This window comes from Canis lupus, chromosome 4, assembly GCF_003254725.2.
Source record: "Canis lupus dingo isolate Sandy chromosome 4, ASM325472v2, whole genome shotgun sequence".
NCBI classification, from domain to species: Eukaryota; Metazoa; Chordata; class Mammalia; order Carnivora; family Canidae; genus Canis; species Canis lupus.
In genome coordinates this window covers 80,824,789-81,113,146 of record NC_064246.1, presented here as the reverse complement: position 1 = coordinate 81,113,146, position 288,358 = coordinate 80,824,789, and the positions used below count along the sequence as shown (strand labels likewise).

The window sequence follows — 288,358 nt, the reverse complement described above, 5'->3', positions numbered from 1 at the left end:
TTTGTACCAGCTCAATCTGATGGAAGCCTTACCTTTGTTAGGTCCTGCTAGAAAACAGGATTTCCACTATCTCCAGCTCCCAGCTAAAGATCCTGTTTCTCCTTAGGAGGAGTAAGATATTGTAATTCTCATCTCCTTTACTCTGTTGCAGAGATGCTATTTTCATGTGAGAATAGCTGAGAGGTCTGGACATTCTACCTCCACTGAAGGCAGAAGTTCTACCCCAGATGGAACAGGCTAAGAATAATCAGACTCTTATCATTATTGCCCCAACTGTCTAGTGAGGCTACAATGGCTTATAAATTTTGCTCTCAAGAGAGTGTGGGTGTAAGAACAGAAACTGATGAAGCTTTTTGCAAGAAAAACTTTGTTTACAACAGAGAGTAGGGAAGTTCAAGTTTAGGGCATTCTCTAAAACAATGGGGATTTTGGTCATAGGTTATTAAAAAAAGGGCCAGTTGTTCCAGGATATCAGTTAGAAGACAGCTTTACAAAGAGTCAGAGAAAGAGACCTTCAAAGACAGCACTATTAAAAACACTGTTATCCCAAGGTGACTGCATACCTAAGGCTAAACCTTGAAAGGAGTAACAATAGCAGCTTTAGATAGAGAGGGAAATGAATTTCAATAAAATATTCCACTCTAGTCACAGATAAACAAATAAACAAGCACACATTACCCAGAACTCTCAAAAGTTGAAAGAGGGATTTACTGAAAATAAATTATCTAAAATGTCCAATTTTCCACAAAAATTATGAGATATGCAAACCCATCTGCAATAAAAAGCAGACAGTAGAAAATATCTCTGAAGGACCCAGGGTAGTTAAGAGACAAAAACTTCAAATCAGGGTCACTTGGGTGGCTCAGTAGTTGAGCATCTGCCTTTGGCTCAGGTGTGATCCTGGGGTCCTGGGATTGAGTCCAGCATCAGGCTGTAGGAATTTGCGTCTCCCTCTGCCTGTGTCTCTGCCTCTCTCTGTGTGTCTCTCATGAATAAATAAGTAAAATATTTGAAAAAAAAACAAAAAGCTTCAAAGCAGTTCTTATAAATAGGTTCAAAAAATAAAAGGAAGCAATGTTTAAAGAGCAAAAGGGAAGTGCAATGATAATGTCTCATTAAGTAGAATATATCAATAAAGAGATAACATTTAAAAAAATAAATTGTAATTTTGGAGTTGAAAAGTACAATAACTGAAATAAAAAAAATTCACTGAGAGGCTACTATAGATCTGAACTGGCAAAGAATCAGCAAACTTGAAAATAGATCAAAAAAGATTATGGCATCTGAATAACAGAAAAAGAATGAAGAAAAATAAGCAAATATTCTTTAACGTACCAATATTTGCACAAGTGAAATATCATAAGATGAAGAGACATAAAAAGGAGTAGAAAATATATTCAAAAAGTAATGGCTAAAACTTCCCAAATTTGATTCAATAAAACAACTCAAACAGTAATCCATTTATCTAGAAAGTCAGTCAATCTAAGTAGCACAAAGCAAAGAGATATATATGCAGACAAATTAGAGTAAAAGGGTTGGAAGACAAAAACAATATCTTTTGAAGCATCAAGAGAAAAATGATTCAACTAATATAAAAAAAATATTTATAGCTGACCAGTCCTCAAGCAATAGAGGCCAGAAGACAATAGGATGACATGGTAAAAATATTGAAAGAAAAAAAAATGAACCTGTCAACCATGAATTTTATAGCAAGTTAAATTACCTTTCAAAAGTTATGGTGAAATAACAACTTTCCGGTTTTTTAGCAAGTTAAATTACCTTTCAAAAGTTATGGTGAAATAACAACTTTCTCAGGAAAACAGCTGAGAATCTCTGTTGCTAGCAAAGCCACCTTTGAAGAAATTCTAAAGGCAATTCTATAGACTGAGAGCAAGTAATCCCAGACAGTAATCCAAATTCACATGAGAAAATGGAGTACTAATAACATTAGTTAAGCAATTTTAAGCAAAGTACAATAGCATTTTTCTTCTTATATTAATTGATCTTAAGGGACATGAATAAAATAGGGTATAAATAATTTCATTGGTGGACCAATAGCACAAAAAAAATAATATATTTGATAATAGTCACACACAGGAGATGGCTGGTAGCAAAACTGTAGGGAAGCAAGGAAATGAAAACAGATGATGTTCTGAATCTGTGACAACGAATAAAGACAACCAGAAATGGTAAGTAGAAAGGTTAATATAATAAACTCTATAAACATACACCTGAACTCTTTCCTTTTCTCAGTTCTTAAAAGGCATGAAGTTATATAAAATAATAATTATATAAATGCATTGCTGAGATAGTAACATAGATAAAATATTTGCAGTGATAATAACACAAAAATAGAAAATGCAGCTATATAGTGATTATATGTACAGTAATTATCTGTAATTCCCACTAGAATTAGCTTAAGGAATGAATAGATTCTGATAAGATGAATATGGTATGCAGTAGTGTAATTATTAAATAATAACTCAAAAGTATAATGAAAAATAAAGGAATTTAAATGTTATAAAAATATTTACTTAATACCAAAGAAAGCAGAAGGTAAATAAGAAGAAAAAAACATTCAACAGACAGAAAACAAAAGGTAAGATGTGTTGCAAAATGTAACTTTATCAATAATAACATTACAATGTGAATTAGCGGGCAGCCCTGCTAGTGGTGTAGCACCGCCTTTGGCCCAGGGTGTGATCCTGAGGACCTGGGACGAGTCCCTCATCAGGCTCCCTGTGTGGAGCCTGCTTCTCCCTCTGCCTGTGTCTCTGCCTTTCTCTCTGTGTGTCTCTCATGAATAAATAAATAAAATCTTAAAAAAAAATGTGAATTAGGGATGCCTGAGTGGCACAGTTGGATAAACTTCTTGATCTTGATTTCAGCTCAGGTCATGATCTCAGGGTCATGAAATTGATCCCTGTGTGCTGGGCATGGAGACTGCTTAAGATTCTCTCTTCCTCTCTGTCCATCCCTGGCCCCACTCTGTGCTCTCTCTCATTCTCAAAAAATTAAAAATGATAAACATAACTTAAAAATAATAAAATAAAGTCTGATGGTTTAAACAATCTAATCAAAAGGCAGAGATTATCAGACTTGTTTAAAAAAATACAGCTATATGCAATCTATAAGAATCACACTTTTGATTTAAAGACACAAATAGTTTGAAAGGTAAAAGATGAAAAATATATCATGCAAATAATAACTATAAGAAAACTGGAGTGGCTATGCTAACATCACACAAAACATTTAATAATCATAAGATGGTCAATCCATCAAAAAGATAAAACACTTAGAAAGATAGTTTCACCTAAGAAATGAGCCCAAAATTACATGATTTAAACCTGATAGAATTGAAGAGAGACATACAAAATTTAATAATACTTGAAGATTTCAATATCTTACTTTCCATAATTGGAAGAACAAGCAGTCAGAAAATCAACAAGGAAATAGAAGACATGAGCACCACTATAAGCCAACTAGAACTAACAAACATCTATAGAACACAAAGGTATTTAAATATATATTTTTCACCATAAATGAGATATTTTATGACATTATTTTTGCAAGTATTCTTCTGCTGCATAGAAAAATTGAAGACTCCTTGATATAAACTCAGTTCTCAATGAGGCAATTTCTTTCATACTTTGCTTTTATTTGATCTCTACAATGGATCAAGTCCACTAATACACTAACCCTTTCTTCTACCATTTGTAATACTCTTTAAAATCCATATACTAAATTTTTAATTTAAAATATTTTACTTTTAATATCCATCAACTTCATTTGGTTTATTTGCATAGTTTTGTGTCCTTGCTGAGATTCCCTATGTGTTCTTTATTAGTAAACATACTTCCTTTAAACACATTTATACGACTTAAAGATCTCAAAATCTACAGATTTTCCCTGATTTACAATAGCTCAGTTTATGAGTTTTTGGATTCATGATTATATACACGTGATATGCACTTAGTAGACACTGTACTTTGGATTTTGCATTCTGATCGTTTCCCAGACCTGTTGTCATCTACCACTGTTGTTATGAACTGAATGTTTGTGACCTCCCCAAATTCATATGTTCAAATCTTAACTTCGATACAGGAGTGTTAGCAGGAGGGATCCTTGGGAAATTATTAGATAAGGATGGAGTCCTCATGAATGGGATTAGTGCCCTTATAAAAGAAAACCCAGAGATTTTCACCCCTTCCATGCTGTGAGGACGCAGCCTCATGACAGCTGTTTGCAACCCAAGAAGTGGGCCTTCACCAAGAACCCAAAAATGCTGTTACCCTGCTCTTTTACTTCCAGCTCCCAGAACCGTGAAAAAGAAAATTCTGTTGTTTAAATTCCGTTGTTTCTAAGCCATTCATTTAGTCTGTTTTAGCAGCCTAAAGTAAGAAAAGGACTCTTACACATCCATATGAATTGTAGTCAGTATTTCGAGTAGAATTTACACTAATACTCTTTCCTTTCTATAATTCTCTTCCACTACTTAGATGCCTCTCTATCTTGAAGTCTGTCTTGTTTTTCAAACCAGTCTCACTATGTCTTCTAATTTAATTTCAGTTTTCCTCTATCATGCTAAGTTGTCACATGATAAGTTGCATACCCACATAATAATGTAATAAAACCAGTAGTATTCTTTTCTTTTAAATGTCTTACCCATCCACTTTCCAACTTTCTCTTAAATTTTGTCACTTTCTAGGCTTTCAAGTATTTTTAAACTATATTTTGTTCTGTGTGCATGTTTGTATGTGTGTGACTACTAAGAAAGTGTTTGATAAGCTACTTCACCATTACCAGAAGCAGAACTCTTGAACTCTGAAATAAAATTCAATGAAAAGTGTTCAATTTTCCCCAAGTATTTGTTCCTCAAACATTACTCTCTATTAAGAGTCTCAGCATTGATTCAGACTCCGAATATTAGTTGTTTCAAATACCTACAAATTGAAACACTAATTACATATAAAATCATTTGCCTTGGCATATTTTGTGTCATCAATATCATGGGGTGTCCAACACTGTCATTTGTAAAATTAATTTTTTCAAAACTTAGTTATGCCTTCTCTGTTCCATCCATCTCTCCTTCCCTCCCATCTCTCTCTCTCTCTCTCTATCTGAATGTATTTGTCATTGCTTTGACAACTGATTGTGACATAATTTTTAAAAAGGCAGATTTGAAGGAAGCATGCAATTTTTACTATTTTCTGTTATTTGAACAAAAGTTTGTTTCTGGTTGGAAATTGTTTTATGCTTTTATTATATCAAAACAAGAGGTCAATATACTTTGAAAATTACTTTGGAAATTTGATGGATTCCTGCTGATTTTGATGATTTTGACATATTTTATAACATATAGTGCCATTATAACTGCAACAAATATATCAGAGGAAAAATAAAAGTAACTTTGAAGTGCTCATTTTTTATTTTTAATTTCAAATTTCTATTTTGGCTTGTTTTACTAAGAAGATACACTTATGAAATTATTTGTAAATATCCATATTATCCATTCCTAATTCAAGAACTATTCATTATTTATATTTATGACATTCTGAGGGCAATATTTATGTTACCCCTTTTATCAAAAGATTAATTTTAAATGAGACATTTATTAATAATTTGTATAGTCTCTATGAATAGAAGGCATACCACAAGACAGTAATAGAATTGGGGAAAAAAACTGTAGATTTAACACATATAAAAATACCACACACCATAATGGAGCTTGTTGTAATAAAAATTAAAAATTAAAAATAATGGAAAAGTGACCTGACATATTACACTCTGTTCACTCAAGGTTGACTAAGATCAATTGACCAATATTGTCCTTTTAAGAAATGTACATACTTTCGAAGTATATTTTAAGAACACAATGATACATCCAAAAGAATCAATGTAAGTTTATTCCAAATATGTGTCTTATACATGTGCAAAGTAAATCATTACTTTTCCTCTGATATCACCAAGCAGCCACTCAATAGATCATATTCCTAAGGTGAGAACTCCCGTGGATTAAACATTGATACAGATAAACAGCTAAGAAAAATATTCTAAAATTTTATTGTTCCATAAATATTATTATCTATCAGTCTATAATCCTTTTCTGGTTCATAGAGCTTTCACAACTGGCTAATGGAGTACAAATGTGACATTGATGTTTCAGTAATAACATTTCCTGATCTATATTTTCTTTATATAATATTGGTATGTTTTAGTATAAACATTAGTCATTGGAATTATTGTCACTAGAATTATTCTGAAATGCATATAGATGGAAGATGATATCATTGAGGTATATTTTTAAATTTTGTTTTATGAATCAGGCAAAGCATTACACTTACAGAAGTTTGGTGTTATCTCATATGTTCTATAATAGAAACGACAGATATCCAAGGAGCACTGTAATCATTAAATACTGAGGCACAGAAGGTGGTTAGTTCTTTGTATCTATTATTAGAGTAAAATGTACAGAAGGATACATCAGACAATGTCTATAAAAGAACATCATTGACTTAGTACTTAAATTTTTCATTAAAAATTTACCATAGAAAGCAATCTTTATGAGTACTTAAATAACCACAGAATGGAAGACATTCTTGTCATTCACGGAAGAACATTTAAATTTGAAATGAATTTGAGAATTTCTGGACATAATCAGTGTTTCTTAAATTAAAAATTAACAGAAAAAGAAGCAATGAAGAAGAAAAACAAGCAAAAAATTGGTAATACGGTATCTAGAAGCGATGTACTGAATACGAGTTATCATTAACCGTGAGTTGTTAACATTAATGCAAAAACAATGAAAGATTATACTAACAACATAGAAATAGCTGTGTAGGAAATATCATAGAATTTTAGTCAGTAACTGTTGTAGATATAATAAATATCTCTATTCTGTTCTGGTTTCTAAAACCTGGGATAAATCATTTGGGAAGGTACAAAGCAGAGTAATTAAAAGGATCAAGTGATTAAAGTGCAAAATATTTATTAAGATTAAGGGATTTCAGATTATTCAACCAGAAGATGAATAGTCTCTAGATAATGATAGAATACCTTATATCCTTTACAGAGGAGCTGATCCTCTATGCAAACTTGAGCTTGCATATCTGTTTATAATTAGTATTGATGCCATGACTGATTTTGCTCTAAAAAGAGTGGCGGTGGCAGCAGCAACAATAGAGAACCACAACAATGATGAAAACTTGTTGCTCAAAACCCACACCGTCTGCTGGTTGAGACTTTGTACTTGGTACCTACAGTTGCCCATTGCCTTCTGTCCTCACTGAATTTGCTGGAATGCGAGCTTGTCCTGCGAAGTCAAGGGGAAACCACTATCAACTTTGCCATACTCTGGTCACTGAGCACCTCTCCTGTTATTGCCCTCAGTCTCTAAGGACTCTGCTCTTTGCAGGCAGCTCTTTCATACCTTAGGCATCTAAATGTCCAGGGGTTGGCACAACCATCTTAAGTCTCTTCACCAGAGCTGTGGAAATCTGATCATCCAGGGTGGACTCTGAGATAAAAAGTGTTTTATCATTCTAATAAGCACATTTCTTCTCTAATACAGGGCTCTCAGTCTAATGGAAAATTTTGTGGAACCAGGCTTCATCATCTGAGCAACACAATATAGAAAATTATTTGAGTGACTGTTTTTAACATGTGTCATGATGATGCCATGACAGATGCATAGGAAGTTTTCATTATACATAATGGACACCTTGAGGACATTAGGCTTGATGCTCTTTGGATCCCCGGTGGTGAAATTCTAGGTCTCTAGGCCATCTGCATCCTCTTTCAGGTAATCCTTAAAAGGGATTTTTCAGGTAATCATTTGGATTTTGACCCTGAGGGTTTAGGGTAGAAGTGGAGAAGATGGCTCTGAAATGAACTCTGTCCTCTCCTTATGCTTTGCTTTTCTTCCTAAATAAGTGAGAAAAGACGAACATACTTTCCTTTGTTCTCTTCCTCCCACCGCTCCCCCCCACCCTGAGACTTTCCCTCTTATTTTCTCTTTTGTCTGCCCAGAGGGGTAGGTTTGAGGTGGAGACCAAGCTCCGTAGTTCCTAAATAGTGGAGTTGTCTGCTTCTGTACATTTTTTGAAGAAACTCTATGGTTCTGAGTTTCCCACAAATGGCTTTTGATAAAGGAGTTTTAGGGCGACTACAAATTACTGAATATAAGAATATATTGGTTTATTTTTTTAAGAATATATTGGTTTAATATTGACTTGAGAATTTGAAAACATTAACCTCGTAAAGCAACAATTTAAGTATAATCCTGAAGCATTCTATAGCTTATCTAAACTTGCAAAGCTCTGTATGAGAGTCTATGTAAATGAGTTGGTGAGACCCCAACAAAATACTATGCTGATTTTTAAAATAGATGATATTTTGAAAATATTTCAAAGAAACAGAAGCTTCTGTGCATTCTATCGTTTACAACCTGTTTGACCTTGACAAGGTGCCAATTCTCTATGAGTTTTGTTTTTCTCTTCAGTAAAATAGGAATAATGACCTACTTGTCCCACAGTATGTCATTAAAATCATAAGGCACCGTTTCTGAAGAAGAGATATTATAAGCTATAAATCACCTTAAAAATAACATCATTTTCTTTAGACTTGTATCTAAGGTAGAAAGTGTCCTCTTAAGCATGCTTGAACATTCAGTATCATTTTATTTGGAGAAACCACTGGTAATTAGTAAAGATGTTAAGATTTGGAATTCATTGTCACAGCTTGTACTTTCTAAGCTCTCACCCATATGAACTGCACTCATTTCCTCTGCACAGCTTGACCTTTTCTAATTAATGCACAGGACTGCCTAACTGCAACTTGCATTGACATGAAACACTTGCATTGAACAAAATATACCCTTAAAATCTTAGTTTGTTGGATAGTACCTAAAATTTTTCTTAGTTCATTATTTCATACCTTTCAGAAGTGAATATTATGTAGTCTATTTCTTAATAGTCTTAAATTCATACTAGATAAATTTATTCTTTAAAAATAATTCTTTAAAAATGGTAGATGCATTTATTGTTTTCTAACAAATGAGAGTGATGTGTTTAAAATAACAGTCACATTATTAAAAAAATTTTGAGGTGACATAATAAAAAGGGATAATCTAAAACAATCTCAAGTAATATATCTCATCTATTTTTTCATAATTTATTTTTAGTAATACATTCTTAGTGTGGAATTCATCTTTTTTCTTAGTACTCCACAGTCCAGTAAAAGATTAGATTTAATTTTTAAAGAAAATTGATTGAAGGTTTGAAAGAAGCTACAACAGAACATAAACCACGATTACTACACAAGCTTAGGGATCTTTAGGATCACTTAACGAGCTACTTTTCTGAATCTCCATGTGGTATAAGGCAGCCTATGTGTTTCTACCAAGGCCTTTCTGGCATCTTTCCTAGAATTCAGAACAAAAATACTCAGGAACTCCAAGTTATCAAAAAGCAGGCACAACTCAGAAATTTTGTAAGTACCTGGTACTTTTTTCTACATTCTTATCGCCAACCAAAATTATAATAGATGACCCAAGAAAATGCACCAACTTTGACCTATGACTTCTATTATTCCCTGGAACATCCACCTATGCACTTACAGTTTAAGAAACAATTCAATAAATGAATCTCTCTTAAGGGGAAAAAAAAATACCAGGCTGTAATACTAAGTTGCCGAGAGCTGACACTTATGGTGCCCTTTCCTTAGGAAAACATCCACAGCCAGGAGAGAGATATCCTGAGAGTAGGCAGGGAGGTAATTGCCTGCTATTTCAGATGAGATCAGCAAATTTCAAAATAGAAATATTAGCACCGTACAGCTTATAAGAAGGGGAGGCTGAACTTCCCACCCAATGTCCAATCCTCTTTTGAAATGGAAGAAAATGATAACAGATCTTTAGATAGAGGGAGAAGGGAAAAAACAACTTACTCTTTGCATTTCAATTTTCAAAGCTTGAATGTTTTGAGCAAATGTTCATACTATACTTCTAAGGGAAAAACAGTATACAGAAAAATATGATTAAAAAATATATATTTACACAGTCACACACACCCCCAACACACACACATGTAACAATCTACATGTCCTGGTGTCACAAATCTATGTATACAAAATCGGTTCCATTAAATCTTTACTTAAAAGGACTTGTGTCCCCAGCATCATGCTTCCTATTCCTTGGAACCACTACCCCTGAGAACCCTTCCTTAGTGCTTGCGTTTGGATGTCCACTTGAGAAGGTCCACATGAGCTTACTGTACAGCTTGGCCATGACAGTAGCTCTGTGGCCTCAGCCAGATACTTTTCTCTAGCTCAGACCTTCTGTGGCTGAGGACTGCCTCTCAGCGCTCAGGGATCCTGCTAATGGTGTCCCTTGCGAAATCCCAGGTCTACAGCAAGGGTATCGGGTTGGAACTCTCTCAAAGCTGCCACTCTTCAGGGTGAGACAGTGGTGCCGAATTGCATGTTGAGCTGGTAAATTGGATCTTTCCACAGCTCCCACAAATTGTCGCTTGGATTGCTAAGTGACACTACACATTCCATTGCCAAATTCCAAATTCCATTCCAAATTTGTGAAAACAGAATTTTCAGCTTTTCTTATTCAGTCTTTTTTTGTAATGTCCTAAGAAAAACAAAAACAAAAACTGTCCTCCAAGATAGAAAAGAAAAAGTTTATTTTTTAGTTGAACAACAAACACTCTTTAGGCACAAAGCTGTACAGATTGATATTTTCTCTAAACATGTGTCTACCTTTTTTTTTTTTTTGTCTCCTGACACCCACCCCCAAAAAAGAATTTTTGAAATAGAAGTAAAATGTCATTATCAGTCTTAGAACATAATCTGACAAATATCAATATTACTAAACCATAATATACTAATATCTGTATTCAAATTAAATGTGGCTTCTATTCCTACTCTGAAACCGTGAATATGTATTTACTTTGAATTTATGTAGCAAATGGCCATTTCTGTTGTTTTCTTTTTCCTAAAGTAATATGATGACTTTCTCAAATCATAGGTTAGAAAGAAGGTGAGAAGAAAGTCGGGATAAAATGCAACAGATTCTAAATTAAAAGTTACCCCTGAAATTATGGAAATAAGTACAATTTATATTTATGTTTAAATGTTCTACAAAAAATACCCACATATTAAGATGATAAAAGAATTCTATTAAAATGTGATTTCATATTTATATTCTTAAGGACTGTGAAAACGTGTAGGGGAGAAGAGTGCGATTGTTTTATACTGATTCTGTCTCATATTGCTATTTAGCATTTGAAGCCGGGGTGAAGGACGTACACTCTCAAACTGGAGTTTGAATTTCAGCTCTAATTCTTACTGCACAAACCCTGGCATTGCATGCTTTGGGCCTCTGATAGCTCATCTGAAAATAGTTATAATAAAATAGTTCAAATTTTTTTTGTGTGTAGTTGGCTGATTTAATATATGCAACATTTTAATTACTTGAGGTGGAAATTGCAAAGGTGATGGATGGAGTTTTACCCCCTGGGGGCTTAGGCCCGTGTATGAACTTACGGTGAACCCAGTCCCCTACTGACTACCATTTGAAGATAATCTTTGTACATTCAAATTTTTCCATAGTTCTGAACATCTGGAATATCTCTGGGTTGAAATGGGGGTATTTTTGCTCTATCTTTCAAGAAAAGTGAAACTAAATGTGTAGTGTGTTCAGACAATTTTTGAAGCGCCTATAGAATTCAGTTTTCATGGTAATGCATTTCCTTTTGATGTGGTTGTCACAGGTGATGCTCTTTCTGGGACTCGGTGTTACCGCCCAGCACTCACTCGGCCCCTTTCCACATGACCATGTTTACGTGGTGACACACACACCACTGTGGTCATGACATTGCACCCTCCGGAGATGTATGCTCCATTCTTTGCGCAGCAATGAGTACAGGATTCTCTGTGTTGACTTGCAAACTTTTTTTTTTTTAACATTTGCTTTTCCTCTGCATGTTTTTCTTCTTTTCATTAGGCTGCATTACCTGATATTCTTCAAATCCTTAACCTGCTCAGGCACCGGCCTCTCTTGGGTACCATTCCTTCAGTGGTCTGCAGTTGGCTAAGTTCTGGATGGGAAACCGAAAGCCCCAAGGAGCCTCTGCTTGTCCAGCGGAGCCACTGGAGCTGTTCCTGGTATTTCTCCCATCGGATTTGTTCTTCTTAAATTAATTAAATGAGGTTGGAGTTACAAATAGGGCCCTCACCGCTCAGCCACTCAGCTGGGAAACTACTTTGCAATAAAAAATCAAGACAGGTAAAATAAGAGTGGTCTTTTATGTTTGTTTAATAGTTTCTCAGGAGACATGATTAAGGAAGGCGGTGATGATGCTAAGGAGTAAGAGATTTGGCAAAAAAAAAAAAAAAAAAAAAAGGCAGTAAAAAAAAAAAAAAATGCTACTTCTTCCAACCTCGTCAACTGCATCTGTAGCAGCCAAATACCCTATGTCACCTATGGTTTAAGATCGATTCACTGTGGCCTATATGAATCTCTGCAAAAATGCAGAAGCGTCTCAGAGAGAATTAAATACACATACGTGCAAACTGTGTGAGGAGCTGCAGTACTGAGGACTGAAAACATGGTTCTGCTCTAACAACTGTAAAGGTGGGGAGGCGGGAAATCAATATTTTCATTGGTGCTTCTGTTTCCAACCGTATCAGCAGAGCCATGTCCTTCAGTTTTGGAGTTACACCAGCCCTTTCATTTGAGAATAAAAACAATCTAATGTTTTTCATTTTGTAACATTATATCAATGGAGCCATGGTGAGCATCATTCCTCTGCTGATGGGCATCCCCACATAATTCCATGTGATTACTCTTGATTTTGACAATGGTTTCGTGTCTTCAGTCTTTCAAATCTGTGAATAAAGGCATCTTTGGAACACCTTGTTGCTTGCCAGTCACTTTGTAATATGTATTCTAAGTTACTTCAAGGTACCTCTGCATATACAGCTTATAATATTATAGGTTTCTCTCTTCCCTCTGTCTCCATTCCTACGAGATCACTTCTCTTCTGCTCATCACAGATACTCTGTGCATGTAGGTCTTAGTGTGTAGTTTGGGTTATTCTAACCTTTTTTTGTGTATATAGAAGGAAGTGGAAATGATAGTAGTGGGTAGTTTCATGATGGACAAACTAATCCTGTGGTGTTTTGGGTTCAGTTCTTATTGTAGCTAATGTTGATGATAATCAAGGTTTGGAATTTCAACAAGTCAGGGAAAATAACATGCAATAAATAGCAATTAGAAAATAGAGCACAATACAGGGATTCTATAACACACACACACACACACACACACACGTGCGCGCAAATGGAGCAGAAGTCCCAGAAATTGTATGACACACACACAAGAAAATAATCAGAGAAAAGGTGAGATAGTGAGGAAGATAAATGTGCCGCTAGGTGGCAGAATGATTTATGTTTTGCCCCAACCCCCCTTTCCCCTTTGCTTTGAGGAAACAGGCCAGTTATAAGGGCAAACCTCATACAGTCTCAGAAGTCATAAAATTATATTTAATTAAGAAAAACTGTGGATATCCATCAACGGGGCAATATTTAAATACATTACAACGAAAGGAGAATTATGCAGCCATAGTTAATAATTTGGTCCATACATGTTAGAATATATGCAGAATTTTGCAGCCATAGATAGTATTTTTTTAATTTTTTTAAATTAAATTTCTTTCTTTATTTATGATAGTCACAGAGAGAGACACACAGAGAGAGAGAGAAAGAGGCAGAGACACAGGCAGAGGGAGAAGCAGGCTCCCTGCACCGGGAGCCTGATGTGGGTTTCGATCCCGGGTCTCCAGGATCGCGCCCTGGGCCAAAGGCAGGTGCCAAACCGATGCGCCACCCAGAGATCCCCCATAGATAGAATTTTTTATCTGTATTTGTCAACATAAGTAAATGCCTAGGATTCCCCCCCAGTGGCAAAAGAAACAAGTTTAAAGGGTAATACTTTATGCAGATAATTATATTTTTGTAATAAAATGTCTTAAATGTGTCTGTATATAGTGAAAGAAAGAGAGAGAAAAAAAAAAAAAAAAGGAAGGTGTGGGACACTAAATTTCAGGGCCTGAAATGTATCTTCTTGGTGGGAAGGAAAGAGAAAGATGGCAAATTACCATATTTGGAGTGCATTCCTTATTAATAATATTTACTCTTGTATAATTTAATAAAGATATGTGAAAATATAAAAAATATCTCCCCAATTTTGTTACTTGCTTTTAGTTTTATTCATGGTCATTGTACTATAGAAACCTTCGATTTCTTAGCAGTAAATCTGTCAGGCTTCACTCCCCTTGGACTTTATGTTTCAATATGACTTCAAATTATTTCAGTATTAGGATTGTACACCAGGGTTTGTTTTTCATAAATTAAGGGACATGCCTAATATCTAACTCTGCATTCAAGTGACATTATTATAAACATTTTTTCATAATCCTCAAACTCACTTCCAAACTTGAACCACATATTTCTTACTTATATTTTCCAGGTATCACCCTGGAGATTAAAATTTCAACATATAAAAAAAAAAAAATTCAACATATATATTTTGAATGGACACAAATTCAGTTCTTAACATTGTCATATATTTAAAAGTTTCAAGAATTATTTGAATAACCACTGAATTTTTTAAATGCATAACCTTATGATGCAATTCTTTTAAGAATATCAGAAATCAGAAATAATTTTATATTTAATTTATACATTCTTGGGCACCTGGGTGGGTCAGTGGTTGAGCATCTGCCTTCGGCCCAGGGCGTGATCCCAGGGTCCTGGAACAGAGTCCTGCATGAGGCTCCCTGCAGGGATCCTGCTTCTCCCTCTGCCTGTGTCTCTGCCTGCCTCTCTCTGTGTTTCTCATGAATAAATAAATAAAATCTGTAAAAAAAATTATACATTTTCTAATACGTTATTCATGTTAAATTTTATGTGGGAGTATGGGGTATATGTATGTGTATGTGTGTGCACTTATATTAAAGAAGTTAAGAACCAGGGTGGAAAATTTAAATGATTTTTATGGCTAAGGATATCTCTTACCACTTATGATTTCTCACTTGGAGGATTATTAATGAATATGAAAGGGTTACCAAATTGAATCTATAATGATCTTTTATAATCTTCAGTTTTAATTCTCTTTGTGGAGTTGTAATTTATATTTTATTATGCATTAAAATTAGTAATAGTACATTTTAGACATTTGTTACACTTGGGTTAATATAATTATGTCCTCTCTATAACAAATGCTACCCACTGCATTCTTTTAGCTCCCATCACGTATAAAAAATTGTGGTGTTTTGAAATATATATGTGTGTGTGTGTGTGTGTGTGTGTGTGTGTGTGTAATCTTTTTATATAAGCTAAAGTTTAGGTTACAAAACCATGCACAGTATTCTTTCCTTGTGTTGAGTGTATAATCAACTTTGCTAGTTCCCACTCAGATGAATTAGTTCTTCATAAGCTTTGATGGGAATATCACTTAGTAGATTAATGTAACTTCAGTCCATTACATATAATGGTGGTCAAATTAATTCACTAAAACTTTGACCACATTCTGGATAGTAAACCAAGGAAAAATTAATCAGCTTGGTACTGTGCATCATATTACGCTGAGAAGTGAATCATATGAGTGTAAATTATGCAAATTATGCTTGTCGTTTCAAAATAGTAGCAAGTATACTATACAGTATAACCATTGTAAATTCTATAATTATTAAAGTGTTCCATTATTCACCAACTCTGTTATAAAAATATCAAATGGTCATAATAAATTGTGCAATCATGTACTCCGTAATTGGAGGAAGTATACCTTGATACATTATTTAATGAAAGCTATTTAACTGCAACTATAAGAAATAAAGGTATTGCCAATCTGGTCAAATAATCCAGTAAAATAGGCTAGCAACACGTATATAACTATTTTGATATGTTTTAGTCTATTAAAATATCAGTAGAGAAGAAAATATGGAATTAGTCAAAACAAAAGCATAGAATATTTTAAACTGTGTTCAGAACATATCTTTATTTATGTCTCTGATTCAAAACCAAAATTTTGATGATTTCCAGTGTTTCTGACTAGTTAACTTTACTTCAGACATATATAATTGTTCTGCCTGGAGCAAGCGGAAAGGAGAACAGAATAGAGTCAAAGGCCCTGTATTTTCAGATGAAATTTGTCTCCTGTTTTCAAACTTTTGGCAAGTTACATAACCAAATGTAATATTTTTCTTAAAGTGTAAACAGAAATGGATAAACTTAAAGTATGGATAAATTATGGAATTGTGGAATTGTGATAAACATGATTTCCCTAAAACTGTTGACAGACATCTATCAGAGAGTAGAGTGTTTTAACACTATTAACATAAAAAAAAAATACCAATCAAATTTTGCTTTCCACATTGCCTATTGCTTTTTCATGTTTCTTTCTTTTATTTTTTTTAATTTTTTTTATTGCTTTTTCAATATCAAAACACAGTTTGAACACGTGCTGTATTTTTCTAACATTTGTGTTTCAGTACCGTCTTCTGTCATCCATCCACCCATCCATTCATTTACTTATTCATCCAATTGTCCTAGAACTGTATCCTGAAATGTTTATGCCATTCTTTTTGAGCATTCATGTAAATGCTATTCTACTCACGTTGCCTGAAGATGTATTGTGATTGACTTGCTGAGAATGCAGAGATAAAAACCTAAATGCTGATAATTTGACTACCTAAATAGACTAAAAAATCAAAAATAAAATGTCGTATGAATAAAAAGATGACATATACTCTTTTTAAGGGAAAATAATGGAATGTCTTCAGCTATCCCTGCAGTCCTACTGGAAACAAGCTGAAGATAGATTGATGGACTGGGAGATTTGACGAGGAAGACATGGGTTATGGCATTAGATGAAGTCAGGATATTCAAACAATAGCATTTCACACATCTCAGGCCACATCTGCATACTCCCAGCCAGTACTGTGTAAACATCTGTTTGCCTCGCTGACTTACTTGAGCTATTCCATTTGGTGTAGGAAGACCTCCCAAGAGTTGGTACCACATCAATGAAGGGTTGTTTAAGAAAAATACACCTACATCCTGAGACTCGGCTAGGACAATCCAAACAACCTAGCCCATATATCTGCCTCCTCTTACTTGTTTTCAATCATTCAGGAAATGTAAGATTTTGATACAAGAGTGTTTTTTTTTTTGTTTTGTTTTGTTTTGTTTTTAAGATTGATTTATTTATTTGCAGGGAAGGGGCAGAGGGAGACAGAGAATCTCAAGCTGACTCCCCACTGAAGGTGGAACCCAACGCAGGGCTTCATCTCACAACCCCAAGATCACAGTCTGAGCCCAAATCGAGAGTGGGACCCTTCACTGCCTGAGCCATCCAACCACCCCCTCAGTACAGGAGTGTTTTTAATGGAGGAAGTCTCTGCTTGAAACACATTCTTGTTGCTCTTTTTTTTTTTAATAATAAATTTATTTTTTATTGGTGTTCAATTTGCCAACATACAGAATAACACCCAGTGCTCATCCCGTCAAGTGCCCCCCTCAGTGCCCGTCACCCATTCAGTCCCACCCCCCGCCCTCCTCCCCTTCCACCACCCCTAGTTCGTTTCCCAGAGTTAGGAGTCTTCATGTTCTGTCTCCCTTTCTGATATTTCCTACCCATTTCTTCTCCCTTCCCTTCTATTCCCTTTCACTATTATTTATATTCCCCAAATGAATGAGAACATATAATGTTTGTCCTTCGATTGACTTACTTCACTCAGCATAATCCCCTCCAGTTCCATCCACGTTGAAGCAAATGGTAGGTATTTGTCATTTCTAATGGCTGAGGAATATTCCACTGTATACATAGACCACATCTTCTTTATCCTTTCATCTTTCGATGGACACCGAGGCTCCTTCCACACTGTGGCTATTGTGGACATTGCTGCTATAGACATCGGGGTGCAGGTGTCCCGGCGTTTCATTGCATCTGTATCTTTGGGGTAAATCTCCAACAGTGCAATTGCTGGGTCGTAGGGCAGGTCTATTTTTAACTCTTTGAGGAACCTCCACACAGTTTTCCAGAGTGGCTGCGCCATTTCACATTCCCACCAACAGTTGCTCTTTAAATAAATATATTTTGATCAACTTTATGTCCAAACTCTGCACATAACAAGGCACATAGTGAAAAATAAGGAAGACAAGAATCTTGAACTCATGAGTAATGATAATGATACTGCCTGGTTCGTCAAGTCAAAAATTAAACTTTAAAAATATGTGATTTCTCACAATTACAGGTTGTGAGAAATGTTATGAAGGATAGATAGATGATAGATAGATAGGTAGATAGATAGATAGATAGATAGATAGATAGATAGATAGATAGATATAGATAGCAGATGAAAAGAAACTGATCTGGGTGCAGAATATTTCTCTAATTTGTGGAGTGATCACAGAGTTGAGAAGTTGTGACATTAAGATTCTCCCATGGAACCTAGCTCAACAATGAGGCTACAAAATCTAGGTTTCCCCAAAAGCACCAAATTGCAATGGGATAGCAATCCTTATAAACAAACTAAAAATAAATAAATATAAAAATTGGATGGAACATTAAAACAGAAGAATATTTAGTAGCACATAACAGTTGGTGGAGAGAAAAAGGTTTTGAAGTTTGTGTAGGTCAAGACTTTTGGATGAAAATGAGTAGCTAGGTGGTTTAAGACTGATGCCTCTATCAGGCAAGATTTTTCAGAGAACCAATATGGTATATCTACATCCAGATCTAGGTATCTGTCTATCATCATCATCATCATCATCATCATCATCATCTACCCCTCTAGGTGGATAGGTAGATCTATACATACAGACATACAATTTATATTTATGTTACATACAGACATACAATTTATATTTATGTGTGTGTATATTTATATGTATCTTTGGTAAGAGATTTATTTTAAGGAATTGGTTCATGTGATTTTTGGGGCTGGAAAGTACAAAACTCATAAGTTAGACCAGCAATCTCTAAACTCAGATAGGGGTTAATTTGTAGTCTTGAGTCCAAAATCTGATAAGCTGGCATACTAAAACCTTGGCAGGAATTGACACTTGTTTTGAGTCAGGATCTCCTTAGGAAACCTCAGTTTTTGTTCTTAAGCCTTTATCTGATTGGACGAGGCCCACTGGCATTATTGAAGATAATCTCCTTAAAGTCAACTGCTGGTAGATGTTAACCCTATCTACAAAATAGCTTCACAGTGAACACCTAGTGTTTATGTAAATTATTGGGTTATGGCCTAGCCAAAATGATACGTAAAACTAAATTTAAATAGTGGGAAAAGGAAGATGTGGTGAGTGGTGCTTAATCATACTAAAATCAAAGAAATAGATCCTGTATTTTTTACATGTTTTTATCCCAAGTTCTTAGATCTAGTTTTGTATTTTTGTTCATATTCTGAACAGTTATTTCCTCTTGTTTTGTTCATATTCTGAACAGTAAAACATCTTTTACTCAGTGATAATGTTCTATTTTCATTAGTTCTTAGAGAATTTTCTAATTTTATCTTAGTATCGCTTAGTATCTGACTTTATTTGTCCCCTTCACCATAAATTTATCAAGCTTTTCACAATACTAAGTGACAGAAATTCTATATACAGTATTTTTGGATGTTACAGCTAAATGTTTCAGTCATCTAATTTGAGCCACTCTCAATATTGATTTAACAAGATTAAAATTTATATTATAGGCATTCTATGCTATATCAGAACATATGTAGCTATATAAAGCAAAGCTAGCATTAAAAAATATTTCCACTTAATTTAAATTAGAAGCTTTAAGAAAAAAATAAACTCACTAAATAAAGTTAAAAACAGCTTGTATCATGAATAATAAATAAAAACTGCACATTTAATAAACACAAATTATATAATATTAATTACTAGCTTCAGACTAGATATTCATGTTTAATGAAAGAGTTTAGGCTAATACAATTTTCTTCAAAGGAAACTGTGAAAATGCTTACATAAGTATTTCACCCAAAATTAGTACAAATGTAAAATTGTGATTTCTTAAAAACCAGTTTATTTTCCTTTGTATTAATGAATTTGCATACTGCATCATAAAGCTTCCTTATTCGTGATTACTTATTTATTTTTATTTCTTATAAATGTGGAATTTGTTTCATTTATTTATTTTTAAATATTTTCAAGCTTTTATTTAAATTCCAGTTAGTTAACATATAGTATAACAACAGTTTCAGGTGTGGAGTCTAGGAATTCATCACTTTCATACAACACACAGTGATTATCACAATAAGGCCCCTCCGTAATCTCTATCACCCATTTAATCCATTCCCCTATCCACCTCCCCTCCAATAATCCAGTTTATTCTCTACAGTTAGGAGTCTGCTTTCTGGTTTTATTTATTAGTTACATACCTTTAGGTTACATGAGGAAATTCAGTGTCACTTTAACGTTGCTTAATAATATGTATATCTAAGCACAGCCCATCATCTTATCTGTGTGCTTCATATACAACTTTATAAGATAATAGTTCAAATGGAGTTAAATGCCCAAAAAGTGATGCAAAAAGAATAACAGACTTTTTGTGTGTGTGGTATTGACTTTGTCTTAAAAACAAACCTGAGAGGTCCTCATGATATGCTGTCAAGCAGGCATCTTTGTTAGCACTATTTTTCAGCCAAAGAAACAGACATTAAAATTATTCAAGAATTTTCTATAGTTAAAAATGGTGATGTTTCACTGAAATTGAAATCAGGTAAACATGCCCTTAACCACAACCTCACTCCCATCTAAGTTTCCATAGTACCTTAATCAAATAAACAAAAAGGTAAATAATTAATTTTAGTAATTATATAACTTGAGGAAACTATTAACTAATCAAGCTCCAATAATTTCCTTTCTGCCAGAAATAATATATTAGATTATGGTTTAAATGAACAACTGGGTTTGCAGAAAATTAGTTTCTTTGCAAGCAGACTGTCAAGGTGACCTTCATGATCCCCCTTCCTGACATGCATGCCTTATGTGATCTCTTCCTCTTGAATATGGCTAGAATGTGTGACTTGCTTCTAATCAACAGAAAATGATAAAAGTGACAGAGAGTATGTGATTATGTATATGTTATTAAGTGGTTGCTTTACATAAAATTGGAGCATTCATCTCAATGGAGTATTTTTCTCTCTTCCTTGCTAAGTATGACCAAATAAGTAGCTATTTTGGGGAACTCCACTTGGCAAGTAACTGTGAGAGGCTCTAGCCACTGAGGGATGACTTTGGCTGACAGAGAGCAGGATGATGAAGTCCTTAGTCCTACAGTTGCAAAGAACTGAATTCTGACAATAATCTGAAGGACCTTGAAAGTGGATCCATTCCCAGTCAAGCCTCAGAGGAGACATCAACCCCATCCTGCATTTGAATGAAGCCTTGTGAGATTCTAAGCAAAGAACCAAGGAAAAACAATCCTTGACTCCTGTTTTACAATAAAACTGTTAGATAAAAATTTGTATTGTTTTAAGCTGCTGATTTTGTGGTAATAAATATTGATTGCAGAAATAGATAACTAATAGATCCTCAGTTTCATTTTAGGTTTTTCATTAAGAGTGACATCTAGCTGACACCCATCCATGAAATGTTCCTCATTGTCATTTTAAAATGTTTATAAGGTACAGGCAGGCATGCTCATATACAGAAATGTACCACAATCTGAAACAAAAACAAAAGCATCCTATATGTTTCTAAACAGAACCTTGCTTAAATATAAATCACAATGACAACTGTAAACTTCAATGACTTAAAATAATTTTTACTCATAAGTCTGGGCTGTTTAGATACTCTCTAGAAATAGAATGGACCAGCTCCTTTAACCCCCAAATTATTTCAGAAGTCAAGACAGATGATACCACACATAGAAAAAAGAGGGCATAAGAAAGTTATTACTTATAAAATGAAGTCTTCTGGTAGGAGCAGGGCAAGGGAGCCTCTCATGTCGGTCTAAAAAAACAGCTTAAGAAGGAATAGAAAGGAGGCTGGCTTAGGGTTTTTTTTTTTTTTAATTTATTTTTTTATTGGTGTTCAATTTACTAACATACAGAATAACACCCAGTGCCCGTCACCCATTCACTCCCACCCCCCGCCCTCCTCCCCTTCTACCACCCCTAGTTCATTTCCCAGAGTTAGCAGTCTTTACGTTCTGTCTCCCTTTCTGATATTTCCCACACATTTCTTCTCCCTTCCCTTATTTTCCCTTTCACTATTATTTATATTCCCCAAATGAATGAGAACATATAATGTTTGTCCTTCTCCGACTGACTTACTTCACTCAGCATAATACCCTCCAGTTCCATCCACGTTGAAGCAAATGGTGGGTATTTGTCATTTCTAATAGCTGAGTAATATTCCATTGTATACATAAACCACATCTTCTTTATCCATTCATCTTTCGTTGGACGATGGCTTAGGGTTTTGATGGTGGTTAGGGAATGGGGTCAGGGTGTTGTTCTTGAGCACAGCCATGATTTCAAATCCTTCCAGCACCACAGCAGGGAGGGTACACAGATATTCTGTTTGTTTGTTTGTTTGTTTGTTTGTTTGTTTGTTTGTTTCTACATATTATTGTTTTAATTGGAGTTCAATTTGCCAACATATAGCATAACACCCAGTGCTCATCCCATCAAGTGCCCCCCTCAGTGCCTGTCACCAGATATTCTTAGCAGCTTTCCCAGATCTGGGCAAAAGGGAAAGAGGGATAGTTGTAGTTTAAAAGTTGTTAGTAGTTGGGGTGTCTGGGTGACACAGTTGGCTCTAAGTGTCTTGGTTTTGGCTCAGGTTATAATCTCAGGGTCTGAGATCGAGCCCCACATTGGGCTCCATGCTCTGAGAGGAGTCTGCTTAAAACTCTCCTTCCAAAAGAAAAACAAAACAAAACAAAACAAAAACCCTCTCTTTTCCTTTCCCCCAACACTCCCCTTTGCTCTCTCTTTTCTCTCTCTGAAATAAATAAGTCTTTTTTTAAAAAGTTATCAGCAGTTAAATATCCAAAAAAAAAAAAAAAAAAAAAAAAAGAAAGAAAAGAGTTATACTCCTTAATACATTGAGAGGCTTTTTTTTTTTTTTGATTCATCTCTGCTCTTTCATGTGTCTGTAGTTACCTCTAGGCAGCTCGGCTGATTGCTGATCTACAATGAATATGTCTAGAAAATTGGGCTTTCCTCTAGTATTTTCCCATTGGAATGGAAGGGGCTAGAAAGGGAGAGCTGAAACATTCAGATTTTGGGGGGCCATGGCTTAGAACTGGAAACCTGCCACTTTATGTTATATCACCTAAAATAAATCATAAGGCCAACTTTGATTCAAGGGGTGGAAGAAACTCCTTTTCTTGACAGAAAGCATTGCAAAATCAAATTGCAAGGGACATGATTACAGAGAGTGGGATAATTGAAACCATTTTTGTAAACAATCTACTATAGAGTTGATTAGAGGAAGAAAAAAATAAATTACTCATGTTTTATTTTATAACATGCAAATTGCAGCACATGGCATTGAACTGAAACAAGGAAAAAAGTCATCATTTACACCTCACATTCAATCCTCTAATCCATAGGGTCAAGATCATAGTTACCAAAAATTTGAGTAGCCATCTTTTTCCAATACAAGTTGATATGCTGATTTTCAATCACTTATATGTTTCCTTCCTTCAAAAAATACTGAATAACAGTAACCAACAAATAGTGACCAAGATTATTATAAATTAACCTATTCAGAAATAACAATTTTCATGGAAAAAAATGCAAAACAGAAGTGGAGGACAGTGACATTTATAGAACTCTTAATTAAACTAAGAGGTAGCAGCACAAAGAGGAAGTTTCCTATGAGCGGTTCATCGATGGATTGTATTTTCACAAATATTTTTTATCAATTTAGAGAATTAGAAAGTGAGACCATAGGTGTAGTAGTGCATGTTTGGACTGCAGAGATAAATGTTAAAAAGTGCAAACTTAATTGGCTGCATTTAAACCGGACCAGAAAAATCTAATTTAATAAAGAATTTCACTGTAATAGGAAGTTAAATCTAAGCCAAATTCAGGCCTACATGCAGTCCTTTGGGAAGTAGAATGCTATAACTGATCTCACCTTATGTGAAAATTAATCACATGACACATATGTTACCGAGGAATTTCTGAAAGGATATTTGAGCATAAAGGAATGGATTATTCTAGAAGAAAAGAAACTACCATAATTTGAGCTAAAGAGAACCCTGAACATCATTATGAAGCTATTCTATTTAACAGCATAACTTAATGGTAAATCACTAGCAGCAGTCTATTGAAAATTGAAAATAAGGTAATGCCCACTAAAATTATTTAATGATGTCTGGCAGTAAGTTGAAAAAACAAAAATAGAATGGATATTGGTCAGTTGTTTTAAATAATAGAGGATATGTCCGTCTACTTGGAAATAATACAAGTAGCCAATGTATCATTAGAACATACACAATATTGTAAAAGCTTGGTGCACTACTCTGTTACAACCTACAATTATAGAAATCAATAGCTACCACATAGATCACCACAAATAAATAGAAATTATATGTGTTTAAAACAAGGTAGAGGGGGATCCCTGGGTGGCTCAGCGGTTTAGCACCTGCCTTCAGCCCAGGGCGTGATCCTGAAGTCCCAGGATTGAATCCCAGGTTAGGCTCCCTGCATGGAGCCTGCTTCTCCCTCTGCCTGTGTCTCTGCCTCTCTCTCTCTCTCTCTCTCTCTCTCTCTCTCTCCCTCTCTCTCCCTCTCTCATGAATAAATAAATAAAATATTTTAAAAATAAAATTATAAAAAAAACAGGGTAGAAACTGAAATCGAATGAATACTCCATACACTAAAATAACCCAAATAATAGCCCTTTCCCTGAAGTTAATCCCATTATGAATGTGCAATATTGATTAAAAAAAAACACAATATTATTGAATACTTGCCTGAATGGATACTAAAAATGATTCTGAATAAAATTTTCATTCAAATCTACTCTATTACAATAAATCGAATCTATTTTAAATTACACAGTTATTCCAAACTTTCAGTACAAACACAGTGAAAACAAACATATTTTTAAGAAATGCAGACCAGTTTTTCTACCATTTATTTAAAGAGGTTCTTTCTTTATAAAAAACTAAAACAGTGCTGTGCTGAAACAAAAACTATGAATCAATGAAAATGTTAGAAAATCTAGTTTTAGAGCATTTTTTAAATACAAATGTATACATACTCAAGCCTCCGTATATAACAGACCTAGACACAAACAGAGCTATAACAGTACTTTAAAACGGATGTTATTCTTGTATGTTATATAAATAACATTTATATGTTTTTTATATAATGTAATGTATGTCATTGTGATGTTAAGAAAACTCATGAAACAGTGTGATTCATTGTTTGTGTATGCTAAATCTTCAGATAACTTTAATATTCTTCTTTATACTTTTGTTTAACTTTTCTGTGATGAATGGAACACACAATTTTATTTCAGAAAAAAATGAAATATTTAAAGGATTTGAAAAGTGAATTGTAAATATAGAGGAACATAATTATGCTTGAAATATTCCAAGTGTAGTTTTATTGATTATCTGAAAAAATATAAAACTAAGAGACCCAATGATTTTGCACCTAATTAGAAAATATGCTTGCAGATTTCCTTAGTATCAGGGTGTTCAACATCTTACCTTTCTCCTCACTTATGTTCAGTTCATATGCATACATGGAAGGAAAAAAAAGAGAGGTCTGCAAAGTGAACAATTTCCTGGAAAATAAAATAAATGTTTTGGGGTTGGAATTCATTCCATAAAGCAGCACTTCTCGAAGTCTGGTGCAGAATCCTTTCAGAGAGACCTGAGGTCAAAAGTATTTCCATAATAATACTAAAACATTACTTTTTGTTTTCAACCTTATTCTCTCATAACTGTAGCGTAGAATTCTCAAAGACAAGACTAGTGATGAGGTAATTGTTTTTATGACTTATGGAAAGTGTGGGGGGTGTTTTGTATTGTATATATTAAGATTTTATTTATTTATTCATGAGAGAGAGTGAGAGAGAGAGAGAGAGACAGAGACATAGGCAGAGGGAGGAGAAGCAGGCTCCATGCAGGGAGCCCAACGTGGGACTCGATCCCAGGCCTCAAGGATCATGCCCTGGGCTGAAGGCTGTGCTAAACTGCTGAGCCACTCAGGCTGCCCTGTATTGTATATTTTTATGTTTCTTAAAATATTCTGAGGTAGTGCATGGATGGATGGTGGATGGATGGATGGATAGATGGATAGATAGACATAATTTCCAGAAATTAACTACATTTGCTTTCAGAGTTCCTACTGTGCTCTTATTTTTTAAGTTATAACTACTATAGTCTCTGTAATCTCATTATTGTTGAGTATGTATAACTATATGTGTATATGTATATATAGTTTTGCAATATTTTTTGAAATTTGGGGGAAATTTTACGTGTCTCAATTTGTTGCTGTTTTTAGAATTTTAGTTAGAATATATTTTCTTATGGTTAAGAATAAATATGTGGCATAAAAAGGGAGATTAAATGACTTGTCTTTTCTGACCTTAGTCAGGAACATGATAGGGGTGTTCATTCTCACCACTGTTGCTCAACATAGTACTAGAAGTCCAAGCCTCAGTAGTCAGACAACAAAAAGAAGTAAAAGGCAAAGAAGAAGTCAAATTCTCACTCTTTGCAGATAACATGATATTCTATGTATAAAATCCAAAAGACTCCACCCAAATACTGCTAGATCTCATACAGGAATTCAGCAAAGTGGCAGGATATAAAATCAATACACAGAAATCAGTTACATTTCCATACACTAACAATGAGACAGAAGAAAGAGAAATTAAAGAATTGATCCCATTTACAATTGCACCAAGAATCATAAGATATTTAGAAATAAACCTAATCATAAGATACTTAGGAAAAAAATAAAAAGATATGTACTCAGAACGCCATAGAACACTTATGAAAGAAATTGAAGAAGACACAAAGAAATGGAAAAATTTTCCATGCTCATGGATTGGATGAACAAATATTGTTAAAATGTCTATGCTACCCAGAGGAATCTACACATTCAGTGCAATCCAAATCAAAATACTATCACCATTTTTCACAGAGCTGGAACAAATAATACTAAAATTTGTACAGAACCAGATAAGACCCTGAATAGTCAAGGGAATGTTGAAAAAGAAAACCAAAGCTGGTGACATCCCAATTCTGGACTTCAAGCTCTATTACAAAGTTATAATCATCAAGAAGTATGATATTGGCACAAAAACAGACACAGATCAATGGAAGAGAATAGGTAACCTAGAAATGGACTGTCAACTCTATAGTCAATTAATCTTTGACAAAGCTGGGAAGAATATACAACTGAAAAAAACAGTCTCTTCAACAAATGGTGCAGGGAATTGGACAGCCACATGTAGGAATGAAATTGGACCATTTTCTTACATCATACACAAAAATAAAATGGGTGAAAGATCTAAATGTGAGACAGGAATCCATCAAAACCCTAGAGGAGAACACAGGCAGCAACCTCTTTGACCCTGACTGCAGCAACTTCTTGCTACACACATCTCCAAAGGTAAGGGAAACATAGGCAAGCATGAACTATTGGGACTACAAGATTAAAAAGCTTTTACACAGCAAAGGAAGTAGTCGATAAAACCAAAAGACGACCAGCAGAATGGGAAAAGATATTTGCAAATGGTTTATCATATAAAAGGACAGGATCCAAAAATCTAAAAAGAACTTATGTGGGCAGCCGGGGTGGCTCAGCAGTTTAGCACCGCCTTCAGCCCAGGGCCTGATCCTGGAGACCCAGGATTGAGTCCCACGTCAGGCTCCCTGCATGGAGCCTGCTTCTCCCTCTGCCTGTGTCTCTACCTCTCTCCCTTTCTCTCTCTCTCTCTCTCTTTCTCTCTCTCTCTCTCTCTCTCTCTCTCTCTGTGTCCCTCATGAATAAATAAATAAAATCTTTAAAAAAAATAAAAGAACTTATGTAACTCAACACTCAACCCCCTCAAAAAATAATCCAATCAAGAAATGAGCAGAAGACATGAACAGACATTTCTCCAAAGAAGATATAAAAATGACCAATAGACACTTAAAAAAATGCTCCACATCACTTGGCATCAAGGAAACAAAGGCAAAACCACAAGGAGATATACCACCTTACACTTGTCAGAATGGCTAAAATTGACAAATCAGTAATCAACAAATGTTGGCAAGGATGTAGATAAAAGAGAACCTTCTTACACTGATGGTAGGAATGCAAAATGGTGCAGCCAATCTGGAAAATAGCGTGGAAGTTTCTCAAAAAGTTAAAAATAGAGATACTCTATGACCTGGCAGATACACTATTAGATATTTACCCCAAAGATACAGATGTAGTGATCTGAAGGGGCACCTGCACCTCAATGTCCATAGCAACAATGTCCACAATTGCCAAACTATGGAAACAGCCCACATGTCCATTGACAGATGAATGGAAAAGAAGACGTGGTATATATAAACCATGGAATATTAGTCATCAAAAATAAATGAAATTTTGCCATTTGTAACAACATGGATTGAAGTAGAGGGTATTATACTGAGCAAAATAAGTCAATCAGAGAAAGACACTCATATGTCTCATATGCCTATGAGTGAAAGATTTCAGTCATATGTTAAGTTTAGGAAACAAAACAAATGAGCAAATAGAAAAAGAGAGAGAGAGAGAGAGACAGGAAACAGACTCTTAAATATAGAGACCAAACTGATGGTTACCAGAGGGAAGGTAGCTGGGGGATGGGTGAAATAGGTGATCGGGATTAAAGAGTACACTTACCATGATGAAATAATAATAATAGTCACCGTCGTGAACTAGGGAACATTACAAGTGCTCCAATATATATATATATATATATATAATATATATATATATATAGTATATATATATATATATGTAAATACTATTCACATTTAATATTTTAAAAGAAATAGAAAATAGTGTAATTGTCAATGGGTTTTGCAGCCACTCTGGAGACAGTATGGAGGTTCCTCAAAAAGTTAAAAATAGAACTACTTTAGGATCCATAATTAGGGGATCCCTGGGTAGCTCAGTGGTTTAGTGTCTGCCTTTGGCCCAGGGCGTGATCCTGGAGTCCCGGGATCGAGTCCCATGTCGGGCTCCCTGCATGGAGCCTGCTTCTCCCTCTTCCTGTGTCTCTGCCTCTTTCTCTCTCTCTCTGTCTATCATGAATAAATAAATATATCTTTAAAAAAAAAGGATCCAGTAATTACAATACTAGGTACTTATAAACAATACTGATTCAAAGGGATACATACACCCCAATGTTTATACCAGCATTATCAACAATAGCCAAATTATGGAAGAGCCCAAACGTCCATCGTGGATGGATAAAGAAGTAATATATATATATATATATATATATATATATATATATATATATATATAATGGAATATTATTCAGCCCTAAAAAGAAGGATTCTTACCATTTTCAATGATGTATATGGAGCTAGAGTAATATGCTACATGAAAGAAGTCAGTCAGAGAAAGATAAATAACCTATGATTTCACTCATGTGGAATTTAAGAAACAAAACACATGAACATACAGCAAACAAGACAGAGGCAAATATAAAAGAGACTCATTATAGAGAACAAACTGAGGGTTGCTGGAGGGAAGGTAGGTAGAGGCTGGGCTAAATGGGTGATGGGTATTAAGGAGAGCACATCTGATGAGCACTGGGTGTTGTATGTAAATATGAATCACTAAATCCTACACCTGAAACATAATAAAATAAAATAAAAATAATAAAATTAAATAAAATAAATAAAATAAACAATAAAATAAAAATAAAAAAATAAAATAAAATAAAATAATAAAATAAATAAAATAAAATAAAATAAATAAAATAAAATAAAATAAAATAAAATAAATAAAATAAATAAAATAATAAAATAAACATAATTACCTCCAGTCACTAGGAGCAATTAAGTTATTTGGAATTTAATGAATACATAGAATAGCTATGTATCTGTCTTACTAAATTTTTGGTTGTTCTCTAAAGCAGGTATAATTGCCCTTTTTAACTATAGTTGCTGCATTTTATATGTTTTTGTTTGTTATTATTGTTTGCATATTTGTTTTTATGTTTTTATTTGTAAGACCAGATGAAAAATTTATATTAATAGTTTAGAACACACACTCGTTACCTCTTGGCTCATATTTTCAAAAGTATTTTGGTAAAATATAGGTACATATCAAACATAGGAAATGAGAACTACTAATAGAAAAATGTTCAAAACAATCAGTTCTTTATTTTGTCTTTACTAACTTTTCAAATATAAGTTTGAAACAAAATATGTATTATTATAGTTATAAAATAAGTAATATAATAAATGCTCTGAGCTTATAAAAATTAGAAAATTGCCAATATCATGGAAGTTATTATTTAATTAGTCCTATTAATGCTAGATTTGTTTTGTCAACATTTTGGTTAAAACTTCTAAATTTAGGGACACTTGGGTGGTTCAGCGGTTGAGCATCTGCGTTTGGCTCAGGGCGTGATCCTGGGATCCTGGGATCGAGTCCCGCATCGAGCCCCCACAGGGAGGCTGCTTCTGCCTCTGCCTATGTCTCTGCCTCTCCCTCTGTGTCTCTTATGAATAAATAAATAAAACCTTTAAAAAAAAGTTTAAATTTATCTTCACAAGTTAGATAATTCTATTTTTTTCATTGCATTTTTCTTTTCTGGTTAAAAAAATATATATATTTTTAAGAATGATTGGTTTGACATATGAGTTTATATATAAAATGGGAATCATTTTTCCTTAAAAGTTTGATAAAATTTGTGAAGTATTTGCCTGGTTCTAGTATTTTTTTTTTTTTCTTTGTAGGAATTTTCCTATGTATTTCTTCAATTCCTTTGTAATTGCTCTATACATTACTTATTTCTAAGTTCAGGGTTTTTCAAAGATTGATTGATTGATTTTAGATAGAGTGCATGAGCTATGGGAAGGGTAGAGGGCAAGTGGGCTCTCCTGGGGGCTCCATCTCCTAACTGGGAGATCATGACCTGAGCTGCAACCAAGAGTCTGATGTTTAACTGACTGAGCCACCCAAGTGACCCCCTAAGTTACTTTTGTTAAGGTCTTTGGGGACTATTAGTCTCTCTACTACGCAAGGGCTGGAAGAAGGCCCATAAGTAATAAGTAGAATGAAAACAAAAATTATAAGCATGTTATTGAGGTATGATTAACTTTAAAATGTACATATTTAACATAACTTGATGGGTTTGGAGATAAGTATACACCCATGAAACCATCATCACAATCTATACCATAAACATATCTACCACCCCCAAAAGTTTCTTCCTGTCCTTGTCACTATTATTACTATATTATTTTTGTTTCTACCCAAAGTCTTTGTATTAACACACAATTTTACCATATTGTGACCTATACTTATGATACAATAAAGCAAACTTATGAGATAATTACAGTGAATGATGTTACATGATTACAGTACATCACAAGTTTGGCTTTTGAAAAATAGTTATATTACAGAGACAATACAGTTCTCTATTTAAATTGTGGGCATTTGGAAAACTGATGATAGTGATAGCAATGTCTGTTCAATCTTCATTAAAGTCATAGTGTTTCTGAAATGGGCCAAAAGTGTGCTATTGGCTGTGCTTTGAAAACTCTGTGTTCTTCTTCTGAGTACATCTTATTTTTGTGAACTTGGTAAAGGTATTATTTTAATATGTAAAATCAGGAAATAAAATAAAATAATTACTATGTATCTCACTCATATACCATCTAATAGAATATCTGACCCAGATTATGCATATATTGAATGAATGAATGACTAAATCTCATGAGAACTACCTCTCACTAAACATATGGTATACTTATTGATTACATGAAGTTTGTTAACATTTTTCAAGGGCATTATAATACTGTAAACGAAATGATTTTATTATCCTATCATTTAAATATGACCTTTGGCTAATAAAGGCTTCTCCGTTTTCTCTGGTTTTAAGGATTGGAGTCAAATTCCAGTAAACCAATGCCTAAATGAGGCTAGAATTTGTCTCTGTGCTGTTAAATAAAGTTTTAATTGAAATTTGCATAGTGTATTTTCAGGTACATGGGCTCATTAATAAATACAAATGCTTTGGGCAAGTACCTAACTCTACCCCAGAATTGTCGGTAGCCCAAATTCTGGATTTTAGAGATTAAAAAATATTGATTTGGACAGTTTAGATTTTTTTTTTTTTATAGAGACACAGAGAGAGAGAGAGAGAGAGAGAGGCAGAGACACAGGCAGAGGGAGAAGCAGGCTCCATGCAACAAGCCTGATGTGGGACTTGATCCCGGGTCTCCAGAATCACACCCCGGGCTGCAGGCGGCGCTAAACCGCTGAGCCACTGGGGCTGCCCTTTGTTTTTTTTGTTTTTTTTTAGATTTTTTTTTTTTTTTTTTTTTGGACAGTTTAAATTACCTTAGAAAGTTTCAAGATGCATGAAATGAAAGCCAAGATATTATATGAAAAAAGACTGGAATTGTCAGTATGAATCCACAACTGCCCTTTCAAAAAAAAAAAAAAATACCATGTCTCAGAATTGATCAGCATGCAGAGCTGATTTAATGGGAGTGATTAATAATCGTTGGGGTGCACCTGCTAGTCTCAGTCATTCAAGGGTCCAATACTTGATTTCGGTTCAGGTCATAATCTTTGGGTCATGAGATTGAGCTCCGTGTCTGGTTCTGTGCTCAGCAGGGAGTCTGTTTGAGATTCTCTTTGAGAATATTTCTGTTTGAGTCTCTTTCTGTCTCTAAAATAAATGAATTACTCAAACAAAACAAACAGGGTCACCTAAGTGGCTCGGTTGGTTAAGTGTGTACCTTTGGCTCAGGTCATGATCTTGGGGTCCTGGGATGGGCCCCACATTGGGCTCCCTGTTTGGCAGGAAGTCTGCTTCTCCCTTTCCCTCTCCCCTCCTCCTACCTTGTGCTCTGTCTCTCAAATAAATAGATAAAATATATTTTATTTTAGATAAAATAAATTTTACAAAAAAGAATGGTTATTTCTATCTAAATTACATGAAAGCCAATAGAAACCAATAACATCACCCATTAAGCATGCAGTGGTTGCCAAACTGACCTATGCTCACCTGTAAACAATATAACATTTTGCAAATAGATTTCTATAATTGGCCAAAGGGGCTTTGTGGCACTCTCATGGTAGGTTGTGAATCTACCAACTTTCAGCCATGGTTTTCGTGCTAAGCAAGTAGGAGTTTTCAATAAATGTGTGTTGTACAAATATATGAAGAGCGCAGGGAGGGAGAAAATGTAGAACAACAAGTAGCATCTAAGGCTGTTCCACAGTCCTGGGAAAGGAAAGTCCTGTTGGGTTTAAGACCTATAGAACTCAGAACTGAACACATTGGTATCAGTGCTATGTATCCGTTATCAAGGCTACTAAAGTTTATTTCTGTAAAGTTTGTTTAGTTCAGGGTGAGAACAATTACATGCAGATAAAACCAGGAGTAATTTTGAGCCCTCTGAAATTGGAATGAGGATGTAATCGCGTTCTTCAAAAATGTTCTAGGTAGTATTGTTTTTTTGACCTATACAATTCAACGTGAGAATCATTCTCACAGGGGTTTAGCTACTTCAAATTGACCAATGGTATAAAAATAAATATAGACCTTATGCATATGTTTACTGCACTTGTAAATGGTAAGTTTGAACCAGATACCTAAGCATGAAATTTAGAGGCGGGTCTTTGCATAAAGTAACGCATCAGTCAAGCAACAAAAAGCTATTTGGGGGACGTCTGGGTGGCTCAGTAGCAGAGCCTCCAGCTCAGGTCGTGATCCCAAGGTCCTGGGATCGAGTCCCACATCGGGCTGCCTGCAAGAAGCCTGCTTTTCCCTCTGCCTATGTCTCTGCCTCTCTTTCTGTGTCTTTCCTGAATAAATAAATACATAAGATACATAAAATCTTTAAAAAAATCTATTTGGTGGTTCAGTGTTGATCATTATGCCCACCATATTAATGAAAAGATATTGAGTCAATGTTTGTTTTCCACTTAAATTACCTGAATTTCAAATCAGGGTTATTTAAGATCATCAATAAAGAATTTATGCCATATTGTACATGTTGCTTGGAAAATTACAATTATGAAACAAGTTTTTTAGATTCTAACTAATATTTTAAAAAATATTTTCGGGCAGCCCGGGTGGCTCAGCGGTTTAGCGCCGCCTTCAGCCCAGGGTGTGATCCTGGAGACCCGGGATCGAGTCCCACGTCAGGCTTGCTGCATGGAGCCTGCTTCTCCCTCTGCCTGTGTCTCTGTGTCTCTGCCTCTCTCTCTGCCTCTCATGAATAAATAAATAAAATCTTTAAAAAAAATATTTTCAAAGGCAGATATTTATATTTAGTAATCAATTTAATGCTAGCTAAATTCAGAAATAATGCTTACAAATTGTCACATGTACAGCAAATGTGTAGCATGGTTTTGATCTTATTATTTTAAAATAAATACCATAACTGAATGAAAATAAATATTAAGTCAATATACAGCAAGCTTAGATTTTCCTAAATATATTCTTAACCATGTTAGAAACTATGTAGGTTAAAAATAATTGCTTTTACATCCACATAAACTAGAACTATGGAATATAGTTTATCATTTTTAAACTACTTGTTTTCCAGTTTGTTCTTGTTGAGTATTAATGTTTTTATATGTATGCAGCAAGTTTCAGATAACATTATTTAACCTTAAAATAAATTCTAAATTCAAAAAAAATTCTAAATTCATGTTTTGTATTCTGTAAAAAGCATTATAAAATTATTAGGTATAATTGACAATTGATAATAGACTGAAATATTAAGGCACTAATTAACATAAGTCACAATTTGAATTTTAAAATAACATTTTTAATTAATATTTTATGTTCATTTCTAGATGTACAAAATTCTAGCCACACAAGAAACACAAATTCAGCCTCATACACACAGAGATATATAAACACATACACAAACATACATACTCATTTATTTCTAGATGACTTAACAAAGATGTGTTTTGTTATTGCTGTTTTGCAGATAAATGAATGAAATTTAGCTTTGTTAAACAAGGAAAAATATATTTTTTATTTTTTTTTTTTAATTTTTTTAAATATATTTTTTAAACAAAGCAAGGCATATAATTCAAATTCTGCTGGCAAGAAGATCTGAGTCTTTTCACCTGCTTCTTCTTAAAATCCTATCTGTGTGGTTAAATCTAAGAGGCAATATTTGATTTTGTTTCTGTTTTGACTCAAACACTATTGGATCTTATTTCAATCTCAGAGACTACAGCGTATTAGAATTTATTGCTCACATAAAAAGTACAGGAAATTACTTGAATAAAGATGAGGATAGTGGTATTATAGCAATAGATAGCATGTGTTTCTAATTCAAAATTTGATCATCTTTTCCAAGTATTGTTGGGGCTCTGTAATTAGCTGAATTTCACAAGAAAAAAATAAGATACTTAGTTTATTTTCTAAATCAAGCAGTTAACTTTCCTGAACTTCTAAAAAAAGTTGATCAAAGTTTTTTCTTACTTTTCTTAAAACACCTCTTTCTTTCTTTTTTTTTTTTTTTTTTCCTTCTCCTGTCCTACCCTTCCCTTCCCTCTTCCACTTTCCTGTCTCACTTTCTCCTCAGTTAGATATCAGCAAGAGACTTTTGATGTGTTTCTACATTTAAAATGTTTGGGAGCGATTCTAAGCCGTTACTGAGTGTTAATTTATACGATTGAATAGCTTCCAAATAGCCCAGCAGACATGACTGAATTTATTTCAGCATTGGGAGAAATTATATTTTTTGTCCTAAGACTCTAAAGAGAAATATAATGGTGAATAATTAAGTGCAGAACATGGTCTATAGTTAGTAAATCAATTTATGGACTGCTTCTTGTTCCCTAAATTGAATATGTTATGTAAATATACAGCGTTTCTCTTAAAGGCTTAAAACCAGAGGTTAAAAAATAATACTCATGATTTAAAGTAAAACGTAGGAGGCATGTCAGCACTGTTCAAATCACTCAAATATATTTTAGTACTGTTTATTTCAAATTCATGACAGACAGAATATTATTAAAAATATCTTCAAATCCTGCCCTACTTTCTGGGACCAACTAGCTTTAAAAAAATCAATGTTGGGCTATCTCTTCAGGGGGAAATATGTATAATCTCCTCATTTTGAATAATTCTCTCTTTTCCCCTGGGTTTGTAGGAGGGCTGGAATCAGTATATTGATTCACAAAGTTTTTCCTAATAAGCCAACTGTTTCCAGTATTGTTAGTGTGAAAAGTACACTTGGTTTATGTGCCTAATACTTGTGTCCTTCCTTTTGCAGATACCCAGCACCCCTCTAACCCCATCTCTGTTTGTCCACATTCTTCACTGCATCCTCCCCAGGGGTGAGGATCAATTTTCATTAGGTTAAAATAATCCGTGGTCATTCCTTTCCTGTGCTAGAGAATCATTCAGGGATGAGCATGTGATGCCGTTCTGACCAAAGGATACAAAGTGGACTCTTTGGGGACATCTCTAGGAACATTTCCCATCTGGTACAAAGTCAAACCAAACTGCTGAGGAAGATGGGATAGAGGATGAAAAACTCTTGTGTAGGGGATGACTGTTTTATGCCTCTGAATTAGTCTCTCTGATAAACAGAGTCATAACTTCAGGTTTTGAAGTGAGCTGATGAATGTCTAACTGTTTAAACCACTTGGTGTTGGGGTATTAACACTACCATGCATCAGTATCTTAGTTGATAGCATTCATTAGTCAGAAACCGTTGTGTATCCTGGGGTCCATGTAGGACCATTTTGCTTAACCATAATAAATATAAACTACCCTATCCTCTTTTGAACTTAAATTTTATATTAAGTTGAAACTTAAAGCAATGATATTTTTAATTTTTTTTAACTGTATTTACACCAGGGGCACCTGGTTGGTTCAGTTGGCTAAGCATCTGACTCTTGTTTTCGGCTCAGATCATGATCTCAGGGTCATGAGATTGAGCCCTGGATTGGGCTCCTCACTCAGCAGGGAGTCTGCTTGGGATTCTCTCTCCTTCCCTTTCCCTTTGCTCCCCAACCCCTGCACTCTGTCTCTCTTTAAGTAAATAAATAAATCTTAAAACAAAAACTGTACTCCAGAGCCCAATGTCTTCCAATGAAAACAATTACTCTGGGAATTTTATTTATGAAGCTTATGGGTTGTGGGTGATAATCCTTGATTATGGAGTAAAGTTCAGTTGTCAAGTTTGCTTTGTTTTGTCATTATTTGCTTAAAGCAATAGAGTAAAAAATGTCATTTAATAATTAAAATGAGTCATAAAACAACTCTTTTTATTAGATTAAAATGATCTGAAACATCAGTGATTCTACAAGGAGTGCAAATGATGTACATCACATGAATTGGGAGTAACATGTAGCTGAGTAACCTTTCTTTATCATAAAGTTTCTTCAGTTGTACTTCTCCGATTAGGGACCATCAAGTTGCTCCTGGGGTTTAGATCAATAAAAGTCTTTGGGTGGCTGTCACAAAGGTAAAGAGGTAAAAAAGTATTTCTCCCTTGAATTGTTTTGTGGAACTATTTCTACATTCCACTTGACTTTAGCTAAAGAAAAGTGGCTTATAAAAATTGCTTTTTAATATTACAGAGTGAAATGCCACTAAAAGGGCTACATTTCCAAAGACAGCCTCTGAAGATGACCTATGTCCTATGTGCAAAAGTAATCACCCTCTCTTCAATGAAGAATTTTATTAATTCCCAAAGTTTTATAATCTTTATTTTCATATTACCCACTGTATTCATGGCTCTATTCTTAAAAATCAGGGTGGTGTTCTGAAACTGATAGCTGACATTTACTTGAATGAAAAGAGGCATCATTTAGTGTGAACTTTCATTTTGATCTTTCCATATCCTCATTCCGTTCCACACACTTTTTTTTTTCCTCCTTTTTCATAGACTTGCACAGTATTCCCTGAACAAGCTCATTTTTAAGTGACTCATCTAAGAAATAAAATTTATTTATACCCTGGGCATCCAGAATATAAACACTGTAATATTTACTTTTTTTTTTCCCTAACAGCAGGGTGATTATAACTAAAGATCTAGCATGCATTTAGACCCTGTGACATTCTGCACTTATGAGATGTAGCTTAATATGAATGAAATTTGTGAAGCCTGAAGGTTAAATTGACATTTAGGTGCCAGATACAGTCTATGAGTGTTATATTCACATGATAAAAAGATGAAGTAAATAATGGTTTTAAAAGAGGATGTTCAAGCTCTATAGTTTCTTCCACTGTACTTTAATATGTATAATAGCCTTCAGTTTTTCCATTTTGACATAAAGTCAATAAGTATGTAACTACTATTAATATAATAATTTTCCATAGCAGAAATCTATAATTCAACAACTGACTCATCTATTTGGAGGAATAACTGGTAGACTTTGAAGCCCTGGACAGAATATTGGTGACTTTAATTAGGCACCTAATTCAAGGAATTTAATGAGGCTGGCAAAGTATTTTGGACTTAGTAAGTTTAAAATGTAGATATCTGACTTTTAATAAGTCTCTACTTTTGACACACAAAATTGCAAATCATTGATATATAATTTCTTATTCTTGTGGCAAAAGATTGGTATATCAAAAAAGAATTTAAAGACTGGTAGCTCAGGAAAAATTTTAGGTGATATCTTACATTGTTACTGAATTTCTGCTTCTTTTTGTTGTGATAGCGGTTTTCAGTTTATTTTCACACATCTATTTTTTATATGTACTATTCACTGAATGAAGACACTTAATAGATTTAAAATGAGGTAAAATGTTATTTATATTTGTAATAGTTAAGCACAGAGGAAAAATACTATAGATATACACAATATTATCACATCATAATGATAAAGGAAATAAAGTATCCTAACCTACACTTCAACGTAAGTCTAATTATCATTATAATCATTATTATAATGCCCACTATTCATTGTGTAAAGTAACCTTTCACAACTTAAATTTGTAAAATAACTAGAATTTGTTGTTTTGCTCAATGCCAAGTGCTGAATTACTTTCAGTATGAATCACAGTAGAGTTCTGGAGGCTATTCCTCTATTTTGGGTGTCCGATTTGAAGCTCCTTGTAAATGAGTCAATCCATTCATTTTAACATATAATCTGACAATTCCTTAAATTCCAAAAGTTTGTTGGAAATCATGAAATATTTGTTTCCCTAATTCTTTTAAATAAGGAATTTCCCTCACCCCCTAAATCATGTCTTATGAATTATGCTTCTTATATTTCCAACACTTTCACATTCTGCCCATTTCTCACATCCTTCCTTTGCCCATCTCTATCCTTATGAGGGGAGACACATTGTCCTTATTATTCACTATTGTTCCTATTACTCATTTTTTTAAAAGATTTTATGTATTTATTCATGAGAGACACAGAGAGAGGCAGAGATATAGGCAGAGGGAGAAGCAGGCTGTCTGTGGGGAGCCCGATACGGAACTTGATCCCAGGATCCCGGGATCACACCCTGAGTCAAAGGCAGATGCTAAACCACTGAGCCACCCTGGTGCCCCCGATACTCATTTTAAAAAGCCTCATGTGCCATAGATTTTCAATACCTGTATGTTGAATAGATTACATATTAGGGAATTAGGGATTGTGTTAATGGTATTCCATGTTAGCCATAGCCTTTTGGAAAGATGTATATTCATTTTCTCCAGTATTTGTGACCTAAAATATTTGTCCTATAGTTTATGGTTATTCAAATTCCATAGATTTTATGGTTTACTTAAAACCTGATTTAATTATGTTCATTTTGATTATATGATTATAATTTGCAAACATTCAAATTTTTTTGAATAAATGTTTCCAGATGTTGATCCTTATAGGATGTCTTACAGCATTTTTATACTCATCCCTGTCCCTTTAAATATGTTTTGTATACATTAGAATCTTTAACTGATATATTTTAGGAATATTAAAAGAGCAATATACTGTGAAATAGTTAAAAAATGGTTTGTAGTTACTCCATGGGTCCAAATCATATTTATTTTTATTTTATTTTTTAAATCCAGCTTTGTTTTCTTTTTCATTATTTCAATTTTTTTTTCATTTAAATTCTAGTTAGTTAAAAAAATGGTAAAGGTGGTTTCAGGTATAGAATTTAGTGATTTCCCAAAATACATTTAAATGAAAACTAAAACATTAGAAAATATGACATCCTTAGCCTCTCCTCTATGGTTTTCCTGGAAAAACAGAATACGTAACTGAGGTATTTTTAAATGAGGAGAATGATACCTTCAACATATGTTTATTCAGTGGAGTGAGTAGTTCAAGTCAATTCTTATATGAATATATAACTCCATTCTCATTTTTCTACTGTTTTGAAATGAAGACTTCCACATTATATTGGAAAGATTATCATAATCCTCCAAATTTCTCCTGACTTAATGAATGAATTTTGTTTAACCACCGTTAAAATGTTAACTAAATCTCTTGTCAAGTAGAAATCTCAGAGCCCTGATAAAGTGAGCTTACAAAGAAACAATAAGCATTATAGACATATGTTGAGCCAACTCCTCCACTAACACCAAACCAAAAGTCTATGTTTTCTATATTAATTATGGCCCATGTTGTTTTTTTAAGAATAAAGCATTTATTAAACTGAATCCTGATTAAGGCACGTATTCACCATGTAATATTTTAATTAATGATTTTTATAAAATTGAAGAATTCTATTTCTTACAGTTTGTAATAATGACTTTAATAGCCATAAGTAAAGATTTCAAACAGAACCCTGTTTTTTAAAAAGTTCAATTGATGTTGCAGTTACAGAAAACTATCTGAAGTAATATATCAAGAAACATGATAAATAGCAATACATTATATTGAGGAAGTTGTCTTATGGTCTGTCACAGAGGTCATTCTTTGCCTCCATCTGATTTAATATCCTGTTTAGCATTTTAATTAAGAATTTCAGAAGAGCAAGTAAATGGAATATTAATAAGGTTCTCATATGATACAAAATAGAGAGGTGTTACAAACTGTATCAAAAACAGAGAAATAATACAAACAGACATGATGAGGTTCCTAGCAGTGATAGTATAGAACAAAATGAAATACATCTGTAGAAAAGATGAGTTAATGTGCAATTTATAGTTGAGTATGTAAATTTTTCAAAATAGAAGTAGGTTTAGACAAAGAATGTGAACAAAGGGGGAAAAAACTGTGCATGAGAAATGCTTGGATATTTTTTTTTTAATTTTTATTTATGATAGTCATAGAGAGAGAGAGAATGAGACAGAGACACAGGCAGAGGGAGAAGCAGGCTCCATGCACCGGGAGCCCGACGTGGGATTCGATCCCGGGTCTCCAGGATCGCGCCCTGGGCCAAAGGCAGGCGCCAAACCGCTGCGCCACCCAGGGATCCCCAGCTTGGATAAATTTTAATACTGTACCTTATACAAAGACATTACCTAGATTCAACTATAGAAATTAAGGTCTAAAGTAGTGAATGCAACACTAAAGTCCAACCCAATATTTTTCAAGAGTATTAGTTAAGATCCACATATATTTGTCAAATAATTAAAATATATAAACAAGATAAAAACATTAAATAATGTTTAACTCCTCTACCTTGAAAATATATCTTTATGGTCACTTTAAAGGTCAAGTGTGAGTTTTTAATTCTCACTTTTAAGAATTGTCTTGGAACATATATGGAATGAGGAGAGCCAGCAGCCTGAGTCCCAGAGCCTCTATCTTTCTATTGTACAACAAGGGGCTTTGAGCTCACCTTTGTGTATCTCCCCAACCACATATTCTAGCTCTTTAAAATTAGCAGCTGTAGAACTTCTTCGCAGGCTTAGGGATGAACCAACCAGTAACATAATCCTCCCTCTGGATAACATGGCATAGGACAAAGTCAATGCCAGCCCTGCATCAGCTCAGCGTGATAGTAAGTTCAATGTCCTGGAAACCAGGCCATAGTCTACAGAAATGGCATAAGATCAGGTGTATAATAACTCTTGGTCCTATAAATGCCTTAACCAATGGTAAGAGATACAACTGGAAAAATGCCAGAATATTATTCTATATTAGGGCCAAGCAAATGATCTCTTTCCAGCATTTGAAAATTGTACCACGTAATACAATAAAATATATAAAAGACATTATTATTGAATCATTAAACTACTCAGTTGATTAAAAGCAAGATATTAAAAATTATAGAGTAACAGATTCTGTAGGACCTTATATCTATAATGCAATGGCAGGAACACATATCTTTAATGGGTTACAATTGGGAAAGCTGAAAATCTGTGGTTCTAATTTAATAGCTCATGGTTACAGTGTCTTAGGGAGGCTGCCTGAAAGCAGAGCCTAACACGGGATTTATGCGCACATGGTTTGTTGAAAGAATTCTCTATTAATCTTAGGGAAAAAGTAATGAAATAAGCAGACTAGGGCAGGAGTTTGAACTAATCAGGAGTGAGTTATAGCTAGAAATTCTGCAAGATGTCTGATTTTCCATGAGATGTTCCAGAGCATGTATGATCCACAAATTGGTTTCAGCTTGAGGTAAAAAGATAGTCTTAAGGTTCCCGGTCAGCCAATGATTCACTGTAGGTTGCCCCCTGTCATGAGCATTACCTATATTTGGACAACAGTAAACCTCTGAAAGAAGACGAAGTTATGAACCATTAAAAGTTAACTCTCAAGGCAGCCGGGATACACTGTCCTAATAAAAGATATCCAAATGGGACACCATTAGTCTCCACCTTGGTCTTCTCATTGTACTACTCAGATCCACTTTATTCCCATGTTTAATTCATTGCATCTAGGCCAATGAATGGATCACAATTTCTAGGTAAGTTTGCAGTAGGAGGTGAGGCAACACACACTGCTACAGTTGGGCTAAGTGATAATCATCTACTTCGTTTGTTACCCAATCAAGGCTCTTCTTACCCTTAAAAAGTACCTCTACTGGGCTATGTGGTTGTCTGGTTGGGACTCTGATCCCTAAGGGTTCTGAGACCTAGTTACTGAATATTTATCAAGTTGTATCTCTTTACCGACTCATTTACAGTTAAAACTACATAGAGAAACACCAAGAAATACCCAGAGGATCTCCTAATTGCCAAGTACACTTTGATTCACTCTGACTATGGAAGAGCAGCTCTCATGATGATCAAAGTTAATTGCCTTTGTTAGTATGGTGACTTCCTTTGGTACCTAATGATCAACTGCCAAAAAGAGCCCAAAGTCACCAAGCAGAAGTTATAACTTGAAGTTCAGTAATAGTTGTAGTGCATCTTCTTGTGGAAGTGAACTACAGTAGACTAGAAAGTTTAGAGGGGATAGGAAACACAGATTCTTTATTTGGTCACTGGGATTGACGGTGAGTGAGACCATTGTCATTTTGATTCCTTCATTCCCAGACTCATGTACTCCATCTACTGGAAACAAAGAACTATGTTATGGCCATTGGTTTAAGGATTAATTATTCTAAAAAAAGGATTAATTATTCTACGTTCTGAATTAGAAAGTCTTGTAATCTCAGCATTCACCTGAAAATTGATGCTTTAGGAATTTACTCAAACTTTTAATGTACTTTATCGGACAACAATTTCAGGACAGTGAAGTCTGTGGCCGAATGACCATCCTGCTGTAGCTCTTTTACCAAAAAGGGTCCTTAGTTTCAGAATATGTTAGGTATAGGAAACCCCATGTGGGTAGATCAGACACCATTTTAAGTATTTAAATAGTGGGGCTGACTGAGCCATAGCATAGGAGGAAAGCAAAGCCATTTCTAGAATATATGACAGCTCCATTCAAGATGAATCATCCAAATGATTCTAAAGAGTTTATTAGAATCTAGAATCTTTCTGGATTCTAAGGAGTTTATTAACCAAGCTGCCAGCAAAAGACTAACTTCCTCTGACTTGAGAGACTATGCTGCATTGTGGACTCAGCAGTATTTTCTGTTAGTGGCAGACCAAATACTCAGAAGCAGCAAGAGCTGGATCACACTAGTGTAAGAGATCCGAAGTTGCCAGAACACACATAACCTTCACCTACAGAACCATGAATATTCCTTTGATAATCTATGGCATAAGCACTGTGATGCCCAATGACAAAGGCTGGCTGACGTTTAATCTCACTTAATTGAGTGAGGTGTAGTTTAGTGGCTCTTCTGATGGCCACTAACTTGCAAGGCAAATATTCACACACTATGCCATGTCTTACAGATCCACCCATGTGCCTCTTATATGTCCTTCCCCCATGTCAATTCTCTTTCTACACAAAGTGGATAATTCAGTAAAATGTCCAAACTCTGACAACTGAGAGTACAGCCTTCACCACCGTCTTCAGGAACAAGCTTGCTTAGGATTATAGAGCATAGGGAGTCTGGGACACGCACCTACATACCAAGTTAATCCATCCTTGTAGTAACCTTGGCCTTTTCCTTTCTCCATTGCCTAGGTATAGAAAATACCAAGAAGGCCATAGACCTCACTTGACAAAAAAAACATCAATAGAATAATGGAAGATGACATGGAAGTTGTTCATCTATTTGCAGCTTACATGTGCTCTCTGAACCCCCCAAGTTCTATCTCAGACTGATCACTTCTCTACAATGAACGCCTTCTGGGCTCACCTGAACTTAGGCTTAGTTGTCAATCCTGGCTATGTGGTAAATTGATATAATTTCTAGGAGGGACCAGTAGCTGCAAGGGGTGCTCTTCAAATGGTGTATAATTATATGCACATGTTGGAGGTGTCAGGTTCCTGTCCTGACTCTCAGGATCAGCGTGCAAGTCTCCCATTAGGCCTTGTTATTGATTTTACCAGCTTCATTTCTTAACACAGATGCCTTCTAACACCATGGGATTAATTTATTCGCATGGCTCAAGTGGCAAGGCTGCTTGCAGTGTTGTGTTGACTTGCAGCAGAGACCTTAATGCTCAGCGCCACATTCAAAATAAACAACTTTCCATGCAATCTGATAAATGGATCATTAGTTTCAGAGCTTTCTTCCAAGCATTAAAGATACTGCCTGTAAACCTCAAAAAAAGTCCGCCATGTGTTCTGTTTTCTTCGGAGTAGTAGGAAGTACAAATTGTCTTGTGTTTAACTTTGCAAAGGGTATCCTAGTGTGCCACAAAAATATTGAAACCCCTAAAGTAATCACATCTGTGTCTGATCCCTTAGTATTTGCATGAATCATATTACGCCAGACATACAACACTTGGTTTTCTGCAGAACATCACATTGCTCCACTATATTAATAATATAATGCAATTAAACTTGATTAGAGGAAGTGGAAAGTACTTCAGATACTTTGGTAAGACACACACACGCATACACACACACATCAGTGTAATCTCCTGGACAGCACGGCCCTCCATTAATTGTAAATTAGTAGCAGTTAGTAATTTTTTTTTTGTTAGTAATTTTTCTGGAGAAGGGCGCAGCTGTGAGATTTCTTCAACTATCAGTCACAACAAGCAGCTGGAAGATGAGTGTACTGGACTAAGAAAGGGGGACTACAAAGAGTGCCAATGATGTAGACACCTCACAGGTAAATAATTAAGACTCCCGAGCTGGACTCTCATTATTCTTTCTCAAACCATTGCTCTATAGTATTATGCATGTGATGTGTGTGTGTGTGTGTGTGTGTGTGTGTGTGTGCTTGTATGTATGTTTGTCTGCTGGGCATATATTAATGATTTTGTCCATTTCATGTACCACTAAAATTAAATAAGAGTTAGATTTAGGGGAAAAATGGCAGGGTTTTATTTTTTGTAGGTTCACTTTTTCTCTCTCAATAAAAGATGCCTGGGGGATGCTTGACAAGACTGGTGTGGTATCTTTCTGGAACCACGCTTCCTGGGCATATCAGGCTATGAAATGATGTGGGCCTATTGAGCCTGAACTTCCTTTTAGATAGAGGCTTTGTGTAAGTCTTTGCCACACCTCTCCAGATGATGTCAGAAACCGTTTCCATGTCATTCTAGCTGAAAAATTCTGGGCAATATATATTTTTAGATCTGTACATTGCCAACTGATGTAGAAAGAAGTCAACAACATAAGGAAATTGATTGAATTAGACAGGCAATTAGCAATCGTTTAAAAGCTCATGAGTATATATGATTGCAGAACTCAAAGGCATACATTATTATATAACTTAAAAGTTTTTTTTTATAGAAACTGACATTTTGCAGTTTTGCCATGATTTTAAATAATTTTCTTAAAATCAGACACCTACTGTTGCTTTAGATTTAACAACTAATAGACATTACCTATTGTTTCACATCGAAAAGGTAAGAATTTATTTTATAATCTCCAACTTTAGCCACCCTACTTAAGCACTCCCTACTGTTTTATTATTCACTCTTCTCAGTTCTTCTGATGATATTGTTTTAACTTTGTTAGGATATCGTTGATATGGAGATGCTTGGGTAGCTCAGTGGTTGAGCCTCTGCCTTCCGCTGAGGGCTTCTATGGGGAGCCTGCTCCTCCCTCTGCCTGTGTCTCTGCCTCTCTTTCTCTGTGTCTCTCATGAATAAATAATTTTTTTATAAAGAAGGATATCGTTGATACATTACACTATAGACAAACATTTGGTGAGGTTTGACATATGTTTGAAATCATATACCAGTGAAATCATTGTCAAAATCAAAATAACAAATATACCCATCAGTTCCTAAAATTTCCTCCTATCCCCTTTAGTCCCTCCTTCCAACCCTGCTCATATAACCCCACATCCTCAAGCGACCCCTGATTTGTTTTCTGTCATCATAGATTGTTTCCATTCTCTTCATTTTAAATAAATGGAATCATATTATGTGCTTCTATTCTTTGCCTGTCTTCTTTTAGCACAATTTTGAAATCCATCCATGACTTTTCATCAGTAGTTCAGTTGTTTTCATGGCTTAATAGTATCCCATTGTAGAGATACACAATAATATGTCATTTCTGTTTCCATTAACCTGCTGATGAACACCTGGGTTTTTAGATTTGGGATATTACACTTTTTATTCATTGTTATGAATAAACATGCCTTTGTATGGATATATACTTTTATACATTTTGGACATTTTTTGTCTGAATTATCCCTAAGTATAATATATTTTAATATTATTTTAACTGGTATTATATTTTATTGTTATTCCTGATTATCAGTACATAGAAATATATTTATTTTTGTTTTGTGTATTGGTATGCTAATTTGCACAATGCAATTTTGCTAAATTTAGTTATTATTTCTAGTAGATTGCTGTAGATTCCACGGTAATTTCTACAGATGATCATGTCACTTGCAAATAAGAAGTTATACTTCTTGTCCAAAATGGATGTTTTTCTTTTTTCTTGTTTCTTTCTTTTGCCTTAAAGGACTAGCAACAACCTTCAGTATAATGTTTAAGAATTGGTGAGAAGAGACATTCTTTCCTTGTTTCTGAATGGAGAAAACATTTAGTCTTTCACCATTAGGTACAATATCATCATTAGGTTTTTAAATCCTGACTCTTGTATTTCTATTTGCTGAAAGTTTTTACTAGTAATGATGGTGAATTTTGTTAAATGATTTCTATACCTAGGCTATTAAGATGAGCCTATGCATGAAATAGATCTATTTTGAGGAATTAGCTGATAAAGTTGTGAGGACTGGAATGTACATTTTCCATATGGCAAGTTGGCAGCCTGGAGACTCTCTGACAAGTATTGATGCTGAAATCTTGAGGTAGAATTTCTTATTCCTCAAGTAAACTAGTTTTGCTGTTAAGGTCTTTCAACTGATTAGATGAAGACTACTTGGATTATCAAAGAAAATGCCTTTTGTTTAAAGTCAAAGATTATAGATGCTAACCTGCTAACTGTATCTACAGATACTTGCCGAGCCACACCTCTAATGGTGTGTGCGGAATGACTGGTTGCTACATTCTAGCAAATTGATACATAAACTGTCAAACACATTGACCAAGGAGATTTGAAAATGGGACTCCTTCTTTTATGGTTGATCCCTAGTTTGCAAATGATTATCCCGTAAAATAAAATCCAAAATCCTTAGCTTGGTTATTGAGACACAGTTGTGTTTTCTCTCTATACTCATGCTTTATCTTGTGCCTTTGTCCTTGCATTCCACTTACCACAATGGCTCCATTCTATTATATAATTATTACAACTGCCTCAGCTCAGTGAATTAGAGATCAATTTGTCCCTCCTTCTAGTTGCTATAACACATACTATCTTAAACCTTAGAAAAATATATATATATATCAAACACAGATGTAATCTATCAAATATCCTTATGCATATTTATACACAGTTATGATTCCTCTGCAGGACAAGGGTGTGGTTTATACATGCTGTATCCTCCACTTTCCATACCCAGTAAAGTTGCATACACTAGATATTGTCAAAATAATTATACTATTAAAATGATGTAACTTGACAGAATGTCTTATGGCTAAAATTTTATTCTGATAAAGAAATTAAAATCACAATTAACTACCTTTTGGGATGCCTGGTTGGCTCAGTGGTTGAGCATCTGTCTGCTTCCAGCCCAGGGAGTGATCCTGGAGCCCCGGGATCGAGTCCTATGTCAGGCTCCCTGCATGGAGCCTGCTTCTCCCTCTGCCTGTGTCTTTGTTTCTGTCTCTCTGTGTCTCTCATGAATAAATAAAATCTTTAAAAAAAGAACTAATTTTTATTGTTTTGTTGTTTTTTAAAATTTTTAATTTAAATTTAAGTTAGTTAACATACAGTGCAAAATTAGTTTCAGGAGTTGAATTCAGTGACTTACAACACTCAGTCAGTGCTCATCACAACAAGTGCTCTCCTTAATACCCATCATACATCTAACCCATCCCTCACCCACCTCCCTCCATCAAGTCTGTTTGCACATGAACTACTTTTTTTTTTTTAGTTTTAAAAAGCAAGTAATAATTTATATTGTCTCATTTTCACTAAAATAAATCTGTATAAAAGCATAGAAAAAGTTGAGTGGTACAATTATAAAAGGGATTAATAGTTATTTTGATGCATTAAAATTTGGAGTGAATTAAATTGCTTTTCTGTTTTTCTTTTTTTCTATTTTCACATGACATGAGGAATGTTAATATATGTAGTAGGTACCCCTCAAAAGAGAGCAGTAAATGTCCAAGACAGAGAGCAGGGTCCGAGAGATGTCTACTTCAACACGGGCCAACCTTGGATGTACTGGTAACAAGGTGGTGGACTACGTTCCTTTACGGTCCTGCTATGACAGTGACATGGCATGAGGAGGTAAGAGACCCTCTACTCCCAGGATTCCTTGAATACACTTGGAAGCATCTTCTTCCTGGGGGGTCTGCCATCTTCTTAGTTTGGACTCAGAGCCACCAGATATCCAGCAGCAGCAGGAGCCCCAAGCAGATGATAGCTGAGATGTAGGTGTTTAGGGACCTTTTCAGAGACACCAAAGTGAGGATAACCTCATATGTTGGGAGGTGTGAGTGAGATTTGCTCAGAGAGCTCAGCTGCCCCCGACAGTGTGAGGAAGCCACCCAGCAGGATGTGCGTAGAGGGAGCCCAGCCTGAGCACCCTGGCCTGGCTGCACCCACAATGAAACCATTTTTAAACACAATGCCCTCAAATAGAAGAGAGGGCTATTAGTATGATCTCCATGAAGGGGATCACACAGAGGTATTTTGCACAGGGACGCCTGGGGGGGCTCAGTGGTCTGCCTTCGGCTCAGATGGTGATCCTGGGGTCCTGGGATCGGGTCCTGCATGGGGCTCCCTGCAGGGAGCCTACTTCTCCCTCTGCCTGTGTCTCTGCCTCTCTCTGTGTGTCTCTCATGAATAAATAAATAAAATATTTATATAAAAAAGAGAAATATTTTGTATGGCTCTGTCAGATTCCAATCAATACGACCCAGTGAAATGGACAAAATGTATTTGAATAGTGCAAGAAAAGCTCTAAATATTTTTTAGGTGTATTAACCACATAATAGTGGGCTTATTTCTGTGGTCTCTATTCTGATGTGTGTGTCTATTTCTGTGCCAGTACTATACTGTTTTGATTTACTATAGCTTTGGAGTATATCTTGAAATCTGAGGTCGTGATACCTTTAGCTTTGTTCTTCTTTCTTAATATTAAATATCAAATATTAATTGATAATATGTACTTACACATATGATGACTTCTATATACAATTAATTAAAGTATGCTTATAATTTCCCGTGACACCCAAGCTGTTATCATTAAAATTATGTTCAGGGTTGCTGGTAGGTGTATACCTTTTAAAATTAGAACAAGTGTTTCTTTTCAGGACTTTTACGTGATTGGTTACAAAATGAAGAAATGTAAAATGCTACTTTCAAATATAAGGATATATTTTTAGATTCAGTTTAACATAAGAAAGAGTTTCTCTATACTAATAAACCTTAAAATAAAAAATGTAAAAGTTTATGCCCATGAATACATTTTTACCAAGCTCTTCAAATATAAGTGACTAATTAACATTTTGCATAAAGTTTTACAGAAGAAAATACTTTTTCAGCTGATACATAAAGAGAACCAATTACACTAACCGCAGACATGTATATCATTAAAACTATTGTAATAATATTTGACTTTTTCACGGCATTTCTCTAAGGTCTTGTTTTAACTTAAGTGATCATGCTTTCAAATGCCCGATCTTTCCAGTTTCATTACAATTTGTAAAACTCACTTATAGTAGAAATTTATTATCTTTATAAAATATCAAATAATGAAAAATAATGCAGAATTGATTTTGCTTTCACTTTCAAAAATTAAATTATGAATGAATCACATAAGTTGAAAACCATATATGACCATATAATTTCACCCTTCAAAACAAGTAAAAAATATTTAAACACAAAATATTTCAAAATTCCAAACTCACATAGCATTAAATTAAAAAGAAAATAGATCTTTCATTTTAGTTAATTTTTACTTTTGCTGTAGTTCTTGTTTGGTCTTTATTCAGTTACTTATTTTTAAAGAAATATATATACTTAACAAAAATTTAAGTGTACAAGCCTTATCACTGAGTGTAGGTACAATACTGCAGAGTAGATCTCTAGAGTTTATTTATTTTTCTTAATTAAATATCTGTACATACTGAGTAGTGACTTCCCAGTTTCTCTTCTTTCCCCTTTTTCCAGCCTCTGGAAACCACCATATCAGGCTTTGATCTTATGAATTTGACTATTTCAGATACTTCATGTAAGTGGAATTATCCTGCACTAGTCTGTGTCTGGCCTATTTCACTTAGCATTAAGCTCTCAAAGAAGTTGGTCTTTTTTCTTTTTGAAGAATCTTACCTTAAATTATACATCTGTATATATTTTTCCTATTGGAAGTTAACTGTGGGGTGGCTACTGTTTTAAGCAATAAAATAAAATAAATAAATAAAATAAAATAATAAGAGTGTGACTGTGTTTGAAGGAAATACTCCTGTACTTTGATTAAAATTATTTGGAACACAATGAAATAGATATAATGAGAAACAAAATTTTTTTCTGCAATAACAATTGGTATCTGTTTTATTTTGTTTGCATTTTTAGAAAAAAGCACAAGAAGGTCACAAAATTTGAAGAAGTCAATGATTGTCAGAACCCTTGCATTTAGGAGTCTTTATATCTTGCCTCTCTCTCATTCAAGCTTTTTAATTTTTGTAAATTACTTACTTTTTCAGTGTCTGTGTTTTCTCTCTTATAAAATAGAACTAATTATACATTTATTTATTTTTTTTAAATTTTTATTTATTTATGATAGCCACAGAGAGAGAGAGAGAGGCGCAGAGACACAGGCAGAGGGAGAAGCAGGCTCCATGCACCGGGAGCCCGATGTGGGATTCGATCCCGGGTCTGCAGGATCGCGCCCTGGGCCAAAGGCAGGCGCCAAACCGCTGCGCCACCCAGGGATCCCTAATTATACATTTATTAATAGCAATCAGGATTGTTTTAAAAATTGCATGAAACTATGCATATATTTGGAACTCTCACATGAATGTATATTTATTAAGAACTTTTTATTTAATTGGCTTTTTGGCTTCTATTAATTGTTAGGAATTGACTTAGGAAAGGGGAATTAAGACAGGTAATGTGGAGTCAATGGCCTCTCCAATAAAACAGTAAAATAAAGTAAAAGAATAAATGGGTGGGAAAGAGCTGGGGCTTAGATGCTAGAAAGACACACAGATTCAAAAAAGAAAGAAAAGAGTTATAAGAAATTTTTGCAGGCAATGATTCTTATCCTGTAAATCTTTATTTCTCTCTATTACTTTGAAAAGAATTCTCCTATATGCCCTGGTGCCCCCATTTCTGTTCAAACTCATTTTCCCTTACAGCCACTGCTTTCCCTGATTCCTCCTGCCACCTCTCTGTGAAAGAAGTATTGATTGAGTGATAAAGCAAATCCAGTTACATGGCTGTAGTGATCTCATTTCACAAAAGAGTCTGGAGAAAGAAATGTATCCTTAGAGTAAACTTCGGATCACTTAAGAATTCTGAAATCCTGAAATGCCAACCAAAAGAACATTTCCAGGGGAAAGGAATAGCTAAAAAGAGCATGAGTCAGAATAATGTCGGAAGCCAGAGAAAGCAAAATATTCAGCCCTGGAAGAGAGACGGGATGGAGACAAAGAGTAACTGGTGTTTAAATTTCCTCTGGATGTCTCCAACGCTGGGCACAAGGCATGCAATAGGATTCGAGGTATTTATAAAAGTGAAACCATGACATCATTTGTTTACCCTTTTCCTCTTCTGTCCTTCTTGTCTTTGTCTTCTCAGTCCAAGCCTTTCAGATAATTCAGTTCTAAAATCTTCCCAGCAATATTTACAATGCCTTAAACATGCAGATTTTTTTATTTATTTTTTATTAAAATTCGAGTTAGTTTACATATAATGCAATATTGGTTTCAGGAGTAGAATTCAGTAATTCACCACTTATGTACAAAACCCAGTGCTCATCACAAGTGTCCTCCTTAGTACCCATCACCCATAGAGCACATCCCCCACCGACCTCCCTATGTCAACCCTGTTCTCTAACGTTGAGTCTCCTATGATCTCTCTCTTTCTCTCTCTCTTTTTTTCCCCTTCCCATATGTTCATCTGTTTTGTTTCTTGAATTCCACATATGAGTGACATCATGTGATATTTGTCTTTCCTACTGACTTATTTTGCTTAGCATAACACACTCTAGCTCCATCCGCATCACTAGAAATAGCAAGATTTCATTCTTTTTGAGGCTGAATAATCCATTATACATGTATACCGTATATATATATATCTATATCATATATATAGATATATATATCTATATCTATCTATTATCTATCTATCTATCTATCTATCTATCTATCTATCTATCCCACTTGTTCTTTATCCATTCATCAGTCAGCAAACATTTGGGTTCTTTCCATCATTTGACTATTGTTAATAATGCTGCTACAAACATCAGGGTGCCTGTATCCCTTTGAATCTATATTTTGTATCTGTTGGATAAATACCTAGTAGTGCAATTGCTGGATCATAGGGCGTTTTATTTTTATCTTTTTGAGGAACCTCCATACTATTCTCCAGAGTGGATGCAGTTTGCATTCCCACCAAAAACACAAGACAGATCCCCTTTCTCTGCATCCTCACCAACACCTGTTGTTTCTTGTGTTAGTAATTTTAGCTACTCTGACAGGTATGAGGTGGTATCTCATCATGGTTTTGATTTATATTTCTGTGATGATGAGTGATGTTGACCATCCTTTCACGTATCTGTTAACCATCTGGATGTCTTCCTTGGAAATTGCCTAGTTATGTCTTCTCCCTATTTCTTAACTGGATTATTTGTGTTTTGGGTGTTGAGTTTGATAAGTGCTTTATAGATTTTGGGTACTAATCCTTTATCATTTACAAATATTTACTCCCATTCTGTAGGCTGCCTTTTAGTTTTGTAGATTGTTTCCTTTGCTGTGCAGAAGATTCTTTTTTTTCATTTTGATAAAGTCCCAATAGTTCCTTTTTGCTTTGTTTCCCCTGCCTCAGGCAATGTCTCTAGTTAGAAGTTACTATGGCCAAGGTCAAAGAGGTTTCCGTCTGTGTTCTCCTCTAGGATTTTGATGATTTCCTGTCTCAGGATTAGGTCTTTTATCCATTTTTTTTAATAATAAATTTATTTTTTATTGGTGTTCAATTTGCCAACATACAGAATAACATCCATTGCTCATCCCATCAAGTGCACCCCTCAGTGCCCATCACCCATCCACCCCCTGCCCTCCTCCCTTTCCACCACCCCTAGTTCGTTTCCCAGAGTTAGGAGTCTCTCATGTTCTATCTTCCTTTCTGACATTTCCTACCCATTTCTTCTCCCTTCCCTTCTTTTATCCATTTTGAATTTATTTTTTTATGTATGGTGTAAGAAAGTGGTCCAGTTTCATCCTTCTGCATGCTTCCATCTAGTTTTTCCAACACTATTTGTTGAATAGATTGTCATTTTTCCATTAGATATTCTTTCCTACTTTTTTGAAGGTTAGTTGATCATATAGTTCTGTGTCTATTTCTGGATTTTCTACTCTGTTCCATCAATCTACCTGTTTTTGTGCCAGTACCATACTACCTTAATGACTATTACTTGGTAATATGACTTGAAATCTGGAATCATGATGTCTGCAGTTTTGTTTTTATTTTTCAGGATTGGTTTGGCTATTTTGGATCTTTCAGGATTCCATACAAAGCTTATAATTGTTTGTTCCAGTTTTGTGAAAAAAAGCTGCTGGTATTTTGAAAGGGATTGTATTAAATGTGTAGATTGCTTTGGGGAGTATAGATTTTTAAAATGTTTGTTCTTCCAATCCATGAATGTGAGAAAAGCTTCCATTTCTTTATGTCCTCTTCAATTTCTTTCATAAGTGTTTTATAGTTTTCAGAGTACAGATCTTTTACCTCTTGATTAGGCTTATTCCTAGATATCTAATTGTTTTTGGTGGAATTGCAAATGGTATCAATTCCTTGATTTCTTTTTCTGCAGCTTCATTATTGGTGTATTGAAATGCAGCAGATTTCTCTACATTGATTTTATATCTTGTGACTGCTGAAATCATGTATCAATGATAGCAGGTTTTTGGTGGAGTCTTGTGGGTTTTCTACATCGAGTAGCATGTTGTCTGCAAATAGTGTAAGTTTGACTTGTTTATTATTTGGATGCCTTTTATTTCTTTTTATTGTCCGATTGCTGAGGCTAAGAATTCCAATACTATGTAAAATCGAAATGGGTAGAATGGACATCCTTGTCTTGTTCCTGACATTGGGGGAAAGGTTCTTAGTTTATCTCCATTGAAGATGGTATTAGCTGTGGGTCTTCTGTATATGGCCTTTATGACATTGAGTATGTTCTATCAGTCCCTACTTTGTTGAAGGTTTTTATTAAGAAAGAATGCTATACTTTGACAATTGCTTTTTCTCCATCTATTTAGAGATTTATATGGTTCTTATAATTTCTTTTATTAATGTGGTGTATCACATTGATTGATTTGCAAATATAGATACACTTTGCAGCCAAGGTATAAATCCCACTTGATCGTGGTGAATAATTCTTTTAATATACTGCTGGATTCAATTTACTACTATCTTGTTGAGAGTTTTTATATCCATGTTAGTCAAGGATATTGGCCAGTGATTCTCTTTTTTAGTGGGATCTTTGGTTTTGGAATCAACAGTGTTCTTGTAGAATGAATTTGGAAGTTTTCCTTCCATTTTTATTTTTTGGAATAGTTTGAGAAAAATAGATAGATATTACTTCTCCTTTAAAATTATGTTAGGAAAAAAAATTTTTAAAAAATAAAAAATAAAAAATAAAATTATGTTAGGGGGCAGGCCGGGTGGCTCAGTGGTTTAGCGCCACCTTCAGCCTAAGGTGTGATCCAGGAGACCTGGGATTGAGTCCCACGTTGGGCTCCCTGCATGGAGCCTGCTTCTCTGTTTGTGTCTCTGCCTCTCTCTCTCTCTCTCTCTCTGAATCTCTCATGAATAAATAAATAAAATCTTAAAAAAAAAAAAATTCTGGTAGATTCCCCCGGGAAGCAATCTGGCTGTGGACTTCTGTTTTTTTGGGAGACTTTTGATCACTCTTCAATTTCCTTGCTGATTATGGATCTGTTCAAATGTTCTATTTTTTTGTTGTTGTTCTTTTTTTTATTTTTTTGTTCAAATGTTCTATTTCTTCCTGTGCCAGTTTTGGTAGTCTATGTGTTTGTAGGAATTTGTCTATTTCTTCCAGCTTGTTCAGTTTGTTGGCATATAATTTTTGATAATATTCTCTTATAATTGTTTGTATTACTACGCTGTGGGTTGTGATCTCTCCTCTTTTATTTGCGATTTAATTTATGTGGGTCCTTTCTTTTTTTCTTTTTTGATAAGTCTGGCTAGGGGTTTATCAATTCGTTTTTTTTAAGATTTTATTTATTTCTTTGAAAGAAAGAGAGAGCACAAGTAGGGGGAATGTCACGCAGAGGGAGAGGGAGAAACAGGCTTCCCACTGAGCAAAGATCCTGACTTGGGGCTTGATCTCAGGACTCTGGGATCATGATCCGAGCCAAAGGCAGATGCCCAACCAACTGACCCACTCAGGCGACCCTCCATTTTATTCATTCTTTCAAAGAAACAGCTCTTAGTTTTGTTGATCTGTTCTACTGCTTTTTTTTTTTTTCTATATCATTGATTTCTGCTGTAATCTTTATTATTCTCCTTCTGTCAGCTTTAAGCTTTATTTGCTCTTCCTCTTCTAGCTCCTTTAGGTTTGGGGTTAGTTGTATATTTAAGACTTTTCTTGCTTCTTGCAAGAAAGAATTAAGTCTGTATTGCAATATACTTCCCTCTTAGGACTGCCATTGCTGCATCCCAAAGGTTTTGAATGGTCATTTTCATTTTCATTCGCTTCCATGTACTTTTTAATTTTGTCTTTAATTTCCTGATTAACACATTCACTCTTTAGTAGAATGTTCTTTAACCTCCATGTATCTTGGCCTTTCCAAATTTTTCTTATGGTTAACTTCAAGTTTCATAGCGTTGTGATATGAAAATCAGAATAGTATGATCTAAATCTTTGTGTACTTTTTTAGGGCTAATTTCTGATCCAGTATGTGATCTCTTCTGGAAAATGTCCCATGTGCACTTGAAAAGAATATGTATTTTGCTGCTTTAGAATGAATGATCTGAACATATCTATTAAGTCCATCTGGTCCAATGTGTCATTTAAAACCATTATTTCCTTGTTGATTTTCTGCTTAAGTGACCAGCAGGGTCACATGCCTGAGCTAGAAGTGCTCAGTCAAAGGCCAGGTGGGCACAGAGCACAGAGGGAGCCCAGGAAGTTGGGAGCGATTGACTACTTTTCCTAGGGTCCTCTGAGGAATAGGGCCCAAATCAGTGAGGAAAGCCTACAGGGAACTAAAGCCACAAAGAGCAATCTAGAGCTTACTTAGCCTAGCCCCCTGGCAAGGGCAGTGAAATTCTGCCCCAAGCAAAGAAAATGTTTTGAGACAATGCTTGAGAATTAATGCTAGAGACCCTCCCCAGAATATCAATCAGCAAGAACATCCAGCTAAGAACAAGTTTACCAAACACACAGAGCTGCAAAACTCTGGTGCTAGGGGAAAATAGTAGATAGAATTCATGGTTATTTTCTCATGATTCCTTAGTTTTTACATTTTATTTTTTTTCTCGTTCCTTTTCAACCAATTTCTTATTTTATCAACTCTTTTTTTAAGTCTTTTTAAATTTTCATTTTTACAGTTACATTATATCCTTTCATTGTATTTAATTTTATTTTTTGAATATATATAAATTTCTCTCTCTTTACAATTTTGGGATGTGATTTCTTCTAACAAACAGACCAAAAATACACACAGAATCTAGTGTAATGCTCTGTTCTCTTCATCTGTCTAGTTATATTCTCTCTCTCTATTTTTTTAGTCTTTTAAAATTTTCATCTTTACAGTTACATTCTGGCCTTTCAATCTATTTAATTTTATTTTTGAATATATATATATATATTTTTTTCTTCTTCTTCTTCTTCTTCTTCTTCTTCTTCTTCTTCTTCTTCTTCTTTACAACTTTGGAAAATAGTTTCTTCTAACAAACAGACCAAAATATACCCAGGATATAGTGTATTAATCCATCCTGTTTACCTGTCTGTTTATATTATTTCCTTTTTTTTTTGTCTTTTGATTTTCATTTTTACAGTTACATTCTACTATTTCATTGTATTTTTTTAAGATTTATTTATTTATTCAGAAGAGACAGACAGACAGACAGACACACACACACACACACACACACACACACACGGGCAGAGGGAGAAGCAGGTACCATGCAGGGAGCCCGACGTGGGACTCGATCCTGGGTGTCCAGGATCATCCCCTGGGCTGAAGGTGGTGCTAAACCGCTGAGCCACCCGGGCTGCCCTCTTTCATTGTATTTAATTTGATTTTTGTACATATGTAAGATTTTCTTTCCTTACAATTTTTGGATCTAGTCTTACAGTAAACAGGCCAAAATACACACAGGATCCAGTGTTTTTGCTCTGTTCTGTTCATCTGTCTGATTACATTCACTGTCTCTTCTTAAAAAAAAAATTTTTTTTCTTTTTTTGTTTTTTTTTTTTTGTTTTTTGTTTTGTTTTGGGCCTCTTTAGTTTAAATTTATCTGGGGTCATTGTTGCCATTTTTCTATTTTGTTCACTGCTTCATCTATTCTCTGGACAGAATGACAAGACAGAAAAACTCACCTCAAAAAAGAGAACAAGAGGTAGTACTGACTGCCAGGGAACTAATCAGTATGGATATAAGTAAGATGTTGGAACTAGAATTCAGAGTAACAATTACAAAGATACTAGCTAGGTTTGAAAAAAAGCATAGAAAGCATAGAATCTCTTAGAGAATCCCTTTCTGAAGAAATAAATTAACTAAAATCTAATCCAGTCAAAATAAAAAGCTATTAATGAGATACAATAAAAAACAGAGCCTCTAACTGTGAGGGTAAATGAGGCAGAAGAGACAGTTAGTGATATAGAAGACAAAATGATGGAGAATAAAGAAGCTGCGAAAAAGAGAGATAAACAACTACTGGATCACAAGGGGAAAATTCAAGAGATAAGTGATAGGATAAAGTGAATCAACATTAGAATAACTGGGATCCCAAGAGAAGAGGAAAGAAAGAGAGTGGAGCAGAAGGCATACTGGAACAAGTTATAGCTGAGAACTTCCCTGCTCTGAGGAAGGAAACAGGCATTCAAGTCCAAGAGGCACAGAGAACCACCCTGAAAATCAATAAAGAAAAAAAAGGTCAACACCTCAACATATAATAATGAAGGTTGCAAATTCTCAGAGACAAAGAGAAAATCCTGAAAGCAGCTTGGGACAAGAGGTCCATAACCGACAAGGGTAGAAACATTAGACTGGCAGCAGACCTACTGACAGAGACCTGGGCTTGATATATTCAGGGTGCTAAATGAGAAAAGTATGCAGCCATTAATAGTTTAACCAGCAAGGCTATTGTTCAAAATAGATGGAGAGATAAAAAGCTTCCAGGACAAACAGAAACTAAAAGAATTTGTGATCAAATTCTAAACCAGTCCCGTGAGAAATATTAAAGGGGATACTTTGAGTGAAGAGAGAGCCCAAAAGTAACATAGACCAGAAAGGGAACAGAAATAATGTACAGAAGCAGTGACTTTACAAGTAATACAACGGTACTAAATTCATATCTTTCAGTAGGTACTCTGAGTGTAAATGGGCTAAAATGCCCCAATCAAAGACACAGAGTATCAGACGGAAAAAAAGAAAAGAAAACAAAACAAAACAAAAAAACAAAAAATCAAAAAACAAAAACAAGACCCATCAATATCCCATCTGCAAGAGACTCATTTAGACCCAAAGACACCTCCAGATTAAAATTGAGGGGGTGGAAAAACATTTATCATGCTAATGGACATTAAAAGAAAGCTGGGGTGCCAATCCTTATATCAGACAAATTAGATTTTAAGCCAAGAACTGTAATAAGAAGTGAGAAGGAAACTATATCATACTTAAAGTGTTTATCCAACAAGAAGATCTAACAGTTATAAATACTTACGCTAACATGGGAGCAGCCAGTTTTATAAGCCAGTTAACAAAATTAAAGACACACATTGATAATAATACAATAGTAGGAGACTTTAGAAGCCCACTCACAACAATGAGCAGTTCATCTAAGCTTGCTGTGTATTTTGTGATTGTGACTAATATGCCTTGGTGACAGCCAGTTTTTTCATATTTAAGGGGTTTCTCTGTATTTCCTGGATTTTGATGTCTGTGTCCTTCCCCAGATTAGGGAAGTTTTCAGTTATAATTTGCTCAAATAACCTGCCCATTTTTTTTTTTCCTCTTCATCTTCTGGGATGACATAAAAGTTATTATTTTTAATAAGTTGCTAAGTTCCCTAAGTTTACCTTTGTGATCCATTGCCTTTGTTTCCCTCTTCTTTTTAGCTTCATGATTTTCCATAATCGTATATTCTTTATCCCTGATTCATTTCTCTGCTTCATCCACCCTCATTTTTATGGCATCCATATGTGTTTGCATCTCAGTATTGCTCTTTCTGTATCCAAAAAAATAAGACAAAAACAAAAACCTCCAAAAACAAACAAAAGCCTTAAGGAAGTTACATCCTGTTTCTCCTAGAGCTGAAGTATTGCAGCTCTCCATGATCAGTAGACTTGGTATGTGCCGAAGGAGTTTGTCCTGGTCTTCTGAGGGAGGGGTCTGCTGCTCTGATTGTTAGGTGGACTTGGCCTAGTGGAGTTGGGCCTACAGGGCACAGGAAAGGCAAAGCTTTGTGTAGGTGGCTCTGGTCTCCGCTTGGTAGCTCTGTTTTTCTCTCACTGAGGTAGGTCACTGGTGGTGGGTGAGGTGTGAGAAAGGCCTTGCTTACTGTCTTGTCTCCAGAAGCCAGAACTCTTGTGTCACTCTCTTCAGGAAGCCTTCACAGATGAGCAAACAATAGTCCCTTCTGTGCCCCAGCTTCCATCAGATCCCCACCTTCACCCTATCTTTGTCCAAGTTGTCCCCCTGCCATATGGGGCAGCACTCCTGTGTTTTATCTCATGCTGGGTTTCAAAGCCCAACACTTCAGAGACTCCTGCAGTGTGGGCCCACACTGATCCTCTAGGAGACAATCTCACTGCACTGTAACCAGTGTTGTCCCAGAAAATAGTCCCTCCACGATGCAGGAGTTTGGGGTTTATGGTAAATCTCAACAGACAACTGGCACCAGGGTTTACTGACCTCAGCTGGCATCTCTGTTCCTTGCTGGTGGTGGTGGGGGGCAGCTCAATGGAGCCCACAGGGTCTTTTGCCCACACAGTGCCTGTACTGCCTCTACCAAATGCATTCTAAGCAGGGGAACCATTCCTTCCCATACAACCCAGCGGATCCTTAGACCATGGCTGTTTGCTCCCTGAGCTGTGCCCTCCTTCCCCACCAGAACACCATTCAGTTCACCAGGCATGACCCTGGAGATGGCTCTGACCTCTGAAACTTCAGACTCTGCATCCCACTATTTATAACACCAGTCAGTGGTTTTAGGGAACATTTTTCTTGTGCAGTCCCCTGTGTGTGTTTTCACTCCTTCCCTTTCCCCCACTCTTTCTCTCTCATTCTCTCACTCCTCTCTCTGTAATGAGGGCTCCCTCCCCTCTGCAGCTCCTGAAGCTCTTTTCTCCTCTGCACCAGCTCTCTGCAGTTTCTACCTTACACGGGTCATTTTTTTTTTTTTTTTCCTGCTTGTAGACATGCAGTTTTGTTCTCTAGGCTCTCTGATCAATTTCTTGTGTGTTCAGAATGATTTGATATTTATCTAGCTGTGGTAGGGTGAGGAGGCAAGTTTAGAGTTGCCTTACTCATCTGCCATATTAACCATTTCTCCAAACATGCAGATTTAATTAAAAAGTAATTGTAGCATTCAGACTGCCTTGGGTAGAGGTGATATAGGGGGAAAGTGAGGCATGATTCGATAGGAGTCTAAAAACAAAAACAAAAACAAAAACAAAAACAAAAAAAACCCTGTATGATTGGGAACTACCAGAAGGAAAAGGAACACTGACAACAAACAGTCAAGTAATCCAATTTTCGTAATCCAATTTCAGGACTAAGAGTTAGGTCAAATGTTGCAGAAGAGCCTTAATGTTGAGAGAAAGGAAGTAACATATCATACACTGCACAAGTCAGATTATGAGAGTAAGGGTAAGAATTGTATTGATTGACTGAGTGAAAGAAGTAAGACGACAATGACCAATAGTTGGTTAGGCTAAAAGAGCAGGAAAAACATCAAAAGCACAAAACCAATGATCCAGTGACCCAAGTCATATGCTTAAACTTGTGCTTATTTGTATACTATGCTCAGGTAAGAGCCATACCTCCTCTCCACCAAGTGATGAAATCAGAGCTTAAGAAGAAATAATGGTATTGTCTTCGTCTTTATCTTCAACATCTGACATGAATCAAATTCCACCCCCCTTCATAATGGCATTCATTTTCTTTTTCTAATATACTTCCTCACTTCCTTAACTCTTTGCTAGGACCAGTCAAATGTTCAACATCACTAGTCATTAGGGAAATGCAAATTAAAACCACATTTGCAATATCACTTCATACCTGTGAGGATGGCCATCATCAAACAGATGTGAGATAACCAGTGCTGGTGAGAATGTGGTGGAAAGGGAACCCTTGTGCCCTGTTAGTTGGATTGTAATTTGGGAACCGCCACTATGTAAAAGAGTATGGAGGATCCTCCACAAACTAAAAATAGAACTACCATATAGTCCAGGAATTCTCCTTCTGGAAATAAATCCAAAGAAAAGAAAAACACTAACTTGAAAATATATCTGTACTCTCATGTTCACTGCAGCATTAGTTACAATGGCCAAGACATGCAAACAACCTAAGTGTCCACCAGGTGATGAATGCATAAAAGAGTTGTGAGATATATACATCAAAAGGATTACTCAGCCATAAAAAACATGAGGAATTCCTACCATTTGCAACAACTTGAGAGGACCTTGAAAGCAATATCCTAAGTGAAAAAGTCAGACAGAGAAAGACAAATACTGTATGATTTGCATTGTATGTGAAATCTTAAAAGAGAAAAAGTAAAACCTCATAGAAAAAGAGATCAGACTTGCGGTAACCAAAGGCAGAGGGTGGAGAGAGAGGAAATCGGAGGAATGTGGTCAAAAGGTACAAACTTTGAGTTATAAGTGTTATAAGTGTTATAAGTGTACAACACGATGATTATAGCTAACGCTGCTGTATGTTATATAGGAAAGTTATTAAATGAGGAAATCCTGAGTTCTTATCACTAGGAGGAATTTTTTTATTTTTTTATTTTTATTTTTTTGGTTTCCCTTTTTATTTCATCAAAGACTGGTGGATAAACCTAAACACAGCACAATTACTTCAGATCATTCTTCATATTGTATACACACAGACCGATGAACGTAATCTGAAAAGAAACCTGCAGTCGGCAAAGCAATGCCTACAGCTTTTCCTTCCCTTGCTCAAAAAAATTTGAAAACACACCAACTTAGAATCTCATCAGCACACACTCTCCTGTGACAAATGATTCAGACATAAATAATGGGTGCAAAGAAACTATATGCTAACATATGTAGAACCTTGGTTAATGAAAACCCCAAAGCAGCCATAAGGATGCAGCTGCCTTCAGTGACTGGTAAGTAGCTAGTAGCTAAGTAGTAGTAACCCCATGGGGCGCCATCGACAGAGGTTGTGCTGCAGAGAAAAGCTATGTACACACACAATGAGAAAATAAACTGCAAGAACAATGCATGCATGTTTAATACTGGAAAAATCACGGCCCTCCAAAATGTCTTCACGTTTGTTATAAAAGCCCTCTGCACTCAACTAAAATTAAAATGATCTTCAAAGGATAATACTTGTAAAGTTTGCTTAAGTCTTTTCAGCCACAGAAGCTGCAATGGAAATAAATGCTCAGAGTGATTTTCAAAACAAACAAAAAAAATCTATTCTTCTAATGACATGCATGATTAAAAGGCCTATGCAAGATACAGTGCTCTACATTCCCAGTGACTAGGAAAAAAAAGGTCAATTTTTAGTTTGCAGATGGTCAAAGGATTTTGTATTCCAGCAGGAGTTCAAATCTTCTGGATCTTTTCGCCAACAACTACTGGATTTTCTTTTTTCTGATTTTTCTCAGCAGCATCAGCTTTGTAATTGTGAGAACAATTGTGTACATCGGAGTAACGGTGTACAGCACAGTAAACACTTCCACACCAGCATTCAAACCCAGTAAGTTCCACTTTCTTCCTGCACATGAAACAGCGATTCTTGTTTTGTTTTGTTTGGTTTGGTTTTTTTGTTTTTTTTTTCAAGAGACTTGCTTTGCTCTTCAGATGGCTGCTGTGCCGTATCTGATACTGAAGCATGCAGGTCTTCTGTTTCAGGTGTTGCTTTGTCCACAGATGTACTGTCCACTTGGGAAGATGCTACAGATTCTGATGAAAGTGACTGATTTGATACAGGGCCTACCTCCACAATTTTCTGTTTGCTTCCCCTCAGATTAACTTCACTTGAAGCTGTGCCCCACGGCAACCTCTTTTCCTTTTTCTTCCTTTTTTTAGTATCTATATAAGAAGATGGGTGTTATTTGAACCTATTATGATGATTATTTCACAGCATATATAAATCGAACCATCATGTCCTATGCCTTAAACTTAGACAGTGATGTCTTTCAATGATTTCTCAATAGACTGGAAAAAATACCTGGGAATAAATCTGATGGGAGACATGCATAATCTCTACAAAAACAATTTTGACATCTGAAATATTAAAAAGAAAAAAAAGAAGATTAAAAGGTTTACAAAGTCTATGAATCAGAACTCAGGATTGTAATGATAAGACTGTTCCCCAAGTTAATCTAGAGTTTCAAAAAATCCCAAATAGATCTCAGAAGGGTATTTGGTTTTGGTTTTGTTTTTTTGGCAAATAGACTGCAGAATCTACATGGGAATGTAAAGGGATATTACATTATCCATGGCAATACAGAAATCCAACAAATTTAGAGGATTTTCTCTACTAACTGCCATGGCATGCTTTAAATTACAAGTAAGATTGTAAAGTACTGGTGCAAGGAGAAACAATAGATCTATGCAACAGAAATCAAAGTCCAGTAATAGATCAATGGATTTGTGGACATTTGGTTTAAAGCACATGTGGGCATTGTAGAGCAGATTATCTGGAAAGGATAATCCTTTCAAAGTATGATGTTCTATCAATTGGATACTTATATAAAAGAAATATATAAAAATTAGCTGCCCCATAAAGAGAAACAAAATTATTTTTGAGTGAATTATAGATCTGGATGTGAAAGGTAAACCAAAATCTTCAAGAATATAAATTAGAAGATTAATTTCATAATCCTGAGGTAGGAAAAGATGACTTAAGTGGGACAAAAGTCACCAAATATAAAGAAAAAGATAATAAATCATACCACACAAATTAAAGGATTTACTAAGTCATACTACATCAAATTTAAAATTTTCTTTCTGCTCATGAATAAATATCATTAAGAGAGAAAAACTGTATATTTCACTTGTATTGTTACAGAGAATTAAATTACTGTTATAGTCATATAAAGGAATAGAGAAATCAAAATGGGAAAGTGAGTTTACATAATCACATGGATCTCAAAAATATATTAAGGTAAAAAAATCAGATGCTATAGAATGCATACTGAATATTTCCACATATATATTAAAAAATAAACAGGCAAACCATCTAGGTGATAGTCCCTTTGGGGATGGGAAGAAGAAGTAGATACTGGGAAAGACTAAAAGGAGTCTTCAATGTTGTTGGCATTGATCTATTACTTAAGCTAAGTGATGGTTACATGTTAAGAGTTCATTACAATTTATTGAATTCTACACATTATGGCTCTTAATATTTTTTTATGTTATACTTCAATAAAAAATAAATTAATAAGATACCAAGACACTACTATAATCCTGATACTATTTTGTGTCCTTTACATATAGTAACTCATCTACTTCTCACCAATATATGGGGCAGACATTATTATGCCTGTGTTAAAGAGAAAATTATAATTAAAGAGTATTAAATAAGATGGGATAGTTAAATAGCTTAATGAGGAAACGGCTGATCCAGGATGTGAATCTTGATATCTAGCTCCAAAATCCATAATATTAATGAGAATATTTCAAATCCAAGCTTTGCATAGGTGAACTTTTTTCAATCTCCTACTGCAACAGTGTTCCATCTCCCATGACTCCCAAATCTGAAATAACTCATTACTGGAGAAAGGTTTTAGGGTCATCATTCCCTCAATCTATTCCACCCACATCTATACATCACATTGTGTTTACACATGTTTATTGCTTTTTTATAAAAGTATTTCAAATATGTTATTTTAACATGTAAGTTTAAATGATTTATAGTCACTAATCATAGTTTATTTGAACAATTATTATTTTTATTTAAAAATCAAGATAAGAAAAATAAATAAATAAGTAAATAAATAAATAAATAAATAAATAAATAAATAAAGATAAGGAATACACCTTGAGAATATTGAATTTCAAAATTCAGTGCATTATATGGTAACAACAACAAAAAGGATGAGTCTCTTTCCTAGTAACTCAATTTACTAGACAAACTACATAGATAAACCTAGTTGCTATGCTACACTACATTGTTTTGTGGATTAATGATTCCTGGAATTTCAGGCGTTAATAATATGGATCACACTATTTTTCCATTATATTTAAATCTATTTTAGCTTATACATATTTGTGCGTGTAGCATATGTGTGTAATTTCAGAAAAAAAGGCATCTTTTTATGGCCTCATTTATAGTTTGAGATTAAACAATTTTAAAGATAACTTCCTGTGATTTCAAGCTTTCTAGAGTCAAGGCATCCTGTGAATGCAATTTCAACAAGTTAACACAAGGTGGAGTTTATATTAAATTAATAATATTTGACTTGCAGGCCAAATTTTTCAAGTACTTTGAATTTTCAGAAAATCCCAAGACAACCATTCCTCAAATATTTAATCATTTTTGATTTATTAAAACTTAACTTTTAAAACTCAGCAATAATTAACATCATTATAATTAGCTTATTTGAGAGAAAAATAAAAGTATAAAAAATAACTATATGACTAATTCCCAGCAGAACCTGTTCACAGCATTTCAAATTATCTCTGTGATCTTGCCAAGATATTTCACATCTCTGGGACTCTCTTGGAATAGAATTAAATTAGTGTTTTAAAAAGACATTTAATAGAAAAATTCTCTTGAAGGAAAAAAATACACAAATAAATATAGATGGTTTGGTTAAGTTGGGTGTAGGGTCTACTTGATGTTCAACCTAATATAATGTTTCAAATCTTGCTGTTGAAACTAAATTTTTCCACAATGCTCTAAAAAGTACGGATTTCCTCCTTTCCCTGAAGTCCTCTGATTAAAGATTGTTTTTGTAAATCACTATTGCCCAAACCTCATAACTTTAGTATCATCTTGGGCCTCTTAAAAACAACAAAACAAAACCAACAAAAAACCCACCACCACCACCACCAAAAAACCTAATGCCTGGGTTCTATCTTAGACCATGTAAAACTGAATCTGTGGAAATAGACCCCAAACATTATTATCTTAAAAATACTGTCCTATAATTTAGAGGCAGAAAGTCTTGAGACCCACTATACGCATAGTAGTAATTAATTCTTCTAGAAGTCTGACCTTTTGCAAACCTCAGTAAATGACTTCTGTAATGATTATATTGGCAAGTTTACATCTGATATAGAAAGGACGTCATATCTCTTATGCCCCAATCTGGAACTCCAAACTGTTTAGCTAAGATTGTGAACATCCCGTCCAATAAGCCATGTTGATAGCCGCACCAATCACAGGAAAAGAGGCTGAAAATGCAAGGCTTCTCTTATCTTCTTTTATAAGAGATAAAAATGACAATTCTTCCTTTCTACTCCAGTTTCATGTATATGCTACATATCCAGTTTAGTTTGGGTTTTGTTTGTTTGTTTGTTTTTAAGATTTTATTTATTTATTTGAGAAAGAGAGAGAACGAGGAAGCTGGAGAGACAGAGGTAGAAGCAGACTCCCCATTGAGCAGGGAACCTCACGTGGGGCTCCATCCCAGGACCCTGGGATTATGACCTGAGCTGAAGGCAGATGCTTAACGGAGTCGCCCAGGCACCCCCCAATTTAGTTTACTATATTGTCCCCCTCCCTATTCTTTTCTGGAAAGATTTTAAAAATCCAATTTAAATTCAGTAAAAGCAATTCAAGCACTATTTTTTCTATTTAGGCTATCAGATAATTTTTTCAAGACAAAATTATAAGAACATATATATTGTATATAACAATAAATGTTTGCTTTAATTGCAAAATATTATGCAAATTTATTTATATTGGATCATATTTTTCTCTTCCCATCCATTTTTGAGTGAAAATTGCTTTCTGAAAGTAAATTTGTCCTTAAATGTATTGAAATCATTGAATAACTATGAAAGAATAATAAAATCAGATGTCAAAATGTTAAGTGATATTATTCACACTCACATGGGAAAATATTAATATAATATATTAACCTTAATTATAATATTTCTAACTATGAGCCATGGTTCATGGTTTGCATTTTAAACTTGCATTTTAAAATATTCACTTTTTTAAGGTCTTCAAACACATAGACCATTTCCCTTAAAATAAAATTGTGTATCCTTCTCCGACTGGCTTACTTCACTCAACATAATACCCTCCAGTTCCATCCACGTTGAAGCAAATGGTGGGTATTTGTCATTTCTAATAGCTGAGTAATATTCCATTGTATACATAAACCACATCTTCTTTATCCATTCATCTCTCGGGCACTGGGGGTTATTCTGTATGTTAGTAAATTGAACACCAATAAAAAATAAATTAAAAAAAATTGTGTATAAATTCATTATACCAGTTCTATTATTTCAGATGTGTGTAAAATAATCACAAAGAAGACTGAATGACTTTTGGAAATTATACTTATTAGAAAGTATAAAGCAGTAAAACCAGATTTTATGTTGCTTGATGCAAAGACTAACTTGTGGAATCTGTCCTTTTTAAATTAGTATAAGCTTCTCCTTCCCAAACTACTTTAGTTTGTATTTTTACAAACAGGAACACTATCCTACATAACCACATTATAACCACAGTATCAGAATATTAACATTGATATATCACTACTACCTAATATTTGAACCCTACTTAAGTTTCAGCACTTGCTCTTATAATGTTCTTTATAGCAGAATGATCCAGCTCAGAATGAAGCTTCCATGTAGTTGACCTCTTTTTATGCTCTTTCAGTGTTGAACAGTTTCTCCTTTTGCTTTGATTTACAAGATCTTGACACTGATGATTTCAAGTCACTTTGTAGAACATCCCTCAGTTTTTTTTTTTTCCTCATGCTTAAATTCAAGGTATGCTTCTTTTGTGGGACTATAGCAAAGTGAATCTGTGTTTTCATTGTATCTCCTCATGTAATGTGTGCACTTGACTTATCCTGATGATAATCCCATTGACCACTGATTGATTAAATAGGGTCTGCCAAGCTGCTCAACTAGAAAGATCCTCTCCACCAATTTTTCTCAAGTGTTTTGCGCTCCATTATTCTTATTTCCTTTCTTTCCTTTTTTTTTTTTTTTTTTTTTTTTTGGCAGGATCATCTCTTAATTTCTTATTCCAGCCCTGGAGTCAGCTCTATCTCAAAATGCCCTGATTCTTTTCAATGAAGAATGAGACTGGACAACCACAATCTGGGCACTGGATGTCCTCACTGTTTCCCTCAGGTGCTCATCCTCTGTCTTGATAGATGATAAATAGATATATAGATGATAGATAGAGATAAATAATAATGTATTTGTGTATGTATGTGTATATACATAACATATATATAATATATATGAAACCTACATTTTTAAGTATCTACATATATACACACATTAGATACTTTTACATACTTATTTCTATATATTGGAAATCATTATTTCATTATCAATACATCTAATTTCAATCCAATATCAATGTTCATACATTCTATGTTGTAACTCATTCTCTGACACTGAAAGATCCCTCCTTCCCATGACACCTTGAGCCAAATGGCTTTTTCTGATCCTTAGTTACATAACAAATAAAGAAAAATAACCAAAGAACAAATAAATGCCCCAAATCTTGCACTATTGCGATGTTTCAAGTTTATTCTAGTATTCTTTCTCAGAAGACTGAAACAATTCATATTACATGACAGAGGGAGAGCAAATGATTTCTGTAGTGATGATAGATCTAAGAGTTTTACCTTAACTCAGATATGTTTGCTGGAGTTCTGGAGATATTCCTACCACCTAGTTGTCAGTCCTCAGCATATTATGACACTCAGCCTGTCATCTTTTAACTGTGAAGCTCATTCATTCGCTTGTGCATTCAACAAATGCTTACTGACCTTGTACTCAACACTGGAAATGTGAAGGGGAGTAAAATCAGTCACAATCTCTTTCTTCTTGCACCTTATCTTTCAGTGGTGAAAAAGAAAAAAAAAAAGGAGTGAAAAACAAACAAATGGTAATATTTCATGCAGTGCATCATGGAGGAAGCAGCTTGTTGAGAAAACAAATATCAGGGAAGATCACATTTGGACTTAATTGTAAAGGGACAACCTCTCTAATACAATTTAAGCTGCTAAATAAGACTGAAGCAAGAGATTCCAATGTGAGGAAAGTATATGTGGGATAGAAGATGGCAGGAGGAAAAAATCCTGCATCAGGAAAGGACTGGAAGAAACCAGTTTGCATTCAACATAACCAGAAACTGGGATGAAATGACAGTAGGTTGGAGATAGAGTAGAAGTGGAAGAGGCTGTATCTTGCCTACTTTGGTATATCTGAAAATACTGAGTATTTCCACAGCAAGGAGCGGCCATTATTAGATTTATATCTATAAACAAAACTTTGCAATTCTGTGCAGAACCAATGATAGAGTACTGTAGTATAGTCCAAGACTAATCAAATGATGGCCTGCATGCCAAATCTGATGCACGACTTGCTTTGTTTTGTTCAAGGATTTAATAGACCTTATTTTTAGAGCATTTTTAGATTCACAGGAAACTTGAAAGGAAGGTACAGAGATTTCCCATATACCCCAAACCCCTACACATGTAGATCTTCCTATTATTAGTATTGCCCACCAAAGTGATACATTTGTTACAAGTGATGAACTTACATTGACATGTCATTACCACCTAAAGTCCATACTTGACCTTATTATGCTCAACTCTTGGTGTTGTACATTCTATGGGGTATGTGCATAAATGAAATATATCCATCACTATAGTGTTATGCCGAGTACTTTCACTGTGCTCTGCCCTCCCTTCCCCAACCCCTGCTAACCACGGATCATTTTTCTGTCTTCATAATTTTGTCCTTTACAGAATATTTGATATTTGGAATAATATGGTCACACAGCCTTGCCAGATTGCCTTCTTTTACTTTGTAATATACACTTAAGTTTCCTCCATGTCTTTTCACGGCTTTATAGCTCATTAATTTTTAGTCCTGAATATCGTTCCATTGTCAGAAAGTGTCATGCCTATTTTTCTATTCATCTACTGAAGGATATCTTGTTCCCTTCTATGTTTTTGCAATTATGAATAAAGCTGCTATAAACGTGTGTGCCAGTTTTTGTGCAAACATAAATTTCACTGCCTATTTTTGTGAATAAACTTTTATTGGGGATGCAACCATCCTGGTTTTTGTAACACTTTCTCACTATAATGGAAAAATTCAGTAATTGCCACACAGACCCTATGATTCATAAAGCCTAAGATATTTATTATGTGGGTGTTAATAGAAAATGTTTGTTGACCACTGATTTTGGAGATAAAATAATAGTAAATGTGACCAAAATTTTGGTATTATACATAGTAATACCTGGATAGTTTTGAGATCTAAGTAAGCAAGCAGGATGAAAAGAGAAAAGGAAGAAGGTCTCTAATTTTCCAGTTTTAGATACAGATGGATTGTGGTCTTTTTAACTGTGATGTAAAAACTGTGAATAGTATTAGGTGTTTTTTTAAAAATTTTTATTTATTTATTTATGATAGTTACACAGAGAGGGAGAGAGAGAGAGAGAGAGAGAGAGAGAGAGAGAGGCAGAGACACAGGCAGAGGGAGAAGCAGGCTCCATGCACCGGGAGCCCGACGTGGGATTCGATCCCGGGTCTCCAGGATCGCGCCCTGGGCCAAAGGCAGGCGCTAAACCGCTGCGCCACCCAGGGATCCCTAGTATTAGGTTTTGTTAATTATTTTTTCCTTCTGCTACAACAAAGTACCATAAACTTATTTGCTTACAAACACATTAATTAATTCTCTTACAATGCTATAGGTCAGAGGATTTACGTGAGCCTCACTGGGCTAAAATCAAGCTGTTGATTAAGCTGTATTTTTTTTTTTTTTCTGGAGACCCTATAGGAGAATCTGTTTCCTTGCCCCAGAAGACCATTTTCACCCATTTTTCTTCCTTGTAATTGATAGAAATGAGCATTTCTAGGTGTATATCATGGGTTGGAAAAATTACTACATGCTTTATATATGTTGTCTAATTTCTAAAAAACATTTTTTTTATTTATTCATGAGAGACACACAGAGAGAGGCAGAGACACAGGCAGAGGGAGAAGCAGGCTCCATGCAAGGAGCTCAATGCGGGACTCGATCCCAGGACCCTGGGATCACAGCCTAAGCCAAAGGTAGATGCTCAACCATTGAGCCACCCAGATGTCCCTAAAGATTTTATTTATTTATTCATGAGAGACACACACAGAGAGAGAAGCAGAGACACAGGCAAAGGGAGAAGCAGGCTCTCTGCTGGGAGCCTGTTGTGGGATTTGATCCCAGGACTTTGGGATCATGATCTGAGCTAAAGACAGATGCTGAACTGCTGAGCCACAAAGGCATCCCATGTTGTCTCATTCATTTGTCAAAACAACTCAATGAAACAGATGTTACTTTTACCATTTAAAATTAAAAACTGAGGCTTCAGATAACTCAAAGTTCTTCCTATAATCGTTTTCGATGAGCTAAACTTCAAACCTGTGAATTACGGAAATGTAATAGTTATGCATTTCTTCTTTTCACTATGACCTGCATATCACTATGACTATTGCTACACCTAAAGCAACAGTGTTGTAAATTTCTAATCATTCTTTTAATTTGACCTCAGGCAGGAAAGGTTCTTAGTTCTTAAGGACTCATAGGATTATGTTGTAACCACCTGCATGAGCCAAGATGCTGTCCCCATCTTAAAATCCTTAATCTTCATCATCTCTGCAAAGTTCCTTTTTCCATATAACATGTTCACAGGTTTCAAGGACTAGTATGTGGCCATTTGGGGAGGATATTATAGTGCCTGCTACTTGCAGATTTAGAGAGAACTTCACAGGTTCAGTCTGAGATGCCCCTGAGACTTCTAAGCAGATGTAACTATTAGGTAGGTTTATTTTTTTAATAACAGCTTTACTGAGATATAGTTAATATACTGCAGAATTCACCCATTTAAATTGTACAAGTCAATAATTGTGCAAACATTACCACAACATAGTTTTAGGATATTTTCATCACACCCCAAACAAATCCATTCTACCCTTTTCTTCCCCTAGTCCTGGATCACCACTGATCTAATCTCCAACTCTATAGAATTGCTTATTTGTGAATCCATTACACAAATGGATCACACAATGTGATTTTGGGTGATTGGATTCTTTCACCTTATGTAATGTTTTCAAAGTACTTCCATATCGTGGATGTATCAATACTTCATATTTATTGCTAAATGATACAACATTGTATGGATATACCACATTGGGTGGACATTTGGGTTGTTTCCATTATTTTGATATTAGGAATCATACAATTGTGTACATTTATTTTTGTGTCTACATTCATTTTTATTTCTCTTGAGTATATAGTTAGGGATAGAATTACTGAGACAGACAGTACTTCTATCATTATTTTGAAGGGATTCCTGAACTGTTTTCCAAAGTGTCTGCACCATTGTGCAATCCAGCAAGGTATAGGAGTTCAAATTTTCCACATTCTCATAGGCATTGTTTTTGTCTATCTTTAATTTTGGTCATCGTAGTGGGTGTAAATTGATATATCATTGTGATTTTGATTTGCATTATCCCTGATTACTAAATATATTTGGCATCTTTTCTCTTGTTTCTTGGTCATTTATATATATTCTTTAAAAACATACTATCCAAATCCTTTGCTGTATTTCAAAATTGACCTGTCTTTTTTTATTGTTTAGCTATAAATAAATTGGCCGTAAATATAAGGGCTTATTTCTGGATTTCAATCCTGTTCCATTGAACTATATATTTACATTTTTGAGATAAATTCACGGGCTTCTTTACTCTAGATTTGAAGTAGGCTTGAAAATTAGGACATGTGAGTCTAACGTTGTTTGTTCTTTATTTTTAAAATAGTGTTGCTATTATTGGTCTCTGAATTTCTCTAGAACTTTAAAATCATCTTGTCAATTGCTGCAAAAAATGTCAACTTCACTTTTATTGGGATTGTTTTGAATTTGTGGATCATTTTAAGGAGTATAACCATCTTATATCATGTTTTCTTATTGATGAACATGGGGTGTCTTCATTTACTTAGATCTTTTAAAATTTTTGCTAACAATGCTTTGGAGTTTTCAAAGTATAGGTTTTGCTTTTTTTTTTTTTTTTTTTTTAGCTAAATATATCCCTGAGTATTTTTAAAGATATAATTATAAAGAAATTATTTTGTTTATTTCATTTTCGGAATATTCCTTTTTAGTGTATGGGCATAAAACTTGTTTTGGTATATTGACATCATATTCTAGCATCTTGTTGAACTTGTTTATTAGTTCTAATAGATTTTTAGAGTACTTCTTAGGATTTTCTGCATGCAAGATCATGCAATTTACAAATAGAATTTTGCTTCTTTCCGAACTGGATACAATTCATTCATCCATTCATTCATTTATTCATTGTCTCACTGCCCTGGATATAACTTCTAGTAAAATGCTAAATAGAAGTGGTGGTAGAAGAATCCTTGTTTTATCCCTGATTTTAAGAGGAAATTCAGTCTTCATCATCAAGTATGCCATTTGCTGTATGTATTCTTTAGATGTCTTTTATAAGATTGAAGAAGTTCCCTTCCACTCCTAGTTTGTTGAGTGTCTTTGTCAAAAAGATAGTTGATACTGTTAGTCTATATAAATCTGCTTCAAAAAGTAAATTTATCACCATTAACTTGAAATCTAAATCATTATGTATCATCACAATAGTTCACATAACGTAGCAAGATATACAAGAGGAGATGGACAACAAAAATAATATAAAAAAGCTTGATCCTCACTGTTATAGTGGGTCTTGAAGACTATGTCAAAAATAAAAACTACCTTCTTACATTACTGATCTCATATTTCCTCTCTTTTCCCTCAGCAGATTGACTGAATTGAATCCTTCAATATATATGTGTGCACACACACATACACACATACACATAGATATACATGCATATACATCTTTTGCTTTATGATCTGAACCTTTGGGGAATCTATATTGGATTGTCATAATGTTCCACTGAGCAGTGCTGTTGGACACAGAAGTCTTAATAGGCATCCCAATGAATCTTTGAAGGACATAGCATCCATAATCTTGAAAAGTTACAGGCCATTTCCCAGGCATAGAGACATTTAGGAAGTTTCTGTGCTTAACTACCTAAGATGAATTATTAATGCTGGTACACCAAAACCATTTTTTTCTGGTGACCCTCAGATTGATTTTTGTTAGGATTAAGTGGACCATGATCTTTTTTTTTTTTTTTTTTTCTTCCTGAGCCAGACAACCAGAGTCAGAGAGGGTATTTTTTTTCCCTAGGCTAAATAGTAGGGTTTATGTTAAGTCCTATTGAAGACAATTATTTCCTACTTTGTCCTAGACCTTGAACTGGTAAGACCTACTGCAGATGGTGCATGGTTACTTGGTTGCAATCTGACCGCTCATGTGATAGACTATATATGCAGGATAGTCTGGGAACAGAGATCTAGGAAAGATATTGCATCCCAACTCTGATATTAGAAGAGGAAGTAGGGCTTATAATACAATATAAATGTAAGTTTAGTTTGATATATTTGGAAATATAATTGTTTTGATTATCCTTAATACAAGGCTTCCCTCAATCTGGCAGCACTGCAACCACTAGTTTCCTGTAAGAATCTGGATACAGTTAAGAAACTATTCTCAGTGAATAACTGCCAGCTCAGTGGCTCCTAGTGCTGCTGAAAATATATTCCTAGCACTTTGTTAAAACAAACTCATGTGTCACGAGTTATCTATTTCTCCAAGCCTCCAAGCCAGCCAACAGAAAGAAAGACTTTAGACGCCAACTGCACTACTAACAGGGTCAACTTAGTCTAATCCTCCCTAACCTGAGTCATCGCCTATTCAAATTAAGTACTCTTAACACCCAAACTCTTAAAGCAGATAATTATATAATTGTGAAGCAGAATGCCACATTCCCTTTGCCTCATAGCTTTGAGATAGAAAGAATACAACTTCCAACTGAGCTCTCTCTTTTCAGTCTGGAGATTATTATAGGGAAAATGTTCAGTTGCTCTAACCATCCTCTGCATGGAAGAAACGTTTTCTATTCTTATTGGAAAAAGCCTAACATTAACTCTGTAAAGTTTCACTGAGGCATGAACAGAAGCAGAGCAGAAGCAGAACAAGGATGCCTTGTTTCTTATTTCATTTAACACGCCCACTTGCAAGTGCCTTCTCTTCCTACTACCTTCTGTGCTTCGGAAATTGAGGAATAATCTAACTAGACAGTACATACCTCACAAAGTCAAACTATATGTCTCATTCTTCTCATTCTGCCTCATCTTTTGTGCTTTTTAACAGAGAAATTGATTTCAAAATCTACTCCATATTGTCTCAGGTTTTTTTTGTTCAAGGGATATGTGGTAATTTCATGTAGAGGCTAACAATGTTTACGCAAACTTTGAGGATCATTTACAAAAGACCTGCTTTTTCAGAATTTTTCTGTGATGATTGCCATGACACTAATACACTATATGTTGTCTATTTTTTCTTCTAATACGTTCACATGGAAGGAAATACGAATATAGTGTTAAGTCAATAAAACATAACAGTATAGAATGGGATAATCTTCCATTTACTTGTTGATCCTATGATAAGATATTTATCTGAAAATTTGTATCCTGGGAGGAAAAAAAGCAGAGTAGTGAATAAGTGAACAAGTGAAATTGCCAATTATCAAAACAATCCTATATGCCAGGTCATTGGGAATAACCAAGTTAGGAAGGTAACAAAAGCTGATTCAGGGTTCATCTGGTTTCTTTCAATGCCATATGACTTACATCTATGCCAATCCCTTTACTCAATAAAGAGAAGTCATGCTTTGAGTTTCATATTATTTCAATGACCAAAACAGACAAACAAAACCTGTAGAAATTCATCTCCCTATCCTGTAGGATTAGGTAGCAATAGTAACAGGTTGGTTACTCTCTCATCTTTAAGTAAAGATCTGATGAAATGTCTTTCAACAGATATTTGCTCAACAAACACTCTTACCTTTTAAATAGAAAAAAGTTGTCAATATTTATAATATTCTACACTTCATGGCAACTAACATTTTTGAGATGCCTTTTTTATGCGTTCCTCTGAAGAATAGGAAACAGACAAAATGACAGACTATAATGATAAGTTAATATATCACTAACAAGAACATGTTTATATCCAAATAAATATAATACATTTAATAATATCTAGTGAACCATCATTCTAAATACTTTATCATTCTACATATTTTCTATTTTTATAGTTCCACTTTTTATGCATCATAAATGTTTTTGGTGGTAAATATGTTTTTGGTGGTAAATGCTTTTGTCATTATTGTTGTTTTTAGTAACTTTATTGAGATGTAATTTACATAGCATAATAATTCACTCAGGTAACAATCCAGTGAATTTTAGTTTAAAAAACAAAGTTGGGTAGCCATTGCCCGAATTATTTTTTTTAAATCTATATTTAATTATTTTAGAGAGACAGCAAGAGAGCATGAGCAGGGAGACAGGGAGAGTCAGGGAGAGAATCTCAAGCAGACGCCCACTGAGTGCAGAGCCCAATGGGCAGCTCTGTCCCACAACCCTGAGACCATGACCTCAGCAGAAACCAAGAGTCTGATACTTAACTGACTGAGCCTCCCAGGCACCCCCAGAATTCAATTTATAATAGCAATACCATAGCAAATAGAAACCTGTGCCTGTTTCCAGCCATACTTATTACTACCCACAATTCCAGTTAACATGAGTCTACATTCTCTCTCTGTTACTTCTTTTAATTTCATAAAAAATGCATCATAGTATATTTTAAGATATTTATTCTCTTACATTATAATTAATATTTTATTATGTCAGTAATTAAAATTCATTGTTAATTGTTTTATAATATTCTAAGGTATGAATATACCATTATTCATTTTTCACTCTCCCATAGGTAAGCTTTCTACTTATTTAAAATATCTATCATTGAGAACAATACAACTATCAACACATTGTATTTCAATACTCCTAGTCGAAAGGCACATGTGTTCATTTCCTACTAAAAATAAATATTTTTTTTCATATGCTTATTAACATAAGTGATTATTATTCTGTGAAACACCTGCTTAACTCTTTTTAGCAATTTTTGTTGGAATTTATGTTTTCTGGTTCATTTTTCCCCACATTTTCACAGTAATTAATGTCCACTGTGTGTAGGCATCACTTTTTATATTTATTTTATTTAACCAAATGTCATGAGCATTTTCCTTTCCTTTACATGTCGTTAAAGAACATGACTTGTAATTATCATTTCTTATGTTGTATATCTCCTTGTCATTTCTTATGTTGTATACCTCCTTGCTCTTTCCAGGTTGATTGAGATATCTAAAAATAAGAAAGGTAAATGACATATATTCTTTCCTACGTTCAATGGTTTCAATTAGGTGTCAGTTTTGTCAGAGATGAGAAGTCACTTTATATCATCAGAAATACATACATTCACAAATACAAAGGTCATGGTTGCTGGTTATGGCCTTTAGAGAATTTTGTGTTGTTGGTTTTCCAGGAAAATTCATTTATTCCCAAGTTTTGTAAGAAGTCACAGTTTGAATGAATACTAATTTAAGCGACTCTTCTTTAATTCTAATGTAAATTCAGTTTTGATATGACATACATAGTTATCTTTGCTAATACTTGGTATGGAGAAAGATAACCATGTTAATGGCTATCCATGGAGAGATATTTAGACATAGATACTCTATGTTTAGACACACCATCTTGCCAGGTAACATCCTAGTTCTTACAAAGTATTAATGATACAAAAAAGACAGAGAAAAGGAAAGAAGGAGAGGAGGGACAGAAAGACAGTGAAAACAAATAATCATTAATTTAAAAATACTAATAGGAAAAATCAAGAAAAAAATCACCTAATCCTGCCACATATAGTCACGATTTTTAATATTTCTGTTGTTATGTTCAGTTAAAACTAGCAAATGTATAACAACTGTTAAGCCTCTTTACAATTTCTCATGGAGTAGCGTAAAAGGAAAACAAACAAACCCTCTGTTTCTTACTTTACTCACAGAATATTTCTATATTCCAAATGTGTGGATTTCCCATATGGAGCAATGTTCCAATACTCAGTGGACACCAACTGCTGTCTTACAAATTTAACTCAATCATGACACTTTCTAGCTGATCCCATAGGATAAGGGCTCAGTCCAACAAACCTTGCCTTCAGACACCAACTGCAAGTCCAGATTGCCATCTACACTTCTGAACAACCCGTTATAAATTAAGATTTCCACGACTCTCTTTCTCAGGCTCAACAATTCACTAGAATCATTCATAAAACTCACAGGAATATTTACTCACATTTAGCAATGTATTATAAAAAGATATAACTCAAGAATAGCCAGATGGAAAAGACTCATAAGGCAAGGTATGGGAGAAACACGGAGCTTTCATGTCCTCTCTAGGCACACCACCCTCCCCAAACCTCCACATGTTTCCCAACCTGGAAACATATCAAATCTCATTTTTCAAGGGTTTTTATAGAGCTCAATCTCTACCCCCACCCCTTTTTCCTTCCCAGAGGTCTGTGGGTAGAGCTGAAAGCTTCAATTCTAATCATTTAATCTTTCTGATGACCAGCTCTATTCTAAGGTTATCCAGAGATACCACCTTAACTCATTATCCTTTTGATAAGCTTTTCTTAGACTAGTAATTAAGTAAATATTCTTTTCACATATTAATTGGATATTTTTACCATCTTATGTGGATTTTGTCCTTATAATTTTGACTCATTTTAAATTAGATTTTTTTTTTACTTTTCTTTTTTTTTTTTTTTTTTTTTACTTTTTTAAAAGATTTTATTTATCTCTTTGAGAGAGAGAGAGAGAGGAGAGAGAGAAAGAGCACAAGCAGGGAGAGCAGCAGAAGTGGGAGAAGCAGACTCCCCACTGAGCGGGGATCCTGACTTGGTGCTCGATTCCTGGAACCTTGGGCCAATGACCTGAGCTGATGGCAGAAGTTTAACCAACTAAGCCACTCAGACGTCCCACGGTTTTTCACTTTTTCTATCATATATTTGAAGGCTTTTGTTGTTGTTGTTGTAGGTACTTCTAGTGTTCTCTATTAGGTGTCTCCTTTATTTTTTAGCTTTAATCCTTGGGTAGCATTTTTGTAGCATTATAAAACTACTATAATTTTGTTTAAATCTTTTTTTTTTAATTTTTATTTATTTATGATAGTCACAGAGAGAGAAAGAGAGAGGCAGAGACATAGGCAGAGGGAGAAGCAGGCTCCATGCACCGGGAGCCTGATGTGGGATTCGATCCGGGGTCTCCAGGATCGCGCCCTGGGCCAAAGGCAGGCGCCAAACCACTGCGCCACCCAGGGATCCCCTATAATTTTGTATAATGAGAACAGAAAGATCGACAAGTAGACCCATTATTAATATTTGAGCAATCGGTTACTTAAAAAATATTAACTGAATTCATCATAGTTGTAATATACCTGGAATATCCTTATTATACTCAACTGGAATATCCTTATTACACTCAATTTTAAACTTTTCTCTTGTGTATGTCCATCGAGGACTTTTCATTCCAAAGTTTATATCTGTTGTCAGTGGCCTTTTCAGGCAGAGATCAAAGGAAGAATATTCGATATAGATTCCAAACACAGAGAAAAGATCTGAAGCAGGGAATCAAAGAGGAGTTTCCCCTGAGATTTCATTTTCTCATTTCTTCTCACTGTGGTGAAGAATCAAAATGTTAAATTCTAAATTCTAAGAAAAAGATGAACCAAAAATCACCCTGGAATAAATTCAACGCTCAGTTAGATTCTAATCTACCATCAGATATAACATTCAGTTTTCTATCACTTAGATTGCAATAACATTGTTTTCCTCTTTTATATTACTTTTGCTTACAAAAGCATCTGTGTGTGTGCATGGGCTTCAGGAATTATGTGAAATATTGGACAGTGCAATATTTTACATATTTTTTCATTTAATCCTTACAATAATTCTGAGGTGTGACTAATTCTTTTTTGTATTTTACAACTGAAAATAACACATCATAAAAGGCTAATTGACCCTTGAAGGATTACACAAGGAGTAGAATAAGGAATTTGAGACTGAAAGTTCATTTTTGTATTTTTGATTAAAGTTATTAATACATCTAGATTTATCCTTCTTCTAATATTGAGATGATTTCTGTCTATAAATCAGTTATAGAGATGATGTTTTCTTCCAGAGATATAATGCAGCTTATTTGCTATCTATGCTTTTACAGTTATTCTGGTGTAAAGATGGCCAGGGTTAAGGAACAGGGAAACACTAAATTTTAGTATAAAAACAGGATTTTAATCTTTTTAACATTTAGCAATGTAAAAACAATGTTATATTTATATGTTTTATCTGGCCAATTCTCAGTTCTTTATGAAATAGTTTCTACTTATTATCATTTCAGTTTATCTCAATTTTTTTCTCTTACTTTATGTTTTGATTTTCTGTTTATGGTAAACATCTCTTTGATTATGCAAAGGGTTAGCATATTCCTGGTTGATTTCAGGCAACAGTCTTTTAAACCTGATTTTTAATCTAGTTATTTAATGCTACCAATATATTAACAGAGAGTATACTATGTCTTTGCGTGTTCTTCTATAACACTGCCATAAAAACCCAGAGAATTTTAGATTACTTAACCAAGATGCATTACACAAGATATATAATATTTCATTTTACCAACTTCAATTAATGCCCAACTATATATTGAATAACTATAAAATGCTTTGATAGGAATTGTGAAAATAAAAAATAAAGTGGAATACTTGGTGCCCATTTTAATGATCCTAGGGGCACTATATGAAGCACTTAGAGGCATAAATCTAATCATTAATCCTTCAACATTTTTTTTTCCCATTCCCATTGCTAGGAATGAGGGCTGCTCACTACCATCGCCCTCTTGGCAGCAGGCTCCTAAATGAGACTGTGGACAGTGGTATCCATGTTAATTTTTTTTTTTCAAAACGTTATGTTTCTTTTAGATTTGAATTTTTGTATATACTCTTTCTTTTCATATAGAAGTGTTTCTGTATTGTCAGTTTGGGCTGTCAACAAAATACCACAAACTGGATGGCTTAAACAACAGAAATTTATTTTCTCACAATTCTAGAGGCTGGAAGTCTAAGGTGTTGGCAGTACTGGTTTATGCTGAGGCCTCTCTCTTTAGGCTTACAGAGGGCCGCCTTTTAACTATGTTCTTACATAGCCTTTTCTCTGTACAAGCACAGAGAGAGAGAGAGAGAAAGAGAGAGATCTGACATTATCCCCTCCTCTTACAAGGACACAAGTCCTATTATTTCAAGATCTCATTTTTTATGAGCTTATTTTAACTTTAAGTACTTACAACAAGTCTTATTTCCAAATACAATCACATTGGTGGTTAGGTCTTCAACATATGAATTTGGGAGGATGACATAATTCACTCTATATTTACATGTAGGCTCTCAAAATGAGTATGCAAAAATATTTTTTTTCTATAGCCCAACTTATTTATATAGCCCAATGATTCAATTATATATGTATATATTATATGTTATATTTCTATGTCTACAACTTACAGAAGTCATAAAATTATTTGTAATGATTGAGATGATATTCAATAGACTTAGCATTCTAAGTAATATAAAATTATTATTCTCCATCTCTTTTTTTTAAGATTTTTATTTATTTATTCATGAGAGACACAGGGAGAGAGAGGCAGAGACACAGGCAGAGGGAGAAGCAGGCTCCATGCAGGGAGCCCAATATGGGACTCAATCCCAGGACTCCAGGGATCCTGGAGCTGAAGACAGATGTTCAACCGCTGAGCAACCCAGCAGTTCTTCATCTCTTTATTGAAAAGGAGTAGTAAGTGAATTAAAATTTAGTGAAAAAAAATATGTTTAACACATTGAATGATTCATGCTAGTGAATAGGTGATGCTACTAAAAATAATGAAAATAACAAATTAGTCATAAACATTTATGTAGACACAATTTTAATAAACTTAATTTCAGGTGAGCTATGCAGTATATAATCTTAATTTCTTTTATTGTACTCATTATAGACTGGGAAGCAAATAAGTAGCACACATGATGTCTTATTAGCAATTACATAAGCAATTGATGAGATATTATTCATTAATAACCTAATGTTGATTATCTCCTTGGTGTACTGGTTGTTTAATTCATTAAGGAAATTAAGATAAAATTCTTGATAACTTTATTTTTATATTATTATTATTAAAATGTAATTACTCTTATGGAATAGACTTTTTTTAAAAATTGTGTAATGATTTCTAGCCCCTGAAGGGAAAGCTTTTACTTTTTATTTTTTTTTAAGTATATCTTTGTTGACTGCAGCCCATTGATTTGTCTCCACGAAATTAAAAAAAAAATTCAAAATGTTATATTTCTCCATGTTGAATTTGAAGCCTAAAATGATATTAAATATGTGGTGCTTTTGCCCTTTTACCTATAGCTCTACATTTCAAACTGCATGGCAATGTAATAAACAATTAGATTATAATAAAGTCTTACATGACAATCACTTCTACACTTATCAGTCTAAACCTGCTAGTTTTTTTCAGAAACATTTGTCATATTTCTTGAAAATAGTATATATCTTGTCTTAGAACTGAAATAGGTGACTAAATATTGCTTTATTTAAGCACAAAAGACAAAAAGTCTTATTTCTTATATTGTTTCTTGTGTCTGGCATCCTGAAAATCATGTTTGTGGGGGGAAAAAAGGAAGAATCAACACATCTTGACTTAATCGTGATGGAAAATCAGTAGGAAGATAAAATCAACAAATAAATGACAATGTGGAAAAATAATTAAGATTTATACTTAATAGTTAAAAAAATTGAAGGGTGGGCATGGATTATTTTGAACTGGTTATCTGTGTTTGTAGACAAATAAAGGCATTGTTACAGAGAAAAAGAAACATAATCAATGAAGTAATGTTTATCTGGGGTAGAAACATTTTTTAATGAAGCAAAAAACTACGTTGATATGTATCACATGATGGCAAAGCCAGACTGTATAAATTATTGAAAGGAATATAATGAGTAGGACTATATACCGCAATAAATTGCATTTAATATCTTTAAAATACTACAAAAGTGGCAAATAAAGCTCACAGGAAAATCTCCTGAAAGAAGTGAGTACATGCTCTAATCACTCTCTCGCTCCTGATTATAACCTAATGTAGATGCTTGTAGTGGTTGATAATTAAATTTCATAATTTCAATTTCTGTTTAATAAGAGGAATCATGGGGGAGGTCAATGGAATTGGGTAATCATTGTTGTTTAATATTCATAATTTACTCAGGTAATTCTGAACTATCCAGTACTGACCATTCATTTTGCTTCTCTGATGTGTCCCTCAGACCTGTATTAGAGAGATGACAAGGAAATTTGAAACTTTAAAAAAAAAATCCCTAGATGAATAAACTCAGACCCTTAAAATTGTTCTGAAATTTCACTGCTTAAAATCATTCTATTAGTCATTTGACAAATATTGATGCAAAAATTCTCTTAATATTTCTCTTACTATGTGTGTTTTAATATAGGCATTAACCAGTGTTGAGGGAGACGAGGTCTTGCTTCTAACTAGATTGTATTCTAGTGGTGGGAAACAAAATACACCAGTAAAACATGCATTAATTATAAATTTTCAGAGAGTGATAAAAAATTAAAAATAATAAAACTGGAGTAGCTGTTTTTTGGAGCCAGGAATTTAAGTCAGATTGAGTGACTAGAGAAAGTCTTGATGTGGAGGTGGTGTTTGAGTTAAGATCTCAATACAAAGAAGGATTCATTTGTGTGTTGAACTAGACAACCAGACACAAGACATTCCAGACAGATGAAACATCAAGCACAAGGTCAAGGTCACAAGCCAGGTACAAGTTTGTAGCAACTTAGAATTCCAGCATAACTTAAACATATTAAAGGAGGGATAACTGGCAATAGACATAGAAAAAAAAAAAAGAAATACACTCTACCCTGAAAGTAGTGAATTAAAGTATTTAAGAGCTACATGGGCTAAGAGACCTCCATTGGTTATCATAAGCCAAAGACACACAGTAAAGCATATTACCCCCTAATCATGGCAGACCACTGCAACTTCTATCCAAACTGCTCCAGCAAGTTGTTCCATGTGCTGTTTATATTCTACATCCTGACGAGAAATTTTGATTTTGTAATTTTAATGAAAATAGGGCATATGTCCAAAAGTCATAAAGTTTATACCCTGTAATTTCGACACTTCTGTAATATTTAATAGGGACAGGACACCCTTTACTTCTCTAAGAGGTCACCTGGGGTTGAGGGGGGCACACAAATTTCAACCGAGCCTGCACACTGATAACACAGATTGTTTTTGAGTCTGCATTCTGGCACAACAGCAGAAAGGAATTGAATTATTAGCTAAAGTGGCTTCTCCAGAATTATTTTAAAAAATCTGAAGCCACCAGTAATCTCTATTCTAAGGCAAGGCGATGGATTATATTTTACTGGTTTCCTCTTGTACAAATCGAGATGTCCCAGATGAGTTACTAAAAAGTCTTTTTAATCTGTAATACCTCACAAATGATGAAAATTATGTAATTATGTCATCATAAATGCTAAGATCCTCTGCACCAAGATGGCCGTGAAATAGATGTTCTCAGAGGGGAACATGGAGCTGATAAAATAATTAGCTGAGAGCTAATGTTCACATTGTGGGAGATGAGTGATTCAAGACCCCACTTTCTGATTCATGATCCTTTCAGTTGCTAATTTTGTCAATATAGCATACTGCTTCACTCAGAACCCACTCTAGTATTTTCTGTAGTGCTCTGGTGTGCCATTGAGGCTAGCAAGAAAGGATAGGAAGACGCTTCCAATATTTTCTCAGAGACAAGAGACACAAAAGATACGCGCCTTCAAGCAGACACCCAAGATATGAAGGTAGAATTGGGTGACATAACATTTCCCTTGGGAAGAGAAGGAGCAGAAACAATTTTTCTGGGGACACTATCGTGGGCTTTCTAGCGCATAGTTCCTGTCATCACAGAGGATGCAAGATGGATAGTGAAATAGTAAAATCACTTTTCCTGGCTAGTAGATTTAAAGATTTTTCCTTCTCCATTCCGTAAAATTCTAAAACCTAATAGTCTGTAATGAATTCTTGCGAGATTAAGCCAGCTAGAATAGATTACATGTCAGCAACAGAAGAAAACCATGCCTGACAAACCAGATTATATGGCTTAAGTAAATAAAAGAAATTATTGACACATGAAAATATCAAGACAAGGTTAAGCTGTCTTCAGAAATGTCTGGCACCAGAAGCTCAGTGTTTCAATTTCCTCCTCTACTTCCCGTTCAAGCCCTAGCCCCATGGTGTTGGAAATTAAGCTTAAAATATCCATGCACCTTGCAATCACAATGGAAAGGGAAAAAAAAAAAAAAGAAAAGAAAAGAAAAAAAGAAAAAAGAAAAGAAAAAAAGAAAAGAAAAGAAAAAAGAAAAGAAAAGAAAAGAAAAGAAAAGAAAAGAAAAGAAAAGAAAGATTACTTTCACTCCAATCCTATCAAATGTCATGGGAAGGAGTCTCACTGGATTAACTGCAGTCCCAGACCCATCACCCCCAAACCAAGCACTGTAGCTAGTTTGTGAAATAAACTGATTGAACAATCCTAGGCCATGTGTCCACTACTGCCTCAAGAGTGAGCGGGGCTTCTGCTCCATTTGGGCCAACCCTAAATGGAGTGGAGAGGAGTGATTCGCCACAGAAAGTAGTTTTTCCAAAAGAGGAGAATGAATGCTGGCACAAGAAAACACAAACATACACACTGTCTCTCTGTTTCTGTCTCTCTCACGCACATACTCACACCTATTCCATTAAGGATTTTAATTTCAGAAGTGAGGAAATTCAAATATTGTTGATGAAAGCTAATGAACTTAAATGTCAGGGTTGTTATAAGACTTAAAGCACCAAGACTAAAAGTAAATTAATCTTATAAGCTTTCGTTATAAGATAAATAAGTTCCCAGGATCTAAGGTATGGCATGGTGACTATAATTGATGATACCATATTGTATATTTGAAAGTTGCTATGAGAGTAGAGCATTAATGTGCTTACCATAAAAATAATAAACTGGTGATTACGTAAGGTGAGATATTTTAACTAACCTTATTGCGGTCAACATTGCACAATATGTATGTGTATCAAATCATCAAATTTTATACCTTGAATTTACAGTTATATGTCAATATATCTCAATAACGTAGGAAAAAAAATAATGCCGAAAGTTTTTATTGAAATGGAATGGTAAATCTCAGATTCATGGTTTCACTAGGAATAAATTAAAATGCTACACTTCTAAGAAATCTTAATACCTGGAAATGCCCTCTATGGTGTGCTGATTATAATTGTGGGTTTATGGAATCAAGTATCTCTAGGTTTAAATCCTAAATCAGCCACTTATTAATATATGTCTTTCAGTAGTATAATGTAAGTATGATTTGATTTCCTTAGTTTTAAAATATCAAGAACAGTAGTACTAGCTTTGAGTTATTATGAAAAATAAGTAAGGTACAATGGCCAAATATGCATATATTATCTTCTGTCAATTTGTTAATTATATACAATTGGGGTAGGAAAATAAATATATCAGTTGTGGAAACAAAGGTATAATCCCAGAAATGCAGAACTGCTGTTTGTTTCATATGAGGTGCCTTATACCTTACTAAAATTTTAAATAATTATTAATTGGAGCAATATGACTCTGATTAATATGTTAACATTTGCAATACCATTTAGTTAATCTCAGCAAGCACAGTTGATGGGAACAGAAAGTTTCCATATTTCGTCTTCAGCATTTCTGTGGCCACAAGAGTATTAGTACAAATCAGATAAAATGAATGAACATTATTAGTATGTTATTAGTATAAGGAAAGCAATCCCTGTGGCATGAGGATCTTAGAATACATTATACTGTGTCTGTCCCACCAATTATTATTTTGCAGGGAAATTAAAGCTAAATTAACCATGTGTGACAAATTTGATGGCAGAAAGATGTAATACAACACATAGCCTAGAAGTGCCTAAAATAATATCAGAAAAGTTAACATCACTGCTATTGTCTTGGTAATTAGTCATCACAGTTTTGTTCTGATTGTGTGATGAACTATAGGGCTCTAAATTCTTCATAGTCATTCTTTGGTAATGGCTATGATGGTGGTAGTTGTGATGTTAAACCGATAGGACAAAAACAGCAACGACAAAAATCCACTGGCTCGTGGATGATAACCTAATGAGCGAAAATATCAATACTCATGTGCCTATAATAAAAGAATTTTAGTTAAAATTCTATAAATCTTGCCATTTCCAATGGCATAGATTGAGCTAGAGAGTATTATGCTAAGCAAATACGTCAGAGAAAGACAAATACTGTAAGATTTCACTTATATGTGGAATTTAAGAAACAGATGAACGTGGAGGGGCACAAAAAAGAGAGAGAGGCAAGCGAGAAAACAGACCCGTAAATATAGAGAACTGAAGGTTGCTGGAGGGAAAGTGCGTGGGGATGGGTTAAGTGGGTGATGGGTATTAAGAAGGTCACTTGTGATGAGCACAGGGTGTTGTCTGTAAGTGATGAGTCACTAAATTCTACACCTGAAACTAATATTATACTGTGTGTTAACTAACTGGAATTTAAATAAAAACCTGAAAAAAGAAAAAAAAAATCTATAGTTAAATGAGATACCATTGCAAATTTGAAAGGAATTAAATCACAAGACTGGAGTTGAATACAGAACAGTAATCTAAAGAAGCTCTGAAAGTGTCTTTCCCTTTCATTGTTTTTATGCTTTGACTCCTTTAGCTACTCTGTGTTATCACTCCACAGTTTAAGCTCCTATTCTATTTAAACAAACAAGAAATGAAACAACAAATGGAGAGCAAAGGAGAATCAGGGTTGGAGGTAAGACAGGGATGCAAACACAAAGGAGCAGAGAGAATATTTTGAGGGGATGTGATTTGTGATATGCTTTGATACAAAACAAAATAATGATAACCAAGTAGTAAACTTGGTACAGAATGCAGAAGCCAGTAGTGAAATCAGGCAGAGACTTAATCTAGATTCTGGAATTTCCTGGAAGTAGCTAAGTATATCCTTAGTCTCATTCCCAAGCATTTAACATTTTGGGGGGGGATTATTCCTAATATGCCTCAGCTTTTCTTTTATGACTTGTGCTTAATTATTATATTTCATGCTATTTTATACATGATGTCATATACTAAGAACAAAGACTAAACAATGAATTCTGAATTCTGCCTGATTCTTGTTTAGTTGGCTTACGAAGAGGTGGGAGGGGAGTCTGAGAACTGTGGTTCAAGCAGTGCCTCAAGAACACAGTCTCATTATCAGCCTGTGTTGGGCCGAATAATGTCCCACGAAGATATCCATGCCTACTTCCTGAACCTGTGAGTATGTTAATCTTATATGGCAAAGAGGAAATGAAGTTGCAGATGGAATTAATTTGCTGATCAGCTGACCTGTGAATCGGATTATTATCCTTGATTATTCTTGTGGGCCCACCGTAATCAAAGTGGTACTTAAAAATGAAAGACAGAGGTAGAAGTCAGTGTCAGAATATATAATGTAAGAAAAATTCCACTGTCCATTGCTGGCTTTGAGGTTGGAGGTTGGAATGGGACTATGAGCCAAGGAATGAGGGCACCTTCTAGAAGCTAAAAAACAAACAAACAAAAACAACAACAACGAAAAAACAAACAAACAAACAAAAAAACAAGGAAATAAATTTTCCCTACAGTCTTTAGGAAAGAACACAGTTGCACTGACATCTTGATTTTAGCTCAGTTAGATGTCAGACTTCTGATCCATAGAACTGTTTGATAATACATTTTTGGTGTTTTAAAAATCCTCTAAATTTGTGCTAATTTGCTGCAGTAGCAGTAGAAAAGTAACAGTCCGTGGAGTACACTGCTGCCACAGAAGCCATCTGAGAAAGTGTTATTTTAGCAGACAACTGAAAACTAGGTTAAAATAAGCAATTCTAAAGATTCAGGGGAAGTATTGAGTAAGCATTCTACAGGAATTAGATATGAAATGTGCAGAGAACTGAATAGGAGAGAAAACACTACAGTATTACAGGCTCTGAAAAACTGAAAAGACGTTCGGTATGGCTATATCCGAAACACTCTATGCTGTGTATTTGGGGGATTGGTTTGGAGGAAGCAGCATTTCAGAATAAACAATTATGAATTTGAATAATAATTTATCCATATAATAATGGGTATTTGAAAGCCATGATAACAAATTTTGAAATTCTTGCTAAAGGCAGCAAGGAGTCACTAAAGGTCTCTATACGTGTGTGGGAGAGTGATCCGGTTTGCATTCCAGAAACATTCCTGAGGTTGCTCATGAAGGATACACTGCAGTGGACCAGAATAAATTTAGAGGGCTTTGCACTAATCTAGGGGAAAGATGTCGTCATGGCCTTAAACTAGCACTGTGACACATGGGATCCAGACAAGTACTTAAAATCCTGGGTAGTTCCCTTTTCTTTAATCATCTTGACTAAGAGTAGGATGGTGGCCATACCTGAATTTGTATCAGCAGCTTCAAGAAAGATTCATTCTGGTTTAGAAATGGAAGAGCTCTCTGGACATTGTCAGGATTTTTTTTTTTTTTTTAATGTGCGAAAACATGGATATTTACTCCAATATACAATTTTATAAGCATGTTTTTACTTGATATTTTATAGAATAAGTAAAAGAGCACTGTAATGGAACATAATGGAAAGTTTTGCCTCTATTTCCATTCCTATTATTAAATAACTGTGAACACCAGAAAAATTCAAATCCACTCTAGGTCCCATAATCCTTATGGATGAAAACCAATGCCAACTTATAAAACTAGCAGATTTTGGGAAACCTGGGTGGCTCAGTGGTTGAGCGCCTGCCTTCGGCCCAGGGTGTGATCCTGGGGTCCTGGGATCAAGTCTCGCATCAGGCTTCCTGCACGGAGCTTGCTTCTCCCTCTGCCTGTGTCTCTGCCGGGTTCTCTCTCTCTGTCTCTCATTAATAAATAAATAAAATCTTTAAAAAAAGAAACAGCAAATTTTTATGGTTCCATCTAATATTGTCTTCCCTTAAAAAATCATGTATGCTACTTTGCAACATGACTGAGAACCAACCACCAGGACCCTATGTATTTACTTTTGAGGACAGTGGAAGACAAAGCAAATATGCTTTCATATTTATTTAAAATCATTCATTTAGGCATATATAAAAATCTATAAAATTATATTTTACAATCTACAAATAACTCATAATACCAACTGTCTACAGCTGCATTTTTTGATGCCTTAGGCACATCTCTAAGGATAGAATATTGTTTAATAAACATGTATGATACTCATAATTATCGGAACAAAAAATTAAAATTAATTTTCCCCAACTATTTTTCTTTATAAGTCTAACAATGTGGGGCCTCATGTTCATTATTTCTTACAATCAAACCACTCTAGAATGCCTTAGGTAATTGACCTATAATGATGATAATTTTTTCTTTGCCTGAGAAAATTACTTTTAATTTTAAACTTCTTCTTATTCTTAAGGGAATGATTCACCTTGTCAATTCATTTGTTTTTGATTTCCCATTTTAATTAGTCTCAGTTTAATTACAATTGATTGAGTTAAAATATCAAATAAGAAACTACCTGCGTAAATAAGAAAATCTCATTTTCTCAATAAGTATTAACTTACACTTTAGAGAAAAATATCCAAACTGCTTTGTCTGTACTTGTGTACATGAATTTCTGAGTTTATTTTCCAGAAATTAAAAAATAATAACTTGTTTATAATAATGATAAAAATAATTTGTGGGACATAAATCATTTTATTCCCTTTTTACTAAAACAGAAATATATAGAGAAAAACAAACAAACAAATAAGAAATTCTGACATATGATCAAGGCTGAGAAAATATCAAAATTCTATACATTTATTCTCCGTCATTTATCCTTCCTTCCTATTGTTTAATCTAATCAAAAACATTGATATAGTTAAGCACCTTTTTAACAGAAATATAATTGCAATTAGAAATTATCAGAAAATTAGGTTCAATTTGTTTTTCTTTTCCCTGCTGATTACTAGAAGAGCTGTCATTTCTCCTCATTCTCCGTTCATCTATTTTCCCTCTTATACAAATGAGACTTAAGGAATTAGTGCCAAAAGAGTATTTTTAGGAGAAAGTCTTATTAAATGCTACCATGTGGGAAACTAAATCCAGGGCAGTTCTTCTAGGACAGCAACTTCTCTATTTCTCTTTCCTGCCTCAATACCAATTTATCCATCTTATGTTCATTCCCAATTGTGAATAGAATATTTTCAATTTTATTATTACAGTTTTTATAAGATTCCCAAATGATGATAAGAAGATTATCATTTAATACCTGGTTAAAACAAGACTATATAAAATTTCAATTACAATTTCAGTTAAGGTTAGTAGCGGAAGACAATGAACATTCTTCATATTCTATGTTTTTTCTTTTTCTTTTTCATAAAACATGATTAGTTTCAAATAACAAAATTTCAAGAAAAAAAATTAAAATGTTAAAAATAACTCCTGAAATGAAATGGGTCATTTGTAAGTTAGACAACACAATAAAGTGGGATTTTCATTGAAAATGTATGTTTTTATATATTATGCATTTTTATTATATAAGTATAAAATATGGTAGCTCATTATTAAATGAGCTTTTTCATTTTCATGTATCTAAATGAATCTCAAATTTCATAATATTTTCTCTTAAGTATGTATTTTTTTAAGGATTTTATTTATTCATTCTGAAAGACACAGAGAGAGAGAGAGGCAGGGACACAGGCAGAGGGAGAAGCAGGCTCCATGCAGGAAGCCCAACGTGGGACTAGATCCTGGGTCTCCAGGATCAGGCCCTGGGCTGAAGGCGGCCCTAAACCGCTGAGCCACTCGGGCTGCCCTTAAGTGTGTATACTTAAAAGAACTATAGCCCAGTAGCTTTTAAGAATTCTCCAACTGAATGGTCTTCAAAGGTTTTATTTCTTTTTTATCATAAAATATACAAATTTGGAGAAGTTTCATTTTTGGAGCCATTAATTCCAAAATTGTATATTGAGACATGTGTTTTAGCATAAGAGATACAGTAATCAAAGTAGATAAAATCCTACTCTCCTAGTCCTATTTTTAAAATTAAATAGAGTTAAACCCTGTGAAATATCCAGCAGTAGGAGATGGTTTAAAAGGTAAAAATAATAAATAAATAAAATAAATAAATAAATAAATAAATAAATAAATAAATAAAAACAAAATTAGAAAAAACTTTATTATAAGACAGAAAACAGAATTGTCATTGCCAGGATTGGGAGGAGAGGGAAATGGGGAGTTGTTATTTAAAGGGCACAGGGCTTTAGTTTTGATAAATGAAAATAGTTCTAGTCATTGGTTGCACAACAGTGCGAATGTACTTAATGCTACTCCAACATACACTTAAAAAATGCTTAAGATGCTAAATTTTATGATATGTGTATCAGGATGGAGGTATGCGCTAATGTTATGGTAGTAAATCATTTTGCAATATATGAATGTCACAAATTAACATGTATAACAAAGTTCACATTGTGATGTCGTTATAGCTCAAATCTTGAAATTAATAAAATATAATATGCCAACAAAGGACCAGTACACAGTAATTACATGATAATATGAAATATAACAAGACAAAGGAATAATTCAAGGTGGCATCAAAGTACAACTGCCTCAAAGCTAACAGAGAAAGAAAAAAATTAAAAACAAATGCAAAAATATGAGTTAGAATACAAATTCTAGCAGGTCAAATGAATTTAAATAAATTAAAACAGTGAAATCCAGACTAGACAAGCAAAATCTTTGTCATCTTAAATGTATTTAGGGGAAGAAGGTGATTGAAAAACAAAATAAATAAACAACAATAATGACAGGGAAAAATACTTACTAATAACCCTATGAGAGAATCAGAATAATGTACTTTTACTTCATGATTAATAAATAGCAATCCACCAGAAGCTAAAAGAAACACAAAAAACAAACAACCAAACAATAAATAAAACATATTTTATTTTCTTCTCTTTTTATTAAGAGAATGTCAAGAGAATAATGTATTATCTCCATTAGCATTATTTTTCCAAGTGGAAAAAGGAAAAATACATTTTCAAATAGGCTACATGAAGAAAGCTAAAATTAGGATAGTTAGGAATCAAAAAATGAAAAAGAAAAACTGTTAAATAAATATAAAAACTGATCATTGAATAAGTAAATTTCTCCCTCATCCACAAAAAAATCTCGTTAATAAAAAATACAATTAAATGAAAAAACAATTATAGTTAATTAGAAAAGGAAACAAAGGAAAATAACAGACACCTAGGAAAATGAAATCAATATGTGTAAAACATTTTTTCCAATATTTTCATAATGTGAATGATATAAATATCTTTAAAAAATATAGAATATCAAATGCACTAAAAGGCAATTAGAAAGCTAAGTATATTGATTTAAGACACGGGATCCTAGAGAGTTAGTTTTATTTTCACTTTTTCCACCTACCACCCACACAAGATGAGAAAGTTTTGTATTATTATTTCCAAAGGCTGAGACCATGGTATACAATTTTATAAAAATAGCAAAACCCAAGAAAGTTCTAATAAATGTCACACAGTAATATTAATTAAGAAACAAATAGTTGAGTAGGTAAACGCATTTCATTATTAGAAATTCTGGTGATTTAATGCATCATAGCATTAGTTTAAAGAAAAATGTATATAATTACCTTATTAGCTTATTTTACAAATAGCTATATTTTTGTATGTGTGTGTATGTGTGTGTGTTTTGTTTTGTTTTGTTTTTGTAGACTCCACATCCACTACGGAGGCTAATGTGCAGCCCAATGTAGGGCCTGAACTCACAACCCTAAGATCAAGACGTGAGGTAAAGGATGCCTAGGTGGCTTAGAGGTTGAGCATCTGCCTTCAGCTCAGGGTGTGATCCTGGTGTCCTGGAGTCAAATCCCACATTGGGCTCCCTGCATGGAGCCTGCTTCTCTCTTTGCCTGTGTCTTTGCCTCTCTCTCCGTGTCTCTCATGAATAAGTGGATACAATTTAAAAAGAGAAAAAAAAGGAAAGAAGAAGAAAGAAAGAAAGAAAAAGAAAGAAAGAAAGAAAGAAAGAAAGAAAGAAAGAAAGAAAGGCAGACAGAAAGAAAGAAAGAAAGAAAGAAAGAAAGAAAGAAAGAAAGAAAGAAAGATGAGCTGAGATCAAGAGTTGGATGCTCAACTGACTGAGACACTCAGGTATGCCCAAATAGCTATGAAAATATTTTTATAAAGTTTTTTAACATTAGCAAGAACTAAAAAAAATAATAATCACATACTTCTGTAAATCAGGCATAAATGGATAAATTGCTTCTTAATTGCAATTGCCATGAAAAAAGCATGCTTTTAGAACCCTATATCACATTTCTAAGATGGGTTTGGTATCAGCTGAAGCTATGTTAGACAATGCCCTATAAGGTCAGAGTCATTTGACACTATTCCACCTCAAACTTTCACCACAGTCCCTTGCTTTTTTGTCTGGTGATCTTTTCTAAAGTCTCATGAGCTCACCTGACAAACATGGAAACACAGCTTGAAACACAGATTTCAGGGCAATCTTCAGCCAATGGAGGATGGGAACCAGTAGGTGAAGGTCAAGCTGGTTGTCTTCAGGATAGGTAATTGTCAAGAGACATCTTTATATTTCCAAGTTGTTCAACCATGTAATCATATTAGATTTCCATTGTAACTTTTTGCATCCTTTCTGTTTTCTTACTCCTATCTGGGATCACGTCCCAAATTCGAACAAACATATGATGCAGGAGTTGTATCTGCACCTGAGTCTTTGTCTCATATTTTACTTTCAGAGAACCCAAACTACAACTGGTATAGGAATGATCTTAAGAAAGAGATCTTCATGATGGCATTCTGGAATTGAATCTGTTATTGGGCAGATGGCAATAGGTTCCCATAATTATTGGTGGTTTTATCTCCTATTATGCTATACCTTTGAAATAACTATGACTTTAACTTTTAGTCATTTAGACTGAGGCATATGTGGAAGAGAAAGATTTGGGCTGTCTAGAACCTCTAGCAGTCTAACAGTATTAGAGCAACTGTAATTATAAAAATTGTATAATTGTCTGACTTTTGTCAACTGCCTTTAAGGTCTTGAAGAAAACAATTTGCAGATTTAGGTCAGCTAGCTATTAACTCAAGGCATGTGGTAAAATCCAGAATACTTCGTGGCAGTATTTACAGAGTCCCTCATCTCTTACAGTTAGAAGGCAAATTACTAAAAAGCAGGCATGCACTTTAATGTTAAGTTTAGTGGAGTCGCAAAAGGAAATGTAAGCCAACCCGCAATGTAATCCTAATGGTAATATAGGGTACCTCTTAAGAAGGCATGTGATCCTTATATATGGAATGAGGAAGTTTGGAAGTTATTACTAATAAGCCTTCAATACTCAGGTTCTGAAAAAATATAAAAATATTCAAATTTTATGTCATGTGTTGAAGCACTACTACTAAAAAGTACAGCTATTGCAATAACCCAGGAAATACAATTGAGAACTTTGACAACTCATTTCTGTACAGTATCTGTCTTTACAATGTACTGCTTCCAAAGTAGATAATATTCAATAAAAGAAATGATAAACATTAAAAAAGGAAGAAAAGGGATCCCTGGGTGGCGCAGCGGTTTGGCGCCTGCCTTTGGCCCAGGGCGCGATCCTGGAGACCCGGGATCGAGTCCCACATCGGGCTCCCGGTGCATGGAGCCTGCTTCTCCCTCTGCCTTTGTTTCTGGCTCTCTCTATCTCTCAGTCTTTCATGAATAAATAAATAAATAAATAAAATCTTTAAAAAAAAAAAGGAAGAAAAGGAGAAAAAGAAAGAAAGAAAGAAAAAAAAGAAAGAGAGAAAGAGAGGAGAGCTAATACCTATTCTCAAACTATTCAAAAAAATAGAAAAGAGAGACTTCCAAATTCATTCTATGAGGACAGCGTTACCCTGATAACAAAACCAGATAAAGACACCACTAAATAAAGAGAACTACATGACAATGTTCCTAATGAACACAGATGCTAAAATTATGAACAAAATACTAGCAAACTATATCTAACATTACTTTAAAAAAATCATTCGCACACAAGCAAAAATCATTCACTATGATGAACTGGAGTGTATTCCTGGGTGGTTAGGGTGGTCCAATATTCACAAATGAATCGATATGATATATCATATCAATAAGAGAAAGGATAAGAACCATATGATAATTTCAATAGATGCAAAAAAAGCATTTCACAAAGTACAACACCTATTAATTATAAAACCTCTCAACAAAGTAGGTTTAGAGGGAACATACCTCAATGTAATAAAGGCCAAATATGAGAAACCCATAGCTCACATCATCTTTATGGAGAAAAATGGAAAACTGTTCTCCTAAGGTCAGGAATAAGACAAGGGAGTCAATTTTCACCACTTTCATTAAACATAGCACTGGACTAATATTATTGAGCCATAAAAAGGAATGAAATCTTACCATTTGCAATGACATGGGTGGAGCTAGAGAGTATGGTGCCAAGTGCAATAAGTCATAGAAAGGCAAATATCATATGATTCACTCATACGGAAAATTTAATAGAAGAAAAAATAAGCAAAAGGGAAAAGAGAGACACAGAGAGAAGAAAATCAAGAAACAGACTCTTAAATATAGAGAATAAACTGATAATTACCAGAGGGGAACGGGTGGGGGGATGGGTTAAATAGGTGATGGGGATTAAGGGATACACTTGTCATGATGAGCGCCAGGTGATGTACAAAATTGCTAAATCGTTATATTGTACACCTGAAACTAATATAACTATATGTTAACTAACTGGAATTTAAATAAAAATGTAATAAAATGAATTGTATATGTTTGTAAATACAATTCCTTTTCACAAGCAAGAATTTTCTTTTTATATCATCTAATTTAGCATGTTCTATTTTGTCAATATTTGATAACTGATAGCTATGTAAGATTTTATTAGATCCAGGTTATAGCCTTTATTTTTGTTATTTTAATAACAGGGCTTACAGGTGATTCTGTGTTCTATTGCAACATTTCAAGAGGCACTGACTTTGTGTTTATCCCTCCTTTTGTGTTATTTAGATTGTTTAGTGGTTTCATGTAGTGTCACTGAGTCATCATTTCAATGACTAGTTAGATATTGAAAAGTATTCATTAATTCTTTAGTGTCAAAATACATTACCTTTTATTTTTAAATATTTTATTTATTTAATTTTAAAGATTTCATCTATCCATTCATGAGAGACACAGAGAGAGAGGCAGAGACACAGGCAGAGGGAGAAGTAGGCTCCCTGCGAGGAGCCCCATGTGGGATTCAATCCCAGGATCCCAGGATCATGACCTGAGCCAAAGGCAGAAGCCCAACCACTGAGCCACCCAGATGCCCCTAAAGATTGTATTTATTTATTTGAGCGAGAGTGAGAGCACGCACAAGCAGGGGGAGCTGGAGAATCAGACTTCCCTCTCAGCAGGAAACCTAACGTGGGCTCCATCCCAGGATCCTGAGATCATAAACTGAGCTGACGGCAGCCACTTAACCAACTAAGCCATTAAGGCACCCCAAACTATGTTAGCTTTTAATTCTGGCATTTCTTCTGCTTTATTATTTGTGATTTCTCTGTTTAAAAAATCCTCATTTTTGGTCATCTAAAACATAGCAAAGACAGCCAAAAACTTGTTCATTTCTCAGAGTTGTTGCTCTAAAAAAACTCCCAAGGTAATACTTTTGAAATGTTATTATTATAAATTTAAATTTATTAAATTTACTATAGTTATTTTTCTTCGCTATGCTAAGTTGTCCCATCTTTGTCAACCCAGACCTACTTTACATAGACTCATACATCTTATGACAAAACTGACTTATTGATAATGCTTTGTTTTGAAGCATGATGAGATGCCACAAGGCATGAAGTTGCATCAGTAATCCCACCAAGGAATGCTGAATCATTTTAATAAGAAAAATTATTGGGGCTCCTGGGTTGCTCAGTTGGTTAAGTGTCCGCCTTCGGCTGAGATCATCATCCCTGGGATGGAGCCCTGTGTTGGGCTTTATGCTTAGAGGGGTGTGCTTCTTCCTCTCTTTTTCTCCCTCTCATTCTCACTCTTCTCTCCCTAAAGTAAATAAATAAAAACTTTTAGAAAAATAAGAAATAGTATTTATGGATAATTATCTGGTGATAATTGTGATTATTTTATCGGATTATTTCTTGTTTTTAGAGCTTTACAATAAACAAAGCTAGGAAATAACACTTTTCTTAAAATTAGAGAAAAAAATAGACAATACCCTTAAATTCATACTTCCAAAACAAATTAATATTTGGAGGCCATTATTCAACTTCTTTTACTTCATAAATGTGTATTTTAATCTTACGCTGACAATTTTGTTTCCTAACGACATTAACACACACACAAAATCAACTAAAGGAAATAGTATTTTGAAAGAATAATATTAATCTGTTTTCTATTATCTATTTTCTCCCTACTCCTAGAAGTAATTGTTTTTATAGAGATTTTATCTTTCCATTGTTTCCTTTCAACATATTAATATTCATTTATTTCTGTATTTTCCTCTTTGATGCTCAAAAAGATAGCACACTATATACACATTTATCCACATTGCATTCTTCATTTAACAGTGTTCTTTAGAGATAACTACTTAGAAAATTATAGTTCTTTGTCCCATTTTCCAGTGGTTTAGCATTCTTCTGGGTGATTTTTCTTAGTCTATTCAACCAGTTTCCTAAGCAACATAATTTTTCCAACCAGTTACCCTAAATAGCATTTTTATTTCTGGTCTTTTACTATTTTAAATAATGCTAAAATGAATGACCTTTGCCCATAAGCCATTTTATATTTTTTGCCAATTTATTTTTTAATAGATTCCTTGACACAGGATTATTGGTTCAAAAGGTAAATAAATGTACAGTTTTGATAAATATTGCCAAATATCCCACAGAGTGATATTAGGTTGCATTCCTACAAAAAGTATTAAAATATCCCTGTGATCCACAACTTTCCAAGAGAATGTATAATCCAATTATTAGATTTTTATGAATCTAACAGATAATGAATGGTATTTCAATTCAGTTTATTCTTCCTATTATTATTAGTGAGGTGAACATTTTTGCCACATGTATTAGAGCCATTTAGTATTTCTTTTTTGGCATTTAATATTCATACTTTTTTGTTTTCTCAGTTTTTTTTTCAATGAGTTAGTTCTCTGAGTCCTTTAGAAATCACTTTCTATTAAATAAGTTGCAATTTCATTTTTCAGTTTTTCATTGTTATTCTTATTTCCTTATGGTGTTTTGATAGGGAATGTTTCATATAATCAAATTTATAAATTTTTCCATTATTTTTACTGAATCTTAAATATTTATTAGATAAACTTTCTGATTCATGAAGAATTCACCCAAAAAGCACCCATTTTTTCTAGTAAGTGTATGATTTGACTTTATATACATTTGTATATCTGATCTACTTACAATATATGATGATGTAGAGATGAGAAATTGATCCAGTTTTCTTTTTACCCTTAAACAATGTAGTTGTTGCAACACCAGTGATTTTTTATAAGTCCTTTTCTCACTGATTTGAAATGTCTCATTACTATATACTAAATTTCCAAATATACTTGGGTAATCCTGGTTTTTCTATTTTATTTCATTAGTGTGTCTGTCAATTCAAATGCTGATGCTAAACTGCTCTAACTGTATAGACTTGATAAGTTTAAATGCTTGGTAGGAGTGGCTACCCTTCTAAATTCTATTGCTAGTTTGTCTAGTTCTAGACATTAAACTATGATATATACTGAAACTGAGTAAACTCATAAATCAACTTAGAGAACACATATTTGTATTGTTGAGACTTCCTGTTTAGAAGCACAAAATATCTTTATATTTCTTCATATTTCTTTCTGCATTTATAGAATTTTTAGCATCCTGCTGATATTTAATATATCTTACTTAAAATGAATAAAAGACAAAGAACAGAATGATTAGAAGGGAGTTTGAAGGAAAAACATTGATCAGAGAAAAAATATCAAGAAATAGAAATATCAAAGTAGTGTTCAAATCAGAGACCATTATAACACTGTAAATATATTAAAACTTATTTATTTTTTTAAGATTTATTTATTTATTTATTTATGATAGACATAGAGAGAGAGAGGCAGAGGGAGAAGCAGGCTCCATGCCGGGAGCCCGATGCGGGACTTGATCCCGGGACTCCAGGATCATGCCCTGGGCCAAAGGCAGGCACTAAACCGCTGAGCCACCCAGGGATCCCCAAATATATTAAAATTTAGAAAACAAAACTAGTGTTAAGTCAATAGTGGTTAGGAATAAGAATGAAACAAAAAACTCAGATTTATCACTTTGGCATTTCAGATCATCTGAGAATTTTTTTTTAATCTGAAAAAACATTGAGGGCTAATTGGTGTTATAAATATGATAGCTCAGTGAAAGGATATTAGACTTGAAAAAATAGCTTCAATAATATTGCATTTTGGGAGAAATTAATTAATATCTTTAAATTATAGCAAAAATTATTTTGAACCTATGGTTTCATCCATAATCATTCAAATATCAATTGTGTATCAAAACAAGATTAATACTGGTTCAGAAAAGAAAATAATCATATTTAGTTCTTACTCCTAAGTAAGTAAATAAAAATACATCCCAGGCTGGAAGGATGTCTAAGTTCCTCCCAAGAGGTCAATAAATATAAATTATAAAATAATAGCTTCATAGAAATTATAGATAACAAATTGATATAGAAAAAAGTGTGAATATTAAAGTTGGATGACTTTATGTATCTTAGTGATAATTTAACTAAAAGAGAGAGGAGTAAAAAAGAGGAAAAACCATGGGTATGGAGGTGGAAATAGCATTAAACTATTTTGAACAACTGATGAAGTATACAAAAAGATCATCTCTTATATATTAATGCTTAGGATATTTTCTTAATGATATTCTTTAGATGACTTTGAGATAGATTCATTGATTTTGCACGATTGTGGAGAAAATAATAAAATAATATGCAAGTCTTGTGTATTTTCTATTCTCAATAAAACAAGACAAAATATATAAAAATAGATATAGGAAAGGCTACTGTTAAATACATTGCAAATGCAAATGTAATGGTAAAGTTGACATGTTTGCAAATGAAAGATGGAAGGAAAAGTAATCAAGAATATAAGGCTTTGCACTATATTATTTTTCAGCATAGCAATCAAAGATTAAGTTTTAGAATTTATGGATGATAAAGATTTTATTCATAAACTTTGTGATCAAATGAAACTAGAAGGAATTAAATTACAGTTCTATCAATAAAATTTGTGAAGAGAAGATGGAGAAAGAAGATAGTCTGTCAGTTAAATTCCTCATTTTTGAATAAGGGAAGAAATCAAATACTGTTTCTTTTTTAAAAAATAAGAATTAATGGTATTTTTGAACTCTCTAGGAAAAAAAAAATACTTAAAAAAACGGTGACCTAGGAGAAGATCAGTATACAGTTAGAAAGAAGAGAAAGGATAAGGGATAGTATTGAGACAAGATGAGTGTTGATGGGCGAGATATAAAAGTATTTAACGGGAAGTTTGAGTACCATTTTTTCCTAGTATTTTTGTTGGTAGATTAGGTATAAGGAGTGAGGAAGAAGAAGAGAAATAGATTCTTATTTTAGTGCCTGAGTGAATGGGTGACATGGTGGGGAAGATGAGGGACTAGATTGGTTTAGGGAAGGAAGATAATATGATCAATTATAAACATGTTTATATGGAGATCATGCAGCACATGCACTTCCATGTATTCTTGGTGAAATTTAGATACAGATGTCTGAAATTGAGAAAAGCAAACTAAGAACATAGGTAAAACTTAATATTCATTAAGAAGAATGTGTAGAGAATAGACCAGTTTTAAGAAAATTCTGTATTTAGACATTAGATAAAGACAGAAGCTTTACAAAGAAACAAACAAGACAAAGCCACAGCTGAACATAGGAAATGTGGTGTCATGGAAGCCAAAGGAAGATATTATAAAGAAGAAAGGATGATTAAATCTATTGAGTGTGGCTTAAGAACCTCATATTCTAAGGATGAAAATTTCTCACTTCAATTTGGTCACATTTGAGTCATCAATGTTTTAGAGGGAATTTATTTAAAATAAAAATGATGAAGGATATGAGGTAAAAGATTGGGGTGGCATGACAAATGAAAAGGAGTATGGCTTTGTCTGTGGCTAGATATTTTTAAAGGAATTTGTCCTTTACATCTAAAATTTAAGTTATATAACCTATAGCTCTACAGAGTATCTAGTGGGGTTCCACTTAATTTTTGATATTGGCCATTTTAACTGTCTATATTTTTCTTCATCAGTATAACCAGCAGTTTATCACATCTTATGAATTTCTTCTGCTGTGTATAACTTGCTTTGGAAATCTTTAAAATTTTAATTTCCATTCTAATATTGAGTCTAGAATTTCCCGTTTTTATATAGATTATAATTATCTAGTAAAAATTATTTTCAATATTCTGACTTTTCATTAATTAAATCACTTCAATGTTGGTTAACATCATAACTCTTAATAGAATCTTTAAATACATTATGATCTTGTCTGCTAACCTCATAATCTATTTGTCTATTCTGTGTCAGTACCACACTGTTTTCATCACTACAGCTTTCTAATTCAACTTGAAATATGGAATTGTGATGCCTCCAGCTCTGCTTTTCTTTTTCAAGGTCACTTTGGCTATTCAGGGTCTTTTGTGGTCCCACATAAATTTTAGGATTGCTTGTTCTAGATCTGTGAAAAATGCTGGTAGTATTTTGACAAGGATTGCATTAAATGTGTAGATTGCTTTGGGTAATATAGACCTTTTAACAATAATTGTTATTCTAATCCACTAGCATGGAATGTCTTTCCATTTCTTTGTGTCACCTTCAATTTCTTTCATCAGTGTTTTATAGATTTCAGAGTACATCCTATACCTCTCTGGTTAGGCTTATTCCTAGGCATTCAAATCAACAAGGAAGAAGTCATACATTCACTATTTGCAGATGGCATGATCTTCTTCTTCTTTCTTTTTTTAGGATTTTATTTATTTATTCATGAGAGACACACACAGAGAGAGGCAGAGATACAGGCAGAGAGAGAAGCAGGCTCCATGCAGGGAGCCTGATGTGAGACTTGATCCAGGGATCCAGCATCATGCCCTGGGCGAAAGGCAGGTGCTAAACCACTGAGCCACCCAGGGATCCCCAGACGGTATGATCTTCTATATTGAAAGCCTAAAAGACTCCACCAAAAAACTCCTAGAACTGATAAATTTAGTAAAGTCACAGGATATGAGGTCAACATACAGAAATCTGTTGTATTTCTGTACTCCAATAATGAAGCAGCAAAAAGAGGAATTAAGGAATGAATTCCATTCATAATTGCATCACATTAAGTATTTTTAACACATGCACACACACACACACACAAAAACAAAGGAACATACAAAAATTTTGGGAGGTGATGGGATATGTTTATTGTCTTGATTATAGTGATGGTATCATGAGAGTGTGTATATGTCCAAACTCATCAAATTGCATTTATTAAATATATGTTTTTTTGTTTAATTATAGCTCAATAATCTGTAAAATCATACCTATAAATGCAAGTCATTTTGTATAATTTTATAGCTTTTATCTTTCTATGAAACCCCACAACATTGTCTTTTATTATCAACAAACTAATTTCTATACGTTTAATGTCTGTATCTTTGAAAGTATGATTATTTCATTAACTGGGTCTTCTGTGGATCTATTTCTTTTTTTTTTCTATTTTTTTACTTCTTTATCATCTATTATCTATCATCATCATCATAATCATCACCATCATCTGTCTTCCAATCATATTTTGTAATTTTAAAAAAATCGTAGACATAATCTGAGACTTGGAATGACAATAACTCTCTCTAGAGTATAGATCTAACTTGATGTATTTAAAAAAATCCCTTAGATATTACAAGGATTTGTGACTCTTAAAAGCTCAAACCTACTCAACAAAATCTTTTTTTCCTTTAGTTATTAATTTCATAAGAGAAATGTGACTAGCAACTATATATATGTGTGTGTATATGATATATATGAATATATATCATATATACACACTCTTTGGAAGAATGATAATGAAGAAAAAAATGAGAAACACTACTCTTGAGAATAACTATGTTTGTTACTGTCAGGCAGTTAAGTTAGAGCAAAGTTCTCAAAATGTGGTTGGACAACCTGTGGGGATCCATTTAACTGTCAGGAGGGCCACTGTGCCAAAATGATTTTCACAATAATACAAGATGTTATTTGACTTTTTTATACTTTCTTTCATGAGTGCACAGTGATGTTTCCTGAAGTTACATGACATGTGATTCTACAACAAATCAAACGCAGAAGCAAATATGATGGTCTAGCAGACTTTAAAGATAGTTCAACAAATATAAAACAACAAAGTGCTTCTCAATTATTTTTCTTGAAAATGTCTATTTTATGTATATAATGTATGTTATATATACCAATATATTTTAGGGTTTTGTTATGTGTAAATATATTAATAACTATATTTTTAAAAATTCTGTTGTAATTTCTAATATGAATAATAACCAAAACTCTTTGGAGTTCTCAATGATATTTTAGGGTCTAAAAGGTGTCCTGAATCCTGAAAATTAAAGAGCCACTCAGGTACAGTTGCAATCCGAGATCAAGTTAATCCAGTCAGGAATTCTATTCACTTGAAACTGGGTTTAATTAAAATCGTAAAGATGCTCTCTTTCAAGTTTACATTTATTTATAGAAGATAGCCTTTCAGAGTTCCTACTAAAAGTTGGGGAACTTTGTAGGACTCTTCCACTTTGGTGGACCCTGATCTATAATTTTGCCTTGATAATCTGCCAGTATACCCATTTACTCCTCAGTGTCTTAGTCCCTGCTTTTAAATTCAGAAAAAAAAGTGCCCCTAAAGTGTTGATTTTGGGTTTCTGGGGTTCTCTCTTTCTGGGATCTTAGTTCCAGGATTCTTCATTTATATTTAGTTTTTATTACAAATAATATGGTTTCAGGATAGGAAGAATCTGTTTTTACATTTCAATGAAAGGTATTTTGCTTACATTGAAAAAATAAATTATATGTAATAGTTTGGAAGACATGATAGTATTCACTGAAGAAAAGTTATGTTATAGAAAGTTCTGTTTTCTGTTTTTTAAAAATATTTTATTTATTCATGAGAAACACACAGAGAGAGGCAGAGACACAGGCAGAGGGAGAAGCAGGCTCCCTGTAGGGAGCCTGATGTGGGACTCAATCCTGGGACTCCAGGATCAGGCCCTGGGCTGAAGGCAGCACTAAACCACTGAACCCCCTGGGTGCCTTCCAAAGTTCTGTTTTCTACTAGAATGTCTGTAATAAAAATAAATAAAATAAAATAAAATAAAATAAAATAAAATAAAATAAAATAAAAAGAAACCAGAAGTCTGTAATAGCAAAACCACAATAAGAAAAATGTTGCCACTGTTAAAAAAACTGTTGCATGTATTTCATCATATAATTTTCTCAAAATTATTGTTAATGGAATTTTACAGATACAAAAGTACTAAAGCATGAAAAATGTATCTCCTCTTTTTGTCTTCCCTCCTCTGCCTACAGAGACTTCGTTTCTGCTCATGGTCTATCATTAAGTTCTACTATTCTTAAATAATAAATGACTATCCTACTGGTCTAATACCTCCCTTTAATAAAGAATTGTTCTTGAATAGCTGGATCAGTAAAAAAGAGCTGACACATAAATGTACACATTTTCCCAATGCCAGCAAATTAGTGTTAAAAGATAAACATATGGATAAATGATGGCTTGAGAAGTTTGATGCACTTAATAATTTTCTCATCTGGTATTACTTTATTCATATTAGATCCAAGCCAATGAGATTAGGACTCTAGGAATATGTCAAAAGGAAATTAATTGGATGAAATACCGTCTATGAGGGAGTCCTTCTCACTCCATGCATGGGTGCCCCTGAGTTTTAGCCTCTGAAGTTCAATAGTCCTTCCTTAATAACACAGAGACATGTTTCAGCATTATGAAGGGAACACTTTATCATTAAAATAATAGAATAATAACATAGACATCTACAGTTTCAATATTTCAGACGCAAAGAAGAAACAAATTATTCATAAATAAGGAGGAATAGCTGGAATAAGAAAAGGGTGGCTTGACTTTTTAAACTCTTTTCAAACCCTTAATCCTTCCACTCTACACACGGGAGAAGGATAGAAGATTCCTGAGAACGGAGGAAGATTACTAGAAGAGTAGCAACAACGTCAGTGGTTCAATAAAAATAATATTTATGTTTAATAAATATTAAATATATCAGCTATATATTATTAAGGCTGACATTTACAATCATGAAATACGTTACTCATAATCCATTATGGCTATGCATAAGCACCTCTTTAAAGACGGAGTGACATATATGGACTTTAAGAAACAAAACACACAGACTTGGAGAGGGGGGCAGAGAGGAAAACCAAGAAATGGACTATAACTGTAGAGAACAAAAGGATACCAGAGTTACCAGAGAGGAGGCGGATGGGGAGATGGGTTGGGCACTTGTGATGAGCACTGAGTGTTGTATGTGTTGAATCACTAAATTCTTCATCTGAAACTAATATTACACTGTATGTTTACTAACTGAAATATAAATAAAGACTTGAAGAAAAAAGATGAACACATTTTCAAAGGAATAACAGAGAGATAAACCATATTAGAAGATATAGTTTATGTTAATGCATAAAATTTTTTTGGCATTGTCCCCAAATTTAAAGTGCCAGAAATCTGAACTATTTTTATTCAATTCATAAGTAAAATAACTTACAGTGATCAAACTTTTAGGATGATGTTTTGCTTCTCCATGCTAGCCATAGTTTAAACAGTGTGTAATACCATTTCATTTTTAATATAAATTTAGCGAGTTGAATTGAATTTTCTTGAATTCTTAATTCTGTTTTGAATTTATTCAGTGTACATTTCTAGAAATTAAGTGAAGGAAAACCTAAAAGTGCTAGCTAGGAATTAAAATTTCTTAGCACACGTACATTAAATAAATGTATACTTGGTAACTAATGGCAGAATTAAATCATATAAATATAAACACTACTACAGTTCATGTCCAGTTAAAAATTTAAGTATTTTTAATTAACATTTTTCTTTTTTAAAAGATTTATTTATTTGAGAGAGAGAGGGAAGGAGAACAGGAGCAGGAGGGGCAGAGGGAGAGAGAGAATCTCAACCAGACTCCCTGCTGAGCACAGAACCTGACTCAGAGCTCAATCTCACAACCCTGAGATCATGACCTGAGCTGAAACCAAGAGTTGGCTGCTCAACCGACTGAGCCACCCAGGCACCCCATCTATTAATTTTTTTTTTAATTAAATTTTTTCTTAACACAAAGTTAGGTTTTAATGTTCCTTATATACAACATTTAAGTTCAAATTATTTTTTTAAGGATTAGGGCTATATCTTACTATTGTTTTTTTTTTTTTTTTAACCTGCCCCTTTCAAAAGATCATACTCTATTTATGTAATTAATATCCAAAAGCATACTTTTTTAGTCTGAGTAATTCATAAAGTCAGCACCACCTGCTTATTTTTTTATGCTGAGAAAAAGATACTCTTATATATTTATTTAGTCCATTTGTTCTATTTCCACCACCTGATTCACTTTCAATCTTTCTTGACACTGACGTCCAATGGGCTGACATCTATGTTGCTAAGCTACTTTGCTCTCTGGATTTAGTTATGCTCAGCCAATGGGAGACGGGGGAAAGATCCAGAGCATGTGGTACCCTGGCTTTTTCCGGTCTGAGCCACCATTTGGCAGGGTTGCTCCCATATCTAATGCCATACTGGTTGTTTTGCAGCCCTTTGCTATACTGTCACCTCCAACAAACTAGACATCATCGCACCTCTGCATTTTAGGCCTAAGTGTAGTGAAGACTTTCTTCTTTCTTCCTTCTACCTTCCTCTTCTGCCTCATTAGCTTTAATCCTATATTTTAGGATTAAAATCCTATATTTTAGGATTCCCGAATATTTTGGGAATGTCAAACTGTCTTCAATCATTCCCTTTTTTTTTAATATTTCAAGTTTTGTATATAAAATCTAGTTAGTTAACATACAGTGGAATATTGATTTCAGGAGTAGAATTTAGTCATTTATCACTTACACAAAACACTCAGTGCTCATCACAAGTGTCCTCCTTAATTCCATCACCCACTTAGCCCATCCCCCCCACCCACTTCTCCAACAACCCCGTTTGTTCTCTATAGTTAAGAGTCTCTCTTATGGTTAGCATCTCTCTTTTTCTTCTATCTAAAATATGCCACCTGGTTCTTGCTAGACTGCTGATATTTTTGACTTATCTTTTATTGGGAACATGTAGGTTCAGTTTATATAGGACTATTGTAGCATCTACAGTTGTCTTAGGACTGTCAAAAATTTGGAAGTAAATACTACTTTGAAATAATGATTAATATCTGATATACATTAAGTATTTTTTAAAGTGTAAAGAACCAAATACATTTTGAAAATATTAATGATATCATGTAATGGTTGTTAATCATAACCATTTAAAAATTAAAGTAAAATAACAAGATTCAAGTAAAGAAATGTATGTGTATTGGCCTTAGAGCACAGTTGAATGGGTAATAACAGATTTGTCAAAAGAGAAAAAAAAAACCCTCAGATATTATTTCCTTATCCCTGTTTCCATTCTGAAGTCACCGTAACCCAGTTCCATTGCACCAGTCAGCTGCAAAGCTTGTCTTGACTGTAAACAGCAATCATACAACTGAGAAATGCAAGCCTCTTCTATCCCCATCCTCTCTTTTTCATTAAATCTCATAGTTCAGTATTTCCATCTTCACTTCTACCTTTTTCCTTCAATACAATATAATCTATGTTTCTTCCACATTTCTGAACATTGTTTCTTAGCCCATTCTGATGGTTTATATTCTGTTTACGCTTGAAGTTCTGCACAGGTGTTATTTTGTGAAGCATTATGGTGTCTGTTTCTTCTCTTTCTCCTGCTTTACCATCTCCTCTTTTATATACTGTCCCTTACTAATCCATTTCGGTGAATATTTCTCAAGCTGAACTATGTTTACCCCAGTGATCTATGGCAAGATACACGGATATACAAAATTAATGAGTTTCCTAGGGCCGTGTAACAAAATACCAAAATCTGGATGAGTTAAAAATAACAGGAATTCACTGTCTCACAGTTCTGGAGAGCAGAAGCCCTAAAGCACGGTATCATTGACCCTGCATTCTCTCCTATGGCTTTTGAGGAGACTACTTCCTTGCTTTTTCTAGCTTCTGGATTTCCTCGCCTTAATAGACACATTGCTCAAGTTACATGGCCTTTTTCTTCCTGTGTGTCTTCACATTGTCTTCTCTCTTTGCATGTCTGTCTCAGGGTCCAAATTCTTCATTTTTAAGACACCAGTCATATTGGATTAGGATGCATCCTAATGACCTCTTTCACTTGATTACCTCTGTAAAGGCCCTATTTGCAAATAAGGTCACTTTCTGAGTTAGAACGTCACTCTATCTTTCTGGTGGGACATAATTCAGTTCATAACAGAAAGCTAAAGCACAAATATAACATATTTCCTTGAAGATTTTATTTTATTTTTTTATTTTTTTTATTTACTTTTTTTTTTTCCTTGAAGATTTGAGAGGCTGGTAAATTGGGTTGAGAGATTGGTGTGGTTTCAATCATTTTAAACAGATTTGTCATATCCATGCACATTTAAACAGAATCTTACAGTTTGCAAGTAGGGGAATTATGCTCTCACCCCCTGTGAACTTAAGAAATAACATAGACAATGACTATGACTTCATTTCCCAAGTTTTGCATTTTGAAATGCATTTTGCCTATAATGCCAATAATTTCATAAATCAACTGCCTAATTTATAGTGGAGAAGGTGATCTTCAGTTTATCTGGGCTTTTGGAGATAATTTTATATGTCCAAATTATTGCAAATGGAACTAATAATTACAATGTAATTTTGAGTAAATAAACTTTAGGTTATTATAGCATATCAAAGATCCAGTTTTAGCAATATATATATTTTTTACATCAACCAGTAGAACAGATGCTTCAAAATGTCTCTTTACTTCTGCAGATTATATGCTTTGATTTTACCACAGTGGTACTCATCACTGGCATTCTAATTCTATCTCAGAATTTACTACTTGATGTTTTCTTTGGTTTGTTGAGACCTAAATGACTACTATGTAATTATGTAACAGCTACTACTTTAAAATAATTAGAAAAATGGAGCAGTTTTACTGCAAAGTTCTTCACTGTGAATTACCTAGGTATTTAGGCAGGGAGACAAATACATATAGTCTTCCTGGGAAGCAGCTGATTTATTATCACACTTTGGGGTTATGTAGACCCAGAAATGCACTAAACGGTCCTCCAGTGGCTTGAGTTAATGTGGTTTTCTAAATTCTTCTCTTCGCAGGAAGTTGGGAAGGCAGATGCCAAGATTCTCTTGTGTTTAGATAATTTTAATCCAATATGAATATTTAGGATGTTGAGAAATAAATATTAATACAACTCCTGACAAATCTGCTTTTTAAAATATTTTAATCTTTATTTCTTAAAACACTAAGATAATTATACAAAGGACTGCGATGATTAAAAAATTACATATTTCCTTTCCTGAAAGTTTTAAAATACGATTTTCCGAGATGATTTAAGGATTTATTGTTACTGGGAAAAGAGGGAAAACAGATGAGTTCTCAAGTTAATTTCCAGAAAAATAATTTCCTGATACATAATAGTGCTACATTTTTAGTTACCTAACATACAAACACATTTTCAAAAACATATTCATTTTTGAAAGTATGAGCAAAATAAGCCTTTACTCCATGGTCTAATTTTAAATTAAAATATGGTCGAATTAATTTCAATTTTATTTTTTCTAGTGTATTCAGTAAAAGTATATAAGAATGGCACAAATAAAAAATATGTAAGCATACTGGGCAATTTCAGACACATGGAGAGCAGGGAAACAAACCATGCATTTAAAATATTCAGAATTATTTGCAGTGTTCATTCATCTGAGCAGCCACAGCCCTTGAACTCTAATGATGAGCAGGTGACCAACTACCAGGAATACTAATCTTTAATCAACCCCTATTTGAAGCATGAAATTCTCACTCCAGGAAAGTGATTAGTTAATTTAATGGGAATAGGATTGTCAAATGGGAAATATATATAGAAGTATAATTTAGAAAGTTGCTGTTATTACTATTGCAATTTAAAGAGTCAAATGTCTCTTTATCTGGAACTTACAAAATTATTTTCCAATAAAATGATTCCAAACAGATCAAACAGAATATATTTCTTTTGGTACTCTTTATAGAAGCAGAAACAATCCTGACTCAATTGTCATAATGTTTTTTTGTAGTTCTAAACCAATATTTAAGACATTTGACAAACGTTTCCTTATAATTGATGAAATGACACAAAGGGAAGCAGAATGCCATTCAGTATATGATCTAATAATGAATATATGGTGACTACCAGAATAATCCAACTACCAAAGTAAAAGATTCACTTTTATTATGACCAATATGAAATTGTCCCTAGAAAAGATAATTTACAGTATTTATGCAAAAATTTGTTTTAGTGTCAAACATAAATGAATAATTAGGTCTGTAAGTTGGCACTCTGGGAGCTAAATCAGTTGCTTCTTGTTTTCATAGATTCTATAGTCTAGGAAATTCATACTATCTCATTTGATCCTAATTAACTAAGAATTCCATACATTTTGTACCCTACGATATTCCAGGAAAAAATATGATTTCCCAGAAAGAAATGGTTCTGATGTTTCATATAAAAATTTACTATAGAGTATTCAAGCTGCAAGCAACCATCCCAGAGACGAAACCATTTTCTCTTCTAGAATAAACTAGGATACATAATTAATGTTACAAATTTTGGAACTTAATATTTTGACATTTAAACCTGGAGAAAATTTTAAACTGTGATGAAAACTATAAAATGTCTGGTTGAGTTAAATATAGAGATGTTTAAACAATGCACCCTATTTATATTCCTTCAAATCTTAAATTTCATGAAATCATTTTCCTTTGTTGCAGAAAGTGGTGCACTTGTAATAGTTTATTGCTCTTGTTTTGGATTTTTTGATATCTGCTAATCAAAAAAAATTTAAGGTATTATTTATTATTTCATTCCTCTTCCTTAACATGATTTATTACATGGGCACCCCGGGTGGCTCAGTGGTTTAGTGATGCCTTCAGCCCAGGGTCTGATGCTGGAGACCCGGGATCAAGTCCTACATCGGGCTCCCTGCGTGGAGCCTGCTTCTCCCTCTGCCTGTCTCTCTGCCTCTCTCTCTCTCTCTCTCTCTGTCTGTCTCTTATGAATAAGTAAATAAATAAATAAAATCTTAAAAAAAAGATTTATTACATTTTTTAGGTCTAAAAAAGTATATGACAATTATCTTTAGAAGACACTTATATTAAAATATTCAAGTGATATACTAATTGTTTCTGTGAATCTTTCCAATTTGTTGCCAGTAATTACACTTCACGTACACCAAATACTGACATTTTCAACTCATATTTTAAAGGTAACTGATTATCTATGGAAAGTTTCAGAGGATTTTGATGCTGTAAGAAAAAAAAAAAAAGAATAACTAGGCTCCAATACCAATTTTTAAATTAAAGGCAACAACTTAAACTGCTGAGAAACAAAAAGGAAATCACTGCAAAAGAAGGATAATAGTGAACTTAAAATTAGAAATGAGTCATATCCTTGTAACTATGTATTCAAGAAATAAATAACATATTTGGCTTATTTTGCTTTGTAAATCACCTTCAACCAATCAACATATGTAACCTTATAATTTTAGAACACAAATTATGTTACTGGCATACAGCAGGTTAACATTAGAAAAATTGAGTCGCTTGCATTGTGTGTATCTGATTAAAATTTAAAACTAACATTTTACTGGATGGGGTAACATGAAATGTGACTAAGCTAATCATGCTGTGGTTTTACATTCTTTTGCCTCATATATATTCACTTCTATAGATGCTATATATTTATTTTAATGTTAATTTCTAGTATGCAAGATTTATTTAACCTTTATTTGAGTTGTGTATGTACCTTTGTGTGTGTGAGATTCATACACACATATGTGAATATTTGTATACTAAATAGAAGACTGAATAATCAAACTGAAAAAAGTTGAAGCTTCTTGAATGGATAGATTATTTTAAAAGAGTGTAAAAAGTAACTAAGGAACAAAGGTTTCATAAATAACTGAGAAGACTCTGCTGTGAAATGCTGGGATTGTGCTCTATTCTCTTCAAACTGAAGCTAAAGAAATCAGTAAATCTCTCAAAATTGTGAAATTTTGCTAACCATGGCTCTGGGGAAGCAATAATAGAGGCCCTTGCTTAGTATTCATATAAAAATTAGATAGATGACAGATGATAGTTAGATGATAGATAGATGATGATAGATGATAGATAGATAGATAGATAGATAGATAGATAGATAGATAGATAGATGATAGATAGATAGATGATAAACAAAGCAAAAACCCCTAAGAGAGACTTGAGAAGACAGAAATTGGCTATGTCTCAATGTGGAGGAACTTATCATCAAGAATTACTATGTACTGTGGCCAAACTAATAGTTTGATGGCTGTGCTCTTTTGTGTCACCCTCTTTACCCCAGAAGATCACTATCTAAAGCCAAGAAAGAAGCCAAGAGAAAACTGAGACGTAACACCAAGGCACTGCTTGAGAACAGCCAGAGTGAGAGAGTGAGACACTGATGGTCACAAGAACAGGTGGGCTGTGCAGCCCCTGAAAATTACTTACTGGGGAAGATCCCAATGGACTAAACATGTCTCCTGTGGCCCTTGCAAGACTTTAGCCCCCAACTGTTCTTACCAACCCTTCTACTAACCACTCAAATTAACTCCAGGAACCCAGTCTTGCTGGGCCTACATCCTTTTCTATAATTATCATAACCTAAAACTATCCATACCTTCAAGAAATTGAGTTATGAACACTTCTTGCCATGACATTGTTTGATGAATCTCCTTCCTTAAATGTAGTTTTTTTTTTTTTTTATGGCTTAGTTCACTAAGAATCTGAGATAAATGGAGTGGCTGAGACCAGATCAAGAAGACAGAGGCTCTTTCCCTAAATTATACCCCATAGACACTTTTAAGAGTATAACATATGGCCTAGACTTTTCCTCACTCCCCGTTGAGACACAACCAGTTTATGTATAAGTTCGCAGAACACAATTTATAGGATTGCTAAGAACATAGTATGAAATAAAGAGAAGCTAAAACTGCAGTCGGAAGGCAGTGGCCACTCAGATTTGGGAGGAGAGGGGAATGTTTGATGCTTTTGTGGTTTGCACAGTGACCTAATCTTGTCTGTACTTGGTGACGATTATGATGAAGTCTTGTTTTCAATCTCCCTTCATCATGGCCCCAGAACGATCTTGTCTGATGTTACTGTCCTGTGAGAATAGTTTTGCTCAACAGGAGCATACCTCACATGGCTGCAAATGCCAGGCTGTCTCCCTGAAACTCCAAGTCCTAGATGTTAGTGTCACACTTGTTATTACTTGTCTTTTTGATCCTAGACATTCTGAAGGTGTATGGTGATATCCAATCATGGTTTTGATTTGCATTTCCTTGGTGATTAGTGATGTTGAGCATCTCTTCGTACGTCTCTTGGAGATCTGTATGTCTTACTTCGAAAAATGTCTATTCAGGTCCTCTGCCTACTTTTTTAATTGGATTATCTGGGAGGTTAGTGTAAAATCTTTTCTTTTTACATGTATATTTAATACATATTGATGTGCCACATCTAAGGAAAAGAAATTTGAAAGTTTCAGCAGAAGCTTGTCCAACTTTTAATTAGTGTTTCCTAGTTATTGACAGAAATGCTAAACGGTCAAAAATGTGTGGAAAAGACTATCCGTAACAATAATATAGGAAGTATGGGATGTTAGATGCTAGGGAGACTAGAACAGCATAGATGGTCATAAATGATGCAAATAATTCTACTATAATTATTCAGTTTGGTATATTTTGCCTTGTTAAAATGTTATAGGTCCTTTGAAATAATGACCTGATTGGTAGAGAGTAGGAACAACACACCCTAGACAAGAAGACTGGAGACTTGTCATATTCCAGTTAGAGACAAAAATCAATACAAGAGGAACACACAGAGAGTAAAAATCCAAAAGAGAGTGTTATATATCTACATATTTAATTTTAAGTGTGTTAACTACAACAGTTGGTAAACAACATAGTGTATGTGCAAAGAAAAAGAAATTAAATTAAAGAAATTAAAGAAAAATAATTTTAGAGCAATTCCAGTTGACCCTGAAATAATGTAGGAGTTAAGAACACTAACCCCCGTCTCTCACACAGTCAAAAATCTGTATATAACTTTTGACTCTCTCAAAATTTAACTACTCATAGCCTACTCTTGACTGGAAGCCTTACCAATAGCATATACAGTCGGTTAACATATGTTTGTGTGTTTTATGTATTATATACTGTATTCTTACAGTAGTGTAGTAAAGGTAGAGTAGAAAAAAACATTAACAAAAAATCATAAGAGAGAGAATACATTCGTGGTGCTGGACTACAGAAAAGTCCACATATGAGTGAATTCTCATAGCTTGAACCTGTGTTGTTCAAGCATCGAACTTATAGTGTTTAGGAAGAAATGTAGTTAGAGATAGGAAGTCTACCGAGGCACCTAGCTCCGAATTTCCTAATCATAACCCCATTAGGAAATGCAGAGATTCAATTGCATTTTTCCCCTCTATGCATAATCCCAGTATTGCCGCAGGGAAGTCAGTCTTTGCTCTATTTTGATCCATTTCATCCTGGGCCCAAAGATCTTACACTATTCCTTTTTTCCTCCCTCTCTCCCTCCCTTTGCTCCTTCCCTCCCTCACTTCCTCCCTCTCTCCTCCCCTCCTTTCATTTCTTTCTTTTACAAGTTCTGCTCTTAAAATACTTGATGTCCTCAACTGACATCACATAGGTCTTTTCTGAAAAAGTGCTGTTGCAGCTACAGTAGGCTTCTATGTATTGTGGAAGGGATTCACCAGAAATAAAGCACAATGAAGTTGCTTTTTTTCCATTTATAGAACAATCCCTTTGTCTTTAGGGGTTCTGGAACATGTTCCCATGTGCTAAGATGGAAATCATTTGTGAAACATTATATTATGCCTCCCTCGGGTTCAATTAGAGATCCAGAGATAAAAGAACAAATGACCAGGAGGAGCTTCAGTTTCCAAACTCTTTTTTAACATTTGAGTTATCTGCAGACAGTTGGTCTATGACATCCAAAGATTCATACATACAAATCTATATAGTAACTATGTATTTGCCTCTCTATCTCCCCCGTGCAAATAAATTAAGGTGCTTGATGGCCAAGATGGCCTTCTGTCCATCATTTAATACCTAGATTTCTAATTTCTACCATAATTATTCAGCCTGGTATATTTTGCCTTGTTTAAAACACTTATTTTATTGTAGCTATATACTCTATAGAAGATTTTCCTTATTACCTAAGAAATCGTATATCTGATTACATTATATAATAAAAACCACATAGAGAGGTACCTGGGTGTCTCAGATAGTTAAACATAGGCCTTCAACTCAGGTCATGATCCTGGGGTCCTGGGATTGAGCCCTACATCGGGCTCCCTGCTCAGGGGGGAGCCTGCTTCTCAACCTCTCCCTCTGCCCCTCCCCCTTCACTCATGTTCTCTTACAAACACTCTTTCAAATAAATTAAATCTCTCAAAAAATAAAAAAAAAATAAAAACCACATAGAGAACCCTCCCCAAAATACCATATACACTAACACATTCCCAATTATTTTTTCATCTGGCAATGACACAAAACTTTCAAAATTTAATCTATAGGCAAATGCAGGTATTAGCCACGTGATTTAGCACAGATAGATAGATATTATATATCTCAGGATTCTTTGTAATATGCACCATTCCACAGGATTTTGCTTAAGAGCTTATTGCCAAATTGTTAGCACATTTTTATCTCTTTAACTGCTTACTCATTTAGATTATTATAAGCCTGCAGGCGGCCTAGGTTGCTGAGGTCAACCCAAGGATAATTCTGTATTGCTATTGTCAGCATTTCAGTCCCAACTGAGATTATTCAGTTCAATCTCATATTTAACCTTCGACTTCAAGCTTATCTTTGTTTAAAATGCTTTGCAGACACTTTGAAACAACACATCATTTACATATCATCACCCCAGTACAATCCAAAACTATAGCTATCAGGATATAGCAGCAACAGGATTATTGCTTCAAGGACTTGGGATGATGTTCTTTTGGAGCAAGTTAGAAGAGTTTTGTTTTGTTATGTATTTTTTTTGTGATGGACCAAAACAATTTTGAGACCCTAGAAGAAATATAACAAGGTTTTTTATTAAAAGTTGCTATTTAAATAAAAAGGGGTAGAAGGAATAAGAAAACTGAATTGTAACATCTCGATGCTCATTGTTACTAAATTATATCAGAGAGCACAGTGGATGATTTCATTTTTATAAAAATCAATAGTTACACTCCCTTTAAACATTAATATTTTATGCAAGGTTTAATGTTTTGGATGTCCACCACAAAAGACATTGCTATTTGATGATGTATAGTGAAGAAGCACTTTAACACATTAAACGAGTTACTAATTGTTCCAAAGATGATAATAATGACTTTATGGGCTGAAAATATCTTTATACTGTTACTAATGGGCTCATTTTTAAGATAGTGATAATTTTACTACAAACATTATAATCTGCATTAGGGATGGCTGATGAGAAGAATGATCTCAATTATCCTTATCTTGCTTATGTTGAATCACTGAATTAAAAATAATAAAAAATTTATGTTGGGTTTAATAGGGAAAAATGGAAATGGCATCTACTGGTCTTTTTCTCCACTAAATCCCCAAACCATCTATCTGTTCCCCAAAAATGAGAAGGAACAGATTCTAATAGTATTATCTATGGAAATTAATCACCCTGAACTGCAGTTTATTCACCTATTAAAATGCTAGAGGTGATAGAAATCCATTTATTTTCCACTGAGTCATTCTAGCTGACACTTAAGAAATACAAACTTAATACTTCCTGGAACACTGATTGGGAATCTGTCAGAAGAAAACTGAAGAAGTCATGTGTTCTTAGGGAATCATGTGAAAATAAATGAATTGAATACACCAGGAATAGTAGCTACAAGTGTGTATCAAAGTTCATATTTTTCTTTATACTCTGTATAAATTATGTGCAAAATATCTTTTGAGATATATATGTGTATATTTATAGTGTTCAAGTATAAATAAATGCTATCACATTATTTGCTTAGAATCAGAATATTAATTGTTCCTTTAAGCTATAACATACTTAGAAAAACTGAGCAAGATTAAGTCATCTGTTAATTGCACAGATGACTGCATTACTTTCTTTAGAAACAAAAATTTTACTACTAATAAAAAAATTAAAAGACAATGGTATATTTTCCCAATAACATGTATGTATATTGTATTTTAGTCACTTACCTTATGGGAAGTAATACTCAGTTTCAAAATGATGTTTTGGAATAGTTCTTAATAATAATTTTTAAATAAATATTTTTTAAAAACTGTTTTAGTTTTTTAGAATTGCTTTAGATTTACAAAAAAAAAAAGTCGTAAAAAGAGCACAGAATTCCAATATGCCCTACACTCCATCTAATTTGCCCATTATTAACATCTTACATTAGTATATATGGTACATTTGCCCCAATTAATGAGCAAAATCGATGCATTGTTACTAACTAACCACCACCACATAAAACTAGGTTTCCCTAGTTTTTATTTTAATATATTTTTCTATTCCAGAATCTCATTCAGAATATGACATTATGTTTCATTGTCGCCTCTCCTTAATCTTCTATGCCCTGTCACAACTTCAGATTTTTCTTGTTTTTGTTGATTTGACAATTTTGAGATGTATTAGCCAGGTATTTTGTATGTTCCTCAACTGGGATTGTTCTGGTATTTTTATCATGATTAAGCTAGTAATATTCATTTTGGGGAAGGATGTTCATGGAGGTAAATTGTCATTGTCATTACATCATATCGAAGTTACACACTATCAACAAATAGTTATTGTTGACATTGACCTTATTCATCTGGCTGAGGTAGTGTTTGTTTTCAGTTACTCTTTCTCTATTGTACGCTTCAGAAGAAAGCTATTAAGTGCAGCTTGCATTTAAGGAGTGAGGAGTTATGCTCCCTCTCCTGGAGGGCAGATTTCTACATATATTATTTGGAATTATTTTAAATATTTTAATTTATTAAATAAATATGTTTACTTATTAAATAAATATATTTTTCAATATACTTTTTAAAAAAGATTTTATTTATTTATTCCTGAGAGACACAGAGAGAGACAGAGAGGCAGAAACACAGGCAGAGGGAGAAGCAGGCTCTATGCAGGGAGCCTGATGTGGGACTTGATCCCAGGTCTCCAGGATCAGGTCCTGGGCCAAAGGCAGGTGCTAAACTGCTGAGCCACCCAGGGATCCCAAAAAGTAAACTTTCAATTATCAATTTTATTATATTTCTTAGTTTCTTGTTGATTGATTGATTTATAATAATTTATTAATGTCATTTATTATGTTATTAGAGCATGAATTTAAATGCAACTGTAATTACATCTCAAGCAATGATATACATTATTGCCTTTTTACACATTAATAATAAGCCATAGCTATAGATTTAACTTTGTGAAAGGAAAAATAAAATATATTACTTTACATATTAGATATATTTCACTAGTTGTTTTGTTTCAAGTACTTATTTAAATTCTGGTGAGTTAATGTATTTTGTAATATTGGTTTCAGGGCCAGAATTTAGTGATTCATCACTTACATATAACACTCAGGGCTCACTCTAAGTGCCCTCCTTCATACCCATCACCCATTTAGCCCATCCTCCACTCCCCACCCCTCCAGCAATCCTCAGTTTGTTCTCTATAGTTAAGAGCCTCTTTTATGATTTTCTTTCTATTCTCTCTTTTTTTCTTCTTTCCTTCATGCTAATCTCTGTTGTTTACACATATTAGTGAAATCACCGGGGATTTGTCTTTCTCTGACTGAACTTATGTCACCTAGCAAAATACACTTTAGTTCCATCCATGCCGTTGCATATGCCAAGAGCTCATTGTTTTTGATGACTGATTAATATTCTAATGTTCTTTACTCATCAGTCAATGGACATCTGGATTTAGGCCCCTTCCATAATTTGGCTATTGTTGTTAATGCTGCTATAAATATTGGGATGCATGTGACCCTTTGAATCAGTAGTCTTCGACAAAGCAGGAAACAATATGCAATGGAAAAAAAAAGTCTCTTCAGTAAATATTTTGAGGACAACTGGACACCAAGAGGCAGAAGAATAAAACTGGACAAGGTTCTTATACCATACACAAAAATAAATTCAAAATAGATGAAAGACCTAAACGTGAGATAGGAAACCATGAAAATCATAGAGGCGTACATAGGCAGCAACCTCATTGACATCAGCCATAGCAGCTTCTTACCAGACACATCTCTAGAGGCAAGAGAAACAAAAGCACAAATGAATTATTGAAACTTCACTAAAATAAAAAGCTTCTGCCCAGCAAAGGAAACAATCAACAAAACTGAAAGGCAACTTATGGAGTAGGAGAAGATATTTGCAAATGACGTATCAGATAAATAAAGAACTTATAAAATTCAACAACAAATAATCCAGTTAAGAAGTTGGCAGGAAACATGAATAGACATTTTTCCAAAGATATCCAGATGGCTAACAGACACATGAAAAGATAGTCAACCTCACTCATCATCAGGGAAATACAAATCAAAACTACAATGAGATACCACCTCACACCTGTCAGAGTGGCTAAAGTTAACAACACAGGAAATAAGCAACCCATGTTGGTGAGGATGTGGAGAAAGGGGAACCCTCTTACACTGTTGGTGGGAACACAAACTGGTGCAGCCACTCTGGAAAACAGTACAGAGGTTCCTCAAAAAGTTAAAGATATGGGAGGGGGTGGGGGTGACTGGGTGACGGGCACTGAGGTGGGCACTTGACAGGATGAGCACTGGGTGTTATTCTATATGTTGGCAAATTGAACACCAATAAAAAATAAATTTATTAAAAAAATAAAAAATAAAAGAATTTCTATTCAATCTCAATGTCACAGAAGCATGAAAAGCTACATGTTGAAATGATTGGTGGATTTTTCACTCTAAATAAAATGCAATTCACCTAATTGGGAAAAAAAAAAGTTAAAGATAGAACTACCCTATAACCCAACAATTGTACTATTAGATATTTACCAAAAGGAAACAAAAATATTTCACTAGTTTTTAATGTTCTATGGTGTCCTCAAAGAACATAAAATATAATTGCTACTTTCTGTTTTCTTACTGTAACACTCTCTTAATTTTAATGTCATATGAGAACTTGGAAATAGCACATTTCTAAGCTAAGAGAAATATAAAAATGTACATACATATGTACTACTATTCACGTTTTTGCATGTGCAGTTACAACATAGAATCTCAATAAAGGTTTTTAATTATATCATCTTTCAAATCATGTATATCAACATTAATCTGTCCCATTATTTTGACTCATCATGTCCAAGAACTGAATTCTGTAACTGAAACTAATGGTTGACAATTAGCATATATGCCACAAGATTATATAAGAATATTTAACACCATTTAAATTAATATTATATTAATAATTATTAATTTAAAAGTTTATTAATGATTATTAATTAATCATATTAATACTACATGTGATGTTTATATATAACTATTTTAATTTGTGTTAAATAAATATTTTTTAATTCCTGCAGTATCATTAGATTACAAAAGTGTCTAAAACTGATTATTGCAGGCAGCCTGGGTGGCTCAGTGGTTTAGCACCTGCCTTCACCCCAGGGCGTGATCCCGGGGTCTTGTGATCGAGTCCCACGTCAGGCTCCCTGCATAGAGCCTGCTTCTCCCTCTGCCCGTGTATCTACCTCTCTCTCTCACTCTGTGTCTCTCATGAATAAATAAGTAAAATCTTTAAAAAAATAATGCTGCTTTAAAAATTTTTTTAAAAATTAAAAAATTAAACTGATTATTGATCTGTATGTTGCAGTCTACTTAAGTTCTCTAGATCTATATCACATTTTGTATCAGGTCCCTATTCTCCTGTGTATAATTTTCTGTTAAGTAGATTTCTAGTTATTTAATTGTACTTCTTATGTATTTTTCATTTAATAACTGTCTTATTTCTTTTTAAAATTAGCCTTGTTTCTGATGATTTTTTTTTTGTTCTTTTTATTTAACTTTATAATTGTATTCATCTATACAATGTTTCAAAAAACTATTTTTTCTGGTCATTTTTTCTGGTTTACTTATTGTAGTATTTGTTCCTTTACATTATGTTCATATACAATGTGAACTAATAGTTGATTGTTACATTCTCTGTGAATCATGAGCACATGGGTTAAGGGGGAGGCATTTCTTTACCATTGGATTTGTATTTGCTTTTGTCAGAAGCCACAAGTTATTATCAACCAGAGACTACATTGGAGGACTAGAATTTCCTACACTACATAAGAAACATTAAACATCACTCACAAACCTATGTGACCTCAGACCTCAGGTCTAGGCTTATTTATCCTTTTTTGTTTTTCTCCTTTTAGTCTTGTTTTTCCACTCAGAGCCAAGGCCAAGACACATAGACTTACTTAATGTACAATATAGTAAAGGTTCTCCAGAGAAACAGAACCAACAATGTGCTATATAAATTATAAGTAAATATAAATTACTTCATTTTAATCTCTCCTGAGTTCTGTGCCAAGAAGCTCAGGACATTTGATGTTACTAGGAAGACAACAGAATTTAACAGATCTTTTATCTAAGCTTTCCATTACTTATAACTGTTTCACTCTTGATGAATGCTAAAAATAATTATATTTTAATCTACAACTAAGCTTCTAGTTATGTAAGTATTTAGACAAATACATGATCAAAAAAAAGGAAATAAAAATCACTATCATTGTAAAGTCTCCTATGTGTGTAGATTTTTAATGTAATCATATCATCTTCTTCTAATAATATGTTTTAAATATTTTTAGTATATAATTAAATATCCCCACATAAATAAAATTTTAATGTTTATAAAATATTCAACCATCTATTGGCCAAAACAATTTATCCAGTAACTTTTATTATATATTTATGATTTTTACATTATTCTCTGTAATTAAGATGTAAAATCTTGTCCATCTACTTAATACCTTGGGAGTAATACCCAGGTTCTGATTTCACAGTCAATTTTTGAGATTTTTGATATGCATTGTTAAATTCCTTCTAAAAATAATTGTACTATAGTACGACCTATAGTGGAAATAATTATATGTTGTTGTCTACTTTATTTGGAACACCAGATTGGATATGTTAATAATAGTTCTTAAAAAGCACATGCTATTAAAAGACTGAGAAAAGTAAATTCACATAAACTCCTAGTTGCAACTAATCCTTTTTTTATTTCTTTTCCCCTACAAATAGGAAATTTCTTGTATTTCTGTATCTAAACTAACATCTATTGCATTGCCTGCCACAGTCTATATGCTCAATACACTTCGACTGAATAAATACTAAACTTCAATGATTTTTGGTCCTCACAAATTTGTAGTAAACAGACCTTTTTTTAAATACTGAAAATGTATTGCTTAGTTGGCAATCCAATCTTTTTCTAGACTTCTCTTTGAAAACTATTCTCAAGGAATCTTAAAAGTTCTTACACACACACACACAGAAAGTTCTTACACAGGTTCACAGTTATATTTGAGGAATAGAAAATGAGATAATCTTTTCGTATCATACAGAAACAGCTTTTGATAATCATTTTTAAAAACTGAATTATAATTAACTTATTATATTAATTTTAGGTGTGCCACATAGGGATTTATTTTTTATATGACAAAATGATCACTACAATAGGTCTAGTTACTACCTGTAACCATAAAAGTTATTATAATATTGTTGATCTTGCCTATGCTGTACATTGCATCTTCATGATTTATTTATAACTGGAGGTTTGAGCCTCTTATTCACCTTCACCTATTTCACCCATCCCCACACTCCTCTCCCCTCTGGCAATTACAGTTTGTGCTCTGTCCATGAACCTGTTTCTCTTTCACTTTGTGTGTTGACCTGCCTGATGATCACTACAGCCTTCAGGACCAGTTCGCTGACTTTTTCAAAGTAGCAGTCTGGTGTATGCCTCTGGTATTCGACAGTTTGAAGAAATGCCTCCATTAACCACTGCTGCTGGAGCCTGCTCTCATCAATCTCTGGCTTGTGGGGATTAAAATAAAGTGCAATTGTCTGCTCATTCAGTGAAGCCATTGTGGCTCTCAAACATAAAGCAGGTCACTCTTTCCCAAGTCGCACATGGTGAAGGCTGTCTCAATATCAAAAACTACTCAGTTCCCACTCTTATCTGTACTTCCAATTCACAGATCAGCACACATACCACAGAGACTCATTTTTTTTTTTTCTTCCCAACATGTGGTCAACAGATCTGTGAGTTATACCAGGCCATTCTGTGACCAAATAATCATTCTTCAATGATTATCTAACCATGATGGGGTACTCAGATGTCCCAATTCTTTCTCATTTTTATGAGAAATTATTTCCCAAGATATTTCTCAGGGACTATGATGGCCCCTTTCTTTTGAACACCTTGGCCAGTTATGAACTAATTCATCTAAATAACTTATTTTTAATACAATTTAATTACCAAGAGAAGGGATTGTGAAACTCTAGGCAAATTTGCACTACTACAAGTCCTAAACAGCCAAGTTCTTTGGTGAGAGGCACCATGATTGCATATTCTCACAGAGTTTATTCTGTATTATCAGAATGGCCTGCAGACAGTCCCGCGTGAAAATGGAAAAAAAAAAATTCTTGTCTTGTGACAGGGAGTATTCACATAGTTATTTCCAGGGCAAAGGGATATTTCTCCAAAATGAAGTGGTGTTTCCATTTATAGACAGGAAAAAAATACTGATTTTTAAATGACTTGGGAAAAAGTAGTGACCCCCTCCAAAGAAGTTTCTTTTCCTTCCAGAAGTATTTTTTTTCTTTTAATGAAAGAATAAATGAATGAATCAGTGAATGGATAAACTAAACTATATGTATATGGTAAGTTTAAAACTTTTTTTTTCAAACTTACCCTTGAAAGTTTTGAAACAAAACAAAGTATATGTATATAGTATATCACATCACAAAAGACTTACTGCATATTTGACAAAGAATTGTATTTACTTATTTGGTTGGAAGAAAAAAGTAAGGATCAAAATGATAGAGTAGCTCAGAGAATTATAATAACTGGCTTTTAAGACCATTTCTAGCTGTAGGTGACCAAACTTATTACTTGATGGAACATTTTGTGGGCCTGTGCCCACATTTCCTTTATGTCTGTTTTTTGTCCTTCACAGGAGATGAAAATATTTCATAGTCACTCTGTAAACAAGGAGCTCATCTGTTAATGTCAATGGAAAGTTTATTAATGTATAAGTTACATAGCCTACATCCACACATATGTCACATCATGCGACAAGGCACCATTTGTTATACAACCTTCCATGTTCAGACATATGTCGATTCATATAGTAGAATACAAATATATCAAAAAGGAATTTTATAAAAGGTTACTCTCTGAGACAAGAAAATTGTTAAATTACTTCAGTAAATTTGTAAACAAGTGTGCTTACAGATCTAGTTGCCTCTCTTAGTGAACACTTGGGTAATAGTTATTATAAGTAATGGTTTTATACTTGTTAAATTGAATATTCTATGATTACATTTAAGTTTAAAAAATAAACTAGATTTATAACTTCTGAACTAAATGACATAGTAAACAAGGTCAGAAAAATAATATATTTCTATACTTCTGAAAGAAAGCCTTTGTTCTTTAGATACCAAGTCAGGATGATAAATTAAAAACCAGTACACTACTTGCATAAAACTTCGGGGACACGTGTCTGACATATTCATTTTACTCAGGTGTATATCAGAATGTAGTAAAATCATGTTAATACGGAACTTGAAGAGTATTAGTTTTCCTCCTTAAAAATAGCAGCATTCCATTACTATCTTTCAAATATGTACATTTATTTTGTAATTTAATAAATCAATAAAAAGAAGTGATAAGGTCAAATAATGTGTTGATTTTGATAAAACTTAGGAAATTATTAAAATATTTAATTTTAAATTTTCTAGAAAAAATGCTATTTAGGAGTTCTAAATTAATATAAGTATGCAACAAATGCTTTTGGGGTTTTATTAACTGGTTTCCATCTTCCTTTTGTTTTTGTCTGATTCTTTCAACTTCCATAAAAACTGTGAAACACTTTAAATTTACGTAATCGAAATAATGTAATTGATTTGTATTTTTCTGGTGATGAATGATGTTGGACATCTTTTCATGTGTCTCTTAGCCATTTGGATGTATTTTTTGGAAAAACGTCTATTCGTGTCCTTTGCCCATTTCTTAACTGGATTATTTGTTTTTTTGGGTGCTGAATTTTATAAGTGCTTTTATATATATTGGATACTAACTTTTTATCAGATATGTCATTTGCAAACATCTCCCATTTAATAGGTTGCCTTTTAGTGTTGTTGACTGTTTCCTTCACTGTGTAGAAGCTTTTTATTTTGATGAAGTTCCAATAGCTTGTGTTTGCTTGTGTCCCTTGCCTCAGGAGATATATTTAGTAAGAAGTTATTATGGCCAGGGTCAGAGAAGTTACTGACTGTGTTCTCCTCAGGATTTTTTTTTCCCTCTCAGGATTTTTTTTTTTTTAAAGATTTTATATATTCATGAGAGACACATACAGAGAAAGGCAGAGACACAGGCAGAGGGAGAAGCAGGCTCCATGCAGGGAGCCCGATGTGAAACTCAATCCCAGGACCTTGGGCTCATGACTTGAGCCAAAGGCAGATGCTCAGCCACTGAGCCACTCAGGTGTCCTCCAGGATTTTAATGGTTTCCTGTCTCAACTTTAGGTCTTTCATCCATTTTAATTTTATTTTTGTGTATGGTGCTAGAAAGTGGTCCAAATGCATTGTTTTGCATGTTGCTGTCCAGTTATCCCAATATCACTTGTTGAAGAGACATTGATTTTCCCTTTGGCTGTGCTTCCCTGCTTTGTTGAAGATTGCCCATACTTGTGGGCTCATTCTGAGTTTTCTATTCTGTTCCATTAATCTATTGTGTCTATTTTTGTGCCAGCATCATATTGGTTTGATCACTACAGCTTTGTAATATAATTTCAAACCTGGAATTGTGATGCTGCAGCTTTGCTTTTCTTTTTCAGGATTGATTTGGCTATTCGGGGTCTTTAGTGGTTCCATATAAATTTTAGGATTGTTTGTTCTAGCTCTCTGAAAAATGGTAGCTTTTGATATGGATTGCATTAAACGTGGATAGAACTAGAGAGTATTATGCTAAACGAAGTAAGTCAAAGTCAAATACCATATGATTTCACTCAAATGTGGAATTTAAGAAATAAATAAACAGAGGGGGTGAAAAAAAGAGAGGCAAACTAAGAAACAGACTCTGAACTATAGATAATAAACTGATGGTTATGTTGGGGAGGTATATGGGAGATAGACCAAATGAGTGATGGGGAATAAGGAGGGCACTTTTGTGCTGAGCACTGGGTGTTGTATGTAAGTGATGAATCACTAGATTCTACACCTCAAACTAATATTGCAGCTTGTTAACTAATTGGGATTTAAATAAAAACTTGAAAAAAAAGAAAAAGAAATAATGTAATTGAATAAATGTCATGAGTAAAATATAGAAAGTAAAATTAATGAAGCAAGAAAGCAACTTATCTTGGTAAGTTTTACCCTCTTATGGGCAAACATATATACATTTACTAGAGACTCTTAACAAGAAGTACATTCATACTTCAGAATAATATAAATTATTTGAGTTTGACTCAGTTAATTATGATAATACAGAAAAGGGAAATAGACTATAATAGTTGCTCATACAAATATTTGTTTTTTTTATTTTATTTATTTATTCATGAGACATATACAGATAGAGAGAGGCAGAGACACAGGCAGAGGGAGAAGTAGGCTCCATGCATGAGCCTGATGTGGGACTCGATCTGGGACTCCAGGATCATGCCCTGGGCCAAAGGCAGATGCTCAACTGCTGAGACACCCAGGTGTCCCGCTCATACTAATATTTGAATGGATATATCTTCTTTAATAGTTTAATGGATCAAGCAATTTATTTTCTATTTGGGTAGTTCTTCATTTTGTTTTTCATTCTCAATTTTGTAAATCACAATCTGTCTCAAAAAAGCCAAAGATGTTAAGCAGTATATTAGACGTCCCCCAGATTACAAACATTTAAATTACTCATACAAGGTATCCTACATGTGGGTATTTATACATCTATATTCCCTGAAAAAGTTAAACTCTTATATGTGAATTTCATCACTTCCCAACTCTCTTCCTATAACCTTACTCTTCTCATCTTCTTGCCGTAGAGGGAAAGACCTGTTGCTTACTTTCAGACTCATCAAATGCAATTATAAGTCTATCATTTTCTATCTCCTTTTAGACCCAAGTTCATTAATTATTGTATAAATGTATTAATGACTGCAAGGTCAATATACACACATTTATAAACAATAAGTATGTTCTACACTTGTCAAACTATGCATATATTTGTGGCTAAATCTTCAGTCCACACATTCAGCTGGAAGGAAGATTGGTGTAATTTACTCCTAATCAGATACTCTAGCATGCATTTATTTAAAGCCTTTGCTATGATTTTAGCTTATTTCATACATATCTTTCACAGCTAGATCTCCAGTATTCTGAATGAGTGAAGTACTGTGGCATCATTTTCTCAGCATGCATTGTTACTATTTTTTTCTTTTTCTAACTCTCAATGGATATTATAGATATTACTTTTACTATAATAAGTGATTTTAAGTACTTCTCACCCCCACTTTCAATCTATTAATTGTCTCATTGTTCAATTAAAGTAACCAGTGCTTTTTAAAGAAGAATGTATTACTGGTCTTTATATATAGGAAGTTGACAAGACCATAGTATTTAATTGCTTTTTGGAAGATAGTAATTATTTTTAAAATGTGTGGACTGATATAAAATTGTATAAGGAGACCAACCTAAAAGGATCGCCGTATACAATATTTGCAAAGTTGTGATATAAAATTTCATACAAACACACACACACACACACACTCAATGAAAATGATACAGTAAGATGGTAGCTTATGTAGACAAGGAAAAAGGAAAACTGAAAATAAACTATATCAAAATATTTGTGGTGCGTACTACTACACTGTCTAAATTATTTGTCATAAATATCGAATATTAATCAATCTAAATTATGCATCTTCTATACTTAAGATTTGGGTGACTTCTAGGTTACTACTCTTTTGTTATACATTTTAAATAAATGGACAATGGATAAAGGATAATATTTATTTATTTTTTTAAAGACTTTGTTTATTTATTCATGAGAGACAGAGAGAGAGGCAGAGGCATAGCCAGAGGGAGAAGCAGGCTCCATGCAGGGAGTCTGATGTGGGAATCAATCCCGGAACTCCAGGATCACGCTAAAGGACAATATTTAAAAAGAAATAGCAATATTTATAAATATTGTTTTATATCATATAATGTAAACATATGAAATGATTTACTTTATTAAGGTGGTTTTGTAAAATGCCATATAAAGAAAAATATAACGTATCATTCAATTTTTAAATTAATAAAATGATCTGGGCATCATAGACATATACACATATGCTTATCTATAAAGTACAGATACCTCTCTGTGTAAGTGGAAATAGATGGATACAATAAATTGTATATAGTCCAAATAGTTCAAGAAACAGTAAGATTTTTTCTAAAAAGTAAGAATTTTACCAGTAGTAATACATAGAATGCAGACTACATGAAGGTTCAAAGCTATTTCACTCGCATTTTCCAGAAGACGAATCCTCCAGATACTCAAAATAATTATACTGTAGTAATGAGTTAGTTTTCAACTGAGATTCTGAACCCTGAGACAAAGGCTTATATGACATGGGGATTGAGGAGAGATTGAAGTAGATGATAGGCATAAGAAGAGTGGGAAGAAAGAAGACACATGATCCTGAACCTCAAGTCATAGCTAAGGGTAGGTTTCCTCAGAGTCTTTGAATCTTGATAGACATGGGCTTTCAAATTACAATAAAGTGAATATAGTTGTCCATGGGTTATTCAAATACACCTGGAATAGCTAGAAAACAATACAGCAGATAGAATTTTCTTTTGTGGTATATATTTGGGACTTCATATAGTCATAGAGCTAGGCTTCCAACTAAAAATGAGAGGAAATTTAGAGGAAACTTATTTTTACTTTGCCTCCCACTGCTTCATAATATATATGGTCAGGATTTCATCTGCATGACTCAGCTGACTGTCTAGGAGAATTCCTCAATGTGTTCCTAATTATGGACACTTTGAACTCATTAGATTCCTTGGTTTTATTCATTTCTCAGTAATATTTATATTAAAAACTTTCTTTCTCTTAGTATTATCTCTACTTTGGCTTTTGAAAAAAAATTCTCACTAGGCCCCCAAACTTTTAACACTGATGCCTCGGTCCTCTCACTCCATATGAGAGCTTCATCACACAATCTGTATCTTTATCCTACAGTATTCTTTTCTAAACCCTAGTGAAATGAACCTAACCTGAATGATCCACAGGTGTCAGAAAGTCATTATATCACACTACACCCACTAGCATTAACAACAGAGCTTCTTTCACTCTATATTCTCCATCAGAAGAAATGTCATCATCATCACAAGTCAAAGAAGCCAAAACCTGGCAGTCATCCTAGATACTTCTCATTCTTATTCCACCTATTTCACTTTAGTCACTTGTTTATGCACATGTACTTCTGTAACATTTTTCAACACTCATTTCTGACTTATATTTCATTCTCACATGGATTATTATAGAAGATTTCTAATTGTTCTCTGGCCTAAAAAGACTCCAAACAAACACAACCAAAATGTGCAATTCTTTACCCCATTATAACCCAAACATACCTCCAAGGCATCATTACATATCTGTAAATACAGTGAATGCACAAATTCACTCATACCATAAATATTGTATTGATCTTTCTAAACAATGCAGTACATAATATATCAAAACAGCTTAATGTTTGATAATTCAATTTAAATCTATTGAATCCTTCAGTGCTACATCTAGATATCTAGACCTGGATATATTTATACATGTGGCAGCCATGAACAAGTGCCTCTCAATTTCTATCTGCAGAGTGTAGTTGACTGATGGCTCCAGCTGTTATATTTTGTAATTTATCACTGTGTTCACACTGAGACCACCCTTCCCACAAAGTTCAGTCAAAGACTGAGCATAGCAAGCTTATTAACTTAGTCCTGGTCCTGGGAGTCATGGGACTCAACTGAGAGGTGACTTTGGGTCAGGAGGGAACTGACTAAACTCTTAAACCTGTTTTGCCTTATCAGATGCTTTCACTCAATCTTCCTTCTTTACCTACAGCCTTCAGCTGGGACCAACATCATAGTCTAATATCTCTCCCCAACTTTCCTGTTTCCTTCCCCTTTTTCTTGATGGGGCATTAATCTTAATAAATCCCATGCATGGCTAATTCATTCTAAGTGTCTACTTCTTAGAGGATCAAGACTAACACAAATGGTACCAGAACTATCTCAAGAGTATAGGGGATAAGATGAGGAATTTGGAATTAGCTCATACACCACGCATCAAATGTAGGTACATTTAGTAGGTGGGGTGCAAATTCCTCTAGCAAAAGATAGTGTCCAGCTGCTAAATATTTCACTAGCAGCTACCTTGAAAAATACTCCAGTGGTAAGGAATGCTGGAGCAGAAGGTATGATTCATGCATTCAAAAAAATATGGAGGAGAAGACAGTGAATAGGAGGACATTGTCCATAATAACAATAGAACTGACTGGTACTGCTAAGTTGTATTAATGCTATCAGAGGGATATTAAGACTATTAATAGTTAATTGATGGTTAAGATAAACTATTGACAAGCAGTCAATAGTTAAGAATAAGAGGCAGAGGGTCTTGAAAGAGGCCCTCACTTCTTAAACTATAATAGACTGAAGGTGAGTAACCACTTGTTACATTTGGAGACTTCCAGAGATATATGCTCAGCGCTGGCAGGTTTGTTATATGAAGGTCAGGGCCTCATGGAAAAACCTGGGATCCTGAAATATGGGGTAGGGTATGTATATGGATATACTTGACAGTATATCTATATTTGGCTCTAAAGCCCCTTCTGGATTCTGGGTTTAGAAAGAGAGTAAAAAACTAGTAAAACTAGTAAAATTAGAATTTCTATTAAACCAAAAGATGCTGCAAAGGAAAAGAAGATGCTTCCCCACAAGGGACAGTTTTTTGTTTTGTTTTGTTTCTTCCTCAGGAGCTACCCTTACATCCTTTCCTGACTAGCAGAATAATGATGGCTATAAATCCCAGAAAAACTTGTCTAGGAACACACTGAACCTAACATAGGAAAGAGACTATAAACCAGAGAGTCATAAGAAATAGGCATCAAGAATGAATTAGAGCCTAGGATTGTATCTTGAGCGTTCTTGATCAAAATATAAGCGTATGTAAGCAACTACTTATTGAATTGAGGACTGTTTCCCAGGACATAGATCCCAGAAAACACCTCAAGGGTGTTCTCTTGTACTGAAAATCTGGAAAAAAAAAAAAAAAGTTGCTACTGTTTGCAGTTGGAAACCTTGGAGAAGCAATGGAGAACACTAAATTGAGATAAAGGGAGTTGAGGATGAAGGAGGTTAAGGGAAGTGGGTATGCTGGAGTGGATATATTATCATTTATTTTTTGGAGAGAAAGCATGTGCATACAAGTGGGGGGAGGGGAAGATGAGGAGAGAGAGAGAATCTCAAGCAGGCTCCATGCTCAGAGTGGAGCCCGACACGTGTCTTAAGTGCATGACCCCGAGATCATGACCTGATTAGAAATCAAGAGTCTGATGTTCAGCTGCCTGAGCCACCCAGGTGTCCCTGGAATGGATATATTACTCTGCTCAGAATACTTATCACAGATTTATATTCCATAAAACAGTCCAGAAGACACACCATGTACCAAGACTATGAATTGAGAGGGGCACCCACAGCACTATGATGTCCTCCTCTGCCAAACAGGGCTGATGTAGAAGAGGCAACTGCAGAGCTTAATGATGGGTCTCCAAAGTAACAGAGGCCAGGAGTCAGGAGGCTGCAATTACTGTTATGATTGTCAAGGTCAAAAGGGATGAAGGGCTTCACTGACAAAGATTTGTGAAGATGGTTAAGCACGTGGACTTCCCAGGGGCATAAAAGAGAAGCAGACCCCAAAGATGCTGCTTAATTTGTCATCAAGTGGGTTGTTGGTCTCCTTAGGCAATGGTGCATGCAATATCCACAGTTTAACGTTGATCTTTGTTCTGACAGATTGAATATTCACAGGCAGAGTAGCTACACTTGCCTTGGTCCATGGCAGTTCTTACTACTGGGCCCATATTAGCTTAAGTCTTGGCCACCATGGCTGCTTAGCTCATGTGTCATAGTGTTGTTTTACTATAACTGAGATAGAGCTGATGGATGGTTTTTAATTCACGAATTTATATTGATATTTCAACTTCATATCTTATATTACAGGATGCTTACACATATTCCTTGATTTTAAACTTACATTTCTTTGCCCTCTTGAACTGAAAATCTAACTTTAGCATAGTTAGTTGTTATTTTTATCTATCTATACACACACACATATATATATATGTGTATATATATATAATTTCAATGTAATAATAACAGTGTCATTTTGAACAATAAGAAAGCAGAATAAATTTTAAGATTTGTCTGCAGTTTTACTTGATTATAAATAAAATTTAGCTAAGAACAAACTAAGAAATCAATGTTCTGAAGACTAAAAATAATTCCTTCTCCATTGTGATTATGTAAATAACTTGAAATATGGTTAGATTTGTTTTTATTTCCTTTCACTTTTTAGAAATTACCTTTTATCTCATTGATTTAATCCTAAGTAGATTAATAAACTGCATCATCACTATGATTCCTTATATGAAATTTCTCACACCTATTGACTTCTAATAAATTATATGATTGAATTGTAAGCAAACATTGCAGAAAAATACATAAGTCATACATGTACCTCAAAACTATGAGAGCATATAACCATACAACTACCACCCAAACTAAAAATAGGAAAATAAAATATCAGAAATATTTCCAGAAATTCCTTCATGCTCCTCCTAAATATCCCTGCCTCCTACTCAAAGTTTCTATTACTACTTCTACCACCACTGAACCATAATTATTTTTTGCTTATTTTTGACATTTTAGTATAAGAATCTTTGAACACATAGGATGACTCATAATGTCAGTGTAGATTTTTTTTTCATTTACTTTGCTATATAGTGTTTTGTTTTATAATTATCTCATCATTACTTTAAACATTTGATTGTTGATAGGTTGTATTCACTTTTGGGGTGTTGATGTCTTTCAAATATCTTTTGCTGGTTGCTGAAAATATGCATGCATAATCTTCAAAGTTATATAAATCTTAACATATTACCAAAAATTGATTATAACTTTACTATGTCCCCAGCAAGTCTAGATTATTCTTCATTTTCTTGACAACATTTGATATTGCCAGTCTATTTTCAGCTGTAGCATTTCTGCTTTACCTGTAGTGTTATCTCATTGAGGTTTTACTTTTTATTTTCCTAGTGACAACATAATGGAGAACCTTTTGATATGTTCACCAACAACTTGTACATCCTCAGTTTTGAAGTTACTGTCTAAGCCTTTTCTATATTGAATTTTCTGCTTTTTCCAATTAATGTATACGTATTCTTTATATCTTCCTGATTTGAGACATCCATGGCCTATATGTGCTACAAATACCTTCTTTATTCCACAATACTGACAGAACAAAATGAATGGAAGTCCAGAAACAGATTTCCATAGACATGGGTGTTTGATGACAAAGAACAGTCGGAAAAAGATCTTAATTTCAACACATAACATGAAGTCCCTTGAATTCTTAAAGAAAAAAAGGTAAAATTTGATCCCTATGTCAATTCACAAACAAAAATCAAATTGAGGCATAAATGACAAAATAAGAACACTTCTAGAAGATAACACAGGGAAATATCTGCATAACTTTGGAGTAAAGATAAGTTATTTAAGCAAGATAAAGAAAACACTGTCATAAAGGGAAAGTTTGATACATGTGACTACATTAGAATCAAGAAAGCTACTCACCATTAAGTATCAAGTCATAACTTGATAAGATTCAAGTTTCAATAAATACATTATATTTCTACTGACATTATACATCTTTTTCCTCCAAAATATGCTCCTTTGTTCAATGTTTTATTGTTCATGATTCTCCTTTCATCTCTTTTATTAAGTAAAAATGCAATGCATGCTATCATCTCTTGAATTTTCTCTGTTTTACATTCTGTGCTCATTTATTTATTTTTTTTGAAGACCTTTAAACTAGTCGAATAATCTGTGATAGTTGGAAATTTGGTTTATAAACAAATTTTAAGCAATATTTTTTCTTTCTGTGTCTACATTATAGAAAAAAATATAAGAAAATAATTTCCTGTGTGCTATCAATATACCCAAGTTCCTATGGTTCTAAACTTTTAAGATGAATTCTTACCTTCTGCTTTGGAAAAGCACATTTGAATTTAATACTCCTGTGGTAAATGGTTTGGCATTTTCTTCCCTAATAGGAGAATCTTCTCACAAAGGCAAAGCCCCATCATAGCCAGTCTAACAGTTTGTGAGGGCTGCCATAACAAAGTACCATAGATTGGATGGTTTAAACAACAGAAATTTATTTTCTCACAGGAAGGCAAAAAATCTGTTATCAAGGTATTGACAGGGTTGGTTTATTTTGAGTCCTATGTCCTTGACTTCAGATCACCATCTTCATGTTCACATGACATTCTTCTTTTATGTCTGTGTCCAAATTTCCTCATCTTATAAGGAAACAAGTCATATCGGATTGGGAAGCACCTTAATGACTTCATTTTAACTTAATTACATTTTTAAAGACTCTATCTCTAAATATGATAACAATTTGAGTTTTATATATACAAGGATATATATAAATACGGATAAATAAGGATATATATAAATATATATATATGTATACATATATACAGCCTTTGACATGTATATGTCATATATATGAGTTTTATATATATATGGATATATATAAATATGGATATATATAAATATGGATTAATAAGGATATATTAATAAGGATTATAAGGATATATATGGCCTTTGATATATGGCTATAAAACTCAGCCCAGGATAGATGAGATGTTTCATTTAACTGGAACATCCCTTTTACTGAGACAGCATTTACAGGGTCCCACACATATAAGATTCTGACTACCTGTCCCTGTCTTATACACACCCAATACCTCATTTCTCTATTTGTGACATAACATTAAAAATAGCCTTAACTTTTAAGATATATATTTCTTCCTGAAAAGCACCACCTTGTTAGATAATAGCTCTGTATTTAAGACACTTTTTCACTTATATTCATGGGATTTTTTTATTTTACTTCTCTTGAGAAAGCTTCATATATTATTTAGCAATTTTGTACTTTCACCTGATATGATGCATATATTCTGCTCACTCTAACATCTTGGTAGAGATCAAAGTAAGAACAACACTTGAAAACAATTTGGAAATATATGTCAATATCATTGATGATATAGCAAATGAAAAAAGCTAGCTCCAAAATAATATATTTAAGACTGAAATGACCTATCTATCCATCTATCAATCGATCTATCATCTACCTACTGCCAAAATAGGTATAGAGGAAGAAAGCTTTTAAAAGGGATAGAAAGAAACTTTTATAATCTAAGACTTAATTGTAGTTAAATCTGGGAGGCTGATGGCAGGATATAAAATTTCCCCTTCTCTGAATGACTCCATTGAGTCCATTTTAACTTTTCAGAATGAACATCTGCATTCTGAGTATACTTACTCTGGACTTTTATTTTTAAAATAAACTTGAATTATTTTGGCAGAATATGCAACATGTTACAGAAATGTCCATAATCTCGGTAATTCTATGTCTAATAATATGCCATAAAGGAAAGGATAAGACCCAAAAGGCAAATTGTATAAACAAAGAAATTCGTTTCCAAATGCAAAATATTTGAAAAGTCCAAATATTTAATAAAATGGATTACCTATGAATAGTGTGTGTGTGTGTTTAAATGTTACGTAATTATTAAAGTATTGATTACTTGGTATTTGTAATAGTGATGATATGATATTATGCAAAAATTTAGGCCACTATATGTATAAAAATAAATATGTGTTTGTATAAACATACATATATTTATGTACAAAAATGTAGAGGATGTTACATCAAAACCTTATATATTACTTTTATATTATCACTTTGGTAATAATATAATTGTATGTGTCTTTTCTTGGCTCTTTAAATTTTCTAAAGTTTTTGATAATAGATTTCAGTAGAAGAGCTGATATGCCTCAATTTGATGTGATTATTAAAATTTCCTTAAAATAAGACTACACATGAATTTCATAAAGTGAATACAATAGTTTCTATCTATTCAACAGATAGATTACAAAAAGATGCATAGAATGTCACAGAATGTCATAAAAATCTAATAAGCTTCTGTTTTACAGAATGTCATAAAAATCTAATAAATTTCTGTTTTACAAAGTCTAGAACCATTTACTTAAACAAGGCTAACTGTACTAAGGAAACAGAACTAATCAGGCAAGGCAAAGGTCCAAAACATTGGACCTCTCAAACAAAATGGCCTCAAGGCTAGTGGAATTTTTTTCTATTGGCAAAAACTATTACTTTTGCTATTTAATATTTAAAACAGTGATTAGGTCATCAGAATAGCCACTAATGGAAGCTATGTTTTATGTAATCTGTTTTAAAACCACTGGCCAAAGTAAATTTGAGCAGAATGTGCAGGAAAAAAAAGATGGAGAAAGAGAGAAGAAGAGAAAGAAAGAAGAAAGAAGAAAGAAAAAGAAGAAGAAGAAGAAGAAGAAGAAGAAGAAGAAGAAGAAGAAGAAGAAGAAGAAGAAGAAGAAGAAGAAGAAGAAGAAGAAGAAGAAAAATGTGATAACTTGCTGCCAGGGCTTTGTCTCCTTGAAGTTTGTAGCCTGCTTTCTCCTGCTGCATCATTCAACAGAGAAGCTACCTCCTTGTATACTTAATGGTATTCTATAATAACTCTTTTCTAGGAATCCAAAACGCTCTTAACAACAGAGGTAACCAAATACATTGTCAGCTAAGATTTGATTTTAGATATTTATAAAGTAGTATGACATATTATTTTTTAAAAATCCTTTATACAGTGCTGATATTCAGCCGGCACAAGACTATATCCATATTGGTTTTTAAAATATTAAAATTATTTATTTAGGTAAATAGTTACTTCTCCAGCTCCCAAATCCATACATCTGCCTATGCCATTATTACACTGAGTCTTGGCTGGTCCTCTGGCATCTACAGTACCGCTCCACAGTTCAGCAACCAAATTGTTAATTCTGAGTACAGAGGCTCCCTGGCTCATACCCCAACACCATGGTAAATGGATATTCTCATTTATTAGTGAGTATGTGGTACTAGTTGATTTGAATTCCAGCCCTTATATGTAGTTAATGTACCTCCAATTCTATCTACAAGAGATAGAAGAAGTTTTCACTTTTGACCCCTCTCCCTTTGAGGTCCCCCTTTGTAGTGAACTCATGTACAACAATAGTCTCATTTAATTCTATAATGAACATTTAGCAATGTCTAAGTGCCTATAACTTACTTGGAACAAAATAATTTAGCCTGGAAACATAACAGCTTGGCCACTAGAGTTTACAAATAGGTTCTGCTTATTAATTGACTAAGAGCTGAGGTAGCTGGAGTGTAAGCATGGCTACACCGAATTCCAGCAGGTAGGAATACTTAGGAGGATTTCCTCCCTATTATTTCTTACTACTTACCTACCTGGATAGAATCCAGCCTGGATCCTTGTCAACCAGGAATCTGATAGTAGCTGAGAAGTCCATCCTAATCTTACTTAGAGGTCTGGAACCTGATTCTTTTCTGATACTACTAGCATGGCTGTCTTTTTTTTTTTTTTTTTTTGACACTCATTTGTGCTCAATGATACCCTCTCTAAATTTTTTTAAGATAGGAGAATACCATGATTTTGAAAGTGAAAATTGATGGTATTTATGAAATGTGATTGGGCTACCCAGTTATACAAGGCAGCTTAAATATCCAAATTAAAGGAGAGAGTGAAAATGATTTTTGATATTGTGAATTTAAGCTTTACATATCTTACAAATGCTAATCATGGCAGAGGTGACAAGAATATAGGAGGAATGAACGGTTTCATGAAATAATGGATATTTGTACGTATCTTGGAATGCTAAAAGTGCTGTAACTACATAGTATGTAATCAAAAATGGTATTTAACATATCCTCATTGTGTATTCCAGGGCTCTTCTTTCTATAAGAATGCATATCCATTTCCTAAATGAATAGTGAAAGAAAGATTGATGTACTTACACACACATATGCCAGAACATACCTTTTTCCAAAACTAAAACACAGACCACTGGGAGAAAAATGTTTTAGCTTAATGACCAGTGAGGAACATCCTGTTCAGTTTTTAGTCAAACTATTGAGATAAAACTCTAATATGAAATTATTCCTGCATAAATTATTTATTGGTTTCATACACCTGCAACTTCTTATGAAAGGAAACATTTGAAATATAATTATCGATAGGTAAGAGAGATTCATGTAGAAAACATGGAAATTCAAGGAAATTATGATATAATTATTGCAAATATCTGATTTTACACCAAATATAGACCCATTACTGTAGTCTTTTTTTTTAAGATTTCTCTTATTTGTTTATTTGAGAGAGAGAGAATAAAGGGAAGAGCAGAGGGAGAGGGACAAGTAAACTCCACACTGAGTGCCAAGCTCAATGTGGGACTCAATCCCAGAGCCCCAAGATCATGACCTGAGCTGAAGTCAAAGGTTGGTTGCTTAACTGACTAACCACCCACACACCTCTGTAGTTTTCTGTTTTTGTTTTAAAGTTCTCTTGATAACATTTCATTAATCTGGAACTAAAGATAAATATACATATAATACTCGGGCATTGGAAGACAAATGGTTAGCAAGAGAGATTTGATGCTTCCATTCATGTGACTAAAGCACAATATTGTCATGGTGTAATATGAAGAACCCTTGACCTGCCATTACTCTATAAAATTTTGGGGTACTTATACACAGAGGAAGCAAAATAGGAAAGCCTTTACTCTCCCCAAATATTTATCACTAGTTAAGAATCCATTTATAATGTCAGTGTAGGGGCACCTGGGTGCTTCAGTCAGTTAAGTGTAAAACTCTTGATTTCTGTTTGTGTCATGATCTCAGGGTCACAGGATCAAGCTCCACTTTGAGCTCCATGATCAGCAGCGAGTTGGCTTAAGACTCTCTCTCTCTCCTTCTTTTACCTTCCCTTCCACTCTCTCTCTTTCTGAAACAAATATATCTTTAAAATAAAATAAACTAGGATCACCTGGGTGGCTCAGTGGTTGAGTGTCTGCCTTTGGCTCAAGTCATGATCCCAGGGTCCTAGGATCGAGTCCCTCATCAGGCTCCCCACAGGGAGCTTGCTTCTCCCTCTGCCTGTGTCTCTGCCTCTCTCTGCGTGTCTCTCATAAATAAATAACATCTTTAAAAATAAATAAAATGCTGGTGTAGAAATGTGACAAATTCAATCAGAAGGAGACATTTTAGGCTAATTAATGATGTGTTACAACTAAAGAAACAAAAAAACCCAAAAGAGTCACTGTTCCTCCATTTTGCCCACCTGACTCTCTTTGTTATCTCTGCAACCTGAGCAGACAGTGCGGTTGAGCTACAAAGGAGTGCATGAACATTTATTTCCATATTTCAGGAAAAACTGGTAGAGACATAGGCCCATCCTGAGTAGATACAAGGGCAAAGAACTCCTGCTCGCCTTTAAGGAAGCTTTACATTTGTCTTTGCAGAGGAGAAAAGGGAGATGTAGCACTTAGAATTGTTTTTAAACAATTAATAACTTTAAAAAATCTGTGCCACCAAAGACTATGGTCAAATTCAAAGTTTGAGAGTTTGGACAATCCAAATAAACCCTCTTCTTAAGTGTGAGGTTTAGCAGTGGAAGTAGAGATGGTGGTTTTATGTCACATCCTATTAACAATTTCTGGTGAGTTAACTGGTATGGGTAACTAAACTTAGAAATACAGGCTACAGCCAGATGACTAAGCATCATAAATTCTAGAAAGCACAGTCAGATTTCAACCTACTGGTAATAGAAAATGACTGAATGACTTTGAACAGAGGACTTACATGATATAAAGGGGTAATTAATAAAATTAACAGAAATGTGTTAGATGGGTTGGTGTGGAAAGATATTGAGAGTGAGAAGTATATTCATCTTGAACACCTAGGATCTTTCGCTTTTTTTCTTTGTGAGCCTATTGTACATATTTTTATTTGTTTCTTTGCAGCTTTGTTCAATGTGCCATAAATAAATTTTTCTTATTTGTACCATTATGTTGCCTCACATTCTATATAATTACATTAACTAAGTCCAATTTATATTTATTTATCATCTTTGATTTTCATAATTACTATCTGGCCTATTTATCCATATCATGATGCTTGACTGAACAGCATAGAAAACACCCCCTGTAATCTTTGGGCTTAACACTGCTGTATCACAGACATGTTTTCCTATTGCTTTATCATGCAGGGTATCTATTTATACAGTAGGCAGTTACTATAAAGTTAAACAAAATGACAGAATGGTGGGAAAGTAACCTCTACTAAGTTATCATAAGAGTAAGTTAGGTAGGGCAGCCTAGGTGGCTCAGTGGTTTAGTGCCACCTTCAGCCCAGGGCCTGATCCTAGAGACCCGGGATCGAGTCCCATATTGGGTCCCTGCATGGAGCCTGCTTCTCCCTCTGCCTCTCTCTCTCTCCTTGTGTCTCTCATGAATAAATAAATAAAAACCTTAAAAAAAAAGAATAAGTTAGGTAGGGTAACCTGGGTGGCTCAGTCGGTTAAGTGTCTGACTCTTGATTTCAGCTTAGTCCATGATTCCAGTGTTGTAGGATCAAGCCCTTTGTCAGGCACCCCACTCAGCAAGGAGTCAGCTTAAGATTCTCTCTTTCTCTCTTTCCCTCTGCCCATCCCCCCTAAAATAAATAAATAAACCTAAAAAAAGTAAATAAGTTAGATAGGATTGCACCTTTAAAAGTTCTTTACAAAGAAATATAAGAAAAAAATATTATTCATACTTGAATTTGCCCTTCAATCATATTCTATACATACGGTAACTTCTAAGACTTCAATTTATTTCATCAGTAGCAATTATCTAGATGACTATTATAGAATACATAGAAAATTCAACCAAACCAAAATGGAAACCTATAAATTATACATGGTCCAGTAGTCAGATGTAGCTCGATGTTTTGGGGTGTATCTTCGTCTATGTCTATGAGAAACATTGATGTTGTCTACAACAAAGACTATAGGTGTATATATAAAGCCAAATCTTGCATATTTTAAAAACTTTTGAAATCCAAAATTACTCCATGAGCATAATGTATATAATCAAAACATGCCTGCAGCATAAATTTTAGCTCCTGAAATTTTTATTCATGTGAATCTCAATTTAAGTAGCCATTTAATATTAGATATTTGTACTATATTCTTCTACTTATAAACTATAATAAGTAAACTATATTGTACCCTTGTCTTGTAATGAAATATTTATTCATATACTCAATTACTTGTTATTGTTAAATCCCTAGGCATAGATTTATAAGGTCAAAGAGAATGCATATTTTTTGTGACTTTTGCATTTGTCAGACACCAATAAGCTATATTTTTTTCATTCAAATTCTTCAGGCACTTTAACCTCTAAATATTTATCAATGATGACAATAATTATTGAATCTATGTATTTATAAGCAACAAGAAGAAGAAAAAGAAAAAAAGCACCTACCTATATACAAATAAAACAAAGAAGGAATTGGTAAACATATTTTTTTAATTTAAATTCAATTTAGTTAATATACACTGTATTATTAGTTTAGGGGTAGAATTCAGTCACTCATTAGTTGTATTTAACACCCAGTGTTCATTACCTTGAGTACCCCCCTTAATGCTCATCACCCAGTTACCCCATCTCCCAACTCATCTCTCCTCCCACAACCCTGTTTGTTTCCTGGAGTTACAAGTCTGTTTTATGGTTTACCTTTCTCTCTTGTCCCACTTGACGTTCATCTGTTTTGTTGTTTAAATTGCACATGAGTGAAATCATATAGTATTTGTTTTTCTCTGACTTATTTTGCTTAGCATAATACCCTCTAGTTCCATCCATGTTGTTACAAATGGCAAGATTTCACCCTTTTTGATGGCTAAGAAATATTTTATATAGATATAGATATACATATATCTCACATCTTCTTTATCCATTCATCTGTTGATAGACATCTGGGCCCTTTTCATATTTTGGCTATTGTGGACATTATTACCATAAACAATGGGATGTATGTGCCCCTTCAAATCACTATATTTGTTTCTTTTGGATAAATACCTAGTAGCACAATTTTTAAGTCATAGGGCGGCTCTATTTTTAACTTTTTGAGGAAACTCCATGTTTTCCAGAGTGGCTGCACCAGTTTTTGCTCCCACCAACAGTGTCAGAATTGGTAAGCATCTTATATTTTAAATGGGATTGTTTCAGATAGAAATAAAGTTAGTTTGTCATATAAAGTTAGTTTAGTCTCTTTTACTATTTGTCTGGACTGTTTTATTTTTATTTATTTTATTGATTTAGGGTTATATGTCAAATTGATGGACATGTATATGTAAACATGGTTTACCAAATTGCCTATTGTCTATCTTCATTTTGATGCTATTTCATTTATAAATTTCTCTCCTCCTCTTCCTGATGTTTCTTCATTCTTCATCTCTTGGGTTAAAAGTTACTCTCAGAAAAGAAAGAGAAACATGCTCTGAACAACTGCTGAATAATATTGATTCTGTTATGTTTACTACAGCAAAAGTTAATGTTTTTTGTAACACTCCTCACAGTGTGCAACCATATATTTGTGTGTGGTGCGCTGTCAATTTGATTGATTAATTTCCATTTTTCTAATTAGTTTGTACCCTTTTTTGAGAATGGGAAATTGGCTATATTTTGTTATTCAACAAATAATTCAGTGTAGGAAACACTGTAGGTATCAAGTACCTTGAAGAACTTCAAGGCTGAATTTAGTCAAGGGTGAGATCTGCCAACAGATAACATTATTATAACCACTATGCTAGAACTCAGGAACAGGACACCAGATCCTTGGAAATCTGTGTAAAGAGAACACAGAATATTGCCTTAGAGACTCTGGTGGAGGGGGAAAGGGTTAATACAACAGACACTTATTAGTCTTTTTCCTACATGACCTTTCTATGCCATTTGATAGTGCAGACTTCACTTCTTACAAATCTTTCCTTCCTTGGCTTCCTTAATTCACTATTTTGTATTCTTTTCCCCAAACTCCTTATCTCAAGTGAATTTCTTCTTATTTAATATAGTTATACATGATTGGTAGAAGGTAAAGAGTCATTATTTAAGTTCATAGCTTATATATACCTTTACATCATCAAACCCTGATGCAAGGGGGACAAAACCCCACAATAAAAAAAATCAGGATGCTTTTGTGTAGAATAAATGCTTAAAATATTTAGAATTTTTTTTTAGTATTTTAGAATTTTTAAATGGAATTCCCAAGACTGATAAAAATATGATTGTAATATATGGAGTTATCAGTAATATGTGTAATAATAACTGTGTAAGCAATACAAGGGATTTTTTTTCCAGATTACTAATATAACCTTGCCTGTAGTGCTCCAGTGAAAACTCTTGGGAGTCTAGGAAGCTGAATCAATGTATCTTAAATTAAGAACTTAAAATTTGATTACTGACAGTGGTTTCAGGAATGACAGTGATGGGAGGAAGTCGTAGGCCGCATCTGGGCTTGGGCAGGAAGGGCTGGAATCAACCTGGATTCCATTCTTTGCCTGATGGTTTCTATCGCCAGTCATCCCTTGGAAGGCAATTTAGAGCACCCCTCACCCAGCAGCATCCAACCAATTATAGGTGGCGGTTGGCTTACACAGACCCTCGGCCACTTCACTCCTCAGGGAATCACTGAGTTGTGTATTTTATTGTGGCTTTCTGATTTTCCTCAACACGATTAAGCTACAGTCCACACAAAATTATATTTTGATAACAGAACATAACCTCGATAAACTGCCTTTTCTTGATGTCTCTTTTCCTCACTCCTAAGGTCAGATTTCCTTCACCAACAAAATAATTGAATTACGTGCAGAGCCTTACCCCAGGGTCTGCTTTTGAAGCAATCTCAAACTGAACATAAACCCTCAGTGGAGGTGGGATGGGAGAGTTCTAGCATGTGTTTGTGATGTTTCTGCCATTCCAGACTTCTCTTCTAAGATACCTGTGAATGAGTAAAGATGTCATTATTTCACTCACAACCTAATAGATTTAAATCCTACTTTCCAAATAAAGGTATCTAGTGGAATTTATTAGATATATTTAAATATTGAGTAGTTTATAATTGATTATTTGTAAGGGGATTTTTAAATTTTTTTTTAGCAAAGGATGTTTGATTCCTTCTGTGTATTATCCTCTTTTGTAACTAGTTTCAGAGAATTAAATGTATTTGCCATAAAGAATTTCTCAGTGATTCTAACAAGATAAGATACTAGGTAGCCAGGCTATGTAAACTTCATTAAAAGGAGCGTTACTTATATTACACAGAGAATTATCTAAGCCATAATTTTTGTCATCAGAGCTTGTAAATAAAATAAAATTAATACAATTAAAATTAATAACATCACACATTTGTGTGAATGGACGTGTATTTGAATTTTAGAATTTTTTTCAGAATTTTTGGAGACATATTTGATAAATAAAATACACTATCATTTCTGGTCACTTACACTATGAATAATTATGTGAAGATTTAAGTACATGTATTTAAAATTAATTTAAATGTATTAATTAAAGATTAATGATGGACATATTAGATATCTATCTTCTTGAGCTCTCATAAATGTTCATGTCCTGAATATTTTCAACTGTATTGGGCTTATAGAAAGTAACAAATTAATAATGAAACTGTGAGATCGGATTTTCTTTTTTTTTTTAATTTTTACTTTAAATATGTTAAAGTAAAGGGAAACTATGGAGATTATCTAATCTATAATCTGCTTATTCTAATTTCTGAAAGAGAAAGAACTGAGTCACCTTCCTTATGACTGAATGGCATATAATAGCTAGGAGAGATAAATTTGTATTTTACACAGCAGAAATATTCCTCATGGTAAGCAAGAGTACAGATTTTCTATTTTGGGGCCTTGTCAAGTTCACAACTTTAAGTGTTTTTAAATGAATCATCAAATACAAGAGGCACCCATTGTTAAAAATAGTAAGAATTAAGTCCTTAATTATGACATGGGGTTCCACAGACCCAGTGTCAGAATCCGGTATTTATTTATTTATTTATTTATTTATTTATTTATTTATTTATTTTTAAGATTTTATTTCTTTATTCATAAAAGACACACAGAGAGAGAGAGACAGAGACAGAGACAGAGACAGAGACAGAGACACAGGCAGAGGGAGGAGCAGGCTCCATGCAGGAAGCCCGACGTGGAACTCAATCCTGGGACTCCAGGATCAGGATCTGGGCTGAAGGTGGTGCTAAACCACTGAGCCACCTGGGCTGCCCAGAATCTGGTATTTAATGTAAAATAAAAATTGCATGACATTTGTTAAAAACAACATAGAAGACTTTAGTTAAGACTATTGCAATAGAAGTCAAAGTTATTTTTAATAACTTGTGAACTAATGGAAAAGTAATGGAGGACTTGAAAGAGGGTATGCTTAGTGTGATTTAGGCCATCCCTGAATGCTGATTGTAACTTATCAAAACAAGGTTCCTAGCTCCCCCCCAAAACTGGAAGATTTATTATCTTTTGTGATGATTGGATTTCAAAGGGATGACCTCTAGGTACAGGAGAAAGATATTCCTGGGTTGTAGAAGATTTACATCTTTTTTTTTCCCCCTCCACGTTGTTATTTAAATTCCTGTTAGTTAACATATACTGTAATATTAGGTTTGGGAGTAGGATTTAGTGATTCATCACTTACATACAACACCCAGCGCTCATCACAAGTGCCCTCTTAATGCTCATTTAACCCATCCCGCCATCTCCTCTGTTATCCACAGAGAACAAACTGATACAAGATCTTAAAGGGACAGATAAATAATTTATATTGGGAAGTTTCTAATGTGAATGCTCTACGAAAAGGGAAGTTAGAGACCTCCAGCCACAAAGAAGCCTGTCTAAAGTTTAAACAAGCTAAAGGGAACTAACTGTGATCTTGGTCATCATTTAAGAGAATTGAACATGCTATCATGTATTCAGCTTTGTAATTAATAATAATTTTTGTGTGTAAAACATACACACACATCCATTATTTTGTTATTGTAGAGGTGACCATCTTGAATGATACACTACTAAGATATTATAGGTCTATGTTTGTATTTGCTGATCAAAGATCAGCAACTAATCATAAAAACTGACCACACTGGATTCTTAACACAAGGTTTCATAAAGTTAGTTATAGAAATGTATTACTAGTAAGAGTGTTCTCAAATTCATAAATTACTGGACTAGGTCATCAGTTTATTTATTTATTTTTTTTATTTTTTATTTATTTATGATAGGCACACAGTGAGAGAGAGAGAGAGAGGCAGAGACACAGGCAGAGGGAGAAGCAGGCTCCATGCACCGGGAGTCCGATGTGGGATTCGATCCTGGGTCTCCAGGATCGCGCCCTGGGCCAAAGGCAGGCGCCAAACCGCTGAGCCACCCAGGGATCCCAAGGTCATCAGTTTAAAAATAAGAAGTGACTACCTAGAAATTTCTTTAGTATTCTAGCTCCTTCCCTTACCCTCCTCCCTTCTCCCCAAGTCTTTGACTCACTACTACTTGTCTCTTGCCTTTTTTAGTAGCTAGCCATGGCCAAGGAGTTCTCTAATGCTCTCTCTCTTTCTCTTTCTCTCTCTCTCTTTTTAACATGGAATTGTATGACTAAGGAATCCAGTCACCAAGACTGTGTCCTTTCCTGGCCCATCATAAATACAATTCCCACACAGAACATTTATTATACACTATAATATAGGTGGCTGCTAAAGCCAGCTATATACTCATACAAAAAAGTGACAACTAATTAGCGTGAAGGAAAAACATTGCATTCTTGTATACTTTCATTTTACCTAGTATTATTAATGGTTCTATTGAAAGAAAATATTTTATAATATTTGTTCTCATGGTAACTTTCTCTAAATATATAAAGAGAGGCAAATGATTACTCGTTTTTATTCATTTAATATTCAGTGTGTTCACTTGCCAAAGCACAAAGGCCAGAAAAGGAATTAACCTTTGCTCTTAGTTTGATAGGAATGGAACTAAAATAAGAACCACCTAGCATTAATATTATTAAGTTGAAGCTGCTGAGAAGACAGATGAAAGCTTTAAAATAACCCCAGCTGCTTCTGGTATATCCCTCTCCAGACAAAAATGCCAGCCTGTTTAGTTCAAAGATCATTAGTTCCCTTATTTGACAATTTGGGATTTTACATCTCATAATGTGAGAAATGCACTGTGTTATCTAACAGAGTGTGTGACCCTGGGCTAATTAAAAGGTACACATGAGCAGGGCAGGGTGAAGCAACCCTGCTTCATTACAAGTGGTGGTTGTTCCCTGGAGGCAGAAACATCAGAAGATTCCTGGAAGGAGTCCAAGACATCAGTCAAAGGCAACGTGCTTCCCAGATAGCAAGGCCACTGAATGGGATTGCAGCACTGGGAACTATTTAATCCGAGTGTGGCTTTTTATTTGTTTGTCAGATTGGTGAAATAGGAGACCTCAGAGGGAACTAAACCTGCAAGCAGAAACTGAATGTGACCTTTGCAGCTGACTGGCTAGACTTGCTTTGGGTTGGGGGGATGGGGCTGTTTTTAGTATTTTTATATTCTTTCACCTTTTTTTTTTTTTTTAAGTGGAACATGACGTATTAATGGAAAAGAAGAACATGGAAGTATAGAGACTCCTTGAAGACTGTGTTTCCATTCCATGGCCCCTTTACCTCCCAGGCTAGTACTGTGTTTTTGCTCCTATCTTATTTATTTTTTTAATAATAAATTTATTTTTTATTGGTGTTCAATTTGCCAACATACAGAATAACACCCAGTGCTCATCCCGTCAAGTGCCCCCTTCAGTGCCCGTCACCCAGTCACCCCCACCCCCCGCCCTCCTCCCCTTCCACCACCCCTAGTTCGTTTCCCAGAGTTAGGAGTCTTCATGTTCCGTCTCCCTTTCTGACATTTCCTACCCATTTCTTCTCCCTTCCCTTCTATTCTCTTTCACTATTATTTATATTCCCCAAATGAATGGGAACATATAATGTTTGTCCTTCTCCGATTGACTTATTTCTGCTCCTATCTTATATTCTTTTTTTTTTTTCCTATCTTATATTCTAACTGAAACCCAAGCACTCAAGGAGAACAAGATCATGCCTTTGATAAGACTGGGGCTATAAAGAGTCAGACAGGTAGCCTAAACTCTTGTCATAATTCCAACTCCAGGAATGTCTTCAACAAAAGTAATCCGTCTATGCACAAGTTTAAACATTTCAGAATTATATGTAAAAATGAGGAATGTAAGTTAAAAACTTCTCAAAAGGAGGAAATTAAAAAAAATATTAGAGAGAGAATGTATAATTTTTCATTTATATATATAAATATCATGTATTTATAGTTACATGTAAGAAATTATTATTATTATTATAAGTTGCTAATATATTTAGTAGTGGGGCAATTTATAAATAATTCTGTTCTTTTTTGTAATATATGTGCTATATATAATGTATTTTATAATATAAATGTATATATTATAAATACACATGCATGCAAAGAAACATACAACAAACACTGATACATATATAAAGATTACTGAAATAGAAGGGGGGAAGTAAGACTGAGGACATTTGTATATTTATGCATGTAGATGTATTTAATTAATGTTCTATAGGGGTACACATGCATAAATGGAGTTGCATAGGGAGAAAGTTTGATAATTTATATCCACTTTAATTTAGATTTTCAAAAGGTAGATTAAATTTGTAAATAAAGAAAATATAACAGAAAACTACAAACAACAACAACAAAAAACAATTTGGCTTTGTTTCTTTTGAGAAACAAAAATAAATAATAAATAATTAAATAAATATTTAAAGGCCCCGATCTTTTCCTAAATTTTCACAGTAAAATCTAATTTCCCCCCCCCTTGTTTACCCACTTCAGTATATTCTTTCATTTGAACTATCCCCAGAGTTTTCTTTGAATTATACTTTTCATCAAGAGGTATAGTTAGGTGGTTAAAATAAAAAGTTAGCTTCAGTATATAGCTCCTAATAAAAAGATGGTTATTTGATTCACCTTATGCATGTACACAGACATTCCATTCTCTTAATGTTGACCAAAGACTTTGTTTCTAGTATTGGAGTCCACACTCAAAATAGGTTTATATTGTCTCTCTTGTATGCTTAGAAGAATTTTTAGTAACCAATTTCACTTTCCCCAATGCAATGGGAGAAATTTGTTACATTTTTTAAATACCTTGCAAGAAGTTACTGTGGCCAAGTACAAAAAGGGTGTTGCCTGTGTTCTCCTCTAGGATTTTGATGGAATCTTGTCTCACATTTAGATCTTTCATCCATTTTGAGTTTATCTTTGTGTATGGTGTAAGAGAGTGGTCTAGTTTCATTCTTCTGCATGTGGATGTCCAATTTTCCCAGCACCATTTATTGAAGAGACTTTCTTCCAGTGGATAGTCTTTCCTCCTTTATCGAATATTAGTTGACCATAAAGTTGAGGGTCCACTTCTGGATTTTTTATTCTGTTCCATTGATCTATGTGTCTGTTCATCAAGATCAGAAGCTTTTGCATAGCAAAGGATACAGTCAACAAAACTAAAAGACAACCTACAGAATGGGAGAAGCTATTTGCAAATGACCTATCAGATAAAGGGCCAGTTTCAGTTTCCAAGATCTATAAAGAACTTCTTAAACTCAACACCAAAGAAACAAACAATCCAATCATGAAATGGGCAAAAGACATGAACAGAAATCTCACAGAGGAAGACATAGACATGGCCAACATGCATATGAGAAAATGCTCTGCATCACTTGCCATCAGAGAAATACAAATCAAAACCACAATGAGATCCCACCTCACACCAGTGAGAATGGGGGAAATTAACAAGGCAGGAAACCACGAATTTCAGAGAGGATGCGGAGAAAAGGGAACCCTCTTACACTGTTGGTGGGAATGTGAACTGGTGCAGCCACTCTGGAAAACTGTGTGGAGGTTCCTCAAAGAGTTAAAAATAGACCTGCCCTACGGTCCAGCAATTGCACTGTTGGGGATTTACCCCAAAGATACAGATGCAATGAAACGCCGGGACACCTGCACCCCGATGTTTATAGCAGCAATGTCCACAATAGCCAAACTGTGGAAGGAGCCTCGGTGTCCATAGAAAGATGAGTGGATAAAGAAGATGTGGTCTATGTATACAATGGAATATTCCTCAGCCATTAGAAACGACAAATTCCCACCATTTGCTTCAACGTCGATGGAACTGGAGGGTATTATGCTGAGTGAAATAAGTCAATTGGAGAAGGACAAACATTATATGGTCTCATTCACTTGGGGAATATAAAAAATAGTGAAAGGGAATATAAGGAGAAAAAATGAGTGGGAAATATCAGAAAGGGAGACAGAACATGAGAGACTCCTAACTCTGGGAAACGAACTGCGGGTGGTGGAAGGGGAGGAGGGCAGGGGGTGGGGGTGGCTGGGTGACGGGCACTGTGGGGGGCACTTGACGGGATGAGCACTGGGTGTTATTCTGTATGTTGGCAAATTGAACACCAATAAAAAATAAATTTATTATTTAAAAAAACATTTTTGAAATACCTTGGTCTCATCCTTTAAGAAGAGTTTTGTATCTTTGCCTTCAATCATATCTTATACTTATCGCACACCATCTTGTCATTAATTATGCTGACTCACTTTTATTGCTTCCAAAGCACCTAATTTTCTTAATACAAACTATTTTTCTTAATGTTCTTATGTGTTAATTTAATATTTAATTAATTCATATAATTAGAAACAGCAGTAAACGGGCCTTGAATAGGCTTAGAAACAGAAATTAGTTTTCTCGTGACAAGCATGCAACTAAAAATGGGGGGAAGCATATGACTCTCTGGGAAACAGTCACAAGCTTCATTTGACAATATTGGGAGATATTTTTTGTTGTTGTCACAACTGTGTGGGAGGATGGGTGCTATTGGCATAGCAGGGATGCTATGCTGCTAAACATTTCACAGAGCACAGGAAAGACCCCACTCCAAGGGACAGCCTGTCAATAGTGCCACCATTGAAATATCCTGTTTTATCAATAATAGAGAACTGCTAAGCCTCTGAGTCATTTAATAGGAAAAGATGTTGAAAATGTTATCATTTCACCTGCAACTATTTGTTGGCTTCCTGAGAGAAGTGAAGAAGCCATATTTCCTTCAAACTTTCATACTCCATATAAAAGTAAACATTAGGCTGTACATAGCAAGTGTTCAATAAATTTCTGTTACAATGATGCAAATTGCAAAAGTAATTTTGAGACCAGCCAAAGGAGAGACACAAAAAATTACCACCATGAGAATAAAGATGTGGCATATGAAACCCTTAAAGTGAAAAAGTGGAATAAGTCCAGAATATGATATAAAAAAGTGTCTTGTAATCATTTGTGAACAGAAGACTTTTCTATTACAGGCTCTTAAATTTAAAACAACCTGAAAATATGATTTTAAAGATGTTTTCTTTCTAACAAGAAAGCAGATTTTGAATATGTCATTTTAGAAGTTTATAAGCATGGGGGCAGATGCACAATATAATTTCTTGTGATTAATCTGAAATGCTGCTAAATTTAACCTTGCTTACACATGAATGAAAGCTATGCAAGGAGGTTGAATTTTTTTTTAAATAGAGATAAGTTATATTGAAAATAATTTTAATTTATATAAATCAATAAAAATATGACATTTCTTGAAAAAATTCAAATGATAGTGCATCTCTCTTTGATCGACATTTTTTGCTTTTACTACATTCAGAAATACTTTTTTTGAATTGCATTCATTTTATGTTTCCAAAACTCATTATGCTTACTTATGACTATAATATTCATAAAATGAGGAAAACATCTTACCTACTGTATTTGTACTCAGTTTGTTAAAATCTGTAGCTAATTTGGAAAAATGACATACCAGGAGAATTTATATAACAAGGAATCTATTCATTGTTTGCAAAGCAATTGATACAGCAACTAAGACACTCAGCATATTGGCAGAAGGATTAAATAGTCATAGCAGAAGTGCAGTTCATATTTGCTTTAGTAATACTGGTAAAGAGACAGTGTCTATGTGATACTTACTGATGGAGTTTCATTTCTTTCAGCTAAATTATACTCAGTTTTGAAGGAGAATGATTTGAAGAAGTTCTGGTCTTAAGCAAGCTTGTTAGCTAAGCCAGCGGGATAAGGACGGCTAGGTACAGGCAAGAACTAATACAAGGAGAAATTCAAGTAATTAAATTCTGACACCTAATATTGGCTTTGTGTCTGGCCTTTTACTCTTACTACAGTTATTATGCACTTGAATAGGCTGGCATTCATACCAGAGGGGTGCAAAACCTAGCCAAACTTAGGGGCCCTCTGATTACTCCTATGTTTAATATAAGCATACTTTTTTTTTGAGGGGGGTGTCCTTATCTATAAATGATTTTTAGAACATCATTTTGCCTTCTGTTTCTTTAATTATCCCTCTTTAGAAAAAAAAAAATCTCTCTGCTGTTTTTGGCATCATTCATCTTCAACCAGCTTCCCTCCCTTCCCTAACAGAAATGAACTAAGTTACAGGGAGTTGGTCATTGCACATATTTTAGAATATATTTATAGGCAGGTCACTGGTCTAGTTAAGTACCATAGCATCACAGTTCAGTGTCAAGGTGCCTGAAATACAGGCATAAGGTTCTCTGAGGAGGTATCCTAAGTTCTGGGAGGTATGCATACCCTTAAATGTCATTTTAATTGTAGCACTAACATAATTGCAGAATGTCACATTTATTTTTTAATTTCCATTATCTAATATCTATTGGACCAGGATAGCATTTCCCCTTATTTTCCTGTTCAAGGGATGGAAGTGAGATTTTTTTTTTTTTTTTTGTTTTTGTTTTTGTTTTTGTTTTTTTGGAAGTGAGATTTTTAAGCTGGAGGAAGTAAGCCAGATGCTGAACTGAGAACTAAAAGTTTTAGAATACAGTCTCCCCATAGGTGACAGAATGATTTAAAAAGGTGCGAACATAAACAAAAAACTGCTGTGTAGAAGCAACTGAAATGAAAGTAACCACTAGAATCACAAAAATTAAAAAAAAATCTTAAACTATAATTACCAAACCAATTATGAAGTAGGTTTTTTTTAAAGTAACATTAAACAAAGTATGCCATGAATTGGGAATGCAAAAAAGGAAGAGAGAGAGAGAAGGAGAAATGGAAGGAAGACAGTATGAACAGACAGCAGACGCTGATCTCAATGAGCTATGACTTTTTCTGGAGTTTCCCACAGGGTATACATGTCAATAGGACAAACTACATTACAAAACAAACAAAAAATCGAGTTGTTTTAAATATTTGTTCTAAAAATAATGCAAAAGTCCACTGGTGAACTATGCCAGGATATAAGATATTTTCATTCATTTTGGGAAAGGCTTGAGGTGATTTACAAAGCAGGCTGAAAAGCCTTTTTCTTTCTTTTATTCAAACCAGATTCTTATATCTTATCACTACAAATATCAGGAAGGGCCTGAAATGGTAAGAAGACTCATTCATTTTAGTAGAAATGATCAAGAAAAATAAAAGTCCAAGAAAAACTGAAACTGAGCCAGAGAAGTCTAGTCTACATAACAAAGGGAAAATTTTCAGTATGTATTATTTATATTTTCAGTATGTATGTATACTCTTTTGGGGGGGGTGATGAAGAAGATATAGAGAGGTGGGATAGAGCATAGCATTTCTGAATGACTAAATGAGTATAATATAGCGAGAACATAGAGAATAAGGAAATGAGGCATAATATAAAGAGGAAAATAAAGAAATATTATCTGATATGTTGTTATAAGCTATATGAAAGTTTCCGAGGGTGAGAAGACCAGCAGGAAGGTGGCGGTGGCATAGGAGGACCCTAGAGTTGCCTCATCCTACAAACACAACTAGATAAGTATCAAGTCATCCTAAATACCCCAGAAATTGACCAGAAGACTGACAGAACAAATTCCACAACTAAAGGGAGACAAGAGGCCACACTGAAGAAGGTAGAAAGTATGGAGACATGGTTTAGGGAAGAAATGAATGCTGGCTGCTGTGGAGGAGAGGGATCCATGGTTGCAGAAGAGGGCAAGAGAGACGAGCACACAGGGGAATGTGCAAGGAGAATGTTTCTCCATAGCCTTTATCTTGGAAAATGAAAGGGGCTTAATTTCATGAGTTCTTGTAACCAGAGGCACATATAGCCTGGAGTTTTAAAGGTCAGTGGTCTTGGCTGGGAGGGTACTTGTGTTGCTCTTGGAGAGAAGGCAGGCAAACAACCTGAGGGCCTACAGATCGGAAACAGGGATCTGAAGAATGCCTGGGGCACACAGTGGGGAGATGACCTGCTCTTCTCAGAGTGTGCCCCTGAGACAGCGTTCACAGAAAGACCAATCCCAAAGCAAAGGAGCTGTCCAGCATCATTTCTCTACCTTACTTATAGAGCCACCTATGGGAAGCAGGGCAGCATAGACACTGACTGTCTAAGTAGCTTAAACTAAATCCCACCCACTGTACACTGGTGGAAATTCCATCCTCCTTCTTATTTACCTCAGTAAGGGCCTCTCCTCCAGAAGACCAGCACAAACCCTACCCACACTACATCTCTTTGACCAGAGTTTTGCAGAACATCCTTTCCAGTGGAGATGGTGACAAGTCTCATTTCAAAAGCAGACCAAAGCACCTCTCATTAAAACTCACATTTAGACCAGGGACCAAACATCGCCCAAAGTAGGTAAGGAGAACCTCTGCAGACAACTGGCCTGAAGGATAGAAAGCTAGAACACAGCAGAACACATGAACATACACTGCAGGTGCTACAGACTGGAAGAAGCAGAGGAATTAATAACCTGAAGAAAGAGTAATGGAAAGCAATGAAGCTGAACAAAAGAGAGAAAGAATTATGCAAAAAGAGAATAGACTTATGGAATTCAAACATAATAACAAAAATCATAATATTCATATTATAGGAGTCCCAGAAGAAGAAGAGAGAGAAAAGAGGGCATAGAATGTATTTGAAGAAATAATAGCCGAAAACTTCACTAATTTGGGGAAGGAAACAGACATCCGGATCTAGGAGGCACAGAGAACTCCCATCAAAATCAACAAAAGCAGACCCACACCCAGGTATATTGTAATTAAATTTGCAAAATATAGTGATAAAGTAAAAATCTTAAAAGCAGCAAGACTAAAGTAGTCATTAACTTACAAAGGAAAATCCATAGTCTAGCAGGAGATTTTTCAACAGAAATCTGGCAAGCCAGAAGGGAGTGACATGTTATTTTCAAAGTGCTGAATGGGAAGAATCTGCAGCCACAAATACTCTATCCAGCAAGGCCATCATTCAGAATAGAGGGAGAAATAAAGCATTTCGCAGACAAACAAAAACTAAAGGAGTTTGTAACCACTAAACCAGCCCTGCAAGAAATATTGCAGGGACTTTTTGAGGGAAAGGAGAGACCAACAACGACAATATAAAGGTGGAAAATACAAAGGCATTAAAATGAATATTTCTGTAAAAATCAAAGAACTCACAAAACAAAAGCATATAAAATATAAAAATATATACCTAAAATGTGGGTATGAGGGTAGAAAATAGATTCAAACTTAAACATCCATCAACTATCATACAAATGGATGTTAAAAGAAAGCCAGAGTGGCAGTACTTATATTCAACAAACTATATTTTAAAACAAAGACTAGGGACGCATGGGTGCTCAGCAGTTGAGCGCCTGGCTTCCGCCCAGGGCGTGGAGTCCCAAGATCAAGTCCTACATCGGGCTCCCTGCATGAGGCCTGCATTTCCCTCTGCCTGTGTCTCTCTGCATCTCTCTCTGTGTCTCTCATGAATAAATAAATAAAATCTTAAAAAAAAAAAAAAAAACAAAGACTATAGCAAGAGACAAAGAAAGTGCACTACATAATAGCAACAAGAAGATCTAACTACTGTAAATATTTATGCTCCAACATGGAATATCCATATATATAAAATGATAAATAACAAACATAAAGGAACTAATCAATAGCAATATGTTAATAGTAGGAAACTTTAACACCCCAGTTATATCAATGGACATATATTCTAAACAGAAAATTAACAAGGAAACAACTGTTTTGAATGACACTGGAATAGATGAGCTTAACAGATATATTCAGAACATCCCATCCTAAAACAACAGAATACACATTTTTCATTCAAGTGCACAAGGAACATTATTCAAAATAGAATGGATCATATATTAGGCCACAAAACAAGCTTCAAAAATATGAGAAGATTGAAGTCATGCTATTCATCTTTTCTGACAACACTTCTTGAAACTAGAAGTCACCCATAAGCAAAAATCTAGAGAGACCACAAATATGTAGAAGTTAAATAACATGCTACAAAAACAATGAATGAAACAACTAGGAAATAAAAGAAGAAATTAAAAAAAAAGATTAAAACAAATGAAAATGAAAACATAACAGTCCAAAACCTTAGAAAGGCAGCAAAAGCAGTTCTAAGAGAGAGTTTTACAGCAATACATGCCTGCCTCTAGAGGCAAGAAAAGTCTCAATCAACCTACATCTAAAGTAGCTAGAAAAAAATGACAAAAAATCCAAACCAGCAGAAGGAAAGAAATAATAAAGATTAGAGCGATGAAAATAATATAGAAACTAAAACAAAAAAAATTCCCACAATAGAACAGATCAATGAAACTGGGAGCTGATTCTCTGAAAAAAAAATTAGTAAAAGTGATGAATCTTTAGCCAAACTAGTCAAAAAGAAAAAAAGGCTCAAATAAATAAAATCACAAAAGAGAGAAGAAAAATCAAACCAGTACCACAGAAATACAATCAATTTAAAAGAACATTATGGGAAACTATATGCCAACTAATTGGACAACCTAGAAAAAAATGGAGAAACTCCTAGAAGTATATAAATTACCAAAACTAAAACAAGAAGAAATAGAAAACCTGAACAGACCAATAACCAGCAAAGAAATTGAATGAATAATCAAAAAACTCCCAACAAACAAAAGTTCAGGACCAGATGGCTTCACAGGAAACTTCTCACAAATATTTAATGAAGAGCTAATACCTATTCTCAAATTACTCCAAAAATTAGAAAAAGAAGAAAAAATTCTAAACTCATTCTATTAGGTCAGGATTACCCTAACACCAAAATCAGATAAAGACACCAGAAAAAAAAAAAAAAAGAAGAAAGAAAGAAAGAAAGAAAGAAAGAAAGAAAGAAAGAAAAAGAAAGAAAGAAAGAAAGAAAGAAAGAAAGAAAGAAAGAAAGAAGAAAGAAAGAAAGAAAGAAAGAAAGAAAGAAAGAAGAAAGAAGAAAGAAAGAAAGAAAGAAAGAAAGAAAGAAAGAAAGAAAGAAAGAAAAGAAAGAAAAAAGAAAGAAAGAAAGAAAGAAGAAAGAAAGAAAGAAAGAAAGAAAGAAAGAAAGAAGAAAGAAAGAAAAGAAGGAGAAGGAGAAGAAGAAGAAGAATTACAGACCAATATCCCTAAAGAACAGAGATGCAAAAATTCTCAACAAACTACTGGTATACCAAATCCAACAATATATTTTAAAAATTCTTCACCATGATCAAGTACAATTTATTCCTGAATTGCCAGGGTAGTTCAATATTGGCAAATCAATCAATGGCACACACCACATTAATAAAATAAAGGCTAATAACCATTGTATCCTCACAATAGATGCAGAAATAACATTTCACAAAGTATTCATGATAAAAGCACTCAACGAAGTAGATTTAGAGGGAAGGTACATCAACAAAGCAAAGGACATATTTGAAAAACCACAGCTAGTATCATGTTTAATGAGGAAAAAACTGAGAGCTTTTCTACTACCGTCAGGAACAAGACAGGGAAGAGTGAAGTCATTGAGTGATCAGATACTGTGATTGATTTAATAGTGGTAAAAAAAAAGATAGAGGGAAGAAGGTTTGTTTTTCTGACTTGGATCAGCAGTGTTGCCAATATTGAGACTGGGAAGTACAAATTCTATGTTTGGATTAGTGATATAACAAATTAAATCTTAGGACTTTAGAAATTTTGAGTGCCTCTGAAGGGATGTGAAGAAATTACTTCTGCCTGTACTCAAAAAAGGCATCTAGATTGAAATATTACCATGAGATCTGTCAGAAGATAGATGATAATTGCTTCACAGTGATCAGTTAACTTGGTTTTTAAATTATTCTGAAAAGCCAAATGAAAATACAAATATTTGAAAAGAGGGAAGTATTTGGAGCTAAATATATTAAATATTAGAGGAACTTAACTGTAATAGAAAATAAACACACTCAAAAAAGATTGCTTTTCTGAATTCTCTTAACTTACTTATCTATTTTACTTATTTTTGAGCTTACGGTTATAAGAAAACTACCTATTAAATTTGGACTTTGATGATTATTACCAAAAATAAGCATTTCCTCATTATCACTGAGTTTTTCCTTCATGGTTCATTTAAAATATGCCACTATTGATATAATGTTTTTAACATTATATGTTTTGTTACTCATATGAATATAACAGTATATTTGAAATTAATATACAAGTAGTTTTAGCTTTTTTTCCTTTAATTTTATTTTTTAAGATTTATTTATCTATTTGAGAGAAAGAGTGTAAGGGGGGGGGAGTCAGATGAAGAGGGAGAGAGAGAGAGAAGAATCCTCAAGCAGATTCCCCACTGAATGCAGAGCCGGATGTGGAGCTCCATCCTAGGACCTTGAGATCATGACCAGAGCCAAAATCACAAGTCAGCTGCCCAACTGACTGAGCCACACAGGTCCCCATTCCTTTAATTTTAATAAAGAATCCTTGCTTTCCCACTTTTGCTTAGTGCTATAAAAGACTAGCTCCATTAGTTATCTGAGTAGCTCCTACACTCTCGTAATGACACATCAGAGAACAGATAGGCTCCTAAGTAGGGGCATTGCTTAAGATGACAAACTGTATAAGCTCTACATCATAGACCCGAGAGAGACCATGGGCTAGGAAGGAGGGAAAGCTAGTTTTATGTGGTTTTGGTCAGTACAGCTTGTTTAAAAATTTGACTGTAAGGAAAGAAAAAAATTGTGATAAGTTAGAAGCAACATATATATTTTTTGTTAATTCGTTTTTATTAATTCTAAGAATTCCTTAATCTTTATTTTGGTACTTGGTTTAGATGTAACTCAGCAGAGACTGATTAAGCTTGTTGATGCTTCCTAAGGAGCACATTAAAAAGGGGAATCTCTAATCTTGATGAAAGGGGACCACTCTCCTCATCTACAGTCATCTAACTAAGGTTAAGAGCCTGATCTAAAAATGGTACAGGGACTGTTGGAGAAATTGATCTGGGATAATGAATACATTTTCATTACTACTGTAAATTACATTGTAAGTCAGCTGTATCAGTGCTGATGCAGGCCATTTTTTAAACTATGAAAAATATAACAATGTGTACTACTAACTAAAATGGGTACATGATACTACAATTATAATTACATTCATGTTGAATTCATTTGCTGCTTGTATTGCATTATGAGACATCTGCTACCTGGTCTAATCTGCAAAGTTACAAAAGAATAGTATTATTATCTATTGGTTCCAGGAAATTATGTCAGTTCCAGGAAGTTATGCAGTGTTACAACATCATGAAATAAATAATTTTTCTGAGGTTGCATTCTGTGTGCATCACATTGGTGCATAGATTGGTATTGGGTTTATTCTTACTCATAAATATCTGACACTACTATTATAATGATTTTTAAAGAATACTACAAATACCAGCCATCTTCTGATATTTTCATAAATATCTTACACTATTTTAACTGATTTTTGAAAGATATATTAAGTATTAGTCATCTTCAGACTTAGTGGTTTTAAATTACTGTATAAGCTAATACATATTAACATAAATATATGCAGATATATATACTACATATTTGAATGCATGCATGCAATATTATAGATATGTGTATATGATAGATGACAGATAGATGTGCATACGCATTTATAGAAAGAACTGTGTTTATTATTTAATCCACTAAGTCATCTCAATGTTTTTAAAGAGTCAGAATTTTACATTATAACTAGACTACATTAAACCACTGCTATCATGGGTCAAAATATTTCTAAACAAAATATTTTATTTCAATATGAGCTATCAAATATATTATTTATGGTGGATTAAAATGATTATTAATCGCTTTAACATAAATTTTTCCAAAAAAAGCCACATCTGTTTTGTTTTTCTATGTGTTTTTCTAAGACAAAATGGTAAGAAAATTGACATTTAAAAAGACGCACGTTTAAAATAGATATCAGGTTATTTATCACACTTTTCTGGACTATATTTCTGTGACATAATGTCATCTTCTGATTGACTGAATGGTAGATTGTTTAATACGGGAATGGCTGAATATATTTTTATCAAGAGACATCTTTCACCTTACTGAAACTCAAAACTATGTATTTCCAGCAATGTCATCAGTGTCTTTTAAGTCTCATTTCCACTGTCATACTTGCTACCACTTCCTATGCAGGACATGGAGAAGTGTGAGTAAAGGTAGGAGAAAATTTGAAATGGATCCAAAGAATGTTAAAAAATATATAGAATATATAGTTTTTTAATTGTCCATGTCACTGGGAAACACTAAAAATAAAAAAGTTATATAAGTATTAGTAATAGTTGTAAAAATTGAAGTACATATCAAAGCTAAAAAGGTTAACTGAACTTAACAAGTTACATGGATCTTCTTACACATCTCCATAAAGAAAGAAAGAATGAAATAAGGAATTTGATAGCATTTATGACTAGTATATAGTAGGCAATCAACTGATTTTTTCAAGTATAGTCACCCAATGCAATAGAAAATAGTCTATTCCAGCTCCAAAAGGCTGAATTAACTTGTAGTCCAATGTGAGTAAGACAAAGAGTGAGACAATATTACCAGGAGGAAATTTATGTTTGTTTATTTAAGTGTGAAAAATTTGTGAGGCCATTTTGTTGCTGATGATAAATATTTTCTTAATGATCTTATTTATTTATTTATTTATTTATTCATTAATTCATTAATTCATTTATTTGAGAGAGAGAGAAAAAGCATAAGTGAGGGGCAGAGAGGAAGAGGGAGAAGCAGGCTCCCCACCAAGCAGGGACCCCAACGTGGGGCCCAATCCTAGTTCGGTGGTGGGATCATGACCTGAGCCAAAGGCAGACACTTAACCAACTGAACCACCCAGGCACCCCAAGAGAAGTATTTTTGACAGAGTTAAAAATATCGAAAGTCTAGTCCTCCTTAAAAATTGTCTCTGCTTCCTGTCTGGCCCTCATTCTTGAAGTATATTTCCTAATAATTGCTTCAAATGATATTGTTACTGACTCCTATAGTTGTTAAAATTATCAAATAACTTCTCATGTTGTTTTAGAAAAAAGCAACATCTTACCACATTGATTTTTTAAAGTTTTTGTTTAAATTTGAATTAACATACAGTGTAATATTAGTTTCAGGCATACAATATAGTGATTCAATATTTCCGTACAACACCATCACAACAAGTGCAATCTTTAATCCCAATCACCTGTTTCATCTATCCTCCCATCCACCTCCCCTCTGGTGACCATGAGTTTGTTCTCTAAAGTCTGTATCTTGGTTTGCTTCCTTCTCTTTTTTCCCCTTTGCTCATTTGTTTTATTTCTTAAATTCCACATATGAGTGAAATAATATGGTGCTTGTCTTTCTCTGACTGACTTATTTTACTTAGCCTTAAGCAAAGCAAATACCTTCTAGCTACAGTCATGTCAGTCCAAGTTGCAAGACTTCATTCTTTTTAATGGCCAAGTAGTACTCCATCATGTATATATACCACAACTTTTTTATTCATGCAGCGGTTGATGGACACTTGGGCCATTTCCATAGTTTGGTTATTGTAGATAAAGAAGCCATGCAGATGGCCAACAGCACATGTTAACTTTTAATTAGTAAATCAGTTGATTTGTTTGTTGGTGTTTATTATGTGATGGGCATTATGAGAACGTTTGAGGCTTAAATAGGGATAAGGTACAGCCATGGACCTCCAAGAGCTTATTGTCCAATAAACAATTAATATGCTTTGGCAATCCGCCACTATGTCACAATTATATTTTACCTCTAAGCCAGGAACGTCTTTCCATTTCCCTTCTCTTCTTTGAAGTCTAGAATGTCTTCATTAACAGGATAATCTTGATGATATAATGATACTGTATATTCAATTGTTTCTTATTTGTCCAAGGGTTTGCAGCACAATAAACACTTCATGTAATGTTTAATACAATAATCATTCTCATAATTCAATTAGGAGAATATGTATTATGTGTTAATTTCTTTCCTGTTTTGCACAGAGTTGGTTCCACAGACACCCTCTTAAAACACATTACATTCTAGGTACTCCAATTTAGGCAATTAAGATTCTGCCCACCCTTCATTATATGGCCCTTTTATGGAAACTTATAATCCAAGACTTCCTCTAGAACTGTGGCTATATGTAACCTTTTTTAGTAGACTTCAAAGGGTGGTCAGGTGGTATTCTAGACCTCTAATGCTCAGAGCTTGCCTGTGTACAATTCCTGATGTGTTCCTGACAATTTCAACCATATGATGACAATGTTAGAGTAACCAAAAATATCTTTAATCAACAATTATACAAGATTTAATTTGTTTTTATCAAGTGGATCTAGAATAATTTACCCTTGGTGTCTAGGGGAACAAATTTACTTCAAGACTTCAGTTCTCAACTTCTGCAACTTTTCCTGTGTAATCTATTGTGTTCACAAGATCTTAATATATATGGAAGAGATGAGTTCTTTTTTTTTTTCTTTCCTTTACTGTAAGAGGTACTTCCAAGTTTCAATTTGAACATGTAATTTGGGGCTGGAAAAAGAAAGTTTTGGATAAGTTATAGAATGGGATACACATTTTAATTTTCACAATTTTCTAATTGCTATAACATTCTGAAGGAAAAATTTCACACAGGACTTCCTGGAAACTACATCATATCCTATTGTTTCCATTTTTCTCTCATCATTGTGAAAACATCTACGTCAGTCATTATAGACTGCTTCAATATGAACATAGCCATTCTGTTACGACTATCAAATCTGAAGACTATCAACATCTAGCTCTACATCTCCTCTTTTGTATTTGTACTCTACTTTCCTTACAGAACTTCTAGATTATATATATAAAAAAATTGCTCAGATAATAGTGAGAGGGCTTAGAAAAAAATCATGACTATGGCATTCAAATCTATAAAAATATAAGCAATAATAAAAATATTAAAATGCCTTTTTCCCCCACCATACTGTTCTGTTTCTAATTTATAATTTAAGGATAAAGTTTTTGTTTTTTTTTAGTAGAATTTTCCTTTCATAATCTTTGGCAAACTGGCAACAGAAGTGTTTTGTTTAAAATATTATTAAAAAGGATTTCTTTTTTTTTTTTGCAAGGAAAGAATAAAAATGAAAAACACTTCATGGAATAAATGTTAACTTTCTCAGCAAAGCTTATGTACTGTTACATCAAATATATGATTTTATTTTGGATTCAAAGATGTAGCAATTTTCTAAATAGATGTTACAAAATGAATTATTATTTGTTTCTCTATGAGTTGTATTATTATTATGGATGTAAAGATATAAAATAGAGTCAATACTGATGCAAGGAGAAGAGAAATAGAAAATGTTAAATGAATTATGATATTACAATGCAGTACACGGATGGAAATTTTAAAAGGTTGAAATATTTTAATAACTACAGAGAATGCATCTAGATAAAATTTAATAATAAATGGCATTGCATAAATCATTGAATGCAGTACAAACAAAAGGACTAAAAAAAGGTATGTTTTAAGTTAATAAAAAATGTGTATGTGTGTGCGCACACACATGTGTGTGTTTTCTGCATCACTTTTAAAGATTAAGAGTTCTTGAAAGTAAGAAAAAAGAATTATAATCTATAGTCATTGAAGATAACCTGAGAACAAAAGGAAGATTTACTCTTTAAAATATAAAATATACAACATGATGACTATAGCTAACACTGCTGTGTGGTATATATGAAAGTAGTTAAGAGAGTAAATCCTAAGATTTCATTTTTTCTTCCTAATTGTTTTTTCTTTTCTTTTTATTGTATCTACAAAAGAAGCCAAATGTTAGCTGAACTTATTGTAGTAATCATTTCACAATATCTGTAAATCAATTTACATGCTATATATCTTATACAGTGATGTTTGCCAATTTTTTTCAATAAAAATGGAAAAAGTAAAAAAAGTAAAAACAATATTTAAATAATTGAAATTATTTGATGCACTATATTATTATATTTGATTATATTCAGAATGCTTTAAAATGTAATGTTCACACTGGAGATAGCTGGATAAAAGTAGACTATATGATCTGTTTTTTAAATTTGATATTTGAAAATAAAACAAAATATACAAAATATCCCATCACCAATAAAACACTATAAAGCTAATATGACAAGAAGTTCAAGTACCCCTAGACAGATCATACAATTATTTTTTACTAAACTTGAGCCAGTGTTAAGCTTGTGTTTGCAGTCAGTTAACTGAGCTCATGTTTGACTGGGACATTCCTGGAATTATCCCACATTTTTTTAATGGAAAACAACAAGGTTTGTATTCCTGAAGTTCCTATGTACTATTAAGATTCTATTTGCTAAATATTTGCTAAGTTGCTAAACTAATTGTATTACATAAATAATTACCATGAATTTCATACTTCTACATTTAAAAATATTTAACGATGACTTTATAAACAATGGATTGGTAGTTCTCCTATTACACAATATTTATAAATGTAATCTGCCTTCTTAAAATTAAATTAATTATATTTGTAATACATCCACAAAGTTGAGTTTACAGCTTTCATTTATCCATTTGCCCAATTCTATAATATTCCATTGTATGAATACATCACAATATATTTATCTATTAAATGATATACATTTGTTGAATATTTATTTCATACTCAGGCTTTATTTTTATTTTTTTAATTTTTATTTATTTATGATAGTCACAGAGAGAGAGAGAGAGAGAGAGAGAGAGAGAGGCAGAGACACAGGCAGAGGGAGAAGCAGGCTCCATGCACCGGGAGCCTGACGTGGGATTCGATCCCTGGTCTCCAGGATCGTGCCCTGGGCCAAAGGCAGGCGCCAAACCGCTGCGGCACCCAGGGATCCCCTCATACTCAGGCTTTAAAAAAATAGTGCTGTTATTGACATAGGATATCTGTACACCCCTTGGACTGTATGTGTGAGAAGTGAGAGATAGTATATATATCACTTATTGAATAAAACATATTTTAGTAAATTATAACATTTCTTCATGATTATCATGGCTATCATTTGATTCTTGCATTTCCTTTTAATATATAAATCCAGCCTCCCAAGCTCCATCAAAAGCCCTGTTGGAATTTTTTATTTTTCCTGTTGGAATTTGTATTTGAATTCATTTGAATATAACTCTTGCATAGATTCTAGTGTTCATGCCTTGAGAATTTGGGCTAGACTTCTGGAAATCCTTTTACCCTGCTAAGTTGTTTAGCATAGGGTGAAAAGTCTTACTCCATCTTTTTTTTTTTTTTTTTTGTCTTACTCCATCTTTGAATGACATCTTCAAGTTAGCACTCAAAATAATTTTACAAATCATATGAAGGTTTTCATTGTGCCAGTAATCAGAATTTAAAATGGTATCTCACATAGATTTATTACAATTTCTTCAACAACATCGGAGCACTGTCCAGTTGTTTCTCTTCTATATAATGTCTGATCATAGATTTTGCTCAAATTTGGTAAATTTCAACAGTATTATTTGCTGTTTTTGTCTTGAATAATTGAATTTCTTTTTATATTCTTAATAATTCGTTAGTGTATCCTACTATGAATTCTAGTTTTATTTTGTTTATAGTATATTTTGTATTTAAACATTTAGATTTATTCAAAACTTCCATTGTTTCTCTAGTTGTTTGCACTTTTTACGACTTAAGAAACTGTTCCCTCACTAAAGTCATTCTATTTTTTTCATTAAAAAATGTTTCTTATCATTTGTAAGAAAAAACCTGTAAGGCATATATTTTTAAAAAAATATTTTATTTATTTATTCGGGAGACACACAGGGAGAGAGAGGCAAAGACATAGGCAGAAGGAGAAGCAGGATCCCTGCAGGGAGCCCAATGTGGGACTCGATCCCAGGACCCCAGGATCATGACCTGAGCCAAAGGCAGATGCTCAACCGCTGAGCCACCCAGGTGTCCCTGTAAGGCATATTTGTGTCAAATGTGAACTAAGAACTCACATTTTTTTCTAGCTGAATAACCAACTGCCACAAAACTACTGACTTTTCTTGTTCATTGAAGTGTTAGTTCCATAACTTACTGTTTCCTTAAATGTTTGGAGCAACTTCTATCAATTCCAATATTAACCACTTAATTAATGTAACTTTTTGCAAGTCTTCACATATGTTTAGGTATCAGTCTACCCACGCATATCCCAATCTTGCAAATGTGTTTTGTTATTTATGTCAACTTATTGCTGGTAATCAAACTCACTAACTCTTCTTACATCATTGGTTAATATCTTAGTTTATTCCTTTTTTGTCTTTTAAGGGGGATTTGGTGGGAAGAAAATAAATACAAGTACAGGTGGCATTAATCATATTTAACTAGAAGCATACAAGTTGTTTGTCTTTAGATATTGTAAACAACACATTATGTCTTGATATATAATTTTAAAGCATAGTTTTAGTGTGAAACATTATTAGATAGCAATGTATTTGAAGGTCTATTTTAGATATTTAAATGGTTAAAGAATTCATTATTTTAAATACAACTATAGTGATATCTAAAGTTCCTCATAGCACAATAATAATTATATATTTAGCATATATTTATAGAAAGTAGAATTGATGTTCAAAGAATTTGAATATTTTACAGTGTTTTTGCTATACTGTAAGTTGGCATTTTCAATATCATTAGATGTTCAAATTATTGTCAGAATTTCATAACTTATCTCTGTACTTGCAATTTGGCCACCATAAGACTCATTCTCCACATAATATCCAGAAAGATTGGGACGCCTAGGTGGCTCAGTGGTCAACTGTCTGCCTTCGGCTCAGGGCCTGATCCCAGCATCCAGTCAGTCCCACATTGGGGTCCCTGCGAGGAGCCTGCTTCTCCCTCTGCCTATGTCTCCTCCTCTCTCTCTCTGTGTCTCTAAAGAATAAGTAAATAAATATTTTTAAAAATATCCAGAAAGATTAAAATAAATACATGTGAAATTGTCACAATCATTCATAAAACCAATGATACCTTCATATTATGTAATAAAAAATCCAAACCCCTTTCCATGACCTGCAATAACCTACTTGACTTTTTCGCTAACCATTTCTTGGGTTCTCTTTCCTTGCTAAACAGTGTCCTGTATTTATTTTTTGTTCTATTTTGTTTAAATGCCACACATTATCACGTCTTTTTCCTCACATGGATAGAACACTTATCATCCAGAATTTCAAGTGAATACTTCTTTATCATTTAAATCTCAGTTCAAAAATCAACACATAGATTTATTTTTACCACTCTACTAAATTAGCCCCTTCCATAATTTTCTGACATTAGCTTCTTCACGTTTATTCACAGAATTTATGTGCACTGAAATTATTTTATTTACATATGTGATTATTGTCTTCCTCCTCCAATAATAGAGCAAGCTCTTTTTCTATTTATTGATGTAGTCTGGTATTTAGAGTAGTGCCTAACATATGATCAACATTTAAAAAATATCTTAATGAAACAAAATGCAAGATTATCTATCCAAAAAAAGAGGGGATATAATGATATTTTTCTTCTACACGCTGTTGTCCATAGGAAACCAAAAATAAACAATATATATAATAACATGTAAACTGGAATTGGAAACCAACTATATGCATAGTGTAGGTGATATTGGCATTGTGTTGGGGACTGGCCTGAAAGCTCTTTAGTCCTACTCTGCCTCTAGTGTTGTTTATCTTCGTATGCTGATGCTGAGGATGCAACATATGAAAAATAAAAAGAAAGATGGCAATGGAGTTTACATAGGAGGTAACACATACTATGAAACAAGTTATGTCCCAAAACAAGAATACCATTAATACTCAGAGAAATAGGAATAGACTAAAGAGCTGGTTATATTGAAGATGATACAGATATATTCAAGAAAATTACAAGAAGAATTCATTTCAATTCATCATAGTTTCACTATCACATTGAAAGAATACCTATTCATCAGTGGCAATTCCTTTATGAAAGAACAGATGCTATGCAGAGACTTTATATGATTTGAGATAGTCCGACATGAGTAAAGAGAAGAAAATGGTGATACCTAGCCATTAAAAATTGCTTACGAATGAATTACATGGCAAAGTACCAGCAAAATGATTTTCAATAAAAAGCTAAAACCATGCTACAAAATTTTAAGGTTTGTATCACCTTACAGAATATGCATGATGTATATTATACGCACATAATTATATGCTTATAACTCTATATGTATACAGTATGTGTGCATATGCATGCATGCAGCTCATCCATGGAAAAATCCCTAATAGCATACATTACACCCACAACCACATTGATAACCACATAGTTTCACAAGAGAAAAGAAAGTTCCTGATATAATAAGCTAAAATATTAGCAATGACTCCTCTTTGTGTTGTGAGACTATGGAAGGTAATTTTAAAAGATTTATATATTTTTACTGCACTTTCTGTATGCTTTACAATTTGTATCTGTTTATAGTAACTTTTTATAAAAATAGAAATTATTACATCCACGATCTATTATAACACAAAAGGCAATCCATACTTTAATCTTTTTTGGTTCCAGCATACTTATTGCATTGATATATTTTGCTAAGATAACAAAACATTGTGTTTAGTAAGCTTTTAAAAGTGGAGGAAAATGTTTTTAAAATTACATTTTATTTATGATTGAGTGGGGATAAAAATCAAGCACAGTTAAATGAAATATCCACACTAACCCTGAACGGGATGGATTTGAGTTTATCTAAATATTTTACACTATAGATTGTCACAAACACTATATAAGGAATTTATTTATGTTCTCAACATTATTATTGTTAGTTTTTAATCAACTACTGACCCTATGACACAAACCAGATTGACAATAGAGCAGAGAAGATCAAAGTTCTCTGTCCTTAGATAGCTTATGGTTGATTTACCAAGGGAGTCATAGTGGACACATAATCACACAAATCATCACTATTATGATATATGTGATAAAAAGAGATCATGGTTGCTATATGTGTGTTGGTGGGGGAACAAATCCATTATTTAGAATTGACATTTAATGTGAGACCTGAAATTTGTTAAGGAATTAAATATTAATATATGCTTGGAATAATTACCACTTCAAAAATAGATAGAAATAGAAAGAGATGGAGACAATCCTAAATTCATAGTTATTCTGCAAAATTGCCAGCACATGTTTTCTTAAAATGGAACTAAAAACTGACAGTTACTCCACACTCGTTTTGTCTCAAATTATATGCAAAAAAGTATAAGTAGAAAAGTAGAATAAGTTATATGTTTTTGGCCACATAATTAGCAAAAATGTTTTATCATGTCCATCCAGGATGCTTTAAAAAAATCATTCAAAGACATAAGCCATCAAATAATATTTTGTGACAGGAAGTGTGGATTTACATATGACTTCACATGGAAAATTCAAAGACAACAGCATGTCTAGATAATTGAGAAATGAGCTAAACTATGCAAAATATAGTCAACATTAGAAATTCTTACCTACGATACTAATTTAAATGGTATCTTTTCTAGAGTTAATTCTAAAAATATTAATCATATATTGAATTAACGATTATTTAATATTTATTAAATAGTATAATATATAAATAATAAATATAGAAAATATAATTACATATAAATAAAAATAAACTATATTAATAATTAATAGATTTAATGAATATCAAATAATGAATAAAACATTCTAGGTAAGAAAATGCATCAAACTTATTTATGAAAACATTGGAAAGTCAATAATTTAGCCTTATATTTGACTATTTTAAGAAAATAAATATTTATAGATCAACACTAATGAATAAAACATTTTTTATACCAAAAATATCTTAAGTGGCAAATTAATTATCATAGAGTAAGGGGCTTTCCTTTACTGCACAAGGCACTTTGCCTTGCTACCTTGAAAATATACCCTTACATACATATAAAGAAAACAAAAACACAAGAAAAGAAAAGCAAAGGCTACACTTCAGAGCAGTTACTTCACCAAGACCAACAGGGCACCTCAGTACATTTTCTCCCTAGTTGGCATCACTTAAGGCACAAATGCCTTGAAAAAAATACCCAAATTAAAAATTATTGTTCACTAATAAAGCATATACTTTTATTACTCTAAAGCCACAGTGTTCTCTAGATATAGTAATTTTCAAGATATTTTGTGTTGCCTTTCCCAACTTATTTCAAAGAAATGTTATCATCATAATAACCAGCATTTCCTCTTCATATTGATAATATGTATAAAACTTAAAAAACAAATCATTTCCAATTTCCAGTACTTCATGTAAGGAGTTTTGAAGTTGACCCTCTGTCTGAACAACATTAAAAGCTCAATCAACCAGAAAAAAAAAAAAAAAAGAAAAAAGAAAAAATCAACACTCTTGGATCCCTAAGGGAGAGGAGGACACAGGACAAACAGCTGCCTCCAAGATTGGAAAGACAAGTAAAATACAGAGAATTTTGACTTACCAGAGCGGAGACTCATAAGCAGTAGCTGCCTCAGTAACCAGTGTCTGGAGAGAAAATAAATCAATAAAAAAAATAAATTAATTAATTAAAAAACCCAGGGAAAAAAAAACTAACCTGTAATTGACGAATTGCTGGAGGCTCAGAGTTGCCAACTCTTGAGAGTCTTAACTCCAGAGGGATCCAGTCAAGGGAGGGAGTGGGGGACAATATTGTGAGATTAATCTTCAAAAGGTCAATCAAATTCCAACAGCAAATATTTGAGAAAAATCACCTCTTTCTCTCAGCTGGAGGGGAGGAAAAAGAACCATTTTGAAATACTCCAGGCACCTTGTTCTTAACAAGCCTGCCCTTAGGGGAAACTAGCCAACCAGAGCTTAACTGACAAGGGGAAGGCGCATACTCAATGCAGCCCACCTTGGCCATTCTGTCCCAATGAGGGAGGCGGAAAACAAAATTGAGAAACTCTTGTGAAGTTCACAGTCCAGAGGTATTGGCTCACTAAAAGACTGACAACTAACCCTAAGACTATGTAATGCTTCCTCTCCCCCACAACACACTACTGCATTAGTAAATGCCTATTTATAGCAGTTTCTTTTACCTTGTACACAATGTCCCACTATCAAAAAATCAAAAAAAAATTATAATAGAGACCAAAAGGCAAAGTCATACATGCCTTTTTGAGGAGACAGAAATTCAGAACCAGATGTGGTTAGAGACTGGAATTATCAGACCAAGAATTTAAAGCAATTTTAATTAATATGCTAAGGGTTCTAATAGACAATGTAATTAGCATGCAGGAGAGATGGGACTGTAACTAAAGGGATGGACATCCAAAGGAAAAAGCAAAAAGAAATGTCAGAGATAAAACAAAAACAAACAAAAAAGCAAACAAAAAAAAACACTAACAGAAATGAATGCCTTTGATGAACTAATTAGTAGACTTAACAATGCTGAGGAAAGAGTGAAAGGTTATATCAATAGAATCCTCTAAAACTGAAAATCAATGAGAACAAAGGATCGAGAGCCACAGCATAGGGAATATAGTCAATGATATTGTAACAATGGTGCATGGTTATGGATGGTAGTTATACTTATGGTGAGCTTACAGAGAACATAAGGGGAAGTTGAGTCACTATGTTGTACACCTGAAACTAATGTAACGTTGTGTGCCGACTATAGTCAAGCAACAACAAAGAAAACATGAAATATCCAAGTAGGACAACTATAAAAGGTGTAATATATGGGTAATGGGAATAACTAGCAAGAGAAGAAAATAAAAGAGACAAAAAAATTTTGAAACAAAAATGACTGAAAATTTCCCTAATTTTTTGTCAGACACACACACACACACACATACACACACACACAGATCCAGGAAGCTCAAGAAATAGCAAGCAGAAAAAATGCCAAAGAAAGTACAGCTTCACATATCATTTCTTCAAGAAAGGAAAAAGCAAAGGTAAAATAAAAGCTGTTATTTTTCTCATTTGTAATTGATCTAACAGATTACAGTTTGTTCAAATAATAATAATACTCATAATATACCCTGTTATGTATGTTATATATAAATACATGTATATAATTTATTTAAGGACAGATGTTTGTATATAAGTGAAATTCATAACACGGTGAAGGAGAGAGGGATTACCATTATTTTGTTATAAGTTACTCACCCATGCACGTGAAATGGTATAGTGCTATTTGAAAGTGGGCTTGGATTAGCTAAAATCATTTTTTTGCTATAATTATTTCTTAATAACTCTAAGGCAATCACTGAAAATGTTAGATAAACAAATAGTGTATATGTTAAGAAGGGAGAAAAAAATGAAATCATGTTAAATGCTCAGTTAAAACCCCAAATAGATAATAAGTCTAGAAGATAAAAATAGAAATAAATAATGAGAGCAACAAGGGGAAAACAGTAATGAATAGGATAGATATTAATTAAAATATTTTAATCAAAAAAACATTTTAATCACTTTGAGTGTCAAGAGTTCAAACACACCAAATAAAAGAAAAATTGTCAGTGGATCAAATAACAAACCCCACTGTATGTCACCTATAATACATCATTTAGTAGAAACCCACTTAAAAATGAAAAAAAAAAATACATAAAGATTAGAAGTAAATGAGAAATGCACCCTGCTAACACTAATCAAAAGAAAACACTAAAAAAAAAAAAAAAGAAGAAAAAGAAGAAGAAGAAGAAAACACCAATAGCTATATTAATTTCAGAGTGGATTTCAAACAAAAAGGTTCACTGAAGTAAAGAAGAATATTACATATGATACAGGGACCAGTTTTCCAAGAAGAACTTAATATGTATATTCAAGACTAACAACAGAGCAAGCCTACTATGGTAAGCAAAAACTGACCGAATTAAATTTTACATATAATGGATGGTTCAGTGGTTTTAATATATAGCAACAAAAATTGCGCTTGGGCATAAAAAATGGCTAAAGAGGGGATCCCTGGGTGGCTCAGTGGTTAAGCTCCTGCCTTCCGCCCAGGGTGTGATCTTGAAGACCCGGGATCGAGTCTCACGTCGGGCTCCCTGCATGGAGCCTGCTTCTCCCTCTGCCTGTGTCTCTGCCTCTATCTCTTTCTGTGTCTCTCATAAATAAATAAAAAAAAAATAAATAAATAAATAATAAATAAAAAATCTTAAAAAAAAGTCTAAGGAATCTTGAACATACCTACAAACTTTAGGTAGGGTACGTAGGCCATAGTTACGAATTTCATCAAGGTACCGTCTCTCTCTCACTCTCTCTCTCTCACACATATATACGCATGTACACACACACTTCTCAGTTTTAGGAAATGAGTTTCCATTTTTAAAATAAAAATGGGGGGCAGCCCGGGTGGCGCAGTGGTTTAGCGCCGCCTGCAGCCCAGGGCGTGATCCTGGAGACCCTGGATCGAGTCCCACATCAGGCTCCCTGCGTGGGGCCTGCTTCTCCCTCTGCCTGCCTCTCCTTGTGTTTCTCATGAATAAATAAACAAATAATATTAAAATATAAAATAAAATAAAAATAAAAATAAAATAAAATAAAATAAAATATAAAATAAATAAAATAAAATATAAATGGGAAATATCAGAAAGGGAGACAGAACATGAGAGACTCCTAACTCTGGGAAACGAACTAGGGGTGGTGGCAGGGGAGGTGGGCGGGGGGGGGGGGGGGGGGGGGGGGGGGGGAATTTGACTGGGTGACGGGCACTGAGGGGGGCACTTGATGGGATGAGCACTGGGTGTTATTCTATATGTTGGCAAATTGAAACTAATAAAATTAAAATTTTAAAAAATATATAACTTACACACACACATATATATATTATGTATATCATAAAATTATACTTTGCCATCAAATTTAAGATGTTACTATTTGAATATATTTTAAATTTAAATTATATTTTTTTACATGACAAAGTATATAGTTTTAGTAAAGTGTATTTATAAAAGTTATCAAACATCAAGTATTATGCATTGTCTATGTCATATTGTTAGCTGATTACTTAGCTAAGAATTCCTCTGAAAAACAATTATAAATTACCAATCATTACATCTGTGTTTTTAATTTGTTTACTAGGAATTTGACATGTAGTGGTAATATATTTTATAATTTAATTTGATATTCTTTTATTAGTACTACACTATTTTATGAAACAAAACATTATTTGATGAATAATACTAAGATAAAATGTGCATGCACCTTATATATGTAAACATGGAGTAAAAATTTTGTGCCATTTATGATATACTTTGAAATAAATTTGCCCCAGATAGATTATGAAAAAGATGAGAGCCCAGGTAAAAATAAAAGCTGAGGTATTTTTGAACATCTTAGTTTCATGAACAGATATCAAGGCTACTTTAAAAAGAATTATTATCGAAGTATAATTGATATAAAATGTTATGTTAGTGTCAAGTACACAACATAGTATTTTCAACACTTAACAATTCCTACACCACACCATGCTCACCACGATAAATGTAGTCACCATCTTTTAACACACATTATCATAATAATATTGATTACATTCCCCATGCTGTCTATTTTTCACCTCCATGAATTATTTATTTTTTACTCAAGTATCAATAACACCCACATAGCATTATGTCAGTTTTAGTTGCACAATACAATCATTAAATATTTCTATATGTTCCTTAGTGCTCATTGCAATAAGTATACTCTTAACCCCCTTCACTGAATTTCCCTTTGTTTGCATGATATATAGAAAAAAATCTGTCGTTTAAAAATGTTGAATACTTTTATGTCCATTTCAGTAAAGAATTAAAAGTACTTTTAGGTCATCAGTTGATTCTGAACATATTTTAGTAAGAAACATTGGTAATTTTTCTCAACTCTTATGGCACACACACTATATTTTGTTTTTCTAACAACTAAAAACAGAAGAATTATTTTGGTGAAATATTATTTAGTTTCAAGACAAAATATGATGCTAGTTAATGAAGACTATTACATCTGTGTATATGATGTGTGAAGAAAGAGCCTAAGTTATGGATATGAAGACCTGTTTTTATATATTATATATTTTGTGTGTGTGTGTGTGACTACACATACATACATATGGCTTAAGCTACCACACATTTAACTTGAGTGTGATAATCATGTTGATATGAATTAAGAATGAACATCTAATTTTATCATATATCGATGTTTAATATTCTTTAAATTGCTCTACTACCCTGAAGATATGTATTTCTCTGAACATATGAGAAAATATATGTCGATGATGGATTTTTTAATGTTATATAGGGAGAAAAAAACTAAAACGAAAGATGCTGCTTTGTGCATTGCGTTTCCTTACAATGCATGCATTGACTAAATTGTTCCATATGATCTGTTCCACAAACAGTTATTATTTGTAAACATACTAATATTGTGGGTTCCATTTTCCCTACGAGGGAGATGGGTATTAGAGGGTGGTAAAATCTGACACAATTTCCACTCGTATTTCTTAGGCAAATAGAACAGCAAAAGCATTCCCTTCCACATCGATTACAGAGAGTTTTCAAATACTGATTAGGGTACGTAGACATTTCATTTTACCACCTATTATTATGATTTTGATATTATCCTCCAAACGATGAAGTCACACATCCATAATGCTTCGGGTTAGCCACTTTTGACTCATGACTATCCCGTAGATATTCCATAAGCCTTCACTGTAGGAAAAATGATATTAATACATGATAATGGCAAAGGAAATAATTGTATACGAATAGCTGATAATCACGTGTGTTAATTAGAAGCATAAAAGCCACTTTGAAATTTAACGGGTTAACACAGCAATGATTTTTTTGTGTTTTAGAAATTGTGATTGTGTAGGAATCCTGGTTTTGGACAGCCTGGGAGGGGCTGATTGTCTAGGACAGCTGCACCACATGTCTTTGGCCTCAGCTGGAATGAGCAGAGCAGAGTGACTAAGATGCTTATGCTTCTTTTCCACATGATCCTTCTTGCTCTCTCACCATGTGACCTCATCCTCACTTTTTGTTCTTTTTTTAAAAAAAGGTTTTATTTATTTATTCATGAGAGACACAGAGAGAGGCAGAGACACAGGCAGAGGGAGAAGCAGGCTCCATGCAGGGAGCCCGATGTGGGACTTGATCCCAGGACTCCGGGGTCATGACCTGAGCCAAAAGCAGACACTCAACTACTGAGCCACCCAGGAGCCCCCTCAGTTTTTGTTCTATTTCCAAGCATACCATTAATCCAAGCAAGCCCATACCCAGCTTCAGGCTTAAAAGTCAGAGAGACAGGCCCTTACTTTAGGAAGGAAGGAGTGATGACATCACATTTCAAGTGGATGTGAATACAGGCATGAGAGAAATTTGAGGCATTTTTTAATTTACCAACATATGCCCTCTGGCTACAAATTAGTCTTCCTTTAATGATAAAAGCATCTTTCCCCTAGCTACAAGAAAGTTTTCTGTGAAAAGCTCAGAGGTTAACCCCTTCCCAGGAATTGCCCTTAGATTAAAGGACTTGCCTCCTCTAATACATCTCCCGTCTTCTTCCGCAGGCTGCATGCAATTATCTGCCCATGCTGGGTGTAAAGACTTAGCCTCCTTGCCTCAACCTGGGTCAACTTGGAGATCCATCTCTGTTCCAGAGCTGTCAATAATATCGGCTGAGGATTTGTTGTAACTTCATTAGAGTTCCCATTCTTCCTCTGCCCAAAGCTGCTTCTGTCATTCGCTCAAAGATTTGTCTCTGAGAGCTTTCACACAATTTCCTTCTCACAGTATGTTTCTCAGGAATCGAATCTAAGCTACTCCCCCATATAAAATATGTTCTCCCCCATTCCTGGAAACAGCAAATTATTTTCAGTTGAGGCATCAGACTCAAAATTCATAATCTCATGAACTGCATTAGGTCCAGATGCAGATGAAGCACGAGGGTTGCTTGTGTTTAGGGGCATTGACTCTTGATCCAAGACAGTGAATGAAAAAGAAACATCATTCCCCAAACACCCAACATTCAAGAGTGAGACAGGAATAATATAATCCACAATGGGAACTACTGATTTGAGTAGGGAAGAATTAGAAGCATTTATAAAATCCAGTCGAGCATATGTTCTACTCCCTGGGAGTAGTTTCCTCATCTATTGTTCTCTTGAGATTTCAGCTTTACCCTCTGATAAAACTTTGCATCTGCCCTCTGGGGTGGCATTTCCTTTTCACAAGAATAGCCCATGATTGAAGTTGGGTAATATTCCATTCAACTTCCTTTTCATAGAAATCTGGGCCCAGATCCCATTTTTCTAATTAAACAAGCTCAATGCCAGTTAATCCAAGTCATTATTATATTTGTGAATACAACTCTCTTAAAGATTTAGTGTGTTTTCTATGAATTCTTGTTTCAGAAGACACATTCACACATTTTAACGAAATGGAATTTTTTCTAGCTGGAACCATACAGCTAATTCTATAGGCCAATCCCTGTAGGATTCTTAAAAAGTTCTTTTGGTCTAGCTGAGCTTGTCTACTATGCACACCTTAAATCCTTCAGAGGTCTTAACAGAGTGTGTTACAGCTCCATTGTTAGTTATTTTCAGAGCTTTTTTCTTTTTTTTTTTTTTTTCCTTCTTCTTCTTTAAAAATCTTACATGCGGGCAGCCTGGGTGGCTCAGCGGTTTAGCGCTGCCTTCAGCCCAGGTCCTGACCCTGGAGACCCAGGATTGAGTCCCATGTCGGACTCCTTGCATGGAGCCTGCTTCTCCCTCTGCCTGTCTCTGCCTCTCTCTCTCTCTCTGTCTCTCATGGATAAATGAATAAAATCTTAAAAAAAAAAATCTTACATGCTAGGGAGTCTAAAGATTTTTATAGATAGATACATAGATACATAGAGGATAGATAGATATACCTACACACATATGTTACAAATAAGATTATACATAATATATAGCAAATCCTGAGCCATACAGATTTCACATAAATTCTTTCAAACTCTCTCCTTAGCTGAATACTTTCATACAATAACGTAACATGCCTAACGTGTCCTGACATAGCCAGGAAAAGTCAGGAGCACTTTTAGCATGCATAAGGTCTTTAAGCACATATTTTATCTTCTATATTACAGGTAATATTTTGGCCAAACATTTTACTACTACTTAAGTAAAATTTTTTAATCCTTTTCTATGCATTTCCTCACTATTTTTTCAGTTATGGCTCAAATACCATTTGCCGTTTTTCCTAGTTTTTTTTTTTTTTTTCTTATGGATTCCTAGCCACTTTCCTAGTTTCCCCCTGATGCTTGTTATAAAAATCAGTAACATATATTTTGTTTTTGTTGAGGGAGCATCTCACTTACACACACCAAGTTCTCTATCAGAATTTGCTATGAAATAAGTGACCTCAAAACCTATTGGTATAAGAAAACAATGTTTATTATTTCTCGTGATGCTTACTGTCATCTGAGCAGTTCCTCCCTGGGTCATCTGATTATGAGTTGACAATGTAGAGTGGCTGCTCTGGTAAGTCTGGGGCCTTAGCGGGGATCCCTGAGCTGGAATCTGATTCTCCATGCAGTCCCTAGAAGAAAGTTCCTGGATTATTCATACGGTAGCTCAGCAATTTCAGCAGCTAGAAGTGTCATTGTCCAAAAGGCTATTTCAGGGCTTCAGTTTTGTCAAACTGCTAGGGTCTATGCAAATTATATGGCAAATATGAATTCAAGAGGTGGAGAGAGAGAGAGAGAGACAGAGAGAGAGTAAACCTCCCGAAGGAAGAAGGAGGCTCATGTTGTGCAGGTACATGCATACAGGGAGAGTTAAACCTTTGGGCCACCCCTTTTACATCTACCACAATACAACATAGGAGAAACAATACCCCTAAACGACATTTAATTCTATATTCTCAATAACGACAAACCCAGTCAGAGGCTATCTTGTCTTTGTTACAAGCAACAAGTATGATGTAATTTTCCTGTGTTTTGCATATTAGGAGCTGCAGTCAAACTAACGAGCACGTCTGAATTCATTATTTAATCTCAGACTACCCCTCATTTTGCATTCCATATTGCTTTTGATGGTTTCACATCCTTCAAGTAATCTATGTCCTAAGCTTCAAGTCATTGTTGTGTACCTTATTTTGATCCAATCAATCAGTTTCCAAGTGATGCTGACTTTAGATCTATAATAGGCCTTTTATTATTTTCTTTATATTCCCAGTGCAAATGCTCTTTCCTTGGAATTTTGTTATTTAAATACCAAAATTAACAATGTAGATTGTTCTTCCTTAACTCTTTCTTCAGAAAGTGCTAACAAAATTTCCCTAGGGGAAAAAGTATTCAAAGACATAGTAAAATTAAAGACACACTTTGACAATTCAGCAAATTTCCCATAACTTTAACCTGACAAAGTATGAAAGACCTGACACACAAAAATATAGTAAATAATATATATATATATATATATATATATATATATATATATATATGATGTATTATATATAAATAAATATTTGGCCTTGGTCCATATACTTTTGCCAAATATACCAAGTGGTGATTTCCTATATATCACTTATGCTTCCACATAATTTGTTCCATTTCCATTTCTTTCTTTTCAGTCTAAAGTAAAATATATTACCTTTTTGCAAATGGAGAATTTCATTTCAGTTTCAACAAAGAAATCAAACAAAAGCTTTTGTAAACTGACATTTCCAGATTTTTAAAAATCCCTTTGTAAGCCCCACCACCATCATCACCATTCTCACCAACAGATGGAAATTACTTCTCCCTCTGAACTTGTAGAATTATTTAGAATCTTTCTTGCAGTATTAGAATTCTCAAGCTAGTAGTAAAAATACTTGCTTACTTGTTGGTTGTTCTATAAGGATAGGAGTAATGTCTAACATCCTTTATACAGCAAGAAATATCTTGTGCAATGTCTTTTAACATGAAGTCAGCAAATAATGGCGGATCGGAATCCTTTTAGCTATGGAACAATCAGCTTTGATATAATTATGAGTTTCATAAAGCAATAAAATAATTTTATTCAACTGCATTTTTCCAAGTTCAATTTGTCAATTTTTCTGTCCTCAAACTTTATTAGTTTGCTTATGTGTCCATAAACTGTAAAACATTATACTCCTCTAATCCATCCTGTGTTTTGACAAGTAAGTACTTCCATTAAACTTTCCTGATCATGCAAATCCCTGTTTAAAACCCATCAAACATCTCCCAAAGAAGGCAAAACTTTTATTTATTTATTTCTAAGATTTTAGTTCTTTACTCTTGAGAGACATAGAGAAGGAAGGCAGAGACACTGACAGAGGGAGAAGCAGGGTCCCTGTGGGGAACCTGATGCAGGACTCAATCCCAGGCCCCCAGGATCATGACCTGAGCCAAAGGCAGACGCTCAACCACTGAGCCACCTGGGTGCCCTAAGACAAAACTTTTATTTTATTTTTTAAAAGATTTTATTTATTTATTCATGAGAGAAGCAGAGAGGGGAGAGAAGCAGAGACACAGGCAGAGGGAGAAGCAGGCTCCATCCAGGGAACCCGATGTGGGATTCAATCCCAGGACTCCAGGATCACGCCCTGGGCTGAGGGCAGGCGCTAAGCCACTGAAAAGATTTTATTTATTTATTTGTTCATGAGAGATACAGAGAGAGGGAAAGACATAGGCAGACCCCTCGCACGGAGCCTGATGTGGGACTGGATCCCAAAACTCCAGGATCACGTCCTGAGCCAAAGGCAGACACTCAACCGCTGAGCCACCCAGGTGGTCCAAAACTTGTAAACATGACATTAAACTCACTGCTTGATTAATATAATGCCAACTGGATTCTTATTACTTAATAATCTCTTTCACGTCCTCTATGTACCAAAATAAACATTAATTCATATATTAATTTTGATTCATTAAAAAATTTAATAATTCAATTTTTAGATTTAATACTTAAACATTAATATAGTATAAATATATAAATATAGCATGATTTGATACAATATTACAAATTTGCTTTATTGCTTGTATGACATATTTCCCAGAACATTCAGTCATACATACTTCATTTAGAACTTCTAAAATCTTGCATTATCAGGCAGCCCCAGTGGCTCAACGGTTTAGTGCCTGCTTTCGGCCCAGGATGTGATCCTGGAGACCCGGATCGAGTCTCACATCGGGCTCCCTGCATGAAGCCTGCTTCACCCTCTGCCTGGGTCTTTGCTCTCTCTCTCTCTCTCTCTCTGTCTGTCATGAATAAATAAAATCTTAAAAAATAAATACATAAAATAAAATCTTGCATTATCTACGAACTACACATAGTGCTTTAGATATAACTGTCAAACATGATTACATGATTATGTAGATTACGGCCTTTTGTGACCCATTATTTTATTTTTATATCGTAAGTACATAATATCTGTGTCAGCAGTATTATTATTTGCTCAGACTATGTTCAGGTTCTTGCAAAGTACCAAGTGTTTCCATATGGAAAACTGTAAATCAGGCTTAAACTAAACGTTACATTGTGATAGTAAATCCAAAGCCTTGTAATCTTGACTACTGCAATTGAATTTTTCTATATTTTCATTGTTAATTTTATGTGCTAACTTGACTAGAGGATATTCAGGTAACTGGTAAAGCATTATTTTGGGGTGTATTTGTGAGGGGTTTTCTGAAAGAGACTAGCATTTGATTCAGTAGACTGGGTAGAGATCTGTCCACATAGTGTGTTCAGGCATTGTCCAATCCACTGAGGGCCCAGAGAGGCAAAGGAAGGACAATTCTCTCTTGAGCTGGGGCATCGATCTTTTCCTATCCTTAGACTCAGAGCTTCTGGTTCTTAGGTCTCGGACTCTAGCATGGAAACCAGAGACCTCCCGGTTCTCATGCCTCCATCCTGGACTGTGTGTTACAGCAGGAGCTCTCCTGGTTCTCAGACCTTTGGATTCAGTCTGAATTACATCACCAGCTCCTGATCTCCAACAGATCGTGGACAACAGATTGTGAGACTTAGCCTCCATAAATGTGTGAGCCAGTATGCACAATAAATCTTAGATATAAATACATAATCTATTGGTAACCCTAGCTAATACATATATTACTTAATAACTTAAAATTTATATTTAATTTTCAATTTGTTAATTCTACACTATCACTACTATGTTTACAAATCCTTTTGAATCCTGTCATTATCCTCTGCTCTCACCTATACTATCAATAAACAATAGAACTTCTATATTTTTATAAAACGTTTTGGTCAAAATATTACGTAGATTAGGAAAAAAGTACTCTTTGGCACATAAAAAAAAGTCAAGCAAACAAAATCACTATTGTAGAATCAGTTGCTTTATCTGCCTAGCACTCCTATATCCTTCTGGGTAATTAGTCTATCATCAGTTTCAGAAAGTTCTTAGCACGTACATCTAATGTTATTACTTCTGTCCCAATGTCTCTCCCATCTTTTGCTGTGACTTCAATTATATGTATATTAAAACCATTTACTCTGTCTCATATATCTTTCATGCTATTTTTCTTCTGCAGTTTCCATCTTTTTTTTTTTTTTTTCACTCAGCCTCAGTCTGGAAACTGGTGTTTTCTGGCATCTGGTTCGCAAATCCTTTTATGCTGTGACCGAAATTGACCAAAAAAAGCAATTGTGTTCTTAGCAGCCATTACTGTTTCAGTTTTAGTATTTGTAATTAATCCCTTTTATTATCATTGTTCTATGGTAAATTCCCTACTAATCACCTGTGTTTAGGAGCATACCATTCCCACCATTCCCATTTATTTTTAAATCCATTTGTGATAACTCTACTATGTTACTTATCTTGGATTTTGCCTCTAGAATTCATTCTTATTTTTATTTTTAACTTGGTCCTCTTTACCATATGCCTCAACATTTACATTTTAATGGAATTGTCTTTAATTACATTGTCTTTGTCTTTAATTAATTAATGTAATTGTCTGAGTCAGGCTTCTCCAGAGACACAGAACCAATGGAATCTATATCTATCTATCTATCATCTATCTATCTATCTATCTATCTATCTATCTATCTATCATCTATCATCTATCATCTATCTATGTACCATCTATTTATCTATCTGAAGCTATTTTAAGGGATAGGCTCCTGTGATTATGGGTTGTTGGATAGTTAAAAATCTCTAGGGTAGTGCTTGCTTCGGCAGCACATATACTAAAAATCTCTAGGGTAGGCTTGAAGGCTAAAAATTGAAGTAAGAGCTGTTCCAGTTGTGAATCAGAGTTCCTTCTTCTCCAGGAAACCTGTTTGGTTTAAAAATTTCAACTGATTTTATGAAGTCTACACATTATCAAGAGAAATCTGCTTTTCTTAAAGTTGACTGGTTGCAAATGTTAATCACATCTTAAAAATGCCTTCACAATGACATGTAGACTAGTGTTTTACCAAACAACTGGGCCCAATAGCCACCAAATTGACACATAATGTTAACCATCAGAATCATGTGTGAAAAATAATAAAGACTTCCAAAGATGCTTTTATCTTCCAGAGTTAACCTTATAGTGTGATAGCAAGACTGAGACAAAATCACATCATACAGACTTGAGGCAGAGTAGTAATCTTTGAGTGATTCTCTAGTTCACTCTGGTTTGATTCTCTGGTACATTCACACTTAGTATAATAGATACTAATATTTGTTTTAGAATTATGTTTCACACTGGTTTGATTCTCTGGTACATTCACATAAGAATAATAGATACTGGGCGGCCCCGGTGGCTCAGCGGTTTAGTGCTGCCTTCGGCTTGGGGTGTGATCCTGGAGACCTGGGATCGAGTCCCATGTCGGGCTCCCTGCATGCATGGAGCCTGCTTCTCCCTCTGCCTTGTCTCTGCCTCTCTCTCTCTCTCTCTCTCTCCCCATCATGAATAAATAAATAAAATCTTTAAAAAAAAGAATAATATATATTGATATTTGTTTTATAATATGTTTCTTCTCCTTAGAAACTAAGGAACTTCAATTTTTATTCCCTAAGCACTGAGAAAATGTCAAAAACCCAGCCGTCCTTTCAGATTCTTTTGTCTTGACTTTTAAGGTCTTGCCCTACCTAACATAATAGTTTGGCAGATGTCTCAAGGGGAAAACTGACTATCCTGCTCCTATCTCTGTACCTCTCTTTGTTCTGAGATGTCACTTCCATCAAATTCTGGTTACCTTATTAATTCCAAATACCAGAATTGTATGTCCCTATCTCATTGAAGATTGATGAAATCTCTTCCATCTTCTCTGTCTCTGGGCATTAGTGCCCAGATTAACAATTTGTCACTCCATATGAAGAATGGTCAACCTCTAAGAAGGAAGGAAGAAAACTGGTGCAACAGAACACTGGCTCACTCATCTTTAGTTTCCTTCTGTATAGAATCTTGGATCATCAAGTGTTGATTGCCACAGCAGCTTTACAATGGATTTATTATTCAGCAAAATTCCTCTTCTTCTCCTCTTCCTCCTCCTTCTTTATTTAGATTTTCTCTATGACCTGAGTAGGACTTTTGGTCTATCAAAGTTATGCATAGCTGGGATTGGAAATTACTGTTAGGGTTTTTGCCACCAAAATTAAAATTGGAGACTATTTCAAGAAGAAGCACATGGTCAATAGTTTCAACTGAAGCTGAAATCTTAACAAGCTGACTGAAGAGTGCCGATTAAATAATGTGTCATTGTCTTTTGCGGAAACAGATGATGTTAAGTGTAGAATATTTTGAGGCAAAGCTATGTCCAAGTATGTTGTTGAATATTCAAAGTGACTCTAACAATATATGGACTGCATCACACATTCTAGTGGCTTAAACACGTACAGAGAATGAAGATGAGTATTGTGGGCATAAGTGCATAAGTAGCTTTTGTCTCTGTGTCCACTTACTTCCACTTAGGGTTTCATGAGTGACTATGTCTAATAAATGAGTTGGAAGGAAATATCAGCATAAACTAACAAGTACACTGTGAATACCAGCTGACTGTAGTAATTGTAAGACAACATTGAATATGCATGTGACCTGATGTTGGATAAGGTAAGATGTGAGACGATGTGGGTCTTAGAGTCAATACAATAAGTTATATATACCATTTTATTCAATGTGAGCTTCATCAGGATTCACGATCTTATTTAATCTCCCATTCCACTTACTCTTTGGTCTTATTTCTCAATTGTCTCAGAATTTGATTAAGGACAAGTAGTGTTACTTCTCTTCCTTCAAATCCCAGAAGCTATGTTAAGGATTGTTTTCTTTAAACTAAATATAGGGGGTGGGGGGGAAGTATCACTTTATGTTGTGAGTCAATAAGATTAGATTTGATTCAAAAAGTTCCTCTGTACTAGACCAAGAGAGGAAATTGGGGGGGGGGGGGGAAGGAAAAGAAAAGAAGAAAAAGGTAGCATGGTTCATATACCTATTATAGCAATTGTTTGTTTATCTAAAAGTGCTACATTCACTTTGAAGATAATAAAACGTGCCATGTGAAATTAACTTGATTAGGAGTCCCAGAAGAGAAGCAGTAGGCAGTATATTGTCTAAGACTTTGTGACATATGGAAACTACCTGAAATTATAAAACATGGCATTCTAAAATATAAGCATATGTAGCGTGTAAATTAAAAATCATTGCCCTTTTCTGACTTAGATTTTTGAAATTTAGCTAAAGTAGTAGTTTATAAATCCCAGAATGAATTCAAGCAACCTAAGTTGTTTTGGGCATGAAGCATATTTTACAGATGCTATTTTATCCTGTTACCCAAGAAACCACTTGCATTTATCACATTACCCCAGGACCTGTTTTCCTCTTTAAAGGATTCACATTTAGCCTTCTGTACCCCCAAAACCATTTTATTGCTACCTCAGGGACATGTTGCTTAGATTCTATGAATGCTTTCTATAAATTTCCCCTATAATGACAACATTGTCTAAATAACAACAAATGCCAAAAGCACTTTGTAGCTCATGTTCACTGTTGTTTGGCCAGATTCCTCGGGCTGTTGATACCACTCAACTGTAATCTATTCAGCCGGAATGATCTTTTTGAATTTATAAGCCATCAAGGGACATGAATCATACTAAACTCCGGCTTATGCCACGTTTCTAAATGTGCTAGTCCTTGATCTTTCCATGACTCTAACCCACTCAGCACTTACCAGCATGGTGTTTTTACCCATACCTTTCACTCTGAGAATACTGATTTAGTTGAATATCTGCCAAGCCCTTTTTCCCTCTCACATTCATCATCTTCTTGGAATCTGTATCCATATAGTGTATAGAAAGATGTCTTTAGTTATAAAAATGACCGTAAATTAAAAGGAAATAATGCAAGTACTCTAAACTGATGCCTGTTCGTTATATATTTAATAATTTTAGTAAGTAATGTAAAGACTTGCATACAGACATTTATGGAATAAATGATTAAACAGCTCACCTTCAATAAAATAGAAATGACCATAATCTGTTTTGCTTATTAGTCATGCTGATGTAAAGAGATCAAGAAATTGGTAGATGATGAATGCAAGAGGAGTAAACAGGCTGCAAAACACATGTGACAATAAAATCTTCCCTGTATTTTTCCTTTGAAACTCAAACATTAAAAATGCATTTTTTAAATTTTAACTCCTCTGTCTGAATTTTGCTTGGTTTCCATTTTTGTGTTTCTGCGCATTTAAGTTCATGAGCCACTACTTAGGAAGCAGAAGGGCTCTGATTTTGAAAAGCTTGTAAAATAAATTTGAAAACCTGTTTCAGGTCTCAAGTATGATTTTATCCCTGAGTTTTATATGATTTATGTTTGAGATAGAATTTATGTTTATGAAGGCATTCACAATCACAAGTTATCTTTGTTTTAAATAATTAAGTTGAAATGGGTTACCTGTAAATTCACATCCCACAAACACCCTTTAAGCAAGAATACTATTTTAAGAATACTATTGCTTTCACTATTCTCCATACTAAAAAAGAAGCCTCAGGTTTTTCACAGCCATTCTTACACAGATAGTAGAAGCAGTAGGGCACGCATTTAATTTCAAATTTTAATTAATGTGAAAGAACACTAGATCCTGAAGTACATGGCCAGCAAAAATTCCTAAGTAAATAATGAAAAAAGAGATTAGATGATTTGTTATATAAGATTTAGCAGAGGAAGATTTGGCCGTAAGTAATTTTATTTTGTTTAACCTACTTTGAGTTTTCCCTAAAGACATCTTAGAATCCTTTAATGAAAATTAGACAAATAGTAGAAATAAACTATTTTCAAGGTTAATTATTATCTAATGATTCAGCACGGAAATTTAGCAATTTAGGAGAGACTCAGATATGCATAGGTTGAAAAATAGTTAACTCTGAAACAGGATCTCTCTTTTCATTGGACATGGATAGCACCTCCATCTCGTATTCTGGGTAAGACTGTCCATTGAAGGACGCTTTGCCCCTGAGTGTTTTATTCTTCCATCAGAAAGCATGCTTAATTCTACTGTTTGAATTAATCAAGAAAAATGTAGAGCCAGTTTATAATTTGCATAGTACTATTGACACCTACGTAAGAGTTTGTCCTTGCGCTTAAAGTGGTACTTGTTCATTTTGTGGTTTCTTTATTCACAGGATTTTATTTCCTTCACTTCCATGGATATTTGTTTCTAAATTTGTTCCCTGGACACTTAGTTTGCTTCTGACCCTTTGCATAATTAATAACTGAGACTTTCTAAGCCAGTGGGTCACTAAATTGCGTTTATTTTTCCCTCTGGGGGAAAAAAAAGATACTCTATGCTTTCTTATCATTTATTGCTTTTTCGTCCCTGCTTCAAATGTATACTAATGTAATTATATTTTCAAAATCTTAACTTTTCTTCTCAACGATAAAGAAATGAAGTTGTGAAAATACACAGCACCGGGTAACTTTAAATATAATGAACGAAATGTTACAGAGATAGTCATCAGATGTAGTATCAGGGAATACAATTAAGTTCTATTCTAAAATATTTTTGCTATATTCATTACCAGGTTTAAATCTGGTATAAGCCACTTTATTGGGTGACATTCTGGATGAACAATGATGCATGTCTAATTTTCATAAATGTAAATACATTTTCTAAATAGACCGTACTGATAGTTCATTAGTGACATTAACAATATTTCTTGTCATTTGTCTTTATCTTCTGGCATTATTTGTTCATATACCATTTTTTGTTTGTTTTAAATTTATGGAAGCGTGACCACACTACCTTCTCCTACAAACGGACCTTGAGAATTTTTTTTGGAGATTCTAGCAAGGGAGCACAGCTATTGGTATACCTTTGAGGAAAAAAATCAGTCCTCCTCTATCAGGAAAGATAGATCTCAGTCTTCGACTGAGATAGACTGGTCTTAGACTGAGCGAGTGTGCAGCTTTGGGAAGGAAACACACGGAGTGGTGAGGGAGGAAGGGGACACCCACCTCCCCAACCAGATGAGCCAAATCCATTCCAATGATCAACGGGGTGATGTCACAGCCATATATTCCTCATATCCTCATATATCATTTTTAAACTTTTAAAATTACCTTGTAGGAAATCTCTTTAAGGAAGATAGATATCCTATTATAAGTGTTGGAGATATTGTCTCTCAATCCTTCTTTTTTTAAATTTATTTATTTATTTATTTATTTATTTATTTATTTATTTAGGGAGAGAGAGGGGCAGTGGGAGAGGGAGAGAGAGAGAACCTTAAGCAGGTTTCGTGCCCAGTGCAGAGTGGATATGAGGTCATGACCTGAGCCAAAGCCAAAAGTCAGCTGCTTAACCCACTGAGCCACCCAGGTGCCCCCTCAATCTGATGTTGTACATACTATAATGTCTTCAAATATACACAAACATACACAAATTTGTGTAGTAAAATCTGTCAGTTTTTGCCTTCACATCTGGACATTTGCATTCATTTAAACACTTTCCAAAAGCAAGCCACTGGAAATACATTCTTCTATATGCTCAATTGTATTTTTGAATTTTTTGTTTTATTTTGAATTTTTGTTTGTTTATTTTTGTTTTTGTTTTAGCTTTTTAGTCAACTTGAAATGCATTTCAGATAGTTTGAGGTCAGGACTAAACATCTTCTCATTTGGATAGCCAACTGTGTCAGAGCCATTTACTTACTTGAAATGACAGATCGTCATGGATCATGTGCCCATATTATACATACTTTCTAATTCTGACTTATTAATATCTTTCTGTTCCTATTTTATTGAGATCTTTCTAAAAATTAAGTCTGAATAGAAATGATATCCATTACTGATAAAGTATGGAGTAAATTTCAGTAATTGCTTGGTTTCTCCACTTTAATTCCTTTTTTTCATTGACTTCAAAAATATTATTGACATGCCTTTTTAAGTCAGAAAACTCAATATTAAAAAGGAAAAATGTGACACTATGAAGAAAGAAAACGGGGTGATATACACATAACTATAGGTCATGATACATGCTATTAAATAATCTGCCTATCCAAAAGGCTTTTGTTGCAGAAAGATAATTACTGATGCTTTTTGTTTATTTAATGATTAATTTATTAGTTGTAAATAAATGTATTCTAAAGATCTAAAAAGAAACTACACACAATATCTTTTTTTTTACTTTTATAGGAATTGTTATTTTAAAATGCTCTTTGACATTTCCTTAAACTAATCTTACTATTTCAGTGATTCCCAAGTATCTCAAATACTGTAATACAGAAATAAGTAACTATAAAAGCTATTTTTCTTTTCCTAAATTATTTAAAGGAATTGTAGTATGTATTATATATCTTATTTCTTTCCTCATTATCTTCATAGTTTTTTCTTATACTTTATAAGGGTAAAATAATAACCCAGAACTGATAAAAAAGAAGCATACTACCTCTACCCGGGTATGGATTGTGGTTTGTCAATTAATTGATTTCTGCTTCAAACATTAATTCTAGTTGTCCCTTCTAGACTTCTCAAAAATCTTCATTAGAACATTGTTGAAGGCCAATTTTTAACATAATATTAATGGCGTATATCTAAAGAACACTCCAAACATATAAAACACATGCATTTTCTCAACACCTGGAGGTTTTTCTGTATGTATCTATGTCCACCAAGTTTAATTTTCTTTATTTCACATCTTCCTTTAATATTTAGAAACATCATGCTTTCCTACTAGCATCACATACCATAATTTAAAGAGTGGCCCAGGGTTTTTCTCCTAGGAAGCCAGTTTGGGTAAGCAAAAGCTAGTTTCCCTAGGCAACAGATCAAGACCTATCTTCCATCAGATTTGGAGACTACTTTCTCCATGATCACTGTGTAAAAAATGGAACTGACAAGTCTTTCTGTTTCTAGTGCACACCCTACTTTTACCAGAACAAGTTGGCTTATTCACAGTCCCCTTTGCTTATCCTTCACTATTTCTTACTGGGAAAAATATCTGTAAACCATAGTTTTTTTATGCAGATAAATGTTTAATATTATTTAGGAATAATCAGAGCCACAAATTAAAAGATAATGACTATATACAATTCTTGAAACAAAGACATGTTTTTAAGTATGTCTAATACTAATAATTACATCACTAGTCTTAATTTTCCATTAGTTTTTTTAAATGTAAATATACTTATGGGCTAGTGGGGTTTCATCATGTCTCTGTATTTCAAATAATTGTAATTTTTATTTTACCTTACTGTCTGTTACCATTGCCTAGTCAATACATTTTCTATTAGCATTAGTTCCTTGAACATTTAGATATGTCCCTCTTACTTTTGAAAGCATTTTTTGTTTTCTGGGACAAGGTGTTCCAGTTCTATCTTTGGAACAGGCATACCTATGAGAATACAATCTACATGTTCTTGAAATACCTCGTATTCTACAAAATCGCCACTAACAATCATAAGGCTTATGGGAAAATTGGCATTGGCCAAAATCTATGTAACTATTTTAATAGAGAACCTAGAAAACGTAATTGGAGTCACACGAAATAACTTGAACAAACCAAGTAGCACAGGTTGTCTAGAGAGAACCTTGGGGAATATTAAAATTGCACAAAAACAACAGAGAAGAAATTGTGGCTTGTGGGCAGCACAGAATCAATGCAGTGGGGAGTGGATGGAGCTCCAAGCACGGGAACAAGTCAAACCCACCTAGTGCCTAGAAGTCTTCTGGAGTGCGATGGTAGCTCTCAGAGCCACAGGGCAGTGGCTAATTTTGCACGGTGCAGTGGCTATATATCAGTGCAGTGACTTTCAATTTTCCGAAAACAGAAGGGACCCTTGTCTCTGAAACACCCAAAGTGCTTACTACTCTTTTGCTGAGAATTTCAGTTCTTCTACCACTATTTTTGCTCTTTCCTTTCAGTAAATCAGACATGAAACCATGTAACTTTAATTTATAATTTTATCTTCATTACTAATGTGTGTGAATAAATTTGGTTAATGGAGATGTGCTAGTGTAGATGGAGATTTCCTGCAATTGCATGGAATCAGCTACTCTGAAATAGTTTGCATTTTTTAAACTCAGAAATCATGTTAAAGTTCAAAATCTGAGAGCTCATATTTAATTTTCTCTTTAATATGGGAACTCATGGAAAATAGGTTGAGAGGCCACATCTAAACTGCCATCATTCACTTTTGGCAAAACATACACTTTTTTTTTGGGGGGGGGTGCAGAATTTAACACTTCTGATGTTCATTCACAATTCCAAATGCTTGCTTTATTTATTTATTTATTTATTTATTTATTTATTTATTTATTTATCTATTTATTTATTTTTTAGAGACGGGGAGAGAAACAGAAAGAGAGCATGAGGGAGGCTGGGAAGGGCCAGAGGGAGAGAGAGGGGGAGAGAGAGAGAAAGACATAGGCAGGCTTCACATCTAGACTATCTGATGGGGGGCTCAGTCTCACAACCTGAGATCATGACCTGAGCTGAAATCAAAGAGTTGGATGCTTAACCAACTGAACCACCCAGGCTTCCCTAAATGCTTTAATTTTATAAGTAAAACCTAGTTAATTTTCCCTATATTATGCACACTTGGAACTTTTACTTTTGCCTAAATTGGGATTATATATCATTTTCTTTTATAATGCTCAAAATTCCTATTGACCAAGACAAAAAATCTCTAAGATATGGAAATAAAAAAATAACAAATAATGCTTATAGGTTTTCCTAATGATACATTACCTTATATTTCTGGAGTAAACCCTGTTTGTCATGATTCATTTGATTTAAGTACTACTGCACAGTTTATTTTTCTAATATTTTATTTGTATTTTGGCATTTATTCAAAATGAAATTTATCTACAGTGTTCTTTGTGCTGAGTTATGCTATGTTTGTAAGAATACTGGGTAAGATTTTTAAAATATTTTCTATGTTATCGCACATTTTGAATAAAATCAAAACCGTTCTTTGAACTTAATTTTGTTAATTTACGTTTCACTAAAAAAGCATCCATTTCTTAGCTTTTAAAATGCATTTGTTCAGGGCTGCACATCATATTATTTTATAAGATTTTATTATTTTTCCTATCTGTGGCTATATGTTACATACTTATCTCTTTATCCATAAGCAGGAATGTGGCATTAAAAAAGGCTAATATTAATTTGTCAAGTTATATTTGCACTCTTGTGTTACTTTTTAATATTTTGATGTGATTTTATTTTTTAAATATTTTTCTTATTTTTTTGTATTTATTTATTTTATATACAGAAAGAAAAAAATCTGAATGAAAATGTGAGGTCCAAGTCAATAGCATTGATCTAGCATAAACAACAAATAATATATAAAGCTATGAAGTTTAGGTTCCAGTCCTAGATATCTGACCTTGAGTAATTCACTTAATTCATTTTCTATGTGATTTACATAATGCTTGTCATTACTACTTAGATCTCAGTAACACCACTCAACATGAAAATGTTTCCCGGGGGAGATGTACGTGTGTGTGTGTGGTGCGTACGCACATGTGCAATGTGCTTATATTTTACAAACTACTAACAAACTACTAACTACTTTTAGAAATAAATGATCATGTGCAATGGAGAATGAAATGGTTTATTTATTTACATCCGTTGGTTTTGGCAAATGTATACTAAAATCCTTAAGAGATCTGACACATTTCCGCCCCCCATAAGAGGTTTTATACTCAGGTATCCAAATCTCATTAACTCTGTCAATATGACCATGAGTACATCCTCAATGGGAAAACCTTTCTAGAATTTTCCCATTTGATTAACACCTTACATTATCTTATTTGATTAAATACTTTAAATTGAATGAAGGACTCCAAGGAGCTCTTTTTTTTTTTTTTTTTTTGCAACGAAAAAAATAATAACCCTGTCATGAGTAGCAGACACTAATCTTTGTTCAACTTTTAATTTAATTTCTCAAATATAATACTCTTTGAATGGCACATGCAATACTTAGGACATATCCAAAAATTTCTTGCAAATTATAAAGGAACTCTTTTTTAGTTCTTCAAATTCCTCAAACATAGAAAAACTCAAATGAAAATTGTAAAATAAATGTATATAATTAATCTTATCTATCTATCATACTGCAGGTACATAGTCTTTAAAGGACTACTGATACAGGGAAGTTGATAATATTGTAATCAATCACAATTTATCACTGTCTAAATCAGTTTTGATCGAGGCAATATAAACTGAAAATAGATCCAATGTATATATGATATTGCCAAATATGTGTGAGACATTACTGTGTAATAGTTTGTTCATTTGTTTGGAATTATAAAGACCTAGTTTTAAATCCAGCTTTAACATTTACCATCTCTGAGACTAGGGAAAAGTGAGTTGCTTATTTTCGTCTGTAGCAATGGATACAAGACTTATGACACAATCTCCATCCTTCTAGAGTATGTGCCTTCATATATAATCTATCATGAAATGTTTCCTTAGTTCCATTATCCATAAAGTGATAATAATTATGATAATATTAACTTTCTTAAAGGCGTTTGGGGATAATACACACATAATAAGCATGTAATGAGTGATAAGTAGCCTTATGGTTAACTCTGTTCATTAGTAGTATATTGAAAAGAACGGGCATGGCAAGAGTGATTATAGTTCAATCTTAAATGATAGAAAATAATTTCTCATCTTTTCCTTTTTAACTCATGCTTAAAAACCTGAAAGTAGAGTTTACAGGAGCAATAGATGATTTCCTGTCATTAAGAATAGAAAGAAAAAACTCATATTGTGTTGATAATAAACCTGAAATACTTTAATCAATTGGAGATTATTTTAGTTATTTAAGGGTTTATTCTGAAATAAAACCATTCTGATTACTCTGTAGGCAGCTGGAGGTGCCAACAGAGGGGATCTCTACTCATCTATATACTCTGCCAATTAGATATTCCACCAATCTAGACGGCTCTTACATTTTGTCTTGTTATTTTCCAAGAAAATGCTCAAATGTGTTTATATATCCTTGAGTTCCAATTCAGCATTTATTCACACATTCCACACATTTCACAATATTCAGCAAATTCAAAACTTGGATTGATAAAAAATGTTTTACTTGGCCAGAAACATCAAACAGGCTCACCTCCAAAGGTGATCCTCTTATCTCAAGAAGAATTAATAAAGCTTTTCCACTTTCAATATAAATGTCAAAATTCTTGCCTGAACAAACTTTAAAGCAACACAAGAACAGTGACGTCAAGCTCTTCTATGTGCTTAAGCTTAAATTGGCTGCTAATAAATTATTTTTCAAAGTCTATAGATACATGGTCTTCCTGCAAGATGGTTTAATGGATGTGCTGCCCATTCAGCCTGTTGCATTTTTGGGTTGCTACCAACACAAATCTTTTTTGCATTGCATGGGCATGGAAATCTATCCAATGAAGTAAATTGGATAATTGAATTTTGATTCAAAAGTTTCTGTGCAAAATCCCCTTATGTTTTCTATGAAAAGATCATCGAAGATACGACCCACAATGCTATTCAATGTTTTTTTCTGTAAGAACCTGTGAAGTGAATTTCTCTTAAAATTCAATATTTTTATCTTTCTAGAGAAATCACTGTGTCCTGAACTGTCTATAGGAATGTCAAAACTTACAGTATCTCACTTTTTGCCAGGTTTGACAAGCAGCTCAACAATCATGATTAATCAAACAGAAATATTAACCTGGGTGATCACAAAGTGTGCTTTTTTTATTGTTAAGTTTTTTCCTTCTCATAAATTTACAAGCCTCTAAAATATCTCTGTAAAAATATGTGAAGCAGACAAATGAGCTTTAAAATATTCTATCATTATAATTCTATATTTGATTAAATTTTGCCATATTTTATATAGTATATCACTAATTATTATGTAAAATAAATGATTTATAACTAATTTATTGCAAAAATCAAACATCAGACCTGAAAATAACAAAATCTTTTAAAGGCAATATACCTGTAGCATTGCAGACAGACAAGATCATTCAACTATTTATTCATTTATTTTAAAACTTTTGTTTGATTATTTCTCTGTATGTCGATAATAAGTATAATTTTGAGAAACTAAGAGTTTTTTAAAATATAAATTGATTTTTTAAAGTTTTTATTTATTTATTCATGAAAGACAAAGAGAGAATGAGTCAGAGACACGGAGTGGGAGAAGCAGGCTCCCCACAGGGAGCCCCATGAGGGACTTGATCCTGGGGTTCCGGGATTACTCCCTGAGCCAAAGGCAGACACTCAACCGCTGAGCCATCCAGGAATCCTGAGAAACTAAGAATTTTAAACTACTAAGTAAACTTATTACTAGTTAAATAAATTATGTGGTTACTGAAAGTCACCATAATTATAGGCTAAGACTTGTTACAAATGTTTTATTTGAAAACACATAATATTATTTTTTGGCATAATATAAGCATAAATAAACTATTCTTTCCCAGCTGAAAGAGTATCAGAAAATTTCTTCCCAGAAATATTTTTATGGATAAATACTTTCTTTTCAGAAATCTCATTTTATTCATTTTTATCTTTCTTTTTATTTTGGATTTTAATATCATTATCGTTTCTGATTTTAAATAATGGATGCAATACTTTTTAGAACATGTATCTACTAAATATGTTGGAGAAGACTTTTTTAGTTGTTTTCTTTTTATGTAAAGTTTTTCTAGTTCTTTTTTTTTTCTTTCAAGCTTTTATTTAAAATCAGGTTAGTTAATATACAGTGTATTATTAGTTTCAGGGGTAGAATTTAGTGATTCATCAGTGTATATGACACCCAGTGCTGATTACATCAAGTGCCTTCCTCAATGCCTATCACCCAGTTACCCCACCCCCCCCCACTTCCGCACCAGCAACTTTCAGTTTGTTTCCTATATTTAAGAGTCTGTTAAATATATGGTATTTGTCCTTATTTTTTTTTCACTTTTCCTATGTTCATCTGTTAAAAAAATAAATAAAAATAGTTTTTTCTATTTCTATACCCAACATCATTGTGTCCATTTGTTCTGCTGCAATTTCCACTAAAATTAACAGAACCTATGAATTGTTAAAATGAATTAGAATACTTTAATTTAAAGCATGTTTACTATTTGCCATTCAGTGAAACAGAGGATATGTGAAGAGGCACAGTAAATATTTGCATTTTTTTTAAAGATTTTATTTATTTATCCATGAGAGAAAGAGAGGGAGAAAGGGAGAGGCAGACACACAGGCAGAGCTGGAGAAGCAGGCTCCATGCAAGGAGCCCGATGTGGAATTTGATTCCTGGCCTCCAGGATCACACCCTGAGCCGAAGGCAGATACTCAACCACTGAGACACCCAGGTGTCCCACTATTTGCATTTTTAAGTGTGCATGACCATGTATATAAAGTACTTACATAAGTTTTTGGTTATGAGTGTACATGGTGTGTGTGTGTGCATGTGTGTGTGTGTAGGAGGAGGAGTGCAGAGGGAAGAAGGGATATAAACACAATTTTGTTAACTGTTGACATTAAGTTCCTTTTTAGACATTCAAGTGAAGAGTATACCTGGAAGTGGCTTTCATGGGAGCTATTTTTTAAGATTCAATCTAGTGTATATGGTAGTTGAAACCATATAGTATCTGAGATAAGCAGGGAAAGTCTGAAAAGTGAGAAAATATAATAGTTAGGGAACCTAAAAACTTGAGTTTCAGGCAAGAAAAAAGTACATGTAAAACATACTGGGGAGCAACAAGGCAAAAGGAAAACTAGAAGACAGTAGCGTTTGGAAATAAATGGAAAAGAAAGAAAGTTGTTGGGTTTTTATTTATTTATTTATTTGAGAGAGAGAGAGAGAGAGAATGAAAAAGAGAGCCAGAGAGCGCTCACCGCTCACCTCTGAGCAGAGGGAGAGGCAGAGGGAAATCTCAAGTGGACTGAACAGGGTGCCCAATGTGGGGCTCAACCCCATAAGCCATGAGGGATCATGACCTGAGCTGAAATCAAGAGTCTGATGTTTACCCAACTGAGCCCCCCAGGTGCCCTGAAAGGAAAGTGTTAAGAAAGAAGTTGCAGGTCAGTTCTCCACGTGAATGACTGTTCTCCACGGCTCTTGTCTCCACCTTTGAGTGACCTTCCCTTTCAGTCACCCTCCTCAGCCACTTCTATTGAGGACATTGGAGAGGATGTTCTGCTTAGTAAGTCAGCAGCTGAACACAGAAGTTTGGACCCCAGATGTAAAACATTAAAAAAAAAAATCATTATTGCTTTTTCATTCCAGGTGGCTCAGTTGGTAGACAATGAAACTCACTCAAAATATTTGTGAATTTCTTGGCAATTGATTCAAATCAATAAATCATGACTGCAATTCTAAGACATGTATCATTACAGATTTAATTATGATTATTTGAGATGCTTCAGGCTTCTGTGGGACTGTACCTGTAAGGATATTCAATATGGACTTTGGATGATTTTCCCAGGTTCTTTCATTTCTGACGTAAACTCCATGTTCTAACTGTGCTTCACTGTGAACAATTTTCTAAACAATCAATATTGAAACTTATGCCTAACAATCTTTTATAAATTGTCCCATCTTTCTTACCTGATTTTACCTCTTAGCTATACTCCAGTTACTTTTTGTTCCTTTTCCTAAATGACTTTGTTCATACTTTGTCCTTGTAGGCAGCAGCTCCAGCCCTCACACATGTATGAGGAAAATTTTTCATTTGTATTTTAGTAGAAAATTATTAATACAGTAATTAGACACAGAGAAACAAAGAAACATTATATATATATATAATGTTACATACATATATATATAGTTATAGAACATATAGAATATATATAGTTAAAGAATACTTCGTGAGTTAAAGAAAGCCTAATTTTGATTCCAGATGAAACTTCCTAAGTTTGGCTTAGTTAAAGTTATTTTCTCCACTTAGGAAGCTAATTTCAGTATGATGATTTTCATGCATAAAGATGTAGATAAAAATGTGTGGCAAAATTGTGAAAATAAAGGTTTCTATACATTGTAATTAAACACAACTGCTATTTCCCCCATTTATACTTTTGAATAAATGTTTTATATTTGTCTATACTGTGTTCTAGTCATCACCTAGGATATCCTTAAGTAAAAGTAATAGCTGAATAATTGTGGTTAAAATATCCATGGATCCTTCAGGTCCATTATATTTGTACCTAAGCCAATCAATCCTAATGATATCACCAAACTTTTCGATATAAAAAAATCCAAACACATATCATGTATTTAAAGACTATAGAGGTATCAGATTAAAATAAAAATCACTTATTTGAATATTATGTTTCATAATTGTATCAGTTCAAAATGTCTAAATCAAATACATAGATAAAAGGATAGATAGACATAGGGATGCCTGGGTGGCTCAGCGGTTGAGCATCGTCTTTTGGCTCAGGGCATGATCCTGGTACCCTGGCTCAAGTCCCACACTGGGCTCCCCACAGGGAGCCTGCTTCTCCCCCTGCCTGTGTCTCTGCTCCCCCCTCTCTCTTTGTGTGTCTCTCATGAATAAATAAATAAATCCTTTTAAAAAATAGGTAGACATAGATACATAAGTATATTTCTTATAGTGACATACTTAACTGAATCAGAGATTAGGAACTATACTAAAAGATACACTAAGACATTATTGCTATGAATATTTTAAACAGAAAACAAAACATTTAAATCTTAAGCTTAAAATTTGACATATGTAAGTTAACAAATTAAAAAGGAAAAAAAGGTTTTACTGTAGAATATTCAAGTTTTAAATAAATTGTTGGTATTTCTAAGAGAGTCATCAAAAAAAGATAGAGTCATTCTCTTTGTATTTATAATGTTTAAATGCCTTGTCCTCTTGAAAATCCCTGATATTAGTATGCCATACAAAATGTATTTACCATTTTGCCATCTGCACATAAATTTGCGCAGTTTTAAAGTGTTACAATTATCCTTACAGAAGATTGCTACTGACTTCTTTGATGGACTTTTTTACTCTCCAATTCCCATGTAAAATAGCATAGAGTATGTTCACATGATGAATTATAGCATTTCTGAAATGGAAAGAAGTAGAAGTGATCAGAATGTTGTTTAATAATATTACATTCTGTGAGCATGTACACTGAGGAAAGAAATGTGGTGTTAGGAACTAATTCAGAATCATGACAGGAAATGTTCCATGCCATATATTTCTGGTAAAATTCCTCATATTAGAATGGGCCTATATGATTTAAAGAGAAAAAGGAACAATTAACTGATAAGGGATATCCACCCTTTTCTAAAGGAATGTTTTATTTACAAAATAAAGATTAAACACCTTTGTGCTCTATAAATTACTTATTGTGGGTAAAGTAAATAAATGTTGTATTTAAATATTAATTCTTAGTTTTACGTATTTTTCAAGATTCACTGAGAAAAATTGATTTTGTTATTTAGTACATTTATTATGTAAAAGCAATCTGTTCAGCTCTTATAGACATCAATTAGAAAAATATAGACATTTCATCCAACAAATATATTAGTTTTGACAGTAAATTTTAAATTTGAACATGAGGTATATTTTAACATAGCCTTGTGAATTTACTAGGCTATTTAAACCTATTTAAATTTCTATTTAAAGCTTCATTAACATTCATTATTACATAACAAAATATTTCCTACATCTTAAATATCAAAAAAACATGGATGAGACAATTCCAATATGGTAACAAAAAGACTACTCATTTAAAGTGATGATGTAGATATTTTGAAGGGATGAAAACATATTTACAATGTTTCTTGAGCTTATTTTTGTGTATGTGTAAAGTGGTCCAGTTTCATTCTTCTGCACTTTTAAGCAGACAGACTTCTAAGTACGTATAATTCCACTTTGAAATAAACCTATAGAAATACTTTGAATCTGTATTATGTGTGTATGTATGTAAATTTTAAAAAGGTATATCCAGCTAAACTTTTATACTCCCAAATATATGTGACAAATATATTACTTTTAGAAGATCAATTTAACATTGATCATACTAGAATTCAATTTCCAGTGAAAGTGGAGAGAGCTTCTGATTTAATGATGCAGTCAAATAACATCATCAGTACCTGCCATATGAGACTTATTCAATGAATAATAAATACAGAAGAAATAGATGTTTGGATATACCTCTATCTATGTAGATATTTGTATATAAATATACATATATATCTAATTAAAGAATTTCTATATATTTTATTGTATATTATAGTTTTTTACAATTTTCTATTTCTAACTGAATTTTTTCTTTCAAGAATATATTACTAATATTTTTAAAAGCTCTTTAAGTTTTATAAAATAAATATTAATAAACATAACATTAGCTTTACCAAGTTTCATTTAAATTCTTCCTACTGGGATGCTTGGCTCAGCAGTTTGCCTTTGGCTCAGAGCATGATCCCGGGGTCCTGGGATCGAGTCCTGCATCGGGCTATCGGGCTACCGGCAGGGAGCCTGCTTCTCCCTCTGCCTATGTCTTTGCCTCTCTCTCTCTCTGTGTCTCTATGAATGAATAAATACAATCTTTAAAAAAAAATTCTTCGTACTACGAGAGTTTAAAACATAGATATCAAGGTCCTCTGATTTATAGTCAAGTAAAGCAATTTAATAAGTGTTATTTTTTCTTCTAAATACAAGACTTTAAGCTGACACAAATTAGGTTCAATATTGAATACAATTTTAATTAGTGAGCATTCAGTATATTTAAGAATGGAAATATTATTTGGATATTAACTAAGCATTAGATTACATAAATTTTTGTAATGGCCTTCCTAGTGTTTAGGAAATATTTAAAAATCTTGTGGGATACCCGTTTATTTATTTATTTTTAAATAAATTATGTGAGAATCACTAGAACTACTGGCAAATATTTTGTTTATTTTTCCACACAGAATATATATTTACCCTTCTCTGATCTCTTTGAATCAGGTATGTCCATTTGACTTGGTCCAGTGAAATGTGAGAAATGAAATATGTTGCTTTCCAAGAAAGGTCTACTATCCCCTAGTTGGTAAATGTGGAATTACCTCTGTAGGTGGACCTGCCATCAGTATAGTGTCCATTATACCTTCAATGAACAGAGACCCTCATTGTGCCTTGATGAAGATAAAACTTGAGGGAAAATTTTCAATTTATTGTACTAATCCACCAAGATTTTGGATGTGTTTGGTATCGCTGCAAAACCTAGATGCACCAGATTGATGCAAATATGTTATATTACACAGTAAGGATATGCCTATGTGACTAGCATAGATTAGGAATCTCAACAGAAACTATGGCTTGGGATCTTTAGTTCCAAAATATTCTATACATATGTCACTTTTCCAAACTAAAGAGAAAATCTCTCTAATTTGGCATATACATAAAATGACAGTTAATATTTATGTCTGTATGTCTAGTCCCTTGCTCTGAGGCAGCCTTTGACCATGATGAATATTCTTACTTTAATGCTATGTGATAATGCTTGCTTTTCCTATAATAACATGCAGACTTGTACAAATTATTACTGGTTTCTTTGAGTTTTCTTTTATAATAGAACCTGGGTCAAATGAAACCAGTAGTATACCTTTGTATAATAATTACTCCATAATCTATTATGCCTGTAAAACTCTAATTAATATCAATATTTTTATTAATATTATTTAACTCTCTTTGCAGAATTCCAGGTATTTTTTAAAGTTTGTTTTCCAATTTAATACTCCCACCTTTAACTCTACCTAAAACATTGTTAAATAAGTCACTGCATTTAAAAAAAAAAAAAAAAGCAGAACAAAACAACCAAAGAAAAGTCATTTCATTTTTATTTGAAATATTATGCTTTTCATATCTAGAAACAAAAAATTGTATTTGATTCATTTTAGGTATGCTTGAATATTTTTAAGCCTTTAATTGTGTTGTTGTTATTCTTTATTTTTTACTTTCTTATTTTATTTTTTAAAGATACTTAATAAGATTAAACATTTAGTAGTATTAACATTGCCAACAGATGTTAGTTGGGCTTCTCTGCCTCTATGTGGTCTTATATCATCAGAGAGACTAGATTTAGCTTTTCCCCAAGTTCATCACCAGCCAAGTGCCAGCAGAGTTAGAATAAAAGGTGCATGTCCTCCTGAAGTCTAGGCCTGTAATTCACATAAAATTACTTCTACTACATTCTACAGGTTGAAGTAAGTTGTGTGCAGCCCAGAATCTTTATTAGTCTTTATTTCTTTAAGAAAAAAACTAAAGTCATACTACAAACAAGTTTGTGATACAATGTAGCCACTTGTTGCAATCTACCACAAACCCAAAATAGAAGATATTTAGAACACACATAAACATAAAAACATTAGTATTCATATAGTTTTAATATTGCAGCTTTGTGATATATTTTGAAATCAGGAGTGTGATGCCTCTAGCTTTGTTCTTTATCAAGCTTACTTCAGCTATTCAGGATCCATTGTGGTTCCATATAAATTTTAGGGTTATTTTTTTAAGTTAGGATTGTTTTTCTATCTCGCAAAAATGTTGGGATTTTGATGGGGATAACACTGAATCCATATATTGCCTTGGTTACTATGGGAATCTGAACAATGTTAAATCTTCCAATCCACAAACACAGACTATCTTTTCTGTTATGTCTCTTTAATTTATTTTAAAAAACCACTGTTTTATAGTTTTCAGTGTACAAGATTGTCTTTTACTTAAGTCTATTCCTAAGTATTTTATTCTTTTCAATGTTATTATAAAGTGTATTGTTTTCTTTATTCCTTTTTAGATGGCTCCTTGTTAGTGTATAGAAATGTAACTGATTTTTGCATGTTGATTTTGTGTCCTGCAAATTTACTAAATTTACTTATTGGTCACAACAGGTGGTTCTCTGTTTTGTTTTGTTCTGTTTATTGTTACTTTATTTCTTTTTCTTCTTTTTTAAGAGTCTCTAGGGTTAGCTACATAGAAGAGCATGTCATTTACAAAGATTTTGTTTTTTTGTTTTCTGTTTTGGATTATTTTTATTTCTTTGTCTTACATAATTTCTCTGTCTAGAACTTCCATTCCTATGAAAGGTGGAAACAATAGTCAATCTTGCCATGTTCCTTAGCTTAGAAGAAAAACTTACTTTTTCACCATTGAGTATGTTAGCTGTGAAAAGCTACAGTAATTAATACAGTTTAGTACTGACATAAAAGCAGAATATAGAGCAATGGGACAAAATGGAAAGCCCAGAAATAAACCCACATATATGTAGTAAACTGGTCTTTGACAGGAGTCCAAGAACACACAATGGGAAAGGATTGTCTCTTCAACAAATTATGTTGAAAAAACTGAATACCCACCTGCAAACATACGAAATTAGGCCCTTACTATACACAATACACACAAATCAACTCAAAATATATTAAAGCCTTAAATGGAAGAAATCAAACTATAAAGCTGCTAGAAGAAAACATAAGGGAAACACTTTTTTATATTAGTCTTTGCAATGATTTCTTAGATATGACACCAAAAGCAGAGATAACAAAAGCAAAAATAGACAAGGAGGAATGCATCAAAATAAAAACATTCTGCACAGAAAAAAAAAAGATAAAATGAAAAGGCAACCTATGAAATGGGAGAAAATATTTGCAAATCATATATCATAAAAGAGCTTAACTTTTTTACAATATACAAGGAGCTCCTAAAACCTTTCAAAGGAAAGAAAATTAAAAAATGGACAAAGGACTTGAAGATGTTTCTCCAAAGAGAACATGCAAATAAAAAACAGGTATATTAAAAGATGCTCAACATAGCTATTTATCAAGGAAATTCAAATCAAAATCACAATGAGGGATTATTTCATGCTTGTTAGAATGGCTATCATATATAAATATAAAACAAGATTGGTAAGCTTATGGAAAAAAGGAATCTATGCACTTTCAGTGGGGAAGTAAGATAGTGAAGAAACTGTAAAAGAGTATGGAGATGCTTCAAAGAATTGAAAACAGAACTACTATATGAGCCAGTAATTTCACTTCTTACTAATATCCAAAAAAAAAAAAAAAATCAAGATCTTGAAGAAGTATCTGCACTCACACATTCATTGCAGCATCATTCATAATAGCCAAGATATGCAAACCAACCAAGTATCCATTGACAGATGTGTGGATTAAAAAAAAAAGTGGTATATACATAGGATGGACTAATAATTAGCCATGAGAAAAAAGAAAACTCTTTTACTTGTGACAACATTGATGAATGGAGAGGATATTATTGTAAACTAAATAAGCCAATCATAGAAGGACAAATACTACATAATTCCATCTATGAGGTGTGTCTAAAATGTTCAAACTCATAGATGTAGAAAATACAACAGTGGTGACCAAAGGCTAGGGATGAGGGAAATGGAAAGTTGTTATTTAATGGTTATAAAGTTTAAGTTACAGTAAATGAAGACATTATAGATATTTCCTATAAAGCATAGTTGGCTATAGTTAATCATATATTATTATGCATTTCAATATTTTTAAGAGGGCAAATATCATGTTAAAGTGTTCTTTAGAAAAAGTGACAAAAGGAAACTTTTTTTTTAATTTATTTTTTATTGGTGTTCAATTTACTAACATACAGAATAACCCCCAGTGCCCGTCACCCATTCACTCCCACCCCCGCCCTTCTCCCCTTCCACCACCCCTAGTTCGTTTCCCAGAGTTAGCAGTCTTTACGTTCTGTCTCCCTTTCTGATATTTCCCACACATTTCTTCTCCCTTCCCTTATATTCCCTTTCACTATTATTTATATTCCCCAAATGAAAGAGAACATATAACTTTTGGAAAAGATGGATATGTTTATTGCTTTGGTTGTGGTGAAGGTGTCAGGGGGATTTGCATATGTCCACCAAATTGTACATATTAAGTATGTGCAGTTATTTGTATACTAATTATATATCAATGAAACTGTTTAAAAAAGAAACAAAAACATTAGTATTGGGATAATATAAAAATATTGGTCAAATAAAAAAAAAAAAACTAAACCAAGGTGAAAACAGTAAAACTGATAATTCACAGCAAAGGGGATTGAAAAGGTAAACATAAAAAAAAATGAAAAGGTAAACATAAAAAAAATTAACTACACTGATAATGTATGTAAAGTAAACATTTAAATACTTACATTCCCTTGGAAAAATTATAAATCTGTCTATGTTGAATTGACAAAAAATAGAGGAAAGCTTATTTTTTTTAATATGGTGTTGATAAGGCTAAAATTTAAAACAACCATGAATATTGGCCAATTGTTTTCTTTTCTTTTTGTGTCCTTACATGGCTTTGGTATCAGAGCAATGTTGTCATCATAAGATGAATTTGAAAGTGTTCTCTCCCCTTCAGTTTTTTGGAAGAGTTTCAGAAAGAATGGCATTAATTCTTTAAATGTTCAGTAGTATTCATCAATGAAAATGGTTCCTGGGCTTTTCCTCCTTGGGAAGATTTTAATTACTAATCCAACCTTCTTGTTATTGGTCTGTTCAGATTTTGTATTTCTTTCTGATTTGTTCTTGGTTAATTGTGTGTATTTCTAGGAATTTATTGCTTCCTTCTAGAAGATCTAATTATAGATGTATAATTAGTCATAGTAGTCGCTTATGATCCTGTTTATTTCTGTAGTATCAATTATAACATCATCTTTTTCATTTCTGATTTTATTTCAGTCTTATTCTTTTCTTAGCTATTCTAAGTAAAGTTTTATCAGTTGTTTTTACCTTTTTTGAAAAATCATCTCCTAGTTTCACTGATTTATTCCCCTCATTGTTTTTCTGTTCTCTGTTTTATTTATTTTTGCACTAATCTTTTTATTTTTTACCTCCTTATGATAACTTTGGGCTTATTCTCTTTCTAGTTCTTGAAGTATAAAGTTAGGTTGTTTATTTGAGATCTTTCTACTTTCTTAATATATGAAAGAAACGAACAAAGAGAGAAGGAAGGAAGAACAAAGAGAGAAGGAAGGAACGAAGAAAATAAAAAGAGAAAGAAAGAAAGAAAGAAAGAAAGAAAGAAAGAAAGAAAGAAAGAAAGAAAGAAAGAAAGAAAGAAAAGAAAGAAAGAAAAGAAAGATCCCTAGCTTATACCATTCACAAAAATTAAATCAAGATATATTACAGACAAAAATAAGACCTGATACCATTGAATTCCTAGAAGAAAACAAGGAGAAGCAGCTCCTTTACACTGATTTGGGAAAAAAAAATTTTTTTTTTTTTTTGGTATGACACCAAACCACAAAAAACAAAAGCACAAAAAAATAAGTGGAACTATGTCAAGCATAAAAGCTTCTACATAACAAAAGACAATCAACATAATGTAAAGACAATTTCCTTTCCCTTCTAACATGTGGAATACATCAAAAGTAATAGGATATTACTCCTGAGTGTAGAGGACAAAGTTTAGGATGTCCCCCTCTCTCGATTTGGTCAAGTACACAGCCATACTGTGAATTGCCTGGTAATGAGGGTAGAAGTTGGCTTTCCACTAACAGCCAGTAAAGAATCTGGGCCCTTACCTCAGCGTATGAGATTATCCCGCCAATAAGTATGTAGGTGAGCTTGGAAGCAGATACATCCTCAGTCATACCTTGAGATGATTGTCACCTTGTGAGACCATGCTGGGAGTCTTCACTCACAAAAACTAAGAAAATGACTATTTGGGAGAAATTTATAACACAAGATTAATAACTGATACCACCAGTGAAAGGGAATGATGTCATGTCATAAAACGAAAAATATCCAGTTCTAGATATATACTATAAAAATAGTATGGCCACAATAAACTAAGAAAGAGACTAAATAAATGGGTTATTCAAAAATGAAAAAAAATTTAGTTAATAAACACATGTCAACCTAAAATACAAAATTATGAGTAAACCATTAAATTATAATTATATTAATATATATTTTATACTTGGACATTAAAGTAACAATTATATACTATATATAATTTATTCATATGTAGTAAGAATATTTTAATATCAATCCATGATATAACACAAAGATCAGGATAGTGCCCCAATGAAGGATCATTGAGCAAAGAAGGCATCATGTCATTTATAATGTTCATTTTTCAAAAAATAGGTCTGATGCAAATGTGGCAGAGTGCTTTTCACTTTTCTTACATTTTGGTAGGGTATGCAAGATATTTTTTATATTATGTTCTTTTTCTTGTTTGAAATATTTCAAAAAAAAATATTTCATAATTTTTAAGAATAATATTTAAGAAGGAAAAGTAAAACTTTACATTGTGACACATTAATATGAACTTGATAAATTGACAAAATAATGGAGATTACGAACATCTGCATTTGGTTTAGACAAGCTAAGAGAGGACTGAATTAGATACAGATCTTTCTTATTGTAGCAATCTGATGACAACAGGATCAGCAGCCATAGCACAACAAATGAATTCCAAGACATTAAGCAAACAAATCATTTATATAGAATAATGTAAACAAATCATTTATACATCTACTGCACATAGTGCATCTCTAAACTATGCCTTAGAGACATCTAGTAAATAGTACAGAGTAAAGCTATCATATTTTGTTATTGTTGGAAAAAACACTTAAAATGACACAATCCACTAAAAATAGAAAATATTCAGCCATGGAAATCTGACATCTAGGAATATTAATATTATTATGTTAATTAGAAGGTAATATAATTATTCAAAATTTTAGTCACATGATGCAAAGAGCAAGATGCAGTCATGTCAAGCAGAGACCTGTGACAGGCAGGGACCTGTGTCAAACAACGATGCAGACAGCTCAGACCACATATCCCCGAGACCAGCACTGGCTGATGACACCCTCATACCTGATGACATAGAGGAGGACTGCAAAGTCCCAGGATTGATGAAATCCCTTTAAAAAGAGGATTTTTTTTGCAGGAAACTGCCAGACTCCTCAGACATTGACCCTTCTCTATGTCTGACCACTTTAAAAAGGCAGCTGCCACTGAAAGCCCTGCCCAATTGATCTCCTAACAGAACAGAGGCCCTTCACTGCTTGAAGGTGATAAGCAGTAAGTGCTGAAGCTGACCCAGCTGGACAGAGGCCTTATCTCAACCGTGGGCCCACGGACTGACTTTGTGTTTGGTTCATTAACCGCCAACCCCCTTTTCTATCTTTGTCTTTTTTGACTTGTCTTGTGCCTTGCTTTGTGTGATGTGTAAGAAGCCAAGTTAAACACATGCAGGAATGTCATTGAGTTTGGAATCCTACACCTGCCTTATTACTACGTCAACCTTGCTTTATGACTGAATAAAGCTGCCATCATGGAAAGATACAACTCGTGTGCCAGCCTTCAGAGCATGCTCATGACACTGATATGCAGTAAATCATATTAAAGATGGGCAGTCCTGAAGTGTTTTTATGATTCTATTTGGTATACCATACAGATAAACTCTACAGGTTATACATTTTTTAAACTAATCTGTTTCATTTTTAAAAAAATTATGAATTACTAAATGATAACATACATGATAACAAAATTTCATTTGTATGTATATTTTGTTTTTATTACCAAAAATTGATAATAATTAACATAATGTCTACTTTTTATATGTTTTGTTTTCATCATAATTTGCTTAATAAACAGGGTCAACAAAACCTGATTTCAAGATATTATTTGGGGCTGTTTACAAATAAGACATTTGCACAGAAGAAGGGGATGAGGAGTGGTTAATAAGACTACAGTAATTCCCAAAACTTTCATAACTCACTAGCTGATTTCTAAGCATTTGCTTTCATATACTTTAATAAACACGTGTAACATAAGTAGTAAAATGGAATTGACTGTGGAGAATATTAGGTGAATTTTTTGCAAATCATTTACACTTTAGTGTCCAAATATAATTTTGACAATATCTTTAGGAAGAATAATATACATATGCTATTGGAAAACAATATTGGGGACCAGACTGGACAGGAAGAGTAAATTGATGTCATTTATAAACTTTGCTTCATTTGCACCCATTTCCTCACCACTTCCTCTACCAAGGCACTTTTCTGTGTACCTTTTCAATGCTTTCTCACTATGGGTAAGTTTGTGACTTGCTTTGTTAGGTCAATAAGGCTTGGACACCAACAGTGCCCTAAAAAGCATTTGTAAGATTGGACTCACTAGGTCTTGAGTCTCTGACAGCCCCATAATAAGAGTATGCCTGGGCTAGTCTGATGGTCCTAAAAGGAGGATGAATGGCAAATGAGGCAGTGAAGTAGCAGCTGAAGTGCCCTATGCAAGCCTGACCAAGAGTGGAGTCTTGATCAAATTTCAGGTGCTTCCAATCCCCAATAACTGTCCAATGCCAACCAACATAGTTGGGCTCAAGCTAGATCAATGAAACCATGACAAGCCACTGGTAAGATAGCTAAAAATAAAGGGTGGTTGATTGTAAGCTTACAGGAATTTGGAGTGGTTGTTATACAATGATAATTAAGAGTTATAACCCAAATATCCTATAATCTATGAAATGTATTTCATATAATCTCTAAGTGCTCCATAGTGCTGCTACAGAAATTTGTAAGTAATTCACCTTAAGTTTTTCTTTCCTCGGATGATAAAAGTTTGTTCTCAATAGAAAATATGAATATATGCAATCATACAGTGTATGTATGGAAGAGTCCCTCGCAAGTTATATATAAGAAATATAAAAAAATAGCATAGGTCATTACAACTCAGAGAACATGCAAATTAGGGGAGTTTATTGATACGTAAATATTAAAATATTTAGTCTTTTTTTCTCATTCATTAACTAGAATAGTCATCTTATGTAAAATAGTATATTGATATAAATTAGGATAGTATAAATCACAAAATCCTATAGAGTGAATGATGATTTCCTAATTACCTTTTTTTGTTGTTGCTCATATGGAAAAAATTGTTTTTACCTTCTTGATTTTAAGGTACACTTTTTATTTTTTTTATTTATTTATTTATTTATTTATTTATTTATTTATTTATTTATTTATTTAAGAGAGAAAGGGGGAAAGGTGCAGGCAGAGGGAGAGGGAGAAAGAGAATCTTAAGCAGGCTCCATGCCCAGCACAGAGCCCCTGGGGCTTAATCTCACCATCCTGAAATCACACCTGAGCCGAAATGAAGAGTTGGACGCTTAACTGACTGAGCCACCCAGACATCCCATAAGGTACACTTTTTAAAAGAATAAATGTAATTTACATATAAAACAACAAACCAAACATTGTACTGGTATTGGGTATTATTGATATCAATATACATTTTGTATGTTTTATTTTTATGAATCAGGGTTATTTCTTGAATTCATGTGTAAATATAATTTTATAGCATATACTTTTATACTAAATTAATTATGCATTTGTATCTTACACCTTAGAATCAAGTAAATGTTATAAATTAAAATTGAAACTTTAGGTAAATATACTACTTATTTATTTCCTCATGTTGAAGAGTAATGAGATTTAAGTAAATGGGAAGAATCTGAAGGAGCAGTCTGCCCTAATAATAATTTACATTGAAACTTAAAAAAAAAGTTTAAAATCATGCACATTGTAAGTATTTATAAAATAAATACTAAAAATCTTGAAATATCCAACTTCTCCTATGGATAAAATTGAAAAAAAAAGACTCTGGGTCTTGGAATACATACTTCCTTTATGAATATGTATAAAGGTACTGAAAAAAGGTAAGAAAAAAACTTTTAGAATACTCAATTTTTCTGCAATATTTCCCAGGTAAGGGTCTTGAGAGGCCTGTCTTGCGCCTGGACCTTTTTCCAGATCTTCAGACTCATATCTTCTCTGCTTCGCTGGCAACTCTACTTGGCTACCCTATAAGCAGTACAGACTTTACTTAAACCTTTCTACCTGGTCATCCAGTCTAAAATGTAAGACCCCACTCTCTAGTTACTATTGTAACAGACCATCCCAAAACATACTACATGGAGCCACCATTTACTAAGTTCATGGATACTCTGGGTTGGGAATTTGGACTAGATTAGATTGGTCTAACTATGGCTGTGGAGACTTGAAACCCGGGAACTGAAATCATTTACAAGTATCCTTAATCACACATCTGCCTCAGATACGACCTCAGATGAGATTTTCCATCATAGGAACTGCAAGCCATTTATCCATATGCTTGGACTTGCTCAGAGCATTTAAGGATAGCAGGGATATCGGACTTCTTATACGGGGAGGCACAGAGCTCCAGAAGGTGGTGTCCCAGTGGACAGAGTTGAAATCTTTATTGTGGATGTGGCTGCAAAACCACAATTGTCATTTCTACTGTCATTTTATTAAACTAGTCTCAGACCTACCAGGATTCACGAGGATGTGGACCAGCACTGCCTTTTAAAGGCAAGGTGGTAACATCACATTGTAAAACAGCATGTAGGATGGGTGATATAGTTGTGGCTATATTTGAAAAATACCACCTGCCACAGCCATATGCTCCTTTTGCTTAATTTTCTCCTCATCTCTTATCACTAACATTCCATATACTTTACCTTTTTTATTTTTTGTATATAATTCCATTAGAATGTAAGTTTTAAGTGTTTCATCTCAGAGCTTTTCACAACACATGAGAAATGTACCTGGAACAAATAATCATTTAATAGATATTTATTGGATGATTGAATACATGAGTGGTTATGTTAAATCATTTTTAAAAAGAGGAAGAAAATGCAAAATAAGCTTAATATGAATAAAATATGGGCATAGAGATATGGAATAGATTAAAAAAATATGTTTTTAAGGCTATTCATTTTCCTATGTTTAACGTATATTTTAAAGTTGGATGATTTCCTTATACCACCATGGAATTTCCTTGTCTCTAACATTTATTTCTAACATTTTAATACTGTGCCTTTTTCTAAGCCAGTAAATGACATTGTTAGCATATTTGGTGTGATTTATAATGTTTACTTCTTCTATAAATCAATGAAATTATGAATTTAAACTCTGAAATAAATTCAGCTATTCATTTGCTATGAGAAGCTACATTGTTCCAAGGAAATTTCTAGGCCATTCAGATACATCTTTTTATAGACAGGTTGAAATCATAAATGAGCCTAATGAGCTTGCAATTTTTTTTATAATGTTGAAGAAGAGACAGAGTGTTTTGTAAAGTATATGTGATGCAGTTAGTTACATTGACAATAATGTTGCTTCATATATATGATGGACTTAATGATAGTGACAAGAATTTACCAAATGTAAGAGTGAAAGACTAGAGAAAGAGGAAAAGTGATATATATAATAAATTTAAATAGTCATTGGTTTCTAAGTGATAGTGACCATCCAAATCAAGGAAGGAAAAGTACCTGTTCAAGAATGTAAAGAAAAGAGAAGTTGCTGGAACAGAGATTTTTGTTTGGGGTGATTAAAAAATAGATGCAGTAAATGTGGGTGGCTGAAGTAGGATGAAAATACTAATTCATAAGTAGAATACATATAAAATGAGGACTATAAATGTTATGTTAGTATTTAAGGACTATTTTCATAAATTCCAAAAATAAAAATATTTTATAGATTAATTCACTTATATGTATGAATATTGATATGGTGCTCTCACAATTATGACATGATATTCGTGCCTATAAATCCTTTCCCTCCACTTCAACTAGGTTTTTAAGTCAATTCAATTCTAGGACAAAGAGATAGTGAGTATATTTTCTTGGCCCAAGCCATTTTGCCCATTTTGCCTTCAGCAGAAATAAAGTATGGATTGTGCACTTATTCTCAATTGGCCAGGCTGCCCATTTTCCCTGGATCAGAATACAGACCTAGAGGAAATATTACAAACACATTCACTCTGTCTCTCTCTTTTTCTTTCTCTTTCTCTCTTCCCCTTCTCCTCTTCTCTCTAACAATTACATAAACACATGTAATTTAATAAATATACAAATTTTCTGGTGACCTCTTAATTGCATTTCTTCAAAGATAGTTTTCCTTGACATTCATACAAGATTAAAATCATTCTATATTTCTCACAGCACTTTCTCTCTCTCTCTCTCTCTCTCTCTCTCTCTCTCTCTCTCTCCACCCCCCTCTCTCTGGTTTTACTACAATATAAAGTAAGTAAACATTTTGGGGATTATTTATTTTATGTTACTACATGAGATTAGAATGGGTCAATTTTATCACAGCTATAATTCTCTCTTCATAGCAGTCTCTAGCACAGACTAGAACTCAATAAATACATTCTGAATGAATAAAGTTACTTACAATCACTGAACTTCATCCTCCTCAATTTTAAACTGGAGATGATAATACCTATGCAATATACAAAACATCAAATATCTCAAACCTTTTCCATCCTCCTCACTTTTATCAGTATTGTTAATTTTTAGCTTCCCAGACCTGATTTTCTTTCTCCCTGCAAACTACAAAAATTCCATTGCTTTACTTAGATTTGAAGTTGCAAATCCCTGTAAGAGTTGTCAAATAGGTTTCAGGAAGATGAAAAGTGTTTCCTTTTCCCTGCAGCTGAATAAAAGCAAATAATAATCTGTATTATAGAACTGTTACTATACTTTGGATTATAAATTTCATCTTCTAATAGAAATAAAAATCTAATTGGCTATTTAATTTTTGTGGCCCTTTGAATAATATTTATTTTCCCAGACTATGATAGTTATAAATGCTTGTATGTTTCATTTATTTGGCCAGAAGTTCATTCCTGTTATCACTTTTTTCTCTTCTCTAATATGCGCCACACTTGGGGTATAAGCTACATTAAGAATAGCACTAATATATCTACTAGACATATTTGACTTCTTATTTTAAAATTGTTTGAGCTTTGATGTCCCATTTAAACCAACATTATCTCCTAGCTTTGGTGTGAGGACTGGATATAAATTACCAAGCAACCAGCAGAGTGACAAACTATGAATTAAATGCTCAATTAAATCTGGTGATGCGACATAATGAAAAGTGCTTGATTAGATGGGCAGGCCATTAGCATTTGGGGCAATTGTTAAGTCTGATTTTTCTTGTTCGTATATAGATAGAAAAACATACAGTGTCACTGCCAAATGACAGACCTAACATGAGCTTTTATCATGAATAATTTCCCTCCAGATTAGAGAGAAGATTAATGTTGAATTTTCAAATAATTACTTTAAACTAATTAAAAATAGAAAGGAAAAGCAATAAAAGGAAGTCTTGAAGGTATGAAACCAAAAATAACTTATCATTGGATAAATTTTCAGAGTAAACAATTTCCCTGAATACAAATTGGACCTCATATTCCCAGTTTGTTTCCAGTACAAAGTCAAAGTGTCATTTTATATTAGGTGAATAATAAGACTCCACAGTTCATTAAAGCATAAATTCATTTCTTTGCTTCTCTTGTGGTGTAATGTGTTTGCATTTTTGCCCAGAGGACAGATACTAACATGAACATTTATCTGTAATTAAAGATTCACAGACCATTAACAGTATAGCAATTTCCTTGCAAGTTAAGGCAGGGAAATAAGATGTTTTAAAAATTATTTTCTATCTCATGTGAAAGCTATCCTCCCTTTCTTTTGTTCACGTTTTCTATGCTGGAGATAACCCATTCCTAGAGTGGCTTTCTTCCAAACTAAGCTAGAAGAAGTGTTTGATAACCTACCACTTTCTATTCTCCCAATAATTGTTAAAATATTTTCTGTGACACTGTTCTCTGTGAGGACCATCTAAAATGATGAGAGGAATGAATGCTAACTCTAAATTTCTCTATCTGTATCCTAAAAGATATGCACTGTAACACATAAAGGTGAAGATAAGGAAGCCAAATCAACAGATACATGGCTGAACAGCTAATGTATCTTAAATTGGGTGTGGGGGACACATTATTGATGTTAAACTGAATACCTACAAATATTATTTTCCAATGAATTGAATATTATAATGTGCTTGGGTAGCACCTTACCGGTGATATTAACATGCCAGGAAGTGGTAGCCAAAAAAAGTTTTACATGGAATATCTGGGTAAAATTATCTGTCTGGCATCCAATCACTTAATAAAAGTGTATTAACATTATCTGTTCTACAATCATTTAAGAAATATGTATTAAACATTTGTGTTAAACTACAAGCATTACAAGAATAGTATCGTGGGTAGGAGCACAGATTGTGAAGATAAATTACATGGACCAAGTTCTTTTTCTGTCACTTCCTAGCTGTGTGACCTTGACCAACTGGTTATTTAAGCTCTCTCTTCCATGACTTCCTACTCAAAAATGGGGTGTGACAATAACTGCCAGGACTCATCACTACCTACGTTGCCTTTTGTTTTTAGGTACTAAGTCCACTCATTCATGTGAGTTCAGGTGATTCTCTTCCATCAGTGAAATAAGACAAGTGGTTGCAGCACTTCCCAGACCGGCCCCTAAAATTGACTCATGCATAATTTTGTTCTTCCTCCCCAACAAAATGTAAAAAGGAAAGACTTTCCATCCTGGCCAGAGCCACATGATGGCAGAGGGCACTGTCCCATCACTGCCTGGAGAAGATGCTTCCCTGACCCACATGCAACCGATTATGACATGAAAGAGAAATATATTTTCATTACGTAAATCCATGGGGATTTGAGACATTGGGCTGTTTATTATGGACTTATACTTTTCTAAATTAAAGAAGAGGCTCTTAATAGTATTTATCTCATCAAGTCAGGTGAAAATTCATGAGTCAATATATGTAACACACTGGAAATAGAGTCTGAATCATTTTAGCCCATAGAAATATTTGTTCTTTATCGACTAGAGTAATTGTGGTACTGAGATAGAATGAACATGTGGCCTTCTGTTTTACAGCTGCCCTTCACTTGAGGTTGGGGTTCAATGATTAGATTTGGGCCAAAGGAATATGGAGGGAATTATTAAAAACACTAAATGCCTGATTTTAAATGTGTTCTGTGTCTAGATAATATTTTTTTCTGGCCAGGGAACTGTGAAGGTATATGAGGAAAATAGTGTCGTCAAAAATATAGAGTCTAGAACGCTGATTTTCCTTCTGGGCTGGCACAGGACTTTGAAAAGTTAACCTTTATCCTGGTTAGCACTGACATTTTGGTGTTCACTTGTAACACAACAAAACCTGTCCATCCCTAACAATGACAAGGATAACAAAGTCTGTCGTGAATACAAAACATAAGAAGCAATTTCTGTGGCCTTGGAAAATTCATGATCCACTTAGGAAAATAAAATATGCGTATTTAATGTATGGAAAGTGGAAGGTATGCATGATAGTTACATTCTTATTTTTAAGAGTAATGAGATTTTGCAAATTTTCACATCAGTTAGGAAGGTGATACCAAAGGACGAACGGATTTGTATTTGATGATTTTTAAGGACAGGTACTTAGTTTAATTCTACAAGTGCAAATAGGTATTTATACTTTATTGTCATTTTATATTTTATCTTATTATTTTAATTTTATTACTAAAAATAAAGTTTCCCCATCGAGAAGAGTAGTCTATCAAAATATGTAGTTTATATAAAAATCATGTTTCCTAACAGAAAATAGAAAATTGCCTCTCTGAAAATAAGTAAACTTTGAATTTTCTTCTATCGGCTTTTAATAAAGTGGACTTTGAAGATATAAGGCTGCTGAGCTCCTGTTAACTCCATTAACATTCTGTACCTTGATGGCTTTGAGGCTGTAAATTCCTACTAGCTTTTTCATAATTTACAATAGATGATTAGGTTTTTATTTACTTTTGTTTTGTGTTAAGTGTGCTCTATAAATTTGTTCTTCAAATAGACAACCTAGAGATGAAAAATTCTAGAACCTATAAATAGAGATTATAAATAACATTTCCACAAAAAATAAAATATTTCTTAAATCATGTGTGATATCGTTAAAGGCCGTTTAAAAGAAATAGTTTCAGGTTTCCTTCTCCTCTAGAATATTATAGTTATGAATTACAGACTTGTCTCACCTGGGTTGGAGATGTTATTCTTCTAATTAATTTTTAACAGTGGGAAATAGCTTTAGAAGTGTGAGTGATTCCTATTTTCACAGCAGTATTGAGGAATGCATGACTCTCCAAAGAGAAAAAACAATAAATGTGTTTGCAGTTCCATAAGGCTCTCATGTCATCTGTCAAATTGTGAACACCATTTCTATTATTACACATCATATAACACTTAACAAGTAATCAGCAATATAAGATTTTCTCTAAAAAATTAAGTTCTAATAATGAATCTGAGACTCTGAGATACAAAGATCTTATCTAATTTAACATTTTTCATGAGTGATAGTCAGAATTGAAAAGAACCTAACCTGAGTCTTTGTTTTTAGTTACTGAAATATACTACTTTTGTTGTTTATCACAGGCATTCACCAAATACCATTATAAAAATGTATTATATGTAAACATATAATAAATACATTCAGAATATGTTTTCCTTCTCATATCTATCTAACAACATGGAATTACTTAGAAGATCAGAAACAATATCAAGGGGGTGCCTGTGTGGCTCAGTCAGGTAGGTGTCCTGGGACTGAGTCACACATGGTGGGGGGGCTCTGCTCAGTGGGGAGTCTGCTTCTCTCTCTCCCTCTGCCTCTGCCCATCCTCCTGCTAGCGCTCTCATTCTCTCTCAAATAAGCAAATAAAATCTGTTAAAACAAACAAACAAACAAACAAACAAAAAAGAAACAATATCAGGAGATAGTTATCCTTTGTTTTCAATTGTTTGATATTTTTAAATTCCCAATTATTAGCATTCTTGCTAGAATGTTTTATTGTAGTTATGTTAGAAATAGATCATTCCTGTCGAATAAGTTAAACTGTATTAAAACAGACATTTAATTGATGCCATATTGATATACAAAATTCCTCTTTAATCTTACTTTTTTATTCTCGAGGGATATTAAGGTATTTATGTTAAATAAAAATTAAAATACTTTATAACCTGAATTCTCAGACACCCTTCATGTTAAATCGTGTCAGTTATGATGATATTATTCCATTTGCTAGTAAAGGTGTGAATTTGAAAGATTTCAAAAGATTTTACTTTTTCTTTTTTTTTCCCTTTTTCAAAGTAAAAGAAATGGCTATCTTTTAAATTTACTTTACCCAAAATGCTATTTATCACACATATATTTCAAATATTTCATAATCAGTGTTTTATTGTTTTTTTTTTTTTTTTTTTAAATTTTTTTTTTTTTTCATTTATTTATGATAGTCACACAGAGAGAGAGAGAGGCAGAGACACAGGCAGAGGGAGAAGCAGGCTCCATGCACCGGGAGCCTGATGTGGGATTCGATCCTGGGTCTCCAGGATCGCGCCCTGGGCCAAAGGCAGGCGCTAAACCGCTGCGCCACCCAGGGATCCCCCAGTGTTTTATTGTTTATTGCAATCATAAATGTGATTATTATATTTATATAAATATAAAGATGCTTATATGCACAACTAAACATTTCCATTATTTTTTCCTCTATCCTCTTTTTTTCCTTCTATGTCTTCTTTAAAAAAAAAATTGCTCTTTTTATCTATCTCTCTCAGTTCTTGTCAGAGATCTACACTATTTGAATTAATAAAACAAGTGTTTACTGCCTGCCAAGTAGCAAATCTTAAAATACCTTACAAATGATTTAATATTTTCTCTAAAACAGTATAGAGAATTGAGAATACTTTTTGGAAGCTCCATCAGAAGAAATCACCAGAAACTTTTAGAATGAAAGCTATTTCCTAACATCAAAGAAAAGACACACAATTGAAAGAAACACAAATGAAATAATAAAGAAGAAACAACTGGTGAACAATCAAATGGACATATTCAAACTTAGCCAGCACGAGTGTGAGAAACCTCACAGTTGTCACATTCGCTTGTTCAAGAAGGAGGGTGATCTTGAATCAAAAACCGATAATGAGACTTGTCATTTTCTTAGTGAAAAGCAATAATCTTAACAAAAGAATAAAAGAAGAAGAAGGAGAAGGAGAAGGAGAAGGAGAAGGAGAAGGAGAAGGAGAAATAGGGATGCCCAGGTAGCTCAGTGGTTGAGCTCCTGCCTTGAGCTCAGGGCATGACCCCAGGTCTGTAAGGAGCCTGCTTCTGCCTCTGCCTATGTTTCTGCCTCTCTCTGTGTGTCTCTCATGAATAAATAAAAGAAATCTAAAATAAAATGAAAATTAAAAAATCTGAAATATAGGTACTAAAAGAAATACTCCAAGTTCTATTTTATAAATTAAGGCATTAAATATATTTCTTCTGGCTAGCTGCATAAACCAAAAAGGTTTTTAAGCAATTGGAGGTACAAAAGCCATGTAATCAGAAAGACAGGCAATTTTCTGCATACGGTTACTTCTCAGCTATGATACTTGGTTAATTTATCCGGTGTGAAAATAATAAAAAATAAAGTGCTTATTTGATTTCTGAATTATTAAAACTGCACAGCAGACATGTCCTTTACTTTCATCTCAACACACTGAATTCCACTCATCTACACTTCAACTTTCTTTTTTTTTTTTTTTTTTTTACACTTCAACTTTCTTAACTAATGGACACTTTTTCATGTTAGGGGTAGAATAATTCAATATAAAGTTTAATATTTATCTTGTATTTTCTAATGATTTTATTTCTGTTTATTCATTCATTGATACTTTATATATTGGGTACTTTTGAATCACCCTTCTGTTTAGGAAAGAATAGAAGAAGAAAAGAGCATTAGTAAGTCCTACTTGTATTAAAAAACAATATAAAATATACTTTAATAAGTTTTTAAGAGATATATCAAAACAACTAGGAAGAAAAATAAAATATGAAACTATGGAGAATTTGAGTCCAAATGAAAAATATCACAGAAAGTTATCTTTTTATTTTTTTTAGTTACTTTTCTTTTTTTCTCCTTTCTTTTCTTTTTTAAATTCAAATGACATAGAATGTAAGAAGTTCAGATATACCTATTCCTGGTTACATGGCTTTTGTATCACCAACTGGATAATAAATTAGATAGATGATAGATAGATGATAGATAGATAGATAGATAGATAGATAGATAGATAGATAGAAGGTTTATGATGCAAAGGGGCAAAGTCAGTACTTTTAAAAGTTTTAATAGAAAATATTTCTTTCAAATAGTTGGTCAAATATTAATGCCCAATCACATACATTTGCTCTTATTACAGCAAAGTAGCTTCCAATTTTTTCAGATGATCCAATTTCTTTAATAATTTATGCATTTTGATTAACTTTTTATTTTGATTAACAGAACTGGTTTGTGTTATATTTGAAGTCATGTCAGTTCTTGTAGATCCCATAGAATCATATTCAGATTCATGTGATACCTTGAGACCTCTGTCACACACATTTCATCCCTCAACAACATAGTTCTTCTCAACTCATGTCACTCAATTTATATTTATCTGCAATATATACCTGACTCTCCAAAAATCCCCAAATCTTAAACATAGATAAAATGATCTTGAAATAAGAAAAATAATCTACAATGTATTTTATCTTTTCCTGTTCTGTGATTGACTAAAAATGTTTCCCCATGATAGAATGCAATGAACAACTTACAGTTTTCTGTTTTCTTCTCTGCCACATGTTTGTTTATTTTTTTTAGGTGATAATGAGAATGAGGAACAAGTAGATTTGCAGCAATGAATTTCAAATATTTCTAATCCGTGGATCATTTCACTAGAGGGTCCTAAAGAAGATGCCTCAATGTTCTTCTACAGTAAATGTGTGATAAATACTAATTTATGTGATTTTTTTCCTCCTAAGAAAATACACACATTGATTTGAATTCCTTGAAAGTAGTATTACTTTTGCCTAAATTTATCCAATATGCTACATAACCCTGAAGCACAGTTAGACATTTTATAAATATTGTGTGTGTGTTTTAGTCCATATGTAAGAATTTGGAATTCATGAATGATGACCAGAATGCAATGTTAATTTTTGAAGGACTTTCAAGTGTTTTATCCACGTAGCTCATAGCCAAAAAATAAGGTATATCTATCTCCTTTGTTTATTAATCTCTGGTTTTGGGAAATACTAGAGATTGCATGCATGAAACATTGTAAGTGCTGTACGAATAGAAATGTTAGTTACTATATAATTTGTTTTGTGTTAGGTCTAAGATTATTTATTTGATATCCTGAGCACCTGTCCACACACAGATAATGGAATTTATTCTCTTTAAATGCATGCTTCTTTTCATACTTCTTGGTGATAATCCAATTTTATCTAGTAGCAGGCTGAAAAGAATAATGGAAAAACTAAAAATGCTCCCCCCCTTCCTTCTCTACCATAAGCTATTTTTAGATCTTTAATGGAATATATAATGCAACCATTGGAAAAGATGATGCCCTTGACTCTTTTCACTGAAATATACACTGAAATAAAATTTGTTGAAAGAGAATTGTAGAAATATATGATATAGTAAGTCCAAAAATAAATCTGAAATTGCTCTAATCAAAGTCCTTGCTCTTTAAATTTAATGTGTTGGAAGGAAAAAGTTTTATATCATCAAGGGCTTTTGTAATGACAATACACTCACACCTATACATTTTCATATTAACTTCAGTGGATATCACAATAAAATGTATATTTTGCCTGTAATCAGTACTGTCAGGGAGACCAAGAGAAATGTCCAATACAAACTTTTACAAGGCTCTTTTGCTGTTTCTTAAGCTCCATTCCAAACTTACATATTTTCATCTAGGACAAATGATATAAGTCATACTTTTAAGAACTTTCCAAAAATTTGATTATTTATCACAGAATCCACAAAAATAGTTTGATCAGTGTAATAAAAAAAACACCTCTCACATGATTTCTTATTAGTATTATGCTTTTCAGTTACTCTAGAATATTATTTTATAATGCTATCTTATTATAAACACCTATAAACACTAATAAACAATGAAGAAAATATTGCTTCACATGTTCTATTCTGTGTAATATTGAACATATAATATCCGAGTTTTATTTAAAAATAATATATTAATATAATATGCGGTTCCTAAATATGCATTCAGAACCCTTACTATCTTCTTTGTGTACAAGAATCATTATCGTCCACATTCTTAATATCTACTCTAATGAAGTAGACGTCTCTCAGTACGTCTAAATGTTCAAGCAATCAATTGCAGTTTAAAATTGAATTGAATATCTATTAATAAAATAAAATAGTAACCAAAAGCTCCCACATACACATATTATAAAACCAATTATATCATAAATATTTTCTATAAGTGAGTTTAACCAAAATTAAAAACTGTTAATCTCTTCCTTCTGGAAATTTCGCCCATTAATCTAAGCATGTCTGCTCAATATAATACTGGATAGTGTCAAAGAAAAACTGCCCTGGTCAGAGTTAAACAAGCAAGGATGATTTTATTCAAGACATTACAAATGTGTTTGAGTGTTGAGGTTAGCTAATGGAAAAATACTAGAAGATGCAATGGGTTGGGGGGTGTGGGTTAGTGAAGATGATTAAACCATTTATGTTTGATAATTTCATACAGATTGGGAGATAGGAATTCTATTTTCTTGGTGACCATGATTTGAAGAGATAGCTTTCAATCTTTGAGAAAAACATTCCTGAGTTGAAAAACTGGCAAGAGGCTTTTATAAACATTCACATCTCTAAAGGACAGAGAAGAATTTGCAATAAACATTTTTAAAAGCTCTGAGGAAAAAGAGGTCAGAAATCTATACACAGGAAAAAAACCTGTCTAAACCTTAGGCAAACTGAGGGAAATGTTTAGGTCATCTTAGTCAATATCTTAACTACTGCCACGAAACAAGACAAAGGTGTGAGGTAAAAGAGATTTACATTATTATAAAATGCTGTATAGAGAGATACAGTCCATCAAAGGAATTCGGTAATTTCCTCCTATACAAGCAAAAGCCAACTAGAAAATATAATAGAAAATGAGAAAGCAATCAAATGAGACAGGTTGGGAAATAAATCTAATATAAAGTATAAATCCTTTGTAGAAAAAAATAGAAAATTCTATTAAAGCACCTGCAAGAATATTTCATAAATGGTATACCATATTTGTATGTCAGGAATCAATTTCCAAGTTAATAAATTCCATCAGTCAGTAATTACATCAATTCTAGAAAGCTTACTGTTTTTAAAATACATCATAATCCAAAAATAAAATAGGAAATTCAAATATATTATTTTCTCTAAAATTAGAAAATGGTAATGGATATTAACTAGGCTTATTGTAGTGATTAATTACAATACATACAAATAAGAAATCATTATGTTGTACACCTGAAGGTAATATAATGCATCTGTCAACTATACCTCAGAAAAATTAGAAGAAACTTAAAAATAATCAAATAAACCGTGCTATTTTTTTGCATTTAATATTTGATTAAAGGGAAATTTATGTTTATCTATAATATGTGATAGGGGATTAATTTCTCTATTTTCTTTGTAGAAGATCATTTTCTTAAACACTATTTATTGGGTCTACACGGAACCAAAACACATTCTTTTATTTACCCTGTTTTACTTTTTTAAATGGGCTTGAAACACATTTCATGGTATATTATACATATCATAAACAATAAACTTCATATTCCATATATTAAATATACCTTGTTTACTTGTCTCACTCTTTTACTAAAATATATGCTCTTTGAAGTCATATTGCAAATCCAGCATATACGACAGTCCTTAACTATGCAGGAATTTACTCAGTAAATACACATTACGTAATGAAAGAATGAGTGCCATCTACTTCTACCCATTCAGTCTCACCAAGGACTTGTGTCAGGGATGCAGACTCACTCCAAACCTCACATAGCATGTGATCTAACCTGGCCTGTTCAAACCAAGGGAAAGACTTTGTTCCTTTAACAGGAAAGTGATTTCCTCAATCTCTCACAGAAGGGAAGGGCAAAGTGTATGACCTCAACCGCTTAGATGCTGCTGATAGATGCTTCCTGACAGTCAGGGATATTGAAAACAAAATGAGTATTTAAAAGAGGTCAGGACACAGTTACAAGAAGGGATAGTACAGAAATTGGCCCTGAACTCAGGATGCATAATGCTTGGTGCTTGTCTTACCTTTGAACATGTTGCCTTTTTTTTTTAGATTATACATATTATTTTTTAATTGAATAAGCAGTAGATTTGAGTTTAATAAATACTACCTGCAGTTGAAAACACCTTATCAGAGTGGCATCCAGAAGTTTGCTTCAGAAGAATTTGCCAACTGTGTCAGGAATGGCTGGTTTTCTCTAAGGATGCCATGTTAGCAAATATCAGGCAAAAGATGGGACAAATTCTTTCAGGTACTGGTGCTTTTCCTACATGAAACAAGAGAAATAGAGGAAAGGTCATCATCATCATCAATGACAATGAAATCTGTCATTTCAATTTCTAGCGTAGCATTGTAATTAAGGTTATATATAGGCTTCAGATTCAGTCAAAACTTCTAAGAGAACATTTCAACTGTACTAATTATGAACACTCTGCTTTGGAGCAAATTTCTAAGATTCAGTTTCTTTGGAAATTTTTTGAAATCTAAAAACGTGTTGATTACTAGTGATAATATAATAAATGCTGGAAGAAAAAGGTTAAGGTTATAATTAGGTGTTGAAAAGGTACTTATGTGGTCTAAAACAAACTTCAAAATCCACAGCAATGGTCAATTAGTGACTCCAGTTTGATAAACAAATAAAACTAATAGGAAAATACATGATTAAAAATATATTATGTTGTTGCTTTTATTGTTTATTTTGTTATCTTTTTAATTAAAACATTAAGGTTTCAATAGAACTGGTTAATTACTGGTAGTTTTTTAAAAAGATGATTTCAACATTGAACTTGGTTTACTTTTTTTTTTTTTTTTTAATACCATCTGATCGCTTTAAGAGATTCTTATGTTTCACATCTTGAGATATGGCAAGTAGGCCCTGGAAAAATGGATGGTAAGTAAGTTGCAGAGAAATCCTGAAGCTATATTTCTTTCCTGTTAAATATATTGAAATTCTAACACAAAAACCCGTCTATTAAAATGAACTTCTGTTTCACTCTTAAGGAGATAGCAAGTCCTCATCGGCTTGAAGTGACATCATCACTGAGACTAAAATAAGATGAGGGAGGTAAGCATGAAAGTTTATTATATTCCTGAAGGTAGATGGTCATGACTTGGATCTCCGTGGAAATAGTGAGAAATATTCTGATTCTAGACGTTGGTTGAAAATAAATCATGTACACTTGTCAATGGATTGGCTACCAAGGAGGTGACAGGAAAAGATCAAGTTGACTCCAAACTTTTTGGGCTAAGAATCTGAAAAGAGAGAACTGATGTTTCCTGATACAAAAAATACAATATAAGTAGCAAGTGTGTGGGAAAGGAAGGTAAAGTATAGGTTTTGAAATTGCTTTTCATGTCCAGGGTAGGTTTTCATTTAGGAAGGAGTCAAAAAATAAGAACCTGGAATTCTGGAACCTGGAACAATGTAAAGTGGGATTATAAAGTTAGGAACTTTTAGAACAGATTTGATATTTAAAACCATAGAACCAGAAAAAATACATAGAAAAGAAGAAGGAAATTGTCTGGAAAGCTGGAGAATACTGGAAGTAACTGCAACGCAATTATTTTTGTCTCCATCCAAAATCAGCTACTGTCTCATGTCTAGGAGGTAGAAATGGATAACTCTGTGGTACTTTTCCCCAGGAATCTGATTTGTTCATTTCATGATATGAAACGAAAGCACAGAGATGTGGAGAAGAAAAAAGAAGTTGCATCTTTAATAGAGGTATAAAATAATGTTATATTAATGCCCCATAAAAAGGAAATGTGGACATAATTAGTGAAGGTTTTTATAGGCTAGATACTTACCAATTTGCTTCAGTTAGATCCTTGTATTGAACATTCATGACATACTACCCGCATCCCCTTTTCCTTTTTTTTTTCCACATCCCCTTTTCCTAAAGCTAAAACCTTCTGCAAGCTGATGATACTGGCTTGAATGTGTAAGCATCCACAGGGAATTGTCCTTGGCTGTGAGCAGATGGGCTGGGCTGTGAGCTCACTCTGTGAGCAGAGTTCTGGGAAGATACCTGCCCCAACTCTGGGAGTCAGTCATATGCTACCAGGCATGGGGTACAAAAGTCTAGAATTTTTGTCACAAAACACCACAACTGTGCAGTGTAACTTACAAATCAGACTCCCCTTTGGATCAAACCAAGTCTTAATTTTACCTAACAACCAGTCCTAGTTAGGTTCTTTCCCCTTTCCTATTCTGTTTATTTCAGTTCCTATCAATTTCTTTAGAAAAACACTTCCTCAAAAAATCATGCATGCCAGTTTTTTTGTTTTGTTTTGTTTTGTTTTGTTTTTAATCTCAGGCTCTGTTTCTAGGTAGGACTATCTAACGTAGATTCGGGATATATTTTGAAGGTAAAACCAACAGGATTAGCTGATCATTTAGTTCTGAGAAATGAGTATGAAAGATAAAATCAAGGTTGATATTGATTTGGTCTTAGGTAAGAAACTCTAAAGATAGGTTTATGGATTTAGCTCATTCACCAGTTGGATGGAACTGAAGGCACCTTCTCTAAGGTAAGTTGACTAATGATATTCCTGACATGCTGTAGCTGTACAAAAGTTAGGATTTCACCCTGTATTGAGTTAGGATAAAATACACATAGAAAGAAATGCACTGACTTATACAATATTGTTGGGGTTTGGGATAGATGGAGAATAATAATTATCATGTCTCACATGACTGTTGCTGAAAAGCAATAATATTTTGGAAGGAAAAAATGATAATCTCAAGAAAATCCATCATAAATGTAAAGGAAAATATGGCATCTCTAACTCTTCCTGGTTAAAAAAAATCCTTATTTACTGTGCCACAGCACTATTCATGCTAAGCATTAGACTCAGGACCTAATTATGAGCAGCAGAACATCAATAAATATTAAATTTTTCACTTTGTAATTCTGTTGTGCCAAAGTCTGGGCCCTGACAGAGAAGAAGTAATACCATGAAAAATATTAAAGCAAATGATTGGAAAAGATGAACCCAGAATCCTCTAAATCTGTGAATCTGCAGGAGTAACTCATTCTTTAAATGAGACTGTCTCCCCTTCTTCTTGGTTGAAGACTGCAGAAATCTCAAATGAGGCAGTGAGATAACTAATACCATTGAGATGAATAGTCGATGAGACCAGGCTTACAGAAGGAGATGTTCTAGAACTAAAAATTCCAATAGCAAATGAGATGACAGAAAATGAAATTATGAGAGGCCAATAGCAGAACTTAACCATCAACAGTAAGACTGGTGTAATAAGCTTAATCAATACCCAGTTAAATTGGCTGACAAGGAATAGGAGTAGTACTTCTCCAAGGAGTATCTGTGGAAGTCTCTCATAGCAAATAGACTTCTGGGGCACCTGGGTGGCTAGGTCAGTTAACCATTTGAGTCTTGATTTCAGCTCAGGTCATGATTTCAGATTTGTGAGACCAAATGCCATTTTGGGTCCCACACTCGGCATGGAGTCTGCTTGTCCCTCTTCCTCTGCTCCTCCCTCCACTCCCGCCCTCAAATAAATAAATGAATAAAATCTTAAAAAATAAAACAGACCTCTAAGAGACAAAATTGATGGACAATTAATAAAGAAATATATATGTATATGTATATGTGTATATATAATGTCTATATATATTCTATGCTGCATGAGCAGAAAGCTGTAGGCAATCACTCCAATAGAAAGTCATAATTCAGATTCAGTACCTACTAACTGAAGCAAGGGATGGGTCCTCAAGAAGAAGGACTCTGCAACCGCATTTAAATGGATTCAGTAGTAATTTACTCTGCCCTTCTCCAAAGGGACATATAGGCATTTACACAAGTAACCATTCCCTCGTAAAAAGAAAATAACCAATATTTGCAGAAGTATTATATTCAGGGTCCATGCAAACATTGATACCTACAAACCAAGCATTGGTTGAAGTAGAGTATATAGTGATAAGTTATAAAATGGAGTGCTGACCCCACAGTAAATTAATTGATTTTATTGCCCAAACTGGTGATCATTTACCCATCTCCTCAAAATACAGTTGAAATTAACGTATTTAGAAGCTGGATCTTTGGGGATCCCCGGGTGACTCAGTGGTTTGGTGCCTGCCTTTGGCCCAGGGCGTGATCCTGGAGTCCCAGGATCAAGTCCCACGTCGGGCTCCAGCATGGAGCCTGCTTCTCCCACTGCCTGTGTCTCTGCCTCTCTCTGTCTCTCATGAATAAATAAATAAAATATATATATATATTTTTTAAAAGAAGCTGGATCTTTGACCTATAGAAAGAGCTGTTGCCGTAAGAAAGACTAAATGGAAATTCTGAAAACTGTGACTCTGCCAATCAAGATACTCATTCAAAAATTATATCAGCCCAGGGAGAAATGGCAGAGATTAGTGCTTCTCAAAAATTCAAGGAAATGTAGAGGTGACACCGCTCATTATTCCTTCATTTTATTTTCAACATAAAACCTATGAAAAAAACTGAATCAAGATAGATGAAAGTAGACTAGCAAAAATGTAACTAAGTTTGAGTCAGAATTGTAACAGTTTTACTAAGTGTGGAACATTTAATGGAGTAACACAGCCTCAGTAAGGGTTATATTCTATTATATTGGCCTGGCGAATGTGCTTCCTTTATTTCAATGCCCATCACTAAGGAAGATAAGAAGCAGTTTGCCTTCCCATGATATGAACTATCAGTGTGCATTCATGATCTTGCTACAAATATGTTTAATTCTACACTCCGATAGCATATAGTCAAAGAAAACATTTTGAAATTGTCATACTGGCTCACTATATTTGTGATATCATTTAAGTTATATCTAGGTAGCAACAAATAGCAAGCTCTCTGGGTTGCTTATTGAGACATAACTGGGGTTACGGTAAAGGGTAAAGGTATTGCTACATTGGTGAAGATTTCGGGTATGCATTGGTTTAGGACAGCCCGGGTCATCTTCTCCAAGAAAAGGACATGAATTTGTACCTACTTTACGGCTAAGAATAAACAACCATCCCTGGTAGACAACTTTGTATTTTGGAAGCTGCATTTTCTTCATATGTGAGTACAGTTCTAACCCATTTACTGTGGAATGAGAAAGGCTCCTGGTTTTTAACTGGTCTCAGAACAATACTGGGTCCTGAAATGAGTACAATGTGTGAGACAAGCAGTCCTGACAGACTGGGCCCCACAATCTACGAGTAGAACATCTGGGTATCAGAGGAACCCTGCTCTAGATAATAATACACCTTGTTGTCTCAAGAATAGAGGTCTGAATATTTACCATGCTATGTGTAGTTAAGAATTATAGTTTATTTTTAAAATATAGTTATTGGCATGCTAATAGATCCTAGTAGAGCTAGGGTAATTGATCAGCAACTGTGAGTCCTGCACCCTCCCTTCATAAATTAGATAGTTTTGATCAATGATCATAAAATTAGTTGAGATCAGCAGGTGTTCAACTTAAGTTAAACGTGGTATATCTATGACTGGGTCTAAGCAGTAGTAGGGAGCACAAGCTAGCTGCGTGAACAAGTGACTCAGAACTCCTTATAACCTAACCTAACTCTTCTACTTTTACACCTTTGTCCCAACTCACAAAGAGGAGAATTAGGATTTCTGTATGAACAAGGGACAAAAGTGAAACTTGGTTTACAGATATGTCAGCATGTATGTTGGTTTTAGTTGACAGTGGATGGTCAGTGCACTATGTCTTCCATCGGCGTGACGATGCTAAAAGATACAAATGAGGGTAAATCCTCCCAAGAGACTGACTTTTAAATGATGCACTACTCATAATTTGTGTGGAGAAAGAAATGTCATTGCATTAAGAAAGTATATGAACTCTTTGACATTTATGAATACTCTAAATTATTTTTTTAAAAAATGTGAGGAATAAACTTGGAAGATCAAGCACAAAGAGTTATCTGGAAAAGAAATGTGAGTGAGGTTAAGGAAGTGGGCACAAACGGTGAAGATGTCACTTGTTAATTCCCACCAGTGGAATTTTATGGCAGAAAAGACAGTAACAACTACATGGAGAGGCTGATTTAGCCGGTGACTGTCAGCCTCTGCCCTCAAAGATTCCAGTACATGTGCTCTTGTGGGAAAATTGAGAGCAAGGCATAAGCCCGAGAGCATTTGTTTTCACTCCATATAGCTAATCTAACATGTGCTGTCATTAGATCTTAGATCTCATGACGCAGAGATAGTAAGCTCCCCCTGTGGTACCAACCCTGGAAGAAACCAACTTGTACGGGTCAGTGGCAAGCTGTTTATACTGTACCCCTTCCATTTTCACTTCTCCTGAGATGGAGTGACACTTGTTTTTTTTTTTTTTTTTTTTGGATATAGGTTTGTATTTTGTGACCATAGTGCCTTAGACAACATCACTATCTTTGAAGACTCACAGAATATCTTACTCACAAATGCTAAATCACTCATGCTATTGTCTAAGGACAAGAAATCTCTTCATGACAAAGTGTATGCAGAAGTGAGAGGATGACTATGGGATCTGTTACGTAGCTCAGTAACCATAAGCTGAAACCTGATGGAGCAAGAGAAGAAATATGTCCTGAAGATGTAAAACACCAAGGTAAAGAATGCAAGGAGTTGGGATCCCTGGGTGGCGCAGCGGTTTGGCGCCTGCCTTTGGCCCAGGGCGCGATCCTGGAGACCCGGAATCGAATCCCACATCGGGCTCTCGGTGCATGGAGCCTGCTTCTCCCTCTGCCTGTGTCTCTGCCTCTCTCTCTCTCTCTGTGTGACTATCATAAATAAATAAAAATTTAAAAAAAAAATTAAAAAAAAAAAAAAAGAATGCAAGGAGTGGAAACAGGAGTGCCCTCATTCACGATTACCCCTCAGTGATCCATTGGGCGAATGTGTGCTTCCTCCTTCTGCAAATTTTTGGCTTTGAGGGTCTACTTGATCTTGGTCCCTAGATTATAAACACAGTAAGACAATCCACATATGGACCAGCTCTTTTCCTTCCCCTAACTGGAAAATATAATCCCAAACCAGAAAGAGGGGTCTGACTGATCTTAAAACCTTGACACCTCTATATTGTCTTTGGAGGCACAGAGTAGAGGAACCTAAGTCATTGTGAGCCTAAATTAAAAGTCCATGAAAACTGTGAGGTCATAAAGGGGTATTGTTTTAAGCCTCTAATTCTGTGGTAATTTTTATGGCAGCTATTAAGAAATGTAATTCATATATTTACACTTTTGTCCTCCTCCATAAAATTAAGCCACAGAAAATTCAAGTGTGCTATTTCTTGAGATAAATAGTCAAGATCTCCTGCCTGGAGAAGATTTAATTTATATCAATTTTCATGTTTGTTCCTCTTGATTCTTTTCTATTTATCCAAACATGTCCATATATCTTTGTTCACACTCGGGAGAATATGTTTCTGTTGGAGTACTTTATTATTTCATTTCTCTTCCTGAATCCTGAATATTTCACTTCTTTACTTACTTCTACTTCTGCCCTCAGTTACATTTATATATCAAAGCATGATAGCTCAAAATGTATGTACCTTTAATGAATTTGTTATATGTAAACATTATTTGCCTTTTTCGTAGCTAGCTAAAAGCAATTATTTTTTAAAATGAAAAAGAGAGAAAGAAGAACATGTGTGTATGATGCTATGATTGCTATTTCCTAATTGCTAGCCTTTTTTAAACTTGGAATTTGTGAATTGCTTTTTATTTAGAGTTTCTTTAATATAGAAAAAGGGAACCAAGACTGGAGATGTAAGGTAATAACATGTCTGAGGTCACACATCTAAAGAAATTGCCAACATGGAATTCAACTTAGCACAGTCTGACTTCAGAAGTTCTACTCTCAACCACCTCAAAATGCCTCTCTCAGTGACATTAAACTTGGTCTTCAAATTTACTATTATCATTGTAGAAGGCCTAGCACAAGGGTGGGCATAGCAAAAGTGCTGAATATATATGCATTTTACTGATTTCACAAGAAAAAAAAAAAAGAGGTATTTTGCTCAAGACCAGAATAGATTAACAAAAAAAAGAGATTAAAATGATGGGGCTCACCAACCCTGAGAAAACCTCTCAGATTCTATGGGGAAGAGTTTGTGGATCCTGCCTTTCTGCGGTTTATATGCATTGTATCTGTATTTATTATTGTGAACAAAAGTAGGGCAATGCTTGGGAGTGTATTATTGAATCAGACTGCCTTGGGTCTTGGCACTGTTGTTAACCAACTAAATCCCATTCCTGTTTGTCTGCCATTTGTTCTTCTAATGCAAGGGCAAACCATGGCCTGTGAGCTAAATCCAACCTATGGGCTGTTTTTGTACAGCCCATGAGTTAATGGTTTCTAGATTTGTAAACAGCTTTAAATGAAACCAGAAAAATATATGGCAGAGACCATATATTACCCTTAAAGGCTAAACTATTTACTAACTGGCTCCCACAGAAAAAGTTTACCAACCCCACTCAAACTCCTGTGCCTCATGACCTTGTTTTTTGTTTTTGCTGTTTTGATTTCTGGAATATCTCTCCACATTTTAATAAAACTGGCTCCATTTTTCATCCAGATTTTACCTTAAAGAATCACCTCTTTAGATAAGCGTCCCCATTCATTTTTTCCTACATCATTTCATTTGATTTTATGATAGCATTTATCATTCCTGAAAATATATACATATATATTTAATATATAATATATTAAATATATCAAATTTTCTTCCCAATTCCTTTCTCAAAGTGAACAGCACTCTTCTGCCCATGTATCAGTGTATCGTCATGGCCTATCTTATGGCCACATTTTAGAAATGTACTGGAAAAAACACAAGTATAGGTATAGATAAGTGTTACATTATCCTATGCAAACTCTTATTTGAGTTTGAGAGTTCGCACTCTCAAATGCAAACTTTCATTACAAAATGAAAGTAATTATTACCGATTTGGAAAATACAACTCCTTTTTGAGTTAAAGCCCTGTTTGAATGGTAACATCCTATTACCTCAGAAAAAGAATAGCTCTGCTTTGGTCTCATGAAGTTGATACATTTTTTTTTTTTCTTAAGGTTCACTTTTCTTCAGCAATTTTTAGCAAAATTACTGTCACTCAAATATGTTCATTTCCAAAATCTCTACTTCCATTAAATAAGAATAATTGACAGAGAGCTCTGTAGAAAAGTGAAACACTGAATTGTGATAATCACCCAGGAAATTGCCTCGTTCCTCTGTTTTCTTTTTGGGTAAGAAGGGAGAGCCTATATTTGTGAACTTAGACAGTTGGTTTAAGTGGAACAAAAGAAACTCTCTGCTATTCTGTTTGAGACACAGTGTCTGGGCTCTAGCAGTGTGTCATTTCAGTGCGATTTGGGAGTTCAGTGCTATTTATAGTACACTTAGGACTCAAGGCTTACTTGCTAAGGAGCGCTGATATTTTGCATCTGAATTCTTCTTACTTACGGACTCCAGTTTAAAAAGGCCCGAACTTTATGAAGCATCACTGTGGAAAACAGGAAGACAGGTCAATTGCTATTAATCTACTGTTTACTGAAACATTATCATGTTCTTGCTAACCAGAGGTATTAATAAAATGATGATGTATTTTTTAATGTGTATTTGCATCAGCCTCACGAGATCCAATCTCTCTCTCACATAAATACACCGTTTCTACACACACAAACATGCACAAATTTGCACACATGCCTGTAATCTTTAGGTATTTATACACGTTTATGGGCTTAAATACATATATGTTTATATAGGTTCCTATTATCTCAACCGTTATTTTATTTGGTAAGAGAAGGCACAATTATATGTTTCTACTTATTTAATGAAGAATAATATATGTTCAGTGTCTTAGCATTTCATAAAATGTCTTGCATGCTGTAAGTTCATAAATATTTTTTGAACTGAATTCAGTTTTCTTTTTGTATTAGTCTGAATTGACTGCCATTCAAAATGCTATAGACTTGGTGGCTTAAGTTCTTTTTCTCATAATTCTGGAGGCAGAAAAGTCCAGAATTAAGATTCTGGTGGAGTTCGGTTCTGGTGAGGCCTCTTTCCCTGGCTTGCACATGGTCACTTTCTTGCTGTTATCCTCTTTTCCTCTTTATAAAGCCATAGTCCCATCAGATTAGGGTCCTACTCTTATGATCTCATTTGAATTTATGTCCTAGGGATCCTGTTTCCAAATACAGTGATATTAGTAATTAAGGCTTCAACAGTTGAATTTTGGGGGAGCACATTTCAGTGACACTCTTCTTTGAATGACTTTCCATTTCTCCAGTTATTCTGTTTACTTACAAAAATAAAGTTCATGGGATTTAATTTAAATTACAGTCTGCACAGAACAATATTCTTATTTAGACCATAGCAACAATGCTCATTTTTCATCTAAAAATATTTACATTAATCTTTTTATATCTTCATATTTGGAGTTATGAATATTAATACTTATATTTTTCAAATGATTGACGTGTTTATTCTTAGAATAGCATGCTTGATGCTTCAAGGGTTGGAAATTTGTTGTGATAAACAATTCTTGTAGCATTTTCTATTACACCTTATAAGTTAGAAAAATCCTTCCCTCTGAGTTTACATACTTTCTATTGACAGTTACACATTTTCCCTTTTATCATATGGAAAGTATCATTTTTTTCTTCCTTCTCTTCCTTCTTCATCCTTCTTCTGCTTTATTCCTTCCTTCCTTCTTTCCTTCTTCCTTCCTTCCTTCCTTCCTTCCTTCTTCCTTTCTTTCCTTCCTTCGCTCCTTTCTCTCTCTCTCCCTCTCTCTCTCTTTCTTTCCCTTTCTCCTTCCTTCCTTCCTTCCTTCCTTCCTTCCTTCCTTCCTTCCTTCCTTCCTTCCTTCCTTCCTCTTTCTTCTTTCTTTCTTTCTTTCTTTCTTTCTTTCTTTCTTTCTTTCTTTCTTTCTTTCTTTCTTTCTTTCTTTCTTTCTTTCTTTCTTTCTTCTTTCTTTCTTTCTTTTCTTTCTTTTCTTTCTTTCTTTCTTCTTTCTTTCCTTTTTTTGACCAGAGGCCTCATCTACTGTTCTGTGGCTCTCTATCATGTCAATCTCGTTAGGGGTAGAGACAATTGAAGGAATTTTATTACAAACAGCCTTGGCTAGTTGAGCTGGGATTCCTTTTAATGAACACAGTGAGTGAGAATGCAGCTCATTCCCAACACACACACACGCACACACACACACACACACACACCTTCCAATTTCTGGAGCAATTCTTTGAGAGATTCTCCATTTTGAGAAGGATTCACAAATTCCATCTTTTTCCCAGTAGTTTCTCATCTACCAGTCAGATTCCCACCTCTGCAGGAAACTTGAACATTAGAATCATAGACTTGAGTGAATGCAAGTGTCACCCTCTGTGAATGCACTGTGTTGCTTCTTTTGCCTCCCATACTGTTTCCACCTCTTCCCTACACAGATATTGTCTATTGTATTGTCATATTTGTTTAACTTTTACTCAAATGCTTTTGACATCTAATAATCGAGGTTATTCTCTAAATATGGTAATGGGTGGAAGGATTTGGGGCAAAGTACAAAGTTTCTCAATTCCTATTTCCTGATCTATAAAATTAAGAAAACAAACATTGTATTGTGCATACATCATGGGAATACTCAGTAAATATCAGTGCTTTCATTTATCATATTAATTTTGATAAGAGAAGTATACCGTGGAACAATATTAGGCTTAATGGAGATCTCCAATACTTAGCGTTCAGTAGCTAACATATCCTTTATTCTGTGGTCAGACAAAAGGGGTGTTAACAACCGATCCAATTTGTGGGTTGATATGTTCAGCTTTAATTGTCCAACTTTTCATTAATCAACTTTTAAATGTTGAGGGTCTTTTGAGTATAATCTAATATGCTTGATTAAGGTATACCACCATATTTGATATTCACAGAAACTCTGTGTTTAAAAAACCTCTTTTCTGAAGATTTTATTTATTTATTCATCAGAGACACAGAGAGAGGCAGAGACATAGGCAAAGGGAGAAGCAAGCTCCCTACAGAGACTCTGATGCAGTATTCGATCCCAGGACCCAGGATCACGACCCAAGTCAAAGGCAGACGCTCAACCACTGAGCCATTCATATGCCCCTAAAAAAACTTCAAATATGTTTTATAAATGGGGCTCCAAGGAGGTATGTAACTATTAGAAGCAAGTTATACAAGATTCCCTGCACAAAATATAGTTAAGGAAAAAAAGTTATACACAACTTTTACATCAACAAAAATAAAAAAAAAATGTGTATCATTTTGAGACAGATGCAATGTCTAACCCTATTTGTTACCAAAATACTAGGCTACTTTTTTTTCCAATTTATGCATTGACCTGACAAATTATATGTAAATTATGTGCAATGTCTTTCAGTTAAAAGTTTTCCTGAACAATGAAGGTTATAATTAAAGGGAGAGTAAATATGCACTCAATTTAACCTTCAGGAAGGGAAAAGAGACCATCTGGTTTATTTCAGTGCCTTTACTGTGAAAATATGACTATAGTGGTTTATACGCTATTGTTGACACCACTTTTAAATCTGCTTTTATGGATCATTTCTTACAGTGTCTCCCTCAGGGAAACATATAAGAGGTGACACAAAGGTTTGTAATGATGCTTCAACAGTAATTAGTGATAGTGGTAACTTTTAGAAGACTTTTAGAACAGCAAATGAACTAAGGTTAGCTTATCCTCCCTCATTTAATAGGATTATGTTTAAAACAATACAACACTAATCTAAATACATGTTGATGTCTTTAAAATAACAAAAAATGTGTTGTAAGCTTCTAAGCGCAGTGTGCTCTTAACCATGTTCATTTATAGAAATGTGCTCAAAATTTAAGGCTGCATTAAATTTTTCATGACTTTTTCTAGTGTTTTAAATGCAGTAGTTAATCTTGAAATGAACTTCATTGCCATGAAACAGTAATACACTAAAGAATTTTAACGATTCTGGCAAAGGATGGGATTTATTTTAGGAAGAAGTAAGATATTCATACATATATTTAGCCAAAAGTGTGAAAAATACAATCTGCTTTATAGTATCTTCCGTTATTCGATACAGATATTCAAAAACTAAATGATTGCTGCAAGCATGTCAAAAAAGAAAAAAAAAAAAAGGTGCCAACCTTAGAATATTGCCTGAGAAGCAAATTTCATGAGAGGGTAATGTGTGAGCTTTCTTTGATTTTTGTCATAATGCAAAAATGAAATAAAGTCTTTTTTTTTTAAGTGTTGTAGTTTCTTACAGCATAATGGTGTGTACATATAGGCAGAGAAAAAATATAGCTTAAAACGATTTACAAGAAACTAAGACTGCTAGAAATATAGTTTTTCAATGTCATTTTAGATTAATTCTGTCATTGTTCATCTATTGATTTTAGCTTAGTTATATGAAAATATTCCCAGAAAGAACTCAGAACATTAAGGGTATTTTCTGGGAAATTATAGTATGAACCAGAATATGAATAATAAGATTTAAAAAAATCCTCTTTAACCTAGATGCACATTGAGTGCGCATCTATTGTTTTATCTGATCAACAGCCCAACTTTCCACTATGTTTTTGAGAAATTTTCTCTAGTTAGTAAAAATCCTGTCATCCTGGCCACATTCAATGCATATGACTCAACTTGGAAACTGTCTCTCCAGAAAAACTGTTCCAAAGTGAAAATATGCACCAACCAGTGTCCTTTCCTACATGATATGTGACTGATATAAGGAAATAAAAAATATCTTTTCTTTTTCCCCTTAGGGCTGCTGGACACAATAGTGTCCGTGACTATACTTAGTTGCTTTTGTTCCCATTTATAGTTGTTACTTAACTTATGTAACTTGAATAATATTTGTCACAAAATGGGTTGTTTTAGATAATTTCATCTCCTAATCAAATAAAAATAGTCTGTAGTTATATTGCAATTTGATTTGCAATAAAGTAAATCCATCTTGGATAAATTTTTATTTTTCATTGATTTTTATTAAAACATTGAGACTTCAGGACAAAATTTGACAGCCTGTAATTAAATGTAACCTTGTGACAATTTCCTATTTAGACAAAGAATCAACTTCCAGTAATTATTTATGCAGAGACAAATCAATATTTTTTGGATCATTATTCAGAAATGAAAATAAAGTACTAAAGGCAGAGATATGCTACGGTTCCCAGAAACTGACGACAGCCAAACATATGCCCCATCTGATTAAAATGTTTTCAACAGTTTTCACATATTACCAGTTCAAAAGAAAACTTCTGGCAATAATGGATATGTTTATTACCTTGACTGTGGCGATATTATTACAGGCGTATATACATGTCAAAAATCATCAAATTGTATACATTAAGTGTATCTTTTTGTATATCAGTTACACATCAATAAAGGTGTAAAATAATTGCATGCAAATATTTTTAAATGGCCATCTTAATCATTTTTGCCCTGCCTGTATGAGCTATCGTCAAGACACTATGTGTGTAAATGGCTATAATAATTATGAGTTTTCATCCTTATTTTGATATGAATGTTTGTATATATGTTCAGTAAATGTCTTCTTTTTTCATACCTTTGTCATCTAATAGGAGATGTATTAATTATAATTAATTTTGTAACTCAGTATTTAAATTACATGATATCAAATGGGAACTAAGAAAAGAATGAACATCACACAAAGACAAAAAGAGGGCAAGCAGCCTCTTCTAGGAAGTCACTGTGTTTTCATTTATTGGGAGAGTTGCACGATGTTAGGTAGAAGCGTGATTTATTATCTTCTCTATTTGGACATGAAGTATGCTTTAAGGAGATATATGGTATAGGTGCCAAGTTGGCACTCCCATGCTTTTTAATGTGCCAACTTGGCTAAGTTAGATGGTGTTTCTAAGAATTCCCTTTCCTGTGTTTCTGATTAGGATAGACCAAAAGAGAGGTTATTGTTCTTGATTGAGAGGGTAAAGGTGAAGCAGCAATTTTTAAGCTCTCACATTTTGGTGAAGATATGGTTATTCACAACATTGGCAAGAGGCAAGGTCTGACCTTACCACTGCTTCACTTTCCCATGGATCCACCTTGAAACTTTTCTACACATATGCTAGGCATTTAGCTCAGTGATGAAGGGCCCAGCTTCTGCAGGATACTGATAGCAGTAAAGTAAAAGACTATAAAATTGTCATGGCTTTCAATCCATCATCATGAGCCTCAGCTCCTGCTATGAATTTTAATTTGTTCTTGTTCTCCTTTAGCTTATCAACATCTTCCCTTCCCCATTTCTGTAGACTTCAACTGTAACTTCATATGCAAAGAATAAGCCATACAGAGACTGATTAACCAATATACTTAGCCGGCTCTGACAATTACATACGATCAAATCCCTATGACACAGACAAATCTAGCTATCTAGCTAGATGGAAAGAAGCCTAGCTGATTACGTATTCTTTAGTTATATCTTACTTGGTACAGTGAGGCATCTATTGAAGATCATCAATGGAAGAAATTGAAAATAAAAAGATTTTAATTTACTTTTAAAAATTAATTTATTATCAAAAATGTGATTATTATTAATCTTTTTCTTGAGAGAAAGAATGAGACTGCATGAGAGAGAGGAAGAGGGAGAGAATCTTAAGTAAACTCCATGCCCAATGCAGAGCCCGACAGAGGCTCAATCTCACCATCCTGAGATCATGACCTGAGCCAAAACCAAGAGTCAGACACTCAACTGACTGAGCCACCCAGGTGACCCATTTTTAGTCATTATTAAACACATTTTATCCATAGACAAATTGAGCTTCAGAAAGCATTATAAGCAACCTGACAGGTTAATCTTGCTAAATCTATTCCAGTATCTATAAAATTATCATCTCATCATTAGAAAAAATGATTTTCCCTTCTTTTACTAGAAAATCGTTATAATTTTCTAATGAACAGGACACACGAAAGTCATGATACTTGTTTTGTTTTTCTGTTTGTGTATTTATTTATTCTAAATGAGATTGCATGAATGGGTTAAGAATTTGGAGAGGAATAAAGTGTGATTAATCTGAAAATTCATTTCTTAAGCAGTTTTTTTTTACAACATCATTCCATCTGCCCCAATTTTTATTTGTTACAATAAAAATGCATTGTTTTATTCTTAACACAAAGACTTTTGAGCTTATTTGTTTTTTTAGAAAAATGAACATATGGACAATTTATAAACTTCTATATACATCTAATTTTCTTTAGAATTTTGTCCCAAATGATAAATTTGGACTAGAGTTAGTATATAACCAATAAATTAGCGGTGTGCTATTGTTGTCAAGAAAAAGTGGTATTAATGGCAATTTAACAGTTGATTGGTGCATACTGTTCAGCAACAGAATTAAGTGAAAGAACTATGCATTTTGTATAAGTTTAAAACACAAAAATTTAGAAATAAATGTGTAACATTTATATTATAAAATTTCATTTTGATTTTATTTACTTTGTAAGATTTTATTCATTTATTCATGAGAGACACAAAGAGGGAGGCAGAGACATAGGCAGATGGAGAAGCAGGCTCCCTGCAGGGAGCCCCATGGAACTCCACCCCAGGACCCAGGATCATGACCTCAAACACAGAGCCACCCAGGTGCCCTCATTTTGATTTTAGAAGCAGTAGACTTGTCTTTCAAAATATACTGTGATACTATAATTTATAAAAGTGAAAATGAAAAACCAATGAAAAGTCTCACAATTTTGGATATGTTAGGTAACAGATAGAAATTAATTGTTAAAAATAGGTTAAAAAGCCTAGAAACAGATTCACATACATATAATCAAAATGACCTTTAACAGAGAATCAAAGGAAATACAATGGAGAGAAGCCAGTTTTCCATAAATGGTACTAGACTGGATATCCATAAACAAACAGACAAAAAAGTGAATCTAGACACAGACTATACACCCTTCACAAAATTCAACTCAAAATGGATAAAAGACCTACTCCTAAAATGCAAAACTAGAAATCTCATAGAAGATAACATAGGAGAAATCTAAATGACCTAGGGTTTAGCGGTGCCTGGGTGGCTCAGTTGGTTAAGCATCTGCCTTGGTTCAAGTCATAATCCTAGCGCCCTAGGATCCTGCCCGGCATTAGGCTTCCCACTCAGCGGGGAGCCTGCTTCTCCTTCTGCCCCTCACTCATACATTCTTTCAAATAAATAAATAAATAAATAAATAAATAAATAAATAAATATTTTAAAGATTACCTTGAGTTTGTCAGTGACTTGTTAGATTTAACACCAAAGACAAAGTCATGCAAAATAAGAATCAATACTGGACTTCACTGAAATAAAAAACATTCAAAAAAGAATGTCTAATGGAATGAGAAGATTAGAGACTGGAAGAAAATATTTGCAAAGATGTATCTAATAAGGACAATTATCCAAAATATAAAAAGAACTCTTAAAATTCAACAATAAGAAAATAAATCACTCAAAGATGGTCAAAAGAACATAATAGGTAATTCACTGAAGAATATATATAGATAGAAAATAAGCATACTATACAACGTTCCATTTCATATGTCATTAGGGAAATGCATATTAAAACAAAAATGAGATGGATACCCAGTAGGATGGACAGAATCTAGAACTTTGACAATACCATTTTTTTAAGGATTTTATTTATTCATGAGAGACACACAGAGAGAGAGAGAGAGAGAGAGAGAGAGGCAGATACACAGGCAGAGGGAGAGACAACACCAAAGTTTGAGAAGGATGTGGTGCAGCAGGAATGAGAATACATTGCTGGTGAGAATGCAGACTTAATAGAGCAACTTTAAAAGACAGTTTGGAAATTTTTTATCAAATTAAGCTTATTCTTACCATATGACCCAGCAGTCATACAATGTAGTACTTACTCAATTGATTTGAAAACTTACATCTACATAAAAATATGCACAAGAATGTTTTTAAAAAGGACGTCTGGGTTGCTCAGAGGTTGAGCGTTTGGCCCAGGGCCTGATCCCAGGATCCAGGATTGAGTCCCACATCAGGCTTCCTGCATGGAGCCTGCTTCTCCCTCAGCCTGTGTCTCTCTCTGTCTCTGTCTCTGTCACTCTCTGTCTCTCTCTCTCTGTCTCTCTCTCTCTCTCTCTGTCACTGTCTCTTATGAATAAATAAATAAAAGTCTTTAAAAAATGTTTATAAAAACTTTGTTCATCACTGCCCAAACTTGGAAGCAATCGAGATGTCTTTCAGTAGGTGAACGGATAAATAAACTGTGGTACGCCTAGACTGTGAAGTATTATTCCGTGCTAAAAAGATATAAGCTATCAAGTTATGAAAGGACCTGGAGGAAACTTAAATGTATATTACTGAGGGAAAGAAGCCAATATGATAAAGCCACAAACTGAATGATTCCAATTATATGACACTTTGGGAAATGGAAAACTATGACACAGTTAAAAAAAAACAGTGGTGATTTTTAAGACAGAACACAGGATTTTTAAGGCAGTGAAACCATTATAAATGATACTATAATGGTGGATACATGCAATTATATATTTTAAAAAATCCATAGAATGTACAACACATTAGAAATAATCCTTAAACTATAGACTTTAGATGACAAGGTGGTGTGACCATTAATGTAGCGTAACCTCCTTTGTCACAAAGATACCACTTTGCCATGAGATGCCAATGGGTGGTGTGTGGCTGGCTATGCATGTGTGGAGAGAGTAAGTATATGGGAAATCACTGTACCTTCCACTTAATTTTGCTGTGAACCCAAAACTGCTTTAAAAAAAACAAAATTATTTCAAAAATCAGGCAGCAAAACTACATAACTTCTCAGGTGACTAATTTCTGGGATTTATGGATGTGTGTGTATCTGTGTATGTCAGGAAATGAGATGAATGATACATAACAGAATGTTAACATGAGTGCTATTTTATTTTCTTTCTAAATTGCTATCCTCTACTTTTCATAAAACATGTACATTAATTGGGAGTAGTTAAAAATATAAATAAGTTGATTCTTTTTTTAGGTTTATGCAACTTAAAATTAAGTCCACTGAGTTAACAGGAAAAATAAAAGAGCAAGGAAAATAAATAAACGAATAAATAAAAGTTGTATGATAAAGGAATATTTTTGGCTACAGTAACAGAACTGTGACTAAGATTAGCTTAATTCATAAGAAAATGTACTGCATGCTTTTGGGGTATTGTTAATGAGATAGGCATACCTTGGAGATATTGTGGATTCAGTTCTAGGCCACCACAGCAAAACAAGTCAAATGTATTTTTTGGTTTCCTAGTGCATAGAAAAATTCTGTTTATACTATAATGTAGTTGGTGAAGTGTGCAATAGGACTACATCTTTAAAGTGTCTACATCTTAATTAGAAAATATTGCTAAAAATTCCAAACCAGTATCTCAGCTTTCAGTGAGTTGCAATCAGTTTGCTGGTAGAAATTCATGCCTTGATGTTAATGACTGCTGACTGATCAGGGTGGTGGTTGCTGGAGGCTGGGGTGGCTGTGGCAATTTTTAAAAATAACACAACAATGAACTTTGCCACAGTGACCGGCTTCCTTTCACGAACAATTTCTTTGTAACATGCAATATTGGCAGCATTTTATCCACAGTAGAACTTTCAAAATCGAAGTCAATCCTCTCAAACCCTGCTGCTGCTTTATCAACTAAGTTCATGAAATATTCCAAATCGTTTGTTGCCATTTCAATTCTTCACAGCATCTTCACCAGAAGTAGATTCCATCTCAAGAAACCACTGTCTTTGCTCATCTCTAAGAAGCAACTCCTCACCCATTAAAATTTTATCATGAGGTTGTAGCAATTCAGACACATCTTCAGTCTCCACTTCTAATTCTAGTTCTCTTGTTCTTTCCACCATATCTGGAGTTACTTCCTCCACTGGAGTTTTTAGTTCCTCATAGTCACCCATGAGGGCTGAGATCAACGTTTTCCAAACTCCTATTACTGTTGATATTTTAAGTTCTTCCCATAAGTCACAAATATTTTTAAAACTGTCTAAAATGGTGAATCCGTTCCAAAAGGTTTTGAATTTACTTTCCCCTGAACCATCAGAAGAATGACTGTCTATGGCAGCTACAGCCTGGCAAAATGTATTTCTTAAATAATAGGACTTGAAAGACAAAGTTAATCCCTGGTTCATGGGGTACAGAATGGAAGTTATGTTGGCAGGCATGGAAATATTAGTCTCGTTATAGATTTCATCAGAGCTCTTGGGTGACCAGGTGCATTGTCAATGAACATTAATATTTTGACAGGAATATTTTTCTTTCTTTTTCTTTTTTCTTTTCTTTTTTTTTTTTTTTTTTTTTTTTTTTTTTTTTTTTTTTTTTTTTTTTTTTTTTTTTTTCTGGGCAGTGAGTCTCAACAGTGGGCTTAAAATATTCAGTAAACCACCATGTTGGAAATAGATGTGCTGTCATAAAAGTTTTATTGTTCCATTTATACAGCTCAGATGGGGTAGATTTATGATAATTCTTAAGGGCCATAGTTGTTGCAAGATGTTTAACAAGCACTGGTTTCAACTGAGAGTCACCATCTGCATTAGCCCCTCACAAGATGGTTAGTCTGGCCTTTCAAGTTTTGAAGCCAGTCACTGGCTGCTCCTTTCTAGGCAATGAAGGTCCTAAATGGCATCGTCTTCCAAAGGAAGGCTGTTTTGTCTACATTGAACATCTGTTGTACCTTCATTAATGATCTGAGCTAGGTCTTCCGAATAACTTGCTGCAGCTTCTTCATCAGCATCTGAAGTTTCATGTTGCTCTTTCATGTTATGAGACAGCTTTGTTCCTTAAACCTCTTGAACCAACCTCTGTTAGCTTCAAACTTCTTTCTGCAGTTTTTTTTTTTTTACCTCCCTTTGCTTACATAGAGGTGAAGAGAACTGGGGCCTTGCTCTGGATTAGGTTTTGGCTAACGGAAAATTGTGAGTGGTTTGACTTTATATCTAGACCACGCACACACACACACACAAAAAAAAAAAAAAGAAGAAAGAAAGAAAGGAAGAAAGAAGAAAGAAAGAAGAAAGAAAGAAGAAAGAAAGAAAGAAAGAAAGAAAGAAAGAAAGAAAGAAAGAAAGAAAGAAAGAGAAAACCTTTCTCCTCATCAGTAATAAAGGTTTTTTTCTTTATTATTATTTCTTATCATTTGAGCATTTACTGGAGTAGAATTTTAATTTCCTTCAAGAACTTTTCCTTTGCTCTCACAACTTGGCTAACCTACACGAGAGACCTAACTTTTGGCCTACCTCAGCTTTAGACATTCTTCCCTCACTAAGCTTACTCATTTATAGCTTTTAATTTGAAGTGAAAGATGTGTGACTTGTTCTTTCACTTGAACACTTAGAAGACATTGTAGGATTATTAACTGGCCTAATATCAATATTATTGTGTTTCAGCCAATAGGAAGCCAGAGGGGCAGAGAGAGATTGGGAATAGCTGGTCAGTAAAACAATTCGAACACACACAACATCCATTACTTAAGTTCACCATCTTTTATGGGCATGGTCTGAGGTGCCTCCCAAAAATTACAATAGTAACATAAATTATCACTCTTCACAAATTATCATAGCATAAGCAATAATGAAAAAGTTTGAAATATTACAAGAATTACCAAAATGTCACACAAAGAAACGAAGTGAGCAAATGCTATTAGAAATATGGTACCAATTTACTTGCTCCCTGCAGAGTTGCCACAAACATTCAATTTGTGAAAAATTAAGTATCTGCAAAACATAATAAAGCTAAATACAATAAAATAAGGTGCGTCTATAGTCAATAGTCAAAGGGTCCATGGTTGCAGTCTTGGATACAGCCCTTTTCCTCTCTTTCTTTGTGTACTTGGGGAATTAACCTTATTTCTAAGGATTTCTTTCCATGATTCTGAGTGAGTTATCACAGATACAGGGTTTATGTCCTGTCTAGAGAGTCCCCAAGGCAAGGAGGAAGGAAGCAGGAAAAATGCTTGTCTTACAACTCCTTTCTTTTGTCACAATGAAAATTTCTATGGAGAAGACCCCAAAGAAGTCCTACTTTACTTAAAAAAAAAATGTACTTAAAAAAAAAAAAGTACTCACAGCTAGACTACTCATTAACACAAAGGAATAGAAAAAAAATATATGTCATAATTGGCTTGGACCAATCAGAAATTATGTCCTGTTTGCACATAAATTTCATCAATTTATATCATTTGCTTATTAATAAGGAAGAAAGAGAGATGAAAATTGATCTGTCTACCAGTAGGTCTGCTACATCCTAATAAAATCTAGGAAAGGGTAGGCTTAAGGTTGACAATTTTAATTAATGCATTTTATGTTTCACTGGTATGATCTCAAGTGTGGAGGTTGTACATAGCACATTTATATGTTACAATAAAAATATATTGAAAAATATATGAAACAAGGATTTACATCGCATATACAACTGCAATATCAATAGAGCCACATGTGTAAAAAGTTCAAATACAAAAGACAGGACTAAATTCCAGAAACGTAAAAGTACACACTAAGAAAAAACTATATTTTGTGAAACTTTTTCTCTGTATATCCAAATATAATGAATTTCTCTGTAACAGTCTAGTTTTAGGGGCTGAGCTGGATTAAGGAAACATACACAAGAACCTTTCAGTATGGCTTTAATTGCTATATTTTGTGACTTGTTTTCACTATATCTAATCTAGTCTACATTGTTCAGATCACTCAAAATCTTCATTATGCATTCAAAAGTGTCTAAATTATACTTAGAAGGAACTTAGAAACTAGCTTATTATACTTCTGAATTGAAAAATTATGTGCCATCTTTTATATTTGTGGCTGATCATATTTTCCTCAAAATTAATATTTAATTTAATTTTATTTTATTTTATTTTATTTTTTTTTATATTAACATCAACTTTTATTTTTTATTTTTTTATTTTTATTTTTTTACTGTGAGATAGTCTTTTTATTGGTGTTCAATTTACTAACATACAGAATAACACCCAGTGCCCGTCACCCATTCACTCCCACCCCCCGCCCTCCTCCCCTTCTACCACCCCTAGTTCGTTTCCCAGAGTTAGCAGTCTTTACGTTCTGTCTCCCTTTCTGATATTTCCCACACATTTCTTCTCCCTTCCCTTATTTTCCCTTTCACTATTATTTATATTCCCCAAATGAATGAGAACATATAATGTTTGTCCTTCTCCGACTGACTTACTTCACTCAGCATAATACCCTCCAGTTCCATCCACGTTGAAGCAAATGGTGGGTATTTGTCATTTCTAATAGCTGAGTAATATTCCATTGTATACATAAACCACATCTTCTTTATCCATCATCTTTCGTTGGACACCGAGGCTCCTTCCACAGTTTGGCTATCGTGGCCATTGCTGCTAGAAACATCGGGGTGCAGGTGTCCCGGCGTTTCATTGCATTTGTATCTTTGGGGTAAATCCCCAACAGTGCAATTGCTGGGTCGTAGGGCAGGTCTATTTTTAACTGTTTGAGGAACCTCCACACAGTTTTCCAGAGTGGCTGCACCAGTTCACATTCCCACCAACAGTGTAAGAGGGTTCCCTTTTCTCCGCATCCTCTCCAACATTTGTGGTTTCCTGCCTTGTTAATTTGCCCCATTCTCACTGGTGTGAGGTGGTATCTCATTGTAGTTTTGATTTGTATTTCCCTGATGGCAAGTGATGCAGAGCATTTTCTCATATGCATGTTGGCCATGTCTATGTCTTCCTCTGTGAGATTTCTGTTCATGTCTTTTGCCCATTTCATGATTGGATTGTTTGTTTCTTTGGTGTTGAGTTTAATAAGTTCTTTATAGATCTTGGAAACTAGCCCTTTATCTGATATGTCATTTGCAAATATCTTCTCCCATTCTGTAGGTTGTCTTTGAGTTTTGTTGACTGTATCCTTGCTTTTAATTAAAGAGCATGTATGCAATTGCAAGAATTACATCATTTAAATTAAAAAAAAATAAGTATGCATCAAATCATTCTGCATTTTGACTACCTAGAGAGTAACATCAAATCTAGCAGTGCATAGGACACTCAATTTCAAAGGATTTATCCATCACATAGGGAAAAAAAAGACTACAAACTCGTTTTTTTGGTATGCATAATGCCAGTTGGGTCTTTCTCACTGTCAGGAAAATATTCTTCTTAAACAAAACTTCATATATGTCATTAGTATCCACAATATTGATAAAAATTTTGCTAAAAATTGTCATTGAAATGAGTAAAAAATGATCTTGCAGCTTTACCAACATCATTTAAAGTACTATACAAAAATAATCAATTTAATGGAATGATGATCATGTTCCAAAATACAAATTTTGATGGACAGGGTGAATGAAAAACATTATCCATAACTTCTCATGAAATCTTTTAAAATACAGTGATACTGGTTTTTGCACCAAAAAATATATATATATATATTCTTCAATAAAAAGGGAAGATAGTCTGTGTACCTTTTTTGGCTTGTCTTCCTGTTCATCTCATGCTCCTGTTATTAATTACAATTGCTATGACTTTAGAGTCAATGCTGATATTGATGAGGATCCATCTAATGTTTCACCGCATATTAGGATGTAAAAAAAACTTTTCCTTATTTTTTCTAATATTTTCCAATTTGTTACTTCAGTCTTTTTCCCACTGGTTCACCAAAGTTCTGCACAAAATATTCATCTTTTCAAAAACTAGCTTCTGATTTATTCAATAAGTGTATCTTTACAACTTATATTACACTGGGCTTTCTAACATTTTGTCTCTCTAAATGAAATTAGGAAAATCTGTACACTTAGAAAAAAAGAAAAGTATAATCTCATTAATGTTGAAATGTGAAATAGGATTTTTGTAATATCGGTAGAGGTCTCTATAATTTTTCTTTCAGTTTAGATATCCAAAAGACTCCATGTAATCTTATTTCTCTCATAGCAATTTGGCTAGCCAAACTTTTTTAACTGTCTTCCAATAAAGTTTCCTGTCCTGGTCCAAATAAATCTGGTTTTTGAGGAGGGATCATGTTGACCCACTATGAGTTCTGGATAGGCTGTTGTATTCCTGAGAAAACCGTATGTGTCTTGCCACCTTAATTTTTTATTTTGATGTGATATTTTAGAATGAGTGGTGGTGTTCATGTTGATGTTTTGCTGGCTTATTATTCTGTGCATGTGTGTGTTTGCTTTTTTCCTGTCTATCTTCATTTAGGCCTTTCAGTAGAAATTACCAATCCAACATTAAATTTACTCTGTTCTTTAAAAATAGGGAATAACACTAATTAAACATATGCTAGAGATCCATAGATATTTAAATAAACAATATACTGAAGTCCATATCTTACCACATGGACTATAGCTCAACATCCCCATCCTTCTCTAAGGTGGATGTTGTAATTCTTCCCTATAATTTTAAACTTTTGTATGAAGAATATAAATTTTCCATAAGGGAAAAAAAAGACATGAAATCAGTATGTGTGAGTATGAAAAGCTGAACTGCTTATCATTATTACTAACTCTTTCCTAGATAAATAACTTTTTAAAGCTAGGAAGTTTATTTTATTAGCAACATTTTTCAGGATCTCACAGGCTTTCTATTGACATAATGTTTTAGTGTTTAAGAACATTAAAAAATGTTATTTTAATATGTAAGTTCTATTCATAGCTTCAAAATATTTAAACATTACCTAAAGCATTTTAGTCACTTGCAATACTAAAGATCATACTTTTTGCACAAGAATATTTAAATCACTTTGTATATTATTGTATAAATAAATATGAAATCTAGAATTCATGGAGTGATGAAATATTTTAGCTGGGAAAAGGAGATATTCTAGGATTTAAAAGGAGGGAACCCTGAGCATCTGATGTTGGTCTCTGTGGTAGATGGAACAATGTTCCATCCCCTAATCCATGTCGTTACCACTGGAATCTTTGAAGATGTTACTTTCCATAGCAAAAGGGGCTCTGCAGATGTATTTTGATTGAAAAGCAAATATGCTGAGATTATCCTGGTTTATCTTGGTAGACCCAGTCTAATTACAAGGGTCATTAGAAGAGGAAGAAGGAAGAGCAGAGTCAAGAGAGATGTGCTGACGTCGAGGTGGAAGCTGAGTTCAGTGTTGTGAGGTCACAAGTCAAGGAAGGCACCAGCCTCTGGAAAAGGCCAGAAAAAGTCATTTTCCCCAGAGCCTCCACATTGAAAACAGCCGTGCTGACAGTTTGATTTTAATGCTGTAATATGCATCCTGGACTTCTAACCTACAGAACTCTAAGACAATAAATTAGTGTTGTTTTAGCTATTAAGTTTATGGCAATTTGTTACAGCAGCAATGATAAACTAATGTATCATCTCTCAGTACACACTCATTAAGCATAAATTGATATGGGTTGGGTTTTTTAAATGACTTCTGCACTTCAAAAGCACTAATTGTAAGCACTGGAACCTAAAATGTGTGTGTGTGTGTGTGTGTGTGTGCACGCGCACGCGTTGGGGGGGGGAGTTAATTTTTCTATTCCATGCTGCCTATGGTATTTCACTACTCTAAGCTATTTTAGCTTACAAAATTAAAAAAAAGAGGGGTGTAGAAGGAAGTTAACACTTAATTGATAGAATCCAAAAGGAAATGCTCAAAAGCATTACCAGTAAAAAAAAAAAAAAAAAAAAAAAAAGTAATTGACAGATTTTTAACACATTTTCATTTTAGGATAAATTCAGACCTCACAGCATATGGTAATTGGTTTGTCTTGAAGTGATTTTTAAAAATATGCACTTTTCTAAAAAGTGTAACTTCTTGAGCTGTCGTTTAAATAAATTCACACTTTTCAAGCATATTTGTTTCCACCTACTGCATCTGATTATGGTGTCTTGCCCCTGTCTACATTTGCATAGTCTGTGTGGGCTCATCTATGGACAGGGAAGTGTTGTTTTCCATCGGTGATGGGTCCAGAGAAGGACTGTTCTTACATCCTTCTTTTCTATATCAAACTTGTGTAGTTCTCACCAGCAAGGCCTAGCTCCTCTATTAAAATATATTTTTGGTATGACCTTGACTGTAATTGGCATCATCTAAATTTTCAACTTCTACATAAGCTAAAATTCAGCTTTCTATATTCAAAAGAAATTTCCAGAATGTGTTCCCATTTCATATTGAAGATGATGCAGAACAGATAGAAACAAAGAACTTGAATGAAAATTCTTATTGAAGAAAGGTTAATTAAATGAAAGCTAAATTTATATAAGCTTGTTAGGAATGGTATTTTGAAAGATACGTCTAAAAATATAACTAAACAGAAGGCTGCACAAGAAACAATGATAAGATTGGGGGGAAACTATCCCACTTATGAGAGCATTGGCAGCACCTATTACAAATATATTTTTATCTTTATTTTGGAAAATATAATGTTGTTTTCAAAATGTTATTGAGAGTTGATGAGATAATTTTGTTGTATAAATGTTTCCATTCTGTGAGTGTTTCTTCATCTTAAAAATAAAAATCATAAAATGGCATTCTAATGAAAGGTTTGGAAAAAGAAGTTTTAAAGAAGTTTTCAAAGGATAAGGAAATACTAATCAAAGCTGATGATTTGGGTCTGTGCTGTTAAACACTGAGGTCAAGATGTAGGCAGAAATTTATACCACCTGTGAGGTACAACTGTAATTTAACAAATATCTCATCATTAACTTTTATAATACAATTTACTAATAGGTTAACTGATGGTTTTCAATACTTTTTAAAATTTAATCTTTTTTTTACATTTGTTTTTATTTAAGTTTGATTTGCCAACACATAGTATAACCCCCAATGCTCATCCCATCGAGTGCCCCTCCTCAGTGCCCATCACCCAGTTACCCTATCCCCTCACCCACCTCCCCTTCTTTTTTATTTTTACATATTTTTTAATTGGAGTTCAATTTGCCAACATATAGCATAACACCCAGCGCTCATCCCATCAAGTGCCCCCCCTCAGTGCCCGTCACCCAGTTAATCTTTTTAAAAATATCATATACTTAGGTTATAAGATGCAAACAAAGAACTGTCACAGATCAAAATTTTAAATTACCCAAATCTAGTCAACTAGACAGTAATGGTTATCATGATGTATTTATTACAGATATTTTTTGCATATCCTTTATCTTGCCTTTGAAAAATGCTCCCATTGCTTATTTATTATTATTATTATTATTATTATTATTATTATTATTTTATTATTATTATTAAAGGAAGAACTTTACTTACCCTTGTGGAGTGTAGTTTATGAGAACTTAAATTCTGATTCTTTGTATTACTTAGAGCTCTTTGGGTTGTCTTCAACAGAAAACCCAACTAGAGATGGTTTCAACATTTAGCACATTTTTAAAAAAAATCTCAAATTGTAAGAAGCCCATGGGGAAGGCACTTCCAAGATGGTTTCATTCAATGTCAGTGATGTCAGCAAGAACCCTGGGTTGTTACATCTTTCTGTTATGTCACTTAAGTTCCATTCCATGAGGCTGATTTAGTATTATGTATTCTTTCATTGTAAAGAAATAACTGTGGGATTGGGACACCTGGGTGGCTCAGTGGTAGAGCGCCTGCCTTCAGCCCAGGGCATGATCCTGGAGTCCCAGGATCGAGTCCCACATCAGGTCCCTGCATGGAGCCTGCTTCTCCCTCTGCCTGTGTCTCTGCCTCTCTCTGCTGTGTGTCTCTCATGAATATATAAGTAAAATCTTTAAAAAGGAAAGAAAGAAAAGAAAAAGAAGAAAGAAAGGAAAGAAAGAGGGAAAGAAAGAAAGAAGAAGAAAGAAAGAAAGAAAGAAAGAACGAAAGAAAGAAAGAAAAGAAGAAAGAAAGAAAGAAAGGAAAGAAAGAAAGAAGACAGAAAGAGAGAAGAAAGAAAAGAAAGAAAAGAAAGAAAGAAAGAAAGAGAAGAAGAAGAAAGAAGAACGAAAAGAAAGAAAGAAAGAAAGAAAGAAGAAGAAAGAAAGAGAAAGAAAGAAAGAAAGAAAAGAAAGAAAAAGAAAGAAAGAAAGAAAGAAGAATAGAAAGAAGAAAGAAGAAAAAAAGAAAGAAAAACTTGATAGCTTCAAGGACAGTGCCCTGACATGATAATATACAGAACTGAACCAAGAATTGAGACTATCTTTTTTTAAGAGTAAGAACATATTCCTTAGAATACTCACAGAAAAATAAAGCCTCTGTTTAGGAAATATGTCCCAGAATACATCAGTTTCTGGCTCATATTTACTATAATCACTTGAAAAAGGAAACAGTTTTGAAATTCTCACCATAGGTAATTCAATGTCCATCACTTGAAATAAAAGGATTGACTTCCCAACACCCTTAGAAGGATAAGACCAGGGATCCCTGGGTGGCTCAGTGGTTTAGTGCCTGCCTTTGTCCCAGGGTGTGATCCTGGAGACCCGGGATTGAGTCCCACATCAGGCTCCTGCATGGAGCCTACTTCTCCCTCTGCTGCATCTCTGCCATCTCTCTCTCTCTCTCTTTCTCTCTGTCTTCTGTCTCTCATGAATAAATAAATAAAGTCTTTAAAAAAAAAGTATAAGACCATCCAGATGTTGTTGTTACATAATAGAAATATATCAAAATCAATATACAAAAGTCAGTTGAATTTCTATACAGTAAAAACAAAATATCTGAACAAAATAAATCTTAAAGAATTCTACTGATAGTCGCACCAAAAACAATACAATACTTAGGAATCAGTTTAACTAAGGAAGCAAGAGATCTGGACTCTGATAACAACAAAACACTAAGGGAAGAGATTGAAGAAGACACAAATATATAGAAAGATATTCCATATCCCTGGATTTGAAGAATTAATACTGTTAAAATATCCACAAAATACAAAGTCTTATTTATTTATTTATTTATTTATTTATTTATTTATTTATTTATAAAGATTTATTTATTCATGAGACAGAGAGAGAGAGGCAGAGACACAGGCAGAGGGAGACATGGGACCTCATCCCGGGTCTCCAGGATCACACCCTGGAGCAAAGGCAGGCACTAAACTGCTGAGCCACCCAGGTATCCCGCAAAGTCATTTTTAGATTCAATGTGATATCTATCAAATGTCTAATGGCATTTTTCACAGAAAAAAAAAATTCTGAATTTTGTATAGAACCGCAAAAGACACCAAGTAGCCAAAGCAATCTTGAGGAAGAACAACACTGGAGACATCACACTTTCTGATTTCAAACTATATCAAAAAGCTATAGTAAGCAAAACAGTATGGCATTGCCATTAAAAACAGACACACTGGGCAGCCTGGGTGGCTCAGCGGTTTAACCCCGACTTCAGCCCAGGTCGTGACCCTGAAGACCTAGGATCGAGCCCCATGTTGGGCTCCCTGCATGGAGCCTGCTTCTCCCTCTGCCTGTGTCTCTGCCTCTCTCTCTCTCTCTGTCTCTCATGAATAAATAAATAAAATTAAAAAAAAAAAACAGACACACAGACCAAGAGAACACAACAGACAGCCCAGAAATGAACCCATGCATATGTTATCAACTGATCTTTGACAAGGGAACCAAGAATACTCAATAGGGAAAGGTTAGTCTCTTCAATAAATGGTATTGGGAAAATTGGATATCCACATGCACAATCATGAAATTGGACTCTTACTGTACACCATACACAAAAATTAACTCAAAATGGATTCAAGTCTTAAATGTAAGGCCTGAAACCATTAAACTCCTAAGAAGAAAACATGGGGAGTAAGTTCCTTGTCCTTGGTCTTGGCAATGATTTATTATTATTTTTATTGTTGTTGTTGTTGTTTTTGGATAAGAGGTCGGAAGTACAGTTTAAAAAAAAAAAAAGGAAAAAATAAGTAAATGGAACTACATCTGCGTCCTGGAAATGTAAATCTTTTTAAAAGCCTGCTGCCAATTTTGCAAGCCAGGAGTGCCTTTCTCAAGGAGTTGGGAGCTATCCCTTTGAAATGTAATTATCAAGACAGCACCTCTAACTCCCAGTCTCTAAAAGGGTAGGGACCTAATTCCCATGCTGCATCTTGTTCCAAGTTGAAAATTACCTCCTGTCATAAAGATATGACAGTTTAGTTTCTTTTGAGTAGGGTGAAAACATAGGTGGTCTATGATTCCCACCCCCCACCCTCCCAGCCCAGTTCTTAAAACCTTCCTTGCTCTTGGTTTAGAGTTGAGCTCAAAGTGAGTTCTGACCTCTTGCCTGTTGCCATGATCTTGAATAAAACCTTTGTTGCCTACTTGGTGGCACCTTGGTGGCTCAGTTGGTCAAACATCCACCCTCAGTAAAGGGTCATGATCTCAGTGTCCTGGGATCAAGCCCCCAGCTTGGGGCGGGGTTGGGTAATTCCTGCTCAGTGGGGGTTCTGCTTCTCATTCTCCCTCTGCTCCTCCCCCGTGTTTGTGGCTCTTTCTTTCTCTTAAACAAATAACTCTAAAAAAATAAAATCTTCTTGCCTGTTTAAATTTTCTGGTTCAGGGATCCCTGGGTGGCGCAGTGGTTTAGCGCCTGCCTTTGGCCCAGGGCGCGGTCCTGGAGACCCGGGATCGAATCCCACGTCAGGCTCCCGGTGCATGGAGCCTGCTTCTCCCTCTGCCTGTGTCTCTGCCTCTCTCTCTCTCTCTCTGTGACTATCATAAATAAATAAAAAAAAATAAAAAAAAAAAAAAAAAAAAAAAAAAAAAAAATTTTCTGGTTCAATTTTCTTTGAAATCTGCTAATTAAAAAAAAAAATTAAAAAAAAAAAAAAAAAAGAAATCTGCTAATTATGTGTGAATTCTTATTTTCTATGATTACATTATTTTTCCTCCTTTTCTGGGAGATAGTTTGGTGGTCGCTTCCAACTGCTGGATAGTAGTGTATGCTTTTTCACCAGTTCCTCCCTTTGTGGTTTAGTGTAGGAATCTTATACAAACAAATAATAAAATTAGTCTATAAACCCATAAATACTATATATTTTAATTCTCCCTTGGTTAGGGTAACTCCATTTTCCTTCCAGCCTTGGACAAACAGTTTGGTTTTAGACACATTAGATAATCTATATCTGGACTTGTCACAAGTGCTACATATTATCAGCTACCAACTGCCGCTGTGGATTCTGGTTAATGACAATATGCTTTTAAAACTTATCTTAGTCCCTTTCTCTCTCTCTTTTCTCCCCTCCTCTCTTTTTCTCAATGAGATCGAAAGAATTGGTTCAAGCATGTGCCATCTAATATTTGGGCAAGAATGGCTGACTCTGGTAGATGCTATCTGATATCAATCACTCTTCTCTTATTCATAGGGCTTCAATTTTGTTTAGGTAGCAATGAACCCACCCACAAATATTCACTTGTCTACATTTCCATGCAGATAATGGTGTCGATGCGACAGAATAATGACCAATGCAGTTGTAATAAAATTCTTTGCGTAATGCAGCTCTTCGTAGATGAAAACGGTAAAACATTAGAAAAAATGTTTTTTTCTTGACTCTTGACTCCCAACCTAAATCTCTAATGCAGAATTGACAATGTTGGTACTGATGGAAGAAATATTGTTGATGCTATGATTAGCAGCGATAAAAGAGTTAATTGTTTTGTGCTTTCGAATTATCATTTTATTTTTATGTTGTTTATTTTCATGTTATTCTTCCTGCCTAGAATTCAGGCCCCATCTCTGGATGTAGAATAGCCATCTTGCAAACAAGAACACAAAAATCACATGATTTGGATGGCTGAACAGAAAGAAGGAGTAAAGGTCATAAATAACTTGCCGAGGCACAAACACTGTATAGTCCCAGGAAGGGATAATCACTCTGAGGCTGATTTGCAATGTGGGTAATGACCACAAATGATTTTAACAGAAGGCAGATCCATGAAATTTGAAATAAAATGGGCCATGGAGACCTTCCTAGAGAAATGAAGTAGGGGTAGTATGATTGACTAACCAAATAACATTCCTCTAACAGCAGTATATCCAATTCCTAATCAGCAGAATTTGGTATGATCAGCAGTTGCTATTAGTTTCACATCCTCTCTTTACTACATCGGGACTAAATGACAGTTATTTTTTTTCCTCCTCCATGTATGCAGATTTGGTAGAAGCAGATAATATGCCTTTAATAATTTCAACTGTTAAGGTTATGAGGAGCCTCATTAGAATTGATGGAGAATGAAATACATCACCCAAAGAGTTAGGTCTACAGCTTACCTCAGTAACTGTGTGGGATATGGGGCTTCTCCCTTAGTCGATGGCTAAGAGTCTTTTCTGTTAAGAGAAGTATATGAATGTATGTTAATTAGCCAAAGAGATGGAATGTTGTATTTGCTTTTGTAAATTTTAATTCCAATATCATTAACATACAATGTTACATTAGTTTCAGGTATACAATTAGGGATTCAACAATTCTATACATTACCCAGTGCTCATCAAGACAAGTGCATTCCTAATCCCCTTCACTTGTTTCACCCCAGCCACCCATCCTTCTCCCCTCTGGTAACCCTCTGCTTGCTCTCTCTAGTTAAGAGTCTGTTTTCTGGTTTCTCTCTCTCTCTCTCTCTCTCTCTCTCTCTCTCTCTCTCTCTCTCTCTCTCTTTGTTTTGTTCATTTGTATGTTTTTATTTGTTCAATCAATAAGCACTCCTCTTCCTTCTCTAATAAAGTTAGTCTAATTATGCTAAAAGTAGCAATGTGTCCAGTTAAAACTACCCATGTCGCTCATCCCATTATACTTAGTAGTGTTCAAATGGCACATAGTTTTGCCAAAGAACTGCCTCTGTATCTCTTAGGTCTCAATCAGGGAAGCAGAAGTTCTGTGAGTATTAAGCAACAAGGAACTCTATATTGAAATTAGATGATATACAATGTTGTAAAAACTAGGGAATTGAGTGTTCAGAAACAATCAGAGAAACGTCACTAACCAGCTCCAGTGCAGGTGAGCAAATTCTAGCTTGCAGAAGGCTAGGCACATCCCGACCTTAGCACTGTGTTTGTCCTTCATTCCCTTTAACCAGCGATGCCCTTTGAATTTGATAGATATTGTCCCATTTTTGCCTACTAAATCTCATGCCGATTTTTCTTGCTACTAATCCTAAATTGGAACTACAAAAAAAAAATGTGGTTATAGTTACCTAAAATAATACATTATAAAAATGACCACACTTCCCCCTAATAAAAGACAAAATATTGTTAATTTACCCTTAATTTTTCCAAACCTATCCTTCTTGCCTGAAAATACTGAAAAGCATCTGCAGTGATAGTATAATATCTTATAACCATAAGATGAGAGCCACATGGCACAACAGGAAGAAAAAAGGCTTAACCCTGATAACTTTTCTAAATGGTTTCATTTAATGCAAACCCATGCCTATGATAAATGTTTACTTAAGGCAGTAGTTGTCAAGTTATCTATTATTTGCTTTCTTAACTGATAAATCTAGGAAATCAATAATTCTTTGATTTTGAATTTGATATCTGAATCAGCATATATGAACATCAATAAGCTTGTTTCAATTTTCCCTGTTGGGGTATAGTGACTCTTTTTTTATATGTAGTGTCAGATCTTCCTTAATTTCGGGATTATCTCTCTTATTACCTTCAAATACTGCCTTTTGGATTTGTTGGATTTAACTTTTGGATTTTCTACTTCAAAGACTTAATACTATTTTATACCCCCCCATGTTCATTATGTTCTCTCTTACTTCTTTTGTTTTTCCTTTTATGTTCACAGTAATTTTCTTAAGTTTTCCTTGTATGTTAAGTTTTGGTTGTCTACTAATGTATTTATTAATGCTTAAAAGCATTGTTTGGGTATTCATTGTTCCCTGTTGGCTTTCATTTATTTATTTTTTAGCTAATTCTATTACTATGACATCCATTACTGAAATTTTTTTAATTGAATTGTATTCTACTTCAGTTGTTTTCTTCTGCATATTGTTTTTATTTTACTTTTTAAGTTTCAAACTGATTATCAGGTCATTTCTTTCCATTTTACTTATTGTTAATATAGGCCAGTTTGTCTACGTATGCTATTTTATATGGTGCAGCTTTAGTGACTTTTCCTTGACTCTCTTTCCAGCTTGGGTGATACTATATATGTTCCCCCTAACTTAGAATCTGAGGAAGTTGGGAGTAAGTGGAAAAATCATTCATTCTTTTTTTTTAATATTTTATTTATTTATTCATGAGAGACACACAGAGAGAGAGGCAGAGACACAGGCAGAGGGAGAAGCAGGCTCCATGCCGGGAGCCCAATGTGGGACTCGATTCTGGGACTCCAGGGCCACACCCTGGGCTGAAGGCAGGTGCTAAACCGCTGAGCTACCCAGGGATCCCTCAAAATAATTTTCATATATTTTTTTTCATATATATATTTTTTAACCTGTAGGACAAACAAACCAAATTTGTGGCAATATGTGACATATCAGTTACATTGCCTATTGCTGTTGGCACATCTCACATTTGACTTAAGGGTCATGTTTTGGAAATCTACATTTCACAAGTGAAAGAGGTTAACACAACTCTTGCATTTACAAGTGGTGCAATTTCAGAAAATGGGATATAGTATCCTAAATAATACAATGGATCTCTCATTTATTATTATTGTTGTTATTATTATTATATTTATTTATTCATGAGAGAGAAAGAGAGAGGCAGAGACACAGGCAGAGAGAGAAGCAGGCTCTCTGGGAGGAGCCCGATGTGGGACTTGATTCCAGATCCCAGGTCACGCCCTGAACCAAAGGCAGACACTCATCCACTGAGCCACTCAGCCATCCCTCTCATATATTATTAATACTGATTTATGCATAGCTAAAATAAATTGAGTTGTTTCTATCTCAAGGCACTCTCTGGAGCACTTCCTAACCTAACATTGGGACACTAGGGAAAGAAGTATCATCATAACATATGTCCTTCATCAATCGAATTTGAAATGGTTCTTTAGATATTGGCACCAATAAAGAAAGGCATTTACATTTGCTAAGTTCTTGTCTTCTTAAAGAAGTCATATGCACACTATTTGGTTTGCTATTTTGTTTAATATGCCCTCTAAATATGTTTAACTCACACTTAGGTCCTATACTCAATGCTAGATTACACACTTAACCAAAGAACTTCCAGAAAACCATTGCTGGAGAATTAACAAAAAACATGATGCATTCACAATTTATATCTTCTACCCAAAGCTTTCTTTATCGGCCTTGATGTTCTCCCTTTTCTTCATCAAGCCTCAAGATATCTGTGCCGTCTTACTCTCTCTTTTTCTTTATTAAATCTATTGTCAAATTCTATGTTCAGCCAAGGCCAAACTGCAGCATTTACATTTTATGGAAATTGTGGTATGAAACAAACACACAATGATGAATTTTTGGCCAAAACTGGGTTTAGGAAAAGATGAATGGTTTTTGAATGCATGACTACAGGCATTTACTAATTCTGTAAAGATATTCCTTATCTCCACCTCCAGGTAATATATGCTTTTTATTTATTACAGAATAAGGGAATTTCTTGTGGCAGAACAGATACACAATAAAAGATATCGGTAAAATCTGAACTTCTATGAGCCACAGAAGGGTCATGTACTTCTACAGCACCATTCTTATATACTAATTCATACTTTCATTTCCTGAAGTCTAAAAGTTTAGCTAAATAAATGTGCCATATATTGGTTGTGGGGGGAAAACAAAACCATTAGATCTCATGATGTCAATAATAGATCTTTTGATTAATATCATTAGAAGAAAGGAAGAAAGGAAGAAAACTCTTCAGATGTTAATATCTATTATTAACAAAAAGGATTGTATTTGATAAATAAAAGTAATAGCATTCTACTCATATTCAAGGTATTTTATAAACTATTTTTCCATATTGAAAAGTGATTAAATAGTAAATAGTAATTTTATTTAATAACACACTGATATTCATTTAATCATTAATAAGATATATTGCTATATACATAATTCTGGGAACTAAATATGGTTTTTAATATGATAACTAATATGGCTTGGTAAATGTTTCCCATTACCGCTAGGCATCATAAGGTATTGAAAGAGATATTTCAGAATATCTGTAAATTTTCTGTGATTTATTTTGAGGGGATATCAACATACAAATAGAAACTTACTATTTATTTGCTACAACCGAAAGGTATCTGTAGGTAGATGTGTTCGGTAGGCAGAGCCTTACTTCATCTTATTAGTCAGTGACAAGTAAAAAATTGTTTTTATCATAGTTTGTCTAAATATTTTATTTAACTTGACAAGTTCACTTATGAATCACATCTATCATATGAACATGTTCACACAGGTTCAAATTATTTTAATTTGCAAGCGATGAACACATCTACTAAGACATCTTGTGGAACGAATTTAGGTAGAAAACTGAAAAGTGCATAGCAAAGTAAAATAGTTGAGGTGCTTTTCTCCTAAAGGAGGAAAACAACACTGGTGAACTTCACTTTGAAATCTTGCTTTGTGCTGACAGTTGAACTATAACTATATTTCATAAACCATAGCGCTCCCAAGTTACTGAAAATAAATTGATTTTCTGGAAATATGCGACACACAGGTTCTCAATATGGGTCTTGAACAGTCTGTCCCTAAAGTAGTTATTTCCATTTACACCCCTGACCTGCCAGTATCTTTGGTGCTACTGTAGTTTTTCATGTACTTCAAAAGCTACAGATCTGTTTCCATCCCTCTTAATCTAATATAAACTGCACATGCTTCTATCAGTAAAGACCTTCATTTTTATCCTTCTTCGATTTCATGACACCAATGGTTCTATATTTCACAGCAAAGGGAACAGAATGAAATTACATATCGCTCAGATTTCAGCAATATCTGGTTTATGTGATTCAGGACCTCCATACAAAGAAGAGGTCATTCTCAATATTTTAGAAAATGGCTCTTTCTGGGGATTCTATATGATAAGCCTGACAATATATTTGATTGGAAGTGGTAAAAAAAAAAAAGCCTATTTCAAAAAAAGTGGAAACAATTAAAAAAAAATCAGAGCCTATAATGACAACTGCTGATATGGGATAGGTAGTTAAGAAACAAGTTGGCTAAAAGAATAAAAGACTATACAAAAAATAATGGAGCAACTGAGGAAGCAGAGTTGTTGGATTACTGTGAATCTAGCACAGACATCACCAGTGAAGTTAAAAGCAAAATCTAAAAAGCAACAAAACTCAAAAATAAATTAACTTGCTGCCCCTCACAAAAAAAAAAAAAAAATCCCCCAAACTGGTAATGAGAAAATATGTCGTTTTACTTAAGAACAGTCATTTCACTATAAAGACAAAAAAATAATAATAATACATGAATACATGTTGACTATAATTCTTGATTTTGGTGATGCTGTTGCATTTAAATGTTTCCCCCAGAGCTTGAAAAAGGTGAGAAAAATAGAATGAGGAAAGAAGAACAAGATACAAGAGGCTAAATAAAAATGTTGCTAGGGAAAAAATATATATATCATGTGACTTCAAACTTTATTCAACAGAAGATATGAATTGGCAGTAGATTTGTACTAAACGTGGTATAATCTAACTGTAGTCTATTTTTTAAGGTATGTAGGAATGAGGTATAGTTAGGAGTCAAATGTCCAATGTTGATGTCTAAGTAATTTTAATCCTTGCATTGGATATGTTAGAAATAGTTTAGAGGTTCCAGTCTGTTGATTTGAGAGACCGTAATATATTAACTGTCTTCCACAGAACTGCCAGAAACTAGAGAGAATGTGAAGGTCTCAGCCATACAGACTGTTAAGGCAAAAATCCAGTCCTGTTGTGAAAGCAGAACTCTGAATATGGATTTTGACTAGAAGAGGATTTGCATGTGCTATAATCCATGGGGCCAACCAGGGGTAGATTCCATGGGCATAACTGGGTAATTGACTGGAATGGCTTGTCTGAATAGATATAAGCTGATTTGAAATGATGGAGAATGAAGCGCTGCTGGGAACCTATTGCAGGATCTGAATGAATGCAGTAGCTGATGCCAGAAAGCAGGAATTAAGCCTCCTGAAAACCAGGGATGTGTGACCATGTACCAGGAGTGAATCCAGATGCAGAAGCCAAAACAAGATCAACAAGGAACAGCTGTCACTATAGCAAATTCAGGTAGGAAAAAAGGAGCCAGAAAACATAATGAAGTCAGATTAAGGAACTCTGGAGGTAGCATTAGGTGGCACCCAAATAAATGTTCCATAAAATACTCAAGAGAACTTTATATACTTCTATATTTATGCCCTTTCATTCAGCATGTTTCTGGTAATTACCTACTTGGAGTTATAGCTTGGGCCAATATATACTACTACTTACAGTAATTCCTGGTAGGGGCAATCTAATTTAGAGCTCACGTTCATCAGAATTGGTTTGGGAACTCAATAGGGTTTATCCTGCAGATTAACGCCATCAGGTCCATAAGGAAAAGATTAGGCAATCGGGCAAATGCAGTACACTTATGCGGTAATATTATTTTGAAATTTATGTGTCAAATTAGCACTTTCATACCTTGAAATAAATAAGTGAGCAACACTCTTGTTTGCAGACCATTGGCTTGGTTATAACAGCAGAGAGACATACTGGTTGTGAGTTAGAAATCTGTACAGGTCAAAAAAAAAAAAAGACGTGATCTAAATATTTTGGAAAATAGACTTTGCTCTCTTAAGGAAAACGAAACAACTTTCTTTTTGTGTTGTGAATTACCCAGGCAGCTGATTCCTCTTTCATTCCTCTATCATATTATTTTCTCTAAGCTAGCAGCCAGCTAAAATCCTCTGCCCAACAGAATGTATTTCATAATATTGAATGTAATCACATCCAAATGAAGCATCTTATATAGGATGAAATTCTTTAAACTTGAAGTAGGAAAAAAATCTTACAAGCAGTAAATCTTAGATTATAGTAACATAGACTGTATTTCAATGACTGGGTTGAAACAAACCACATCACTTACCTGATGTATGGCCTTGTCAAGTTATTTAACCTCTCTTTGCTTTAGGTTTTTCTTCTTGATAACATGGGCAGAATAATAGCATCTATATGTGATTCTTGTGAGGACTGTGAGACAATACGTATAAGCTGCTTAAGCGTTACATGCCACATGTTAAACTAACTTTAAACTGTTAGCCAGAAGTAGCAGTAATAGTAGCCACAGCATCAGTGGAGTTGCTGGATTTAGCAAATAAGAATCATCCGTGTAATCAAAGTTAAATTTTAGATAAACAAGGAATAATTTTTTATATGACAATCCTAAATATTGATAGTTGGCTATAATGGCAGTGGCACAAGCTTGCAATAAGTCCTCTTTTTATCTCAAAGCTTGGTAGCAGTAAAGAACACCCAGTCTAAATGCTTAATTTTAATAATTCTAAAAGAGACTAAAAAAGAAGACCATGGAATGAGTTCATTGGTTTTTCATAATGTAAGATATTACATAATTCCTGGGAAAGTAACTGTAGTTTTAAGGACAATTAATACATTGAAAGTTGTAAGAATTCATTAGAAAATAAATTTTACCATCATGTGGACTTCTTCTTGAGGTATGGTTTACTATGTTTTAAATGACACTGCTTGAGTAATTACTCAGCCATTAGAAACGACAAATACCCACCATTTGCTTCAACGTGGATGGAACTGGAGGGTATTATGCTGAGTGAAGTAAGTCAATCGGAGAAGGACAAACAGTGTATGTTCTCATTCATTTGGGGAATATAAACAATAGTGAAAGGGAATAGAAGGGAAGGGAGAAGAAATGTGTGGGAAATATCAGAAAGGGAGACAGAACATGAAGACTCCTAACTCTGGGAAACGAACTAGGGGTAGTGGAAGGGGAGGAGGGCGGGGGGTGGGGGTGAATGGGTGACGGGCACTGAAGGGGGCACTTGACGGGATGAGAACTGGGTGTTATTCTGTATGTTGGTAAATTGAATACCAATAAAAAAAAATTATTTAAAAAATTAAATAAATAAATAAATGACACTGCTTATTATTTATTAGACATAAAGTCTACCTATGATGATCTATGCTAGGCCCTCTCACCTACTTTTAAAACCTTTCCTCCTTTAAGATTCAAGAAGTTTTGGGGTCAAGTATCCCTTAATACAATATTTAACATTATAACTGTGTACCCCCTTCTGCAGGGTAGTAGGGAAAGGTGTTCTTGACATAGTGTTAAAACTCTGAGTGTATGAAAACAGCCTGATGGAAGAATAGTAAACAGTGAGATATCCTAAGTGAAAGGGACAATTAGGGGTCAGAGAGAGGATCCCATGGTGAGGCCACCTTATGACTTTGTTCTAACTCTTGATAGAATTTGTTCAACACTGATTTTAGTTCCTGTTTGCCAGTTATATTAACATTAACATTACTCAGCTGATTATTCTGTAAAATAGGTGCTACTTTTTCTATATATTCAAAAGGAGAAAGGCTGCTATTTTCTGATCCTGAAAGGGTGTTTGATATAGAGAAGTATTCCAAGATAATTAGCCCTATGCCAATGTAAGAATTTAAATGGATGGAAATAAAGTACAGAATTGAGCAAGACAATAGTAGACAAAAAAGGAGGCCTCTTGTTTCCATTAAAATCTGTCCACAAAATATTTAGAAACAAAATGCAAAGTCAGCTTTATTAGGCTGTTAAGGAAATCTAGATTACCACTGCATTTTATAAACTAGAAAATAAAAATTAGAAGCCATGTTCAGAATATTAAATTGCATAAGATAAAATCTACAGGGTATTTGCCTATTTGTGAAAGTCAACATAATTTTCAGAAGCCAATTTCAGAAATAAAAGCGATTGTGCTCGCTTTGGCAGCACATATACAGAAATAAAAGCAATTAATTAAAATAAAATACAACTCAATGCTTTAAAATATGAAGGTTGATGTAAAAATAATTATTTACCTGTGACAATCTCATTTCACTATGATTTAGGCACAGCCATACAATAAGCTTAATTTCTATGTAAATATTTTATTTTAATAAATATGTCCCAATATAATTATATATATGTATGTAGTGTTTATGCTTTCTATTTATGTATGCTTAAATATACACAATGTACTCCATGTAATCAGTTATAGATACATAATAATTACATTTATATATATTTGTATAATTCATTAGCACTAATGGGAGTATAATTTACATATAGTAGTTACTGAAAATACAAAATAATGGGAAGGATAACCAGAATACATGTAAATAGTTCTCTAGACATCATTTTTCCAAGAAAATGATTAATGCATAGGATGATGAAATGCATCGTTCATACCATATATTAAAATATTCTTTTTACTTAGACAAGCAAAAGATGAAATCTATTAACAAATTTTGTCTGAACTATTCTTTCACACATTTACTTTTTCATATGAATTTTAAAATTGGCTTTCCAAGTTCTTCGAATAATCTTGTTGCTATTTTTATTAGGCTGAATTGAATTTACTAATATTGAGTACTGATATTTACACCATATTGTGCTCTGAACCATAGAACATCAGTTCTCCCATTTATTCAAATTTTCTTTTTCTTTCTTTCTTTCTTTCTTTCTTTCTTTCTTTCTTTCTTTCTTTCTTCTTTCTTTCTTTCAATCTTTCTTCTCTTCTTTCTTTCCTTCTCTTTCTTTCTTTCTTTCTTTCTTTCTTTCTTTCTTTCTTTCTTTCTTTCTTTCTTCTTTCTTTCTTTCTCTTTCCTTTCTTTTTTAAAAGATTTTATTTACTTACTCATGAAACACAAAGAGAGGCAGAGACACAGGCAGAGGGAGAAGCAGGCTCCTTGCAGGGAGCCGATTTGGGACTTGGTCCCAGGACCCTGGAATCATGAACTGAGTGGAAGTGAGACTCTCAACCACCGAGCCACCCAGGTGCCCCTCCAAATTTTCTTATATATTATTTTCTATTTTGGCATATGCAGCTTAATATTTTTTACACTTTTAAGGCACTTGGTAGTTTTATTGTAGCTGTTTTTATTAATGTAACTGTTTGCCTTATGTTTTTAAACTGGCAATTTCTATGATATGTAAGAAAAACATAATTTTTAATTGACCTTTGCACGCTTAAATGAACTCTTTTGTTTTAAATGCTACATTTTTTTCCCTTGGATTTTCCTAAATTTTCTTAATAGGGGATTTTATTATCCATAAATAATATTAGGTTTCTTTTTACATTATAGTGTGCATGAATACTTTATATCCTCCATAATAGAAAAAAAAAAGATCTTTTCTACTGGATAATGAAGTAGAGAGTGTGAATTTCAGTTTTATTTTCAAATATGAAATATATTTCAATAAATATCTTAAATATTTTAAGTCAACAGAATTTCATCTACCACACTTCAAATTACAAGCACCAACTGAATTCTGATTCCACTGTGCCTTGAGCAGGGTCAGAAGGAAGTCTAGGGGGGATCCCTGGGTGTCTCAGCAGTTTAGCCCCTGCCTTTGGCCCAGGGCGTGATCCTGGAGACCCGGAATCGAGTCCCATGTCGGGCTCCCTGCATGGAGCCTGCTTCTCCCTCTGCCTGTGTCTCTGCCTCTTTCTCTCTTTCTGTGTCTCTCATGAATAAATAAATAAAATCTTAAAAAAAAAGAAGGCAGTCTAGAGAACTTTATGAATAACTACAAAATTTTCAAAAAGACGATTTAGGCTATTTTGTATTAAGTTAGTTGAATATCAAATGGAGTGATAGCAGAAGACACAATGTACATTAACCTTTTCAAGAAACAGTTATAACCTCAGCGTTTGTCTTTAATCCAGTATGTTCTCACAGACATTGCCATAAAATCATAATCTTCAAATTACCTTCCTTTGATAAGGCATCACTAAAATACATTACTATTTATCTAAAACAGAACAGAATATTTCTTATGCACTTCCCCCCCAACTATGTTTATATTCAAAAGAAACATAAAGGAATTTCTTTTCATCTATAGGAAGGAACTCATACCCCAGGACAATTTTGCAAGATAACCGCTCTAGATGTTAGAGCAGGTGAAGTCTGTGAATGGTTTTACACTCTCCTGCATCAGTTATTTTATATAATATCTTTTCAGGATCTAAAGTCATACAGGAAAATTACTCCAGACCAGTGGCCTATGCACTCCATTGGTATTGATTTCTTTCTTGGCAAAGGAAAGGGAGTGTGTCTTATACTTGAATGCTCTAAAAATCATCTCTACAAAAGAAAAAAAAAGGAAAAAAAAAACAGCTTGTAGAACATTTGAAAGGGCATTGTTGGTATAAGGGCTCCTTCTAAGTATATTTTCATTTTCAAAGAAATGTTATGGATTTCCTATATGAATGCTGTCTTAGCCCAGGGTACTATAATAAAACACCATAGACTATGTATTTTAAGCAACAGGCATCTTTTATTTCTAACAGTTCTTGACGCTGGGAAGTCAAGGATCAAGATGTTGGCAGGTCTGGTCCTAGTGAGAGCCCCTTTTCTGGCTTGCACAGGTGGCTGTCTTTTGGGTCTTTTCCTGATGAAGAGAGCTCTGGTCTCTGACTTCTTGCGAGGACACTATTTCCAACATGGTGTCCCCACCTTCATGATCATATTTAAGCCTAACTACCTCACAAAGGCCTCACCTCCAAATACCATTACATTGGGAGTTAGGGCTTCAACATACAATGGTGGGGAGGCAAGTAATTCAGTTCATAGCAAATGATAAAATGATTTTTTTTAATTTTTAGAATGTTAAATATGCAGATTCTTGACAGGCAATATTTTAGTTACTTTAATATTGATAATTTGAGGTAATCAAAAATCATTGCTTGAAATACATTTTTATTACACAATATTTCTATTTAAAAATCGCTTTTTCATCTTTGAATTTATAAGCACAGAAAATAAAGTCATCTGCAAATAAATGTTGCAATATCTTGTTTTGTAATTTTTAGACCTTCTCAGAAGACACAGTTTTTACTTATTTATAATTTAATCTTCATGTAATTTATGGTAATAAATACTTCATAAAATGCTGCTTTTGATGGGTTCATAATATATTATGATTCAGAGGATTCGGTGTTTATGGAACCAAGTCTGATAGTTCCCCTAATTATACGAGTTCTTTAGTGAATGAAACTTAATTTGAAGATCTTATTGAAAGTTGACTCAATTTTTATTATAAGGTAAATCTGAACAATATTGGACAGAGAAGACTTCGCTGGAAAATTATCTGTATAAGAAATAATTAATTGAAAGTTTATATTTATAGAAGACTTACAAATACATCTTTTACAGTTACAGCATCAATAGTTCCCAGATATTAGAATAGTCCTTTGACATTGATCTATGGATGTGTATTCATACATTTCAAACTAAAAGTATATATTATATTGCTAATAATAGCAATAAAAATAGTGAACATTTTATCTGAATTTAGATTAATAGAAGAAAATAAACCACAGTTTAGGGATTGTGTCCCTTAACATGTTTTCTTTCTAAGTGAATGCAGTAGTGTTCAACAGTAATGAATCATCTTCACAATGTCTTGGATTATCTTTCACATAGTCCCCCTTTTCTACCCCCTTTTCTTTCTGCTGCACTTGTTTTCCTGGGCATAACTAAACAGCTCTTCAATCATCTGTTTTTCTACTTGTCAACTAAGGAAGACTACTCTCTCAAGGATTATAAATATACACCAACTGGAAAAACAACCATCAACAACCAAATTCCTCAGTTGTTTGGTAAGCCCTCAGATTTATACAGCAAGCTTACTTGTCCCTAGGTGTCTTTCCGTAACTCACAAAATTGTTACTGGAAATTTCTGACATTCCAGTCAGTGCAATATAACTGTTCATGACTGATATTATCCACCCTCTAATTTGGGGTAATTGTGACTGGGGCAGCTTATATAACTACCTAAACATTGCATTGCTCAAAAGTGACAAGTTAAGAATGTAAATCCAAGCCTTAGATAACTAAATGGAGAATATTAATCTGTTTTTCAAACATGGAATTCTAAATTTGGGATTTTGTATTTTCTAAAGCTACCATGTTTTACATTAGACTCCCAGAACTTACTCATCTTACTACTGTACATTTGTACCTTGGACTAACATCTCCTCATTTCCTCTATCTCCCAGTCCCTAACAACTACTATTTTACCTTCCAGATCCGTGAGTTCTTTTTTAGACTCTATATAGAAGTGAGATCATATACGTATCTGACCTATTTCATTTATCATTATGTTTACTAGGTTCATCCGTATTTTTGCAAATGGCAGGATTCTTTTTGAATAATCCCCATTATATGTATATACCACATTTATTTATGCATTCATCCATCAATAGACACTGAAGTCATTTCTATATTTTTTTGGTTATTGTGAATGATACTGCAATGAGCATGGAAGTGCAAATATGTCTTAGAGATCCTGATTTCACGTCTTTTGGATATACACAGAGAAGTGAGATTACTGGATCATAAGGTAGTTCTGTTTTTAATTTTCTGAGAAACTTCCATACTGTTTATCATAATGGCTGCACCAATTCACACTCCCACCAGCAATGTTCAATGGTTCTCTTTCTACTCATCATTTGTTATCTCTTATCTTTTTGATGATAGCCATCCTAATAGTTACAAGGTAATGTTTTTCCATGGTTTTGATTATATTGTCTTTATGATAAGTAATGTTGAGCACCTTCTCATGTTTCTATTGGCCATTTGTAGGTCCACTTTGAAGAAATGACTTTTCATGTAGTTTGCCCATTTTTAACTGTTATTTGGTTTTCTATTGAGTTGGAGTCATCCTTCATATATTTTGGATATTAATCCCTTATTCTATACATGGTCTACAAATATTTTTTTTCTTATTTTTCTTAGGGTGACTTTTCACTTGGTTGATTCTTTTCTTGTACAGAAACTTTTTAGTTTGATGTAGTTCTACTTACTTATTTTTGTTGTTATCTGTGTTTTTGAAGTCTTACCCAAAAAAATCGTTACCAAGACCAATGTTAAGGGCTTATCCTCTGTTTTTTTTTTTTTTTTTTTTTTTTTTTTTTTTTTTTAATTGTTTTGGTTTCAGGTTCTTCAGTTAGGTCTTTAATCCATTTTGCATTAATTTTTGTGTGTGTTGTAAGATAAGAATCTAATTTCTCTTTTCTTTCTTCTTTCTTTTTCTTTTCTTTCTTTCTTTCTTTCTTTCTTTCTTTCTTTCTTTCTTTCTTCTTTCTTTCTTCTTTTTGTCTGTGGCTATCCAATTTTCCCAACACAATTTATTAGAAAAACTATCCTTTCCTTATTATGTATTCTTAAGCTTCATCAAAAATTAGTTGACTATATACGCATGGGCTAATTTCTGGGCTCTCTACTGTGTTCCTTATTCTTCGTGTTTGTTTTAAATATCAGCACCATACTGCTTTGACTTTCACAGGTTCTTAAATGTGGACATTTATTTTTAAATATGGAGTTTTTAATTTTCATAGGTTCTCTTGCAATATATTATATTTCTTATCAGCTGTGTTTTCCCATATTCTCTCAGCCAGAGAATATAGGGCTTACTCATACTGTTACTTCTCATGCCCATCCTATACCACACTTCCCCCCCCCCCCACCCCGTATCCACTTGCAGTTTTCTTACTCTTCCATGGAAATAGGAATTATTAGTTTAGGGGAAGCCTACGTGGCTCAGCGGTTGAGCATCTGCCTTTGGCTCAGGGAGCGATTCGAGGTCCCAGGATCGAGTCCCACATAGGGCTTCCTCTATGAAGCCTGCTTCTCCCTCTGCCTCTCTCTCTCTCTCTCTCTCTCTCTCTCTCTCGAATGCTGAGTGAAGTAAGTCAGTCGGAGAAGGACAAACATTATATGTTCTCATTCATTTGGGGAATATAAATAATAGTGAAAGGGAAAATAAGGGAAGGGAGAAGAAATGTGTGGGAAATATCAGAAAGGGAGACAGAACGTAAAGACTGCTAACTCTGGGAAACGAACTAGGGGTGGTAGAAGGGGAGGAGGGCGGGGGGTGGGAGTGAATGGGTGACGGGCACTGGGTGTTATTCTGTATGTTAGTAAATTGAACACCAATAAAAAAAAATAAATAAAAATAAATAAAAATAAATAAAAAAAATAAAAAAAAGAATAAATGAATATTTTAAAAATCAATTATTAGTTTGGTAGTTTATACTCTTGGGCATCCATTAGGCACAATATATTGTTCCCTAATATTGCCATGATGTATATAAAGACTCCAATCTGTATCTATAATCTGTACTGTTAACACTTTGATTTCTTTTGGTATACTTCTTTGGTTTCTAGATTCCATCTAGTACATGAAACACATGTGGCCTACTTTGGTAGACCTTGTTATTTTCTTTTTTCTCAGGTTTTCCTTCTGTTATTAGAGAAATTTCAATCAATAAAATATTCTGAAGCACAAAGAAGCCATTGTTGCTAATACAAATATAAATTCTGTACAAAGATGTATGAGGAAAACAAAGCCTCTTCTGTAAATTCAGTCAGAGAGATTGCGCCAGAAATAAAAAGTAATAATGTAAAGTGAGACAGCAGAAGTACCAAATAAATAGAACAGGAAGGAGATAATATTTATATTTAATCTCGAAATACATCTTTTGACAGCATAGCAACATAGAATTATTTGAGATCAGGTTTGCGTCATCTTTGCTTGGTCCATTTTCAAATCCAAGCAGCAAGCGTATCTTTAGATCTGTTGTTGATTTATATATCAGACTATTTTATTCTGTATCTGCATGATTTTCCACTTATATTAATTCTGAATTAATTATATATTCATGTAAACTGCTGAAGTGATTTGCCTTCTAGGTTACTAACTACATCCTTAAGTGTGACTGATTATTAACATGTGCACACAGAGTAATGTGTGCTTATTATAACAGGTTTATTTGTTAGGAAACTGAGGCACACATATTTTTAAATAAATCACCTAATTTCACATGGTAAATGAGAACTCCAAATTGCAAACTCAACTGCTCATCTTAAACCCACTATGAACATTGCCTTTCCCATAAAATTTAAACATTACATGCTTTAAGTATATTAAGTGTTTTCTGAATAAATTTTTCTGACATTTTAAATTTAATGCCTTGGTACAATATTGGTTTGAAACTTTTGCATAGCACGTGTTAGACTTTAAAAGGTTAGCGAGAAATCATCATAAAATTTGCACTGACTTCTTACATGTCAATGAAAAACAAACAAACAAACAAAAACCACCAGAATCAAAATATGACACTCTGGTTCAGAGAAATTCTTAGTAGAAGAGGAGTTAGCAAAAGTATAGATGGAATTAATTCACTCAGCAAACATTAATTGAATGAATATAACCTCTGGCAGCTTAAGACATTTTGAATGAAGAGAGCTTAAGATCTGCTGTGATTGCAAATTACTTGATGCGCCATGAAAGTAGAACTAGTACCTATTATATTGTGCTATTGGGAATGAAGAAATATTTTAGAAAAGAATCATCTCAACTGCGAGTGAGTTTTCAAAAGATTAATACCCCAAGGATATTGAAAAATAAACCTAGTGCAATGATTATTAAGCATACAATCCATGACTGCTGATTTTAGCCCTAATACAGAATGCTTCTGGAGAATTTTAATGAAGGCTGAAAGAATTTCATGTAGCAATTTATATATATATAAATTATATATATATGCACCATTTTATTTAACAATGGGAAAATCTGAAAGGAGTAAATGAGAGTGTTCATAAAAGCATTCAGTACTTTTTCTAAACTTTAAAATAAACTGATTAAATAAATATGATTAAACATATACATGATTTATTTTAAATTATTTGGAGCAGAATGCTGATCTATATATTTATTTCAAACAAAATTAAAACTGAGTAAACAACTATTGTAAAATAATACAAATATTTTATATTATTTATTTTTTATAAATTTATTTTTTATTGGTGTTCAATTTGCGAACATATAGAATAACATTCAGTGCTCATCCCATCAAGTGCCCCCCTCAATGCCACCCAGTCACCCCCACTCCCCGCCCACCTCCCCTTCCACCACCCCTAGTTCGTTTCCCAGAGTTAGGAGTCTCTCATGTTCTGTCTCCCTTTCTGATATTTCCCACTCATTTTTTCTCCTTTCCCCTTTATTCCCTTTCACTATTTTTTTTAAATGATCATAAAAACTAATGTATTTTGAGTTGAAAACTCAAATCCAAATAACATAAAATTAGTATGGGATGAAACTATAAATATTTTATTATTATTAGAAATATACCACAGAATCATATTCAATATTTTTATTATTTTACTTTAATTCTTGATGATATATGTATATCCAGCATGAGAGCTAATTATATTAAATATATGCAAGATACTCATAAGCATCTTTTATTATTTACCATAAATATGTTTTTGGCAATATTGTATTTCAAGTGTTTTAAAAACTGTTGTTATCTATTCTTATATTTTTTATTTGAGTGTAGTTGATATACAGTGTTATATTTATTTCAGGTGTACAACATAGTGATTCAATAGGTCTATACATTTCACTATGCTCACATCGAGGGTAGCTACCATCTGTTACCATACAAAGCTATTACAATATCATTGACTATATTCCCTATGCTGTACCTTCTATTTCCATAACTCTTTCATTTTATAACTAGAAGCCTGTATCTCTGGCTCCCCTCCAACTATTTTGCTCCTCCTCCCACCCCCATCTCTCTGAGTGAATTAATTCCATCTATGTTTTAGCTAACTCCACTTTTACTAAGTTCCCTGAACAAATCATTAGTTTGTTCTCTGTATCTATAGGTCCTATTCTGCTTTTTGTTTGTTTGTTTGTTTATTCATCAGTTTTGTTTTTTAGCTCCCACATATAATTGAACTCCTATGGTATTTGTCTTTCTCTGTCTGACTTATTTCATTTAGCTACTACCCTCTAGGTCCATCCATGTCATCACAAATGGCAAGATCTCATCTTTTTAAAGATCACTGTTTATCTTTGCAAAATTTTCCATTACTGTAATTTCTATTCTCACTAAAACATATAAAATTCCAAAAAACTATCTTAAAATGTATAAGATTAAATTATAAATATGTATCTAGTACTAAAGATATTGTTTTACTAAAGATATATGTGGATCTTTAACATTTCTTATGTTATACCACAGAAACCTAAATGCACCTTAATTCTTTATTTTCACAGGTATATATATATTACATGAACTAACTCTAAGTTAGTGATTTATCTTTGAAACATAGGTACACCTTTCTCTTTTTATACAGTCCTTTACAGCAGGTGCTGGCAACCTCCAGCCATATTTCCTCATTTGTAGTACTTCAGTGCATGCTGTACTAACTTATGACTCCAAACATCTGTTCGCTTTGCCTGAAGCTTCATCTGGTTTCAGTACTCTGCTTTTCCCCAAAGTTAGACTAGACTACTAGAGAAATACTTTCCCCAGGGAATACCCCTCCACCGATGACTGATGATAATAGCTGCATAAATACCCCAGTACAGTATCTGTACCTTCAGGTGGCGAGTAACTCTGAGATGTATATTCTAAAATATCTTCCAGCATTTCCTCAACAAGGTTAAACTCCAGTACTTACAATGGTAGCTGTATTCAAAATAACTCTTTTATTAAACCATTATTTTCCTGTCTCTTTTTTCTCTACTTCTACTCCCAACACATCATTTCTTTCATGTTCCAAACAAATTTCACATATACCTTTGCCTCAAGTTTTACTTCTGGAGAAAGGTAATCCAAACTTAGACACCTCCTCTGTCTATATTCTGACTTATAATAATACTACTATCTGTAATGTTATTTTTATCTGAGATGAAATCTACACCTTTCAAAGGAATTTCAGATGTGTGTATCTGACAATAATTATTCCTGAGCCTAAATCTTAAAACACACAGGAATGTCACATTAACAATATAAGGTAAATATCTTATTTGAATCCTACCACTTATTACAACTCTTAAGTTCAGTTCATCATCTTATTGTCAGTAAAATAATTCTATCATGCTTCCTCTAAGTACTTTATATTTAGAATCTACATTTATCAAGAACAGTTATTTCAAATAACTGCAAATTACCATAGACTTTCACACAGAGAGTATTTAGTCCTTGGAGCGGATTAAAAATAGGCACTTATTTTTTTAAAGATTTTTTTTATTTATTTGAGGTGGGGAGCACGAGAGGGAGAGCAGCAGAGGGAGGGAGACAAGCTGACTCAGAGCTGAGCCTGGAGCCTAATGGGAGGCTCCATTCCACAACCGTGAGAACATGCCTTGAGCCGAAATCAAGAGTCGGGTGTCCAACCGACTGAGCCACCAGGTGCCCCAATAGGCACACAGTTTTTGATACTTTTCCTCTAGGGGTCAGGTCAATATCATTTCCCCTTGGGTTTGAGGAGGTTCTAGGACTACTTTGGGTAATAAACTATGGCAAAAGTGACACTGCTAGTTAGCAGACTCAGTCTTCTCTTGTAACCCACACTCCCTGCTCCCTATCATAAACCCACATAGAGAAGAATCTTGTCCTTGGTTTACTGGGATAGTCTATATAGAAATAAGTTACCAGTCATGTACAGGACTCAACTTGGAAGTCAATCCTCCAGACCCAGTAGAACCAGCCCTGCTGACTAGGCATGTGACAGATACAAAATACCCAGCTAAGTGAAATTGATGGCCTACAAAACTATGAGTAACATTTTATTTTCCTGTAAAGCCACTAAGTTATAAAGTAGTCCCCCCCCACCCAAGTAGGCTCCATACCCAGTGTGGAGCCCAACCTGGGTCTCATACCCACAATCCTGAGATCAAGACTTGAGCTGAGATCAAGAGTCTGATGCTCAAATGACTGACCTATCCAGGCACCCCTTTAAGTGTTTTTGATGGAGCTATAGGTAACTGTAAATATAGAATCCATGCCTGGAAGGCAATGCTGTATTTACAAATATGCTTTTAAAGCCAAAAAACACTAAAAATTTCCTGGTGGTTATTAGTCAGAGATTCTGACAATATTTCCACACTCAAAAAACAAATCTGTATAATTTGCCAATTTAAGGTTATGAGAAATCTTCTAATGTAGATCAATAAGAAGGAAAAATAAACTTTATGATGTATGAATATTATTGACTTGATAAATCTATTTAAACTATTTCCCATATCTATTTATTGTGTTCTACATAAAAGCAATAATACAATTTAGATGAATTTGTCATGTTGTACCTTTATATCACTGCAGTAAAGTTCAATGACATGTCACTAACTCTGCATGATTTCACCTGGGACACATGAGCCTTATATAATTTTTGGCAACTTCTTAAGTTATATGAACCCTAAAGTTCAAAGTGACTTATGAGTGGTTACACTCCGTAGTTTAAATGCATATTTATAAATTACACAGATAAGACACTTAAATAATAGAACTATAAGTAGTTCATACAGTCTTATAAAAATATGAATAAATACAATGGAATAAAGTGATAATGTCTGTGCAAAATTTTATTTTTCTATGGTTAGGCACAGGATATAATTATACCAATCACGAATCAAGGATGCACTATGAAATAATATTACTCTTAAAATTAATAAAATAATAGCAGCTGACACATACTAAGGAATAACTACATAATCTGAAATTTCCTCAAATCTATATATCTAATTGCTAAATGAATGACACTAAATAGTTAATAATAACCTGGGAAAACTGATCTCAGCACGGCAATTTGCTCTAAGCCACACAGGAAGTAAAATGCATAACATTTTATGTAAAATTTCTCTGACCAAAATACTGGATACTTTCTTATGTTTTATATTGCTTCTTTATGTTTGTATGTGCTGCTCATTAAAAGAGTAATCGTTCTCGTATTACTTACCATAAGTATGCTGTCTATATGTTCTTTTTAATCTTTTCCCTTAGACAGGAATTATACTCTCAGGACAATTTTTCTTATGTATTTTCCCCTTTAGCTAGACCAGATGTCTAAAGATATGGGAGCTAAGACTATTATATATATATATATATATATATATATATATATATATATATATATATAATATAATATATGAATTTAAATGAATATATGAATTTAAATCTGTGTGTACACACACACACACACATATATATTTTTTTAAATATCTTCAGGGCATGTGCTTTACTTATGTAGCTTATTATAAAGGCCCATAGCTTCGATATGACCTCACATGCTCCCCTTGACACTTCTTTGTCACTGTTTATACACTTAATCTTCCCTCTGTCTCACATATTTTGTGTCCCTTTGCATTTCTTAAATCTTGTTCCTTTGCCTGAAGTATTCTTCTCTTCTCCCTTCAAAAACGTATTATTTACATTGTTTTACTAAATGTCATTCCTTATAGGTAGTCTCTCCTCATTTCCTATATTAGACTAGGTCCTCCCATTAGAGTTTCTGCCAGTGCTTTCAATTTCCGTTCGTAGAGTGACCTAACCTGTCTGGTGCCCCACTGGATTCTGAGAACCTAACTCAGTTTAGTACAAACAGTAAAGACTCAAGGTCAAATAAAAATTTAATATGGTTGATCTTAAAATTTTCTATCAGTTATGGGCTTTTCCATTGATTAGTTTCCTATATTTCAAAATTGAAGAGTTTCTGAAATTCACAGGCAAAATTTTGTACTGATTTTTAAATTAATAAGGTAATAACTATTACTGAGAACAAAGGGCTTGGTACGTAGCAAGCCCTAAAATTTTCTGAGTTTGCAAAGGAATTCACTTCATGTCTCTTTTCTATTGGACATTATCATTTCATAATAAAAACCAATATTTATTCTTCAAGTATAAATTCAGTCAGTTTAATTTTATGTTTTGAAAAATGCTTTTGTAGGCAGTTTGAAATTGGTTTATATTAATTAATTTCATAGTTCTTAATTTCATGGACACTTGTCATTTAGAATTACAAAATCATCCTTTGTACTGACACACACATCAATAAACACACACAAACACCAAATTACTATGGAGTATCTCCAGAAGATCTCATGCATGTATTTAATTTGTTTTTTACTTTGTGATATCCCCCATATTAGTTTTCTGCTGCTCTCAAAACAACTCGAATCACTTACACAATTGCCAATCTTGATAATCCTGCAGCTAGTCTGGGGTTCTGATTCTATGAAGTTCCAAACCTGCTGTTAATGATATTTATTTAAACACTAAGGCATTGCTGGGATTCTCATTTTCTGCACCCTGCAAATCTATGAAGAAGGACTTTCTCCTCAAGTTTATTTTTTTTTATTTATTTTTTTCAAGTTTAATTTATAATATGTTACCAGGGCCAGAGATGTTGTTTTCAATACCTCACATTTGCTAGGATAGTTACAATTTATCCCAAAGGCTCATACACTAGTCTACTGGATGGATCCAGAAGATCAATACAGAATTCTAGCTATTATAATTCTTTCTCCTGGAATTCCAACATACACATTCATTTAATAAATTGTTTATTTGTTTTTTCTTTACTGGATATTTATTTTATTTTTTTAACTCTTTTTTTTTTTAAATTTATTTATGATAGTCACACAGAGAGAGAGAGAGAGGCAGAGACACAGGCAGAGGGAGAAGCAGGCTCCATGCACCGGGAGCCCGATGTGGGATTCGATCCCGTGTCTCCAGGATCGCGCCCTGGGCCAAAGGCAGGCGCCAAACCGCTGCGCCACCCAGGGATCCCTGGATATTTAAATTTAAATGTAGAAATAATATATTTAATTGCAATAAATAGAACATTAAAATGTATATAAAATCAGTTTCTAATCTCATGTAATAATATAGTACAACTTCTATTATGTACAGATTATAGACTGATGGATATCACTTTTCTTTCTCACTGAATGGGTCTGTACTTGTATTTAATAACTTATTTTTATAAAACGATAAATTTCAACAGGTCATTAAAAGTCACATTATTGCTAGTACCTTAATCAATCATCTCTATTCATAGGCATTCATATTATTTAAACTCATATTTGATACCACTATAATTCATGTCATAAAAACTGCAACCATGTATGTGAGTGTGTGTGTGTGCATGTGTGTGTGTTTAAGGAGGCCTAATAAAAATGTTTTAATATATACAGAGTCTTTGTTTTTTCTGTTAGGAAACATTTGATAATCTAAAAGATGCTTCTTTTGCTGTCTACATTTTCCCAATATCAGCATTACTTATCAGAGTAGACCTTAAACAGTAGAATAAATAGAGGGTTGTACTGGAAAAATCTGGTTTGTTTGCTTGTTTGTTTATAAAACATAAAGATAAAGATAAGTTGAATGGTGGTGGTAGACTCTGTATTGATACTGTATGTGAGGAAGGATGAAGAGTTACAGAAAAGGGGAATGGAAGATTTTAAAACATTGAAAAGAGGAAAGTTTTAAAAATATGTGCTTTTTATAATTAGAAACCTTTCAATATACTTTCAAAATAGGAGATATATTAAATTATTTAACCTACTTATGCTTATTTTCATGTGATACTACCCTGATATTGTGGTTTTTGAGATGTAAGGATATATTAATTACATCTCCTTCTATTATAATTTCGTCTTTCTATTTAACTGGTGGCCAAAGTAGGATTCTCAACTCAACATAAGCATTATTTAGGTTCATTATGATGTCATGCTTCATTTTCAACATAAATTTATTTACTAAGACTATCTCACTTCAGCAGTGTGTGCTAACTTTTAATCAATCCTGACAAAATACTTGTAATCCTGACAACATACTTGTAATTTAATACTCAATAACTTCAGTTACGCCATTAAGAAATTATTATCAGATTATAATTTCAACAGATATTTTACAATATAATTTAGTATTTTACAAAGAATGAATACAATTTATCAAACTGGTATCTGCTTTGCACTATTTTTAAAGGCTTGGAATCTTACATACCTGTTATGAAAATATGCTAGGGTTTTCTTTAGCTCAATCTTTAAAGCATTTTTTGCTATGGGAGATTATTTTTGTCAATACTAAGAGCTACCCGATAGTTCAGTTTCCAAATATAATTGGTAAATACAACAAATTTTATTTTATTTTATTTTTTTACAACAAATTTTAAATCCATAGTGTTCGTTCAAGAAAAAGAAGTAATTGTCCAAATTCATGGATTTTGTTATGTACTATTTCTAAACCCTAATGCTGGTTAGTAATTGCCTGTCCCAAGTAACAAAAACCAAACAAGAAAGGAGAAATTAATGATTTCCTATCTTAAATAAATCTTAGGCCCTATCAACATGTTGTCTAAGTGATTTATAGAATTTTAAGCTATATATCTGGATGCTGTCTTTACAGTCAGCTAAATGAAATCGCTCACTCTATACATGAAGACAGCAGCCTAGAAAAGAAAAGCAAGTAGTGTCATATAGAGGAGATCTTACTTTCTAGCTGTGTTTTATTAACTGATTTATCTCAGCAAAAATATCTAGTAAGTGCAGACCCAGGGTCATACCTCTGTCTTCTAACTCAAAGTTTATTGTTCTTTTCATTCTACTAGGTCATTCCATAAACATATTATATGAAGTCATAACACGGCCAGTTAATTTGAAGGCACTTATCGCTCTCATGCACACACACACACACACACACACACACACACACTCACACGCTAAGAAAGAATAGTAACTTAAGGAAAGAAATTTTTGCACCATAAGGCTCATGTAGAAAGGGGGTGGGGGTGGATACCACCTAGATGATATTCCATGTCTAGAAAAATGATGGAAAAACAAAACAACAACAACAAAAAAAACAAAAACACCAAATGTCTTTAAATGGTGAGCTCTTTTAATAGCACCACTTAGTTCACATTTATAAATAAAAAAAAAAAATTTGGAAGTCTTCACTATCAGAATAAATTTTTCTTTAATTATTAGATTCTACTTTTTATAGTTTATAACTTTATTTCACATGTCTGCCAATAGAATAATGTCCTTTAAATTTCTGCTTTGTTTTTAATGTGGTCAGCACACTGACAGCACTAAAACTTACCAGAACTGTAACCATAATACAAACATTTTAAGCTGTAAAAAATCACAGGACAGATTAAGAGACTCAATGCTTATGAAGAAGGGGATCGACGTAGGAAATCAGACTAGGACTCTAGTGCTTTACATTGCTGTGACCCGACAGCATCCTTAGTGTTCTCTTTCATTCATTAATCTTCAGATCTAGCTCTGTGACTCAGAGTGCCAAGGCCAGAGCATTGTCTTTTGTGGCAGTCACACAAATACTGTTAAACAATGAATTCAAATCATATTCTCTGAATGCTGATGCAGGCATGCAAACATATCATTGACAATCCTAGTAGCTTCACCCTCTTTGAAGAGCATTGAACCAGGAGAAGGCACATGCAATTTGATCACAGACAGTATATAAAATAAATTGAAGCCTATTCTTGATGTTTGACTGTTAAATGCTTCATCTCTCCAACTCCCCTTTGCCTCATATCTGGACAAGCTGATTAAAAACAAACAAACAAACAAACAAACAAAAAAAAAAAAAAAAACACCTGGGTGTTCCCTGCTTTGACACAAGTGGTAGTTTCAAACCTTATGTGCTTTCAAAACATCCTACCTTAGCATAGGAACCCTCAGCCTTGCCATGCCCACTAAATACTATAAAAATCTTAAATCAGTCCTCCATCCTTGTACTTTTACGTTATTTTAGGACCAACTTAGAAGATCTGTCCCTGTTATCCACAGGAGTCTCAGTATGCGAGCAATAAAACTTTGTAAGTTTTCAGTTTATGTGGTATCATCAGGCTCCATATTTGAACCAAATTTTGGGTGGGTGGGGATCTAACGTTTATAGTTTGGTCACAAGAAGATAAGTCTATAACCTGCTGCTTCTTCATGTGGAATTTTAACTTGCTCTAGTGCCTGACTCTCCTTAGGACTATTTGTTCAGTTATGTTTCAAATTCCCATCAAATCCAAGTATTCTCTCTAGAAATTCCTTTCTTTGCTTAAGTTACCTGCAGTGTGTATCTTTTAATTATATCCAATATCTCAATTGACTTATGTGCAATTTGTTGTTTGTTCTTTGCATAGTTTATTTTATTTTTTATTAATTTTTAAAATATTTTATTTATTTATTTATTTTGAGAGAGTGCACATGCATGAATGGGGGGAGGAGCAATGGGAGAAAGACAATCTCAAGCAGACTCCCCGCTGACTGCGGAGTCAGACATGGGGCTTGATCGCAAGACTGAGATTATGACCTGAGCAGAAATCCAGCATCAGAAGCTTAACCTACTGAGCCACTCAGACACTCCATTGCCTCTTTATTTTAGAAGGTTTACTTATTATTTTGTAATCAGAAAAAAATACATATATGCCAATACACATATTTTTAATTTATTGCTACAGGATTGTGGTACTTAATTACACTTGTCAGCTTGACTAAGCTATGGTGTCCAGATATTTGGTGAAATATTCTGAGTGTATTCATGAGGATGTTTTGGATGAGATTAGCACTTGAAACACATCAAGCAAA

At 33.9% G+C, this 288,358-nt stretch overlaps 1 long non-coding RNA gene across 11 annotated transcripts; it reads right to left on the bottom strand.

The window, feature by feature from the left end:
• Positions 1-70,821: 70,821 nt before the first annotated feature.
• On the bottom strand, positions 70,822-257,335 carry LOC112652778 (uncharacterized). Of its 11 annotated transcripts, XR_004815254.2 has the most exons (11): positions 257,130-257,335; positions 238,310-238,395; positions 229,035-229,190; positions 221,842-222,002; positions 218,142-218,189; positions 216,422-216,508; positions 211,446-211,582; positions 182,950-183,073; positions 175,012-175,055; positions 148,021-148,141; positions 146,656-146,987 (listed from the first exon to the last, which is right to left on the bottom strand). It is a non-coding gene; the product is annotated as an uncharacterized LOC112652778 (long non-coding RNA). The 11 variants fall into 11 exon arrangements; XR_004815260.2 differs by lacking the exon at positions 221,842-222,002 and having other exon boundaries at positions 146,655-146,987; XR_004815255.2 differs by lacking the exons at positions 216,422-216,508; positions 218,142-218,189 and having other exon boundaries at positions 146,658-146,987.
• Between the last annotated feature and the right edge of the window lie 31,023 nt (positions 257,336-288,358).